The sequence below is a fragment of the Lynx rufus genome, unplaced genomic scaffold (assembly GCF_022079265.1).
Source record: "Lynx rufus isolate CCGP_SWC_20201006 ecotype Redwood Valley unplaced genomic scaffold, mLynRuf1.p SCAF_30, whole genome shotgun sequence".
Lineage (NCBI taxonomy): Eukaryota > Metazoa > Chordata > Mammalia > Carnivora > Felidae > Lynx > Lynx rufus.
In genome coordinates, this window is record NW_025814846.1 from 8,402,997 (window position 1) to 8,691,354 (window position 288,358).

The window sequence follows — 288,358 nt, forward strand, 5'->3', positions numbered from 1 at the left end:
CTTCTGCACTTTGTTTCTATCTAGGTCTTGTTATAAAAGTTAGTCAATAGCAGATAAAACCAGGCAGATGCCACTAGATAATTCTGGCTAGGTTGGTATTGAACTACTGATTGACATTTCAGATACATCTATTTTGACCTATGGTACGTCCACTCAAATATTATATCATCCAGGGATGCATGAAGGGTAGCCCTAGATTCTTTTGCCTTTCATGTTCAGTTTGGAGGTTTTCTTTTTGTGAGGTATATTTGGGATACACATGGGATACAAGTGTGGAGTACACTTTCACATTGACACACTTGGAACACACACATTCAGTTTATCATGAGGTACACTCACATTTGGACTTAACTCTGTACGGGCAGGGTATACACACAAAGGCACATATGATGCATGCTTATGCAAATTTGTTTGTGTGGACACACGTGCATGCATATAAGGTATGACTGCACACCCAAATACACATAGGGCACACTGAAATGCATGTTCAGATATACTCCTACCCCCAGAAAATACACTCCTATCCCTAAAATACATACTTTTAAGAACTTGCCTGCATGAATCACCCTCCCCCGATGAGATACATTTTAACACACCTATGGGGCACACTCACATGCCCCATACACCCCTATAGGGCACACTCTGATCCAGAACACATGCTACCCTTAGAACCAACTAGTTGTCCCAGCTTTCCAAGTGGGCACATCCCAGTGCTGGCCCTACCTGGTGGGCCTTTATCAGTTTGCTCTGGCCCTCCCTTCCTTTATCCCTGAAATCAGACTTCAGAGGGCAGTGAGCTCAAGGATAAAATGGATACTCAAAATGGCATGTGTTATAGCAGTCTCTTCAATGCAAACAAAATTTGCAACTGAGCCCTCAGATGTTGTGTTAATAGGCAGATGGAGAAGAATGGAGAAGATAAATTGGCACTAATCAGCGCAGAAAGCTTGAACCTGCTTCTCCATCCACCGATCACTTCCAAACAATTATGGAATGATATGATTGTGAAAGAATGTCCTAGACAACCTAAAGTAACTGAATACTACAGTTCATTTTTCTTGGGAACGAAGTAACAACTTGGACCCCAACAAGTATATCTAAATTGTAGGTGGGAGGATGTGAGGAGAAGTAGCAGGATGTGTAAGACCCAGCCTCTTCTGGGTCAGTGGTGGGTAGAGAGAACAGCCATTTTCTTCTCCTTTTTAAAAAACTTTTATTTGCATTTTATTCAGAATTTACTCCTGGGCTATAACTTTTTGTTTCTTCAGTTTCTTCTGGGATATCTTTTTCTTCTGTGCAACCTCCTCTTCTGGTTTAGGAACAATCTGCTCTTTTTCAGTAAGGATAATCTTGATGTGGCAGGGAGAGCTCATTTATGGGTTAGTCCAACTGTGAGCCCTGTAAGTTCTATGCTGCATCTTGGGGACTTTGTTCACCTGGGTGTGTTCAATGACCAGAGAATCTGCATCTAAACCCTTAAGTTCAGCGTTACTCTCTGCAGTTTTCAGCATGTGAAGTAAAGATTCAGCACTCTTTTTGGGCCACTGGCCCTGTGTCCCATTGCACTATTTGGCCTGGACAAACTTACCTACTTCACCATTATAGCAATGGAATGGCACACATTGCTTCTGCAAAGTGGCATCGTTCACATACTTAGTGGCATTTCACATATGCATACTCTTGATGGCCTGGGCAGTTTCATGTGTGTTCTTGAAGTAACCATGAAGATTTGAACCTCTTGCTTTGCATGATTTTGTAGGATTTTCTGGGTCAAGTGAATAGGAACCATTTTTAGAGATCACCTCAGGCCACTTCAGTAGCCACATTCTTAATGACCACAACCCTGCCCCTAGGCACAACAGCTTGAGCCATCTGGCCCCACTAATGAGGACCTGCTATTTTTAGAATTTCTCAACCTGGAAATCAGGTCGGGATGTCCTAGGGAGGCCTTTCTGGCCTTTAGTAACCCAAGGCTGGAGCTGGAAGGAGAGAACCCTAGACTCAGTGTTGATTGAAGGTATTAACCAGAGAGACAGGTAGCTAGAATGTGCCAGGTCTGCCCTGCAGCAGCAACCTTACCCTGAGTGGGATACTCTTGACTATGACAGGCCTATGCTTGTTTCTCAACTTTGCATTTGAGATCAAGAAACATGAATTCCAGGCACTGTTTTGAAACTTAGGGTGTACCTCAGTCGGGGTTCCCTCCTCTGTCTGGGTCTTCTTTGGTCTGTAGGCAAAATAGCCAGTATATCCCTCAGATGCTGGCAAGAACTCAGACTAAAAGTTGAGAAAATGCTTTGCAGACATACTAATTCTTCACCCATGAATCTGTACTTCCATCCCTAAGCTACTTTCAATGCCCATCAACAACCAGGCCTGACTCCTATCACAGTAGCCATAGAAAGAAAAGGGGGTCAGGGAGAGGAAACCTCATGGTGTCAGGTTGATCAAAGTCATACTGGGGTCACCCTCAACCTTACAGATTTTTTTCAGTGCTAGGTCAATCCTTTCTCAGAAAACAGGTTTGCAACATTATACAGTTTTGCCTCCTCAGAACCCTAGGCAGCAAGGAAAAGTGGAGGACATCAGGAGCAAGGACTTCTTCCTAATCTAGGAAAAGCAAAGTCAGACCTATACCTGCCATCTGCCAGAGGAAGCAACCTGGAATGCTGACCCCAAGAGAGTGCCTTATTCCATTTTGTGCTCAGGACCATTTCACCTGCTTTGTTGAAGGGGATGGGTCAGGAACTAGACTACATAGGCTCAAGTTCAGATTTCTTCTTGCCATTATACATTGTGGCCAAAGGTCTTCCAAGCCTCAGTTTTTTGATCTGTAAAATGGGCTTAACTATAAACCTCAGGATTGTTGGGCACAAGAATTCATCATGGCAAAGGATGTGAAATGTGTCTCATAAAATGTTGAACATGTTTTGCTGCTGTTTGGATTCTTAAGAGTTCATCCAGGTCATTATTACAGGTAGTTTAGAGGTAATTCAGGAGCTTGTTTTCATTTTAGTTCTCACTCCTTTCCCCTATCCTTCCTTTAAGGCCAGTATTGTCTCCATTTTACAGATGTGGATACTGAAGCACAGTGGAGGCAGATACCAGCCTGAGGATATATAATTAGGCAGTGGTGGATCCATGCCTTCAGACTCTGTTTAGTGTTCTTTCTATATGTAGTTCCAAGCTACCAGCCAGAAATCCGGTGCTAAAGAAAGCTGCCCATGGCAGCTTAAGTTAACATAATTTAAAAACTTGATTTGTTTCTGACACAGAACAAGGAAGGGGGGCTATCTGGGGCCTGGCCTTCACCAGAAGTATCCTGCTTGCCCATGAGAGGCACATTCACTGATCTTTCATCCCTTCTACAGCAGTTTAAGTCCTACTGGTATCCTGCATGTTGGAAGCAGTGCAGCGTTGGAGAAGATGCTAAATTGTTGTGATAGGGAATTGTGCTGCCCATTTAAGCTACTTCAGAGAAGGGTCCCTGAAGGCACTTGATCAACCCCCACCTCATCATAGCTTCCTGGGTACAGAAGCTTTGTGTGGCTGACCTGCATAAGGGTTTAGGTAGAAATGTATCTAAGAATATAATGTTTGAGGGCCTTAGTCTGTGAAGTATTTTGCCAACTCTTGAAGGATAAGATAGTGGTTATTCAAGAACCAAAGCTGGAAGAGTCCCTTGAGACCATCTTTGCTGATTCTCACCTGGCCTTGATGTGGGCATTAAATTTCAGCTGGGCTGACTTTTTCTCACTTAATGTGTTCTTCCTTGTATATCATAGACTCTTAAGCTGGACCAGATTTTCTAGGAGGCCTTCTACCTTGTATATTTTTGCCTTTCTGAACCTAAGAGAGATACATTGAAACTGAGTGGTAACAGGAAGGCAATGAAATAATCTGTGGAAGTCATGCCTTGGGTGCTAGGCATCAGGGAAGATGGCCTTTTGTGTCTTTCTTCAGCTGTCCTGCTGTGAATATGTTACTTTCCTATGGCCCCTGATTGGCTGTGGGAGCCTAAATGAAAGTGTTTTTCATTTGTGCTGCTAAAATCTGTAGGATGACTATGGTACTTCCCTGTCTGGGGGATTAGACAGTTTCTGGAGTGGGGAAACTGGAGGAAAAAAGGAGAGAGACACCTTCTGTTCTTCAAGTTTGAGAGCCCAAAGAGTGTATAGGGAAGAGTTAGCTGCTGAAGCCCTGCCAAGAAGCAGCCACACAGTTTCCCCAGATCCCTTGACCCTAGACACCTTATTTTAAAATTATTTTATTTTTTAATAGGAAATACATCCACATGGTCAAAATCTGAACGATATAAGAGGATGCACAGTGAAAAATCTCCCTCCTGCTGCTCCCTTCCAGCCATGTGGCTGCCTCTGCAGAGGTCACCAGTGGGTCCTTCCAGAGAAATGTTCTATGGATATATAAATATGTATGGATATATTCATTTTTTTAAGTTTATTTATTTTTGACAGAGACAGAGTGTGAGCATGAGCTGGGGAGGGGCAGAGAGAAAGAGAGAGAGACACAGAATCCGAAGCAGGCTCCAGGCTACAAGCTGTCAGTACAGAACCTGACGTGGGGCTCAAACTCACGAACTGTGAGATCATGACCTGGGCTGAAGTTGGACGCTTAACCGACTGAGCCACCCAGGTGCCCCTCATTTTTCTTTTTTTAATGGTTATATACCCACTGTTCTATGCCTTGCTATACTTTGGATGTTCTTTGAACCTGTGGGGCATGAGGATGTGCTATGGAGAGCAGAGGTTAAGATCACTGGTTCTAGAGTGAAACTATTTGGGTTTTGGTTCTAGCTGTGTGACCTTCAACAATCACTTCAACTCTTTGAACCTTGGTTTCTTCATTTTTAAAATGGGGATCAAATAAGTTAGTATATGTAAAAACTTAGATTTGCCTTTGACATATAGTATGTACTCAGTAAATGTTAGCCATTTTTTTTATTATTAGAGGAAAAACATTGGACTGTGAGTCAGACGATCTGAGTTCTCTTCTGGCCTCTGCTCCTGGGATAACTGAGTGACTTCCTTTGTCCAAGCCTATTTTCTCATTTTTAAAATGTAAGGTCTTATTCCTACTTGGCTTATCTTCCAGAGTTTCTGGGAGATCATGAATGTGAAAGCAACTTAGCTTCATTCAGTGAGCTCATGAATGTGAAAGCAACTTAGAAACTGTGATGTGCTAAGAACATGGAAGTGGTGCTACTTACTCTTTTTGTAGAACTACCTTGAATGGCTTGAACCCAGTGGCCTGAACTGGGTGGAGAAGGCAGTGCCCTTTCTTCTGGCAGTGGAACCTAAATGCCATCCTTGGACTGGAATTCTATTTTGGGTGTATGTAGCCCATGGCAAAAATTCAAAATAGTCAAGTTTTGTCTTTTGACATTTTTTATCAGACTACATACCTCTTCTGACTTCCTTGTTTCCATGTTTTCTTTGCCTCCCCTCTGTCCCCTTTAACTCCCCTCTGTCTCTTGTCAAAACCTGCTTTTAGAAGCAAGGCAGCAGCATCTTTCAAAAGTGACCCCAAATGTCCATTTGAGATAATCAAGTTCAACTAGCTCAGAGAGGAGCTAGATCTGCCCAAGTTCATACCACAAATCAGTAACTAAGCCAGGCCTGGAGTCTCTTCTTCCCGTCCCATTGTTGTTTTGTTTTTGTTTTTGTTTTTGCACTTTGCATTTTAGTGTGAATTTGAATTTGAGATTCTTTAGCAAAGACGTTTGGTGATGAGAGATATTCTGGTAATGTCTGCATTTAGCCTTCATAGTGAGGTGTTCTTAATTTCCAGGGTCAGACTTGTCTGGGGTCCTGAGGGATAGGAGAGGCAGTGCTGGTTGTAGTACTGAAGGGATGATATCTGTAGAGCAGAGGGAGGAAAGAGTACCAGAAAATATCTAAAACAGTTATCTCCAAAGTGAAGCTGAGGGAGAAAACACTGGAAGTTCTTTATATATTAAATTGCTAATCTCATTATCAATTAATTTCCATTTTTGTGTAAATGTTTATAAAACACATACTGCATTAGTACTACATTAGTATTTAGATACTGGGGTAGATATTAATTTTTTAACCAATTGATGTTTTTTAACCAAAAACAACTAACAACCATCTTTCTAAAATACTGTAGGCTTGGTTTCTAATTTTGGCTCTGCTGCTGACTAGCTTTAGATGTTAGGTAACCTCTTCACTGGAACCTCAGTTTTCTTATCTGTAAATTGTTAGGCTGAACTAGGTGTGCCGGTTCTTAAGAATCTCCAATCCAGATCTTCTCTGAGCATAAGAATCCACTGCCAGGCTCTTGAACCTGAGACAGAGTCAAGAAGATTATGTTCAAGTTCTAGCATCACACTGGGTGCTTTGTCCCTCAGTCAGTTGCCCTGGGCCTTCCCTTCTCCACCCCCACCTCCTTCACCTAGCCCAGACAGGCAGAAGCTGTCTTATGTAAGCCTGGCTGACCTACTTGAAGTTCTGTTGTTACAAGCACAACCACTTTTCCATTGGGACAAAGACCCAATGCCATCCCTCCTAGGCCCTGAGGGTGGGTCTGAATGTGCTGATCTTGTGCCCTCTCAGACAGCCTAAGTTTAGATGGTGCATTCCTCTGAAGGTAAGTCAACTCCATCTCAGCCAGTTTGTGTCCCCCAAGGCCTGATCCAGTGACTACTCACAGAACACCGCCGCCATCTGCTCATCCACTATTTACCATGTCTACTGAGAGCACAGGATTGTGCTAGACTTTGTTAGGAGAAACATGGCCAACCCCTCAATAGGAACTACTGCTGATAGGGATCAGAGCTACTGCTTAATTCCTTGACCAATGTCTTTTCTCTCACTGTGAGCCAACAGGCATAGGGAAATCAATAAGCCACTAGAAACCATCTTCTACTTTCTGATGGTCTCTTTAAGTGCAGATTTCCTCTTTGTGTTGTAAGGACTCCCCTACATTCTCTTTGGAAAGGCTCAAAGCATTTGCAAGGCTTTGTCCTGGGTGGGCATGCTTAGCAGACTTAAAAGTGTTTAAATTGATTGAAATATATTTATTTTTTTCTTTCTGTTCTCCAGATATAGGAGCAAGTCAAAGTGCTCCTAACTAAATGTTGTTCCTGTTCTCACCACCTTAGAGCAGATGGCCACATTTAAAGATGACATTAGAACCATTAGTTCCAACCTATCTCCTTCTCTGCTCCTCCCCCCACCTACAGCCCTCCTTCCCCTACAATATTTTAACACGACATCTGTCAAATGGATAAAAAATGACTTTCCCTTCTCTCTGCCTTGCCCACCCACCCTCTGGCTGTGGTGCTGATGAGTATAGAACTATGCATGTGGGAGGCATGGAGGACAGATTCTTCATTCTCCCCCTCCCCTTTTGTAAACTTAGAGGAGCCCCACCTCCACTCCTTCTCAGGAAACTCCAAGACTGGCCTTTAGGTCACAATTCAGGAAAAATTAAGGATCCCAGGGCTGGTCCCAGTAGAACCACATGAAGAAATTCAAGAACCCAGGTGCAGAGCCCTAGATAGGTCTAGGTGACCTCAGGGATTGGGGGCTCTTTAAGCCCCCTGTCTCTTCCCTAGGCTTGCCTTCACCATCTCTTAAGGTTTGAAGGCAATGAAGAGACTCAAATGGATGGCTGGAACTTAGTACCCATAGCAAGTCCAAGAAGATGGTCACAGTGCCCAGGGTAGGAATTTTGTAGATGGAGCCCAAGGTGACTCAAGAAACAGATAAGGGTCAGGGTAACCTCCAGTTTGGAATGGTATGCTTCTGACTCAACTCATAACGACAGCATTTCTGAGTCATTTTTTGTTTTACTAATAATTTTTCTTTTAGAATATTAGAGTCTAACTTGGATAGATTGAGCACAGCTCTTAGAAATTGCTTCTAGACTATAGCATAGAGAGATTTTCCATTAGGGCCACTGTGGGCCTCAGGGCTGAAGGTCAGGGCATGGGTGGGAGAAGACATGCAACAGAGCAGGTGAAAATAGCCTCTCAAGGCTGGGAAAACCGTCCTGGACAAACTACTGTAATCCCTCAGCCTGCCTGGAATCTAATACAAGAAGGGGAAGTCAGGGACAAAGTTTCAGAGACTCTGGTTTCTTCCAAATGATCCAGTGCAGTAAGAGGAAATTCTTGTATTTCAAACTCTGGCTCTAGTAAGTTTAAGATACTTGGTCTCAATATGATATTCAAGTTCACTCTGGCTGTTTTTTAAAAAATTCTAGGATGAGGGGTGCCTGGGTGGCTATGATGGTTGAATGTCTGATTCTTGATTTTGGCTCAGGTCATGATCCCAAGGTCATGGGATTGAGCCCTGTGTCAGGCTCTGCACTGAGTGTGGAGCCTGCTTAAGATTCTGTCTTGCTCTGCCTCTGCCCCTCTCCCCTGCTCACATGCTCACCCTCTTTCTAAAATAAAATAAAGTAACATCAAAAAAATAAAGTAAAAAATAAATAAACACTCTGGGGTGATTCTGAGCAGGAGGTCTATGAGAACTGGCCTAATGGGTTGGAGGCCAAAAGATCCCAGAACAACTTGACATTAACTCCTATTCCCAATGTTTTGGACATTCAAGCTGATGTTTATCAGATTGGGAGGTGCTCTGGGTGAGAGACTTCTCTAGCCAACAGGAACATGATTGTTGGTGGTCCAGAAACATGTCTTCTCTGTGATCTGTGCAATCCTTGACCTATTTGGCTGCATTTTCTCTAAAGGACTTATTTCTTCTACAAGACCAAACTCTTAGCATCATGAACTTTCAGGCAGTATCTGGGTCTCACTTCATTTGCTCCTGGACCCATTAGGTTGAGCTAGTGGCTGAAGTTTCATATCAGAAGAGTCCATTGCTAAGGTTCAGACCAAGCAAGTAAATCCCCTTGCTTCATATATGTTTGATTGTTCACTGTTATAGCTAAGGTCACCTTGTAACTTCTTTGGAAGAAGTACAGAAAGGTGTTGTCCTTTGTTATTAGTCTATAATGAATGAAAAAAATCTCCTTCATAACTTCGGAAGCTTATCTGGGTTTTCCAAACTTTTAGGGCCTGGCAGATATGAGTTGGCTTGTGACCAAAGTACATATTGGCCTCTAGATCAGGTGATCTATCCTGCTCATGCTGAGCCTTAACCTCATCTGGGCTGATCTTTCAAAAACAAGTCAGTCCAGCTGAGTTTTGTGTTTGTCAGGTGTGGCTGAAACCAACCATAGACCTTTCATTTTATTAAAGTGAAAAATGGATGGCACAATGGGACATTGAAGGAAGCAAGTTCCCAATGACTCAGAAATTACATGAACAAACTAGGGAAAAAGTGGTCATGTCATGAAAAGATGATATTTACATACTCCCTTTCAGTACATTTAGAGCCATCATCACTTGAATTCATTAACTATTCTGCTCAGAAATGACATTATTTAGTTATGGGTGATAGCAACACCCAGATTAGAGCTGAAATAATGCAGATATGAACTATTAAGTCACAGGAGAAAGAAAAATCAATTATTGGATTTTTTTAAATACTTTTTTAAAACACTCATTTTTGAGACAGAGAAAGAGCATGTGTGGGGGAAGGTGAGAGAGAGAAGGAGACACAGAATCTAAAGCAGATTCTAGGCTCTGAGCTGTCAGCACAAAGCCTGATGTGGGGCTTGAACCCATGAACCATGAGATCATGACCTGAGCTGGATTTGGACGCTTAACCAACTGAGCCACACAAGGGCCTCCAATTCTTGGGATTTAAAAAAATATTCATAATAGTGTTTTTCTTATCTGGCATATTTTCATCCCCTGATGACCATCAAGCACCTCTGTACATCTTCAGCAAAAACCTGCATCCCACCCCAGAAGCCATCCAGCCATTAATCCTATCAAAAACAGAATAGCCTATAGGCCACTTGGTACATATTATGTAAACAGTTTGCTTAGCTACATAGTATGTTCTGCAACCTCACGGAGATGCTAAATATGTTGTTGTGGTCTTCGTCAGAACTTGTCTGATTTGAGTGCTCAGGTTGTAGAAGCTAAAAACAGTATTGTTCATTATGTATTAGGCAGATTATTTATTTATTTATTTATTTATTTTGACAACAAAACAATAATTTATAATCATGTCTCAACAGAAATGATGAACACTGTCCAAACTCCAAAACTGACCAAACATCTTCCTATCTTGGCTATTCTAAGTGACCACTACTTCTTTACCAATTTTAACTTTAGGCAAAATCCGGTCTTTCCTGATTTTATTTTATATTTTATTTTATATTTTATTTTATTTTATTTTATTTTATTTTATTTTATTTTATTTTATTTTATTTTATTATTTTATTTTATTTTATTTTCTGTTTGTTTTCTAATATATGAAATTTATTGTCAAATTGGTTTCCATACAACACCCAGTGCTCATCCCAAAAGCTGCCCTCCTCAATACCCACACCCACCCTCCCCTCCATCCCACCCCCCATCAGCCCTCAGTTTGTTCTCAGTTTTTAAGAGTCTTTTATGCTTTGGCTTTCTCCAACTCTAACCTCTTTTTTTTTCTTCCCCTGCCCCATGGGTTCCTGTTAAGTTTCTCAGGATCCACATAAGAGTGAAAACATATGGTATCTGTCTTTCTCTGTATGGCTTATTTCACTTAGCATCACACTCTCCAGTTCCATCCACGTTGCTACAAAGGGCCATATTTCATTCTTTCTCATTGCCATGTAGTACTCCATTGTGTATAAAAAACACAATTTCTTTATCCATTCATCAGGTGATGGACATTTAGGCTCTTTCCATAATTTGGCTACTGTTGAGAGTGCTGCTATAAACATTGGGGTACAAGTGCCCCTATGCATCAGTACTCCCGTATCCCTTGGGTAAATTCCTAGCAGTACTACTGCTGGGTCATAGGGTAGGTCTATTTTTAATTTTCTGAGGAACCGCCACACTGTTTTCCAGAGCAGATGCCCCACTTTGCATTCTCACCAACAGTGCAAGAGGGTTCCTGTTTCTCCACAACCTCTCCAGCATCTATAGTCTCCTGATTTGGTCATTTTGGCCACTCTGACTGGCGTGAGGTGATATCTGAGTGTGGTTTTGATTTGTATTTCCCTGATGAGGAGCGACGTGGAGCATCTTTTCATATGCTTGTTGGCCATCTGGATGTCTTCTTTAGAGAAGTGTCTATTCATGTTTTCTGCCCATTTCTTCACTGGATTATTTGTTTTTCAGGTGTGCAGTTTGGGGACACTAGCCCTTTGTCCGATATGTCATTTGCAAATATATTTTCCCATTCCGTTGGTTGCCTTTTAATTTTGTTGATTGTTTCCTTTGCTGTGCAGAAGCTTTTTATCTTCATGAGGTCCCAATAGTTCATTTTTGCTTTTTTTTTCAATATATGAAATTTATTGTCAAATTGGTTTCCATACAACACCCAGTGCTCATCCCAAAAGGTGCCCTCCTCAATACCCATCACCCACCCTCCCCTCCCTCCCACCCCCCGTCAACCCTCAGTTTGTTCTCAGTTTTTAACAGTCTCTTATGCTTTGGCTTTCTCCAACTCTAACCTCTTTTTTTTTTCCTTCCCCTCCTCCATCGGTTTCTGTTAAGTTTCTCAGGATCCACATAAGAGTGAAAACATATGGTATCTGTCTTTCTCTGTATGGCTTATTTCACTTAGCACCACACTCTCCAGTTCCATCCATGTTGCTACAAAGGGCCATATTTCATTCTTTCTCATTGCCATGTAGTACTCCACTGTGTATATGAACCACAATTTCTTTATCCATTCATCAGTTGATGGACATTTAGGCTCTTTCCATCATTTGGCTATTGTTGAGAGTGCTGCTATAAACATTGGGGTACAAGTGCCCCTATGCATCAGTACTACTGTATCCCTTGGGTAAATTCCTAGCAATGCTATTGCTGGGTCATAGGGTAGGTCTATTTTTAATTTTCTGAGGAACCTCCACACTGCTTTCCAGAGTGGCTGCACCAATTTGCATTCCCACCAACAGTGCAAGAGGATTCCCGTTTCTCCACGTCCTCTCCAGCATCTATAGTCTCTGATTTGTTCATTTTGGCCACTCTGACTGACGTGAGGTAATATCTGAGTGTGGTTTTGATTTGTATTTCCCTGATGAGGAGCGACGTTGAGCATCTTTTCATGTGCCTGTTGGCCATCCGGATGTCTTCTTTAGAGAAGTGTCTATTAATGTTTTGTGCCCATTTCTTCACTGGGTTATTTGTTTTTCGGGTGTGGAGTTTGGTGAGCTCTTTATAGATTTTGGATACTAGCCCTTTGTCCGATATGTCATTTGCAAATATGTTTTCCCATTCCGTTGGTTTCCTTTTAGTTTTGTTGGTTGTTTCCTTTGCTGTGCAGAAGCTTTTTATCTTCATAAGGTCCCAGTAATTCATTTTTGCTTTTAATTCCCTTGCCTTTGGGGATGTGTCAAGTAAGAAATTGCTATGGCTGAGGTCAGAAAGGTCTTTTCCTGTTTTCCCCTCTAGGATTTTGATGATTTCCTGTCTCACATTCAGGTCCTTTATCCATTTTGAGTTTATTTTTGTGAATGGTGTGAGAAAGTGGTCTTGTTTCAACCTTCTGCCTGTTGCTGTCCAGTTCTCCCAGCACCATTTGTTAAAGAGGCTGTCTTTTTTCCATTGGATATTCTTTCTTGGTTTGTCAAAGATTAGTTGGCCATACTTTTGTGGGTCTAGTTCTGGGGTTTCTATTCTATTCCATTGGTCAATGTGCCTGTTTTTGTGCCAATACCATGCTGTCTTGATGAGTACAGCTTTGTAGTAGGGGCTAAAGTCTGGGATTGTGATGCCTCCTGCTTTGGTCTTCTTCTTCAAAATTACTTTGGCTATTCGGGGCCTTTTGTGGTTCCATATGAATTTTAGGATTGCTTGTTCTAATTTCGAGAAGAATGCTGGTGCAATTTTGATTGGGATTGCATTGAATGTGTAGATAGCTTTGGGTAGTATTGACATTTTAACAATATTTATTCTTCCAATCCATGAGCATGGAATATTTTTCCATTTCTTTATATCTTCTTCAATTTCCTTCATAAGCTTTCTATACTTTTCAACATACAGATCTTTTACATCTTTGGTTAGATTTATTACTAGGTATTTTATGCTTCTTGGTGCAATTGTGAGTGGGATCAGTTTCTTTATTTGTGTTTCTGTTGCTTCATTATTAGTGTATAAGAATGCAACTGATTTCTGTACATTGATTTTCTATCCTGCAACTTTGCTGAATTCATGTATAGTTCTAGCAGACTTTTCGTGGCGTCTATCGGATTTTCCATGTATAATATGTCATCTGCAAAAAGTGAAAGCTTAACTTCATCTTTGCCAATTTTGATGCCTTTGATTTCCTTTTGTTGTCTGATTGCTGATGCTAGCACTTCCAACACTATGTTAAACACCAGTGGTGAGAGTGGATATCCCTGTCGTGTTCCTGATCTCAGGGAAAAAGCTCTCAGTTTTTCCCCATTGAGGATAATGTTAGCTGTGGGCTTTTCATAAATGGCTTTTATGATGTTTAAGTATGTTCCTTCAATCCTGACTTCCTTGAGGGTTTTTACAAAGAAAGGATGCTGAATTTTGTCAAAGGCCTTTTCTGCATCGATTGACAGGATCATATCGTTCTTATCTTTTCTTTTATTAATGTGATGTATCACATTGATTGATTTGCGAATGTTGAACCAGCCCTGCAGTCCAGGAATGAATCCCACTTGATCATGGTGAATAATTCTTTTTATATGCTGTTGAATTTGATTTGCTAGTATCTTATTGAGAATTTTTGCATCCCTATTCCTCAGGGATATTGGCCTGTAGTTCTCTTTTTTTACTGGGTCTCTGTCTGGTTTAGGAATCAAAGTAACACTGGCTTCATAGAATGGGTCTGGAAGTTTTCCTTCCCTTTCTATTTCTTGGAATTCTTGAGAAGGATAGGTATTATATCTGCTTTAAACGTCTGGTAGAACTCCCCTGGGAAGCCATCTGGTCCTGGACTCTTACTTGTTGGGAGATTTTTGATAACTGATTCAATTTCTTCGCTGGTTATGGGTCTGTTCAAGCTTTCTATTTCCTCCTGTTTGAGTTTTGGAAGTGTGTGGGTGTTTAGGAATTTGTCCATTTGTTCCAGGTTGTCCAGTTTGTTGGCATATAGTTTTTCATAGTATTCCCTGATAATTGCTTGTATTTCTGAGGGAATGGTTGTAATAATTCCATTTTCATTCACGATTTTATCTATTTGGGTCACCTCCCTTTTCTTTTTGAGAAGCCTGGCTAGAGGTGTAGCAATTTTCTTTATTTTTTCAGAAAAACAACTCTTGGTTTCATTGATCTGTTGTACACTTTTTTAGATTCTGTATTGTTTATTTCTGCTCTGATCTTTATTATTTCTCTTCTTCTGCTGGGATTAGGCTGTCTTTGCTGTTCTGCTTCTATTTCCTTTAGGTGTGCTGTTAGATTTTGTATTTGGGATTTTTCTTGTTTCTTGAGATAAGCTTGGATTTACTGTATTTTCCTCTCAGGACTGCCTTCACTGCGTCCCAAAGCGTTTGGATTGTTGTATTTTCATTTTCGTTTGTTTCCATATATTTTTTGATTTCTTCTCTAATTGCCTGGTTGACCCACTCATTCGTTAGTAGGGTGTTCTTTAACCTCCACGCTTTTGGAGGTTTTCCAGACTTTTTCCTGTGGTTGATTTCAAGCTTCATAGCATTGTGGTCTGAAAGTATGCATGGTATAATTTCAATTCTTGTAAACTTATGAAGGGCTGTTTTGTGACCCAGTATGTGATCTATCTTGGAGAATGTTCCATGTGCACTCGAGAAGAAAGTATATTCTATTGCTTTGGGATGGAGAGTTCTAAATATATCTGTCAAGTCCTTCTGATCCAATGTATCATTCAGGGCCCTTGTTTCTTTATTGACTGTGTGTCTAGATGATGTATCCATTTCTTTACGTGGGGTGTTAAAGTCTCCTGCAATTACCACATTCTTATGAATAAGGTTGCTTGTGTTTGTGAGTAATTGTTTTATATATTTGGGGGCTCCCGTATTTGGCGCATAGACATGTATAATTGTTAGCTCTTCCTGATGGATAGACCCTGTAATTATTATATAATGCCCTTCTTCATCTCTTGTTACAGCCTTTAATTTAAAGTCTAGTTTGTCTGATATAAGTATGGCTACTCCAGCTTTCTTTTGACTTGCAGTAGCATGATAAATAGTTCTTCATCCCCTCACTTTCAATCTGAAGGTGTCCTCAGGTCTAAAATGAGTCTCTTGTAGACAGCAAATAGATGGGTCTTGTTTTTTTTTTTAACCATTCTGATACCCTATGTCTTTTGGTTTGTGCATTTAGTCCATTTTCATTCAGTGTTCTTATAGAAAGATATGAGTTTAGAGTCATTGTTATGTCTGTATGTTTCATGCTTGTAGCAATGTCTCTGGTACTTTGTCTCACAGGATCCCCCTTAGGATCTCTTCTAGGACTGGTTTAGTGGTGATGAATTCCTTCAGTTTTTGTTTGTTTTGGAAGACCTTTATCTCTCCTTCTATTCTAAATGACAGATTTGCTGGATAAAGGATTCTCTGCTGCATATTTTTTCTGTTCATCACATTGAAGATTTCCTGCCATTCCTTTCTGGTCTGCCAAGTTTCAGTAGATAGATATGTCATGAGTCTTATCTGTCTCCCTGTATATGTTAGAGCACGTTTATCTCTAGCTGCTTTCAGAATTTTCTCTTTATCCTTGTATTTTGCCAGTTTCACTATGCTATGTTGTGCAGAAGATCGATTCAAGTTATGTCTGAAGGGAATTCTCTGTGCCTCTTGGATTTCAATGCCTTTTTCCTTCCCCAGATCAGGGAAGGTCTCAGCTGTTATTTCTTCAAGTACACCTTCAGCACCTTTCCCTGTTTCTTCCTCCTCTGGAATACCAATTATGCATAGATTATTTCTCTTTAGTGCATCACTTAGTTCTAATTTTCCCCTCATACTCCTGGATTTTTTTATCTGTCTTTTTCTCAGCTTCCTCTTTTTCCATAATTTTATCTTCCAATTCACCTATTCTCTCCTCTGCCTCTTCAATCCGAGCTGTGGTTGTCTCCATTTTATTTTGCAGCTCATTGATCACATTTTTAGCTCCTCCTGGCTGTTCCTTAGTCCCTTGATCTCTGTAGCAATAGAGTCTCTGCTGCCCTGTATACTGTTTTCCAGCCCAGTGATTAATTTTATGACTATTATTCTAAATTCACTTTCTGTTATATTGTTTAAATCCTTTTTGATCAATTCATTAGCTGTCGTTATTTCCTGGAGATTCTTTTGAGGGGAATTCTTCTGTTTCGTCATTTTGGATAGTCCCTGGAGTGGTGGGGGAACTGCGGGGCACTTCCCCTGTGCTGTCTTGAATAACTTGCATTGGTGGGCGGGACTGCACTCAGACCTGATGTCTGCCCCCAGCCCACCTCTGGGGCCACAGGCAGACTGGTATGTACCTTCTCTTCCTGTCTCCTAGGGGCGGGATTCATTGTGGATCAGCAAGGCCAGTCTGGGCTACTTGCACACTGCCAGGCTTGTGGTGCTGGGGATCTGGCATATTAGCTGGGGTGGATCGGCAAGGTGCACAGGGGCAGGCTCAGCTTGCTTTTCCTTCGGTGATCCGCTTCGGGAGGGGCCCTGCGGCACCAGGAATGAGTCAGACCCACTGGAGGGATGGATCTGCAGAAGCATAGCCTTGGGTGTTCACACAGTTCAAGCATGTTCCCTGACAGGAACTGGTTCCCTTGGGATTTTGGCTGGGGGATGGGCGAGGAAGATGGTGCTGGTGAGCGCCTTTGTTCCCCACCAAGCTGAGCTCTGTTGTCTGAGGCTCAACAACTCTCCCTCCCGTTGTCCTCCAGCCCTCCTGCTCTCCCCGCAGAGCTGTTAGCTTATATCCTTCTAGATGTTAATTCCCACTTGCTGTCAGAACACACTCCTTCTGGCCCCTCCGCTTTTGCAAGCCAGACTCGGGGGCTCTGCTTTGCTGGCGGGCTGCCCCTCCACCCCGGCTCCCTCCTGCCAGTCCGTGTAGAGCGCACCGCCTCTCCGCCCTTCCTACCCTCTTCTGTGGGCCTCTCGTCTACACTTGGCTCTGGAGAATCTGTTCTGCTAGTCTTCTGGTGGTTTTCTGGGTTATTTAGGCAGGTGTAGGTGGAATCTAAGTGATCAGCAGGACGCGGTGAGCCCAGCGTCTTCCCACGCTGCCATCTTCCTCCAACCTAAGCAGATTTTTTAGATCTACTGTTCACACGTGTGTACTCTGGTGGTTTGGAGACTAGCACAACTTGAATAAATCCATATTGCCTTATTTCCTTCTCATCCTACTTAGAAAGTAGTGAAAGGGGCAAGAGGAGAAAGGATATAAATTGGAGTCATCGGGTGAGGAATTGAGGAACAGGCAGGCCAACATCACACAGCTAGGAAGAGGCAGCCTAGCTCCAGTGTTCGTATACTTAACCGTGGCTAAGGCTTTTGATGGATCAGAAGCATGGAGTTAGGACTGCATCTGCCTGCAAGGGGATAAATTTGGCTAGAGTGGAAGGTCCCTCCCAGGATCAAGATAAGGGTTGGATCTATAGGTGAGGGCTTGATTAAGGAGAGCTTTGAAAGATTGACTGTAGGGAGTTATTAAGTCTTTGTGAGCATGGATAGTGGCACCATCAAACAAGTTTTAAGAAATGCATTATTAATGAGTAGGTTAAGCAGAGAGAGAGACCTGTGGGCAGCAGGAAGGCCAATTGAGAGGCAACTTGAGGTGATAAGGGCCATACCTAGGATGGGCCATTGGAAATGAAGATAAAGGGTCATATCTGAGAGACAGACACGTTGAAAAAAACAACAGCACGCCAAGAAGAGGAATTAGAAATGGGAAAAATTAGGAAGGGTGGGAATGGGGGCATATGATAAATTTCACATATGGTTTATTGGCAGTGTAGCAGGCCATCCAGTGAAATCTAGAGTAGGAAGTTGGAAATATGGGACTGGAGGTGCGAGAGCTGATGTCATGAGAAAGATGATTTCTCTGACTTTTGAATGTGGTAGTCAAGGGTCCAAAGTGGAAAGCTCATTCCTCAGTTTTCCCAGCCAGTTCGACTAGCTTGGGTCAACAGCAATGCCTGAATGAGTTATATTCAGCTCCAGTTTCTCATTCTCCTGAGTAGTAAAAGCATCCTATCAAGCACAAAGGATAGTGAGAAGGAATACATTGTAATAATGAAATTTCTGTCCTTTGAGATGCTGAAATGTTAGCCTCAATAGAAAGCCAGAGCTGGAAGTGACTTAAGAGATTGTCTGTCTGGTTCAAGTCTGTAACTTTACTGATAAAGAGACTGAGACAGGTAAAGTAATTAGGTTCATTCAAGAAGTTACTGGCAGAGCTTCATTCAATGGCCAGTCTTTGCTTTATGCAATGATGCCTCCTAGCTGTTTTGAAACAGCCTGGGTCATGCCTTTCCAGAAGTGGGGAAGACTGGTGTCCTTAAACACTTTGGGCAAGATAGACAGAATCTGTTTACAAGGCTGTATTAAAGAAAGACTATTTAGGAGAGAGAGTAAAATCCCAGCCTATTTTATATGTACTTAAAAAGAATGAAGGAGAGGATTTTGCTCTTGTCAATGCCTAGTTGTTGAAGGAGGGGACCTTCTGAAAGGTTGGGGGCAGACACCAACTGAGAAAAACTTATAGAGACAAAGATGCCTCATGTCCCTTCTTATTGTCCCGTGAAGCTTCTCAGAAGGCAGGCCCGGGTCAGCTACCTTCATGGCAATTGACACATTTGCTATTCTGCACAGCACATTTTTATTTTTTAACATTTCCCCCTTCTGCTTCTTGCTATTAAAACTCTAATATTTCTGACAGTCACCCTGGATAATTATATAACTATTTAGGGGTGGTGCTGTTCAGCTAGAGGGAAAGAGCAAGAAAATGAAGACAAGTGTTATGGCTCTGGATAACTAGGATCCCAGGGATTTTTTTATGTTGGCAAGACCTGGCATTGGGCATACTCCTTACATGGCCCAAAATATCCTTTCTCAGACATACCAACCACTGAAGGAGATCTTGTGGACAGGCAGGGAGCCCAATGTACAGGATGACATGGAGATCCCTGAGGAGAATGAAACAACTGGAGAGGCAAGGGTGAAGCCTATACTATGATGGTCCTTCAGGGTGGTGGTTCACCAAGTGTGTCTGTGAACCAGCAGCATTGGCATCACATGGGAACTTTTTTGAAATGCAAATTCTCAAGTCTTACTTAAGACCAACTGAATCAGAGAGTCAGACTTGGGGGCCTAGTAGTCTGTGTTTTAATAAACCCTCCAGAGGGTTGAGAATGACTACTCCAGGTCATTCACAGGGTGGGCTGGTATTCCTGGAAGGAGAAACCAGCTGGGAGCCTTCTATCTGCCTTCTTGTGGGGGAATGGCAAAAGCAAAGTTGTAGAGTAAGGCCAGCTAATAATTCAAATCTGCTCTACCAATTAATAACTGGGTGACTGTGGGCTACTTGCTTAGTGTCACAGATTATCTTCAGTAAAAATGGGGATGTTAATGTTTACCTTGGTGAGTTATAAAGATTAAGATCACAAAGTCCCTTGCCCAATGCCTCACATGTGTTTTCAACAAATATAGATTTTTCTTACTCCCTATTTTTTAAATATTTTTCAATGTTTATTTATTTTTTGGACAGAGAAAAAGCATGAGCAGGGGAGGGGCAGAGAGAGAAGGAGACAGAATCTGAAACAAGCTCCAGGCTCTGAGCTGTCAGCACAGAGCCTGATGCGGGGCTCGAACTCATGAACTGTGAGATCATGACCTGAGCCGAAGTTGGACACTTAACCAACTGAGCCACCCAGGCACCCCATTCTTACTCCCTATTTTACTTTCTTCCTCATTTTTTTCCCTGCCTTATTTCCTTCCCTCTGAAAGGGCCCACTGGCCACTCCAAGTTAACTGTAGACACATGCTTCAATTTTGACCAGAGACCAGGCTTAGAAGTCAAACTCTTAGAGATCAATTCCTGTAGGGTGTTGTGGTCATATTTCTAGGTTAAAGGTCAGAAAAAATGGGTATGATAACAAATGTATCTACTTATAGTATCAATGGAAAAGAATATTTGATAATTAGGATTATCCTGGGAAATCTAGACAAAAATAAATAGGATCTCATTCCTTTTTTAAGAATGATATTATGACTCTTCCTCCTCCCCATCTTCTCATTCATGCCCAAAAGTGTCTTTGGTGTTGGGGTACAGAGCACTGTGTGTCCCACTCACTGGCAAGTCTGAGCAAGAGCCAACCTATATTTGTTTCTCTACCTGAAATATTCTGGGGATTAGGAATTATTTTGTTAGAAGTCACATCAGCACTGTCCTAAGGCCAAGAGCTATTTGGGTACCTTGTTGGAGTAACCCAGTAAGTACCATCTCCTGACTTTATGTTGGACTTGCAAGATAAACGGGTGGGGACAATTAGGAAATTAAGGTTTTTGGAGGGGGACGGGGTATAAACCAGTTTAAGATGTAAAAAATTTAACAGCTGATATAGCTACTCCCAAATGGTCATTTCTTGGCTTTCTTCATTTTATAGCTCTGTACCATTTGATAATTTTATCAGCTCCTGCTACTTAAAACTCTTGGCCTTGGCTTTTGCAAGATTACACTCCTTGGTATCCTCATTAGGTACTGAAAGCTTCATTTGTTTCTCTGGCTCTTCTTCTCTTCCTCACCTCCCATTGTTGCTGTTTCCTGAGGTTTCTGATCTTCTTTCTTAGCACTTTCTTCCAGGGAAAACTTCATTGGTTTCCACAATTTCTGAGCCATTGACTCCAAAACCTATATAACTATCTTTCCTGATACCTCTTGAACTTGAAATCTACCTGCATATCTTGCTGGCCCCCCATATTCAACACATTGGAGAGAAAATTTGTCATCTCTTTTTCCCCCTCCCAAACCAGCATTTCCTCATGTAACTCTCATGACACTTTGACTTGAAACATCACCCCACCCCAAATCTACTTTGATTTCTTCCTTTTCCTCAAACTAGATTTAAGAGCCTTCAAACAGGACTCCATCCTACCTTTCTAGCTGTCCTTCCCCAACTCCCCCAACCCCCTCTTCCCAGCCCTCTCCAAATTCCACTACCTGTTTGCCATCAAATTCCCCATAGTTTTCACCTCTGAGACTTTATGTAGTCTCATTCCTAATTCCTCTGCCTCAAATGCCTTTCCTGATCCCTCTTCAATATGTTACAATCCTACCCATTCTTTAAGGCCTATTTTCAGTGTCCCACAAAATTACTTTAGAGCCTAACAGCCACATATGTTCCTCCCTTCTTCTGAAGTCTTGTACTAGGCCAACATGTACCAAGTACTATAGTAGGCACTGTACATACAGTACTCAGTTTGCCCTCTCTACTACCCTGCCTGTGAGGCAGATATTATTATCCCCATTTTATATATAAAGAAATTGATTACAAAAGTTGTATATCTTGAAACTGTTCTCCTTGGCTTTTGTGATATTGTGCTCCTTGGTATCCTAATTACATGCTGAAAGTTCCATTTTGGTTTGTTTCTCTGACTCTTCTATTCCTCCCATTCTTAAAAACTATGGGGAATTTGATGGCAAACAGGTAGTAGAATTTGGAAAGGGTTGTTAAGAGGGGGTGGGAGAGTTGGAGAAGGACAGCTAGAAAGGTAGGATGGAGTACTGTTTGAAGGATCTTAAATCTAGTTTGAAGAAAAGGAAGAAGTCAAAGTTGATTTGGGGGTGGGGGTGGGGGTGGTGTTTCAAGTTTAGAAAGTCACTGACACTTTCTGAAGTAGGAAAGCCCAGATTTGAAGCTAGGTTTGCTTGCCCTTAACCATTTTGCATACTGCTTGAAGGGCATTCAGTGTTGGTGCCTGAAGGGCCTTTGATCTTCATGTAAGGACTAGGCCTGAATCACAATAAGAAGATAATGGTGGAGGCTCACTGAATGAGTGTTGTATGGAAAATGGGTGAGCAAAGTGCATATTTATAAAAAAAAATGTAGCAATTTAAGTCAATCCTGTACACAAAAGGAGGATTTGAAACCAATTTCCAGCCCAAATTTAGTTCACTTTTAAAACAACTCAGAGGATAGGGGAGTAGCGTCCCCTTATACCTGCTTATATTTGTGACTGGAAACCACAGGAGCCCCATACAGCTACCAACCCCTTCTGGATTAGTCTTCCTCTCATGTCTGCACACATATCCATCAACTCTTGGTTCAGTATGTTGTAATTCATGAAGCAGGTGGGAATATAGAATTATACATTTTTAACAGTATAACCAACCCATCCAATGGCACGATAGCTTATAAGAGCAGACACTGGAGCCAAATTGTAGCTGCATTTGAATTATGTCTTCAATACTTATCAGCTGTATAAATTTAGGAAAGTCATTTAACCTCTCTGAACTTCAGTTTCCTCACCTGTAAGATAGGAATAATAATAGTATTTCCTCATAGGGATGCTGTGAAGCTTCAATGAGTTAATGTGTGTAAAGTACTTAGAATAGTGCCTAACATATAGCAAGTACTCTATATTATCTAATATTATCATCATCATCGTCATCATCACTATCATTATCATCACACCTTTAGCAAGTAGTAGAGCAAGGTCTTAAATCCAGGTGTTCTTTTCTGCCTTCTCTATCTATGGTGTTACTTTGGGAAACAAATGGTCTAGGAGGCTGGCCATCTGCTGACTGTATGCAAATTACTCCTGTTGTATTATACCTGATCTATAAAATTAGGGCTCAACATTGATGATCTTTGAAATGGTTTCCAGTTCTGACTGCCTTTGATTCCAAGTAGGCCCTGACAACAGACTTACAGTTTGTTTATGGACCCTGGATCCTATATTGACCTTGTCCAGAGTATAGCTGGGATCTCTGATCTGAGGGCCTAGGCAGGTCAGCTGGACTAATTGGGGACAAGAGTGAGCCAACTGCTTCTGGGAAGAGCCAAGCATAAGGTTGGAAAGATGACTGTAGAAAGAATACAGGCAGTGGAATTAGCCAGACCTGGGCCTAGGGTACCTAAGACAGCATCATAGATAGTGTCCTGAGCAAAGGATTGGTAATTGATGCCAAGATACTCTTGACCTTTGGTAAAAAGCCAAGGATATAGCCTTAAGCTACAAGTCTTCATGCTGTGATTTGGGGCTGTATGTGCTTATTGAGCCCTAGCAACACCCAGTTGGAAACCATCTTTGGCAGGAGAGGGGAAATTTCTTTATGAAGATTTATTCTATTGAGGCAAGTGACCAGCAATTCTTCTCCACTGAGGTCAGAACAAGAAGAAATTGACTTTCAGTGCAATTGGAAGAAAACAGGTTCAACATAAAAATAAATCTTCTCATAGGAAGGGGAACTAGTCACTTAAAGGTAGCTGTCCATATCTCCTTCTTTTGGATTCTTTAAGAATATGAGTTATATGGTTTGAGATATTATGGATGGAATTTTATGAGTTCAGTATAGCTAATGAGTAGACATTGGTAGTACGGTATTATGGGCATTAGAGCATATGCAGTCAGAAGGCCAGGCTCCATTATTATCAACTTGTATGATTGACCAAAGCACAGGTTATGTATCAAAGCCTCAGTTTCCTTATCTTTAAAATATGGGTAATAGTGACACCTTGCTCATTCAGTGAGGATCAAATGATACAGTAGATGTGAAAATACATTGTAAACTGTAAAGCATGAAACACTTGAAAGGTAGTGTTATAAAAAGTCCTACTGGAAATCTCTCTTGCATCCATGATCAGGAGCCCCCCATGCTGTACCTGACCAACAGAATGCCTTACCTAAGTCAAAAGATCAGTTATTGGATATGTTTTCATGTGTATGCAATGTGTTATGTGCTAATTTCATGACCATGGGGTTATTCTCTAGTTGGCATATTGAAAGACAGACCTATGTGAGAGGATGCATATTCTATATTCTGTCTCTGTTGTTTTTGAACCGTTTTGTCTTTGGGCTTGTGGAGCCACAATTGCCTTAGAGAATCAGCCCTTCCTCAAAACAGATTGATGGAAAAGTTAACATATAGAGAACATGTTCAGAAATTTAGTGCTAGAGAGAGAATTCTTGAATCCCTTGCCTTGACAGGCCATATGTTCTCTATTCTAGAATCTGTTTCTCCAAATGCCAGGAAGATTGATGGCCCATATAGGCTGTAAACAGCTGGGTAAAAAGGGTAACAAACAACATAGGGGTCTGGATGGCAGCCAGAGAGAGGCAGACTCTTTTCTCACCCCCATCCTCATCACTGTGCTTAGATGAGTGTTGTGAATGTGTGTGTGTGGGGGGGGGGGAATGTGGAACTGGGATAGATGTTTTCCTGTTACTGTGTGGATCACAGTCCTACTGGTCATATACTTTAATGACCAGGGTTAAGGTCTTTGCACAGCCCCTGTCTTGCTGTGTGATCCTAAGTTCACTCCTTAGCTTCCTTGTGACTCAGTTTTGCCATCTGTCAAATGCAGGATTCAACCTAGACCCCCTACGTATCTCATAGGGTGGTGGTACAAATCACTGAGTGAATTTATGCCAAGGTTATGTTTTATGGAAGCAAGGCATCACAGAAAGCCATATTCTTTCACACCCATGACCTCTCTGGATGGCATCATGTGTGGGTGAGAACAGGAGGCTGCAGGACTGGAGTCCATTGTGTGTGAGGAATGTCATGATTTGTAACACCTTGGGAGTGGGTTATAGTGGTGTTAAATAATGTACCACCAACTCTCAATTGGTCAGTTCCAAGAAGGAGGAGGAAACAGGGAGGAACACAGAGAATCTAGAACAAATATGTTTGAGCTTAATTTTAGCCTTTGATTTTAACCTCTTCACCCATTCCAGACCCAGGGCTGCCTTTAAGCACTAAGAGAAGATGCATTGGAACTTTCTTTCTTTTCTGGGGAAGGATCTAATGAGTAGGGATAAAAGCATAAGGCTTATGTAGTTCATATTCACATTCTGGGTCATTCCATCCACTGGTTAATGGAAAGTTGACAAGTATTGTTTGTCTTGTGGTCCAGTGGAGCTTGTGCTTCCCAGTGCCATCTCCCTCTCCCCAACCCTTCACCACTAGTATGTCAGTTTTTCCATAACTAGTAGAGTTCTGTGGGTGGGGTAAAGGGCAAGTAAGGTAGCCAGCTGTGTGGACTGAACACATTCTCATTTTGTCTCCTAAGCTGATCACTGGAGATTCCATCGTTAGTGCTGAGGCAGTATGGGATCACGTCACCATGGCCAACCGGGAGTTGGCATTTAAAGCTGGCGACGTCATCAAAGTCTTGGATGCTTCCAACAAGGATTGGTGGTGGGGCCAGATCGACGATGAGGAGGGATGGTTTCCTGCCAGCTTTGTGAGGGTGAGTGTCAGTCAGCCTTCACTCCCCTCTCCTGTCTCCTTGGCTACCTGCCCCTGGCTCCCCCTTCACCAGCCTCTTTTCTCCTGTTCATTTCTCTCCTGGTGGCTCCTCTCACAATTTTTCCTTTTTTTTTTTTTTAACCAAGGACTTGAGCCTCCTTTAATCTTTTCCCTTCTAATTTTGAGTCTTTTCTTTTTATCCCTTATTTATTTTAACAATTCCCATATTCTGCCTCCTGCCTCCTGTCTCCTAAGTATGGTGGCTTTGTACAAATCACTTCCCTTTTGGCCTTGATGGTTTTTGAAGACTCTTAACTTTATATTGCTGTGAACTTTGCCTTTCTTATATCTCTTCTTTTCTGATTTCATTATTTTCCTTGTCTCCCCTTTTCTTTCGTTTTATAGATCTCTCCCTTCCTTCCTCCTCCCCTCCTCACTCCTCTCTGCCTCCTTTGTCTTCTTTCTCTTATTTAGGAAAGCATGAACACGCCTGTGTGTTGTCTTCAGCTATTAATGTAAGAGTGTGGGCTCTCTACCCTCTCAGGGGCTAGAGTTTACTGATTGCATATCTTACTTTGAGTGAGGTGACTGGGATTTAAGATGTGTTCAGGGTGGGAAGCAGTCACCTTGATGGGGCTTTTAAGGTCTTGGCCCTTTTGACATTGTGCCATGAAGAACCTGGCCCTTAATAGAAGGGGCTCTTGAGAAAGGTTTCCTTAGCAGTTTCTGCTTCCTCTGGGTTATCAATTAGCAGAATGCTATGGGGGAAGAGCACTGGCCTGATGTCTCAGCTTTTGGCCTTCCTTAGAGTTATGAGCTAGAATATGTTTTTGTTTTTTTGTTGGTAATTGTGGGCTCTGATTCCCCCAACCCCCATCCACAAAATGGTGTTGACAGTTCTTTCATGCCAGTAGAGATCACAGTGAAATGACTTTGTGGCAGTACAAATACGAAAGCTACGTTAGGATGTCTTATGATCATCCCTACCACAGCCTATCACGTTTTGTTAGTTTCTTCTGTAAGATACCTGATGCCAAACAAAATATCAGAGTGGCTTGGGCTCCTGGAAGACGAAGGGCATCAGGATTATCATCACATTGTGACATGAGGGAAGGAGCAGGGCATTTGGAGTCAGATAACCCACAATGCAATTTCAGCTTTACCACCTCCCAACTCCATGGCTTTTGGAAAGACTTCAGTTCCCTGAACCTTGATTTCCTCATCTGAAAAATAAGGATAACAGAATTTTATGAGGATTAAATGAGATCACATAAAGGTCTAAAGTGTTTAGCACAGTGCTTGGCACATGGTGGGTAACTGGCAAATGGTAACTTGATTTATCACCAGTATTATCCTCCTCATTATCACCCCACCACGTTATTAGCTCCAAAAGGTCTATGTATCAAGGCTGGCCTTAGTGGTTAAAAAAGGCCTCCTTTCTTGGAGGACTTTAAACCTAGGAAACACTGTTATCTGGTTGGAATTATTTAGGTGAGGTCAGTACTCAGAAGCAGAGAGGTAGACAAAATGATCTTTCATCCTCTTCTGTCCTGAAAATCTCCTAATGAAATATCCAATCCTTTTTCCTCTATGTATATGGCATCTTCCGTCAGTCTTCAAGTGTCATCTCTGTTCCAGCTTAGCCTTGCTGCTTGATGAATTGGTCCCAGGGGTAATCAGAAAGAAAACATCAGTAACCATGGGTCTTTAGGATTAGTGTGTGGTCCTGTAAAGAAACAGCTTGTGTGTCTTGTGCTGACAGACCCTTCTTTAAAGGAAGGATTAAACTGTACCCCAGTGTTACCCCAATTCAAATGTATTTGACGTTCTGTGAAATGTCATTTTTATAATAAACAGTAAATAAAGGGATGGGGCAGAGTGATTCAGGGAGGCAAATGGCAGAGCCAAGCTTTAGCATATCAGTGAACTGGCATTTATGCTTCTGCTTCCAAGACCAGGAGAAGCACACATTCCCAGCAGCTGAAGCTTACCTTTGAGAAGACCACTGACTGGCTCAGGCGTGCATGACAGAGTCTAGCCTAGGGTTTTCTGCCCTGGCTTCATGATGAAATAAATCACATGGGTGAAAAAAAAAACCCATCAAAATGTTTTTTTTTTTTTTTTAACATCAAAACTCAGGCTCTAGGCTAGTTAAATCAGAATCTTTGATGTTGGGAACCACTGCTCTATACCAGAATAGTGTTGTATGTAACTGATGAATCACTAAATTCTACTTCTGAAACTAATATTATATTGTATGTTAACTAAAATTTAGTAAATAAAAAAAGAAATATAATGTTAGCCATAAATGTGAGCCACATGAATCACAAATTGAAGCCACAAATATAATTAAATTTTTCTAGTAGCCACAGTAAAAAACGTAAAAAAAAAATACAAAAATACAGGTGAAATTAATTTTCATATATTTTCTTAACCCAATGTATCCAAAATATTATCATATAATATATATTATCACTATGAAAATTGTTAATAATATATTTTTCTACTGAAATTTGGTGTGTATTCTATGATGGCAGTATATCTTCGTTTACATTAGTCACATTTCAGGTGTTCATTAGCCACATGTGGCTAGTTGCTACTGTATTAACACAAGTCTAGACTGAGGACTGTGATAACAGACTAGGGCCATTAATGACAGGGTACAAGTCATAATTTAGAGATCCAGTATTCTATCTACTATACTAATATTTATTCTTTGAGAAATTAAGATCGCATTACATATTGCCTCAGATTGTATCCAGAATGAGCATTTGATCATTGTGAACCTTTTTGTTTTAATAATAGTTGAATTTTTCACACCTCTACATGGGAGTACATGGAACCCTAGGGGCCAGCTGTTGTGGTGTTATAAGTAAAAAGAAAGGGGGTCAGGCTGTTTCATGAATGATATGAATGATATGAATATTTTTGTGGTGTTACCAGTAAAAGGAAAGGGGGTCAGGCTGTTGCATGAATGTTATGAATATTATCTCTTTCAATTCTCCTTTATGAGAATTTATGTTTAGGTTTACATTTCTGGTGGGATTTTGTGATACTCAAGGGATTGAATGATGGAGGTTGTATAGACTCTTATCTAGTAGATATTTTCTAGTAGTAGATATTTTAAAATAAAATTGCTGTCTCCATTATTCTACATTGATTTTGGTTGAGGTTAGAATGGTATTATGGAAATGGTACTAGCTATATTAAGAAATGATAGACCTGAGTCCTAGTCATGGATCTCTCAATCATTTGGTATATGATCATGGGCTTTTATTTTTTCCTTTATTTCTGAAGCACCTTCTAGAATTTATTCAAGCTCTGACATGTATAGGTAGGACATAGAAGGAAATCACATTGAACTATTGAATCTTTATTAGTGCTGATGTAGTTGGTAGGTACATGGGTAACTTTCTGGGATACTGCACCTTCATGTTATAGGACAGTGACCTGCTTTATCCAGACTCACCTTGACCTGAGATTCAGTAACTCCTTGAAAACATCATCCCTAGGTTGTTTGGCACATACATGAAAGTATATTAGGAGGGAAAACACTTTCCACTGAACTCCATACCAACTGGACACCTTTGTGGATCACTGAACCAACTTGGTCACTGATGTAGTGGGGCATCCCCATTCCCTACCTGGAAGTCCCATTGTTGTATGAGCACCCCAGTACTAGGATAGATAATCAAGGGTTCTTAGGGTAGTTCTGTCCAAGCTAGTCTTACTTTTTATTAAGTTAAAATCCAGTGTGGAGTCTAAGGAATGCAAATTCTTTTAGTTTCCAAGTTTTTAGTTAAATTCCAGCTAATTAACATACAATGCAGTATTAGCTTCAGGTGTAGAATTTAGTGATTAATCACTTCTGGTGCTCATCACAAGTGCCTTCCTTAATACCATCACCTATTTAACTCATCCCCCCAACCTGCCACGCCTCCTGCCACCACCTCCCCTCCAGTAACCACCAATTTGTTCTCAATAGTTTAGAGTCTATTTCTTGGTTTGTCTCTCTCTCCCCCAGACCCATGTTCATTTGTTTTATTTCTTAAATTCCACATATGAGTGAAATCATATGGTATTTGTCTTTCTCTGACTGATTTATTTCACATAGCATTATTTCTCTAGCTCCATCCACATCATTGTAAATGGCAGGATTTCATTCCTTTTTATGGCTGAATAGTATTCCAGTGTGTGTGTGTGTGTGTGTGTGTGTGTGTGTGTGTGTGTGCGCGTGTGTGTATGTGTGTGTGTACCACATCTTCTTTATCCACTCATCAGTCGATGGGCATTTGAGCTGTTTCCATAGTTTGGCTATTGTTGATAATGCTGTTGTAAACATCAGGGTGCATGTACCCCTTCAAATCAATATTTTGATATCCTTTGGGTAAATTCCTAGGAGTGCAATTGCTGGATCATGGGGTAGTTCTATGTTTAACTTTTTGAGAAACCTACATACTGTTTTCCAGAGTGGCTGCACCAGTTTGCATTCCCATCAACAGTATAACAGGGTTCCCCTTTCTCCAGATTCTCACCAACACCCATGGTTTCCTGTGTTGTCAATTTTAGCCATTCTGACAGGTGTGAGATGATATTCACTATAGTTTTGATTTCCATTTCCCTGATAATGAGTGATGTTGAGCATCTTTTCTTGTGTCTGTAGGCCATCTATTTGTCTTCTTTGGAAAATGTCTATTCATGTCTTCTGCTCATTTTTAACTGAATTATTTGTGTTTTTTTGGGTGTCGAGTTTTATAAGTTCTTTATATATTTTGGATACTAATGCTTTATCAGATATGTCATTTGCAAGTATCTTCAACCATTCTGTAGACTACCCTTTAGTTTTGTTGATTGTTTCCTTCGCTGTGCAGAAATTTTCTATTGTGAGGAAGTTTGTTTTTGCTTTTGTAAGCAACCCAGATTCTTGCATCATTTGTGCTGTTAGATGTGCAGCTTGAGCAGCTTTCTGTACATCTTTGAAACTCAGTTTTCCTCCTTGTAAAATGGGGATAATTGAGTATTATGAAAATATTCTGTAACCTGTGGTATCTTGGTTACCTGTAATTAGGAAGTTTGATGCCATTTTGGCTGCTTTATAAATTGCTAGGTATATGTGTCTTCTACCCAGTCAAATATTCGAATTTCCTGTTTTTCAGAATTTTATTCTGTATGTGTGTTTGTGTGTGTGTGTCTGTGTGTGTTATCAGATTTTCTCCCTTCTGAACTTGGGATATAGCTTTACAAAAACAATGCAGGAGTTGATGTACTTTGCCAGCAATTAGGTTAAGTGAATTACAGCTTTCTGAACATCAGTCCCCATATGTAGCTATTGACATCTTCAGCTGCTTTCCTGGGATGATTTCCCCCCGGGAGCTGACAGCAGACTGCTGAGATATGATTGTACCTAGAAGTAGCAAATCCCACCCCTCTAGTGGGCCTCCTTTTACATGCGGAGCCCTAACTCCAAATCATTCTGGCTCTCATTTTGTTTGTCTCCATGTAAAAAGGGGCTTTGTTTCTGACTCTGGGTCATGGCCTGGGGAGGACCTACTGCCCACTTGAGGGCAAGATGTGTACAGGACACATCTTATTTGTGGTAGTAGGTGAAGCCTGTGTGACAAAGCATAGGTTTGGTCAGAAAGTAAAGAGCCTGTTCAGATATCATCAGCATGTATTTTCCTTGTTTCTTCAAATTCTAGATTTCTCTGGTTTCTGGCCTAGCTTGAGGCAAGGGATTGAAAGGATGAGCTAATCAGGTCATTACTGTTATTCCTTGCAATTGTACAGATTAGATGTCACAGTAACTGTCTCCTATTTATAGGGAAGCTCACTGTTTCAGAGTGTTTCTTGGCTTTTAATTACGTAGAATCTCTTTTTGGCTGCATTTTGGGAAAGATTTTCACATGTATGAAACCCTAGACTCATAGTAGATTTAGAATTGGAAACACTCATCTTTGCCAGCAGCAGCCAACTTAGATTTTTATGGGGTCCATATCAGTAACTTACATGAGTAAAGCAATCTGAGACTAGGGTAAGTGGGGGTATGTGTCCAGTTGAAAATCTATATGAAATTTAAAGTGAAAAAAAGTGATTTTGATGGTTCTTATTGGTGGGGTAGGGTGTAGGAAGGAGGAAAATCCAGTGGGCTGAGATTTTCTGTTTTTTTTTAAAGAAAAGCCAGAAATTGGATTTTATGTAAAAACCTCCATACTTTAAGTGTTGATCAGTAATTCACTTTTTTTAAAAAGAAATACTGTGAGGGACAAACAGAACACATCTGTGGGCTAAATTGGTTCTCCAAGTCTCAGCTTGTGACCACTGATCAGCCCGACCTCCTAATTGTATAAATTCTGAGGAGACATAAATCCAGAAAATGCAAATGACTTGCTCAACTTATGTAGTGAATTAGTGACAAAACCAGCACTTGAATGTAGACCTCCTGAATCTTAAGACAGTTAAAGTCTTTGTCTAGTAAGTATAATGTCTGGGCTCCTTCAGGTATGATTTCTGTTCATTTCTTTTCCTGTGAATGGGCCATAATTTCCTGTTTCTTTGTATGCCTTGTAATTTTTTCATTGAAACTGGAAATTTTGAACATTTTAGTGTCATAACTCTAGAGATCAGATTATTCACCTTCCTCAGGATTTGCTGTAGTTGATTGTTGAGGGCTGTGGTCTGTTTGTTTTGCGACTTTTCCAAAGTTTGTGTGTGTGTGTGTATGTGTGTGTGTGTGTGTGTGTGTGTGTGTGTGTGTGTGTGCACGCAAAGACTGTATTCCTTGTCATGTGTGGTGACTAAAATCTCTGTTATGTTATCTTATTGGTCTGCCAGTCACCTGACAGAGAATTATTTAAGTACTGAAGTCAAGAAAAACAAACAAACGAACGAACAAAAAACGTTATTCTCCTGCTCTTTGCAGCTTGGCTCTGAGCTGGGGCACTTCTTCAACACTACTCCGTGCTGCTCACAGTTTTGCCTTAGTTTTCTTTTACTACTCTCCTATTCTCATGTAACCCACTCCTCCAAAAGTGTAAGCCTATAATTCTTTCAGGCTTTTTCTGAGCATGAATCTATTCCAAGTCATGTATGTTGTACCCTTACTTCCTCAGTGTGTACAGTGGCCTTCTGAGTCCTTATTCTCCCAAGGAATTTCTTTCTCAGTCTCTTCCTTCCTGTGCTGTTGGGTCTGTTTTCTACTTTCCCCTTCTTCCATGCCTTACTCTAAGTGATCATAGGCAATGTATATCTTTAAATCTTTTAACAGAAGCAGTCACTGCCTGGGAAGCCACTTTAGCCCAAGGGAGTAGGGGTACAAAACAAAGTTGTTTTTTTGTTTTGTTTTTTGACTGTTCTCTGTGCCTGTCCCTAAGTGCCAAACAGGTCAAAATACACAGCCACAGTATTTTATGAACAATATCATTAGCCTGGCACCAGCAAGTTGCATAAGGAAAAGGGAACCCTCTTGCATTGTTTGTGGGAATGCAAACTTGGGAATGCAAACTTGTGGGAATGCCTCTCAGCTGCTGGGGAAAAGGGGATAGTAGACAAATGAACAAAAATGCCTCAACATTCTCTAACACATTTTAGCTTCCTCTTTTTGCATTAAGAAATCCCTGATTGCAGTAAGCTTTGGATCAGATTCTAGAATTTTGAAAAAGTTGGTTCTATCAGTATTTGCAAGCTAATGATTGTTTCAGTGGAGGGACTGAGTTTTGTACATCCTAATCTATAATTTTTAGCGATGTTACTCCCCGCTTGAATCTTAATCCTGTGCTTGCTGGGCTGTAGAATATCAGGAAAGGATATGCTTGGGCTGCTAACAAGACTGTTAACACTTGAGGACCTACCTCCATTCAGTGGCAACACTGTTTTGCTTTCTTGTGATGACTTAATATATGCCAGCCATTGTTTATCCACTCAAGCTTCAAATGGATATAGGCCTTTAGCCTTAACCATCTACATAGAAGTTTCTTGTTTGTGGACCTAGAGGTGACTCATTACAGAATATGTGAGTTGAGGCTGACATTAGTAGGAAGGGCCTTTCTCTCTAGTTTACAGAGATTTATCTCCTCCATAGTATAATTTAAAATGTCATTATTAGCACTTACATGATCTATCTTAATGGGTTCTCACTGTGTACATGCTTTGGATGAGATCATTTACTACATCCTTTGGCTAATTGGAAGGGGATTTTTTAAAATATGGAGCCATCTTCAGCTCAGAGAAAACCCTAAATCTGACTGTTGCCTGACCCACGTGATTTCCTCCAAATTCAAGTAGGTCACACTGTTGGTCTCTTTTAGAATCTCCCAAATTTAAAGCAACATTGAATGTCATATAGTGTATCCCATAGCCTCTAGGCAGGAGTTACAACCAAATAGCCCTGAACTTCTGAGAACCTGGCCAGAGTTCTTTGTTAAAAAGTAGTTGAAGATAACATTTAGCAGATCAAACTCTCCTGCCTCTCCTTCCCTTCCACCACATGATCAGAGAAACACACGATCAGGGGAGGGGCAGAGAGAGAGGGAGAAAGAATCTCAAGCAGGCTCCATGCTCAGCATGGAGCCCAACATGGGGCTTGATCTCACGACTGTGAGATCCTGATATAAGCCAAAATCAAGAGTTGGGCACTTAACTGATTGAGCCATCCAGGCACCCTCCAAAAACAAATGACCTAATTAAAAAATGAGAAGACATGATTAGACATTTTTCCAAAGAAGACATCCAGATGGTCAACAAACATATGAACATTTTCACAGCATCACTGATCATCAGATAAATGGAAACCAAAATTACAATGAGATATCACTACACACCTCTCAGAGTGGGTAAAATCAACAACACAAGAAACAACAGGTATTGGTGAGGATGTGGAGAAAAGGGAACCCTCTTGCATTGTTTGTAGGCATGCAAACTCAGGTGCAGCCACTCTGGAAAGCAGTGTAGAGGTTCCTCTACAAGTTAAAAATATAACTACCCTATATTACAGCAATTGTACTACTAGGCATTTACCCAAAGAATAAAAAAAAATACTAATTCAAAGGGATACATGCTCCCCAATGTTTATAGCAGCATTATCTACAGTAGCCAAACTATGGAAATAGCCAAAGTGTCCATTGACTGATGAATGGATAAAGAACACACACATACACAATAGAATATTACTCAGCCATAGAAAAGAATGAGATCTTGCCATTTGCAAGGACATGGATAGAACTAGTGAATATTATGCTAAGTGAAATAAATCAGAGAAAGACAAATACAATAAGATTTCACTCATGTGGAATTTAAGAAACAAAACAAATGAGCAAGGGGAGGGAAAAAGAGACAAACCAAGAATCAGATTCTTAGCCATAGAAAACAACCTCATGGTTACCTGAGGGGAGGTGGGTGGGGGGATGGGTTAAATAGGTGATGGGCATTAAGGAGAGCACTTGTGATGAGCATAGAGTGTTGTATGTAAGTATGGAATCACTATATTGTGCACTTGAAACTAATATTACATTGTTTGTTAGCTAACTAGAATTTAAGTAAGAAGTTAATGAAAAGTCATCTAATTCAGCTTCGTTGTTGCTGTTTGAACGCCTCCAAAATGTTCCTACCTCCTAAGTGTTCATCCAGTCACTGCTTTTATGCCTCCATTAACAAGTGGCTCCCTATCTTTTCAGACCACTGATTGTAGGTGAAGACAACTCTGAGAGAGTTTGTCCTTATGTTGAACTGAAATCTGTCTTTCTGGAACTTCTACTCATGGAAATGGTGTAAGTGGCTAAGAGCACTATCTCTGTAGATAAAATCTGGATTAGAATAGTAGCCTTCCTATTTATTAGCAGTATAACGATGGGCAGATCACTTGTATTTTCTTTGCTTCAGTGACCTCATCTTTAATTTGATGAGATAATAGTACCTACCTCATTAATTTATTGTGAGGACTAAACAGAACTATGCCTTTTGCATAATTCTTTTAAATTACTGATAGTAGGTTCTGACATATAGAAAGCAATAATAATGATACTACTAGTAGCAAATTTTCAATGTTAATAGTGGAAGTAATGTCCTTATTTTACCCCACCCCCACACCCTCCTCAGAATGCACTGACCCTCTACTCTGTAGTTCTTCAGACATCTGAAGTCTGAGATGAAGTCTACTAAGCCTCACCTGTTAACACTCCAGGCCTCTGTATGTGGCTAGATGGAGGCCATTTGCCCAGTAAAAGCTTTTGTTCCTCCACTTAGTCACTTGTATGAAGACATGGGCTGCATGGAAGCTCAGAGATGTTGATACTGCCAGCCTCACAAAACTAATAGAAATGGCGTTATAAGTAATGAGTCTGCTGAATATGTAATTGAATGGTGTAGTTTCTTGGCTGCTCTGGCTTCTACCAACAGGCATAATTTTACTGGGGCTATACATAAGCAGTTAGCCCTCATTTATGACTGCATAAATTTTAGAACACTGTTATACATTGCAGTCAGAAATGAATTGGAAAAATATCTTTTGTAAGATGTATTGGGGGAACAGAGCCGTTGTAATAGGCCTGTAAATTCTGCCAATTTGTCCAGCTCTTTAGCTGTTTGATAAGCTTATTAAGGTAGTGAGGTTATTGACTCAGTGGGGCTTGAGACTGAGGGTCATATGTGGGGTGGACTCATGCCCTCATTCAGTTATATATTAGGCAAGTATAAGTTACTGTTAAGTAGCACATTTAATAATGGTGTTACAAATCAGACAAGGCCAGCAGTAGCCCTGAAGCTGCAATACAGTCAGATAAACTTGAACTGAGGCCAGATCTTAGAAGTTTACCTTTCCATATGGGTTGGAGTGGGCTGAGGGCACGGGATGAGTGAGGACCCTTCCAACTGCACATGTTTGGGGAAAGTCCAACACAGTAGGTAGAGTGCAGTGTCAGTAGAAAGCAGATAAGGTAGCTTCGCTGCCATGGCAAATGGTTGGTATTAGTGGGTCTAACATCGAATTGCTGCTGGCTGTGCTTCAATTAAGCAGGTGACCAGGAATCCAGAAACAGGCAGTGTGCAGTGAATCAGTAATGGTTTCCTCATATGTAGAATAAATCTGTTCATCCAATAGATGATCCTCAAGTTGTTACTGAAGAGGTACAAATGTACTTTATTTAAATTTCTAAAAAATGTTTATTTTTGAGAGAGACTGAACAAATGGGATGGGGCAAAGAGAGAGGGAGAAACAGAATCTGAAGCAGGCTCCAGGCTCCGAGCTGTCAGCACAGAGCCCAATGTGGGGCTCAAACCCACAAACCATGAGATCATGACCTGAGCTGAAGTCAGATGCTTAACCGACTGAGCCAGCCAGGTGCCCCTGTACAGACATAATTTAGACCTGGAGCCCATCCTACAGAAGTCTGATAGATATGAGAACTTACGCAGAAGGGAAATGTCTTACCTAAGCTCTGTGACCTTGGCCAAATCATTTCTCTTGGAAGGCCTCAGTTTTCTCCAGCTCATAATCTATATATTATTTTTCATTAAGGTAAAATACACATAACATAAAATTTACCATTTTGGGTCTTTTAAAGTATGGAACTCAGTGCATTTATGATGTTTTACAACTATCACCACCATCTAGTTTCAGAACTTTTTAATCACTCCTAAAAGAAACCCATACCCATTAGCAGTCATTCCTCATTCCTCCCTCATCGCAGTCCCTGGGCTCCATAATATTTTGTACACAGGTCTGCAGTTGGAAGGTAGACGATAGTTAGGGAAGGAATATTGTTTAGTAGCAGCTGAGGTCAGGGAGAGGCATATGACTGGAGTAGCCACAGGAGAATACCTTAGCCTGGATAGGGACTACAAGGAGTTAGAAATACAAGGCAGAACAATAAACAAGGAGCAGGCCAGATTTGGAACAGTGGTAGAGTTCTGCAGGATGAGATAGTGAGACCCTGCCAGTATAGTAATAAATGGCATGGCCTAGACAAGATAACAGTTCTGATTTCAAAGCCAGTGTTTTTCCAGGTCACTATGCCAAAATAGGTTTTCTGAATGTCTGTCAAATATTGTGATCTTTCTGGAAGATGAATAACTCAGGTCAGCTTGATTTCAGCATCCTCCCTTAGTGTGGCTTTCACCCTGAAATCAGAGAGGGCAGGGTTTTGTACTTCCATATATCTGGATAGTTTAACTAGAACCCTTATCTTTCTTTTATCCCAAACAGACTGCAAATCAAAGGAAATACAGGTAAAATGAACATTTAAAGGTCCTGGCAGTCAATTAATATGTATGTGTCTACACATGTTATTTGTTTGCTGCTACTCCCCCAAGAGCACAAGACCCTGCACATAATGTTTGTGAAATAAATCCTGGGTGATTTAATTTGGCACAAGTATTATTTTTGTGGCTATTTAACTAATATAAACCTAAATTCTATCAAGTTCTAACCAGGCAATAGGCCAATCAAAACCAATTAAAAGGAAAAGACTTAGGTGTAATATGGGGCATAGTCTGTTTCAGAGACATCTAATGGGTTTTTTTTTTTGGTCACAATTATACTATTAAATATAGATTTGAATAGATATTTGAATGCCTACATATTGAACATATATACTATGGAAAGTATTTGAAATATTTGAGGGTATTTACTTGATTTGAAATATTTTTTCAATGTTTAAAAACTTATTTATTTTTGACAGAAAGTTTGTATATATTTAAGGTATACAATTTAATATTTTGGTATATGTATACATTGTGAAATTATTATCACAAACTTCTTAACATATCCATCACTTCTTGTAGTTAACTATTACTATTTATGTAAGAACACCTGAGTTTAATTCTCAGAACATTTCAAGTGTATAATATATTATTATTACCTATAGTCAACATGCTATACGTTAGATATCCAGAATTTATTCATCTTATAACTAAAAGTAGTATCCTTTGATGAATATCTTCCCTTTTCCCTGATAGCCATCATTGTACTTTCTGTTACTATGAATTTGACTTTTTTTAGATTCCATATATAAGTAAGATGAAGTGATCTTTCTGTATCTGGCTTATTTCACTTAGTTTAATATCCTCCAGTTGCAACCATGTTGTTGCAAATACCTGTATATACTTTTTTTTATATATTGGGGTGCCTCGGTGGCTCAGTTGGTTATCTGACTTGGTTTTTGCTTCAAAAGTCATGGGATTGAGCCCCATGTTGGGCTCCACACTGAGCACAGAACCTGCTTGGGATTCTCTCTCTCTCCCTCTGCTCCTCTCTCCCACTCGCTCACTCTCTCCCTCTCAAATAAAAAAAAATAATTAAAAAAATTTTTTAAAGTTAATTTAAAATAAAAAATAAACAGTACTATTCCCTTGTGTATATATTCCATTTTGTGGAGTTTTCTTTTCCATTTATCTATTGACTGGCATTTATGTTGTTTCCCTATGTTGGCTACTGTGAATAAAGCTGTAATGAACATGGGAGTGCAGATTTCTCTTTGAACCAGTGATTTTATATCCTTTGGATATATGCCCAGAAGTGGAGTTGCTGGATCATATAATAGTTCTACTTTTAATTTTTTTGAGGTACCTCAAAACTGTTTTCCATGATGGCTGTACCAATTTACATTCCTACCTATAGTGCACAAGGGCTCACTTTTCTCCACATCCTCACCAACATTTGTTATCTTTTGACTTTTTGACTAGCTATGCTAACATGTATGAGGTGGTATCTCATTAATGTTTTAATTTTCATGATCTCAGGTCATGATCTTGTTCAAGCCCTGCATTGGGCTCTGGGCTGACAGCTCAGAGTCTGGAGCCTGCTTCGGATTCTGTGTGTGTCTCTCTCTCTGCCACTGCCCTGCTCACACTCTGTCTCTGTCTCTCAAAAAGTGAATAAACATTAAAAAATATTTTAAAAAATGTAGTTTAGGTCCAATATTTCCTTATTGATTTTCTCCTGTATGATCTATAAATTGTTGAGAGTGGGATACTGAAGTCCCCTACTATTATTGTGTTGTTATTTCTCCCTTCAGATCTGTTAATATTTGCTTTCTATATTTCGGTGCTCTAATTTTGGGTGCACATGTATTTACTATTGTTATTCCTCTTAATGTATTGATCCCTTTATGATTATATAATTACCTTCCTTGTCTCTTATTACAGTTTTGACTTCTAATCAACCTTTTTTTTCTGATATAGGTATAACTACCCCTACTCTGTTTTGGTTTATATATTCATGGAATATATTTTTCCATTACTTTCAGCCTAGATGTATCCTTTTTTCTTTTATTTTTTTTAACTCAAATATAATTAACATACAGTATTTTATTAGTTTTGGGTGTACAATATAATGATTCAAAAATTCTATATATTTTTAGTGCTCATCAAGGTAAGTGTATTCTTAATCCCTGTTATGTATTTTACCTATCCCCACACCCACTTCCCCTTTGGCAATCACCAGTTCATTCTCTGTATTCAAGTCTATTTTTGTTTGTCTCTTTTTTTGTTCATTTGTTTTGTTTCTTAAATTCCTGAATAGACATTTTTCCAAAGAAGACATACCAATGGCCAACAAACACATGAAAAGATGCTCAACATCTCTATTCATCATGGAAATGCAAATTAAAACCACAATGAGATATTACATTACACTTGTCAGAATGCATAAAATCAAAAATACAAGAAATAACAAGTGTTGGCAAGGATGTAGACAAAAAGGAACCTTGTACACTGTTGGTGGGAATGCAAATTGGTGCAGCCATTGTGGAAAACAGTATTCAGGTTCCTCAAAAAGTTAAAAATAGAATTACCATATGATCCAGTAATTACACTTTCACATATTTACCCAAAGAAAATGAAGACACTAATTCACAAAGATATATGAACTCCTATGTTTATTGCAGCATTATTTATAATAGCCAAGATATGAAAGCAACCCAAGTGTTCATTGATAGCTGAATGGATAAAGTAGATGTGGTATACACACACACACACACACACACACACACACACACACACACACAATGGATTATTACTCAACCATTAAAAATTCATGAAATTTATGGGCTACTGGGTGGTTCAGTCAATTGAGTGCCCAGTTTCAGCTCAAGTCATGATGTTGCAGTTTGTGAGTTCAAGCCCCGCTTTGGGCTCTGTGCTGACAGCTCAGAGCCTGGAGCCTTCTTTGGATTCTGTGTCTTTCTGTTCCTCCTCTACCTGTGCTCTCTCTCTCTCTCAGAATAAAAAAACATTTTTTAAAATCATGAAATCTTGCCATTTGTACCAACATGAATGGACTTAGAGGATATAATGCTAAGTGAAATAAGTCAATCAAAGTAAGACAAAAAACATGATTTCACTCATATGTAGAATTTAAGAATCCTTAAATATCCCTAAAGCTTAAGTCAACCCCATAGCCAGCATATAGTTGGGTCTTGTATTATATCCATTCAGTCACTCTGTGTCTTTTGATTAGAGATTTTAATCAATTTTCTTAAAGTAATTATTGGTAAGTAAGTACTTATTATTGCCATTTTGTTCATTGTTTTCTGGGTGTTTTATAGATTCTGTGTTTCTTCCTCTCTTGCTCTCTTCCTTTATGATTTGATTATTTTCTATACTGGTATACTTTGATTCCTCTTTATCTTTTATGTATCTACTATAGATTTTTGTTTTATGGTTGTCATAAGGCTAACACAAAACATCTTAAGAGTTTTAATAGTCTACTTTAAGCTAATAACAAGTTTGTCCTAATACAAAAGCTCAACACTTTTACACTCCACACACATTTTATGTTTTTGATATCATTGCTTATATCTTTTCTAGTTTTATTTAAATTCCACTTAATTAACATACAGTGTAATATTAGTTTCAGGTGTACAATATAGTGATTCAACACTTTCTTACATATTTTTATATTGTGTATCCATTAACAAAATATTGTAGCTATAGTTATTTATAATGTTTTTGTCATTTATTCTTTATATTAGAGTTAACTGATTTACATACAATTCTATTAGAGTATTCTTAGTTTGACTATATATTTACATTTACCAGTGAATTTTATGCTTTCATACAATTTTGTGTTACTAGTCAGCATCCTTTCTTTTCAGCTTGAAAAACTCCATTCCTTGTAATACAGTTCTAGTGGTGGTGAACTTCAGCTTTTATTTATCTTAAGAATGTCTTTATCTCTCTTTCAGTTGATTTTGATGGCTTTGCTGGGTGAAGTATTCGTGGTTGGCAGTACTTTTCCTTTTTTAAAAAAATAAATTTGTGATTTTTAAAATTTATTTTGAGAGAGAGAGAGGGAGGAAGGGAGAGGGAGAGAGAGGAAGGGAAGAGAGAGAATCCCAAGCAGGCTCAATGCAGAGCCCAATGTGGGGCTCAAACCCATGAACCAAAGTCAAGTGTCAGATGCTTGACCGACTGAGCCACTCAGATGTCCAGGCTGGCAGTCTTTTTCTTTCAGTAATTTGAATAAACATCCCACCTTCCTGGCGTGCAAGATTTTTGCTGAGAAATGCATTGATAGCTTTATGGGAGTTCTTTTGTATTTGAGAAGCTCCTTTTCTCTTCTGCTTTCAAGATTTTCTCTTTGTCATTAATTTTTGACATTTTTATTATAATGTTTCTGAGTAAAGTCTTCTTTGGATTGAACCTGATTAGGGACCTTTCAGCTTCAAGTACCTGGATGTCCATATCGTTCCCCAGATTTGGGAAGTTTTCCTCTATTGTTTCTTTAAATAAGCTTTCTGCCAGAGGCATCTAGTTCCTACCCCCTATACATTTTGAACACTTTTGTTGTCAAATTTTTAAATTTTTAATATTTCATTAATTTTTTAATGTTTATTTATTTTTTTTTTTAAATTTTTTTTCAACGTTTATTTATTTTTGGGACAGAGAGAGACAGAGCATGAACGGGCGAGGGGCAGAGAGAGAGGGAGACACAGAATCGGAAACAGGCTCCAGGCTCTGAGCCATCAGCCCAGAGCCCGACGCGGGGCTCGAACTCCCGGACCGCGAGATCGTGACCTGGCTGAAGTCGGACGCTTAACCGACTGCGCCACCCAGGCGCCCCTTAATGTTTATTTTTGAGAGAAAGAGAGAGTGAGACAGAGCGTGAGTGGGGGAGGGCCAGAGAGAGGGAGACACAGAATCTGAATCAGGCTCCAGGTTCTGAGCTGTCAGTACAGAGCCTGACGTGGAGCTTGAACCACGAACCGTGAGAACATGACCTGAGCCGAAGTCAGGCGCCTAACCTACCGAGCCACCCAGGCGCCCCTGTTGTCAAATTTTTAATGCATGCCAATCTGGTGGCTGTAAAATATCATCTCATTGTGGTATTACATTACACTTTTAATATTTCTGAACAAAATGAGCATATTTTCATAGGTTTATTATTCATTCATAATTCCTTATCTGTGAAATGTATCTAAAGTTTTTTTCCCATTTTTTCCTAATGTGTTGTTGGTGTTTCTTTAATTTTTAAGACCTTCTTTATACATTTTGGAGACTAATAATTTATGCAAACATTTCCTCCCAGCTTATGGCTTGTCTTTTACTTTATTTATGCTACCTTTTTAGAGAGAAGTTCTTAAAGTGATGAAACTTATTGATTTCCTTCTTGTTTTTCCTTTTTTTTTTTTGGTTTCTTACAGTTTCTGAGGCCATAAAGTCATTCTTCTAAGTTGTTTTTTGAAAGTTTTTATAGATCTGGTTTTTTTAATTTTTAAAATATTTATTTTTGAGAGAGGGAGAGAGAGAGAGAGAGAGAGAGGGAGCGAGCATGCGAGGAGCAGAGAGAATCTGAAGCAGGATCCAGGCTCTGAGCTGTCAGCACAGAGCCTGCCATGGGGCTCAAACTCACAAACCGTGAGATCATGACCTGAGCCGAAGTCAGAGACTTAACTGACTGAGCCACCCAGGTGCCCCTTTATAGCTCTGTTTTTAATTTTAAGTATTTAATCCCTTGGTAATTTGTTATATATGGTGTGATAAAGGGACCTGATTTTATTTTCTTCCATTTATTAAACACACTCTTATTTTCTCAGTAATTTGCAATGCTAGATCCTGCTGTATCCTGTTCTCATATACATTTGAATTTCTGGTACTTTACAGTTGGTTCCATTGGCTTATCTTCATTATTATAGTTTTACTATAACTATAATATAGTCTTGGCTATAACTATAATAATGTCTTGGCTATTCTTTTTTAAAAATTTATTTGTATACCTTTTATAATGAGCTTATTATGTGTTCCAAAATCCCCATTGAGATTTTGGTTTGAATAAATTTAGTCACTAAATCAAACTAACGAGAATTGATATTTTTATAATATTGAGGCTATCTAAAAGCATGTTTTCACTCTCCATTTATTTCAATTTTAATGCCTCTCAAAAAACTTATTTATTTTCTTCAAAGTGCCTATGAATATTTTCTTTGATTTACTTTTAGCAGTTACATATTGTTTTATAATTATAAATAATATCTTTGTAAAATCATATTTTTCCCTAGATGATATTTAGTAATTTACAAAAATTCTGTTTACTTTTGTATGTTGATTTGACATCTGCCAACTTTGGCAAAGGCATCTAGTTTTGCTGATTAGGCATATTTATGTCTATGAAGTGTTTCCCTGTATCCCACACCAATTCTGGCTTGAGCTCTCACCTTAGGATGGTTTGTCACAAGCAAAAGATATCAATATCTCCAATTCAAACTGTCTGCCTTAATAGGGGCTGTTTAGAGTCTTCCTGTCAATGAAATGGCATTTAGAATGTGAGAGATTTGTGAAAATTATGAAGGCAGTTACAAAAGTACCACCAAAATCCATTTCCTGGCTAGAGACAACAATTTTTTCCCAGATAACATGTTTCCTTGTGGTTCTAGGGCAGATGGTGTCAAATTGGAGGATAATAATAACGGCTAATACTTGACTCTGTGCCAGGGACTGTTCTAAGGGTTTCATATGTATTACCTTATTTAATCTTCATAATGTCCCCATAAAGTAGATTGATATTATTCTCTATATTTTATAGATGAGGAAACAGTATCAGAGATATTAAGTAACTTATTCTACATTACTCAGCAAGGCAGTTGTAGAGCCAGGATTTGAACCCATGTTCCCAAGTCTATACCCTTCAACACTGTCATAGATTGTCTCTCTTGATATTGTCCTGAGTCTTCAGACTTTGCTTCAATCCTGACTGCTTCCTGTTCACTGTGAAGCATCCATTGCCCTCTCTGGCCTTGAATGTCTCATCTAGGATATAGGACTAATAAAGGTATATGTGTCTGCCATACAGGGCAGTTTTGAAATGAGAAAATCCTGTTCTTGAACTAAGCTTTCAGAGAAGCCAGGAACAATAGAAGAATGATAGAAAATGATAGGGAAGGACTTCTTGTGCAGAGGGTGAAGGACAGCCATTAGAATGATACAGGAGTAGAGGTGGGAATAAGTAGGATGTGTTAGAATGACCAGCAAGAGAGGCCTGGCTCATGTTATGGTCTCTGTTAGGAAGGAATGGAGTTCAGTGAGCTAGGTCCATTATAACATGTTAATAGATAACCATGAATGCTGAGATGGGATATCCACATGGGTCTTGTTTTGTCTTTTATCTTTTCCTTTCCTTTCTTTTTTTTTTTTTGTCTGTTGTATAAACAAAATTTTCATTGCTCAGGTTGAAGCTTATTGCCCATTGTGTGTATGCTTGAAAAGGAGAACAATTTGTTAGCAGCCTTATTATAATGATCTTTCATGTGACAGTTATTAAATCTCTTCCCCTTGAGGGACAAAGAATGGTTTCTGTGCTTGATTATACCTGCCATGCTGTTTGGCTTTGTGCCAGATAGAAACATAAAATGCTTCCTGGAATGCATGCTCAGGGACCTCTAAGCATACCTGATTCTCCTGGAAGCTGGGGTTGAGACTCCAGAACAGAGGCAGAATATGTGTGCAAGAAGTGGGAGCTGTGCCTACAACACACTAGGTTTATTTCAGTTTCCCACATCCACCTTTGCAGCCACTGTCATTGTTTAACTGTTGTGGCAGAGAAGGGTGTTTCAGTTACCTTTGTTATAGGAGAGTTCATTTCCTACAACCCCACTCTTTTGTCTGTGTTTTGCCCTTTTGCTGAGTTTTTTGGCTGGGGCTTTCATAAAACAGAAGTACATTAGAGGGCCCTGCTCATGTTTAGAGTTATCTGAAAAAGGAAAAGCCTGCCTTAGGAGATAGTGATCTCATCATTAGTTGTGTTCAAGCAGGAGGGCTGGGCAATTGTTGGCAATGGACATTGTCACTGGAGTTAATGTGTTGATAAAGGGGCTGAGGGTAGTATGGACTGGATGACCTACCATTTCCTTTATAACTCTTATTCCACAACTCTGAGATTCTATTATTTAATGTGACTGGTAGTAACACTTCACTTTCTTGGAGGATGGCTCATGTTTTATTCCTCTCTGGCTGGCTAGATTTGATCTTTGAAAATATTGAGCTGACATTTATACAATATTGCTTACCCATTCTCTTCTCAGAAACATCACACTGCTAGAGCTGGGGAGAGGCTGGCTTTCTGTGACACTGCTTAAGCCCCTGTTGATCTCTTCACAGGTACTAAGGCATAATGCCAGGACCTGAGAGAGCTAGATATTATGGCACCTCTCCTTTAAGAACTACCAAACCATTTGCAGGGAGAGGCTACTAAAGAGGTTGAAAAGTATGTACCAAAGGATGAGTTAGCATGAGTTTAACATGTGGAACAATGAATTCACTGGAGTATGTGCATAGGCACATAAATGCATGGGGAAAGGTCAGAAAGGATTATACAAAACAATTTATAACCATGGTTTCCTTAAGAAAGGTGGAAATAACTGGGATGATGAGTGGTCAAAGGGGAACTTTCACCTTATCTAGACTATTTTGACTTTTTCTTTTTTAAATTGAAATCCAAGTTAGTTAACATATAGTGTATTAATGATTTCAGGAATAGAAATTTGTGACTCATTATTTGCATATAACACCCAGTGCTCATCCCAACAAGTGTCCTTCTTAATGCCCCTTGCCCATTTATCCCAACCCCTCACCCAACACCCCTTCAGCAACCCTGTGTTCTCTGTATTTAGTGTCTCTTATAGCTTGTCTCCCTCTCTGTTTTTAATCTATTTTGCTTCCCTTCCCTTATGTTCATCTGTTTTGTATCTTAAATTCCACATATGAGTAAAGTCATCTATTTGTCTTTCTCTGATTGGCTTACTTCGCTTGGCATAGTACAATCTAGTTCCATCCATGTGGTTTCAAATGGCAACATTTCATTCAGTTTGATCACTGAGTAATATACCATTGTGTGTATGTGTGTGTGTGTGTATCTGTCACACATATTCTTTATTCATTCATCAATTGATGGATATTTGGGCTCTTTCCAATAATTTGGCTGTTGGTGATAGTGCTGTTATAAACTTTGGGGTGAATGTGCCCCTTCAAAACAGCACTACTGTATCCTTTGGATAAATACCTAGTAGTGCAATTGTTGGGTCATAGGGTAGTCCTACTTTTAATTTTTTAAGGAACCTACATACTGTTTTCCAGAGTGGCTGTACCAGTTTGCATTCCCACCAATAGTGAAAATGTGTTCCCCTTTCTCTGCATCCTCGCCAACACCTGTTGTCTCCTGAGATGTTAATTTTAGCCATTCTGACTGGTGTAAGGTGGTATCTCATGGTGGTTTTGATTTGTATTTCCCTGATGATGAGGGATGTTGAGCATTTTTTCATGCGTCAGTTGGCCATATGGGTGTCTTCTTTGGAGAAGTGTCTATTCATGTCTTTTGCCCATTTCTTCACAGGAGTGTTTGTTTTTTGTATGTTTACTTTGATAAATTCTTTATAGATTTTGGATACTAACCCTTTATCTGATATGTCATTTGCAAATATCTTATTCTTACATTCCATTGGTTGCCTTTTAGTTTTGTTGATTGTTTCCTTCACTGTGCAGAAGCTTTTTATCTTGATGAGTTCCCAATGATTTCATTTTTGCTTTTGCTTCCCTTGCCTCCAGAGACATGCCAAGTAAAAATTTGCTGCGACCAAAATTAAAGAGGTTGTTGCCTGTTTTGTCCTCTAGGATTTTGATGTCTTCCTGTCTTACATTTATGTCTTTCATCCATTTTGAGTTTGTTTTTCTGTATGGTGTAAGCAAGTGGCCCAGGTTCATTCTTCTGCATGTTACTGTTCAGTTTTCCCAACACCATTTGCTGAAGAGACTTTCATTTTTATATTGGATATTCTTTCCTGCTTTGTCAAAGATTAGCTGGACATATGTTTGTGGGTCCATTTCTGGGTTCTCTATTCTGTTCCATTGACCTATGTGTCTGTTTTTGTGCCAGTACCATACTGTCTTGATGATTACAGCTTTGTAATACATCTTGAAGTCCAGGATTGTGATGCCTCCTGCTTTGGTTTTCTTTTTCAAGATTGCTTGAATTGCCCTATTCGGCGTATTTTCTGGTTCCATACAAATTTTAGGATTGTTTGTTCTAGCTCTGTGAAGAATGCTGGTGTTTTTTGATAGGGATTGCATTGAATATGTAGATTGATTTGGGTAGTATTGACATTTTAACAATATTTTTTCTTCCAATCCATGAGCATGGACCATTTTCCCATTTTTTTGTGTCTTCTTTAATTTCTTTCATAAGATTTCTATAGTTTTCAGTGTATAAATTCTTTACCTCTTTGGTTTGGTTTATTCCTACATATTTTATGGTTTTGGGTGCAAGTGTAAACAGGATCAATTCCTTGATTTCTCTTTCTGCTGCTTCATTATTGGTGTATAGAAATGCAACCGATTTCTGTTCATTGATTTTATATGCTGCAACTTGGCTGAATCCATGTATCAGTTCTAGCAGTTTTTTGGTGGAGTCTTTTGTATTTTCCACATAGAGTATCATGTTGTCTGTGAAGAGTGAATGTTTGACTTCTCCCTTGCTGATTTGGATACCTTTAATTTCTTTGTGTTGTCTGATTGCTGAGGCTACGATTTCCAACACTATTTTGAATAACAGTAGTAGAGAGTGGACATCCTTGTTGTGTTCCTGATTTTAGGGAGAAAGCTCTCAGTTTTTCCCCATTGAGAATGATATTACCAGCACTCTTTCATATATGGCCTTTATGCTCTTGAGGTATGATCCTTCTATCCCTACTTTCTTGAGTGTTTTTGTCAAGAAAAGATGCTGTATTTCATCAAATACTTTCTCTGCATCTATTGAGAGGATTATATGGTTCTTATCCTCTCTTTTATTGTGATGTATCTCATTGATTAATTTGAGGATATGGAACCAGTCCTGCATCCCAGGCATAAATCCCACTTGATCGTGGTGAATAATTCTTTTAATGTATTTTTGGATCAGGTTGGCTAGTATCTTGTTGAGATTGTTTGCATCCATGTTCATCAGGAAAATTTGTCTGTAGTTCTCCTTTTTAGTGGGGTCTTTGCATTTCTATTTATTGGAACAGCTTCAAAAGAATAGGTGTTAACTCTTCTTTAAATGTTTGGTAGAATTCCCTTGGAAATCCATCTGGCCCTGGAACCTTGTTTGCCTGGAGATTTTTTATTATTGATTCAACTTCCTTACTGGTTATAGGTCTGTTCAAATTTTCCATTTTTTCCTGTTTCCATTTTGGTAGTTTATATGTTTCTAGGCATTTGTCCATTTCTTCCATATTGTCCAATATGTTGGCATATAATTGCTCATAATACTCTCTTACTATTGCTTGTATTTCTGTGGTATTGGTTGTGATCTCTTCTCTTTCATTTGTGATTTTATTGATTTGTTGTCCTTTTTTCTTTTTGATCAATGTGGCTAGGGGTTTATAAATTTTGTTAATTCTTTCAAAGATCCAACTCCTGGTTTCATTGATCTGTTTTACTGTCTTTTTTTTCCTTTTGATATCATTGATTTCTGCCTAATCTTTATTATTTACCTTCTTCTGCTAGTTTTGAATGTTATTTACTGTTCTTTTTCGAGCTCTTTTAGATGTAAGGTTAGGTTGTGTATTTGAGACCTTTCTTCCTTCTTTAGGAAGGCCTGCATTGCTATATACTTCCCTCTTATGATGGCTTTTGCTGAATCCGAGAAGTTTTTGGCTCTCATGTTTTCATTTTCATTGGCTTCCGTGTACTTTTTAATTTCCTCTTTAATATATTGGTTAATCATTTATTCTTTAGTAGGATCTTCTTTACTCTTTAAGTGTTTATGGTTTTGCCAATTTTTTCTTATTGTTGATTTTGAGTTTCATAGCATTGTGTTCTGAAAATGTGCAAGGTATGATCTCGATTTTTTTGTACTTAGGGCTGATTTGTAACCCAGTATGTGATATGTTCTGGAGAATGTTTCATGTATACTTGAGAAGAATGTGTATTCTGCTTTTTTAGGATGAAACATTCTGAATATATCTGTTAAGTCCATCCGGTCCAGTGTGTCATTCAAAGCCATTGTTTCCTTGTTGAGTTCCTGCTTCGGAGATCTGTCCATTGCTGTAAGTGGGGTGTTAAAGTCCCCTACTATTATGTATTATTATCAATAAGTTTGTTTATGTTTCTGATTAATAAATTTATATATTTGGGTACCTTCTTGTTTGGGGCATAAATATTTACAATTGTTAGATCTTCTTGCTGGATAGACTCGTTAATTATGATACAATGCCCTTCTTCATCTCTTGTTACAGTCTTTATTTTAAAATCTGGTTTGCCTGATATAAGTATGGCTACTACAGCTTTTTTTTATTACCATAAGCTTGATAGATGGTTCTCTATCCCCTTACTTTCAATCTGCAGGTATCTTTAGGTCTAAAATGAGTCACTTATAAGAAGCATATAGATGAGTATTGCTTTCTTATCCATTCTGATACCCGATGTATTTTGATTGGAGCATTTAGTCCATTGACATTTAGAGTGAGTACTGAAAACTGTGAATTTTATGCCATTGTGTTGCCTGTAGACTTTTATTTTCAGGTGATGTTCCCTAGTCCTTTCTAGTCTTTGTTGCCTTTGGTCTTTGTTTTGTCTTTCCTCCACTCAAAGATTCCCCCTTAAAGTTTCTTGCAAGGCTGGTTTAGTGGTCATGAACTCCTTTAGTTTCTGTTTGTATGGGAAACTCTTATCTTCCTTCTATTTTGAATGATAGCCTTACTGGACAAAGAAGGCTATCTTGACTGCATATTTTTCTGATTCAGCACATTGAATATATCCTGCCACTCCTTTCTGGCCTGCCAAGTCTCTATGGATAGGTCTGCTGCAAACCTGATCTGTCTTCTATTATAGGTTAAGGACTTTTTTTCCTTTGCCACTTTCATAATTCTTTCCTTGTCTGTGTGTTTTGTGAATTTGACTATGATATGCCTTGGTGATTGTCGATTTTTGTTTACTCTAATGGGAGTTTTGTGTGCTTCTTGGATTTTGATGGCTCTGTCCTTCCCCAGATTAGGAAAATTTTCAGCTATAATTTGCTCTCATTAACCTTCTTCCCCCTTTTCTCTCTCTTCATCTTCTGAGACTCCTATTATTCAGATGTTATTCCTTGTTAATAAGTTAATAAGAGTTCTCTGAGTCTTGTATTGTGATCTTTGCCTTTGTTTCCCTCCTTTTTTTCTGCTTCATTTTTCTCCATTATTTTTTCTTGTATATCACTGATTCACTGTTGTGCTTTGTACATCCTTGCTGCTGTGGCATCCAATTGAGATTGTATCTCGGTTATAGCATTTTTAATTTCATCCTGACAAGATTTTTCTTCTCTTATCTCCACAGAAAGGGATTATATGCTTTTTCAACCCCAGCTAGTATTCTTATTATTGTAGTTCTAGATTGTATTTCAGATATCTTTCTTATATCTGTTTTAAGCCCCTGGCTGTCATTTCTTCCTGTTCTTTCTTTTGAGGTAAATTCCTTTGTTTTGTCATTTGGGCAAAAGAAAAAATTAATAAATAAAAAATAAAAATTAAAAAAATAAAAAACAAAACAATCAAATAAAGGAAGCTAGATCCTGGGTGTGTTTTGGTCTGCTTGTTGAAAGACACTTGATAGAATAGAGGAAAAAGGGAAAGAAAAGTAGGAAAATAAAAATAAAGGTAAGAAAAATTTTAAAAATTAAAATTTTATATAATAGAATAACATGAAATAAAGTGAAATAGAATAAAAAATAAAAATAATATAGTGAAAAAATATTTATTTTTTTAATTAAAAAAAGAAAGTAAAATTTTCTCTTCTCTTTCTGTATCCAAGAAAAAGAAAGAAAAAAAAATTAAACAAGGACAGAAGAGAAGCAAAAGAAAAAAAGTGAACTAATTAATAAACCAGCAAACAGAATGAAACCCAAATAAGGTTACATCCCGTTTCCCCTAGAACTCAAATCATGAAGCTCTTTATACACTAAACAGGATGAGGGACTTGTGCTGGTATTCTAGGGGATGTGCTTGGAGGCACAGTTGGGTGGGGATTGGAGTAAGGTCTCCGTTCTCCGCTAGCTGGTGCCGCTTAGCCTTACTGGGGTGGCACATGTGTGTGTGCTGGGAGAGGTGGAAATGTCTTCACCCAGCTCTGTAGTCTTAGGAACAGGAACTTTGAGCTCTCACCGTCCTGTGATCAAGCGCTCCTCCTTTGTCTCAAGCCTCTGTCAACTCCCTGCCTCTATCCTGTCCATGTCCAAACTGTCTGCCTGCCAGGTGGCACCTCCCTCTAGAGTTTTATCTCAGATGAATTGTGTTTCAAAACCCCACACTTCAGAGGCCCCTGTGTCTTGGACCCATGCTCTGGGGGAGGGTCTTACTGAGCAATGGCTGGGTGCTGGCTTGCCCCGGAAAATGTTAGTGTGATTGCACAGTGATAGACGTTCAGAGATCATGGAAAATCACAACAGACAGCTGGCACCAGGTTTTGCCACACTCTGGTGTCTTTGTCCCAATACCAGCAAACATGGTGTCTTTGTCCTAATACCAGCAAACATGGCTGCTCTCTGGGGTTCCCTGGAACCTTGGCCTGTTCAGAGGCATATGGCTTCTACCAAATGCACTCCAAGCAGGGGAACCACTTCTCCCTCTCTGGCACATGGACCCCTCAGACCCCACTGCCTGCTCCTGGGGATTCACCCTACTTACTCACCAGAGCACTGAGCTCCAGAATTTCAGACTCTGTGCTCCACTGTTTATAGAATCCTAATGGTATTGAAACCCTCTCCTTTCTTCCCATCAGTGATTTTGGGGAACAGATTTCTTGTTCAATCCCCTGTGTTTTCACCTTTGTCTTTCTCTCCAGCTACTTTCGAGGAGTGTTTTCCCTCACTCTCCCAATGCACTGCACTCTCCCCCTTTCTCTGTCCTCTCCCCACAAAAACAGCTCCCTACCCTCCATGGCTTTTCTCTCCCCCAGTTTACCTCTCTGCACCATGTACCTGTCAAGTTCTGTGGCTCAAGTTATGCAGATTGTTGTGTTAATCCTCAGATCAACTCCCTAGGCATGTAAAATCTTTCGGTGCTAATCTAGCTGCATTTCAGGGATGAGACAGGCTGAGGGGCTCCATGCTGCTCCGCCATCTTCCCCAAACCCGCCTAACTTTTTATTTTTTATAGTTGCCATGTGACAAAAATTTACCATTTTAAAGGGTACAATTTAGTGTATTTTACTACAGTTGACTTAACACAGATTTAAACAGTGTGGGTCCACTTATACATGGATTTTTTGATAAATATAATATAGTCCTATAAATGTATTTTCTTTATGATTTTCTTAACATTTTTTCTCTCGCTCACTTAATTATAGAGTGTGGTATATAATACATATACAATATATATATTAATCTGTTATTGGTAAGGATTCTGGTCAATAGTAGGCTATTAATAGTTAAGTTTTGGAGTCAAAAGTTATACACAGATTTTTGACTGTGTGGGAAGTTGGCGCCCCTAACATCTGCATTGTTCAAGGGTCACCTGGGCATTAATTGTGCAACAATCACTACTATCTATTCTAGAACATTTTCATCACTCCTCAAAGGTAGCCCTGCAACCATTAGCAGTCATTCTCCATTCTCCCACTTCCCCTAGTCCTGGAAACCACTAATCTGTTTTGTGTCTTTTGGGAGTTTCACATAAATGGTGTATAATATGTGGTTATTTGTGTGTCTGGCTTCCTTTACTTAGCATGGTGTCCTTGAGGTTCATTCATATTGTATTTTATTCCTTTGTATTGCTAAATAGTATTCTATTTTGTGTTTGTGTATGTGTGTGTTCACATACATACCACATTTATCTATTTATCAGTTGAACTTCTGCATTGTTTTCACATTTTGGCTATTATGAGTAATGCTGCTATGAATATATGTATACCAGTTTTTGTGTGAACTTATATTTTCAGTATTCTTGAGTATATACATAGGAGAGGAACTACTATGTTAAATTATGTGGAAACTATAATTTAACTTTTGGAGAAATTGCCAAATTGTTTTCCACAGTAGTTTTACCAATTTACACTCCTATCAACAGTGTATGAAGGTTCTAATTTCTCCATATCCTCATCACACATGTTATTATCCATTTTTTTATTATAGCCATTCTATTGGGTGTGAAGTGATATCTCATTGTGATTTTGATTTGTATTTCCCTGACAGCTAATGGTGTTGAGTGTCTTTACATGTATTTATTGGCCATTTATATATATCTTCTTTGGAAAAATGTTCAGATGCATTGCCCATTTTGAAGCGGTATTTGCCATTTTATTCTTCAGTTCTATATATTCTGGATACTAGGTCCTTATCAGATATAGTATATTCAAATATTTTCTTCCATTCTATACATTGTTTCACTTTCTTGATGCTATCATTTGCAAAGCAAAAGTTTTTAATTTGGATGAAGTCTATTTTTTTTCATTTATGTAAAAAACTACTGCATAATCCACAGTCACAAAAATTTGCTTCTGTGTTGTTTGACATGTTTTATAATTTTAGCATTTACATTTAGGCCTTTAATCCATTTTGAGTTAGTTTTCACATATTGTGTGAGGTATGGGTCCAGGTTTATTCTTTTGCATGTGGATATCCAGTTGCCCAGCACCATTTGTTGAAAGGACTATACCCTCCCCTTTTGAATTGTCTTGATACCTTTGAAAAAAATATCAGTTTAGCATAAATGTTGGGTATAGTTCTTTTTTAAGTTTATTTATTTGAGAGAGAGTGTGTGCACAAGTTTGGGAGGGGAAGAGAGAGAGAGTGAAGGCGAGAGAGAAGCCCAAGTAGGCTTTGTGTTTTCAGTGCAGAGCCTAACGTGGGGTCCAATCTCATGAGCCGTGAGATCATGACCTGAGCTGAAACCAAGAATCAGATGCTTAGCCAACTGAGCCACCCAAGCGCCCCTAGATATATTTCTGTACTCTCACCTATTTCATTGATCTTTATATCTATTCTTGTGACAGTACCACTCTCTCTTGGTTACTAAAGGCTTATAGTAAGTTTTGGAATCAGGAAGTGTGAGTCTTTCAACATTGTTCTTCTTTTTCAAAATTGTTTTGGTTATTCTGTGTTTTTAAATTTCCATATGAAATTTAGAATAAGCTTGTCAATTTCTGCCAAGAAGCAAGCTGAGAGTTATGATAGGGATTGTGTTTAATCTGAATCAACTTGCAGAATATTACCGTCTTAACGATATTAAATCTTCCAATCCATGAACACGAGATAGCTTTTTATTTAGTTAGGTCTTCTTGACTTACTTTCAACAATGTTTTGCAGTGTTCAGTGCACAAATCTTGCACTTCTTTTGTGAAATGTATTCCCGAGGATTTTGTTCTTTCTGATGCCTCTTAAATTGTATTGTTTTTTTAATTTCATTTTCAAAAATACATTTGGCCTTTGCATATTGATCTTGTATCATGCAAAATTGCTGAATTAATTTATTAGTGTATATGTGTATATATATAAAATCATGTCATATATGAATAGTTTTGATTTTTCTTTCTAATCTGAATGCTTTTTGTCTCCAGTTGTTCAAGCCTTCAGTACAAATGTTGCATAGAGGTGATGTTTGTTCGTGACTGTAGGATGAAAATGTTCAGTCTTTCACCATTAAGTATATTAACTATGGGTGGTCCATAAATTTCTATCAGCTGATTGAGAAAGTTTCTTCTCTGAAAGGGTGTTGGACTTTCCCAAATGTTTTTTCTCTATTGACATGATTGTGTATTTTTCTTTTTTTTTAAATTTTTTTTTTAACGTTTATTTATTTTTGGGACAGAGAGAGACAGAGCATGAACGGGGGAGGGGCAGAGAGAGAGGGAGACACAGAATCAGAAACAGGCTCCAGGCTCCGAGCCATCAGCCCAGAGCCTGACGCGGGGCTCGAACTCACGGACCGCAAGATCGTGACCTGGCTGAAGTCGGACGCTTAACCGACTGCGCCACCCAGGCGCCCCTTGTATTTTTCAAACCTTTATTCCATTAATATGGTGTATTACATTGACTGAGTTTCATATGTTGAACGAACCTTGCATTCCTGGGATTAATCCCATCTAATAAAGTGGATTAAATACACACACACACACACACACACACACACACACACGTTACTGGATTTGGTCTGCAAGTATTTTCTTGAGAGTTTCTGCATTTCTATTTTTGAAAGTTAATGAAACATTAATGTTAATTATTTTTAAATGTTTTGTAGACTTCACCAGTGATGCCATCTCATACTGATTTTTTTCCCATGTAAGAAGTTTTTAATTAGTAAACCAATCTCTTTGCTTCTCATAGGCCTATTCAGATTTTCTATTTTTTATCATTCTAGGAATTTATTTCGTCAGGCTATCTAATTTGTTGGCATACAGTTGTTCATAGTGTTCCCTTTAATCATTTTTTTTAAAAAATGTCTGTTATATTGGCAGTAATATTTCCTCTTTTATTCCTGATTTTAATAATTTGAGTCTTCTCTTTTTTCTCTATTTTAACTTTTTACAAAGCTAGTGTATTCTTGTATCAATTATGTAATTAAAAAATAAAACAATGGAAGATACATATAAAATAGAAAGGCATATCAAAATGGGGATCTGGGTAAGTTGGTAACTCCCTGGCAGTCATTTCTCCTCTATGGACCTAGGTTTCTTCATCAGAAAGTTATTATATTGGTTCATTGTTGCTGAAGTGGTTGAAAGTCTCTGTACTTTCAGATTATTTACATGATCAAATGTGGGATTAAAGAACATAGTTGGGAGTATTTGTGGGCAGAAAGTAGACCAATTTTGGAGAATCCCGGTATTCCTGAAGGACATAGTAGAGAAGCTAAGTATCGAAATGCACATTGAAGCTGAGTTATGGTAATATTTGAATTCCAGGGTGAGAGATTTGAACTTGGTAACAGGAAACTACTGAGGATTTTGGAGTGTGAGAGTAGATAATCAAAGTGATATTCAAAGAAATTGGTCTGGTAATGGTATATGGGAGGGATTAGAGCTGGAAGATAACCCAGAGAAGTCATCTAGGGAATGGGGGTCATGACAGTGGGAATGGAAAAAAAAAGAGATGAGAACCAGAGATATTCTCTGATTTGGAAAGCACTCCCTGGAATGGCTAAGGGGGCAGGGGAGGGAGGAGTTAGCTGTCTTGTTCACTCTGTGTCTCTCATAATTAGTGGTGAGGCACAGAATAGGTCCAAAATATATTTATTTGTTAAATTGAATTGCATTAACCCAGCTTTGCTTAGAGTTCAATGAAGGCTGAAGAAAATAGTCTTCAAGTACTTTGAGAGGACTTCCAGGAAAGCCTTCCAAGTTGCTAGCCTCTAGACACTCTTTATTCACACCCCACTCCTGCAAATATAATGTACTCCTTCCCTCTGGAACTGTTCCAGAGAGTCATCTAATTCCAGCCATCCAAAATCCAGTATTTTGAATGGGCTTGTCTTAAACTCCTGAGAAGAAAAGAAATGTTTTTCTTTTTAATCTCTTAAAGGCCTGCCTATGGTAACCTTTTTGTTTTGCTGTGTTTTAATTTAAATTTTACTTAGTTAACATACAGTGCAATATTGGTTTCAGAGTAGAATTGTTACTCATCACTTACATACAACATCCAGTGCTCATCACACGTGCCCTCCTTAATACCCATCACACATCTAGCCCATCTCCCACCCACCTCCCTCCATCAATCCTCAGTTTGTTCTCTATCATGAACAGTTTCTTGTGGTTTGTTTCCTTCTCTCCTCTTTCCCCCAGGCCCCTTCCCATATGTACATCTGTTTTGTTTCTTAAATTCCACATATGAGTGAAATCATATGGTGTTTATCTTTCCCTGACTGACTTATTTCACTTGGCATAATACATTCTAGCTCCATCCATGTCGTTGCAAATGGCAAGATTTCATTTTTTTGGATGGCTAAGTAATATTCTAATATATATATATATATATATATATATATATATATATACCACGCCTTCTTTATCCATTCATCAGTTGATGGATATTTGGGCTCTCTCCATAGTTTGGCTATTGTTGATAATGCTGCTATAAACATTGTGGTGCATGTACCCCTTCAAATCTGTATTTTTGTATCCTTTAGGTAAATATCTAATAGTGCAATTGCTGGGTCTTAAGGTAGTTCTATTTTTAGCTTTTTGAGGAACCTCCATACTGTTCTCCAGAGTGGTTACACCAGTTTGCTTTTCCACCAACAATGTAAGAAAGTTCCCCTTTCTATGCATCCTCACCAACACCTGTTGTTTCTTTTGTTGTTAATTTTAGCCATTCTGACAGGTGTGAGGTTGTATCTCATTCTGGGAAAAGGAAAACAAAACTGAAGGTATAATATTTCTATATTTCAAGCTATATTACAAAGCTGTAGTCATCAAGACAATGTGGTACTGGCACAAAAACAGACATAGACCAATGGAACAGAATAGAAAACCCAGAAATGGACCCACAATTAATATGGTCAACTAATCTTTGACAAAGCAGGAAAGAATATCCTATGGTACCATTTTTTATAGCAAAACTTAGCTTGCTTTGTGGGAAGCTGGGAAAAGCTAGTGAATTATTATAGGATGAAGCTTTTATTGTTTCAAAGAGATGACATCATGTATATGATGTGCTTACTTCAATGCCTTAGAATCACCTTTTTGAACAGATCTGTTCCTTGACCAATCATCCCTCATCATTTCCTATTGATTGTATGAAAGGGAAGCTATCAGCATATTGAGGACACAAAGTTGACCTTTGGAAGCTGGAAAGGTATTTCCAATAGAACATTTGTAGAGGGTGATAAGTTCTGAATAGAGATACATTTTTGCACATGTGGCTGTGTATGCAAAGTGCATTAAAAGAAGTCAGCCCTATTTTGGCCTGTGGAAAATAGGTAGATTATATGCTTGTGACATCTCTAGGCTTTCTGGGTGGTAACCATGCTCCTCATCCTCTGTGAGGCAAAAAGAGAGGGGAGAATACACAGAGTTGAAAAGTAACTACTGTTCCTGTAGCTCCATCCCAAAGCCTCTGTCCTCCTACGGCCACTCACTAATAGGGCCTTTCTGGTGGCAGAAATAATAATGCATCTAAATTTCTTGATCTCAGCTTCTTGAGGCAGGAAAGTGGAAAAAGCTGGGGGGTTATGGAGGGCAAAGATAGATTGTTGATTAAAGCTGTTGAGACAACTGACAAGCTCTTTGGTTAATTCCCCTGGCAGATTTTACCACCATTCCTAGGGTCCCACACTTCCTTTTTTCCTTGATACCCTGACTTTCCTCCTTCCTAGGAATGGGGTAAAATGAGTCATCTTCCTGATTTAAGTTGTCATCTCAGATCCAGAAATATCTCACTCAGCCTCCCGAAAGGAGGTTTTTCTGCATCCCTTTGCCTTCATGTGTTGGAATGGGTAGTTTCAATGTCTACCAACTGTACCTATTTATGATGATTCTGATAATTCTCATCTCACCTTGGCCCAATACCTTCCTTACTCTTTTCCTGTTTTCCTTAGAATCAGAGGTGCAAAGATGCTAGCACAGTGGTTAAGAGCACAGGCTCTGAATGTCAGATCACCTGGTTCCTGTCCCAGCTCTTCTGCTTTCCTAACTGTGTGACTTGGGACAAATTACTTAACTTTTTTGTGCCTCTGTCTCCTCTTCTGTGAAATAGAGGTAATAATGGTACATGCCTAGCAGGACTGAGTAATACAATTCATTGAAAACTGTTAGTATAGTAGTTGCTGTATAGTTAGTGCTCAATCAATGGCTATTGCTATTATGTGTGTGGGGACATTCAGTCATTCCCACTCTAAGAACTTTATATACTCAAGGCATGTCAGATTTTAATTATTATTTGTGCATCTTTTGATGTAAATCAACACTGAAGGTCCTGTTTTCAAAATGCCCACTCCAGTATCCAAATTTGGTCTCCATGATCATAGGTGTTGTGTTTGATCCAGATGTGGCACAGGCCCAACCATGTCTGGCTTAGTCTTTTTATCCAGCTGTGCTGCCTAGATATGCTCAAGCATGAATTAGTTATATTTTCCACAACTCCTTTCTCTTCTGAAACCTTAGATAAGAAGCCTCTCAGAGATTACTTTTCCTTCTTCAAAGTTCTATCCTTCTGCATCCTCCATTTTACAGATAGGTCATCAGAGGCCTAGAGAGGATTAAACTTATGGATAGGGCCTGCAAGTCACCCTAAAGCCAAGCTTGACATTCAGTTTACAGGGGCCTTTTGTCAAATGGTCTCTGAATACTTGAAGAATTTAGTTTATCATTTTTCTACTTGATTGGAAACTTTTCAAAGAAGGAAACTATTATTCTTCTTCTGCCTGCTTCCACAGCTCTGGGTGAACCAGGAGGATGGGGTAGAGGAAGGGCCCAGTGATGTGCAGAATGGGCACCTGGACCCCAACTCAGACTGCCTTTGTCTGGGCCGGCCACTACAGAACCGGGACCAGATGCGAGCCAATGTCATCAATGAGATCATGAGCACCGAACGTCATTACATCAAGCACCTCAAGGACATTTGTGAGGTAGGCCCAGCTATGATAGTTTATGTGGGGGCACCCAGGGTGTAATAGAGGGCATTTTCATGAAGAACCAACAACTCTACTGAGCTTTACCTGTGACAGTCCCAAGATGTTGGAAAGAGCAGCTGGACTGGCCTCTTATATTCTGTTCAATGGGTAAAACAGGTCCCTTGGAGTTTCTCAGTCCGTATCTCAGTTTCTCTCTTTCTCTGTCTACCTGTCTAACATTCATCTTTTATCTTCATATTCCTTATTTCTCTGTCTCTCCCTGCCTCCCTCACTTGATCTTCCCTTCCCTGAATCTCTATCCCTATCCTGTTGGCTTCTAATTTGGTTGTTGCCACCCCATGGAAAGGCCTGACTGCATTAATTAAAGCAAAACACATCTCCCTCCAACTCAGTGGTTTACAAACTTGAATGTGCACTAGAGTCCCTGGAGAAACCTGTTAGACATGCAGATTCCAGTCCCCTCCATCTCTTCAAAGTTGTGAATTCTCACTCTGGATAAACCAAAGGCATCTCTATATTTAAAGCATCCCTGGTGAAACTGGTGCTATTGGTCCTCCTCCTTCACTTGAAGAACACTGGTTTTGAGTTATGTCAGAAGAGTTTATGGGGAGGAATCTACAGGAGATAAAGGCTGAGTGGACAATTCTCAGCTCTTTCAATATGCCCCTTTTCCCCCAGGAGCTATGGCTCCACATTCCTTAACTCTATCCCTTCCATCTTTGTGATCTGAGTAAGGATTAGAGCCCTTTTCCTAACACTCCCTTGATGTCATGAGACAAGATGGAATTTTGAAAGGGCATTTTACTAAACACTTTGGGAATACCAATGGGAAATGGAGGAAAGAATGTTTTAAAAAAAGGTTTCTCTCTCTCTCTCTCTCTCACACACACACACACACACACACACACACACACACACACACAATAGCATTCTGCTTGACCCAGGGAAAACTCTATTTTGAATATGTTTATCCCCTTCCTTCTAGGTAAAGAGTCAGGTCCTACTTTCTGTCCCCAAAACCCTGTTGAGTGAGCCCAGGGCCCACTTGGAATCAATAGTACAGCTTTTTTTTTTTTAAATAAGTTTATTTAATTTTGAGAGAGAGAGAGAGAGAGAGAGAGAGAGAGAGGAGTGGGGGAGGGGCAGAGAGATAGGAGATACAGAATCCGAAGCAGACTTCAGGTTCTGAGCTGTCAACACAAAGCCTGATGCAGGGTTCGAACACACAAACGGTGAGATCATGACCTGAGCCAAAGTTGGCTGCTTAACCAACTGAGCCACCCAGGTACCCCTCAATAGTACAGCTTTAACATTTTTTAATGTTCTTATTTCTTTAGAATACTGTTGCCCAGCAGAACTTCCTATAGTGATGAAATATATCTGCATTCTCCAATGCAGTAGCCACTATCCAGCCATCTGTGGCTATTGGGTAGTTGAGATGTGGCTAGTATGATTGAGAAATGGGATTTTAAATTTTATTAAATTTTAATTTAAATAGACACATGTGACTAAATGACACCTACATTGGACAGTGCAGATCTAGAAAGATCAAGGCCAAGGAATATGGGCCTTAATTTCCTTTACCTCAACTCATTTTTTTATCCCTTCTAGGAATGTTAAAGTTTATCCCCACTCTCCCACTCCATGAGTCAGTATAGTGGAACAAACAAGGACTCTGGGGACATGGAATGCTGGCTTTCACATCCTGATTTAACCACTTAGACACCCTATAACCATGAAGTTGCCCCTTAACTTCTCTGACTTTTGATTTTTCTGATTTGTCCAGTGGGCTTCATTATGCCAACCTCTTAAGTTTATTGATAAAACTAAGTAAACATAATGTAATTATTTGTAAAAAGGTAGTTTTACTTTCTTTTCCTTCCCTTTTCATCTATTCTCCCATCCATCCGTGTCTCTCTTTTGTAGTTTTCTCTCCCCCTACCTCCATAAAAATAGCTGAAAAAATACCCTCTGAAATGTGCTCTGTGTCGTTGGGCATGAAACCACTGTCATTCATTCAGCAAACACATTGTAGAGTTCTGCTCCATGCCAGCCTTAGACATGGCTCCTACTTTCAAAGTTTTCTTCCCTAGACTAGTATCTGTATTACCTGGGAGCTTGTTAGAAATGCAGTATTTTTAGCTCCACTCGAGGCCTACCAAGTATGATTCTGCACTTTAACAAGACTCCCATTTGACTTACATTATATATTAAAGTTTGAGGAGCACTGCTATAAAATGATAGCTGTCTTATACTGTCAAAGAGTCTATAATATAAGTACAATGTGTTCTTTACCTGGTAGCTGAGTGATGCTATCAAGATCTAAGTTGGGTCATATCTCTCTTCCTCTCAAAACCATCTGATTGCTGACCATTTCTCCCTGAGTAAAAGCCAATTTCTTATTATTATTTACAAAGTCCTATGTGATAAACCTATTGTTACCTCTGTGACTTGATCTCCTTTATCTTTCCCACCTTCTGTCACTGCTCCGGGCACACTGGCCTCTTGCTGTTCCTAAAAAACTATCTTGCATGCCCCCCTTGCCAGATTTTGCACTGGCTTTTCCTTCTGCCTGGAGCACTCCTTCCCCAGATATCTTCATGGCTTCCTTCCTCACCTCCTTCAAGTCTTTACTCAAATATCACCTTCTCCTTGAGATCATCCCTGACCTTTCTATTTAAAATTATAACCTTGCACTATCTCTCCCTCTTTCCTGCTTTATTTTCCTCTATTGTACTTATTGCTATCTGACATATTATATATTTGCTTATATGATTTCTTTATTGTTCTCCCCTGCTAGAATGTAGATTCCATGAGGGGCAAGTGTTTTTACCTGTTGATTTACTATATATTGCCAATACCTAGCACGGTGTCTGGCACATGGTACATGCTCAATAAATATTGTTGAAAGTAGGAATTAAATACAAGTGCTCACGTGCATGTATTACTTTGGCAAAATACATTCACATCTTATGCCACTTGATTTTCAGACAGGGCAGAGGTTGTTACTGTTATTCCTATTTTCTAGATCAAAAGACTTGAGTCTCTAAGAGACAAAATTACTTTCTCTGAGTTCTCAGGCTCTGGCTCATTGAGAGTCATTTAGTTTTAGAAGGATCTTCTGTTCTCAACTCCAAAACATCTTGGCCTCTTCTTACAGGGCACAAGCTCAGGACAGCAATAGAAGTATTCATCTATCTAGAGGAGGGAGTGCTATGTTCCTGCTTTGAGGACTTGCCCAATCCAGCCAAACCAATTAAAGCTTTATCATTGATAAATATGGAACCAGCATATTACCAACAAAAGCTTTACTTGGTTTGGCTGGATTGGGCCTCTAACTTTGGCTCAGGTCATGATCTCATAATTTGTGGGTTCAAGCCCCACATTGGACTCTGTGCTGACAGCTCAGAGTCTGTATCTCCCTCTCTCTGCCCCTCCCCCACTCCTGTTCTGTGATCTGCTGGTTCCATATTTATCAATTATTCTTGGTGCTGAAGTTAAGGGTTTAAGTGTGAAGTATTTCTTTGTCCCACACTGCAACCACAGTGTTAGAAGGTTTAGCTAGAGCAAAAGAAGGATGGAGAAATCTGTGTCTAGGTGAACCCGAAGACAGTATTTTAGCCCAGGATTGTGTCACCACTAAACCAAAAGCTGTAAGTAACAATATGGTTTATCATAGAGAATACCAGACTCAGAATCGGGATACCCAGGTTCAGGACCCACCTTGGTCTCTGACTGGCTGGGGAATCTCAGGTGAATGTTTTCCATCATGGGCCTTGTTCCTCAACTCTAAAATGAGAAGATTGGAAGAGTTGTTCTTTAAGTGCTTAATTTCTGGGTTTCTGTACAATCTTACTTAAGAAAGCTAAAGAAAGCTGTTGTAGTGATCCAGGTTACTTTTATATTGTCTGCTGCTTCTCCTTGGTACCTGTGAAAACACGTCTTACTCAGGCATTACTGTGTTATCATAATGACTGTGTTCACATGGCGTAATCTACTCTTTCTGTAAATTAAGGGAAATCTCTAAATAATTCCCACTCTTGAGCTTTTGAAGAGGAAATGGGAGACACTACATTCAGTATAAAAAAGGCCACTATCTATTAGAAAATACACACATATATTTGTATATATTTACTGTATATAATGTATAGTAATGTATGTGGCACAGATGATTAAACATATATCATATATTATAATCTTATATAAAATATATATAATACATATAATAATATGTATATTATGTATATTATTATGTATATTTGCTCCTGGGAACAGAAGATGCTTTACAAACATTTAAGTTACAATACCCTTATTTTACAAATAAGAAGGTAGGAAATAAAGTATTTTTTTAAATCAAAGTCATTCAGTGAGGCCAGTGAGATAAAAGATCTTTTTTAATGAGTTCTTTGTAGAAGATGACATTTTTCTTTCTAAATCCAGAAAGTGGGATAAAATAGCTTGGTTCAGTTCTAGGTCACTTTGAACAATGATTGATGGTATTGCCTCCCGTAACCTTAGAATTCACAGTATAATAAGGGAAACTGAGACAACAGGGTAAAGAAAGCTAAAGATGACTTATAAAATTGCCTTGTGTGCCTCTTTAAAGGAAGATAATCTCAGTTAACTCATATCTGTGAAATAAATTCTGCTCTCAAATGCCTCCAGAGAAACTGGACTAGCTTTCCTCAGTCATTTGCATTAGTGTCTCATATCCTTCACCATTAAGAAATTCTTTCTTAGGTGTAGTTGTGTTTATCATGTTATTTCTATTTGATATGCTTAAGCCTGGGATTTCCAAACTTTTTGCCCATTTCACTTTTCCTTTCTGTGAATTGCCTATCCTCATGCTTTCCAGTTGTCTTTACATTTCCATGTACACATAGCAAATGATAACACATTGTAAAATGGTAATATTTGTATAGCATACTAAGGTATAAGGATGAGGCAGCTCAGCAGCTTGAAGTGACCATCTCAGGGGTTTCTAGCTCCCCTACACCTTACCTGTTCACCTTGAATCACCTGGATACTCTAGGCCCTGTTCCTATCCTTATCCATTCTCCTATAGTTTCTTATGTATTAATTAATTCATTTATTTTTGCTGATTTAGAGTAGTTCCTTGTATATTCCAGATATTAATCCCTTGTCAATTTTCCACATTGCAATACCTTCTTCCTGTGATCCTCTTCTTTTTAAATTGTTTTCTTTAATTTGAAGAAAGGATACCTTGGACAAAAAAGGGGAAAAAACAAACACCAATGTAAACATTCTGCTTCTAGTTTAGGTTTATCATCACTAGCATGAAAAGAGCTAGTCATTTTGTAGTTATTCAACATATATTTATTGAGCAGCAACTATATTCCAGGTACTGTAAAACTCTGGGATACTGCTATGGACAGGAAGACAACCATGATCATAATCCCCTAATTTTCTTAAAATTATTTTTAAAGGGTGCCTGGGTGGCTCAGTCGGTTAAGCAGCCGACTTCGGCTCAGGTCATGATCTCGTGGTCCGTGAGTTTGAGCCCTGCGTCGGGCTCTGTGCTGACAGCTCAGAGTCTGGAGCCTGTTTTGGATTCTGTGTCTCCCTCTCTCTGACCCTCCCCTATTCATGCTCTGTCTCTCTTTGTCTCAAAAATAAATAAACGTTAAAAAAAATTTTAAAAAAATATTTTTAAGATGTTTATCAACTCCCCTGTCAGGCCTAAGGTTTCCACACAAAACAATATATGAAATTTATATTAAGTCAGAGCTGAAAGGGGCCCTGGAAATTTTTCTGATATATGTATTTTAGAGATGGAGACACTGAGGGCCAGACTTATGCAAGTCTTTCCCTAGGGAATTTCCCAAAACGTAGGTGATTCATAGGCTCTTCAGTCTATTTTATTTCCCTGCAGTCTTTGGGATCTTCCCTGGAGATAATGGCTATGATTTGTATCCCATATCAAGCTAATTTTAGCTCAATGCGCTAGATCTAGACTTCTAGATCAACCCTGTGGGCTTAAGAACAGAGTGAAATAAGTAGGCAACTTCTCTTTGACTGTTACCATGGCAATGCCAGGGCTAATTTATGCCAATAGTGATTGATTTAAAAATCTCCCATAGTATTCTTAACTACTGTGTGGTCTGCCTTCTCAGAGGCTCTCACATATGGCTTCTGTTGAATCAGTTCACACTACTGCCATATCACCCTTTTCTCTCCTACCATTCAATGGGGAAGCATCTGTCAGCATGTTGAAGCATGCTTGACAGTAAGAGCCACAGACCTCTTTGCTTCTTCTGCCTTGTGTTGTTTTTCAGGCTCCTGTATACCCTGCCTACTCCCCTTTAACTCTGTATTATTTTCTCCATTTTCTTCTGAAAACAGGACTCACAACTGAACTCTGCTCTCCTGCCATGGTGTAACACCTTCCTGTTACTTCTCTCATTCTATCCTCTCAATTTGTTTATTTTTTTCCTCCAACATAAACTGACATTAGGTTTTTTACAGTCACATTCCACTGCCAACTCACCTTAATCTATGTGCCCTCAAAAAATGAGTGAATGAGAAGAAATAAGTATTGATTGACCCCTAAGCCAAGCATTTTTTTCACCATTTCTGTGGAAAACTAATATAGTCACCAGGTCAGCCAAAGGAAGAGGATGAAAAATAAAAGCAAGACCCCAGGGACTAGTGATCTCTCCTGGTGTTTCTCCCCTCAGAAGCCTAGGTAGTTGTGTTGGGTAGTGGCTAAATGTGACATTTTGGGGTTCTCTTACTACCCCCATATTCTTATGTCCTATTTCTTATTTCCTTGATAAGGGCAGTTTCTATTTGGAATCCCATCGGAAAGCCATGTGTCTTAAATAGGACTGATGATTTTTAGAAAACATTGGTTTCTCCCTCTTTCCTTGATAATACTGTTCTCAAGGTAGGCTTCTTGAGATTGTATTCTTTACATTTTCTCACAAAGACTTTTTTCTCCAGTTTTATGCAAAAGACAAGACCATTAGAGGAAGATTGAAAATAGGAAAAATACAATCAGAATTCACCAAATAGAACTGTTTGAACTTTTGTATAATTGCTTGAAAAATCTGTATGTATATATGTGTGTATATATATATATATATATATATAATATGTGTAATATATATATACACAAATATATATATGTATGTATACATATGTATATACTTATATGTCTAAATACATGTATGTATTTACAGAGCTATAATTATGGGGACATATCATTTGTTTCTACTTTTTAATGTTATTTCATAAACACTATTTCATGTTTCTAGACAGGTTTTTTTGTTTTTATTTAAATTATGGTTAGTTAACATACAGTGTAATATGAGTTTCAGGTACATAATATGTTGATTCAACACTTCCATACACCACCTGGTGTTCATCACAACGAGTGCATTCCTTAATCTGCGTCACCCATTTAGCCCATCCCCCCACCCACCACCCTTCTAGTAATCATCAGTTTGTTCTCTATAATTAAAAGTCTGTTTCTTGGTTTGCCTTTCTTTTTTCCCCTTGGCTCATGTTTTGTTTCTTAGATTCCACATATGAGTGAAATCATATCTTTAACTGTCTTTCTCTGACTGACTTATTTCATATAACATAATACTCTCTAGCTCCATCCACATCATTACAAATGGCAAGATTTCATTCCTTTTTTTTAAGCTTATGTATTATTTTTGAGAAATAGAGCAAGTGGGAGAGAGGCAGAGAGAGAGGGAGAGAGCAGACCCCAATGCAGGGCTCGAGCCCACAAACCATGAGATCATGACCTGAGCAGAAGTTGGACGCTTAACTGACTGAGCCACCCAGATGTTGCAAGATTTCATTCTTTTTGGTGGCTGAGTAATATTCTAGTGTGTGTGTGTGTGTGTGTGTGTGTGTGTGCGCGCACAGTGTATCTGTATGTATTCATCAGTCAATGGACACTTGGGCTGCTTACATAGTTTGGCTATTCTAGATAATGCTGCAATAAACATTGGGGTGCATATATGACTTCAAATTAGTATCTTTGTATTTTTGGGGTAAATACCTATTAGTTCATTTGCTGAATTGTAGGGTAGCTCTATTTTTAACTTTTTGAGGAAGCTCCATACTATTCTCTAGAGTGGCATGCTCCAGTTTGCATTCCCACCAAAGTGCAAGATGGTTCCTCTTTCTCTACATTCTTGCCAACACCTGTTGTTTCTTGTGTTGTTGATTTTACCCATTCTTTAAGGTATGTGGTGATATCTCGTTATAGTTTTTTTTTAATTTTTTTATTGTTTATTTTTTGAGAGAGAGAGAGAGAGACAGAGACAGAGTGTGAGCAGGGGAGGGACAGAGAGAGAGGGAGACCCAGAATCCAAAGCAGGCTCCAGGCTCTGTGCTGTCAGCACAGAGCCCAATGCAGGGCTCAAACCCATAACTGCAAGATCATGACCTAAGCTGAATTTGAATGCCTAAGTGACTGAGCCACCCAGGTGCCCCTCATTGTAGTTTTGATTTGTATTTCCTGATACTAATGTTGAGCATATTTTCATATGTCTGTTGTCCATCTGTATTTCTTCTTGGAAAAATGTCTATTCATGTCGTCTGCCCATTTCTCTTTTTTTAAGAGAGAGAAAAAAGTGCATATGCAAGGTATGGGGGAGAGTGGGAGAGAGGCAGAGGAAGAGAGAGAGAGAGAGAGAGAGAGAGAGAGAAACTTAAGAAGGCCCCACGCTGAGCATGGAGCCCAACGCAGGTCTTGATCCCACTACCCTGGGATCATGACTTGAGCCAAAATTGGCAGTCAGATGCTCAACCGAGCGAGCCACCCAGGCACCCCATCTTCTGCCCATTTCTTAACTGGATTATTTGGTTTTGGGGGTGTTGATTACTATAAGTTCTTTATATATTTTGGATACAAATCCTTCATCAGATATGTCATTTGCAATTATCTTCTCCCATTCTGTAGGTTTCCTTTTAGTTTTGTTGATTGTTTCCTTTGCTATGCAGAAGATTTTTATTTTGAGGAAGTCCCAATAGCTGAAATTTGCTTTTCTTTTCCTTGCCTCAGGAGACATATCTGAGAGAAGTTGCTACTGCTGATGTCAAAGAGGTTACTGCCTGTATTCTCTTCTAGGATTTTGATGGTTTCAATTCCCACATTTATATTTTTAGTCCATTTTTTATTTATTTTTGTGTGTGGTGTATGTAAGGGTCTAGTTTCATTCTTTTGCATAATACTGTCCAGTTTTCCCAACATCACTTGTTGAAGAGACTATCTTTCCCATTGGATATTCCTTCTTGGTTTGTTGAAGATTAATTGACCATATAGATGTGGGTTCATTTCTGGGTTTTCTATTCTGTTCCATTTGTCCATGTGTCTTTTCTTTTACCATACTGTCTTGATGACTACAGGTTTTTAATACAGCTTGAAGTCCAGAATTATGATGACTACAGCTTTTTTTTTTTTTCAAAATTGCTTTGGCTATTTGTGGTCTTTTGTAGTTCCATACAAATTTTAGAATTGTTTGTTCTAGCTCTGTGAAAAATGCTTTTGGTATGTTGATAGGGATTGCATTAAATGTGTAAATTGCTTTGGGTAGTAGAGACATTTTAACAGTATTTGTTCTTCTAATCTGTGAGCATGGAATGTCTTTCCATATCTTTGTGTCATCTTCAGTTTCTTTCACTGGTGTTTTATAGTTTTCAGAGGACAGGTCTTTCACCTCTTTTGTTAGGTTTAATCCTAGGTATGTTATTGTTTTTAGTGCAATTGTAATTGGCATTGATTCCTTCATTTCTCTTTCTGCTGTTTCACTATTGGTATGTAGAAATGCAACAGATTTCTCTATGTTCATTTTGTATCTTGCAACTTTACTGAATTTGTTTATGAGTTCTAACATTTTTTTGGTGGAATTTTAGGGTTTTCTATATAGAGTATGATGTCTTCTGCAAATAGTGAAAGTTTGATTTCTTCCTTGCCAATTTGGATGCATTTAATTTCCTTTTGTTGTCTGATTGGTGTGGCTAGGGCTTCTAGTACTGTGTTAAATAACAGTGGTGAGAGTGGACATCAATGTCTTACACCTGACCATGGAGGAAAAGCTCTTAGCTTTTCCGCATGTAGGATGATATTAGCTGTGGGTTTTTCATATATGGCCTCTATTATGTTGTGGTATGTTCCCTCTACTCCTACTTTGTTGAGGGATTTTAAGCATGAATTGATGTTATACTTTGTTAAATGCTTTTTCTGAATCTATTGAATGATCATATGTTTCTTATCCTTAATTTTATTAATTAATATGTTTCTTATCCTTAATTTTATTAATTAATAATTTATTTATTTATTAATTATCATGTTGATTGATTTGTGAATATTGAACCACGCTTGCAACCCAGAAATAAATCCCAATTGAATGTGGTGAATGAATTTTTTAAAGTTTTGTTGGATTTAGTTTATTATTTTGTTGAGAAATTTTGCATCCAGGTTCATCAGGGATATTGGCCTGTGTTCTCTTTTTACTGGAGTCTTTATCTGGTTTTGTAATCAGAGTGATGTTGACCTCATAGAATGAATTTGGAATTTTCTTTCCTTTTCTATTTTTTGGAATAGTTGAGAAGAATAGATATTAAATCTTCTTAAAATGTGTGGTAGAATTCCACTGGGAAGTCATCTGGTCCTCAGCTTTTGTTTCTTGGGATTTTTTTTATTACTGATTCAAATTATTTCCTGGTTATTAGTCTGTTCAAGTTTTTGTTTCTTCCTGTTTAAGTTTTGGTAGTCTATATGTTTCTGAACATCAATTTCTCAAATTCAAATTCAAATTCAAATTCAAATCAAGTTCATCAATTTCTCCCAGGTTGTCCAATTTGTTGGCGTATGGTTTTACATACTATTCTCTTATAATTGTTTATATTTCTGTGGTTTTTGTTGTTATTTCTACTCTCTCATTTGTGATTTCATTTATTTGGGTTTTTCCTCTTTTGTTTCCAGTAAGTCTGACTAGAGGTTTATCAATTTTATTAATTTTTTCAAAGAGCCACCTCCTGGTTTCATTGATCTGTTTTTTTTTATGTTATATCGTTATTTTCTGATATAAATTTTATTATTTCCTTTACTGAGTTTAGGCTTTGTTTACTGTCCTTTTTCTAGCTCCGTTAGGTGTAAGGTTAGGTTGTTCATTTCAGATTTTTATTTCTTCTTAAGGTAGATATGTATTGCTATAGACTTCCCTCTTAAGATCACTTTTGCTGCATCCCAAAGATTTTGGACCATTGTGTTTTCATTTTCATTTGTTTCCATGCATTTTTAAAATTTCTTTTTTGATTTCCTAGTTGACCCATTCATTATTTATTAACATGTTGTTTAACCTCTATGTATTTGTGGTCTTTCAAAATGTTTTCTTGTGTTTGACTTCTAGTTTCATTGCATTGTGGTCAGAAAGATGACTTAGATCTACGATTTGTTGAGGTTTGTTTTGTTGGTTAATATGCGATCTATTCCAGAGAATGTTCTGTGTGCACCGGAAAAGAATGTGTAGTCTGCTCTTTGAGGATGCAATGTTCTGATTATATTTGTTAAGTCCATCTGTTTCACTGTGTCATTCATCCATTGTTTCCGAGTTCATTGCTATTTAGATAATCTGTCCAGTGATGTAAGTAGGGTGTTAAAGTCCCCTACTATTATTGTGTTATTATCAATTAGTTTCTGTATGTTTGTTATTAATTGTTTTATATATTTGGATTCTTCCATATTGAGTGCATAAATATTTACAATTATTATATCTTCTCATTGGATTATCCCATTTATTATTATATGGTGCCCTTCTTCATCTCTTGTTACAGTGTCTGTTTTAATTCTAGTTTGTACAATATAATGATTGCTACTGTGACTTTCTTTTTATATCCATTTCTGTGATAAATGTTTCTCCATCCCCTCACTTTCAATCTACAGGTGTCTTTAGGTCTAAAACAAGTCTCTTGTAGGTAGCATATAGATGGGTCTTATGTTTTTTTATCCATTCTGGCACCCTATGTCTTTTTTTAATTCAAATTTTCATTAACACACAGTACAATATTGGTTTCATAACTATAATTTAGTGATACTTTACTTACATACAATATCCAGTGCTCATCACAACAAGTACTAACCTTAATACCCATCACCTATCTAGCCCATCTCCTGCCCACCTCCTTCCATCAACATTCAGTTTGTTCTCTATCACTAAGAGTCTCTTGTGGTTTGTTTCCCTTTCTTCTCTTTTTCCTCTCCCTTCCCATATGTTCATCTGTTTAGTTTCTTAAATTCCACATAGAGTGAAATCCTATGGTGTTTTTTGGACTGACTTACTTCACTTAGTAGCATAATACATTCCAGCACCATCCACATTGTTGCCAATGGCAAGATTTTATTATTTTTGATGGCTGAAATATATATATATATATATACATGTAAAGTCAGCCATGGTGTGTGTGTGTGTGTGTGTGTGTGTGTATATATATATATATATATATATATATATATATATATATAGTATATATACCATATACCACATATATATACATACACATTATATGTATATATTATATATATATATATTAGTCATCCATGGTGTATATATATATATATATAGTATATATACCATATACCACCATTTATATATACCATATATATATATATATATACACACACACACACATATATACATATATATATGTATACATACACACACACACACATATATATATATATATATATATATATATATATATATATAAAATCATACATCTTCTCTATGCATTCATTGGTCAATAGGTATTTGGGCTCTCTCAATTGTTTGGCTATTGTACTGTTGATAGTTCTATGTCTTTTTTGTTTGTTTATTTATTTATTTTAGACAGAAAACAAGCAGGGGTGGGCCAGAGAGAGGGAGAAAGAGAATCCCAAGCAGGCAGCATGCTGTCAATGCAGAGCCCAATGTGGAGCTTGGTCTCACGGATCATGAGATCATGACCTGAGCCAATATCTAGAGTTGATGCTTGACTGACTGAGCCACCCAGGCACCTCAGAAAATGCTATGTGTTTTGATTGGAGTATTTACTCCACTTACAAAATAATTTTGGTATATATGTATTAATTGTCATTTTATTACTTGTTTTGTCATTGTTTCCGGATATTCTTTCTCACCCTTTCTTGTCTTTGTCACTTTTCGTCTGTCCTTTGCACTCAAAGAGTCCCCTTAATATTTCTTGCAGGGATGATTTACTGGTCAGGAACTCCTTTAGTTTTTGTTTGTTCGGGAAGGTCTTTATCTCTCTTTCTATTCTGAATGCTAGCCTTGCTGGAAAGAGTATTCTTGGGTGCAGACTTCCTCATTCAGCATGTACTGTATCATGCCACCTCCATCTAGCTTGCCAAAGTTCTTTTGACAGATATCCACCTAGCCTTATTGGTCTTCCCTTGTAAGTTCTTTTGTCTTGCTGCTTTTAAGAATTTTTCCTTATCAGTATATTTTGCAAATTTAATTACAATATGTCATGGTGTTGACCTGCTTTTGTTGATTTGATGGGAGTTCTCAGTGCCTCCTCTATCTGAATGTCTGTTTCCTTCCCTAGGTTAGGTACATTTTTAGCTATTATTTGCTCAAATAAATTTTCTTCCCCCATTTCTCTGTCTTCTGGAACTCCTATAATACAGATGTTATACTGTTTGATGGTGTCACTGAGTTCCCTGTGTATTCTCCTGTAGCATAATTCTTTCTTTCTTTTGTTCAGCTTCATTATTTTCCATTATTTTGTCTTCTGTATCACTAATTAATTCCTCTGCATTTCCAGCCTGCTGTTCATCACATCAAATCTGTGTCTAATCTCAGTTATTGGATTTTTCATTTCTGACAGATTGCTTTTTAAATCTTTTATCTCTGCAGTAAGTGTCTCCCTAAAGTCTTCCATTCTTTTCTTAAGCCCAGTGAGTATCCTTATGATAGTTGCTTTAAATTCTCCATCAGTCATGTTACTTGTATCTGTTTCACTTAGATCTCTGTCGATGGACTTCTTCTACTCTCTCATTTGGGATAAATTTCACTGTCATGGTATTTTATCTAAGTCTCTGTCTAATTCTCTGGGTTAGAGGAGCTAGATATGTTTACTGCTCCTGAAAATAATGATTTCAAGACATGTAGGGGCTTGGTGCTTCAGTGAATGTCTCTTGTGTGTGCTTCATGCCCTCTGCTGTTGTCTTCTTTAAATATTTTTATTTATTTTTGAGAGAGAGACAGAGCACAAGGGGGGAGGGGCAGAGAGAGATACGGAGACACAGAATCAGAAGCAGGCTTCAGGCTCTGAGCTGTCAGCACAGAGCCCAACGTGAGGCTTGATCTCATGAACTGTGAGATCATGACCTGGGCTGAAGTCGGGTGTGTAACTGACTGAGCCACCCAGGTGCCCCTGTTGTCTTTTGACTATTCTATCTCTCAGGCCAGTCATCTGCAGAGGCTCTCCTTGCCTGCTTTGGACAGTGTTTAGTCCTTGGCTTGAATGTGGCTAGTTTTAACTAGGTGTTCTCTGGTCTGCTTGTGAAACGATACCTGATACTACTTGCATGAGTACTGAGGCACTACAGAACTTTCTGGTTGGGAGACATGGTCTGATCAGGGATTTGTTCTGGTCTTCTGGGGGAGGGGCCTGCTGCACTGGGACTGAGGCAAGTTTGACTGAAAAAGAACATCCCTCCAGAGCACGGGAGTATGGAACTTAGTGTAAGCAACTTAGGCAGCCAGTATCTGCACTGGGCTGCTTCTGGAAAGTGGCTGTTTCAGTCAGAGTGGCCAAAATGAACAAATCAGGAGACTATAGATGCTGGAGAGGATGTGGAGAAACGGGAACCCTCTTGCACTGTTGGTGGGAATGCAAACTGGTGCAGCCGCTCTGGAAAGCAGTATGGAGGTTCCTCAGAAAGTTAAAAATAGACCTACCCTATGACCCAGCAATAGCACTGCTAGGAATTTATCCAAGGGATACAGGAGTACTGATGCATAGGGGCACTTGTACCCCAATGTTCATAGCAGCACTCTCAACAATAGCCAAATTATGGAAAGAGCCTAAATGTCCATCAACTAATGAATGGATAAAGAAATTGTGGTATATATACACAATGGAATACTATGTGGCAATGAGAAAAAATGAAATATGGCCTTTTGTAGCAACGTGGATGGAACTGGAGAGTGTAATGCTAAGTGAAATAAGCCATACAGAGAAAGACAGATACCATATGGTTTCACTCTTATGTGGATCCTGAGAAACTTAACAGGAACCCATGGGGGAGGGGAAGGAAAAAAAAAAAAGAGGTTAGAGTGGGAGAGAGCCAAAGCATAAGAGAATGTTAAAAACTGAGAACAAACTGAGGGTTGATGGGGGGTGGGAGGGAGGGGAGGGTGGGTGATGGGTATTGAGGAGGGCACCTTTTGGGATGAGCACTGGGTGTTGTATGGAAACCAATTTGTCAATAAATTTCATATATATAAAAAAAAATAAAAAAAATAAAAACCAGCAAGTATTCTCAAAAAAAAAAAAATAAATCTTTCAGCATCCAGTAAATAAAAAAAAAAAAAAAAGAAAGTGGCTGTTTGTTTATGCTGAGGGTCAGAGGAGGGAAATGTGTCCTTTATTCCCAGAGAGGCAACTCCATGGAAGCTGCCTCTCAGATAGGAACACAGAGAAGAGCCAATAATCTTCCTGTGTGCCCCAGGTATTTTTCAGATAGTTTCCATGCTGTCTGCCTCTGGGTTTTTGCCTGCTTTCTCTCCAGGAGTAGGACAGTGCCCTCCTGGCTCTATCCCAGCCATGTTTGCTGGCCTTTAAAACTCCAGGGTTTAAATGTCTTATGCCCATTTCTTAACTGGATTATTTGTTTTTTAAGTGTTGAGCTTGATAACTTTTTATAGATTGTGGATATTAACTCTTTATCAGATATTTCATTTGCAAATATCTTCTCCCATTCCAAAGAATGCCTTATAGTTTTGTTGATTATTTCCTTTGCTGTGCACAAGCTTTTTATATTGAATAGACATTTTTTTTCAAAGAAGACATCCAGATGACACATGAAAAGATGCTCAACATCAGTCTTCATCAGGGAAATACAAATCAAAACCATGATGAGATACCACCTCACAAATGTCAGAATGGCTAAAATTAACAACACAGAAAACAACAGATAGTGGCAAGGATGTGGAGAAAGGGGAACCCTCTTCTACTGTTATTGAGAATCCAAACTAGTGCAGCCACTCTGGAAAATAGTATGTAGGTTGCTCAAGAAGTTAAAAATAGCACTACGCTATGACCTAGCAATTGCACTGCTAGGTATTTACCTAACGGATACAAAAATACTTATTTGAAGGGGCACATGCACCCTGATGTTTATAGTAGCATTACCAACAATAGTCAAAGTATGAAAAGAGCCCAAGTATCCATCGACTGACAAATGGATAAAGATTAAGTGGTATGTATATGCAATCGAATATTACTCAGCCATCAAATAGAATGAGATCTTGCCTTTTGCAACAATGTGAATGGAATGTATTATGATAAGCAAAATAAGTCAGTCAGAGAAAGACAAATGCCATATGATTATACTCATATGTGGAATTAAAGAAACAAAATAGATGAATGCAGGGGAAGGGAAAAAGAGAGAGAGAGGGAAACAAACCATAAGAGACACATAAGAATGGAGAACAAACTCAGGGTTGTTGGTGGGATATGTGTGGGTGGATGGCTAAATGGGTGATGGGCATTAAGGAGGGCATTAGTTATGATGAGGACTGGGTGTTACATGTAAGTGATAAATCACTAAATTCTACTCCTGTAACTAATATTACACTGTATGTTAATTAACTAGAATGTAAATAAAAATTTGAAAAAGAAACAAACAGACCCAAAAACTACAACACAAAATAAAACTCCAGGCTTTGGTCTGGGCAGGGTTTTGTGCTCGTCTTCTGCAAGAGGGGCCTGCTTCACTGAGACTGAGGCAAGATTGACCAAGAAGGGTGGTCCCACCGGAGCACAGGGGTGTGAGACTCAGTGTAATCAAGTTAGGCAGCCAGTGTCAGTTCCTTGTTGCCTCTGGCAGGTGGCACTGCATTTATTCTGAGTTGCAGAGGAGTGAAATGGTGCCAGCCAGCTCCTTTCTTCCTGGAAAAGGTGTCTCAGTGAATTCTGCCTCTCAGAGAAGCTCCAAGAAGAGGGGATAATCTCCCCACTGTGTGCCCCAGGTGTTCTTCAAATCACTGTTTCCATGCCTTCTGCCCTGAGTTGTTTGTTTGCCTCCCTTCTCTCCAGGAGCAGGGCAGTGCTCTCCAGGCTCTATCCTAGCCAAGCCTGCTGACCTTTAAAACTCCAGGCCTTTAGTCCCAGTGGTTGCAAGAACTCACAAAACTCAGCCCCTCTCATTCTCCAAGCCAATGTCTTTGAGGAAACATTCTCCTTGTGCATTCTCCTGTGTGCTCTACTCTCTCTCACCTTTCTCTGCAACCATGGCTCCCTCCCCTCCACAGCACCTGCAGTCTGGTTTTCCCCTAAACCATGTCTCCATACTTTCTACTTTCTTTGATGTGGCCTCTTCTTTCCCTTTAGTTGTGGAGTTTGTTTTGTCAGTCTTCAGATTGATTTCTGGGCGTATTTAGGATGATTTGATAATTATCTAGTTGTGTTCATGGGATGAGAGGAGCCTATGGTCCTCCTACTCTGCCACCATCTTCCCTCTCCTTTTTAGCCAGGCTTCTAATCATATTTAATAGCTATATGATATTCCATCAAGCTAAATGCATCAAAACATATTTATATCTGACATTCACTTTTTAAAAATTTATTTAAATTCAAGTTAGTTAACATACAGTGTAATATTGGTTTCAGGAGTAGAACCCAGTGATTCAGCACTTACATATAACATCCAGTCTCATCCCAACAAGTGCCCTACTTAATGCCCATAATCCATTTAGTCCATCCCCCCACTTTCCTCCCCTCCAGCAACCCTCAGTTTGTTCTCTTATTGACTCTCTGTAAGAGTCTCTTATGCTTTGCCTCCTTCTCTGTTTTTATCTTTTTTCCCTTCCCTTTCCTTATGTTCATCTGTTGTGTTTCTTAAATTCCACATATATGTGAAATAATATGATATTTGTCTTTCTCTGACTTATTTCACTTAACATAATACACTCTAGTTCCATCCATGTCATTGAAAATGGAAAAAAAATCATTCCTTTTGATTGCCAATATGCAATCAATTGCATTACTAGGTATTTATCCAAAGGATACAAAAATGCTGATTCGAAGGGGCACATACACCCCAATGTTTATAGCAGTGCTATTGACAATATCCAAATTATGGAAAGAACCCAAATGTCCATCAACTGATAAATACTACAGGAGTAGATAAAGAAGGTGTGGTATATATACACTTTTAAGAAAAAAAGTTGACAAAACACTCTAGGGTTTCACCATCCTATGGGCAGTTACATTTCTCTTCCTATATAACTAATAGTCCCTTGCTACAACATATATGATAGAAAATTATGTCCTTGATAATGGCAATAAATTGCATATTTAGGGAATTAGGAAGCTGTACTGATGTATCTATCAGTTCTTTCTTTCTCAGAACCCACTTTTTTCCCTTTTCATTTCTGTTATATTCCATACTGACGCTGAGATCTAGCATCCCTGATGCACTTTGGGGATGTGATAGTTATTTGTTATCTTCCTGAGACCTTTCAAACAGGATCAATGAACAAAACTATTAAGTATTTTCTGAACTTTCTTCTCGGGGGTTGAATGAGCTGTCCAGCATGGCTTCTTATGTCTCCCAATGTGGTTACTCACCAATACCTACTACTTATCCAGAAATGACATGCTGAAGTGACATTGTTACCATTTTTTTTTCCAGCTGTGCTCAGAGGCCTACCTTAGGGAGAAAACTGGGAGGAAATCGCTGCCCCTTTGCCTAATGTTGGAATGGAACTGCTTTCCCTTCTCCACTATAGCTAAGACACTTCCAAAGGTGATAGGGTGAGAGAGAGGAGGTGAGATGGGGGAGAGAAAGGAAGGAGACAAAAACAAGCAAATGCTGGGAGTTACATATTAGGCAGGGAGTTTATTTCTCTATCTCTTAGTCAAGGAATGATTTCTAGAGAGGCAGAATTTTGGGAGCTATTTCAATAAAGGGATTAGCACTAAAAGGGTATTCTGGAAATAGAAGGCATCTTCTTCCTGGCCAGGAATTGGATATGAATGAATGCAGGACAACTTGAGCATGTCAATCAAAGAGAGCAACAGCCATTAGTTAAATAAATGTCAACACAGGCACAGACTATTAACCTACAAATTGTTGAATGACAGTATTTAATGGCTAAATTGGAAGGTGAGAAGTGATCACAGAAGTGAGATTTTGTTAGAGGTTGTAAAAGGCATTGAAGCCAGGGATGAGGATCTTCATGGAATATGCCTAGATGAATGGTTTTATTGGAAGCTGTGTTAAGGGGAGACAAAGTGGAGCTGTAGACAGTTGTTAGTGACTACAACATTCCTCATTAGGAGCTCAACACTTAAGATGTTACAAAAATCACGTTTAGCATTTAGATGAAAGCAAATCACCATAATTTAGTCTCACCAAGAACATTTAATGCTAATGATTTCTGATGAGGGTAGTGGCCATCAAAATTTTACATCAGTTGGTTCAGAATGGAAGATGGTGGCTGCTTGTTTTTCCTTTTTTTTTCCTTTCATTTTACCCTGACTTACAATGTGCCCTGAGGCTGGTTGTGTTACATTAGTGCTCTCTTATCAGAATCTTTTTCATTGATTCTACCCTATCATCAATGACTAGCTATATTAATTCATCTATTTATTCATGAATGTGTGTTGAATGCTAACTCTGTTAAAAACACCATGCCTGGGCATTTGTGGACTTGTTGGCCAAGTTCATCCCGATGATCTTTCCTGGTCAGCTATCTTAGATGGCTAAGAAATTCTCTTCAAGGAATGGTTTGGTTTTGTTAATTCTTATTCCCTGTTGGGAAGTTTCCTGACTTGGCCTGTGTTTCCAAATTGTCAATGTTATTAATGCATTTTGGATTGGTCCTATAAAAATAAGACTTTTGAGATATGAATGGATCTAGCTAAATCTATAACTACTAAAATAGTAAAAAATGTTTGTGCTTAATCAGGTTCTGAGAAAGGGCCTTATGACTTTTGGGGTTAGAATGGTGGGAAAAGCTCTATACTCTGGATTCTGCACTCTGAAGAACTTTCCTTGCGATCCAACTTCCCTAATTACTCACTGGTACAGTAGCTTCATTCTCTCAACCTCCATTTATTTCCTCATATGAAAAATGGAAATGATTATTCCTTGTCTATTTCATAGAACAGTAATGAATCTTCTCCGTGCATAATAAATGGTAAAGCCCTCGAGGAGTCAGGAACATCCTCATACTGGGCTTTTCCTTTGTGTGCAGGGCTACCTGAAGCAATGCCGGAAGAGAAGAGACATGTTCAGCGATGAGCAACTGAAGGTGATCTTTGGGAATATTGAAGACATCTACAGGTTTCAGATGGGCTTCGTGAGAGACCTGGAGAAACAGTACAACAATGATGACCCCCACCTGAGCGAGATAGGACCCTGCTTCCTGGAGCACGTAAGCATCTTCCCCCATGGGGATGGTTTTGAGAGAGGTTAGGAAGAAATGGAAGGAGTGTCTGAATTTTCTGGTCCTGCTCAGCTTCTTTGTCCTATGGTGATGGATAGATACTTTTAACCCTGATGTAACCCCATTGCCAGGGTATGAGGACTTAGGAAGGGCACTGTGATTTGGCCTAGGACTCTTTCTTTACCATGCATTTCTCTCCTTCAAGACAGCTACAAGTAGGATTTTCTTCATCTTATTTTTTATGTACCTGTTGGGTTCAGTTTCTGTGGGACCCACTATTTTGAAAGAAACTCTGAACATATTCACTGCATGGAAAATCCAGGAATCTGAGAAATATAGTCAGCATGAAAGTAGGCCCCTTCAAGGCATTTAGAGAGGTAAGGTACTCTAAAGTAGAGGAAGTGAGAAGTGTAGGAAAAGGGGCCATGTGACTTAGAGGAAGGAGAACTAGGAAATAGGAAAGCAAGGATTTGATTCCTGTGTCTGTAATGACAGTCTATGTAACTTTGGATAAGGCCCTTAACTTCTTTGGGCTTCCTCATCTGGAATATAAGAAGACTTCGTTGTATACTTCTATGGTTCTGTAACATCTTTTGGGTCTCATTTACAGGTGACTTAGTTGTTTTGACAATTCTCTTTTTTTTATAAAGTATTGGTTTCTAAAGAGGTAATAACATGATTAAAAATTCAAATGACACGTAAAAGTGTGCAGTTAGAAGTAAATCATTTTGTAAATGCTCCTGCTTTGCTTATGGCAATGTTCATTGGGGGATTATCCTTAAGACCACTCTTATGGTCAGTGATTTTCTAGAAGGAATCAGCATATACTCATACTCATGATTGTGATTTATATAGATAAAATATCCAAAGAAAAATACTCATATACTCATACTCATACTCATGATTGTGATTTATATGGATAAAAGATCCAAAGAAAAATCAACAAAAGGAAAAAGCACATGGGGCAAAGTCTGGAGGGATCTAGGTACAAGCTTCCAAGAGACCTCTCCCAGTGGAATCACAGAGGATACACTCAATTCCTCTTGCAATGAGTTGTCACAATACATATGAATGTTTTCTACCAGAGAAACTCATTAGGGACTCAGTACCCAAGATTTTTATAGGGGACTGGTCATGTAGGCATGTTCTGTTTAGAATGTACCAAAGTTCCAGGCTCCCAAAATAGAAGCAGGTGTTCAGTATAAACCACATTGTTTATACAAACAGTTTAAGCACAGTGAGCTACTCTTGCCAGGGAATGGTGAGAACCCTCTTGAGATCCAAGTTCCAAGATACCAGTCAAGAGCCAAGCATCCAAGCAGGCCTTTCTAAGAATAGTAATCTCAGGTCTGAAAAATTAACTTTTTCTGCACAGTATTTTAAATGGTCTAGCTATTTCAGGAAATACCTTGGCAGTATATATCAAAGTTAAACATGTGTATGATGTCGTGTTTCCATTCCTGAATATATATCCCAGGGAAATTCTTATAGAGGTTGGAGCATTTGCAAGGCTGTAGATTGAATGGCAGTATTGTATGTGGTGGAGTGCAAATGGAAGCAAATTAAATATTTACCATCAGGGGATTAATAAGAAATATATAGAGGATGCTTACTGTGGGTATTGTGTTGCAAGAAGCAACAGGCTAGATGTATGTACATTATAGCAACAAACAACAGACTTGATGTATGTATCTTATAGCAATGTGTATAGACATCATAAGCATAGTGTTGCTTGTGAAAGTGGAATATAGAATAGTGGTTTTCATTTGGAGCCTTCTCTGTGCATTATAGTGTGTTTAACAGGATTCCTGTTCTTTACCCACTGAATGCCAGTAGCACCCTACCACCACCGAGTTGTGACAACCAAAAATGTCTCCAGACGTTGTCAAATGTCCCGTGGGGAACAAAAAGTACCACTGATCTGTGGAAGTGATTACATGCTTTTACCCTTAAATCTATTAAAGTGGTTAATTTGGATTGACTAATTTTTGTATGTTAAATGAACATTGTATTGCTGGGATAAACTCTACATACACATGGTATATTATCATTCTTTTACATGTTAGTTTGCCTTTTTTTAAAAAAAATTGGATTTACCTTTTTATTATTCAGTTCTGCAGTGTCATTTTAAAAAAGTTTATTAATTTTGAGAGAGACAGAGACAGTGCGAGTGGGGGAAGGGCAGAGAGAGAGGGAGACCTAGAATCCTAAGCAGGCTCTGCACAGTTAGTGCAGAGCCCAACACAGGGCTCGAACTCATGAAATCATGAGATTGTGACCTGAGTCAAAACCAAGAGTCAGATGCTTAACCGACTGAGCCACCTAGGCACCCCTACAAGGTCTTTTTTTTTTTATCAGCTTTGTTTAGGTGTAATTTATATACACTAAGATTCACCAATTTTTAGCATATAATTTGGTGAATTTTAATAAATGTATATGGCTGTGTAACTACCATCATAATCAAGATATAAAACATTTCTGTAACTTCATCAAGTTCTCTTATTCTCCCTTTGTAGCCAATCTCTGCTCCCATACCTGGCCCTTGGTAAACACTGATCTGCTTTCTGTTACAATAATTTTACTATTTCTACAGTGTCATATAAATGGAATAATACAGTAATAATATTTGTGCTTAGCTTCTTTTACTTAACAAAATGACTTTGATATCATCCATGTTGTTGCATGTATCAGTAGTTGGTTCTTTTTTTATTATTTAGTAATATTCCATTGTATGAATACACCACCCATTCACCAGTGCATTCCAGGATATCTGGGTTGTTTAGTAGATTGTTTCCATCTGTGGGATCACTCTTTTTCATGATAGGTGTGTTTTTCTTTTTCTTTTCTTTTCTTTTCTTTTCTTTTTATTCTTTTTTAAAAAGCCATTCTAATAGGTGTGTAGTGGTATTTCATTGTGATTTTAATTTGTACTTTCCTAATGACTAATGATGTTAAACATTTTCACATGTGATTATTTGCCATCTGTATAAAATCTTTGGTGAAATATCTGTCCATGTCTTTTGCCCACTTCTAAATAGGTTGTTTGTTTTCTTATTGTTCAGTTTTGAGAGATTTTTAATTTATTATTTATAAGTTGTTAGATATGTGATTTGCAAAGATTGTCTACCATTTTGTGGTGTATCCTTTCATTTTTTTGAGTGTCTTTGAAAAGCATAAACTTCTAATTTTGCTGAAATTCAGTTTATCACTTTTTTCTTTAATGGTTCATGTGGTTTGTATCTTATTTTAGAACACATTGCTTAACCCAGGGTCACAAAGATTTTCTCCTGTTTTCTTAAAGAAGTTGTGTAGTTTTGTTTATTATATCTAGGTATATGATCTTTTTTGAGGTAATTTTTATATATGGTGCAAAATAATGGTTGAGGTTAATTTGTTTCCATATAGATATCTAGTTGTTTCAGCACCACTTGAAACAACTTAATTTCTCTATTGAATTACTTGGACACATTGGTCAAAAGTCAATCATATACATGTGGGTCTACTTTTAGGTACATTATTGTGTTCCAGTAATCTATGCGAGTATTCATATACAAATACCATGCTATTATTTATTGTTGTTGCTGTTTTTAATTAAGATATAATTAACATATAACATACTAGTTTCATATGTACAGCATAATTATTTGCTATTTGTATGTATTGCAAAATGATCACCAAAAAATGATCACAATAAATTTAGCTAATGTCTATCACCATACATAGGTTAAAAAAAAATTCTCACACTGTCTTGATTAAGGTAGCTTCATAGCAAGTCTTAAAAGCATATAGTGTTAGTACTCCATATTCATTCTTCTTCCAAACAACTTTGGCTATTTTAGGTGATTTGTATTTCTATATAAATGTATATCATCACAAGGAATAATTTTTTCTCTTCTCTTTATTGTAAGTATATGAGATGATGGATATTAACCTATTTGTAATTATTTCACAACATATATAAATCAAAACATCATGCTATTCCCCTTAAACTTATTCAAGTACATATTTAAATAAACTTATGAACTTAAAGTTATAAAATACATACATCCATATTTTCTCTGTAAAACAGGGGGAAAATCAGCTTGCTAAGTTCTACCAACCAACAAAAACCTTGTCAGCATTTTCATTAGGATTAAATTAAATCTGTAGATCAGTTTTGGGAAAATTTGTAGGCTTTCACTCCATGAACAAATATCAATCTATCTAAGTCTTCTATAATTTCTTCTAGCATTGTTTCTGTTTTTTATTGTATAAATCTTGACCTTATTTTTAGAAATCAACTTCTAGGTGGTTTGTTTTTTTTTTTTGCTGCTACTGTAAAGAGTATTTTTATTTCAATGTCCTGTAGTTTGTTGCTATGAGATATAAATACACTTGATTTTTGTATAGTGACATTGAATCCTGACACATTAGTGAATTTAATAATTGGTTATAGTATTTTTTGTAGATTTCTTAGGATTTATAAACATACAGTTGCATCCTGTCATTTCCTTTTTTTCTTCCAAGATTTTATTTAAATTCAAGTTAGTTAACATATAGTATAGTATTGGTTTCAGGAGTAGAATTTAGTGATCATCATTTATATATAACACCCACTGCTCATCATGAGTGCCCTCAAAATGCCTATCACCATTTATCCAGTCTCCCCACCCACCTCCGCTCCAGCAACCCTCAATTTGTACTTTATAGTTAAGGATCTCTTATGGTTTGCCTCCTTCTCTGCTTTTATCTTTTTTAAAATGTTTACTTATTTATTTTGAGAGAGAGAGCAAGTGAGAAGGGGAGGGACAAAGAGGGAAAGAGAATCCCAAGCAGGCCCTGTACTTCTAGCACAGAGCCCCATGCGGGGCTCAATCTCAAAAACCATGAGATCATGACCTGAGCCAAAATCAAGAGTCATATTCTTAACTGACTAAGCTACCCAGGTGCCCCTCTCTGCTTTTATCTTATTTTATTTTCCTTCCCCTCACTTACATGCATCTGTTTGCTTTCTTAAATTTCACATATAAGTGAAATCATATGATAGTTGTCTTTCACTGACTTATTTTGCTTAGCATAATACACTCTAGTGCACCTAGCATAATACACCTCATTGCAAATGACAAGATTTCATTATTTTTAAAAATTTTTCTTTAATGTTTATTTATTTTTGAGAGAGAGAGAGAGAGAGAGAGAGAGAGAGCACGAGCAGAGGAGGGGCAGAAAGAGAGGGAGATACAGAATCTGAAGCAGGCTCCAGTCTCTGAGCTGTCAGCACAGAGCCCAACATGGGGCTTGAACTCACAGCCATGAGTTCATGATCTGAGCCAAAGTTGGACACTTAACTGAACCACCCAGGCTCAAGATTTTCTTTTTGATAGCTGAATAATATCCCATTGTGTGTGTGTGTGTGTGTGTGTGTGTGTGTGCGCACACGTGTATACACACCATGTCTTCTTTATCCATTCATCATGTCCTTTCTGAACAAAGGTAGTTTATTTCTTCATTTTATTTTTTTTTTGTTTTTTTATTTTTGAGTATAGTTGACACACAATGCTATATTAGTTTTATTTCCTCATTTTCTTTTTTCTTTAATTTTTTTTATCATTTATTTATTATTGAGAGACAGAGCATGAGTATGGGAGGGGCAGAGTGAGGGGGAGAGACAGAATCTGAAGCAGGCTCCAAACTCTGAGCTGTCAGCAGAGACCAAAGCAGGGCTCAAACTCACAAAGCATGAAATCATGACCTAAGCCGAAGTCGGACACTTAACCAACTGAGCCACCTATGCACCCCATATTTCCTCATTTTCAATCTACTTGCCTTCTCTTTTATTATTGCACAGGTGAAATGGTAAAACAAGACATCTTTTGTTCTGTACTTGATCTTAGGCACAAGTATTCAGTAATTCAACATTGAGAATGATATTAGCTTTAGGTTTTCATGGTTGACCTTATGATATTGGGGATATTTCTTTCTATTCCTAATTTTCTGGTAGCTTTTATCATATATGTGTTTTTCTAAATGATTATTATATATCTACCTAAGTGAACATATGATTTTTCATTTATTCCTTTAATGTAGTGTATTGGGTTGGGATCAACCCCTCTTAATCATGGTATATCATACTTTCAATATACTGATTTGCTTGTTTTTGTTTTTTTTTTTAAACTACATTGCTTGCCCTGAACAGGTGAGAGACAAACAAATATTGGATAATGAAAACAGAGAACTCAGTGACTCCATGAAATGAACTGATATTTGTATTATAGAGCTCTCAGAAGAAGAGAGTGAAAGGGGGAAGAAAATATATTTGAAGAAATAATAGCTGAAAAATTCCTGAATCTAGGGAAGGAAAGAGAGATCCAGATTTAGGAGGCACTGAGATTCTTTCAACAAATTTAACCTAAGGAGATCCACACCAAGACACATAGTAATTAAAACGGTAAAAAGTAGTTATAAAGAAAGGATTTTAAATGCTGCAAAAGAAAAGAAGACAGCTACATGCAAAGGAAAACTCATAAGGCTGTCACAAGAGTTTTTCAGAAATCCTCCAGACCAGATGGACATGGTCAAAATATTGAAAATGCTGAAAGAAAACAATTATCAGTCAAGAATATTTTATCTAGCAAGGCTATCATTCAGAACTGAAGGAGGGATAAAGTTTCTCAGACAAACAAAAGTTAAAAGAACTCATGTTCATTAAACCAGCCCTACAAGAAATATTAAGGAGGATTTTGTGAGCGGAAACCACAAACCAAAACTAAGAGTATAAAAAACAGGAAGCACAAAAGAAAAAAAAAGTATATGTATCTGTAGAAATCAACTAAGAGAAGCACAAAATAAAAGGTAATAAAATATAATACAAAATATCTGAAATGGTAAGGGGAGAGTAGTAAATAATGAGTCCAAAATTAAGCAACCCTCTGCTTAATATAGATTTCTATATGCAGATGTTATATATAAGCTAAATGGCAACTACAAATCAAAAATTGGTAATAGATATGCAAATAATAGAGTAAGGAATCCAAGTATATCACTAAAGAAAACTAGAAAATTATGAAAGAGAGAAAGAGAAGAAAGGATGAGAGAGAAGCTACAAAAACAACCATAAAACAAGTAGCAAAATGGCAATAAATGCATATTTATGAATAATTACTTTGAATGTAAAAGGACTAAATGCTCCAATCTAAAGATGGGGTCACAGAAGTGATAAAAAAAAAAGATGCATCTATATGCTGCCTACAAGAGACTCATTTAGACCTGAAGATCTGCAGATTGAAAGTGAGGGTATGAAGAAACATTTATCAGGCAAATGGATTTAAAAAAAAAACCCAGAGTAGCAATACCTATATTGGACAACATAGATTTCAAAAAAATCTATAAAAGAAACAAAGAAAGATAATATATAATCCTAATGGGGACAACCTACCAAGAAGATATAAGAATTGCAAATACATATGCACCCAACATGGAGCACTCAAATACATAATGAACTTAATAATGAACATAAAGGAACTAATTGATACTAATGCAATAATAGTAGGGTACTTTAATATCCCACTTAAATATTCTGAAACTCTTCATTCAACCAGAAAATCAATAAGAAAAGAGTGGCTTTGAATGACACACAGGACCAGATTAATGTAACAGATATATTTAGAACATTCCATCCTAAAAGCAGCAGAATACACATATTTATCAAGTACACAGAGGACATTGTCCAAATAGATCACATACTAGGTTACAAATCAGGCCTTAAGAAATACAAAAAGATTGAGATTATATCATACATCTTTTCTGACCAAAAAGATATGAAACTTGAACTCAACTAAAAGAAAAAAATTGGAGAGACCACAAATACATGAAGGTTAAAGAACACCATACTAAAGAATGAATGGGTCAGTCAGGAAATTTAAGAAGAAATACAAAAATGCATGGAAACAAATGAAAATGAAAACACTATGGCCCAAAACCTTGGCATGCAGGAAAAATGGTCATCAGAGGGGAGTGTATAGCAATGCAGGCCTACTTCAAGAAGCAAGAAAAATTTCAAATACACAACCTAGCCTTATACCTAAAGCATCTAGAAAAATAACAAAGCCTAAAGCAAGCAGAAAGGAAATAATACAGATTAAGGCATAAAAAAATGACATACAAACAAACAAACAAAAAACCAGAACAGATCAATGAAACCAGGTGTTGGTTCTTTGAAAAAAATAATAAAATTGATAAACACATCACCAGACTTATCAAAAAGAGAAAGGAGCCAAATAGATAAAATTACAAATAAGAGAAGAGATCACAACCAACACCACAGAAATATAGACAATTATAATTTTATGAAAAATTATATACTAACAAATGGACAACCTGTAAGAAATAGATAAATTCCTAGAAATTTAAACTGCCAAAACTGAAACAAGAAGAAATAGAAAACTTGACCAGATAACCAGCAAAGAAATCAGTAATAAAAAATTTTCCAAAAAGCAAAAGTATAGGGCCAGATGGCTTCACAGGAGAATTCTACCCCACCATGTTGGATCCCCCTCCACTACCAAAGTTGTAAAGAAGAGTAAGTACCTATTCTGAAACTGTTCAAAAGAGTAGAAATGGAAGAAAAACTTAAAAACTCATTCTGCAAGGCCAGCATTACCTTGATTCCCAAAGCAAAACCCCACTAATAAAGAGAACTACAGGCCAATATCCCTGATGAACATGGATGCAAACATTTTCAACGAGATACTAACAAATTGAATCCAACAGTACATTTAAAGAATCATTCACCATAATCAACTGGGATTTATTCCTGGCTTGCAAGTGTGGTTCAATATTTGAAAACCAATCAATATGAATAAAAGATGAGATAAGAACCACATGACCCTCTCAATAGATGCAGATAAAACATTTGACAAAGTACAACATCCATCCTTGATAAAAACCCTCAACTAAGTAGGGATAGAGGGAAGATACCTCAACATCATAAAGGCCATATGCAAAAGACCCACAGCTAATATGGTCCTCATTGTGGAAAAACAGAACTTTTCCTCTACAATTGGGAACAAGACTGCAATGTCCACTTTGACCACTGTTATTTATAGTACTGGACATTCTAGTCTCAGTAATCAGATAACAAAAGCAAATGAAAGGCATCCAAATGGCAAGACAGAAACCAAATTTTCACTGTTTTCAGACAACATGATACTCTGTGTAGAAAATCCAAAGGACTCTACAAAAACTTTGTGAGAACTGATATATGAATTTAGCTAAGTCACAGGATACAAAATCAATGTACATAAATCTGTTGCATTTCTATACACAAATAACAAAGCAGCAGAAAGAGAAATCAAGGAATCAACCCCATTTACAATTTCACCAAAACCTTAAGATACCTAGGAATAAACCTAGCCAAAGAGGTCAGAGATATTTACTCCAAAAACTGTGAAACACTGATGGAAGAAAGTGGTGGTGAGACAAAGAAATGGAAAACCATTCCATGCTCATGAATGAACAAATATTGTAAAAATGTCTATAGTACACAAAGCAATCTACAATTTTTATGGAATCCCTATCAAAGTGCCAACAGCATTCTTCACAGAGCTAGAACAAACGATCCAAAATTTTGCATGGAACCACAAAAGACCTCGAACAGCAATGCAATTCTGAAAAAACAAAAGCAAAGCCATAGGCATCACAATTTTGAACTTCAAGGTACGTTACAAAGCTGTAGTCATCAAAACAGTATTGTACTGGCAAAAAAAAAAAAAAAACAGACACATAGATCAATGGAGAATAGAAAAGCCAGAAGTGGACCCACAGCTGTATGGTCAATTAATCCTCAACAAAGCAGGGAAAAATATCCAATGGAGAAAAGACAGTTTCTTCAGCAAATGGTGTTTGGACAACTGGACAGCAGTTTGTAAAAGAATGAAACTGGGCCACCTTCTTACACCATACACAAATATAAATTCAAAATGGATGAAAGACCTAAATGTGAGACAGGAAAACATCAAAATCCTAGAGGACAACACAAGCAGCAACCTCTTTCACTGTGGCTGCAGCAACTTCTTACTAGATATGTCTCTGGAGGAAAGACAAACAAAAGCAAAAAGAAAGTATTGAGAACTCATCAATATAAAAATCTGCACAGCAAAGGAAACAGTCAACAAAACTAAAGGCAACTGAAAGAATAGGAGAAGATACTTGCAAATGACATATCAGATGACATTTTGATACTAATATATATTTTAGTATCCAAAATCTATAAAGAACTTATCAAATTCAACACCCCAAAAACAAATAATCTAGTGATGAAATGGGCAAAATGTATGAACATACACTTTTCCAAAGAAGACATCCAGATGGCTAACAGACACATGATAAGATGCTCAGCATCACTCATCATCAGGGAAATACAAATCAAAACCACAGTGAGATACCACCTCACACCTGTCAGAATGGCTAAAATTAACAACTCAGGAAACAACTGATGTTGGAGAGGATGCAAAAACACTGGAAACATTTTGCACTGTTTGTGGGAATGCAAACTGGTGCAGCCACTTCTGGGAAACAGTGTGGGGGTTCAAAAAAAATTAAAAATAGAGCTACCCTATAATTCAGCAATTGCCTTACTAGGTATTTATCCAAAGGAAACAAAAATGATGATTCAAAGGGGTACATGCACCCCAATGTTTATAGCAAAACTACCAACAATAACCAAATTATGTAAAGAGTCCAAGTGCCCATCAACTGCTGAATGGGAAAGATGTGGTATACACACACACACACACACAGAGAGAGAGAGAGAGAGAGAGAGAGAGAGAGGAATATTACTCAGCAATCAAAAATAATGAAATCTTTCCATTTGCAATGACATGGATGGAACTAGAATGTATTATGCTAAGCAAAATAAGTCAGTTAGATAAAGACAAATATCGTATGATTTCACTCATATGAGGAATTTAAGAAACACAACAGGTGAGCATAGGGAAAGGAAAGGACAAATAAGATAAATACAGAGAGGGAGGCAAACAATGCATTAAGAGACTCCTAAATACAGAGAAAAACCTGAGGGTTCCTGGAGGGATGTTGCATGGGGGGTAGAGTTGGGGTAAATTGGTGATGGGCATTAAAGAGGGCACTCATTGGGATGAGCACTGGGTGTTATATACAAGTGATGAATCACTAAATTCCACCCCTGAAATATAAATATATAAATAAATATATATATATATATACACACACACAAATATATAAATAAATATAAATATATATACATATATACATATTTATACATATATATTTATATATATATAAGAAACCATGCATAAAAGAACAGGAGGAGTATAACAAATATTATTGGTTGCTTGCTTAAAAGCTTCATAAAAGCTAAAGTGAGTAGACAGAGGTACTTAGATATTGGCAATCAAATGTTGGGGACTAATAAATTGAGACTGTTAGAAATGTCAAAGAAAAAATCCTAGAGGAGAACATAGGCAATAAGTAACCTCTTTGACATGAGCCATAACTTCATACTAGATATGTCTCCTGAGGCAAGGGAAACAATAGCAAGGGAAACTGTTACATAATCAAGATTAACATCTGCACAGGAAAGGAAATAATCAACAAAACTAAAAGGCAAGCTAAACAAAACTAAAAGGAATGGGAGAAGATATTTGCATATGACATATCTGATAAAGGGTTAGTATCCAAAATGTAAAAGATTTATTAAACTCAACACCTGAAAAACAAATTATCCAGTTAAAAAATGAGCAGAAGACATGAATAGACATTTTTCCAAAGAAGTCATACATATGGTGAATAGACACATGAAAAAATGTTCAACATCACTTATTATCAGGGAAATCCAAATCAAAGGTACAATGAGATATCACCTCACACATATCAGAATGACTATAATAATCACAGGAAATAACAGATGTTGGCAAGGATGCAGAGAAAGAACCCTCTTACACTGTTGGTAGGAATGCAGATGGTGCAGTTTTCCAGGGAAACAGTATGGAGATTCCTCAAAATGTTAAAAATAAATTACCTCATTCAGAAATTGTACTACAAGGTATTTATGCAAAGGATAAAATATTACTAATTCAAAGGGATACATGCAACCCCAAATTTATAGCTGCATTAGCAACAATAGCCAAATAATAGAAACAGTTCAAATGTCCATCAACTGATGAATGGATAAATAAAAATGATACACACACATGCACACACACACACGCACACACAATGGAGTATTACACAGCCATATAGAAGAATGAAACCGACTAGACTGAAGGAAGATGGCAGTGTAGGAGGACGCTGGGCTCACCACATCCTGCTGACCACTTAGATTCCACCCACATCTGCCTAAATAACCCAGAAAACCGCCAAGAGACTAGCAGAATGGACTCTCTGGAGCCAATCGTAAACGCAAGGCCCACAGACTAGGGTCGGAAGGGCGGAGAGGCGGTGCGTGCTACACGGACTGGCGGAGGGAGCCAGGGTGGTGGAGGGGCAGCCAGCCCACCCCGCAAGGCAGAGCTCCCGAGTCTGGCTTGCAAAAGCTGAGGGGCCCGACTTGGTGATTTCTGACAGCCAGCAGGACTTAACATCTGGAATAAGTCAACAGCTCTGCTCTGAGAACGGGAGGGCTAGAGAACAACGGAAGGGAGAGTTGTTGACCCCCGGAGGACAGAGCTCAGCTTGGCAGGGAACAAAGGCACTCACCAGCGCCATCTCCCTCACCCATTTCCCAGCCAAATTCCCAAAGGGAACCAGATCCCGTCACGGAACTTTCTTGCACCACACAAACACCCAACACTGTGCTTCTGTGGATCCATGCCTCACAGGTTTGCCTCACACCCAGTGCCATAGGGCCCCTCCGGAAGCAGACTACTGAAGGCAAAGTGAGCTGAGTCTGCCCCTCCCGCCCCTGTGCACCTTGTGGATCCACCCCAGCTAATACGCCAGATCCCATTGAAGCAGCACCACAAGCCTGGCAGGTGCAGGTAGCCCAGACAGGGGCCACACCACTCCACAGTGAGTCCTGCCCCTGGGAGAGGAGGAGATAAGGTACACACCAGTCTGACTGTGGCTCCAGCAGTAGGCTGGGGGTAGACATCAGGTCTGACTGCAGCCCCACCCACCAACGCAAGATACTCCAGACAGCACAAGGGAGGAGCCCTACAGTTCCACGCCACTCCCGGGACTATCCAAAATGACGAAATGGAAGAATTCTCCTCAAAAGGAACTCCATGAAGTAGCGACAGCTAACGAAGTGATCAAAAACGATTTAAGCAATGTAACAGAAAAGGAACTTAAAATAATAGTCATAAAATTAATCGCTGGGCTTGAAAAAAGTATAGCGAACAGCAGAGAATCTATTACTACAGAGATCAAGGAACTCAGAAACAGTCAGGAGGACCTAAAAAATGCTACAAATGAGCTGCAAAATAAAATGGAGGCGACCACAGCTCGGATTGAAGAGGGAGAGGAGAGAATAGGTGAATTACAAGGTAAAATTATGGAAAAAGAGGAAGCTGAGAAAAAGACAGATAAAAAAATCCAGGAGTATGACGGGAGAATTAGAGAACTAAGTGATATAAGTAAACGCAATAATGTACTCATAATTGGGATTCCAGAGGAGGAAGAGAGAGGGAAAGGTGCTAAAGGTATATTGAAGAAATCATAGCTGAGAACTTCCCTATCTGGGGAAGGAAAAAGGCATTGAAATCCAAAAGACACAGAGAACTCCCTTCAGACGTAAGGTGAGTTAATCTTCTGCACAACATACCATAGTGAAACTGGCAAAAGACAAGGATAAAGAGAAAATTTGAAAGCAGCTAGGGATAAACATTCTCTACATATAAAGGGAGACCGATAAGGCTCGTGACGGATCTATCTACTGAAACTTGGCAGGCCAGAAAATCCGGCAGGAAATCTTCAATGTGATGAACAGAAAAACATATACAGCCAAGAATCCTTTATCCAGCAAGTCTGTCATTTAGAATAGAAGGGGAGATAAAGGTCTTCCCAGAGAAACAAAAACTGAAGGAATTCATCACTACTAAATTAGCCCTACAAGAGATCCTAAGGGGAATCCTGTGAGACAAAGTAACAGAGACATCACTACAAGCATAAAACATACAGACATCACAATGACTCTAAACCCATATCTTTCTACAATAACACTGAATGTAAATGGACTAAATGCTCCAATCAAAACATGTAGTGTATCAGAATGGATTAAAAAAAAAAAAACACAAGACCCGTCTATTTGCTGTCTACAAGAGACTCATTTTAGACCTGAGGACACCTTCAGATTGAAAGTGAGGGGATGGAGAACTATTTATCATGCTACTGGAAGTCAAAAGAAAGCTGGAGTGGCCATACTTGTATCAGAAAAACTAGACTTTAAAGGCTGTAACAAGAGATGAAGAAAGGCATTATATAATAATTACAGGGTCTATCCATCAGGAAGAGCTAACAATTATAAATGTCTATGCACCGAATACAGAAGCCCCCAAATGTATAAAACAATTACTCACAAACATAACCAACGTTATTAATAAGAATGTGGTAATTGCAGGGGACTTTAACACCCCACTTAAAGAAATGGATAGATCATCTAGACACACGGTCAATAAAGAAACAAGGGCCCTGAATGAGACATTGGATTAGAAGGACTTGACAGATATATTTAGAACTCTGCATCCCAAAGCAACAGAATATACTTTCTGCTCGAGTGCACATGGAACATTCTCCAAGATAGATCACATACTGGGTCACAAAACAGCCCTTCATAAGTATACAAGAATTGAGATTATACCATGCATACTTTCAGACCACAATGCTATGAAGCTTGAAATCAACTATAGGAAAAAGTCTGGAAAACCTCCAAAAGCATGGAGGTTAAAGAACACGCTACTAAAGAATGAATGGGTCAACCAAGCAATTAGAGAAGAAATTAAGAAATATATGGAAACAAACGAAAATGAAAAGACAACAATCCAAATGCTTTGGGATGCAGCGATGGCAGTCCTGAAAGGAAAATACACTGCAATCCAGGCCTATCTCAAGAAACAAGAAAAATCCCAAATACAAAATCTAACAGCACACCTAATGGAAATAGAAGCAGAAGAGCAAAGACATGCCAAACCCAGTAGAAGAAGAGAAATAATAAAGATCAGAGCAGAAATAAACAATATAGAATCCAAAAAAATGTAGAGCAGATCAATGAAACCAAGAGTTGGTTTTTTGAAAAAATAAAATTGATAAACCTCTAGCCAGGCTGCTCAAAAAGAAAAGGGAGATGACCCAAATAGATAAAATCATGAATGAAAATGGAATTATTACTACCATTCCCTCAGAAATACAAGCAATTATCAGGTAATACTATGAAAAACTCTATGCCAACAAACTGGACAACCTGGAAGAAATGGACAAATTCCTAAACACCCACACACTTCCAAAACTCAATCGGGAGGAAATAGAAAGCTTGAACAGACCCATAACCAGTGAAGAAACTGAATCGGTTATCAAAAATCTCCCAACAAATAAGAGTCCAGGACCAGATGGCTTCCCAGGGGAGTTCTACCAGACGTTTAAAGCAGAGATAATACCTATCCTTCTCAAGCTATTCCAAAAAATAGAAAGGGAAGGAAAACTTCCAGACTCATTCTATGAAGCCAGTATTACTTTGATTCCTAAACCAGACAGAGACCCAGTAAAAAAAGAGAACTACTGGCCAATATCCCTGATGAATAATGATGCAAATTTCTCAATAAGATATCTTCTCAATAAGAAATAAAATTCAACAGCATATAAAAAGAATTATTCACCATGATCAAGCGGGATTCATTCCTGGGCTGCAGGGCTGGATCAACATTTGCAAATCAATCAATGTGATACATCACATTAATAAAAGAAAAGATAAGAACCATATGATCCTGTCAATCGATGCAGAAAAAGCATTTGACAAAATTCAGCATCCTTTCTTAATAAAAACCCTCAAGAAAGTCAGGATTGAAGGAACATACTTAAACATCATAATAGCTACTTATGAAAAGCCCACAGCTAACATCATCCTCAATGGGGAAAAACTGAGAGCTTTCCCTGTGACATCAGGAAAATGACACGGATGTCCACTCTCACCGCTGTTGTTTAACATAGTGTTGGAAGTGCTAGCATGAGCAATCAGACAACAAAAGGAAATCAAAGGCATCAAAATTGGCAAAGATGAAGTCAAGCTTTCACTTTTTGCAGATGACATGATATTATACATGGAAAATCCGATAGACTCCACCAAAAGTCTGCTAGAACTGATACATGAATTCAGCAAAGTTGCAGGATACAAAATCAATGTACAGAAATCAGTTGCATTCTTATACACTAATAATGAAGCAACAGAAAGACAAAGAAACTGATCCCATTCACAATTGCACCAAGAAGCATAAAATACCTAGGAATAAATCTAACCAAAGATGTACAAGATCTCTATGCTGAAAAGTATAGAAAGCTTATGAAAGAAATTGAAGAAGATATAAAGAAATGGAAAACATTCCCTGCTCATGGATTGGAAGAATAAATATTGTCAAAATGTCAATACTACCCAAAGCTATCTACACATTCAATGCAATCCCAATCAAAATTGCACCAGCAATCTTCTCGAAGCTAGAACAAGCAATCCTAAAATTTGTGTGGATCCACAAAAGGCCCCACATGCCAAAGTAATTTTGAAGAAGACCAAAGCAGGAGGCATCACAATCCCAGACTTTAACCTCTACTACAAAGCTGTCATCATCAAGACAGCATGGTATTGGCACAAAAACAGACACATAGACCAATGGAATAGAATAGAAACCCCAGAACTAGACCCACAAATGTATGGCCAACTAATCTTTCACAAAGCAGGAAATAATATGCAGTGGAAAAGAAGACAGTCTCTTTAACAAATGGTGCTGGGACAACTGGACAGCAACATGCAGAAGGATAAAACTCGACCACTTTCTGACACCATTCACAAAATGAAACTCAAAATGGATAAAGAACCTGAATGTGAGACAGGAAACCATCAAAACCCTAGAGGGGAAAGCAGGAAAAAAACCTCTCTGACCACAGCCACAGCAATTTCTTAGTTGACACATCCCGAAAGGCAAGGGAATTAAAAGCAAAAATGAACTATCAGGACCTCATGAAGATAAAAAGCTTCTGCACAGCAAAGGAAACAATCAACAAAACTAAAGGCAACCAACGGAATGGGAAAAGATATTTGCAAATAATATATCGGACAAAGGGCTAGTATCCAAAATCTATAAAGAGCTCATCAAACTTCACACCTGAAAAGCAAATAATCCAGAGAAGAAATGGGCAGACAACATGAATAGACACTTCTCTAAAGAAGACATCCGGATGGCCAACAGGCACATGAAAAGATGCTCAATGTCGCTCCTCATCAGGGAAATACAAATCAAAACCACACTCTAATATCACCTCACGCCAGTCAGAGTGGTTAAAATGAACAAATCAGGAGAGTATAGATGCTGGAGAGGATGTGGAGAAACGGGAACCCTCTTGCACTGTTGGTGGGAATGCAAAGTGGTGCATCCACTCTGGAAAACAGTGTGGAGGTTCCTCAAAAAATTAAAAATAGACCTACCCTATGACCCAGCAATAGCACTTCTAGGAATTTAGCCAAGGGATACAGGAGTACTGATGCATAGGTGCACTTGTACCCCAGTGTTTATAGCAGCACTCTCAACAATAGCCAAATTATGGATAAAGCCTAATTATCCATCAACTGACAAATGGATAAAGAAATTGTGGTTTATATACACAATGGAATACTACATGCTAATGAGAAAGAATGAAATATGGCCCTTTGTAGCAACGTGGATGGAACTGGAGAGTGTTCTGCTAAGTGAAATAAGTCATACAGAGAAAGACAGGTATCATATATGTTCACTCTTACGTGGATCCTGAGAAACTTAACAGAAGTCCATGGGGGAAGGGAAGAAATAAAAAGAGGTTATAGGGGGAGAGAGCCAAAATATAAGGGACTCTTAAAAACTGAGAACAAACTGAGGGTAGATGGAGGGTGAAAGAGGGGAGGGTGGGTGATGGGTATTTAGGAGGGCACCTTTTGGGATGAGCACTGGGGGTTACATGGAAACCAATTTGACAATTAATTTCACTTAAAAAAAGAATGAAACCATGAGAGGAGTAAAGATGATGGAAACATAGGGGGACCCTAAGCTTTTCTGGTCCCTCAAAGACAGCAGTTATTGAGGTCAGATCACTTGGAACACCCAGCAAATCGATTTATGGACTGGTAGAAGAAAACCCATTGATAACAATACCACAGTAGTGGGGAACTTTCATACCCCACTTATAGCAATGGAAAATCAACAGAAACGATTTTCTTTTTTTAAAATTTGTTTTAATGTTTATTTATTTTTGACAGAGAGAGAGGCAGAGCATGAGCAGGGGAGGGGCAGAGAGAGAGGGAGACCCAGACTCCAAATGAGGCTCCAGGTTCTGAGCTGTCAACACAGAGCCCGACGTGGGGCTCGAACTCACAGACCGCGAGATCATGACCTGAGGCGAAGTCGGACGCTCAACCGACTGAGCCACCCAGGCGCCCCAACAGAAACGATTTTCTAAGCAGAATATCAGCAAGAAACAATGGCTTTCTTACACCGTAAACAAAAATAAATTCAAAATGCATGAAGGACCTAAACTTGAGACAGGAACTCATCAAAATCCTAAAGGAGAGCATAGGCGCCAAACTCTTTGACCTCAGCTATAGCAACTTATTACTAGACAGGTCGCTGAAGGTAAACAAAATGAAAGGAAACATGAATTATTGGAACTTCATCAAGATTATAAGCTTCTGCAAAGTGTAGGAAGCAATCAACAAAACTAAAGGGCAGCCTATGGAATGGGAAAATATATTTGCAAACAACATATATGTTAAACGGTTAGTATCCAAAACCTATAAAGAACTTATCAAACTCCACACCCAAAAACCAAGCAACCTAGTTAAGAAGTAGGCAGAAGACATGAATAAAAACTTTTCCAAAGAAGACATCCAGATGTCTAACAGACACATGAAAAGATGCTCAACATCACTCATCATTAGAGAAATACAAATCAAAACCACAATGAAATACCATCTTGCACCTTTCTGAATAGCTAAAATTAAGAACAGAAGAAACAAGGAGTGTTGAGAAGGATTCAGAGAAAAGGGAACTCTCTTTCACTGCTTGTGGGAATGCAAACTGTGCAGCCACTCTGGAGAACACTATGGAGGTTGCTCAAGAAACTAAAAATACAAATACCCTATCATCTAGGAATTTCGCTATTAGGTATTTACTCAAATGATACAAAAATACTGATTCAAAGGGGTACATGCACCCCAATGTTTATAGCAGCATTATCTATAGTAACCTAAGTCTGGAGAGAGCCCAAATGTCTATTGACTAATGAATGGATAAAGAAGGTGCAGTATATGTACACAATAAAATATTACTCAACCATCAAAAATAATGAAATCTTGCCATTTGTAATAATGTGGATGAAGGTAGAATGTATTATGCTAAGCACAGTAAGTCAATCAGAGAAAGACAACTATATGTTTTCACCCATATGTGCAATTTAAGAAACAAAACAGATGGACACATGGGAAGGGGGGGAAGAGAAGAAAGTGGAAGAAACCATAAGAGACTCAACAATAGAGAACAAACTGAGGGTTGATGGAGGGAGGTGAGTGGGAGATGGGCTAGATGGATGATGGATATTAAGAAGGACACTTGCTGTGATGAGCACTTGGTGTTCTATATAAGTGATGAATCACTGAATTCTACTTCTGAAACTAATATTGCACTATATATTAACTAAAATATAAATTAAAAGAAGAATAAAATCTTGCTATTTGCAATAAGGTGGATGGAGTTAGAAAGTATTATGCTATATGACAAGGTCTGTCAGAGAAAGACAAACACTAAATGATTTCAGTCATATGTGGAAGTTAAGAAACAAGTCAGATTAACATGAGAAAAGAGAGAGAGGCAGACCATACAATGGACTCTTAGCTATAGAGGAAAAATGAGAGTGCTGGAGGGGATGGGGGCAGGGTGGGAGGAAGGGAGGGCTAAACAGGTGATGGGTATTTAAGGAGGGTAATTGTGATGAGAACTAGGTGTTGTATGTAAATGATGAATTACTAAATCCTATATGTGAAACTAATATTACACTGTATGTTAACTAACTGGAATTTATATAAAAACTTGGAAGAAAAAAATCCTTTGGAATTTTTAAAAAAAAAGAGGGAGAAAAAAAAGGAAGAGAGTTTTATCCAAGACCAAGTGACTACAGCTGCACTGGATACACAATCTTCACAAGGAAGAGAGTGTTCCAGAGAAAAGTAATGTTTCATACAGGGTTATATATGTTTTTCTTACATCAAGAGTTACATATCATCATGATGGAGGATATTTCAGAAAATTATAAACTTTATCTTATGGTTTTAGTATGTGCAAGGTTGCAGGCTTTAGAACTATGGGAATGGAATTTAGGGAGATTTTACTCTTATATTTAGTTTTAAATGTTTCCTTTTGGTTACTTACTACAAAGCAGATGTATAAGGTGTGCTCTGGGCAGAAACAGAACCTATGCTTTGAAGTTTTGTGAAGTTCTTCTTACCTTGATACAAGTAGAGCTTCCATGGGAACACAGGAGCAGGGCTCACAAGCATTAAAAGTTGAAAATTTCCTTTATCGTTAGACAAGGAACAATAAACAAACCCCCAAAACAGCATTAGTAAGGAAATAATAAAGATGGGAGCAGAAATAAATGATATAGAAACTAAAAAATTAACTAAATAAGTAAGTGAAACCAGAAACTGGTTCTGAAAATATCAACAAAATTGATAAACCTTTAGCTAGACTCATCGAGAGAGACAGAGAGAGAGAGAGAGGAATCAAACATAATCATAAATAAAAGAGGAAAAATAACAAAAAAAAACACCACAGAAATACAAATGATTGTAAGAAAATGTTATGAAAAATGGCATGCCAGCAGATTAGACAATGTAGAAGAAATGGATAAGTTCCTAGGAACATCTATCATACCAAATCTGAAACAGGAAAAAATAGAACATTTGAACATCCTAATTACTGGGAAGGAGATTGCATCAAAAAACTCCCAAACAAAAAGTTCAGGCTTCACATGAGAATTCTACCAAATATTTAAAGAAGAGTTAATATATATTCTTCTTAAAGCATTCCAAGAAATAGAAGAATAAGGAAAACTTCTGAATTCATTCTATGAGGCCGGTATCACCCTTACACCAAAGCAAGATAAAGATGACAAAAGGGAGGGGGAGAGAGAGAGAGAGAGAGAGAGAGAGAGAAAGAGAGAACACAAACTACAGGCCAATATCCCTGATGAACATACATGCAAAAATACTCAACAAAATATTACCAAACCAAATCCAGAAAAATATTAAAAAATCATTTACCACAATCAAGTGGAATTTATTCCTAGGATGCAAGGATGGTTCTATATCCACCAATCAATCAGGGTGATGCATCACGTCAATAAGACAAAGGACAAAAACTATATGATCGTTTCAGTAGATGCAGAGAAAACATTTGACTAAGCACAACATCCATTTATGATAAAAGCCCTCAGAAAAGTACGTTTAGAGGGAACATACTTCAACATAATAAAAGCCAGATTTGAAAACCCACAGCTTACCACATAGTCACTGAAGAAAAACAAGGATGTCCATGCTCACCTTTTTAATTTAACATGTACTAGAAGTACTAGCCACAGCAGTTAGACAACACAAAGAAAGAAAATGCATCTGAATAGGTAAAGAAATAAAACGTTCACTATTTGCATAAGACACTATATATAAAAAAAACTTGAAAGGCTCCACCAAAAACCTTGTAGAACTTATAAATAAATTCATTGAAGTTGCACTATGCAAAATCAATGTGCACAAATCTGTTGCATTTCTGTACACTAATAATGAAGAGGCAGAGAAATTAAGAAAGCAATCCCATTTATAATTGCACCAAAAATAAAATACCAAGGAATAAACCTAATCAAAGAGGTGAAAGACCTATACTCTGAAAACTATAAACATTGATGATAGAAGTTGACGATGACACAAAGAAATGGAAAGACATTCTGTGCTCATGGATTGGAAGAATGAATATTATTAAAATGTCTGTACTACCCAAAGCAATATACACATTTAATGCAATCCCTATCAAAATACCAAGAGCATTTTTCACACAACTAGTACAAAAAAATCCTGAAATTTATATGGAACCACAAAAAAACCCTCAAATAGAGCAGTTTTGAAAAAGAAAAGTGAAGCTGGAGTTTTTACAATTCCAGACTTCAAGTTATATTACAAAGCTATAATAATAAAAACAGTATGGTACTAGAACAAAAATAGAAAAATAGATCAATGGAACAGAATAGAAAACCCAGAAGTAAACCCATAAGTATATGGCCAATTAACCTTGGACAAAATAGGAAAGAATATCCAATGGGAAAAACACAGTCTCTTCAACAAATGGTGTTGGAAAAATTGGTCAACTACATTCAAAAGAATAAGACTGGGGCACCTGGTTGGCTGAGTTGGTTAAGTGTCCAACTCTTGATTTGGTTTCAGGTAATCTCACAGTTGGGAGATCAAGCCCTGTGTCAGGCTCCATGCTGAGGGTGGAGCCTGCTTAAGGTTCTCTCTCTCACACATGCTCTCTCTCTCTCTCTCTCTCTCTCTCTCCTTTTCTCCCTCTTCCCCTTCCCCACTTTCACTCTCTCTCTCTCTCAATTAAAAATAAATAATATTAAAAAATGGATTAAAGACTTAAATGTGAGATATGAAACCATAAAAAAATCCTAGAAGAGAGCACAGGCAGTAATGTCTCTGACATCAGTCAGAGCAACATTTTTCTAGATATATATCTCCTGAGGCAAGGGAATCAAAAGCAAAAATAAACTATTGGGACTACATCAAAATAAAACTTTTGCACAGCAAAGGAAACATTCAACAAAATTAAAAGCCTATCTCCTAAAAGGGAGAAGATACTTGCAAATGACATATCTGATAGAGGGTTAGTATCCAAAATATATAAAGAACTGATACAACTCAACATCCAAACAAACAAACAATCCAATTAAAAAATCTGCAGAATACATGAACAGATATTTCTTCAAAGAAGACATCCAGATGGCCAACAGACACATGAGAAGATGCTCAACATCACTTATCAGGGAAATTCAAATCAAAACTACAATGAGTTACCACCTCACCCCTATCAGAATGACTAAAATAAAAAAAAAAACACAAGAAACAACAGGTGTTGGTGAGAATGTAGAGAAAAAGAAACCCTCTTGCACTGTTGGTGGGAATGCAGACTGGTGCAGCCACTGTGGAAAAGTATGGAGGGTCTTGAAAAAGTTAAAATTAACTACCCTATGATCCAGTATCACAGTACTGGATATTTACCCCAAAATTCCAAAAACACTAATTCAAAGGGATATATGCACCCCTACATTTACAACAGCATTATTTACAATAGCCCATATATGGAAGCAGCTCAAGTGTCCATCAACAGATGAATGGATAAGGAATATATGGGGTGTATATATATACCATAGGCACACACACACACACACACACACACACACACTAGAATATTATTCACCCATGAAAAATGAAAGGTTGCCATTTGCAGAGACATGGATCAAGCTAAAGGATATAAAATCTAGGAGAAAGAAAAATACAATATGATTTCACTCATATGTGAAATTTAAGAAAAAAACAACAAATGAGCAACAGGAAAAAAAGAGAAACAAACCAGGAATCAGACTCTTACCTGCAGAGAACAAATTGATGGTTACTAGAGGGGAGGTGGGTGGGTGGATAGGTTAAATAGACGATGGGGGTTAAGAAGTGTACTTGTTGTGATGAACACTGGGTGATGTATGGAATTGTTGAATCACTATACTGTACACCTGAAACTAATATAACGCTCTATGAGAACTATCTGAATTAAAATAGAAACTTGAAAAAATAAACAATCCAGTGCCATAATTTTATTGCCATAGTATTTTCACTTTTGTCATGGCCAGTGTCCCATCAATACCCTTCTTTTATAGAATTTCATACTATTCCTACTTATTTTCTCTATACGAATGTTTACAGTTTGTCTACTTCCCAAATAATTCCTTTATTTCTATTATTAAATTTTCAATCAATTTAGGAAAGATTGATATTGTTATTTTAATATTCTACATAAGGACAGGATCTGTTGATTTTTTTTCATTTCTCCAAAACTTCTTTGTAATTCTCAGTACCCTTTTCTTCCTCTCCATTTTTCCTGTGCTCATAGCAAGATGGATTCTGGATATACTCTGAGTACTGTAACAACCACCTGGACGCCTGCATGGAACTCTCCAAACTGATGAAGGACAGCCGCTACCAGCACTTCTTTGAGGCTTGTCGCCTCTTGCAGCAGATGATCGACATTGCTATTGATGGATTCCTTTTGACTCCAGTGCAGAAGATCTGCAAGTATCCCTTACAACTGGCTGAGCTCCTCAAGTATACCGCCCAGGACCATAGGTAAAGGATAGAGGGAAGCAGGAGTTAGGGAGATCCTTGTCTACATGTTGGTCTTTATTAAGAATATATGTCTTTTAGCCATTTCTGAGTTTCTGTTAGCTTATCTGCACAATGGAATGATTTTTTTTTTTTTGCTTTCCTCAAAGGGTTATTGTGTGTGTAAAGCAAGGGAACACTTATGAGAGTTTCTTATAAGGCTGTAAAACAGTATACACACACACACACACACACACACACACACACAAAACAGTATGCATCATCATTACTACACAACTTAGACCCTGTCTTCAGGGAGCTCAACTGGATCCTTAGTTCTGAGTTTAGCCAAGTGAATCAATCCAGATGGAATGATTGCTCAACTATTTATTCCACTTTGTTTGATAGATTCAATATCCTAATAACAGCCTACATAACTTGTTCTCACCTTAGATTTCTTCTGCGTAGCTATATCCCTGGTAATCTTTAGTCCTTTCCACCCTCCTCTGCATCATCCAAACTGTACCTTCCCCTTAGACCCAGAGCATGACTGGGGGAAAATAAACTTGAGTCTTCTCCTGAAGTATTTGTTTTTGTTTTGTCTTTTTTTGTTTTGTTTTTTGTTTACAATTTTTCAGTATTTGCAAGAAAACCAAACCCAAAATGACCAAAAAGCTTATCTCTCTCTCTCTGACTGGAAATGACCTACCAGCAAATGAACCTACCAGTAAGGTATATGCTGAGAGTCATCTCCAACAATGAGTGAACCACCCCCCACCCTCACATGCTTTACTTTATGAGCTAAAGCCCTCAGCCTTGTTATAACCTGCCTTTAATTAGTATTAAATTCCTGACCTTAGACTTATTAATTCAGCTCTCTTCCTGACTGAACCCTCCAAGAAGAAAAATGACCTTTGTCCAATTTCCCTTAGCTTTCTAATTCTCAGTAGACCCACTTTCTATTTTTCTACTTCCTACTTTCATTTGGCTCCATTGCCTGGTTTCCTTGGAGCTGACTCCAGACGTAGTTGCATAAAGCCACGGATATTGGCTAGTTGGTTTTGTTTATGTTAATCTCAAAGCCAATCCCTTGGTTCATTCTTAAGCTGATGTTGTTTGTTTAGCAAATCATGGGTCATGCGCATCAATAGCTCTGGAGCCTTGGACAAATTTCAAACTCGAATCTAAATGTGGTAGCACTAGACTCTCCCTTTGTGTGTGAATACCACCAGTGTAGCTCTGCCTGCCATGCTGTGTTGGCTATGAGGGAGGCAGGTTGTGAAGGACCTCACAAAAGAGGACTCTGTTCCCTCCTCCCTAAGTCTGTTTATTACCTGGGGATTGGTGGGCATCATCATTAGACATGAAATTTGGAAGGGCTAAATGTTATTTTAAAATGCTTACTACAGACCATTGCCAGAATGGAGTCCCACGTTTTCTAAGGATACAGTTTCTTGTGAGAGCTAATAGGACACTGAAGAACTCCCACTAAAATTAGTACATTTAAAAAATAAAAATGGAAAATATGTATGGCACCTGAAATGTAAAGGCCCTTAAAGGAAGGTCTTCTAGTCAGATTTTCTCATTTTATGGCTGGAAGGACTGAGGCCCAGAGAACAAATATGTGTGGCAAGGCAGGGACGCAAAGTGTGGACAGTGGTCTCAGAACTTAGCGTTGTAAAGAGCCCTCCAGATAATTTTCATGCCCAAGAAGGTTTATAAACCATTGAACTAGCCAGTCTGGAAGGTCTCTTGCAGTTCTACCAGCCCATGATGTCATGAGCCTAAATGACCTCCACAGTTATACTTCATGGTGCTAAGTGACCAGAAGCAATCACTATTGTACTTAAATCTCAGAGGAGCAACCGGGATATTCAAAGAGTGTTTCTCAAATGTTTTTATATTACAGCTCATTTCTCACCTACTCCTGAGTATCTATTTCATGGAATATAGCAGGAGGTTCTAAAAATCATACTTGTGGATTGATGATATTAATAGATAAATTATATGTTGCATAATTGTTTTTAAGAGCCCCAGAAAGACATTTTCAAAGCATAGCCAAAAGCTATGTAAGTTTATTAAGCCAAAGTAACCACAGGCCCTTATTTGGTTTAGTGGGGTCTAGTAAGATAGGATATCTGCAAGGGACTTGCTATCCCTGTGCTCCTTCACCTTGTGACAAGAACCCCTGTCTCAAGGCCGTCTTTCCCTCTGGGTCCCTGGCCCCCTCTTTTTCTATGTACTGGGTTCCAGAGTGCTGATAGAGTGGCTCAGGCATTGGCAGGGCACATGAATCAATGTCCTCCTTCAGAGTGATCTGTTGGGCCCAGCATTACTCCCCAGGCCAGGGGCCACCTCTTTTGGCAGATTATCAGGAAGCTGTATTGAGATGACAGCTCCTGCAATGCATGTCAGAGTAGCTTGGATTTGAAGTGAATTAGAGGCTGCTTCCAGCTTTAAGGCTTAGTCAGATAGGTATTCAGATAAGGAGGTCTGAAATTCAGGCAGTCAGAGTGGCCTCTAAGGGATAAGATTCGATGGATGGATAGTAATAAGTAGATAATAATACTGCCTTTGTTTTCAGAAGGGTGATGTGTCCCCATTCAGCCATCCAACCTTCCTTAAGCTGACAGGAAGGAAGACTGTATATAACAGGGAGGTTAGCTGACATATCTGGAACAAGACAATCTTGGTTCAGTAGATCTTATCAAGGAGCTGGGCCCAGACCTTTTCTGAAGGCCTGGGGGCTCTGAGAAGGGTTCAGGCAAGACCACAACTATTCACTTCTTTTCTCACCCACTCCTAAAGCTAGTGGAGCAGGTTAAAAATGGGGACATATCCCCCTCTAACCATTGTAAGAAAGACAGCCAGCTAAATATGGCAAAGGTTGACTGACAGTATGGCAGAGTGACAGTAATGAATCCATGGCTAGGTAGTACATGGAGTCAGAGGTAATAGGCATTCTCATACCACTGCTGTCCAATGGAACTTTCTACAATAATGTAAATGTTTTATACCTGTTCTGTCCAATGTAGTAGCCACTGGCCATGCATGGCTATTGAGTACTGAGAAATGTAGGTGGTTCAACTGAAGTACTAATATTTGATTATATTTAATTTTAAATAAATGTGGCTATAGGATACCATATTGGACATAAAGCTTTATGTTTTACCTCCCCAAAAGTGGCTTAAGTCATTTTCCTGATGCCTCAAACCAGAAGGAGGAATAGCATGGGAGACATTAAATGGGCCCAAAGTACAGGGGTACTTATTTATGTCAGCATCTTCTACACTGCAGCTGCCCTTTCTGTTATCACCCTATTCTGCTTCCAAATGGCAAGCTCAGGTAGTCTTTCCAGGGAGAAATTTTAATAGTCATACAGAGTCCAATAGATTGCCCATAGGCTGGAGCAAATAACTGTAAAAGGATGAAATATAACAGGAACAAATGTAAGGTTTTATAATTGGGTCTAAGAAAGTAAGAGGGAGATGTAGAGTTAAAGGACAGACCTAGAGAGATTCAGCTTATAGATAGCATATTAAAAATTTTTTTAATGTTTATTTATTCTTGAGAGAGAGGGGGATGTGGAGGGGCAGAGAGAGAGGGAGACACAGAATCTGAAGCAGGCTCCAGGCTCTGAGCTGTCAGTACAGAGCCAGACATGGGGCTTGAACTCATGAATTGCAAGATCATGACTTTGGTTGGTCAGTAAGATTGGATGCTTAACCAACTAATCCACCCAGGTGCCCCAAGACAGCATATTTTAAAAGACTTAGGAAGCATTAGTCAACCATAAGTTCAATATAAGTCAGCAGTAGGACCCAGAAGAAAAACTGATAATAGCTAACATTTATTAAGGCTCAGAATAAGGGTTTGTTGTTGTTGTTTTTGTTGTTGTTGTTGTTGTTTTAACAAAGTTGTCTTGAGGCAGAATAAACTGATTAGGAGGTGTAGTGACTATCTGGTCACTGGAGGTAATAAAATGAAGTAACATTTGAAGACTATGGTCTGGTAGGTGTTCAGAGGACACATGGAGGCCAGCTAAGAGGAGGTGCTGCATAATGTCTGCCTTAGCAGTTAGAATTACCTTCCCTGTGCCTATGATTGGTCAACCATCTTACACTTCAATGATTTAGGAAAGAAAAAGTTACTGGGTATCTTTTTTTCCCCTCCTTTCTTCTTTCAAATTGGTGCTGGGACAGTGAGCAGATTAATGACCACAAAATATGTTCAGCTTTTTTTTTTTTAAGTAAAGGTTAGTTAAGAGTGATTCATAACTCATCCTCTTGCCCTCTCAATCTATTAAAGCTCCACCAAATGACTGGGATATCATTTTCAATCTGCCTTTCACAGGAGCCATTTGATTGGAAATCAGATCAGACAAGCAGAGAAAACTGGGCAGGGTGGTATAACTTTCAACAAGTAGGCCATCCACAGTCCCAGGAAACTGGGCCTAAAGGTTTCACTTTGATTTGTATTAATAATACTGCTACTTTTACTATAAACCAAGAGTAAAACAATTTATACAGATGACTAAACCTTCAACAAACACTACTATAATTATCCCCATTTCACATATGAGGAAACTGAGTCATTGAGAGAGTTGTGAGAATTGACAAAGGCCATACAAGTAGTCAGTGACAAAACTAGCATTTGAGCCCAAAGAGTCTGGCTCTGGAGTCTATTCTTAACCACTATGCTACATCCTATCATTATATCATACTAGAAGAAAAGAGTGGATATTATTTCACAGTGACTTTTGGCAGAGTTCCCTAGAAATAAGTGATAGAAAGTATGGTAAAGTTCTGGACCATGCCATGAATAAGGCTGCTTTCTTGATTCTTGGCTGGTTATATAGACTGGACACAAAAATAATGCTCTAAAAAAAGATAGGGGTCTATTTCGCTTTCATATAAAAAAAGTCTACAGGTAGGCAGTCCATGACTGCTATGGTGCTCTATGGTCATCAGAAACTTGGGTTCCTCCCAACTTTCTGTTATCATATCCCTAGGAGAAGGAACCTTGTCTCTATGGTCCAAGATGGCTGCTAGAACATCAACCATCACATCTGCATTCCAAGCATCAGGATTGAGAAAGGGCCAAAGAAGGGTATGCTATCTTCCTTAAAGGAGGTTTCTGAAAATTTCTGCCCAAAATTTCTATTTACATATCACTGGACTAGTTACATAATCACCCCTTACTATAAGAAATATAGGAAATATAATCTTTTACTCCATGTGGCATGGGTTCCATCTGAAAATCAGGGCTCTGTTACTAAGAAGAGAGGAATGGACTTTAGGGTTGGTACCCAACAGTTGGTTCTCTAGCAAATTGTTTTACCAAACTTGTACTTTTGTGTCTTCACAGTGACTACAGGTATGTGGCAGCTGCTCTGGCTGTCATGAGAAACGTGACTCAGCAGATCAATGAGCGCAAGAGGCGTTTGGAGAATATCGACAAGATTGCCCAGTGGCAGGCATCTGTCCTAGACTGGGAGGTAGGATCCTTATCAACAGGGGCATTTTAGAGTCTGAATAGCTCATCTAGAACATCACATCATAGCCACAGATGGATGAAAAGAAATTAAATATGAAGAGCAGCAGAAAGGATTTAGATTAGAGCCAAGGAAAAACTTTCTACTACTGAGAAGTGTGTACTTCAATGGCTTTATAAGAAGGTTGGAGAAATCTTTGAGACAACACTTCATTAATAAATGAAAGGTTCATCTCTTTGGATGTTGCCAGGAAATAATTGGATTGACTCAATAGACTTTCAAGCCTCTTTCCAGCCCTGGAGTTTTATCACCACCAGATAAAAACTTGGATAAGTAGTATGTTCTAATTCACTCCCAGACACAGACTATAAGGTTGGTTCTCTGGTGCAGGTCAATCAACATACTTCTTTTTCTATTGGTGAGATTACCTCATCCTGACACATTTTACAAGGTCTACCCAAGCTTGCACACTTGAAGTCAAGGTTCTCACTCCTGCACTATTGACAGACCAAATTATCTTTTTTATCATCTGCTTATAAAAATAATTCCTGAAAGCCTTCCATTTCGTTAGAAACAGCCACTTCTCTGAACTCAGAAAGTCTTCAGTGGCTGAAGTCACTAAAGCCTTCATTTCTAGATATTCATTTGCAGAGGATATATACAACCTAACAAATAAATGGAGATTTTTTCTTCTGTAATGTCACTGCTCTGTTGAGGTTCTTGGGTTTCTGTTCAATAGAAACAGAGCTGTGAATTATAAGGACTCACAGGTATGTGTCTTGAGTATACCATTTAGTGTTTGTCTCTTTTGCCCACCAAGGGAACTGGGGTAATGACATTTTACATTTATCTCTCAGACCCAAGTTGTGAAATCTGACAGTCCACAGGCTAACATAACCAAGATGAGAGAGGCTGGAAATGCTACCAAGGAGGGGTCAGCAATATTAAGCTTCATAGTCACAGTGTACAAGTTGAGCCAGTTCCCTGTTCCACTTGCCTCAACTGAGGTATAATTTCCTGTGATTGAGAGGTAGTAGCTCCCTAAAATTTCAAGAGGTTTAGCATATTCTAAAGAGATTAAGTAAGCATCAGCCCTGCAAACAGCTATTTTACCACAGTCTAGAAAAAAAATCTTTCCTTTATTCTTCTACCTCTGATCCTTTTTTCAAAAGTGTATTTATTTATTTTGAGAGAGACAAAGACAGTGTGAGTGGGGAAGGGTCAGAGAGAGAGGGAGACAGAAAATCCCAAGCAGGATTCCCACTGCCCATGCAGAACCCGATGTGGGGCTTGAACCCATGAAACTGTGAGATCATGACCTGAGCTGAAACCAAATCGAATCTTTAACTGACTGAGCCACTCAGGTGCCCCACCTCTGATCCTTCTTAATGTAGATGGCTGGAAAACACCACAATTCTGAGCATTGGGCATATTTTTTTAGTCTTATTTGAAAGATAAATCTATTTGAAGAATCTTTATGTCCCCATAAAGAGTAGAAAATAGTAGTGATTGCTTGAGATGAAGATAAAGGAATGAACCTATATAAAGAAACAATTGCTCCTAAGAGGAAACCAGCACTGGCCCAAACTTACTAGGGAATCATGGATCCTCCTTCCCTTGTATCTGGCTTACTTTGGCTAGTTCCTGATCAGAGGCAGAGGGCTAGACCAAATGACCTCTAGCAAACACATCAACTCTAAGGCACACTGAAATTGTGGCTGGTTAGCAGCCCTCTTTCCCTCTACCCCTGCAGTGCTCTCTATGAGAGGAGGTTCTCAGAAGCAGTTGTCTCCATACTTACTGAAATATTTTCCTCTTCCCAATGTCTGGAATATATAATTCCTCCATATGCTCTGGGGCTCCAGTCTTGAAGCTGGAGCCATGGGGGACCAATAATAGGTTGAAATTCCTCCACCTATCTAGGAAGCCTCATTAATACCAAACTTGAAAGCACGGAGTATGATTTATTTTTTTTAAGATTTTTAAAAATCTACCTATCTATTTATTTTAGAGAGAGACAGAGTAGGGGAGGGGCACAGAGGGAGGCATAGAGAGAATTTTAAGCAGGTTCCACACTCAGCGAGGAGCCTAACACAAGGCTCAATCTCACAACCCTGACATCACGATCTGAGCCAAAATCAAGAGTCAGTCGTTAAACTGACTGAGCCACCCAGGCATCCCTGAACTATGATTTAAAGACTCCACATCTAGGAAGGAATTTCATGTGTATTTGTCTAGAAGTGGGGAGTGGGAAACAAAAAGGCAATTTTGAATAGGATTGATGGGATTATATTTACTCTCTGCCTCCTTTGTTAGCATGATTGATTGGTCCTATAAATCTCAACCAAGCCCATATGTACAACACTGACACCCTGTTGCTTGGTGAATCCCTTCTTCACCTAATTTGGTAAGAAGAAAAATTCCTCATCGTTCCCTTTTCAGATTCTTGGGTCACTGTGGAACTCACTAGCTCCAGAGGAGTTGTCTTATAGGAAGCTTTTTCTGTAGTGAATCCTGATGGGTACATTTCAGAGGGCAAGCCTAAGGTTTCTGTCATGTTCATCATATTTAGTCTTCAAGACTTTTAGAATGTCTGTCATCAGGGCTTTTAGAGGACTCCCCTCCCCATCAACAATTCTGGCCATGGCCATGCATATGTGCATGCATACACATGTACATACATACACACATGCCTTATAATGATGGTGAAAGTCTGAGACACCTATTCCTGACCAAGACCACACAGCAAGTCAGTGGCAAAGCTAAAAGTTGATTCTGGTCTCCAGATTCACTCTCTAGTATTCTTTTCACTGTTGCACTATATACTCTTTCAACCTTCTGCTTCCCACAGCCCAGTTGCTTTCTCTTGTGACACTGAAAGGACTTATTTATGTGGTAAAGGGTCCATATCTAAGCAAGGCAGTAAGACTGCCTCATGGGAAAATACAAAATCTTAGTATGACTAAAAGTGGATGAGTGCTGGAGGACCACCCTGAAAAGGCAATAGGACATGTCCACTCCATGGCTTGCTAGCTATTGACAAAAGTGACCCAACCTCACTGGTTCCCTGATATAGGTTCTTTGTATGTGCTATCTGTCTAAACAGTTACACAAGCAAAGAGAGGTCCTGCCAAATTGCTGAGGGCTGCTGTGGATAAGCCTTGCAAATCAAGAAAATTAAGCAGTATTTTGCTATCTCCACCATTCCCTTGCCTCCCCCAGATGTTTGAACAAACAGGGTGGCTGCCAAAAGCATCCATATAATAATACAGTTTAATTTGTCAAATTAAAAAGAAGAGTCATAAGGGAAATCTTCAAAGCTTAATGTACTTTGAAGAGGAATTGGGAGATAGCGTGGAGGGCTGGCAGCAAACAGGCAATTGGTACCTACTCACTAAATCAGAATATCTGGCTAGACAATAGGAGGCTTTTTATTATATACAGACCTGAACGTGACTCAGCTTATTCCATAAATATTCTGGGTCTTTTTGATCAACTCTAGTTATCATCCTTGCTCCCTGCCAGCCTATGAGGACTAGAGTTCATGAAGTACCCCCTGATTTTCCCTACCTCCCAGGGCTCCTAAAAAATAAGTGGATGAGTGAAAGGATTACACATATTCAATATCACTCATCATAAGGGAAATACAAATCAAAATAATGAGATACCACCTTGCACCTGTCAGAATGGCTAAAATTAACAACTCAGGAAACCACAGATGTTGGCAAGGATGAAGAGAACATTTTTGCACTGTTGGTGGGAATGCAAACTGGTGCAGCCATTCTGGAGAACAGTATGAAGAAGTCTCCTCAAAAATAAATAAATAAATAAATAAATAAACAAACAAACAAACAAACATGGGTCTTACTTACAACCTAGCAATTGCACTAGTAGGTATTTATCCAAAAGATATAAAAATGCTGATTTGAATGGGCACATGCACCCCAATGTTTATAGTAGCACTCTCAACAATAGCCATTAAAGGAGATGTAGTATATATGTATGTATGTCTATGTCCATACACACACGCATGCGTACACACACACACACACACACACAATGAAATATTACTTGGCGATCAAAAAAGAATTAAATATTGTCATTTACAACAACGTGGATGGAGCTAGAATGTATTATTCTGAGTGAAATAAGTCAGTCAGAGAAAGACAATGTGAAATCATATGATTTCACTCATATGTGGAATTTAAGAAACAAAAGAGATAAATATAAGGGAAGGGAAGGAAAAATAAGATAAAAAGAGCGAGGGATGCAAACCATTAGAGACTCTTATATACAGAGAACAAACTGAGGGTTGCTGGAGGGGTGTTGGGTAGGGGTATGGGGTAAATGGGTGGTGGACATTAAAGAGGACACTTGTGTTGAGCACTGAGTGTTATATGTAAGAGATGAATCACTAAATCGTACTCCTGAAACCATTATTACACTATATGTTAACTAACTTGAATTTAAATAAAAATTGAAAGAAATTTTTTAAAAACCTACATAAAAAAAGTAAGTATCACCCATACCTCTAAGTAATAATCAATGTCTTAGAGCAGCTTAGGGGAGATGCAGGGAGAAGAACCTGTTTCCAAGGACTACAGTTTCAGGGAAATTTACATTTCTAATTTCTCTGATACTGATGTTTGTTGAACTGTCACATTGCTGCCCTTCCCACTCATTAGATCTACTTGAAGGGAGAAGAAACATATCCCTGACAGCTTCCTTTTAATCTTTTTCCCCCTGGAGATTTTTACCAAAAGCCCAAATTTGCAGCTTATGTTTGGGAACTTAATTGTATATAATTATTATGACACCCCTACCCTCACAGACTGCTTGTGTAATACACAAAGGTCTGTTCCAGTTTACCATTAGACAATTGAATCCAAAAAGTCAGAGGAAACAGAAAAACCCAATGTGATGGAAGTAGCAAAAACATCTATTTAAAAGCAAAGGTGGCTTGATGAGACACACTTCTAGGACCAGGAGATTAAGTGTGGAGCTGGCTGGATTTGTTTTTTCTCTGCCCTCCTGTCAATAGGCAGCATTGAAAATAAACTGTATGAAAAGTATGGAACTTCCCTTGTCCGTTTTTCCCTGGATCTGCTTATGCCACAACCTCCCATCAGAACAATCAGCCTGTAACTATATGGGGTCTTGGCCACTGGGCTATTGAGATGAATGAGATGTGGCCTTGGTTTTCCAGTGGAGAAAACATGTTCCAGACAGAGGGAATAGTATGTGCAAAATCCTAGTAGAATGGAATAAAACAGAATTTCCATGGTGGAGGTGGGAGTGGGAGGGGATTGCATTTTGGGGGACAAGGCAAAGTAATTTATAGTGCAAGTGAGGTAGAGGAAGCAAAGGGTGAGATTTGAACTCTGAAAGGGCCGTGTTCCTTATGTGATCTGATTTGTGCTTTCAAGCAGCCATGTGAAGTGAACCAAGTGGGAACTGTTGTATTATCCATTGTTCATTTCTGTATGAGAAAACATACAGAGTGTTTAAGTTACTTCTCAAGGGCACAGAATGAGTTGATGGCAATACTGGGCTCAGAACCCAAGTTTTTTGAGAGTCTCACTTCAGAAATCGTCCAACATAGCTGGTTCTTCCACTAAGGATTGCCATTCTACTGTGGTTTGGTGGATTAGAACATGGGCTTTGGAGGGATTCTGGTCTGGATTCTGCAACTTTGGGGAAATTACTCCTAATTTTTCTGACTTTGTTTTTTTGGGGGTGATAACAGTGCATTCCTTATTGGGTTGCTGTATTAATAAGAATATGTGTGACACAGGATATAAATCACACAATAATGGTCAAGATAATAGCTAGCATTTCTGTAGAACTTACAGTGTGAAATGTACTTTCCTAAGCACTAATATATTAATTTACATAATCCTCACAACAGGCAAATGAGATTGATACTCTTATTACCCTAATTTTAATTTTTTAATATGAAATTTATTGTCAACTTGGTTTCCATACATCACCCAGTGCTCATCCCAATGGGTGCCCAACACTCAATACTCATCACACAACCTACCCTCCATCCTAGCCTCCATCAACCCTCAGTTTGTTCTCAGTTTTTAAGAACCTCATGTTTTGACTCCCTCCCTCTCTAATGTCTTTTTTCTTTTCCTTCCCCTCCCCATGGTCTTCTGTTAAGTTTCTCAGGATCCACATAAGAGTGAAACCATATGGTATCTGTCTTTCTATGTATGACATATTTCACTTAGCGGAACACTCGCCAGTTCCATCCACATTGCTACAAAAGGCCATATTACATTCTTTCTCATCACCACGTAGTATTCCATTGTGTATATAAACCACAACTTATTTATCCATTCATCAGTTGATGGACATTTAGGCTCTTTCCATAATTTGGCTATTGTTGAAAGTGCTGCTATAAACATTGGGGTAAAAGTACCCCTATGCATCAGCACTCCTATATCCCTTGGGTAAATTCCTAGCAGTGCTATTGCTGGGTCCTCATTTTTTGAGGAACCTACACACTGTCTTCCAGAGCGGCTGCACCAGTTTGCATTCCCACCAACAGTGCAAGAGGGTTCCCGTTTCTCCACATCCTCGCCAGCATCTATACTCCCCTGAATTGTTCATTGTAGCCACTCTGACTGGCGTGAGGTGGTATCTGAGTGTGGTTTTGATTTGTAATTCCCTCATGAGGAGCGACGTTGAGCATCTTTTCATGTGCCTGTTGGCCATCTGGATGTCTTCTTTTTTTAATTTTTTTATGTTTATTTCTGAGACAGAGAGAGACAAAGCATGAGTGGGGGAGGGGCAGAGAGACAGGGAGACACAGAATCAGAAGCAGGCTCCAGGCTCTGAGCTATCAGAACAGAGCCCAACGCGGGGCTCAAATTCACAAACCGTGAGATCATGACCTGAGCCGAAGACAGTCGCTCAACTGACTGAGTTACCCAGGCGCCCCTCTAGATGTCTTCTCTAGAGAAGTGTCTATTCATGTTTTCTGCCCATTTCTTCTCTCGATTATTTGCTTTTCAGGTGTGGAGTTTGGTGAGATCTTTATAGATTTTGGATAATAGCCCTTTCTGCAATATGTCATTTGCAAATATCTTTTCCCATTCCATTGGTTGCCTTTTAGTTTTGTTGATTGTTTCCTTTGAAACAATGCTTTGACGTGCAGAAGCATTTTATCTTCATGAGGTCCCAATAGTTCATTTTTGCTTTTAATTCCCTTGCCTTTGGGGATGTGTCAAGTAAGAAATTGCTATGGCTGAGGTCACAGAGGTGTTTTCCTACTTTCTCCTCTAGGGTGTTGATGGTTTCCTGTCTCACATTCAGGTCCTTTATCCATTTTGAGTTTGTTTTTGTGAATGGTGTCAGAAAGTGGTCGAGTTTCATCCTTCTACATGTTGCTGTCCAGTTGTCCCAGCACCATTTGTTAAAGAGACTGTCTTTTTTCCACTGGATATTCTTTCCTGCTTTGTCGATGATTAGTTGGATATAATTTTGTGGGTCTAGTTCTGGAGTCTATTCTATTCCATTGGTCTCTGTGTCTGTTTTTGTGCCAATACCATGCTGTCTTGATGATTACAGCTTTGTAGTGGAGGCTAAAGTCTGGGATTGTGATGCCTCCCGCTTTGGTCTTCTTCTTCAAAAGTACTTTGGCTATTCGTGGTCTTTTGTGGTTCCATACAAATTTTAGGATTGCTTGTTCTAGCTTTGAGAAGAATGCTGGTGCAATTTTGATTGGGATTGCATTGAATATGTAGATAACTTTGGGTAGTATTGACATTTTGACAATATTTATTCTTCCAATCCATGAGCACGTAATGTTTTTCCATTTCTATATATCTTCTTCAATTTCCTTTATAAGATTTCTAGAGTTTTCATCATACAGATTTTTTACATCTTTGGTTAGGTTGATTCCTAGGTATTTTATGATTCTTGGTGCAATTGTGAATAGGATCAGTTTATTTGTGTTTCTGTTGCTTCATTATTAGTGTATAAGAATGCAACTGATTTCTGTACATTGATTTTGTATCCTGCGACTTTGCTGAATTCATCTATCAGTTCTAGCAGACTTTTGGTGGAGTCTATCGGGTTTTCCATGTATAATCTCATGTCATGTGCAAAAAGTGAAAGCTTGACTTCATCGGTGCCAATTTTGATGCATTGATTTCCTTTTGTTGTCTTATTGCTGACGCTAGAACTTCTAACACCGTGTTAAGCAACAGCGGTGAGAGTGGACATCCCTGTCGTTTTCCTGATGTCAGGGGAAAGCTCTCAGTTTTTCCCCGTTGAGGATGATATTTGCCTTGGGCTTTTCATAAATGGCTTTTATGATGTTGAAGTGTGTTCCTTCAATCCCGACTTTCTTGAGGGTTTTTATTAAGGTAGGATGATGGATTTTGTCAAATGCTTTTTCTGCATTGATTGAGAGGATCATATGGTTCCTTTCTTTTCTTTTATTAATGTGATGTATCACATTGATTGATTTGAGAATGTTGAACCAGCCCTGCAGCCCAGGACTAATTCCCCCTTGATCATGGTGAATAATACTTTTTATATGCTGTTGAATTCGAATTGCTCTTCTCTTGTTGAGAATTTTTGCATCCATATTCATCAGAGATACTGGCCTGTAGTTCTCTTTTACTGGGTCTCTGGTTTAGGATTCAAAGTAATGCTGGCTTCATAGAATAAGTCTGGAAGTTTTCCTTCCCTTTCTATTTTTTGGAACAGCTTGAGAATGATAGGTATTATCTCTGCTTTAAATGTCTGGTAGAATTCCCCAGGGAAGCCATCTGGTCCTGGACTCTTATTTGTTGGGAGAATTTTGATAACTGATTCAATTTCTTTGCTGGTTATGGGTCTGTTCAAGTGTTCTATTTCTTCCTGTTTGAGTTTTGGAAGAGTGTGGGTGCTTAGGAATTTGTCCATTTCTTCCAGGTTGTCAAGTGTGCTGGCATATAATCTTTCATAGTATTCCCTGATAACAAGGGAATAACTGGTAATAAGTAATAATTGGAAATAAGTCCTTTTTCATTCATGATTTTATCTATTTGGGTCCTCTCCCTTTTCTTTTTGAGAAGCCTGGCTAGAGGTTTGTCAACTTTGTTTATTTTTTCAAAAAACCATCTCTTAGTTTCATTGATCTGCTCTACAGTTTGTTTTTTAGATTCTATATTTTTTTATTTCTGCTCTGATTTTTATTATCTCTCTTCTTCTGCTCGGTTTGGGGTGGCTTTGTTCTTCTGCTACTATTTCCTTTAGGTGTGCTGTTAGATTTTGTATTTGGGATTTTTCTTGTTTCTTGAGATAGGCCTCGATTGCAATGTATTTTCCTCTCAGGACTGCCATCGCTGCATCCCACAGCGTTTGGATTGTTGTCTTTTCATTTTCATTTGTTTCCATATATTTTTAATTTCTTACCTAATTGCCTGGTTGACCCATTCCTTCTTTAGTAGGGTGTTCTTTAACCTCCATGCTTTTGGAGGTTTTTCATACTTTTTCCTGTGGTTTATTTCAAATTTCATAGCATTGTTGTCTGAAAGTGTGCACGGTATGATCTCAATTCTTGTATACTTATGAAGGGCTGTTTTGTGACCCAGTATGTGATCTATCTTGGAGAATGTTCCATGTGCACTCTAGAAGAAAGTATATTCTGTTGCTTTGGGATGCAGAGTTCTGAATATATCTGTCAAGTACATCTGATGCAATGTATCATTCAGGGCCCTTGTTTCTTTATTGATCCTGTGTCTAGATGATCTATCCATTGTTGTAAGTGGAGTATTAAAGTCCCCTGCAATTACCACATTCTTATCAATAAGGTTGCTTATGTTTGAGATTGTTTTATATATTTTGGGGCTCCCATATTTGGCACATAGAGATATGTATAATTGTTAGCTCTTCCTGATGGATAGTCCCTGTAATTATTATATAATGCCCTTCTTCATCTCTTGTTACGGCCTTTAATTGAAAGTCTAGTTTCTCTGATATAAGTATGGCTACTCCAGCTTTCTTTCGACTTCCAGTAGCATGATAGATAGTTCTCCATCCCTCACTTTCAATCTGAAGGTGTCCTCAGCTCTAAAAAGAGTCTCTTGTGGAGAGAAAATAGATGGTTCTTTTTTTTTTTATCCATTCTGATACCCTATCTGTTTTAGTTGGAGCATTTAGTCCATTTACATTCAGTGTTATTATTGAAAGATATGGGTTTGGAGTCATTGTGATGTCTGTAGGTTTCATGCTTGTAGTGATGTCCCTGGTACTTTGCGGTCCTTGAAACATTTCACTCACAGAATCCCCCTTAGGATCTCTTGTAGGGCTGGTTTAATGGTGATGAATTCCTTCAGTTTTTGTTCCCAACTTCTTTGTTGGGAAGACCTTTATCTCTCATTCTATTCTGAATGACAGACTTGCTGGATAAAGGATTCTCGGCTGCATATTTTTTTTCTGTTCATCACATTGAAGATTTCCTGCCATTCCTTTCTGGCCTGCCAAGTTTCAGTAGATAAGTCTCCCACTAGTCTTATGGGTCTCCCTTTGTAGATTAGAGCGTGTTTATCCCTAGTTGCTTTCAGAATTTTCTCTGTATCCTTGTATTTTGCCAGTTTCACTATGATATGTCATGCAGAAGATCGATTCAAGTTATATCTGAAGGGAGTTCTCTGTGTCTCTTGGATTTCAATGCCTTTTTCCTTTCCCAGATCAGGGAAGTTCACAGCTATGATTTGTTCAAATACTCCTTCAGCCCCTTTCTCTCTCGCTTCTTCTTCTGGAATTCCTATGATTCGGATATTGTTGCGTTTGCATCACTTAGTTCTGTAATTCTCCCCTCAGACTCCTGGACTTTTTTATCTCTCTTTTTCTCAGCTTCTTCTTTTTCCATAATTTTATCTTCTACTTCACCTATTCTCTCCTCTGCCTCTTCAATCCATGCTATGGCCACCTATGAATTATTTTGCACTTCATTTATAGCATTTTTTAGCTACTCATGACTATTTCTTAGTCCCTTGATCTCTGTAGCAATAGATTCTCTGCTGTTCTCTATGCTTTTTGCAAGCCCAGTGATTAATTTTATGACTATTATTATAAATTCTTGTTCTGTTATATTGCTTAAATCATTTTTGATCAATTTGTTAGCTGTCGCTACTTCCTGGAGTTTCTTTTGAGGAGAATTCTTCCATTTTGTCATTTTGGGTAGTCCTTGGGGTGTCTCCAAAATGCGGGGCACTCCCCCTGTACTGTCCAGAGTAACTTGTGTAGGTGGGTGGGGCCACAGTCAGACTGGATGTCTTTCCCCAGCCCACTGCTGAGGCCACAGTCAGAATGGTGTGTACCTTATCTTCCTGTCTCCCAGGGGCAGGACTCACTGTGGAGTGGTGTGGCCCCTCTCTGGGCTACTTTCACACTGCCAGGCTTGTGGTGATGCTTTGATGGGATCTGGGGTATTAGCCGGGGTTGATCTGCAAGGTGCACAGTGGTGGGAAGGGCAGGCTTAGCTGGCTTTGCCTTAGGTGGTCCCCTTTCGGAGGGGCCCTGCAGCACTGGGAGGGAGGCAGATCCGTTGGAGGGATGGGTCCACAGAAGCACAGCTTTGAGTGTTTGCGCAGTGGGAGCAAGTTCCATGACAGGGATTGGGGTTTCAGCTGGGGGATGGAAGAGGGAGATGGCGCTTGCCAGTGCCTTTGTTCCCCACCGACGTGAGTTCTGTCTCCTGGGGCTCAACAACTCTCCCTCCCAGTGCACTCTCGCCCTCCCCGCTCTCCAAGAGCAGAGCCATTGACTTTTAACATTCCAGAGGTTAAGTCCTGCTGGCTGTCAGAACTCAAGGAGTCCAGGCCCTCTGCTTTTGCAAGCCAGACTCTGTGGCTCTGCCTTGCCGGGCGGGCTACCCCTCCACCGCCCCAGCTCCCTCCTGCCAGTCCGTGTAGCATGCACTGCCTCTCCACCCTTCCTACCCTCTTCTGTGGGCCTCTTGTCTATGCTTGGCTCCAGAGAGTCCTTTCTGCTAGTCTTCTGGTGGTTTTCTGGGTTATTTAGACAGATGTGGGTGGAATCTAAGTGATCAGCAGGACAAGGTGAGCCCAGCATCTTCCTACGTCGCCATCTTCCGTGTTCTTTCATTTTAATTTTATTAATGTTTATTCATTTTTGAGAGCTTGAGAGAGAGCGTGAGTGGGGAAGGGCAGAGGGAGAGGGAGACACGGAATCTGAAGCAGGCTCCAGGCTCTGAGCTGTCAGCACAGAGTGTGACACAGGGCTTGAACCCACAGACCATGAGATCATGACCTGAGCTGAAGTCAGATGTTTAACAGACTTGAGCCACCCAGGTGCCCCTGTTATTACCCTCATTTTAAGGATTAGGAAACTCAGTGTAGCACAGCCACATTGCGACCCTACCTTGGCACAATTTGACCCTTTATAGCATTGGAATTGGCTGGAATTGGCAGGACTTGGCTTCAGCCAGCACCAGTCTGGAGTTTCTGGTGCTCTTCTTTCCTCTTTCTTTGGAGACTGACCAAACCAGGAACAAGATGGACTTCTCTCTCCCTCTGGACTTACAGCCTTAGCAGAGTCAAGCTCCACTTGAAGCTCAATTAGTAATATTCTTTACATGTGTTTTATATCATTTTGATTGCATTTTTTGTAGAAATAAGGAAACCAACACACAGAGAGGATATGTGAGTTGCCTGGTATCAATCAGCTTGGTGAGCACAGGAGTATATTTCCCTTTCTCTCTCTCTCACTCTCTCTCTCTCTCCTGCCCTCGCTCCCTCCCTCTCTTCCTCTCTCCTTCCTTCCTCCCTTCCTTCCTTCCTTCCTTGTCTTTCTTTCCTTGTCTTTTCTTTCTTTCTTTCTTTCTTTCTTCTTTCCTTCTTGTTTTTTTTTCTTGGTGGCATTATGTGTGGCAAGTTTCTTTCTTTCTTTCTTTCTTTCTTTCTTTCTTTCTTTCTCTTTCTTATTTTTTTTTCCTTAGTGGAATTATGTGTGGCAAGTACTTAAAAAAAGAACTAGAATGCTCCTGTCTGTTATGGTAGGTGGACAAGATGATATTGAGTGGTATCCTGGTCCGATCATCCTCAGTTTAGCAAGTGTAATTTTAAAATTCATCCTTCCATTTGCAATGATGTGGATGAAGCTATAATGTATTATGCTAAGTGAAATAAGTAAGTCAGAGAAGACAAATAACATATGATTTCTCTCCTATGTGGAATTTAAGAAACAAAACAGATGAACACATGGTGGTGGGGGGGAACAAACCATGAGGGACTTTTAAAGACAGAGAACAAACTGAGGATTGTTGGAAGGATGTGGGTGAGAGGTGGGCTTTATGGGTGATGGGTATCAACGAGGGCACTTATGATAAGCACTGGGTGTTGTATGTGATGAATCACTGAATTCTACCCCTGAAGCCAATATTGCACTATATGTTAACTAACTAGAATTTAAATAAAAATTTGAAAAAGGAAAAAGAAGTCATCCTGAAAAAAAAAATGTTATCTTGGCCAACTTTGTTTGGCACTGACCCATTTTTATAGCTTTTTTCACTTTATACATATTCAAAGTGGACTGTGGCACATCTTCTGGCCTGCCTCAGGGTGGGACCTGGCAGACTGGTACCACTCTCAGCTCCTTATCCACCCAACAGGAAATTCCTGCACAAATCCCTCACCCTGTGGGCTTCCTGTCCCAGAAGTTCTGTTAGTATGTGGGCCTCTCAAGGGTGAATGTTTACTTAAGTTCCAAGATACCCATGAAATAGAGTTTGGAATCACAGTACTATCTCTTACCTTTCTTTTTGAGGTTATATTATGAGAAAACATTTCCACTGAGCTCCCCTTTTCCTTCTCATCCCTTAGACTGAAAAAGTGGTATGCTCAAGAACACCATTTCCAGCTACCCCTCTCTTTGGCCTACTGCCATGCCTAGCCTATTTGTTCTGACTGTTTATGGGGGGATGCATGGGGTCTACTGTAACCTTGACTTGAAACTTTTGGGTACAAAGCTTACATCTTAGAATTAGAGTATCAGGGCTAGGGCCTTGGATATCATCCTCATGTAGCTCATTTAATATCTGGAAAAACTGAAACCCAGAGAAAAGAAGGGACTGACTGGCTTAGATACATCATAATGTAGTGGAAAGAGTGAGCATACTTTCTGGAGCCACAGAATTGGGGTTGAGTTATGGGTCTCTAGCTAACAAGCTGGGTGACCTTAGCTGATCACCTGACATCTCTACCTTGGACTATAAAACGAGATTAAGAAATTCTCTCCCTCCCAGGGTTCTCTTGTGGCTTAGAAGGTTTAGAGTGAAGGTATGTAGCCCAATTTCTGATGCATATAGATGCTAATATTAATTCTCCTGAGTACTGGACCACTGGTCTTTTTCCTTATCTTCATACAAGTCCTAGAACACTCACCCCTATGCCCAGGGCTTTGCTGTGGTTTGCCTTGTATTCCATGAGTTCTGTGTACACCTGCATTAGTTTCCTCCACTGACTGTAAGCTCCTTGAGAATAGGGGACAAATCTGGATTGGCATCTGACATATATCTCCACATACCTCTGAGCTAGCAGAGGTGCTGTAAAAAAGGGGCCTTGGAAACTCTGTAGAATTGAATTAGCTAGGAGTTAAGTGTCTTGGTACTTTTTTGTCTTACTACGTAGCAAGGAGGAAAAGTCATTTCAGGCTGTGAATAACAGACCAAAGAATCATGTGATTGTAAAGTTTCCTATTTAATCGATATATTTTAGTGAACTGAGGGGAGAAGGAAAAAAAACAATTTTAAGACAGTGACTGTATTCTCTTTATCTCCATCTATCACTGTTTCCTTCTTGGCCTCCCCTATCCCCTTTTACTCATTGGGGAAGCAGAGAAACTTCTGTTATGTGCTTAGGCTTATTCTTCAAGTACAAGAAAGAGACTAAGAGACTAGATCTGGCATGAAGGACTGGTATAGAAAGATAAATTCATAGAGAAAAGGGAGGAGGAGGAAAAGAGAGAGATAATATGAACCTCATGGAACCAGAATGAACCTTGGTGCCTGTAGTGCTAGAAAGCAGCTGCCATAGAGGGACTATATAGCAGTCCTGGGTGGTAGGGCTCATTTGGCCTCAGGATAAACAAAAGTATGGGTCTTTCCAACTCTGGGACTTCCCAGGGGACCTTCTCTCTATCCCTCTCTCCCATCAGGCCTTTTCTCTACTCCTACTGCCCTAGTCTATGCCCAGCCTTAGGTGCTTCCAGGCAGGTGACAGGGCCATCCCTCCTTCCTGGCTGCCTCTCACTATCACATGTTCTTCCCAGGGTGAGGACATCCTAGACAGGAGCTCGGAGCTGATCTACACTGGGGAGATGGCCTGGATCTACCAGCCCTATGGCCGCAACCAGCAGCGGGTCTTCTTTCTGTTTGACCACCAGATGGTCCTCTGCAAGAAGGTAACCCCAACCCCTTCTTTCCTGAAGGAGATGGCCACCTCAGGAGCATAAGCCCCTCCCTCTCCATTATCCCCAGCTCCCAATGAAGTGGCCATTATAGTAGGTGGGGAAAGACATCAGTGGTTTCTAATTTTGTGACCGCTTCTTTAACTTTTGCTGTTTTCCCTCTTTGTCAATTTCCTTTTTAAAAATCTAGAATAAGACTTTGTTTTCTATCTTCTTGTCTTCCATGATGGCTGTCTCTGCTCCTCTGCATCTCATTGTCCTGTTAGTTTAGTTATGCATGTGTTTTGTTATTTTCTTCCTTAGATGATTATACTGGAAGTTAATTTGGTGCTTTGGGGATTTTTGTTTCCTTTTTTTTTTCCTTTCAATTTACTTTTTTTCTGAGGAGGGGAGGAGATCTCCTTTCCTCTCTCTTCAGGCATCCTCTAATGTTCCTACAGCCTGAAGTTGGCCTGAACAGCTTTTCCCCCTGTATTCTTTGTTTTTATTATACCATCCTGGACATACTCTGTTGTCCTCTGTGTCATAATTACTAGTTATTTATGTTGGTTTAATTGTATTCTGGAAGGATCAGGAATTACATAGAGTATGATAACGCTGGAGAAAGTTCAAGGAACTTCTGCAGTTGGGCCATTTCTTCTTTCACTGAAGGGCCGGACTTGGAGGATGAGCCATTTGTAACTCAGAAATGCAACAATAGCAAAAGAGACTGGGGATAGAGCACAAAGGAGATGGGGATTTGAAACCAGAACACATGGGTCCTAGACTCTACTGTCTCTAAACTTGGGCCAGTTTTTTAACTTTATCCCCTTATTTTCCTCAGTGCCAAATCAGGCTGATGATAGAATTCATCTCAGGAGGCTTTGAGGAGGATCACCTGAGGTAATGGGAAGTAATGAAGTATAGTGTTAAGAGCATGGGTTCTAGGGCCAGACAAAAGGGCACCAATTACCTTTTGTCCATGAGCCGTATGACCTTGGACAAATTCTCTGTGCCTAGTATTATCCCCTCATCTGCAAAATGGAAATAATAATGGTATCTATATAGAAGAGAGGCTGTGAGGTTAAATTAAACACTACATTTGCAGTGCCTGGCTCATAGTAAGTACTTAGTAAATGCTAGCTATTGATACTATTACTGTTTATTTGGTGTTAGTACGCATTCATTCAGCAAATCTTTGTTGGGAGGCAGTATATACAGTGATTAAACAGACACATATTACATTTTTTATTAAAAATTTTTAATGTTTATTTATTTTTGAGAGAGAGACAGAATGAGAGTGGGGGAGGTGTAGAGAGAGAGGGAAACTGAATGAGCCACCCAGGCTCCCCAAACAAGCACAGAGTTTAGAGCCAGGTAGTATGGACTCAAAGCCCAAGTCTACCATTTAGTAGCTTTTGTTTCTGGGTAAGTTAATGGTTCTATGTCTACATATCCTCATAAAATGGGGCTACAACAGTATGTACCTTGTAGGATTTTTGTGAAGATTATTTAAGTTAATAAATGCAAAGCATTTAGCTGCCAAGGGATGAATGCATAAAGAAAATGTGATACACACACACACACACACACACACACACACACACACTGTGTAATATTAGCTTAAAAAAGGAGATTTTGTCATTTGTGACAACATGGATCAACCTAGAGGATATTATACTAAAACAATAAGACAAAGAAAGGTAAATACTATATGCTCTTACTTACATGTGTAATCTAAAGCAGTTGAAGTCATAAAGGCAGAGAGTAGAATAGTGGTTGCTAGGGGCTGGTGGGGGTGGGGGAAATGGAGAGATATTGGTCAAAGAGTAAAATACTTTTTGTTATGCAAGATGAATAAGTTTTGGAGAGCTATTGTACAACATGGTATCCATAGCTAACAATACTGTATTGTATACTTGAAATTTGCTGAGAAAGCAGATCTTGTGTTCTCATCACACACACAGAAATAACCATATGAAAAAAAAGAAATAACCATATGAGATGATAGATAAGCTAATTAACTTGATAATCGTGATCATTTCACAATGTATACCTATATCAAAATATCACATTGTATACCTTAAGTATATATAATCTTTATTTGTCAAATATGCCTCAATAAAGCTGGGGAAAAATGCAAAGCATTTGAAATAGTGTCTGGCACATGATATATGCTAAGTGTTGACTGCTGCCGTTGTTGTTGCTGTTATTATTTTGTTATTAAGAATGTACTCTAGATATTGGAATATAATAATGAGAAATATAAGTCCTGTCCATGCCTTCCTCAAGATCTGGAGAGAAATCCCAAGGTGGTCCAGGCTAGTGGTGGGGAGTAAATAGGGTCCCTCTCTAAAAAGGGAAGACTTTACTGACAAGCAAGTGAGAGAGGCAGCAATCCTTAAGAGTTACAGGCCCCAGATTGCAGCATCTGTCACTTATACAAAATGTTTTACAGTGTCTTACTAAACCCCATGAATACCCAGTGAGACCAAATTCAAACTTCTCCCAGCTATTTGAATTATGTAATATCAGAAACTTGGATAGGCTCCTTGCTGGATCCATGGCTAGGCTTGGTGCTTGTCTGCAGACTGCCAGGGTCCTTCTGGAGAAGCACTGGCTCCCTTAATATCTTCCAACTTGGATGAGTGTAAGGGAAAAGGAGGAAGACTGGCATCCTATTAGCAACTATCCCATTTAGGCAGGGAACTTGTGATGACCAAATAACATCTGTACCAAGCACTTATTCACTGTGACCCTGTGAAAGCACTCAGACAATCATTAACAAGTGACTTTTGGGCAGCCTGGTCCCAATAGGACCTCAGGCAACCAGGGCTCAGGAGGGCTTTGTCCTCTTGCCATGTGCAGAAGCTGAGCAGAGACATTTCTGAGGCTTTGTCATCTGTCTTCCCCTGGACAACCCCTCAGTAAGGCAAAAACAAGGAAGAACTATTGGGCACAGCTTAAATGGACAGACTAAAAGCTGTGAAACAGAACTAATGCAACTCAGCAGTGTGGTGGCTGAATGTAAGTTGTGTAAGGGTCTTCATAATCACTGCTAGCATTCAGAGAAGGGAAACCACAGTGACGAGCTAGAGAAGGCAGTCAGGGAAGGCTTCTTTGAGGAGGAAGAATGTGTAAATTTGACCATGAAGGCTAGAACGATTGGAATAGGAGGCATTGTTGGAGGCAGGGAGGACACATTAGTATGAGCCTACGTATAGATCTGTGACAACCCCCACCCTGAAAGGATATATGGAATTTCCAAGGACAATGGTGTAGCTATATAAGTTTTAAAATATTCAGTTGCCTTTGCTTTATTTCTTTGTCACAATATTTAACTTATTTTGAAAATTTAAATGAACTAAAAGAAGCATTGAGATTTTTAGGTTTATCAAAAAGGAATTTTAAAGGCCTACAAAATATCAGTTGGGGAGCAAGAAAGCTCAGCACCATATTTATCAGACAAGGCTGGCCTCATGACCTGGAAGCTGCATGTTGAGATTTGAGATTTACAACAATTTTACAAGGTAAGGATGACTTGTCTAGTTTCATAGTTGAGAAAATTGGAAGTTCAGAGAGATAAAATGGCTTGCCCAAAACCACAGCTAGCAGGTTAAGCAGATAAAACTCAAACCCAGGGCTTTACACTCTAACTCACACTCTTTTTGTGCATGTTACATGCAGCTTTTTGGCCTTAGCTACCATTTCTGATGGGAATTTTTGAACAGTGGGTCATTCTTTTTTTTTTTTTTAATTTTTTTTTCAACGTTTATTTATTTTCGGGACAGAGAGAGACAGAGCATGAACGGGGGAGGGGCAGAGAGAGAGGGAGACACAGAATCAGAAACAGGCTCCAGGTTCTGAGCCATCAGCCCAGAGCCCGACGCGGGGCTCGAACTCCCGGACCGCGAGATCGTGACCTGGCTGAAGTCGGACGCTTAACCGACTGCGCCACCCAGGCACCCCACAGTGGGTCATTCTTAATGAATCCTATCACATTCCTACACCTCAGTTTATGACTAAGCTGATGCCTGAAAACTCATGTTCAACCCTCTAGGGAGCTAGAAAGAGCAGGCAAAGGGAGAACCTTAACCACACACATCTCTAGTCTTGCTTCCCTACCACAGAAACAGAATTCTCTCAAGTTTCTTGTTATCCTTAAATACCTAAAGAAACAATAGGAGTTTCAGTTGATGCTTTTAATTTAGCTCCAAGATCACATAAATTCTTTCCATTTTTTTTTTTGAAACCAGTAAAGGTTTTTAAAGCTGACAATGATTATGACACACCAACTGAGAGACAAAGAAAGCTGCAGGTGATGCTGGCAGGCTGGGTCCAGGGACCTGAAGGGTTACTGCAGGATCAGCCAAGAGGGTTCTTGGCTTCACAAATGATGGAAATCAAATGTGAGCCAGCAGGAGGGTGAAAGCAAAGTTTATATATATATATATAGAGAGAGAGAGAGAGAGAGAGAGAGAGCGCGCGCAGATACAGAGTGTCTGGGAGACTCAAAAGGAAAGGGGGGAGTCTCATCTTTGTTCAGGGTCTGGGGGCAGTTATTGAGGTTTATGTGTCCTCTAAGGCATTCAGGTACCAGTTAGAACAAAGATGAGGGCCCCGGTATTATTCCTCGGAGACAGGGGGCCTTGGCATTGAGATGTCTAGCTACAGTTGTCTGGAATACGCATATAATAGCTGTCCAGTCATTCTGTCCTTGTCATTTCTTAGATGTTACTTATTCTAGAGAAATCATTAACTCCTTGTCCCTTACAAGGAGGGCATATGCTGTTTGCATTATAAGGCATGTGTAAAGTGAGGTGGGGATACAGGTCCTAGTGAAAATAGAAGCAGGAAAGGGAGCTAAAAGCAGATTTTATTGAGTTCTTCAGTTCCCTTGTCTCACAGGTGAAATTGGGAATAGAAGGGAGGTTAAAGCTTCCTATATTCTAGTCAGGTAAGCACCCACCTATTAGCTGTGTGGTCCAGACCTGGCTTCTCAGGTCTATGTGTATCTGTATTAAGTATTGTAAGGCATGTTTCAGGCCTTTATGAGATCAAACTAGGTCACATCAAGCCATTCTCCTTAGCGTGTCCTGATTTTATAGTTAGATTAGACTGACAGGGCCCACTGTTTATCCATAAGTCTCACAAAGTGTTCTTGAGGATTGTGAAAGTCTGCACGTGGCAACCACCCCATCCTTTTGTTCAGGACTGAACTTGTCCACTTTGAGCATGGTAAAAGAAACCCAGACTCTAAAGCAAGCTTGGAGCAAAACTGGCCCACTCTGTATAGCTGACCTTTTTCTCTCTTGTGAACTTGATGCCATGGAACCCAACAGATCAGAACCCATCTATACTCACAGCTTATTTATATGCACAATCATTATGGGAGGAAAAAGAACAATGTGGAGGTTGTTTTTTGCAAAGCAATTCAACAACACCTATATTTCACAGCCTGGGTCTTCGAAGATTGACAGAGCTATGTTGGGAATTCTTAAGGGCAGCCTTCCCCAGACATACCAAAAAGCCCAGTTTACCCTACATTGTGAAGAGTTAGGATTGCAAAAGCAAATTCTTTGCAGGTAGCCTGCAGCTGAGAAGTGAGGCATGCAAGGCAATTCAGCAGAATGGGAGCAGTTTAACCAAACTGTATAATGTTAATAAAAGTTAATGAGCATTTCTGATTCTGTCAAATTGCCTAAAGGCCAAATATAGGCAGACAGGAGGGATAGTTTGTGAGAACAAGTTGGCCAGTGAAGACATCCATCAGGACAGGGCTCATGAGACCTCCTTGGCCAGACTCAGCCACACCACACATCCCAGCAGTAGATGTGTTCTCAGGGGAAGCTGAGGGCAGTGCTAAGAGGGTGAGGGCAGAAAGACACTTATACTTTACATGCCACAGGTCCACAAGTCATATCATCCATCTCTCTGGTTTTCTTTTTTTTTAATTTATGAAATATAACATTCAAAAAGATACAAAATAATATAATGGGCACCTATGTACTTACTATACAACTTAAGAAATAATTCATTACAAATACATTCTTTCCCCTCTCCCTCTCTGCTCCCTCCCTTTTCCTTCCTTCCGTTTTCCCATTCTCCTCTCTGTACTCTTTTGAATTTGGCCTGTGTCATTGTCATATTTTTTTTATATAATTTCTGTATCTCTAAACATTATGTGGCATTTCTTTGTAGCTGTTTAAACCTTATATAAGTGTAATATATGTAGATGAGATAAAACTGTATACAAAAGTAACCAGGGGAATGATTGAGCGTGGGATTTAAGGTTGCTGTGGCATCATAGCTTTTGGTGGCAGTTTCACCAAAACTTAATATATTAAGTATTAAAAGTAAATACTTAGAGAAATAAGAGTACCTTGTATGGACTAATGATGACTGTATTAATTAATACATGAGAGTATTAATCCAATTCTGTATACCAGAGAGTAAAACAACAATAATACTGTTTGTATCCATCCATAACTTTTATTTTTCTCATGCAATAAGATTTGTGAAATTTATTCATCAATGTATGAAGCTTTTTATTCAATCTTACCCCCATTTCTCCTGCCAGACTAGGCCTTCTCCAAAATTCCCCGGAGTACAAAGTGTTCAACCCTCTCCATGTAATCTTTCCTGGCCAGCACAGGCTGTGGCCACCTTGCTATTCTTAACCACTCATACCTACTCTGATATGCAGGTCTCACTTGCTGGCTTGAATTCCTAAGTATACCTCAGGCAACCATCCAGCTTATTTCATACTTCTAGAAGGCTTACAAATATTTTGGAAAAGAAAAGGCCTATGCTAGCAATGCTTGTGTGGCTTACTGCTTCCTACTTCCCATCAGAGTCTTACAAACACATACAAGGATTGATACTGGAGTCTGAGAGTTTTTGGATGTAGGACAAAGGCTTTCTGTAAGAGCATCTTCTAACCAACCTGTCAATGTCATAATGCTAAGCTAACTTGCCTAAATTTGACCAAAATAACCCCTATTAGTACTTCAAATCAGTGGAAGTCTTAGCGTCCTACTGTGCCCGTGTGCCATCTCTCCTGGTACCTACTGTCCACATACCTCCAGTATAAAGCCTTTTCTTCCTTCCCACCTAGGACCTGATCCGAAGAGACATCTTGTACTACAAAGGCCGCATTGACATGGATAAATATGAGGTAGTTGACATTGAAGATGGCAGAGATGATGACTTTAATGTCAGCATGAAAAATGCCTTCAAGCTTCACAACAAGGAGACTGAGGAGATACATCTATTCTTTGCCAAGAAGCTGGAGGAGAAGATACGCTGGCTTAGGGCTTTCAGAGAAGAGAGAAAAATGGTACAGGAAGATGAAAAAATTGGTAAGTGACCTGAGAGGAGAAAGAAGAATATGGCTATGAAGAACATAGAGGAATTGAATTAGTTTTCATTTTTCTAGAAACAGATGGAAGACTTCTGTTGCAAACTGACCTAATCCACTTTGGTGGTTTCCTATTATCAGGTCCTTTTTGGCAGATACCAGTAGTTTCTACTAGTCAGGGTTAAATGAGAGTTATAATTTGGCCTCCCTTACAGTCTCTTGACTAGATAAAGCTATTACACTGAAAGCAAACCTCAACCTCAATTCTCCCAAACATACAAACATTTATTAGCAAACAAACACAAAAACAGTCATACAACCTGTCCTATCATCTCAATGAAGTCCCAGTTCTGTTCTTAGATACATGGCAGCATCTTTTGTGTAAAGGTTAGTCAAGGAAGAGTTGGTGATATAACAACAGCATTCAACTAACTTTCTAGTAAGAATCTGGTGACAAAATCCTCTGATGGGGGACAAAGCATAGCACCTGTTTTCAATCTTGACCTGAGGCTTCCTTCTGCAGGGTACAGGATATGGGGCTCACTGGATTTTTATGCCCAGTTCTTATGAAGGCTAAAGAGCCTGTAAGACATTTGTGGCTAGTACACATCTTGAATAACATTAATTTTACCACTGAAAATTCATTTTTAGCATGTATTAGGCTAACTAGGCCTCCTGCATTAAGATGACTGAACTGCTGGTAATAATGGCCTCTGGAGCAAATAATTCTGAGTGTTTAATATGTTAACAAATCACCTCTTCAGTGTGTATACCAGATTAGGGCACGTCAGATGTTAAGTAAATGCCCTGAGAGCATAGATTAAAATTAATGTGCATGTATATATCACACTGTCTGTATGAAAGTGTTTTAAGTAAATGGTAGAAAATATAACTGAGTCTAAAACCATGATCACTTGCATGATTTAGAGTCCCACTAAACCATACATTTTTGGCTTTAAACAGATTGTTCCCCTTTTTGAAAGAGTATATAATTAGTAGAGAGAGTTTTAATGGTGCTTTCCAAATGTGGGATTTAGGTCCCCTTGACTATAGCTTTGTGGTTTACAAAGTACTATCTGGACTCTTGCTCATGGTCCTGCCATTTTGGCATAAAAATACCAAACAGCCAGAATTTTTAATTCCCTGAGAAGACACAGTTTCTGTTTTTGTCCATCCTTAATGAGAGTGGAATTTTATATTAAAACACTTGTATGTTCAAGCTGGTATAAAATGCCTCTAGAAAAATGGGCCTACCCATTGAATCCTAATGCAAATGGATTCTTCTGTCCTTCAGTGTCGGTGATTTAAATGGTTGAAAGATAAGGAAGGATGATCAGAAAGACACTGCTTAGTCTAATCCTAGTCTTTTCCTTATGTTTGGGGTAGAGTGCATATTAATAATTCACTTTGAATCCCACTGAAGTCAAATTGCTTTTAACATACAAGCACTGCAATGGGACATGATGTGGAGTTGTACAGGAATGCTACTTGACTGCTTCTCTCAATGGTAGGCAGCAGCAGCCTCTGATACCACTTAGGTTGTTAGAGCTATTAAAGGAATTGTCTTAGTATGCTTTATGTAGACCCTAGATGAACTGGAAGATCCCCACCATTCCCTCTGATTCCACCATGATATCTCCCACACAATGCCCTAATAACCTGTAACTTTAAGAATCTGCTTCTAATAGAAAAGCTTCCAGAAGTTAGTTTATTTTTTAATTTTTTTAGGTTCTTCTTTAAATTCCAGTTAGTTAACATACAGCATAATATTAATTTCAGGTGTAAAATTTAGTGATTCAGCACTTTCATACCATACCTCATACTCATCATAAGTGCACCCCTTAGTCCACATCACCTATTTAACCCATCTGCCCGATGACCTCCCCTCTGGTGACAATTGGTTTATTCTCTATAAAGAGTCTGTTTTTTGGTTTGCCACTCTCTTATTTTCCCCTATGATCATTTGTTTTGTTTATTAAATTCCACATGAGTGAAATCACATGGTATTTGTCTTTCTCTGACTTATTTTGCTTAGCATCAGACTCTATAGCTACACCCACCAATGGAATATTACTCAGCCATAAAAAAAGAATGAAATAAAAGAATGAAATCTTGCCATTTTCAGCAAAGTGGATGGAGCTACAGAAATTACTTTCTGACAGACCTATGGTTATCTTTTTGAAAACATTATTTTTTTCTAATTATAATAACACTTTTATTTAGGCAATTTTGGAGAAAAACAGAAAAATACAAGAAAAAATAAAAATAACACAAGAGCATTCTACCCAGAGACAGATAACTTTTATAAAAATTTTCATATATTTCCTTCCTATGTGTTTTAAGTATGTCTAAATAAAAAAAAATAGGACTAGGATTGCTGATTCTTTCTTTCTGTCTCCCCCAAACTACCTCTCCATGATGAATAGTTCTAATTTTATATCTTTATTTTGCACTTAAAATCATATCATTAGCATTTCCCTATGTCAGTTAATATTTTTAATCATTATTTTTATGGCTGCCACATAAATTTATCATAATTTTATTTTTACTTTCTAATTATAAAACAAATACATGGCCGTAATAACCATTTAACACATACTAAAATGTAATAAATTTTAGCATTATTTTCCCTTCTCTGTCACTCCTATGCTGTGTGAGATAATCAGTATAAATTTGGTATGCCTAGTTCCATACTTATGTTCATATAAACATATATACACGTAAGACTTTTCAAAAAATTTACTTACAAAAATTATACCAAACATATTATTCTGCAACTTGTTTTTTAAAGCCTAATTTATCATAAGGAACTCTTCAGGTGAAGAATATAGACTATAACTATAACTTCTTCTATCAGTGTTCAAACAGAGAAACACAACACATAGGAGAAGCATTATTATTTAAGAAATTTATTATAAAGAACTGACTGATATGATTGCAAAACTTGGCTAAGCAACTCCAAAATCTATGGAGCAGGAAGTCAGAATGCAAGATCATGGGCAGGCTCAAACTCAAAGGCATAGTTCAAAGCTGTCATCTGTAGGCAGGAAGATCATGACAAGGATGGGACTCTGCATACATAGACTGAAGCTGAGACAGAATTTCTCCCTTCTGGAGATACCTCAACCCTGTTTTTTTTAAGCAGTAAAAACACCATGAGTTCTATGCTGTTAACAAAATTTTAAGTGCATAATATAGTAATGTTAACCATAGGCTCAATGTTGTACAGCAGATTTCTAGAACTTATTCATATCTTATATAAATGAATCTGGAGTTTTGATAGGATTCCTTTGAATTTGTAGATGGCCTTTGGCAGAATGGATATTTTAACAATATTAAGTCTTCCAGTACAAAATGAAAGGCCAATATCCCTGATGAACGTACATGAAAAAAATTCTTAATAAAACAGCAACAGACAGAATTCAGCAGCACAATAAAAGGATCATAAATCATGAACAAGTAGGATTTATCCCTGGGATGCAATGATAGTTTAACATATGTAAATCAATTAATGTGATACATCACTCTAATGAAAGATAGAAATCACATGATCACATCTATAGATGCAGAAAAATGATTTGATGTAATTTATCATTATTTCATGATAAAAAACTCACAGCATGGGGCGCGTGGGTGGCGCAGTCAGTTAAGCGTCGGACTTCAGCCAGGTCACGATCTCGCGGTCCGTGAGTTCGAGCCCCGCGTCGGGCTCTGGGCTGATGGCTCAGAGCCTGGAGCCTGTTTCCGATTCTGTGTCTCCCTCTCTCTCTGCCCCTCCCCCGTTCATGCTGTGTCTCTCTCTGTCCCAAAAATAAAATAAAAAACGAAAAAAAAAACTCACAGCAAACTATGTATAGAATGAATTTACCTGAACATAATAAAGGCTATATATGAAAGGCCCCACAGCTAGCATCATACTCAAGGGGGAAAAACTGAAAGCTTTTTTTCTTAGATCAGTTCTAAGACAAAGATGCCCATTTTCACCATTTCTATTCAACATAGTAGTGGAAGTCATAGCCAGAGAAAATTAGGCTAGAAGAAAATAAAAGGCATTCAAATGGGAAAGGAAAAAGTAAAATTATTACTGTTTGTAGATGACATTATCTTATAAGTAGAAAACCTTTAAAACACCACAGAAATACTTTTATGTCTAATAAATGAATTCAGTACAATTGCAGGATACAAAATCAACATACAAAAATCAGTTGTGTTTCTAAATACTAACAATGAACTATCTGAAAAAAAAATAAGCAAATACAGTAGTCCCAATTATAATCACATCAAAATGGATATAATAGGAATAAACTTAACCAAGAAGGTGAAAGATTTCTACACCAAAAATTATAAACCCTTGCTGAAAGAAATTAAAGAACACATAATAGACTTAATATTGTTAAAATATCTATTTTACCCAATGCCATCTACAGATTCAATGTGATCTTAACCAAACTCCAATATTATTTTTTTACAGAAATAGAAAACACAATCCTAAGATTCATGTGGAACCACAAAAGAACCATAATAGCTAAAAATATTTGAGAGAAAGAACAAAGCTGGAGGCATAATACTTCCTGATTCAAAATATATTAAAAGCTACATTATTTAAAACAGTATGGTACTGATATAAAGACAGACATATAGACCAGTGGAATAGGATAGAAAGACTAGAAAAAAACCCATACATATACAGTCAACATATCTTTGACAAGGGTACCAAGAATATACAATTGGGAAAAGATGGTTTCTTCAATAAATGGTGCTGGGAAAACTGGATATCCACATGCAAACCAAAGAAATTGAACTCCTACCTTACACCATACACGAAAACTAACTCAAAATGTATAAAAGACTTAATTGTATGACCCCAAACCTTAAAACTTCTAGAAGAAAACATAGGGAAAAAGCTTCTTGGCATTGATCTTAGCAATGATTGTTTGGATATGAAGCACAGGCAACAAAGCAAAATTGTGTCATAATAAAGTGCTTTTACACTGCAAAGGAAACAATGAAAAGGCAACCGAAAGCATCAAAAAATATTTGCATAATATATATATATGTGTATATATATAAATTATATAAGAGGTTAATTTCCAAAACATATAGGGATATCCTACAACTCAATAGGAAAATATCAAATAACTTAATTTTAAAAATAGGCAAAGAAGGAGTGCCTGGGTGGCTCAGTCGGTTAAGCATATAACTTCTGCTTAGATCATAATCTCACAGTTTGTGAATTCGAGCGAGCCCTGCGTCGGGTTCTGTGCTGACAGTTCAGAGCCTGGAGCCTGCTTTGGATTCTGTGTCTCCCTCTCTCTCTGCCCCTCCCCTCCTTGCACTCTGTCTCTCTGTCTCCCAAAAATAAATAAACATTAAAAATTTTTTAAATGGATAAAGGACTTGAATAGACATTTCTATTATTTCATTACTTTTTTGCCATTTGATTTTTTTCTTCCATTTGAAACTTTACACAAATTTTCGGTTTTAATATTTTATATTTTGACTCATTATTTCCTTGTCTTTGTTTTTGCTTTTGGTTGTGAAATATTTTTCTACTTTATGCCATAGTTTATTCACCCCTTCTTCATTTACCATCATCTTAACTCATATTCTCACATTTCTTTTGCCTCTCTATACTGTGAAAAACATTTTTGTAGCTGAATATTTGTTCAAGCTTCTCACCATTTATTTATCAAGACTTTTGATATATCTTGCCAAAATTACTATTTCAGAAAAGTTGTACTATTTTATACATTTGAAAAGGTCTGTGTTTCTTGTAACAAAGTCATGTATTTTTATATTATAGGCTTTGAAATTTCTGAAAACCAGAAGAGGCAAGCTGCAATGACTGTGAGAAAAGTCCCTAAACAAAAAGGTAAAGCTGCTTTTACCCCACCAGCTCTACTTTCTTTGTGAGAGTGTGAAGCCATAAACTATGTGATTGCAAATCCCCAGGCTTGTTTCCATGTGAAAGCTAATTTGGGATGGTGGGGGAGTGTCTGGGTTTCCAGGTGTTCCTGATAATGTAGCAAATGGTCTTAAAGGCATAAGGTTTAGGAATAAATAGTGTAAGGTAGTTATGTCCAAAGATAGTTCATTGGGGACAGGAAAAAATAAAATTTGTTTCCTTTTATTTTTATGTAAGTAAAAGAAAGAAACTAAACTTCACTCACAAATTAGAGACTGATGAACAATAGTAACTGTGTAAATTTTATTAATAAGTACAAATATATTTGGAATATATACACAATTTTCCTTAATTTGTTTGGGGGCATTTGCTAAATCAGGAGCCTTAAATCAGAATGGAGAACTTCAAACTGGACCAATACAGAAGATTCAGATATTAGTTTTCTTTCTCTGAACCATAAAGTACTTAAAAAAGGAAAATACCTTGAGAATCAATTTGAATATGGAATAAAGCTTTCTCCTTTTCATGAACTAGACAAACTTAAAATGCTTAGTTGAACAAAAGGAAGTAACTATCCTTTATTTTATTCATGACCCTATTCATTACCAGTTATTTTATACAAGTTCTTTAATCTCATCTTTATGGTACTTCTGAAAAGGTAGGCATTATTAGCCTCATTTTCCAGATTAGGAAACAAGATCTTTGGGATAAAGTGATTGTGAACTTAACTCATCTTGATTCCAAGTCCACTGTTCTTCCCTCTCCATCTCAGGGGTCTGCTGATTCTCTATGCTGGGAAAGAACAGCTCACATTTTGTCTCAGCTCAATTACTGACAGCTGCTTCTATTACTGACAGCCACTGTCATTTTCCCCAGGGGTAGGTGATCTTAATGAGACCTCACTTTCCCCAGGCCCTTCTGCTTTCTCAGTAGACTCTTTGGTTTAGAATGAATCACCCTACAAAATTACTAGATTCAAGTTGCCTGAAATTCCAGCAACCAAGTAGAGCTCCTTTAATTATTCCCAAATGAAGCTCCTTTTCACTGAGGAGGTTGAGTGCCTATGAATATCTGATTTCCAATTAAACAGTGCACCTAGTTGGGGTCCCTGTGACTAGACATGACTTCCTTTTAACTGCTTATTGTTTCTTGCCCTTGGGAGGCACTCACTGGCTTCTTCCCTCATCATGGAAATATGATTATCTTTAGGTAGGAAATTAAAGGCAATCACTCTTAACCACTTGGGAGTAAAAACATGAAAGTGTTAGAAAGCTATCTGAAGTTAGGTCAGTATAGATATGATCTGTATGAGTAGAGAAACATTGTGAGAGAATGTACCCCTTCCTTAGAGATATAAGCAGAAAAGAACCCCAGCCAGTTGGGGAGTCCTCAGGCTACAAAGAAGCTACTTTGTGTCCTGCCTGTTTCCTGGAGGCTCTTAACCCCTGAGATTTTCTCACTATGATTCCCTCCACTGTTCTCCACACTGACCTTCATGATGGGATAATACCCCTTTACCTCAGGGCAGGTTCCCTCAAGTCTATCTAATACTGGCTGCTCTTTTCACTACGAACTCTTAAAGCAAAGGAGCTCCCATAAAGCAACAAGCCAGAAAACAGTCCTGCTCACTCATACCAAGTCTTGGTGTCAGGTTCCTTTTCCACCCTATCTAGTCACAAGGCTATTCCTTTCAGGTTCTCTCTTATTCCCCAATATCTAAACACTGATTCAGCAATTCTAGTTTTCAAAGAAACTCATTTATTTTCAAACTTTCCAGAATTCCTACGAATCTCCATTATTTCTATTTCTAGTTTTCAAGACTCTCCTAGTCCAGGACTGTGATGATCGATATATTTTGAGACTCGAGGGAACTGCATATGTGGAAGCAATTGTCAAACTTAGGAATTTAATAGTTATATTATGTACATGATAAGAGTAAGAAGGGAATTCTTTAAGATACCCATAAAAGCCAGTTTCTTTAACCCTTCCAATGACCCTTTCCTGGAAGTGATGGGATCACTGTTATTAATAATTCTCTAATGCAGATATATTGAATAAGGTAAATTATTCTAGTGTCCCTTTCCACCCCCACCTATAATTCCATGGGACCTTGTCAACTCAGTCTACTGCTCTGTAGTGGGGGAAGACTGGCTGTAAGATAAGCAAAGAGGACAGAGCCTAGCTCCAAGGAAAGCCTTTTTTACTTTTATATATCGTCTTGGTTTTAAGAATTGATACATAACTTCTTGGAATTTGAATACTAATTCTTAGTCTATCAACCTATTTCAGTCTGTCATCATAGAACTCCCTAGGGCCATTAGCATAGCTCCCATCTCCGAGGCTGTAGGACCAGCTCAAAATAAAATGAATATCCTAAAATAACTAAAATAATCTTGAAAAAGAAGAGTAAATTTAATCAGTCTATCCTGATTTTAACACTAATTATATAGCTACAATAACCAAGACAGCGTGGTATTGGCAGAAGGATAGGCATATTATATCAATGAAACAGAATAGAGAAACCAGAAATAGACCTACATAAATATGCCCAAGTAATTTTTGAAAAAGATTCAAAAGAAGTTTAGTGGAGGAAGGACAATGTTTTCAACAAATGCTACTTTACTCATAGAATAAAAATTAAAAAAAAAAAACAACTCAACCTAAACTTACACACTATAAAAATGAACTCAAAATGGATAATGAACTTATATTTAAAGCTACAAAACTTTTTAAAAAGGAGAAATTCTTCAGTATATAGGGCTAGGCAAAGAAGTTCTTAGACTTGACACCCAGAAGCTGGAACCACAAAATGAAAAATTGGTATAATGTGCCTCATCAAAATAGAAATTTTTGCCCTCTAAAAGATCACATGAAGAGGATAAAAAGACAAGCTACAGAGTAGGAAAAACTACAAGCCATGTATCTGAAAAAACACTAATAACTAGAATATACAAAGAACTCTCAAAACTCAACAGTATAAAACTACACACTTCAATTAGAAAATAGGCAAAAGACAGATATTTTACTTAAGAGAATATATGGATGGCAGTTAAACACATGAAAAGATGTTCAACATTATTGATCATTGGAGAAATGCAAATGAAAACCACAATGAGATATCACTACATACCTATTGAAAAGGCTAAAATAAAAATAAATAGTGACAACACCAAATGCTGGGAAGGGTGTAGAGGAACTGAATCATTTATATCTTGCTGTAGAGATTGCTAAATGGCATAGCCACTCTGGAAAATAGTATGGTGGTTTCTTAAAACACAAAATGTACAATTACCATATAACCTAGCAGTTACATTCCTGGACAATTTTCGCAGAGAAATGAAAATTTACTTTCACATAAAAACCTCTAAACAAATGTTTATAGCAACTTTGTTCATAATAGCCCAAAATGGAAACAACCCAGATATCTTGCAGTAGGTGAGTAAGCAAACTATGGTATATCCATACCATGGAATATTACTTCTTAGTAAAAAGGAGCCAACTATTGGTACATGCAACAACTTGGGTGAATCTCCAAGGAATTATGCTGAGAAAAGCCAATCCTCAAACGTTATATATGGTATGACTCCATTTATGTAACATTCTTGAAATGATATCATTTAGTAATGGGAAGCAGATTAGTGGTTGCAAAGATTAAGGAGGGGGTGAGTACAGGAGAGAAGAGTGGTTATGGAAGAGTAATGATAGTGTTCTTGTGATGACAGAAATGTTCTATCTCTTGGCTGTGTCCCATAACAATGTTAAAATCCTGGTTGTAATATTGTACTAGAGTTTTATAAAATGTTATCATTGGAGAAACTGAATAAAGGGTACAAAGTGTATCTCTGTATCGTTTCTTACAGCTGCATGTAAATATGCAGTACTCTCAAAATAAAAAAAAAGTTTAATTGAGAAATTAAAATGAACACTTCCCAAACTTTCCCCCTAATATTTTCATATCATTTGTTGGCACTCAGTGCCTTCATATTTCTGACACTTACCACCTTTGAAAATTGCCTCTTAGAGGACATCACCAAAATAGCAGAATAGCTTTCAACTGTCTTCCCCCTGAAGAATATTGATTTTGACAGTCACCCACAGATGAGTGTGCTTTTGTGAAAGTTCAAAATCCAGCAGAAAAGTTCCAGATCACCCATAGAGAAAAATATCCATGATTAGATGCATAGAAAAATAGGGCCAGTCAATAAAGACTAGAGGAAGTGAATGCCTTTTCAAATGCCACAACAGCCACTCAATACTACAAGGGACATGAAAAATCAGGGAAACATGACATAACCAAAGGAATACAGTTTTATAGAAACTGACCCCCAAAGACATGGAGATATGCAATTTTTCCAATAAACATTTCAAAATAGTTGTTTCAAGGAAATTTAGTGAGCCACAAGAAAGCACAGAAAGTTCAAAAAAATCAGGAAAACAATACACAAGACAAGAAACTTAACAAAGAGTAGAAATCATAAAAAAATAACCAAACAAAAATTACAGAGCTGAAGAATACAATTAATGAAATGAAACAAATGCAATAGAGAGCATCAAAAACAGATTTGATCAAGCAGAAGAAAGTATTTGTGAAGTCAAAAACAGGTCATTTGAAATTATCGGAGAAAGCCTATGTGAATTATGGGATAAAATTAAGATAAGCAATCTATACAATATTGTAGAACCAGAAGAAGAAAAGAGAAAGAAAGGGGAAGAAAACTTATTTAAAGAAATAATGGCTGAGAAACTTTCAATCCTGGATAAGTATTTAAATATTCAGCTTCATGAGACTCATTGTTTGCTAAACAATGTCAACCCAAATTATATTCTTCAAGATACATTATAATAAAACTGTCTAAAGTCAAAAACAAAGAGAAAAGATTAAAAGCAGCAAGATAAAATCTTCATATACAAGGGAACACACATAAGGCTATTAGAAGATTTCTCAGCAGGAACCTAGCAGACCAGGAGAGAGTGGGATGCTATATTCAGAGTTCTGAAAGAAGAAAACTTTTAACCAAGAATACTATACCCAGGAAAGTTGTCCTTTAGAAATGTAGAATAAAGAAAGACTTTCCCAGAGACAGAGAGAGAGAGAGAGAGAGAGAGAGAGATTGAGAGAAAGAGAGTCCATCACCTCTAGATTTGTCTTATAAGAAATGCTGAAATGAGTTTTTTTTTCTTATTTTATTTTTTTTATATGAAATTTATTGACAAACTGGTTTCCATACAACACCCAGTGCTCATCCCAAAAGGTGCCCTCCTCAATACCCATCACCATCACCCACCCTCCCCTCCCTCCCACCCCCCATCAACCCTCAGTTTGTTCTCAGTTTTTAACAGTCTCTTATGCTTTGGCTCTCTCCCACTCTAACGTCCTTTTTTTTTTTTTCCTTCCCCTCCCCCATGGGTTCCTGTTAAGTTTCTCAGGATCCACATAAGAGTGAAACCATATGGTATCTGTCTTTCTCTGTATGGCTTATTTCACTTAGCATCACACTCTCCAGTTCCATCCACGTTGCTACAAAAGGCCATATTTCATTTTTTCTCATTGCCACGTAGTATTCCATTGTGTATATAAACCACAATTTCTTTATCCATTCATCAGTTGATGGACATTTAGGCTCTTTCAATAATTTGGCTATTGTTGACAGTGCTGCTATGAACATTGGGGTACAAGTGCCCCTATGCATCAGTACTCCTGTATCCCTTGGGTAAATTCCTAGCAGTGCTATTGCTGGGTCATAGGGTAGGTCTATTTTTAATTTTCTGAGGAACCTCCACACTGCTTTCCAGAGCGGCTGCACCAATTTGCATTCCCACCAACAGTGCAAGACGGTTCCCATTTCTCCACATCCTCTCCAGCATCTATAGTCTCCTGATTTGTTCATTTTGGCCACTCTGACTGGCGTGAGGTGATACCTGAGTGTGGTTTTGATTTGTATTTCCCTGATAAGGAGCGACGCTGAACATCTTTTCATGTGCCTGTTGGCCATCTGGATGTCTTCTTTAGAGAAGTGTCTATTCATGTTTTCTGCCCATTTCTTCACTGGGTTATTTGTTTTTCGGGTGTGGAGTTTGGTGAGCTCTTTATAGATTTTAGATACTAGCCCTTTGTCTGATATGTCATTTGCAAATATCTTTTCCCATTCCGTTGGTTGCCTTTTAGTTTTGTTGGTTGTTTCCTTTGCTGTGCAGAAGCTTTTTATCTTCATAAGGTCCCAGTAATTCACTTTTGCTTTTAATTCCCTTGTCTTTGGGGATGTGTCGAGTAAGAGATTGCTACGGCTGAGGTCAGAGAGGTCTTTTCCTGCTTTCTCCTCTAAGGTTTTGATGGTTTCCTGTCTCACATTTAGGTCCTTTATCCATTTTGAGTTTATTTTTGTAAATGGTGTGAGAAAGTGGTCTAGTTTCAACCTTCTGCATGTTGCTGTCCAGTTCTCCCAGCACCATTTGTTAAAGAGGCTGTCTTTTTTCCATTGGATGTTCTTTCCTGCTTTGTCAAAGATGAGTTGGCCATACGTTTGTGGGTCTAGTTCTGGGGTTTCTATTCTATTCCATTGGTCTGTGTGTCTGTTTTTGTGCCAATACCATGCTGTCTTGATGATGACAGCTTTGTAGTAGAGGCTAAAGTCTGGGATTGTGATGCCTCCTGCTTTGGTCTTCTTCTTCAAAATTCCTTTGGCTATTCGGGGCCTTTTGTGGTTCCATATGAATTTTAGGATTGCTTGTTCTAGTTTCGAGAAGAATGCTGGTGCAATTTTGATTGGGATTGCATTGAATGTGTAGATAGCTTTGGGTACTATTGACATTTTGACAATATTTATTCTTCCAATCCATGAGCAGGGAATGTCTTTCCATTTCTTTAAATCTTCTTCAATTACCTTCATAAGCTTTCTATAGTTTTCAGCATACAGATCCTTTACATCTTTGGTTAGATTTATTCCTAGGTATTTTATGCTTCTTGGTGCAATTGTGAATGGGATCAGTTTCTTTATTTGTCTTTCTGTTGCTTCATTGTTAGTGTATAAGAATGCAACTGATTTCTGTACATTGATTTTGTATCCTGCAACTTTGCTGAATTCATGTATCAGTTCTAGCAGACTTTTGGTGGAGTCTATCGGATTTTCCATGTATAATATCATGTCATCTGCAAAAAGCGAAAGCTTGACTTCGTCTTTGCCAATTTTGATGCCTTTAATTTCCTTTTGTTGTCTGATTGCTGAGGCTAGAACTTCCAGCACTATGTTAAACAACAACGGTGAGAGTGGGCATCCCTGTCGTGTTCCTGATCTCAGGGAAAAAGCTCTCGGTTTTTCCCCGTTGAGGATGATGTTAGCTGTGGGCTTTTCATAAATGGCTTTTATGATCTTTAAGTATGTTCCTTCTATCCCGACTTTCTCAAGGGTTTTTATTAAGAAAGGGTGCTGGATTTTGTCAAAGGCCTTTTCTGCATCGATTGACAGGATCATATGGTTCTTCTCTTTTTTTTTGTTAATGTGATGTATCACGTTGATTGATTTGCGAATGTTGAACCAGCCCTGCATCCCAGGAATGAATCCCACTTGATCATGGTGAATAATTCTTTTTATATGCTGTTGAATTCGATTTGCTAGTATCTTATTGAGAATTTTGGCATCCATATTCATCAGGGATATTGGCCTGTAGTTCTCTTTTTTTGCTGGGTCTCTGTCTGGTTTAGGAATCAAAGTAATACTGGCTTCATAGAATGAGTCTGGAAGTTTTCCTTCCCTTTCTATTTCTTGGAATAGCTTGAGAAGGATAGGTATTATCTCTGCTTTAAACGTCTGGTAGAACTCCCCTGGGAAGCCATCTGGTCCTGGACTCTTATTTGTTGGGAGATTTTTGATAACCGATTCAATTTCTTTGCTGGTTATGGGTCTGTTCAAGCTTTCTATTTCCTCCTGATTGAGTTTTGGAAGAGTGTGGGTGTTCAGAAATTTGTCCATTTCTTCCAGGTTGTCCAATTTGTTGGCATATAATTTTTCATAGTATTCCCTGATAATTGTTTGTATCTCTGAGGGATTGGTTGTAATAATTCCATTTGCATTCATGATTTTATATATTTGGGTCATCTCCCTTTTCTTTTTGAGAAGCCTGGCTAGAGGTTTGTCAATTTTGTTTATTTTTTCAAAAAACCAACTCTTGGTTTCGTTGATCTGCTCTACAGTTTTTTTAGATTCTATATTGTTTATTTCTGCTCTGATCTTTACTATTTCTCTTCTTCTGCTGGGTTTAGGCTGCCTTTGCTGTTCTGCTTCTATTTCCTTTAGGTGTGCTGTTAGATTTTGTATTTGGGATTTTTCTTGTTTCTTGAGATAGGCCTGGATTGCGATATATTTTCCTCTCAGGACTGCCTTCGCTGCATCCCAAAGCGTTTGGATTGTTGTATTTTCATTTTCGTTTGTTTCCATATATTTTTTGATTTCTTCTCTAATTGCCTGCTTGACCCACTCATTCGTTAGTATAGGGTGTTCTTTAACCTCCATGCTTTCGGAGGTTTTCCAGACTTTTTCTTGTGGTTGATTTCAAGCTTCATAGCATTGTGGTCTGAAAGTATGCATGGTATAATTTCAATTCTTGTAAACTTATGAAGGGCTGTTTTGTGACCCAGTATATGATCTATCTTGGAGAATGTTCCATGTGCACTCGAGAAGAAAGTATATCTGTTGCTTTGGGATGCAGAGTTCTAAATATATCTGTCAAGTCCATCTGATCCAGTGTCTCATTCAGGGCCCTTGTTTCTTTATTGACCGTGTGTCTAGATGATCTATCCATTTCTGTAAGTGGGGTGTTAAAGTCCCCAGCAATTACCACATTCTTATCAATAAGGTTGCTTCTGTTTATGAGTAATTGTTTTATATATTTGGGGGCTCCGGTATTCGGCGCATAGACATTTATAATTGTTAGCTCTTCCTGATGGATAGACCCTGTAACTATTATATAATGTCCTTCTTCATCTCTTGTTACAGCCTTTAATTTAAAGTCTAGTTTGTCTGATATAAGTATGGCTACTCCAGCTTTCTTCTGGCTTCCAGTAGCATGATAAATAGTTCTCCATCCCCTCACTCTGAATCTAAAGGTGTCCTCAGGTCTAAAATGAGTCTCTTGTAGACAGCAAATAGATGGGTCTTGTTTTTTTATCCATTCTGATACCCTATGTCTTTTGGTTGGCGCATTTAATCCATTTACATTCAGTGTTATTATAGAAAGATACGGGTTTAGAGTCATTGTGATGTCTGTATGTTTTATGCTTGTAGTGATGTCTCTGGTACTTTGTCTCACAGGGTCCCCCTTAGGATCTCTTGTAGGGCTGGTTTAGTGGTGACAAATTCCTTCAGTTTTTGTTTGTTTGGGAAGACCTTTATCTCTCCTTCTATTCTAAATGACAGACTTGCTGGATAAAGGATTCTTGGCTGCATATTTTTGCTGTCTAGCACCCTGAAAATCTCGTGCCAATTCTTTCTGGCCTGCCAAGTTTCAAAAGAGAGATCAGTCACGAGTCTTATAGGTCTCCCTTTATATGTGAGGGCACGTTTACCCCTTGCTGCTTTCAGAATTTTCTCTTTATCCTTGTATTTTGCCAGTTTCACTATGATATGTCGTGCAGAAGATCGATTCAAGTTACGTCTGAAGGGAGTTCTCTGTGCCTCTTGGATTTCAATGCCTTTTTCCTTCCCCAGTTCAGGGAAGTTCTCAGCTATTATTTCTTCAAGTACCCCTTCAGCACCTTTCCCTCTCTCTTCCTCCTCTGGGATACCAATTATGCGTATATTATTTCTTTTTAGTGTATCACTTAGTTCTCTAATTTTCCCCTCATACTCCTGGATTTTTTTATCTCTCTTTTTCTCAGCTTCCTCGTTTTCCATAACTTTATCTTCTAGTTCACCTATTCTCTCCTCTGCCTCTTCCATCCGAGCCGTGGTGGTTTGCATTTTGTTTTGCATTTCATTTAAAGCGTTTTTCAGCTCCTCGTGACTGTTCCTTAGTCCCTTGATCTCTGTAGCAAGAGATTCTCTGCTGTCCTGTATGCTGTTTTCCAGCCCAGCGATTAATTTTATGACTATTATTCTAAATTCACTTTCTGTTATATTATTTAAATCCTTTTTGATCAGCTGATTAGCTGTTGTTATTTCCTGGAGATTCTTCTGAGGGGAATTCTTCCGCTTGGTCATTTTGGATAGTCCCTGGTGTGGTGAGGACCTGCAGGGCACTTCCCCTGTGCTGTGGTGTATAACTGGAGTTGGTGGGCGGGGCCGCAGTCCGACCTGATGTCTGCCCCCAGCCCACCGCTGGGGCCACAGTCAGACTGGTGTGTGCCTTCTCTTCCCCTCTCCTAGGGGCGGGATTCACTGTGGGGTGGCGTGGCCCGTCTGGGTACTTGCACACTGCCAGGCTTGTGATGCTGGGGATCTGGCGTATCAGCTGGGGTGGGAAGGCAAGGTGCATGGCGGCAGGGGGGGCAGGCTTAGCTCGCTTCTCCTTAGGTGATCCACTTCAGGAGGGGCCCTGTGGCAGCCGGAGGGAGTCAGATCCGCTGCCGGAGGTTTGGCTCCACAGAAGCACAGAGTTGGGTGTTCGCACTGAGCGAGCAATTTCCCTGGCCGGAACCGGTTCCCTCTGGGATTTTGGCTGGGGGATGGGCGGGGGAGATGGCGCTGGCGAGCGCCTTTGTTCCCTGCCAAACTGAGCTCTGTTGTCCGGGGGCTCCGCAGCTCACCCTCCCTTTGTCCTCCAGCCTTCCCGCTTTCCGAGCAGAGCTGTTAACTTATGACCTCCCAGAAGCTAAGTCGCGCCTGCTGTCGGAACACAGTCCGTCAGGCCCCTCCGCTTTTGCAAGCCGGACTCGGGGGCTCTGCTTGGCTGGCGAGCCGCCCCTCTGCCCCGGCTCCCTCCCGCCAGTCCGTGGAGCGCGCACCGCCTCGCCTCCCTTCCTACCCTCTTCCGTGGGCCTCTGGTCTGCACTTGGGTCCGGTGACTCTGTTCTGCTAATCCTCTGGCGGTTTTCTGGGTTATTTAGGCAGGTGTAGGTGGAATCTAAGTGATCAGCAGGACGCGCGGTGAGCCCAGCGTCCTCCTACGCCGCCATCTTCCCAGAATCCCCTGAAATGAGTTTTTCAAACTGAAGGTAAAAGATGATAATCAGTAACATGAAAACATATGAAAATATAAACACACAGGTAAAGCAAGTGTATATCTAATTCAGAATACTCTAATATGGTGGTGTATTAATTATATCTATAAAGGATAAAGTATAAAAGGGTTAAAATAACTAAGGTACAATAATTTATTAATGGATAACAATAAAAAATGTAAATTGTGACATCAAAAACATAATATGTGGAGTTGGAGATTGTAAAAAGGTAGAGTTTGTTTTTTATGTGTCCAAAGTTAATTTGTTACCAGTATAAAATAGATTATTGTAACTATAAGATATCTATGTCAGCTTCATTGTAACCACAAAGAACATACCTACAGTAGATACACACACAAAAAGAGGTGAATCAAAGCATACAAGTTTGGAAAACCATCAATTCATAAAGGAAAATAGCAAGAGAAGAAGAAAAGAACAAAATAACTATAAAACAGAAATAATTAATAAGATGACAATAGTAAATCCCTACCATCTCAATAATTACTTTCATTGTGAATGGATTAGATTCCCTTATCAACATGCATAGAGTGGCTTAATGGATAAAAATATAAGACACAATTATGCACTGCCTACAGAAGACTAAGTTCATCTTTAAGGATACATATAGCCTCAAAGTTAAGGGATGGTAAACAGGTATTTTATGAATGTGGAAGCCAAACTAAAGCAAGGATAGCTACACTTATATAAATCAAAACTGTCACAAGAGACAAAGAAGGTCGCTATATAGTCATAAGGGGTAATTCATCAAGATATATATGCACCCAAAACATAAATATGTAAATTGTAAATATATATGTGCTCATTATGAAACAAATACTTACAGATCTGAAGGAAGAAACAGACAATATAATAATAGTAACAATTAATAGATCACCTAGACAAAAATTGATTAAGAAAATATTGGACTGGAAATATATTTAGACTAAGTTGACCTAAAAGACATATAAAGAACATGCCATCCAATAGCAGCAGAATTCACATTTTTCTCAAGCACAAATGGAACATGCTCTAGAGTGGTATGTGTTAGGTTACAAAACGAGTCTTAGAAAATTTAAGAAGACTGAAATCATATCAAGTGTCTTTTCCAACCACAGTGGTATGAATCTAAAAATCTGTAACAGGAGGAAAACTGGAAAGTTCACAAATATGTGGAATTTACACAACACACTTCTGAATAACCAATGAGTCAAAGAAGAAATCAAAAGGGAAATAAAAAAATATCTTGAATAAATGAAAATGAAAACCTAACATACCAAAAGTTACGGGATGTAGCAAAATCTGTTTTAGGAGGGAGGTTTATAGCCATAATGCTTACACAAAGAAAAAAATTCAAATAAACAACCTAACTTTACACTTCAAGAACAAGCAAAAGAAGAAAAATAAGCCCAATGTTAACAGAAAAAAAAGGAAATACCAAAGATCAGAGGAGAAATAGAGAGCAGAAAAACAATAGAAAAGTTCAATGAAATTAAGAGCTATTTTTTGAAAAGATAAACAAAATTGACAAACCTTTGGCTAGACTAAAGGAGGGAGAAAACTCAAATAAATAGAATCAGAAATTAAACAGATTACAAATAATACCACAGAAATAGAATCATAAGAGAATAATGTGAACAATATACACCAAAAACTTGGATGACCTAGAAGAAATGAATAATTTCTAAGGAGGGTGGGTGATGGGTATTGAGGAGGGCACCTTTTGGGATGAGCACTGGGTGTTGTATGGAAACCAATTTGACAATAAATTTCATATATTGAAAAAAAATACAATGTACTAAGATTGAATCATGAAGAAATAGAAATATGAATGTACCAAAAATGAATAAGAAGATTGAATTCGTAATAAAAAAAAAACCTCCCAACAAAGAAAAGCCCAAGAATAGATGGTTTTACTGGTGAATTGTACCAAGTATTTAAAGAATCAATGCCAATCTTTCTCAAACTCTTCCAAAAAGTTGAAGAGACGAGAATACTTGCAAACTCATTTTATGAGACCAGCAGTAACACCAATACTAAATCCAGATAAGAACACTTCATGAAAAGAAAACCACAGGACAATATTCCTGATGCAAAATTTCTTAACAAAATACTAGCTAACAAAATTCAACAGCACATTAAAAGGATCATATCATACAGCATCATCAAGTGAGATTCATTACTGAGATGCAAGGATGGTTTAACATATGCAAATAAAAATGTAATATACCACATTAATAGAAAGATAAAAAATCATACAATCATCTCAATAGATTCTAAAAAAGCATTTGACAAAATTCAACATCCTTTCATGACAAAAACTCTCAACAAATTATGTATAGAAGAAATGTACCTCAATATAATAAAGGCAATACATGGCAGATCCACAGCTAACATCATACTTAATGGTGAAAATTTGAAAGCTATTCTTCTAATATAAGAAACAACATGATAGCACCCAATCTCATCACCCCTATGCAATATAGTACTAGAAGTCTTAAGCAAAGAGCATTCAGGTAAGAAAAAGAAGGAAACAGTATCTGAATCAGAGAGGAAGTAAAATTGATTTACTATGACAAGATTTTATATATTTAAGAGCATCTATAAAACATCCACAACTAACACCATGCTTACTGATGAGAGACTGATGTCTCCCCCCAAAATCAGGAACAAGGCAAGGATGTCCAGTCTCATTACCTCTATTCAATATTGTTCTGGAGTTTCTAGCCAAGGCAATTAGGCAAGAGACAGAGACAAAAGGCATGCAGTTTGGAAATAGCAAAATCCCACAGATAATCCAATTTAAAAAGGGGCAAAATACCTGAATAGATATTTTTACCAAAGAAAATATTCAAATGGCCAACAAGTACATGAAAAAGTTCTCAACATCACTTATCATCAGGAAATTCAAATAAGTACAATGAGATATCACTTCACACCTGTTAGAATAGCTAATAAAAGATAAGCAATAACTGGTATTGACAAGGCTATGGAGAGAAGGGAACCCTTGTATACTGTAGGAACGTAAGTTGGTACAGCCAGTATGGAAAACAGCATGGAGGTTCTTCACAAAGTTAAAAATAGAACTACCATATAATCTAGTAATTCCAGTTTGGAGTACATATCTAAAGGAAGTGAAATCACTATCTCAAAGAAATACCTGCTCCCTATGTTTTTTGCAGCATTATTCAACAATAGCCAAGACATGGGAACAACTTAAATGTCCTTTGGCAGACAAATCAGTAAAATAAATGTGGATAAAGCACACACACACACACACACACACACACACAGAGTAAATCCTGCCTTTTGCCACATCATGGGTGAACCTGGAAGGTATTATGATAAGTGAAATAATTCATAGACAAATACTGTATTAGCTTACTTATATGTGGAATGCAATAAAATAAACCATAGAAACAAAGAACAGATTGGTCGTTGCCAGATGCAGGAGATGTGGGATGGGGGAAATGGGTAAATGTAGTTAAAGGGTACAAGCTTATAAAATAAGTTCTGTATAGCATGGTCACTAAGTTAATAATGCTGTATTGTAAATTTGAAAGTTTAAGAGAATAGATCTTAAAACTTCTCATCAAAAGAAAAAAATATGTAACTAGGCAAGGTGACAGATGTTAAGTAATCTTAATGTGGTTATTTTGCAGTATATACATACATCAAATCATTATATTGTACACCTTAATCTTATACAACATAATATGTCTATTATATCTCAATAATACTGATGGAAAAAAAGAAATACAAAATATGAGCAGACCAATAATGACTAAGTATATTGAATTAGTAATCAAAAACCTCCCAAAAAGAAAAGCCTAGAACCAGATGGTTTCACTGGGGAATTCTGTGGAACATGCACCAGTCCTTCTTAAACTTTTCCAAAATTTTGAAAGGAGTACTTCCAGACTCATTTTATGAGTGCAGGATTACACTAACACTAATGCCAGATAAAGACAATAGAAGACAATACAGGCCAATATTTCTGATAAATATATATGTAAAAATTTTCAACAAAATGCTAGCAAACCAAGTTCAACAGCACATTAAAGGATTGTACACCTCTTCTAGTGGGATTTATCTCTAGGAAGCAGGGATCATTCAACATATGCAAATCAATAAATGTGATTCACCACACTAACAGAGAGTAAGATAGAATCAAATATCATCTGTATAGATGCAGTAACAGCATCTGACAAAATTCAAAATACTTTCATGATAAAGATTCTCAATAAATTTGGTATATAAGGAACATACTTCAACATAATCAATGCCTTATATGACAAGCTTACCACAATTAATAAGCATGCTCAATGGTGAATGGTTGAAAGCTTGTCCTCTAATATCAGGAACAAGACAAGGATACCAACTCTCACCACTTCTATTCAACATACTGCTGGAAGTCCTATACAGAGCAATCAGGCAAGAAAAAGAAATAAATGAAAGGAAGAAGTAAATTTTTCTCTGTTTGCAGGTGACATGATTTTATATATAGAAATATCTAAAGTCTCCTAAGAAATTTAGAATACTAGAATAATAATGGAATTCAGTAATGTTTCAAGATAAAAAATACATGTATAAAAATCATTTTTGTTTTTGTTAAAATGAATATTCAAAAGAGAAATTAATGAAACAATCCCATTTTCAACACACAAAATGGGATAAAGTACTTAGGAATATATTTAACTTAAGAGGTTAAAAATCTGTACATTTATAAAATTGGACGTATATATAAAAGAAATTTGGAAATTTATAAAAGAAACTGAAGAAGACATAAATAAATGGAATGATATTCTGTGTTCATGGATTGTAATACTTAATATTTTGAAATTGCCCCTACTACCCAAGGCCATCTATAGATTTATTGTAATCCCTATCTCAAATTTCATGGTATTTTTCACAGAAGTAAATAGAGCAATTCTAAAATTCATATGGAATCACAGAAGATCCTGAATAACCAAAGCAATCCTGAGAAAGAAGAACAAAGCTGCTGGCATCATGCTTTCTGACTTTAAACTTTATCCCAAAGCTATAGTAATCAAAACAATCTGGTACTGGCATAAAATCTGACATATAGTCTAATGGAAAAGAAACAAGAGCCCAATTATAAACCCATAGTCAACTAATATTTATCAGGAGGCCAGGAATACTCAATGGAAAAAGGATAGCCTCTTCTATAAAAAGTATTGGGGAAATTGGATATTTACATGCAAGACAATGTATTAGACCCCTATCTTAAACTATTCACAAAAATGAACTCAAAATGGATTAAAGACTTAAGTATAAGACTCAACTCCATAAAAAAGTCCTAGAGGAAAATGTAGAGAAAATACTCTTTGACATGGTTTTGGCAACAAGGTTTTGAACATGACACCAAAAGCACAAACAACAAAATAAAAAATAGTGAGGCTACATTATACAAAAAACCTTCTGCACAACAGAAGAAACAATCAACAAAATGAAAGGGCAACCTACAGAATAAGAGAAAATATTTGCAAAGTACATATTTGATAAGGGATTACTATGTAAGATATATGAGCAACACATACAACTCAACTAAAAAAATAGTTCAATTAAAAATGGGCAAAGGATGTAAATAGACATATTCCCAAAGAAGATATTTAAATGCCCATGTAAATGTTCCACAGGTATAAGAAAGGATGTTCAACATAATTAGTTATCAGAAGAATGTGAATCAAAACCATGAGTTTTTGTATTTGTTAGAGTGGCTGTTATAAAAAAAAAACAAGATGTAACAAGTGCTGGTGAGGATGTGGAGAAAAAGGGAATGGGCACTGACGGTAGGAATGCAAATTGGTAAGCTACTGTAAAAACAGTATGGAGGGTCCTTAAAAATTGCAAATAGAGCTGTGTGTATGGGAAGAAAATGAAATCAGGATCTCAAAGAGATGTGTACACCCCCATGTTCATTGCAGCATTATTCACAATAGCCAAGACAGCAAGTAACCTGCATGTCCTTCAGCAGATGAATAGATAAAATAAATGTGGTATATACAATGGAATATTATTCAGCCATAGAAATAAGGAAATCCTGTCATTTATGGAAACATGGATGGACTTTGAGGGCATTATACTATGTGAAATAAGCAAAACAAAAATACAAATACTATATGATCTCACTTGTATTAGAATCTAAAAAAGGAAATTTATAGAAACAGAAAGTAGATTGGTGGTTTCCAGGGCTGGGATTGTAGGACATATCAACATGTTGGTCAAAGGGCACAAACTTTAGTTATAAGATGAAGAGGTTCTGGGGATATATGTACAGGATGGTGACTGCAGTTAACAATATCTTATTGTGTACTTGGGAGTTGCTGAGAGTTCTTAAATGCTCACACCACACAAAAAAGGTAATTTTGTTAGGTGATGGATATACTAACTTTATTGTGGTAATAATTTTGCAATATATATGTATATCAAATTATCATATTGCGCAACTTAAACTTACAGAATGTTATATTTCAATTATATATCAATAAATCTGGAAAACAAAAGTAAGAACCAAAACAAAGCTTTTAGAAAGAACTGATTCCTTCCCACTTAAGTGCCAAAGGCTGGTGATGGCTCAATATGACACTACTTCTAGTGTAATGGGATCAAGTCATCAAACAAAGGCAAACAAGCTGTAATGTTGAAATTACAGACATTGGCCAGCAGATGAGGAACTTTTTTCGGAGCAGCAGAAAGGTCTTCACTGAATTCTGAAATCATATGCTGTATGCCTCGGCCTATTATGTTCTGAATATAGGTTAGGATTAAACTTTCAGTTTAGCCTCCCACTCCCACCTGTATCGTCTATTCATGTGGATTTTGTTTTGATGGTTGCAAACACTTCTATGAAAGTTGCAATCGCTGAAGTGTTCCCTTTGAAAGGTTACAAATATATTCCAATCTTCCTTGTATTCCATGAATCATGTCTTCTTTGCTTTCTCCCATCTACCAATGCCACTTCCATATTAAATATGGTTTCAGCATTCTCAACCTGGTGTAGAATACTGGATCACTTGTACCTTGGCTTTTAGAAAACCATTTATCCACCAAAAACCTGCTTTGAAGTCAATAGTTCTTAACAGGTTCTTTTGACACTTTGGGAGGGTTGAGGAGGGAGGAAACGAAAGACCTTTGAAGTTAAATGGAAATTGTTGGGTGACTTGCAAGAACAGTCCTGTGTAACAGTCTCTTAAAAAGAGGTTGAGCGGGAAAGAGCCAAACCATAAGAGACCCTTAAAAACTGAGAATAAACTGAGGGTTGATGGGGGGTGGGAGGGAGGGAAGGGTGGGTGATGGGCATTGAGGAAGGCACCTGTTGGAATGAGCACTGGGTGTTGTATGAAAACCAACCTGACAATAAATTTCATATTAAAAAAAAAATAAATAAATAAATAAATAAATAGAGCTTGAACTGAGAAATCAAAGAATGTGAAATCTGTCCCTCACTTTATGACCTTGAGTGTGACATTTCACCCAGGTCTCAGTGTCGTCATCTGTAAAATGGATAGTGGCAACACCACAAACTTCTCAGTGATACCTCAGTAGATGGGAAAGCATGTGTTGTTGCAGTAGTCACACCATTCCAAAATCTGTTAAGGAATGTAATTCTTGCCTTGGATATTTTAATTTTTTTAACATTTTATTTGCTTTTGAGAGACAGAGAGACAGAGCATGAGTGGAAGTGCAAAGAGTGATGGAGACTGAATCTGAAGCAGGCTCCAGGCTCTGAGATGTCAGCACAGAGCCCAACATGGGGCTCAAACCCACAAACTGTGAGATCATGACCTGAGCCGATGTCAGATGCTCAACCGACTGAGCCACCCAGGCGCCCCGTATTCTTGCCTTGGAGATTTTCAATTCTAATTCATGCTCTCTAAAATTGACTACCTTGAATTTTCCTTCCAAAGTGGCCACTGGGTCATTTGAGAAACCCCTTGCTACTTAACTTATACCATTTCCCTTTGATCTCCCCTCTACTCTAGGTGTCAACTCTGCCCGCTCAGTTCCTCCTTCCTACCCACCACCGCAGGACCCGTTAAACCAGGGCCAGTACCTGGTCCCCGACGGCATCGCTCAGTCGCAGGTCTTTGAGTTCACCGAACCCAAGCGCAGCCAGTCACCATTCTGGCAAAACTTCAGCAGGTTAACCCCCTTCAAAAAATAATACCTACAGGGAGGCAGATAATTTTAAAATAAAGTAAATAAAATTATATTTATAGATGGACATTTTTTTGGAGAAGCACTGTTGAAATTTATATATATATATAAATATATATATGCTTATATATATTTATATATATAGAGACATATATATACACATAGACCCTTGAGTATACACATAAACACACACACACACACACACACACACACACACACAGAAGGACCAAAAAACATTTTCTGTTGTTTTGGGGAAGTGAAATCTGTAGTTGGTAGGAAGAGGTACCAATGACTTCCAAATATGTGATCCCTTCTTAAAAGCTTTCTGTTCTTACCTTGTCCCCCTCCCCTTTATTTTCAGAAAATAGTATTTCTATGTGTTCCTTTTCTTGTTGAGATAATCTCTTTGCTCCCCTGTGAGTGATTCATTGACTTGTCATTATTACCATAGATGTGTTTGTATTGCCTTTTTTCTTTCCTGATGATACTGATACTGATGACTTTTGAATTTAATTTGATGTGATAGAGTTTGGGAGTTTAAATTTCTTTTTTTTCCTTTTACTATTCAATGGATAAAGGGAAGATACACCTTTCTCTTCTCCCTCAGCTTATCATCTGTGAATGTTTCTGCAGCCTGGCAGTTGCCCCAGACAGCCTTTTCCCTGCATCATCTGTCCTCAGTCGTGCCAGTCTAGACATGCTCTGTTGTGCTCTGTGACATAACTGCCTGATATTTCTCTTGCTTTCACTGTGTTTTAGGTGTTGTAGAGGGATCAAAACCAAACAGAATCAAGGGAGAGTCAGAGAATAATAATGCTGGAGAGGACTTCTGTTCAGGGAACATTCTGCATTTGGGCTCTTCTCTAGCACTGGGATTTCCATGTTGTAGCACTGCTGGGTCATGACAGTTTTGTATCTGGGGTTTAGTTTGAGCCAATTATTCTCTTTTTCAAGCTGCTTTGGTTATGCTGTTCCTTGTAGGCCTCTCCCTCCCCTAAGCTAAAAGATTTGAATTTGAAGCAAAGAGGCTGAGACTCTGCTTCCTGGGGAGAAGGATTCAATTGCCTCCAGCACCAAGTGGGCTTAAAGTTGGGGTTCCCCACTGCAATCATTTCAGGGGACTGGTCATCCCTACTTACATTTTCAGATAGTTTAGGCAGCATTTATAGGAGTCTATGAAGGGGTCAAGACAGAGCCCATCTGACCAAGATCATCAGCTGCCTTCAAATTATTGACCTGGACAGGATACAAAACTGACCTTAAACTCTTGAAGGAAAGAACAGGGATGGGCATGGAAAGAGACAGCCTCAGCCCCAGATATGTACCTGCAGTTCCTACCACTCAGGTTTTGTAGACTTCCCCTATTGTTAACAGACTGCATGGACAATCTTCCATGATTCCTTCCTTCCCCTCTCCCTATAGTCCTTGTTTCTCCTGTTCTGGCACAGGAGAATTGCTGCTATTAGCATAGTTAAAGAACTCCTGTGACTCTAAGTAGGCCCTGTTTCCAATATTCTCTCATCCCAGGACATTGGAAGCAAGTAAGTGAAGAGCCCAGGGGACTCTTCCCTGTGGAGAAAAGATCTGAGGTAGAGACAGTACCCTCAGGCTTATTTTAGGCAGGCTTTATACTTGGGCAAATCTAACTTCTCCCACTAAGGGGCAGGCTCCCTATGGGTGCAGGAGTGCCTGTTCCTCCTCCCCACATAGCCCTTCAGGTGAACAGACCTTGAACAGCAAGGGAATGAAGTACAAAGAACTGAGAATGGGCCCTGCTATGGAGAACCACTTAAGGGAGGAATCTGGAAATTGTGAGTCTGTTCTGAAGTCTATGGGAGAAAACTTCATCATGAAAGGACCTCAGCTTACCAAGCAGCAGCTATGGCTGCATGAAGTCCTCAGCATAGCTGACTTGATTGCCGCTCTATGCCTCCTGACCCAGACCAGGCCCTGCCCAGCCTGGGAGTTTTTCCTCTGTGGGAATAAAATTACAAGCTGTTTATGCTTCCATTCCACCACACTCAAATCAGACTTGTGGGGTAAGCCAAGGGTAAACCTGAGCTGGGCAGAGGGCTGGGGCTCGGGACTGGCCATGACTGCTCAGCAAATGACTCAGCTACTTAAGCCCCCTTGGCAAGGGAACTGGTATCCAGCACCTAAGCTAAAATGACTTCCCTGGAAAACAGCATGTATTTCAATGGCTGTGTAGGCCTCCCTTGAGTATACATCCTTTTCCTACTTTCCATTTTTCTCCACTAGGCTTAACTGTGACATTTCTCCAGGGGCTAGGAGCAAACCAAGAGGAGATGCTTGGCCAAGTCCCTGGGCCTACAACATCTCTTAGCCAAGCCCCCTTACCCTCCTTCGATGCCCTTCTCCCCTGAGCCTGTCTCAGAGCTCCAGGATCAGGGGTATTACCCCTTGCCACCCACCTTTCATCTACCCAAACCATTGGCCTCACCAAATGCCAATAACTAGTGAAAACAATGAAACATCAGTTTACCATTGGTTGGAGTGTTCCCCCAGCCTATGGTAGCAAAGCAGACCAGTGATCAACAACCCCAAGTAGAGCCCTATTACCTGAGATCAGGGTCCAGGTCTATTCTGTGTCCCCACAGCAGTGCTATCCCCAAGAACTCTGTAAATCTCCTCTATGTGTGCATGGCCCCCGAGCTCCCCTTTCCTCAATTCAATGAGGCCTGGATTTGCTCTTCAAAAGGCTTTGCTAGTGTGTTTTATGGGCCCTGCTGTGGGATGGTCCTAACACAGAAATCCAACTCCTCTTTCTCTCTCCCTCTCTCCTCTTCTATGTGTATAACTCTAATGGATTTATCAAGGACAGCAACAAGAGAGTTCTAACAATTCTAGTGTGAAGCCAAATAGTGATCTTTTAGTGCTTTGGGGCTGGGGTGGGCTGGGGTGGATAGATGGGTAACAGTGATTTTGATTACCCCTGCTGCTCTGCATTTGCCAGTTTATTATTTTGTTTATTCTGACTGTTTGACCCTGTCAAACAAGTGTCAAAGTTGTGTGTTTAAAAAAAATGTTTAACAACAAAAATATGATGTTGTAATGACACAAAGCCTTATGAAAATATTTATGGAGTTCAATAAAAGAAGTAAAAAGACACTTCCAGGCACAGCTTTCTTGCCATTGTGTGTGTGTGTGTGTGTGTGTGTGTGTGTGTGTGTGTGACTAATTGCAAAATAAATGGAGTTTCCTGATTGGGGGCAGTTTATTCCAACCTAGTCTTGGCCTGCCAACCATGCTATTCCATTGTCAGGCATCTCATGGGCTGTTTATGAACTTCCATGTCCTTTCTAGAAGAGTGGACCATAAGAACCAAGTTTGATCCTGTAACCAGGGACACTTCAAGTATCTTTATAGCTGGGACTGTCCTTCATGTCACCTGTCCCTTTAATAAGACTTGAGGACCCATTCCTGACCCCATTCTTTTTTCTTGCAGCTACAAGTCCAGTACCTGCCCTGGGCACTCACATGAGCTTAAAAGCTGCTTTTTGGACCCACTCATAGGCCATATCATATTCTGGTTCTTTCTCCTCAGAAGTGGACACATTCCTTAACCATTACCCAAAGTGGGTGGAGTGACCTTACAGATATTTCATCATAGTGTTGCCTGCAAGTAGATGCTCCTTGCTGCCTACAAAGCCTCAATGTGGTGTCTTAACCTGCCCATCAGAGATGCAACAGTGGGTTTGTTCTGGCAGTGCCTCACCTGCCTGCTTCCAGAGTGACTAAATACCCTAATAAAGTGCTTATTTACTAAAAGGGACCAGGTAATTTTTCCAAGCTACAGAGTTAGGAGGAGGAGCAGGTGTGGTACCTCTAGGTCAGGGTGTGAGCCCTGTGTATCTAGGTCTAAGGGATGCCCTTAATCCCAGATTTGGAGAAAGTAATTATTAAAATGTATCCTTGAGTAAACTACTCTTTCTCCATTTCTTGGCTTTCTCTTAATTTAACCTCTTTCCCTTTCCCATGAGTTCTGACATCTGTTTTATCACACTCAGAAACCTCAGTTCTCAGCAGTCTCTTCTCTGTCTTGCTAATTCTCAGCTTCATCAGCTTTCAAAGTGAATCTCAATTACCTCCTGAAGAGCAAGAGGACTGTCTCTAGTCTCAGTACTCCCTACTTTCTGGGGGTTCTATAATGGAGAGTTTGGAGACAAATTCTTGGGGTCTTACAATCTGAGGTGCAGCTGATTCGCTCCTAAGGTACCTAAAATCAAACACATCTCATCACCAAAAGAATAGCTCTACTACTTACAAGTTTATTTGCTAAGAGCATTTATCCACTTGCTGCTCTCAGTTTTGTTACAACACCCTATATCCATTGATTAAAGTGCAACTTGACTAATTAACTTTCCAATTTGCCTTTTTTAATGTTTGAGAGGGAGAGAGAGCATGAGCATGTACATGTGAGTTGAGGAGGGACAGAGAGGGAGGGAGAGAATCCCAAGAAGGCTCCACACTATCAGTGCAGAACCTGATGCAGGGCTTGATGTCACAAACCATGAAATCATGACCTGAGCCAAAATCAAGAGTCATACACTTTGACTGAGGCACCCAGGCGCCCACAATTTGTCTTTCTATTTCTAAGTTTCTCCCCTTGACTAGGTATAGAAGGGACAGTAGATTTAAAGTATCATTTTTAGGAGGCTTTCAAAAGAGAAAGGCCTTAGCTCATCCCAAGATCATTGTATCAAGGATGATGGCTGCTTATTCTACTTTCCTCAGGATCTTCTGGGAGGCTCAGAGGTAGAAAGAGAGATCTGTGGTGTGCCCAGATAGGCAGAACTAGAATGGAGAGGGGAAACTCTTCCCAGCTTCCAGGAAAGTCCTCTTCCTAGAACAAGTCATCCCTGACCTATGTGTATATAGGGTCTGATGTAGGAGGCCAATGACTTCTTTAAATATGACAATTTATCCATTTTCAATGACCTTACCATATCTAGGGTCTCATGTAATCCTCCTGACACCCATTTGGCAATGGGGTTATTAGCCACATTTCACACAGGAGAAGCCAGAGGCTCATTTGAAGTGACCTTCAACCTTGACAGGTTACCAAACTTGTGAGTATTCATCACTTAAACCCCACCCCCATTCAAACTGATCTAAGTTCAGAGATGCTTGCTCTCACAGGGCTGCATGGGTTGGGGAATGGCTGGAAGCAAAAATATGAAATGAGCTGATATTAACATGTGAATGAGTATAATTCCTTGTACTCTCCCTGAGAGCCCCCTTAAGTTTTCTAATATGGGCCTCCAACATGTGATTGTAGTAGTAGGTCCTTTTGTCCCTTAGTACTGATAGCAAGTGAGTGAAGGACTGAGGCCTCTGATTACTTCAGTGTTTCAGCCACTGAGGCCACCACTGTGCTGCTTGGCCCACTTAGTTTTGGCCCCTTTGGGATTTCCTTAGTCATGCTGACCTGCTTACTACTGGCTTTCAGAAGCTCCTAAGATATGGGGCTGATGAAGTAGATCTTGTTTGCCCAGGTCTTTCCCTGCCAGGCCCAAGATAGCAAAGTGAGACTTCTTGGCATAAGTCTTAAGTCCACTACACGCAAGACAACAGTTCGGCCTGGCCATAGGTAGATTAAATCAGCTGGGTTTGCAACACAGTTGAAGAAAGACATTTGGCAGTAAGATTCATGTCCCCTGGAAGCATACTATTCTTGTTTAATCTCCTCAATTTCTGTCTTGGGCTGTGTCCTCCTTCTCGAGGAGTGTCACAAGAACACTTTTCTCATATAGTTGAGAAAGGGGTAGGGGGAAGATGGTACGTGGGCATACAGTAGACCTGTGTTTTTCAGAAACCTCTATTATTTCTAGTTAGCTCACCAATAGGTTATTTAAGCCAGATTCCTAGATGATGCTATATCCATCTCCACAACAGCCATGCTTCTTCACAGATCTGTCAACCAGATGAATGAGATTCAACCCACATATCCTGAGTATGTACTCTGGGCCAGACGTTGTAGGGATACCAAGATGACTAAAATAAAGTTTCTATCTATGGTCACTCAGAACATATAAGAATGGATCATAACAGGGATGGATGGGGGCCTGGAGGTACTCAGAGAATGGAGAGGTTAATTCTGATTGAGGAAATCTTTGTAAACAGTAAGGATAAGTTTGGTTGTGCTGAAGGAACAGATATTCCCCAAATCTCAATGGCTTAATATACAAGAGTTTATTTCTTCCCATGCGAATCTTTCTGTAGGTCCCAATAACTCTCCAAATCAGCTATCTGCCATGTGATAGTACATGGTCTGGGGTGCTTCTGCCTTGCTATACCTCCATCTTTTTTTTGATGGAAATGTTCTTTTTTTATTATGAAATTTATTGTCAAATTGGTTTCCATACAACACCCAGTGATCATCCCAACAGGTGTCCTCCTCAATACCCATCACCCACCCACCCCTCCCTCCCACCCCCCATAAACCCTCAGTTTGTTCTCAAAAGACTGCTATACCTCCATCTTAACACATACTTCCATAATCATCACTGCTGGAGAAAGAGCCTTAGAGTGTTTCCCACTTACACTTAAATTCTCTATCCCTGCTTTCAGTCACAGTCCAAAGGGCCAGAATTGATCACATGGTCTCATCCCACTTCAAGGGAACAGGAAACTGTAAATGTCCTACAGGTTCAGAAGGGAAGGAGAACTAGATATGGATGAACATTAGAAACCTCTACCAAAGAAAGAAGGGTTTGAACGGCCTCAGAAGACAGGGAAAATTCTACCATGTTGCGAAGGTTAGAGCAACTGAGAAGTTAGGCGGAACAGTACACATAAGATCATCCTTCCTTCTGACACCAATTACAAGTCCAGGGATTCCCAAGACCACTCTTAGGTTTGATAATTCACTAGAAAGACTCACAGAACTGTTATAGCTATGGTTTATGAAACCTATATAGTGCAGATTAAAATCAGTTAATCAAAGAAACCAGAGAAGAGTCCAAGAAAGAACCAAATGGAGAGCTTCAGTTGTCCTTTCCCTGTGGACTTGGAACAGTGTCACTTATTTAGCATCAATATATGACAATTTGTATTGAGTATTGCTAGGAAGAGAAATTCACTCAAGCTTCTAGAGATTTTATTGGGGCTCCATCACTGTCCCTGTAGTTGATCCCAGTCTCCAGTCTCCTCAGAAAGTGGGCTGATGTCAGGTAAACCAGAGAACCACCCTAAATCACATCTTTGGTGTGGCCAAAAATGCCACCCTAAATCACATTGTTAGACTGTCAGGTGACCAGAGGCTCCCAGGCAAACAAAACATTCTTATCAGAGACAACATTCCAAGTGCTTAAAGATTACCTCCCAGAAGCTGAAAGTAAAGGCAGGATCTCTCTTTGGGCAAGATTAAAGTCTTTACACACATGTGGAAAATTCATGGAGCAGAGTTTGGAAAAAGGAATAGATACAGAGTATTCTGAGTGAAGAGAATGACATGACTAAAATCCTGGAAGGTCAGATCATATTGAGTAAAAGCCTCTGTATTCATTTATTTATTAAGCCACAAAATATTTACCTGCATGCCAGGTAAACACTTCCAGTTTGTAGAATATAGAAATAAACAAATTAGATATTGCTCCTACTTGCATTGTGTTTATGAATGGTAAACTGCTTTCAGGTACAAATTTCTGTGTAAGTGTGAATTTTGGGGATGAGAGATGGGAGATTCAAAGCTCTCATAGCAAACCAACCACAAGTAGAGCTTCAGCTAGAACCCTCATAAATGTCCAGCCTCCTGGTCACCAGATTCCATACCCTCTGTCTCCTGTTCAGCCTTAGCTAAGGCAACCCGCACTCATTTTCAGTCCTAAATATGTATGTCTAGAATATAGCAGACCAGAATTACTGCAGGTATGGGGATTACTGTTTTCCTTGTCCTGGGAGTAGCCCTTAACGAATGACTGAAGGAAGGTATAATTGTCCCAATTCCTTTGCTCCTCAGGTGTGACAATTCAAAAGTGTATTTGACACTTTTCCCTGGAGCTTCTCTAGGGATCCAGCTTCAACTGCCTACTCTACAGTAGCTGGTTTAATAACACACCCCTTGTTGGCTGCCTTCACTTACCCATATAACTTACTCCCCTCATATTAGAAGATGTGCTTCTTGGGGAGATTCAGCTAAGACACATGAATTAGGACTCACTATGTACTGTATGAAGTATTATACATTCTCACTGAATCATTGGTACTTTTGTAAGTTTGGAATTGTATCTAGCTGTATAAAACAAGAACCTTCAAATAAACCATCTACCTTCCTGGATGAGACTCAATAAGAAACAACTATTTAGACAAAAGGAAAGAAAAAAATAGTGACATTTCAGGCAGCAGTGGAGAGTGACATAGCACGAGGACATCTTTCTTAGCACCCCCAGAAATCCCATTAGGAAAGTGTGGTATTGAAGCAAGGCAATGCACTAAAATTGTTTTCAAATTGCAAGGTCATGATATCAGTTGAGTATGACTAGCATTAAAAAATAAAATAATAGAATGGTATGGAATAGAATAGAAAATAATAGAGTATTGCAGGTAAAAAAAATATGTGGTGTTTTGAATTTGGAAGTTATGTATACTGGGTGCAGTATTAAAGGTTTTTTTTTTTTTTTAAAGTAGATTGTCACAAATAATGTTCCAGGAACACTGGTGTAGAACCAGATATCCTCAGTTTAAATCCTAGCTCTACTGTTTGTTGGCTATGTGACTTTGGGTAAGTTACTTAACTATTTCATGCCTCACTTTCCCTATTTGTAAAATAGGGATTATAATAGTATTTCTCTGTGGCTGAAAAATTGTTGATTGCCTTCTAATGTACATTTATCCTTATTTGCAACTTGAACCCCAATTTTGTTTGAAGTAACAACATGCTCAATTAAGTACCATTTTTCCAGCTTCTCCTGTAGCAAGAGGCAGCCATATAAGCAACATTTGATAAGGAAATGTAAGAGAAAATCTGTTGGTAGGGGGCTGGTTTCTGATTATTTTTTTGCTTTCCTGATAAAGGGGAGAAATATGGCTGGCACCAACACCTCTTTTCTTCTCCCTACTTTGAATGTGGATATGATGCCTGAAGCTAGGACAGCTACCTGTGAACACAAAATAAAAGGAAGTAGCTAAAGGCCTGTATCCTAAAGCTGGTAGCAGGGAAAGATGGGAAGAGACTAGGTCCCTGATGACATCAGTAAACTACAGAAATAAGCAGCAACCACCTATCTCTGGATTGTTACTGTGTGAAGGAAAGAAACTCCAATTTAATTAAGTCACAGATGATTTTTATGTTACTTGAGGTCAAAATAATTTCTGAGCCTCATAAGTATTTGTTATTATGATAAAATAAGTTAATACATATCAAGCATCTACTACAGTGGTAGTTCAAAAAAATAAAGGCTGTTATTACACTAATGAACTGTGACATTCAAGGAAAGGAAGAAGGGAAGTAGGTTTTCCAGGGTCACAGTTCCCTCTTCTGTAAATTGAAGGTGGTGACTCAAAGGCTGTTAGAGCCCTGTCCAGCTCCCTGTGCTCTGGAAAGAGAGCACAGTGATCCAGAGGAATCTTAGAGTTTTACTTTATCATTTTTGGGCTCAGCATTTACTCTGTGCTCATTGTGGTTGGAAACCCAACATGGCTGAGACAGGGGAATTTTCTGGACTCTTCTGCTGTTCTCCGTTTTGAGAAATAAAAAGACCTCTTTACATCTGGTACTCACCTGTACTTTATATCCACCCAGAGAACGATTGAGGTCATTCCCTTTACTTGGTAAGGTGTAGATGTCTGTAAAATGGAAACCACCTTTATTATTTTATAGGTAACAGTTGCTTCTCTTCCCTCTGAGGAAACCTCTAAAAGAAAGACCTTATGTTTATAACCCCTAGAAGTCCCTTGTTCACCTTGCATGCACCTATCCCTTTTCCTACCCACATAGGAGACATAGGCCTAACCTCCCTGTATCATACCAGTAGTAGAGAATCTGGGGTAAGTCACTTCTGCTCCCACTCTAGGCTTGGGTGCTCCATGTAGGACTAGGCCAGGGTGAAGCACACAAGATTATTCATGGGAAATACAGAAGAAAATATTAAAACTTCTCTATTATCTGACAAGAAGAAACTTATGCTGCCCCAGTATAGATTGTCAGCAGTACGTGATTATAATAAGTACACATATTGGGAAGATGTGCTCAGAAATGTTTTACTAATGGGGTACATGATCCAAAAGTTGAGAGGGTCCTGGACCATATTTCTTTAAGATTTATTGAGCACTATATATATATACTAACCTTATTCTAAGCACATTACATACATTAAATCAATTTAACCCTTACAACAGACCTATGAGAAAAATGCCATTTAAAAATTTTGCGTATGAGGTAACTGAGGCACATGTTGGTGAAGCAAATTGTTCAAGGTCCTATAAGTACTGAGTAACATAGATTGGACACAAGCCCAAGACATTTAGCTATAGAGTTTGCACTTTTAACCACTTTTAGTCAATGAAAACCAGAATCCAAACTTCCAATATAAAATGGATATGCTAATCTGAAGTCATCATTTTTTGGAGTAATAATTGTTTTACTTCTGGCCATATCCTCCTCCACGAACTCTGGAGCCAGACTGGGTTCAAATCCTAACTGCATCATTCACTTCCTAGCTGTGGGACAATAGGCAGATGATATCATTTCTAGAAGCCTCAGTTTCCCCATCTGTTAAATAGGAATAAGAATACTTAGTAATTACTCTACATAATTTTTGTAAGGAGAAAATCATAACATGGAAAACAGCACAATGTCTAAGGCATAGTAAAAACTCAAATTGTTAAAAGTTGGGCCTGAGTTCCTCAAAAAGCTTGATGTAGAGTTACATATAACTCAGCAGCAATTCCATTCTTAAGTATATACCCTAAAGAAATGAAAACATTTCTACACAAAAATTTGTACACGTGTGTTCAAAGCAGATTTATTTATAATTGACAAAGGTGGAAACAATCCAAACATCCATCAACTGATGAATGGATAAGCAAAACAGTATATCCCTGTAATGGAATATTATTCAACCATAAAAAGAAATGAAATACTGGTACCTGCTACAACGTGAATGAAACTTGAAAACACTGTGCTATATGAGAGAAGCCAAATTCAAAAAATTGTGTATGATTTCACTTTTATGAAATGTCCAGAAAAGAGACATAGAGACATAAAATATATTATCAATTGCCAGGGGCTGAGAAGTGGACAGAAAGTAACTGTTAATGGGTAAAGTATTTCTTCTTGGGGTGGGTGATGAAAACGATTTAGATTAAATGTGTTTATGGCTGCACAATTATGTGAATATGTGAATATAAAAAGCACTGACATATATACTTTTTAAAGGATGAATTTTGGGGGCGCCTGGGTGGCGCAGTCGGTTAAGCGTCCGACTTCAGCCAGGTCACGATCTCGCGGTCCGGGAGTTCGAGCCCCGCGTCAGGCTCTGGGCTGATGGCTCAGAGCCTGGAGCCTGTTTCCGATTCTGTGTCTCCCTCTCTCTCTGCCCCTCCCCCGTTCATGCTCTGTCTCTCTCTGTCCCAAAAATAAATAAACGTTGAAAAAAAAAATAAAGGATGAATTTTGTTATGTAAAGTATGTCAATAAAATTGTTACAAACAAAAAGAAGGGGAACTTAACACTTCCTTGCTTTATGCTATTGGAGAATTCCCCAACCTATCTCTGCAAATTTGCCTCAAGGAGAAATCCCTGTGCCAGTGCCCTCACCCCATGCCTATATGAAAAACTTATCTCAAATAAATGACTGATCCCTTTCACTTTGCCTTGCTCCCAGCCTTTTCCTTATCAACCCTCTCTTGTCTTTCCTGCCAGCAGGGGTCCATAGCCCCACCCCACAAAATTTGTCCCCTGGAGAGATGTGAAGGTGGAAGAGGGACTGACCATCAACACCCCCCCACCCCGTAATAGGCCTACCAACCACAGACCCAACTGTGGAGCCAGCAGCATACACAGGATGTGGCTACAGCCCCATATGATCATGGAACTGGAAGCAAACCATTAACCAGGAGGTTTTTACCTGTCCAAACCAGGTGGAAAGGATGCCTTCTCCTTCCAGTGAAGATACACCAAATACAAAGCTACATGGAATGTGAAGAATAAGGCAAATATGACACCACTAACGGACATGAATAAAGCTCCAATAACCAACCATAAATAAATCAGAAAAAAAGAGAGATATATAAATAAACTGCTTGAGGGCAAATGGTTGGCTCAGTCGTGTAAGCATTCCCCAGTTCATGATTTCCAGCCCTGCATTGGGATCTCTGCTGTCAGTGTAGAAACCCCTTTGGATTCTCTTTCTCCCTCTCTCTCTTCCCCTCCCCTGCTTGCACTCTCTCTCTCTCTCTCTCAAAAGTAAATAAGCATTAAATAATAAAAATAAATAAACTGCTTGACAATTAATTCAAAATAATTGTCTTAAAGTAGCTCAGCGAGCTATAAGAGAACATGGACAGACAACTAAATGAAATCAGGGAAACAATGTATAAAGAAAATGAGAAGATTAATAAAGAAAGTAAAACCATAAAAAAGAACCAAACAGAAATCCTGGAGCTGAAGAACACAACGACTGAACCGAAAAAATACAATAGAGAGTTTCAATAGTGGACACAATCATGCAAAAAAAAAAAAAAATTATTTGGAGTCACTCTAAGATAAGTAATTTGAAATACAAATTTGAATACAAATTTGACTTATGGGACACTAACAGTTAATTTATGTATGCATTATGAGGATCCCAGAAGGAACAGAGAAATAGAGTTCAAAAGTGGGGTGCTTGGGTGGCTCAGTTGGTTGGCATCTGACTTCAGCTCAGATCGGTCTCGCAGTTCATGGATCCAAGACCTGCATCAGGCTCTGTGCTGACAGCTCAGAGCCTGGAGCCTGCTTTGGATTCTGTGTCTCCCTCTCTCTCTGCCCTTCCCCCTGCTGCTCTGTCTCCCTGTCTCTCAATAAGTAAACATTAAAAAAATTAAAAAAAGAAAGAGCTCAAAAGTGTATTTAAACAAATAATCATAGAAATAGATCCATGACTTCCAAAGAACCCCAGACAGACCAAATATTGAGGTATAATATTAAGAAGCATTCACTGATTAACATTATAATAAAATTGTTAAAAATCAAAACTGAGGGGAAAAAACCCTGTAAAACAGCAAGAGATAAGTGACCTGTCACATAATAAAACTAATCAAGCTATAGGGGGAATTCTCAGCAAGAAACCTTGCAGGCTGGGGAGAGTGGAAGACATATTAAAAATGCTGAAAGAAAAAGATTTCTGACCAAAAATACTATTTCTGTCAAGGCTGCATTTCAGAAATGAAGAAGAAATACTTTTGCAGACAAATAAAAGCTAAGGGAGTTCATGACCACTAGTCGTGGCTTGCAAGAAATGGTAAAAGCAGTTCTCTAGGTTGAAATGAAATAGCAACATGAAACATACAAAAGGAGAAAGCTCACTAGCAAAGGTAAGCATTATCTAATACTGCTAAATAAATCATTTTCAACTCAAGTGTAAAAGTTAAAATTATTAAAAATAACTATAGCTACAGTAACTTGTTAATGAGTACATAATATAAAAAAAGCTGTATATTGTGACATCAATAACATAAAATGTGGAGAATTAAAGTGTAGAGTTTTTGTATGTTATTAAAGTTACATTGTTTTTAACTTAAATATACTCATACCGACAGTGCATTTCAGGTAAGCCTCACAGTAACCAAAAAACATAAACCTATAGTCGTAACACAAATAAAGAGAAAGGAATCATACCACTACCAAAAAAAAAAAAAGAATTAAAGAATTATAAAATAGAAAAAATTAAGATGACAGTAGTAAGTACTTCCTGTCAGTAACTATTTTTTTGAGTTTATTTATATATTTTGAGAGGGAGAGAGAGAGAGAAAGAGTGTGTGTGTGTGTGTGTGTGTGTGTGCAAGCAGGGGAGAACGAGAGAGAGAGGGAGAGAGAATCCATAGCAGGCTCCATGCCACCAGTAAAGAGCCCAATGCAGGGCTTGATCCCAAAAGCCATGAGATCATGAGGGGAAAAGCCAAGATGGTGGAACAGCAAGGAAGTTTTTTGTGTCTTGCGTCCATGAAACACAGCCAGACCAACACTAAACCATCCTGCACACCTAGAAAACTGATTAGAGGATTAACACAACAATCTGCACAACCTGAACCACAGAATTCAGCAGGTACACAGCACAGAGAGGTGAACTTGGGGAGAGAGAAGCCTCGGTGGGCAGGGAGGTGCTATTGCGGGCAGAGAGAGGATGGAGATGGGGGAAGGGGGAGAATATGGGAAAAGCACCCCTTCCCAAAAGCAGCTAGAGAGAAAGTGGAAAATTGGAAACAGCTGCAGGGACTAAACTAAAGACAGAGAAAGGAGAGGGTTTAAATTCCATTAAGACTGTAAACAAGGGAAGTACAGAGTCTGCAACTCCACAGCTCGATACCTGGTGGTGCCCTGGTGGGAAGCCAAATCCCCAGGAGCAGAGTGGGGTCTGGGAGGTTCTTAGGCCACATGGGGAAAAGTGGTTCCACTGCTGGAAAGACATTTGGTAGAGACTGTTGAAGCCACCTGGTCCCAGCAGACCCCAGAAAACAGCCACATTCACTGGTGCTGGAATAAGGTCATTAAGGGTGAAGCCTGGTGCCAGATGTGTGTTGTAATTTTCCATAATCCCTGAAAAGCTGCTGCTACACTATCTCGCGAACTTTTTCTGGGGTGGGCTGGCACCTGGATGCAGTCTCGGGGCACTGGCAGCAGGAGGGTAAAGCAATCGTCCCTGGGTACAGCCAACATTCAGCCATTGCTCAGTGAGAGCCTCCCGCAGAGGAGTGGAACTGGTCAAAGTTGCAGTCTTTCAAAGTAAGGGGCCAGGGAAAACAGCCACATCTGAGACAAAACTCAGGAGAGAGGTATTGCCTGGGGCTTGGTCACGGACAGTGAAAAAGTGGGGAGTGGACGAAAACTGACGACAGAGGACTGGTGCACAATTGCTGACTGGTGAGAACAGAGTTGCGATACTAAAGACTGGGTAGCTGGGTGACGCCATTTTCACCACTCCCACGCATGCACAGATGCACCTACAAGCACCACAACACTCCACCCTAGTAGGCAAGCAGTGCCATCTAGTGGAGAATGGAGCCTTTACACTGAGCCCTGCCCACCTGGGCCAACCTTACTGTTCAACACAAGTCTCACCACCTGCTTAGTTTATGGACTATAAAGCACTTCATACTCTGACTTCTAGGGGAAAACGAACTAATTTCATTACAATTTCAATCAGTTAGCAGGTCGATCTATTCAATTTTCTTTCTTTCCTTTTTTTTCTTTTTCACTTCTTTTCTTTTTCTTGAAAAAAGAAAGAGAAAAAAATCATTTTTATTTTCAATCTTTATTAAAAATATTTTTAAAATTTTACCATACTTTTATTTTTGTGTAATTTTTTTCAAACTCTATTTTACTTTTATCATTTTATTTTAGTCTACTTCAATGCATTCACTTTTTCATATTTTCAAACTATTTCCTTTTTTTCCTTTTTCTTTTTCTCTTTTAGTTTCTTTCCTTTTTCTTGAATGCAGAAAGAGAAAAACTTCATTTTAAATTTCAATTTCTATTAAAATATTTTTCTTTAATTTTTTACTATATTTTTTGCTTTTATGTGATTTTTTCTTCAAATTCTATTTTACCTCCATCATTTTATTTTAGTCTACTTCAGTGTATTCACTTTTTCAAATTTTCAATTTCCTTTTTTTCACTTTTTTCTTTTTCATTTCTTTTCTTTTTCTTGAATACAGAAAGAGAAAAAATTCATTTTTATTTTTAATTTTTATTGAAAATATTTTTCTTTAAATTTTTTTTACTATATTCTTTACTTTTGTGTAAATTTTTTCAAATTCAATTTTATGCCTATCATCTCATTTTAGTATACTTCAGTGTATTCATTTTTTCAAATTCTCAAACAATTTCCTTCTTCCTCCCCCCTTTTTTTCTCTAATCTGTCACACCATTTTCAACACCTAGACCAAAACACACCTAGGATCTAGCATCATGTACTCGATTTTTGTTTGTGTGTATTTTTACTTTTTAATTTTAATTTTTTAATTTTAATTTTTCTACCTCATTAATTCCTTATCTCCCTTCAAAATGACAAAACGAAGGAATTCATCCCAAAAGAAAGAGCATGAAGAAACAACAGCCAGGGATTAACCAATACAGATACAAGCAAGATGTGTGAACCAAAATTTAGAATCACAATAATAAGAATACTAGCTGGAGTCGAAAATAGATTAGAATCCATTTCTGCAGAGATAAAAGAAGTAAAAAATAGAATGAAATAAAAAATACTATAACTGAGCTGTAATCACAGATGGATGCCACGGTGGCAAGGATGGATGAGGCAGAACAGAGAATCAGCAGTATAGAGGACAAACTTATAGAGAAAAATGAAGCAGAAAAAAAGAGAGGAAGATTAAGGCAAAAGAGCACCATTTAAGAATTAGAGAAATCAGTGACTCATTAAAAAGGGACAACATCAGAATCATAAGGGATGAAGATGAAGAGAGAGAAATAAGGATAGAAGATGAAGAGAGAGAAGAAGGGGAAGAAGGGTTATGTGAGCAAATCATAGCAGAAAACTTTCCCAACCTGGGGAAAGACACAGACATCAAAATCCAGGAAGCATAGAGGACCCCCAATAGATTAAAAAAAAAACCTGACCATCAACAAGGCATATCATAGTCAAATTCACAAAATACTCAGGCAAGGAGAGAATCATGAAAGCAGCAAGGGAAAAAAGTCCTTAACCTATAAGGGAAGACATATCAGGTTTGCAGCAGACCTATCCACAGACACTTGGCAGGACAGAAAGGAGTGGCAGGATGTATTCAATGTGCTGAATCAGAAAAACATGCAGCCAAGAATTCTTTATCCAGCAAGGCTGTCATCCAAAATAGAAGGAGAGATAAAAAGTTTCCCAGACACACAAAAATTAAAGGAGTTTGTGACCACTAAACCAGCCCTGCAAGAAATTTTAAGGGGGACTATCTGAGGGGAGAACAGAAAAAAAAAAGACAAAAGGCAACAAAGACTAGAAAGGAACAGAAAACACCACCAGAAACTCCAACTCTAGAAGCATCATAAAGGCAATAAATTCATATCTTTCAGTACTCACCCTAAACGTCAACGGACTCAATGCTCCAATCAAAACACATAGGGTAACAGAATGGATAAGAAAACAAGATCCATCTATATGCTATTTACAAGAGACCCACTTTAGACCTAAAGATACCCTCATATTGAAAATAAGGGGATGGAGAACCATCTATCATGCTAATGGTTAACAAAAGAAAGCTGGAGTAGCCATACTTATATCAGACAATCTAGACTTTAAAATAAAGACTGTATCAAGAGATGCAGAAGGGCATTATATCATAATCAAGGGTCTATAGATCAAGAAGACCTAACAATTGTAAACATTTATGCGCCAAATGTGAGAGCAACCAAATGCATAAATCAATTAATCACAAACATAAAGAAATTCATCGATAGTAATACCATAATAGTAGGACATTTCAACACCCGACTCAAAGCGATGGAGACATCATCTAATCAAAACATCAACAAGGAAACAATGGCTTTGAATGACACACTGGACCAGATAGACTTAACAGATATATTCAGAACATTTCATCCTAAAGCAGCAGAACATACATTCTTCTCCAGTGCACATGGAACGTTCTACAGAATAGACCATATACTGGGACAGAAATCAGCCCTAAGTACAAAAAGATTAAGATCATACCATGCATATTTTCAGAGCACAATGGTATGAAACTCAAAACCAACCACAAGAAAAAAAATTGGAAAGGTAACAAATACTTGCAGACTGAAGAACATCCTACCAAAGAATGAATGGGCTAACCAGCAGTTAAAGAGGAATTTAAAAAGTATATGGAAGTCAAGTAAAATGATAACACCACAAGGCAAAACCTATGGGATGCAGCAAAGGCGGTCATAAGAGGAAAGTATATAGCAATCCAGGCCTTCCTAAAGAAGTAAGAAAGATCTCAGATACACAACGTAACCTTATGCCTTAAGGAGCTGGAAAAGGAAGAGCAAATAAAACCCAAAAGCAACAGAAGACAGGAAATAATAAAGATTAGAGCAGAAATTAATGCTATCAAAACAAACAAACAAAACCCAGTAGAATAGATCAATGAAACCAGAAGCTGGTTTTTTGAAAGAATTAACAAAATTGATAAACCACTAGCCAGTTTGGTCAAAAAGAAAAAGGAAAGGACCCAAATAAATAAAATCAAGAATGAAAGAGGAGAGATCACAACCAACACAGCAGAAATAAAAACAATGATAAGAGAATATTATGAGCAGTTATATGCCAATAAAATGGGCAATCTGGAAGAAATGGACAAATTCCTAGAAACATATAAACTACCAAAACTGAAACAGGAAGAAATAGAAAATTTGAACAGACCCATAACCAGTAAGGAAATCAAATTAGTAATCAAAAATCTGCCAAATAAAAAGAGTCCAGGGCCAGATGGCTTTCCAGGGGAATTCTACCAAACATTTAAGGAAGAGTCAACACCTATTCTCTTGAGAATGTTCCAAAAAATAGAAATGGAAGGAAAACTTCCAAACTCTTTTTATGAAGCCAGCATTACCTTGATTCCAAAACCAGACAGAGACCCCACTAAAAAGGAGAACTACAGACCAATTTCCCTGATGAACATGGATGCAAAAATCCTCAATAAGATATTAGCCAACTGGCTCCAACAATATACTAAAAGAATTATTCACCACCACCAAGTGGGATTTATACCTGGGATGCAGGGCTGGTTTGATATCCGCAAAACAATTAACATGATTCATCCCATCAATAAAAGAAAGGATAAGAGCCACATGATCCTCTCAATAGATGCAGAGAAAGCATTTGACAAAATTCAGCATCCTTTCTTGATAAAAACTGCAAGAAGGTCAGGATCAAAGGATCGTACCTCGAGATCATAAAAGCCATATATGAATGACCCAACACTAATATCATCCTCAATGGGGAAAAAAATGAGAGCTTTCCCCCAAAGGCCAGGAACAAGACAGGGATGTCCACTCTCACCACTGTTATTCAAGATAGTATTGGAAGTCTTAGTCTCTGCAATAGGACAACACAAAAAAATAAAAGGTATCCAAACTGGCCAGGAGGAGGTCAAACTTTCACTCTTTGCAGGTGACATGATACTCTATACGGAAAACCCAAAAATTCCACCAAAAAACTGCTAGAATTGATGCATTAATTCAGCAAAGTTACAGGATACAAAATCAACGCACAGAAATCTGTTGCATTCCTATACACCAACAATGAAAGGACTGAAAGAGAATTCAAGGAATCGATCCCATTTACAGTTGCACCAAAAACCATAAAATAGGCAGGAATAAATCCAACCAAAGAGGTAAAAAATCTATACACTGAAAACTATAGAAAGCTGATGAAAGAAATTGAAGAAGACACAAAGAAATGGAAAAAGATTCCATTTGGTTTGAAAACTGGAAAACTGGACAGCGACATGCAGAAAAATGAACCTGGACTACTTTCTTACACCATACACAAAAATAAACTCAAAATGGATGAAAGACCTCAATGTAAGACAGGAAGGCATCAAAATCCTCCAGGGAAAAGAAGGCAAAAACCTCTTTGACCTTGGCTGCACAACTTCTTAACTCAACACGTCTCTGGAGGCAAGGGATAAAAAGCAAAAATGAACTACTAGGACCTCCTCAAAATAAAAATCTGCACAGTGAAGGAAACAATCAGGAAAACTAAAAGGCAACCGAAGAATGGGAGAAGATATTTGCAAATGACACACCAGATAAAGGGTTATTATCCAAAATCAATAAAGAACTCATCACACTCAACATCCAAAAAACAAATAATCCAGTGAAGAAATGGGCAAAAGATATGAATAGACACTTCTCCAAAGAAGACATCCAGATGGCCAACCGACATGTGAAAAAAATGCTCAACATCACTCATCATCAAGGAAATACAAATCAAAACCACGATGAGATACCACCTTAAACCTGTCAGAATGGCTAACATTAACAACTCAGGCAACAATGGATGTTGGCAAGGATGCGGAGAAAGAGGATCTCTTGCATTGCTGGTGGGAATGCAAGCTGGTGCAGACACTGTGGAAAACACTATTGAGGTTCCTCAAAAAACTAAAGCTTTGTAGTAGAGGCTGAAGTCTGGGATTGTGATGCCTCCTGCTTTGGTCTTCTTCACAATCACTTTAGAAATTCAGGGTCTTTTGTGGTTCCATACAAATTTTAAGATTGCTTGTTTTATTTTTTATTTTTTTTGACAGCTTCTATAAGAATCTTTTTTTTCAATATATGAAATTTCTTTTCAAATTGGTTTACATACAACACCAGTGGTCATCCCAAAAGGTGCCCTCCTCAATACCCATCACCCACCCTCCCCTCCCTCCCACCCCCCATCAACCCTCAGTTTGTTCTCAGTTTTTTAACAGTCTCTTATGCTTTGGCTCTCTCCCACTCTAACCTCTTTTTTTTTTTTCCTTCCCCTCCCCCATGGGTTCCTGTTAAGTTTCTCAGGATCCACATAAGAGTGAAACCATATGGTATCTGTCTTTCTCTGTATGGCTTATTTCACTTAGCATCACACTCTCCAGTTCCATCCACGTTGCTACAAAAGGCCATATTTCATTTTTTCTCATTGCCACATAGTATTCCATTGTGTATATATACCACAATTTCTTTATCCATTCATCAGTTGATGGACATTTAGGCTCTTTCCATAATTTGGCTATTGTTGACAGTGCTGCTATGAACATTGGGGTACAAGTGCCCCTATGCATCAGCACTCCTGTATCCCTTGGATAAATTCCTAGCAGTGCTATTGCTGGGTCATAGGGTAGGTCTATTTTTAATTTTCTGAGGAACCTCCACACTGCTTTCCAGAGCGGCTGCACCAATTTGCATTCCCACCAACAGTGCAAGACGGTTCCCATTTCTCCACATCCTCTCCAGCATCTATAGTCTCCTGATTTGTTCATTTTGGCCACTCTGACTGGCGTGAGGTGATACCTGAGTGTGGTTTTGATTTGTATTTCCCTGATAAGGAGCGACGCTGAACATCTTTTCATGTGCCTGTTGGCCATCTGGATGTCTTCTTTAGAGAAGTGTCTATTCATGTTTTCTGCCCATTTCTTCACTGGGTTATTTGTTTTTCGGGTGTGGAGTTTGGTGAGCTCTTTATAGATTTTAGATACTAGCCCTTTGTCTGATATGTCATTTGCAAATATCTTTTCCCATTCCGTTGGTTGCCTTTTAGTTTTGTTGGTTGTTTCCTTTGCTGTGCAGAAGCTTTTGATCTTCATAAGGTCCCAGTAATTCACTTTTGCTTTTAATTCCCTTGCCTTTGGGGATGTGTCGAGTAAGAGATTGCTACGGCTGAGGTCAGAGAGGTCTTTTCCTGCTTTCTCCTCTAAGGTTCTGATGGTTTCCTGTCTCACATTTAGGTCCTTTATCCATTTTGAGTTTATTTTTGTAAATGGTGTGAGAAAGTGGTCTAGTTTCAACCTTCTGCATGTTGCTGTCCAGTTCTCCCAGCACCATTTGTTAAAGAGGCTGTCTTTTTTCCATTGGATGTTCTTTCCTGCTTTGTCAAAGATGAGTTGGCCATACGTTTGTGGGTCTAGTTCTGGGGTTTCTATTCTATTGCATTGGTCTGTGTGTCTGTTTTTGTGCCAATACCATGCTGTCTTGATGATGACAGCTTTGTAGTAGAGGCTAAAGTCTGGGATTGTGATGCCTCCTGCTTTGGTCTTCTTCTTCAAAATTCCTTTGGCTATTCAGGGCCTTTTGTGGTTCCATATGAATTTTAGGATTGCTTGTTCTAATTTCGAGAAGAATGCTGGTGCAATTTTGATTGGGATTGCATTGAATGTGTAGACAGCTTTGGGTAGTATTGACATTTTGACAATATTTATTTTTCCAATCCATGAGCAGGGAATGTCTTTCCATTTCTTTAAATCTTCTTCAATTACCTTCATAAGCTTTCTATAGTTTTCAGCATACAGATCCTTTACATCTTTGGTTAGATTTATTCCTAGGTATTTTATGCTTCTTGGTGCAATTGTGAATGGGATCAGTTTCTTTATTTGTCTTTCTGTTGCTTCATTGTTAGTGTATAAGAATGCAACTGATTTCTGTACATTGATTTTGTATCCTACAACTTTGCTGAATTCATGTATCAGTTCTAGCAGACTTTTGGTGGAGTCTATCGGATTTTCCATGTATAATATCATGTCATCTGCAAAAAGCGAAAGCTTGACTTCATCTTTGCCAATTTTGATGCCTTTGATTTCCTTTTGTTGTCTGATTGCTGAGGCTAGAACTTCTAGCACTATGTTAAACAACAGCGGTGAGAGTGGGTATCCCTGTCGTGTTCCTGATCTCAGGGAAAAAGCTCTCAGTTTTTCCCCGTTGAGGATGATGTTAGCTGTGGGCTTTTCATAAATGGCTTTTATGATGTTTAAGTATGTTCCTTCTATCCCGACGTTCTCAAGGGTTTTTATTAAGAAAGGGTGCTGGGTTTTGTCAAAGGCCTTTTCTGCATCGATTGACAGGATCATATGGTTCTTCTCTATTTTTTTGTTAATGTGATGTATCACGTTGATTGATTTGCGAATGTTGAACCAGCCCTGCATCCCAGGAATGAATCCCACTTGATCATGGTGAATAATTCTTTTCATATGCTGTTGAATTCGATTTGCTAGTATCTTATTGAGAATTTTGGCATCCCTATTCATCAGGGATATTGGCCTGTAGTTCTCTTTTTTTACTGGGTCTCTGTCTGGTTTAGGAATCAAAGTAATACTGGCTTCATAGAATGAGTCTGGAAGTTTTCCTTTCCTTTCTATTTCTTGGAATAGCTTGAGAAGGATAGGTATTATCTCTGCTTTAAACGTCTGGTAGAACTCCCCTGGGAAGCCATCTGGTCCTGGACTCTTATTTGTTGGGAGATTTTTGATAACCGATTCAATTTCTTCGCTGGTTATGGGTCTGTTCAAGCTTTCTATTTCCTCCTGATTGAGTTTTGGAAGAGTGTGGGTGTTCAGGAATTTGTCCATTTCTTCCAGGTTGTCCAATTTGTTGGCATATAATTTTTCATAGTATTCCCTGATAATTGTTTGTATCTCTGAGGGATAGGTTGTAATAATTCCATTTGCATTCATGATTTTATCTATTTGGGTCATCTCCCTTTTCTTTTTGAGAAGCCTGGCTAGAGGTTTGTCAATTTTGTTTATTTTTTCAAAAAACCAACTCTTGGTTTCGTTGATCTGCTCTACAGTTTTTTTAGATTCTATATTGTTTATTTCTGCTCTGATCTTTATTATTTCTCTTCTTCTGCTGGGTTTAGGCTGCCTTTGCTGTTCTGCTTCTATTTCCTTTAGGTGTGCTGTTAGATTTTGTATTTGGGATTTTTCTTGTTTCTTGAGATAGGCCTGGATTGCAATGTATTTTCCTCTCAGGACTGCCTTCGCTGCGTCCCAAAGTGTTTGGATTGTTGTCTTTTCATTTTCGTTTGTTTCCATATATTTTTTGATTTCTTCTCTAATTGCCTGGTTGACCCACTCATTCATTAGTAGGGTGTTCTTTAACCTCCATGCTTTTGGAGGTTTTCCAGACTTTTTCCTGTGGTTGATTTCAAGCTTCATAGCATTGTGGTCTGAAAGTATGCATGGTATAATTTCAATTCTTGTAAACTTATGAAGGGCTGTTTTGTGACCCAGTATATGATCTATCTTGGAGAATGTTCCATGTGCACTCGAGAAGAAAGTATATCTGTTGCTTTGGGATGCAGAGTTCTAAATATCTCTATCAAGTCCATCTGATCCAATGTATCATTCAGGGCCCTTGTTTCTTTATTGACCGTGTGTCTAGATGATCTATCCATTTCTGTAAGTGGGGTGTTAAAGTCCCCAGCAATTACCACATTCTTATCAATAAGGTTGCTTATGTTTATGAGTAATTGTTTTATATATTTGGGGGCTCCGGTATTCGGTGCATAGACATTTATAATTGTCAGCTCTTCCTGATGGATAGACCCTGTAACTATTATATAATGTCCTTCTTCATCTCTTGTTACAGCCTTTAATTTAAAGTCTAGTTTGTCTGATATAAGTATGGCTACTCCAGCTTTCTTCTGGCTTCCAGTAGCATGATAAATAGTTCTCCATCCCCTCACTCTCAATCTAAAGGTGTCCTCAGGTCTAAAATGAGTCTCTTGTAGACAGCAAATAGATGGGTCTTGTTTTTGTATCCATTCTCATACCCTATGTCTTTTGGTTGGCGCATTTAATCCATTTACATTCAGTGTTATTATAGAAAGATACGGGTTTAGAGTCATTGTGATGTCTGTATGTTTTATGCTTGTAGTGATGTCTCTGGTACTTTGTCTCACAGGGTCCCCCTTAGGGTCTCTTGTAGGGCTGGTTTAGTGGTGACAAATTCCTTCAGTTTTTGTTTGGGAAGACCTTTATCTCTCCTTCTATTCTAAATGACAGACTTGCTGGATAAAGGATTCTCGGCTGCATATTTTTTCTGTCTAGCACACTGAAAATCTCGTGCCAATTCTTTCTGGCCTGCCAAGTTTCTTTTTTTTTTTTTTTTTTTTTTTTTTTTTTTTTTTATGAAGTTTATTGACAAATTGGTTTCCATACAACACCCAGTGCTCATCCCAAAAAGGTGGCCTGCCAAGTTTCAAAAGAGAGATCAGTCACGAGTCTTATAGGTCTCCCTTTATATGTGAGGGCACGTTTACCCCTTGCTGCTTTCAGAATTTTCTCTTTGTCCTTGTATTTTGCCAGTTTCACTATGATATGTCGTGCAGAAGATTGATTCAAGTTACGTCTGAAGGGAGTTCTCTGTGCCTCTTGGATTTCAATGCCTTTTTCCTTCCCCAGTTCAGGGAAGTTCTCAGCTATAATTTCTTCAAGTACCCCTTCAGCACCTTTCCCTCTCTCTTCCTCCTCTGGGATACCAATTATGCGTATATTATTTCTTTTTAGTGTATCACTTAGTTCTCTAATTTTCCCCTCATACTCCTGGATTTTTTTATCTCTCTTTTTCTCAGCTTCCTCTTTTTCCATAACTTTATCTTCTAGTTCACCTATTCTCTCCTCTGCCTCTTCCATCCGAGCCGTGGTGGTTTGCATTTTGTTTTCCATTTCCTTTAAAGCGTTTTTCAGCTCCTCGTGACTGTTCCTTAGTCCCCTGATGTCTGTAGCAAGAGATTCTCTGCTGTCCTGTATGCTGTTTTCCAGCCCAGCGATTAATTTTATGACTATTATTCTAAATTCACTTTCTGTTATATTATTTAAATCCTTTTTGATCAGCTCATTAGCTGTTGTTATTTCCTGGAGATTCTTCTGAGGGGAATTCTTCCGCTTGGTCATTTTGGATAGTCCCTGGTGTGGTGAGGACCTGCAGGGCACTTCCCCTGTGCTGTGGTGTATAACTGGAGTTGGTGGGCGGGGCCGCAGTCAGTCCTGATGTCTGCCCCCAGCCCACCGCTGGGGCCACAGTCAGACTGGTGTGTGCCTTCTCTTCCCCTCTCCTAGGGGCGGGATTCACTGTGGGGTGGCGTGGCCCGTCTGGGCTACTTGCACACTGCCAGGCTTGTGATGCTGGGGATCTGGCGTATTAGCTGGGGTGGGAAGGCAAGGTGCACGGCGGCAGGGGGGGCAGGCTTAGCTCGCTTCTCCTTAGGTGATCCACTTCAGGAGGGGCCCTGTGGCAGCCGGAGGGAGTCAGATCCGCTGCAGGAGGTTTGGCTCCGCAGAAGCACAGAGTTGGGTGTTTGCGCGGAGCGAGCAATTTCCCTGGCCGGAACCGGTTCCCTTTGGGATTTTGGCTGGGGGATGGGCGGGGGAGATGGCGCTGGTGAGCGCCTTTGTTCCCTGCCAAACTGAGCTCTGTTGTCCGGGGGCTCCGCAGCTCACCCTCCCTTTGTCCTCCAGCCTTCCCGCTTTCCGAGCAGAGCTGTTAACTTATGACCTCCCAGACGCTAAGTCGCGCTTGCTGTCGGAACACAGTCCGTCAGGCCCCTCCGCTTTTGCAAGCCGGACTCGGGGGCTCTGCTTGGCTGACGAGCCGCCCCTCCGCCCCGGCTCCCTCCCGCCAGTCCGTGGAGCACACACCGCCTCGCCGCCCTTCCTACCCTCTTCCCTGGGCCTCTCGTCTGCACTTGGGTCTGGTGACTCCGTTCTGCTAATCCTCTGGCGGTTTTCTGGGTTATTTAGGCAGGTGTAGGTGGAATCTAAGTGATTAGCAGGACGCGCGGTGAGCCCAGCTTCCTCCTACGCCGCCATCTTCCAAAAGCCTCTGTTCTCAGTTTTTAAGAGTCTCTTAGGCTTTGGCTGTCTCCCACTCTAACCTCTTTTTTTTTTCCATCCCGTCCCCCATGGGTTTCTGTTAAGTTTCTCAGGATCCACATAAGAGTGAAAACATATGGTATCTGTCTTTCTCTGTATGGCTTATTTCACTTAGCATCACACTCTCCAGTTCCATCCACGTTGCTACAAAGGGCCATATTTCGTTCTTTCTCATTGCCATGTAGTACTCCATTGTATATATAAACCACAATTTCTTTATCCATTCATCCGTTGATGGACATTTAGGCTTTTTCCACAATTTGGCTATTGTTGAGAGTGCTGCTATAAACATTGGGGTACAAGTGCCCCTATGCATCAGTACTCCTGTATCCCTTGGGTAAATTCCTAGCAGTACTATTGCTGGGTCATAGGGTAGGTCTATTTTTAATTTTCTGAGGAACCTCCACACTGTTTTCCAGAATGGCTGCACCAGTTTGCATTCCCACCAACAGTGCAAGAAGGTTCCCATTTCTCCACATCCTCTCCAGCATCTATAGTCTCCTGATTTGTTCATTTTGGCCACTCTGACTGGCATGAGGTGATATCTGAGTGTGGTTTTGATTTGTATTTCCCTGATGAGGAGCGACGTTGAGCATCTTTTCATGTGCCTGTTGGCCATCCGGATGTCTTCTTTAGAGAAGTGTCTATTCATGTTTTCTGCCCATTTCTTCACTGGGTTGTTTTTGGGGTGTGGAGTTTGGTGAGCTCTTTATAGATTTTGGATACTAGCCCTTTGTCCGATATGTCATTTGCAAATATCTTTTCCCATTCCGTTGGTTGCCTTTTAGTTTTGTTGGTTGTTTCCTTTGCTGTGCAGAAGCTTTTTATCTTCATAAGGTCCCAGTAATTCATTTTTGCTTTTAATTCCCTTGCCTTTGGGGATGTGTCGAGTAAGAGATTGCTACGGCTGAGGTCAGAGAGGTCTTTTCCTGCTTTCTCCTCTAGGGTTTTGATGGTTTCCTGTCTCACATTCAGGTCCTTTATCCATTTTGAGTTTGTTTTTGTGAATGGTGTGAGAAAGTGGTCTCGTTTCAACCTTCTGCATGTTGCTGTCCAGTTCTCCCAGCACCATTTGTTAAAGAAACTGTCTTTTTTCCATTGGATGTTCTTTCCTGCTTTGTCAAAGATGAGTTGGCCATACATTTGTGGGTCTAGTTCTGGGGTTTCTATTCTATTCCATTGGTCTATGTGTCAGTTTTTTTGCCAATACCATGCTGTCTTGATGATGACAGCTTTGTAGTAGAGGCTAAAGTCTGGGATTGTGATGCCTCCTGCTTTGGTCTTCTTCTTCAAAATTACGTTGGTTATTCAGGGCCTTTTCTGGTTCCATATGAATTTTAGGATTGCTTGTTCTAGTTTCGAGAAGAATGCTGGTGCAATTTTGATTGGGATTGCTTTGAATATGTAGATAGCTTTGGGTAGTATTGACATTTTGACAATATTTATTCTTCAATCCATGAGCAGGGAATGTTTTTCCATTTCTTTATATCTTGTTCAATTTCCTTCATAAGCTTTCTATAGTTTTCAGCATACAGATCTTTTACATCTTTGGTTAGGTTGATTCCTAGGTATTTTATGCTTCTTGGTGCAATTGTGAATGGGATCAGTTTCTTTATTTGTCTTTCTGTTGCTTCATTGTTAGTGTATAAGAATGCAACTGATTTCTGTACATTGATTTTGTATCCTGCAACTTTGCTGAATTCATGTATCAGTTCTAGCAGACTTTTGGTGGAGTCTATCTGGTTTTCAGTGTATAATATCATGTCATCTGCAAAAAGCGAAAGCTTGACTTCATCTTTGCCAATTTTGATGCCTTTGATGTCCTTTTGTTGTCTGCTGACGTTAGAACTTCCAACAGTATGTGAAACAACAACAGTGAGAGTCGACATTTTTGTCATGTTCCTGATGTCAGGGGGAAAGCTCTCAGTTTTTCCCCGTTGAGGATGATGTTAGCTGTGGGCTTTTCATAAATGGGTTTTATGATCTTTAAGTATGTTCCTTCTATCCCGACTTTCTCAAGGGTTTTTATTAAGAAAGGGTGCTGGGTTTTGTCAAAGGCCTTTTCTGCATCGATTGACAGGATCATATGGTCCTTATCTTTTCTTTTATTAATGTGATGTATCACGTTGATTGATTTGCGAATGTTGAACCAGCCCTGCATCCCAGGAATGAATCCCACTTGATCATGGTGAATAATTCTTTTCATATGCTGTTGAATTCGATTTGCTAGTATCTTATTGAGAATTTTTGCATCCCTATTCATCAGGGATATTGGCCTGTAGTTCTCTTTTTTTACTGGGTCTCTGTCTGGTTTAGGAATCAAAGTAATACTGGCTTCATAGAATGAGTCTGGAAGTTTTCCTTTCCTTTCTATTTCTTGGAATAGCTTGAGAAGGATAGGTATTATCTCTGCTTTAAACGTCTGGTAGAACTCCCCTGGGAAGCCATCTGGTCCTGGACTCTTATTTGTTGGGAGATTTTTGATAACCGATTCAGTTTCTTCACTGGTTATGCGTCTGTTCAAGCTTTCTATTCCCTCCTGATTGAGTTTTGGAAGAGTGTGGGTGTTTAGGAATTTGTCCATTTCTTCCAGGTTGTCCAATTGGTTGGCATATAATTTTTCATAGTATTCCCTGATAATTGTTTGTATCTCTGAGAGATTGGTTGTAATAATTCCATTTTCATTCATGATTTTATCTATTTGGGTCATCTCCCTTTTCTTTTTGAGAGGCCTGGCTAGAGGTTTGTCAATTTTGTTTATTTTTTCAAAAATCCAACTCTTCATTTCGTTGATCTGCTCTACAGTTTTTTTAGATTGTATATTGTTTATTTCTGCTCTGATCTTTATTATTTCTCTTCTTCTGCTGGGTTTAGGCTGCCTTTGCTGTTCTGCTTCTATTTCCTTTAGGTGTGCTGTTAGATTTTGTATTTGGGATTTTTCTTGTTTCTTGAGATAGGCCTGGATTGCAATGTATTTTCCTCTCAGAACTGCCTTTGCTGCGTCCCAAAGCGTTTGGATTGTTGTATTTTCATTTTCATTTGTTTCCATATATTTTTAAATTTCTTCTCTAATTGCCTGGTTGACCCACTCATTCTTTAGTAGGGTGTTCTTTAACCTCCATGCTTTTGGAGGTTTTCCAGACTTTTTCCTGTGGTTGATTTCAAGCTTCATAGCATTGTGGTCTGAAAGTATGCATGGTATGATTTCAATTCTTGTAAAGTTATGAAGGGCTGTTTTGTGACCCAGTATATGATCTATCTTGGAGAATGTTCCATGTGCACTCGAGAAGAAAGTATATTCTGTTGCTTTGGGATGCAGAGTTCTAAATAGATCTGTCAAGTCCATCTGGTCCAATGTGTCATTCAGGGCCCTTGTTTCTTTATTGACCGTGTGTCTAGATGATCTATCCATTTCTGTAAGTGGAGTGTTAAAGTCCCCTGCAATGACCACATTCTTATCAACAAGGTTGCTTATGTTTATGAGTAATTGTTTTATATATTTGGGGGCTCTGGTATTCGGTGCATAGACATGTATAATTGTTAGCTCTTCCTGATGGATAGACCCTGTAATTATTATATAATGTCCTTCTTCATCTCTTGTTACAGCCTTTAATTTAAAGTCTAGTTTGTCTGATATAAGTATGGCTACTCCAGCTTTCTTTTGGCTTCCAGTAGCATGATAAATAGTTCTCCATTCCCTCACTCTCAATCTAAAGGTGTCCTCATGTCTAAAATGAGTCTCTTGTAGACAGCAAATATAGATGGGTCTTGTTTTTTTATCCATTCTGATACCCAAGTCTTTTGGTTGGCGCATTTAATCCATTTACATTCAGTGTTATTATAGAAAGATACGGGTTTAAAGTCACTGTGATGTCTGTATGTTTTATGCTAGTAGCGATGTCTCTGGTACTTTGTCTCACAGGATCCCCCTTAGGATCTCTTGTAGGGCTGGTTTAGTGGTGACAAATTCCTTCAGTTTTTGTTTGGGAAGACCTTTATCTCTCCTTCTATTCTAAATGACAGACTTGCTGGATAAAGGATTCTCGGCTGCATGTTTTTTCTGTTCAATACATTGAAGATATCGTGCCAATTCTTTCTGGCCTGCCAAGTTTCAAAAGAGAGATCAGTCACGAGTCTTATAGGTCTCCCTTTATATGTGAGGGCACGTTTACCCCTTGCTGCTTTCAGAATTTTCTCTTTATCCTTGTATTTTGCCAGTTTCACTATGCTATGTCGTGCAGAAGATCGATTCAAGTTACGTCTGAAGGGAGTTCTCTGTGCCTCTTGGATTTCAATGCCTTTTTCCTTCCCCAGTTCAGGGAAGTTCCCAGCTATTATTTCTTCAAGTACACCTTCAGCACCTTTCCTTCTCTCTTCCCCTCTGGGATACCAATTATGTGTATATTATTTCTTTTTAGTGTGTCACTTAGTTCTCTAATTTTCCCCTTATACTCATGGATTTTTTTATCTCTTTTTTTCTCAGCTTCCTCTTTTTCCATAACTTTATCTTCTAGTTCACCTATTCTCTCCTCTGCCTCTTCCATCCGAGCCGTCATTGTTTCCATTTTGTTTTGCCTTTCGTTTAAAGCGTTTTTCAGCTCCTCCTGACTGTTCCTTAGTCCCTTCATCTCTGTAGCAAGAGATTCTCTGCTGTCCTGTATACTGTTTTCAAGCCCAGCGATTAAGTTTATGACTATTATTCTGAATTCACTTTCTGTTATATTAACTTAAATCCTTTTTGATCAGTTCATTAGCTGTTGTTATTTCCTGGAGATTCTTCTGAGGGGAATTCTTTCGTTTGGTCATTTTGGATAGTCCCTGGAGTGGTGGGGACCTGCAGGGCACTTCCCCTGTGCTGTGGTGTATAACTGGAGCTGGTGGGCGGAGTCGCAGTCAGACCTGATGTCTGCCCCGGCCCATTCCTGGGGCCACAGTCAGACTGGTGTGTGCCGTCTCTTCCCCTCTCCTAAGGGTGGGATTCACTGTGGGGTGGCTGGCCCATCTGGGCTACTTGCACACTGCCAGGCTTGTGGAGCTGGGGATCTGGTGTATTAGCTGGGGTGGGTAGGCAAGGTTCACAGGGGCAGGAGGGGCTGGCTTAGCTCACTTCTCCTTATGTGATCCACTTCAGGAGGGGCCCTGTGGCAGCAGGAGGGAGTCAGACCCGCTGCTGGAGGGGTGGCTCCACAGAAGCACCTCATTGAGTGTTTGCACAGAGCAAGCAAGTTCCCTGGCAGGGACTGGTTCCCTTTGGGATTTTGACTGGGGGATGGGCGAGGGAGATGGCGCTGGCGGCGCCTTTGTTCCCCGCCAAACTGAGCTCTGTCCTCTGGGGGCTCAGCAACTCTCCCTTCCTTTGTCCTCCAGTCTTCCCGCTTTCTGAGCAGAGCTGTTAACTTATGACCTCCCAGATGCTAAGCAAGTCCCGCTTGCTGTCGGAACACAGTCCGTCTGGCCCCTCCGCTTTTGCGAGCCAGATTCAGGGTCTCTGCTTGGCCAGCGGGCCGCCCCTCTGCCCCAGCTCCCTCCCGCCAGTCCGTGGAGCGCACACTGCCTCTCCGCCCTTCCTACCCTCTTCTGTGGGCCTCTCGTCTGTGCTTGGCTCCGGAGACTCTGTTATGCTAATTTATGGTGGTTTTCTGGGTTAGTTAGGCAGGTGTAGGTGGAATCTAAGTGATCAGCAGGATGCACGGTGAGCCCAGCTTCCTCCTAAGCTGCCATCTTCCGGTTCCCCCCTTCTATATCAGGATTGCTTGTTTTAGACTCAAGAAGAATGTTGGTGCAATTTTGATTGGGATTGCATTGAATGTGTAGATAGCTTTGGGTAGTATTGACTTTTTAACAATATTTATTCTTCCAATCTATGAGTACGGGATGTTTTTCCATTTCTTTATATCTTCTTCAATTTCCTTCGTAAGCTTTCTATAGTTTTCAGCATACAGATCTTTTACATCTTTGGTTAGGTTGATTCCTAGGTATTTTATGCTTCTTGGTGCAATTGTGAATGGGATCAGTTTCTTTATTTGTCTTTCTGTTGCTTTATTATTAGTGTATAAGAATGCAACTGATTTCTGTACATTGATTTTGTATCCTGCAACTTTGCTAAATTCATGTATCAGTTCTAGCAGACTTTTGGTGGAGTCTATCTGGTTTTCAATGTATAAAATCATGTCATCTGCAAAAAGTGAAAGCTTGACTTCATCTTTGCCAATTTTGATGCCTTTGATGTCCTTTTGTTGTCTGCTGACGTTTTAACTTCCAACAGTATGTGAAACAACAACAGTGAGAGTGGACATTTTTGTCATGTTCCTGATGTCAGGGGGAAAGCTCTGTTTTTCCCCATTGAGGATGATATTAACTGTGGGATTTTCATAAGTGCCTTTTATGATGTTTAAGTATGTTCCTTCAATCCCGACTTTCTTGAGCGTTTGTGTTAAGAAAGGATACTGAATTTTGTCAAATGCTTTCTCTGCATCAATTGACAGGATCATATGGTTCTTTTCTTTTCTTTTCTTTTCTTTTCTTTTCTTTTCTTTTTGTGGTCAACAAGATATCATGGTATTGGCACAAAAAACAGACACATAGAACAATGGAATAGAATAGAGATGCACAAAAGTATGGCCAACTAATCTTTGACAAAGCAGGAACGAATATCCAATGGAAAAAAGACAGTCTCTTTCACAAATGGTACTGGGAAAACTGGACAGCAACATGCAAAAGAATGAAACTAGTCCACTTTCTGACACCAGTCACAAAAATAAACTCAAAATGGATAAAGGACCTGAATGTGAGACAAGAAACCATCAAAACCCGAGAGGAGAAAGCAGGAAAAACCTTTCTGACCTCAGCCACAGTAATTTCTTACTTGACACATCCCCAAAGGCAAAGGAAGTAAAAGCAAAAATGAACTATAGGGACCTCATGAAGACAATAAGTTTCTGCACTGCAATGGAAACAATCAACAAAGCTAACAGTCAACCAACAGAATGGGAAAAGATATTTGCAAATGACATATCAGACAAAGGGCTAGTATCCAAAATCTATAAAAAGCTTACCAAACTCCACACCCAAAAAACAAATAATCCAGTGAAGAAATGGGTAGAAAACATGAATAGACACTTCTCTAAAGAAGACATCCAGATGGCCAACAGGCACACAAAAAGATGCTCAACGTCGCTCCTCGTCAGGGAAATACAAATCAAAACCACACTCAGATACCACCTCACGCAGTCAGCGTGGCTGAAATGAATAAATCAGGAGACTATAGATGCTGGAGAGGATGTGGAGAAATGGGAACCTTCTTGCACTGTTGGTGGGAATGCAAACTGGTGCAGCCACTCTGGAAAACAGGGTGGAATTTCCTCAAAGAACTAAAAATAAATCTACCTTATGACCCAGCAATAGCACTGCTAGAAATTTACCCAAGGGATACAGGAGGGCTGATGCATAGGGGCACTTATACCCCAACGTTTATAGCAGCACTCTCAACAATAGCCAAATTATGGAAAGAACCTAAATGTCCATCAACTGATGAGTGGGTAAAGAAGTTGTGGTTTATATACAGAATGGAATACTGCGTGGTAATGAGAAAGAATGAAATATGGCCCTTTGTAGCAATGTGGATGGAACTGGAGAGTGTTCTGCTAAGTGAAATAAGTCATATAGAGAAAAACAGATACCATGTGTTTTCACTCTTATGTGGATCCTGAGAAACTTAACAGAAGACCATGGGGGAGGGGAAGGACAAAAAAAAGTTAGAGAGGGAGAGAGATAAAGCATAAGAGACTCTTAAAAACTGAGAACAAGCTGAAGGTTGATGGGGGGTGGGAGGGAGAGGAGGGTGGGTGATGGGTATTGAGGAGGGCACCTGTTGGGATGAGCACTGGGTGTTGCATGGAAACTAATTTGACAATAAATTTGATATTAAAAAATAAAATTAAGTTTAAAAAATGAAAATAATAAAAAATAAATAATTATAGAACTACCCTACGACCCAGCAATGCAGTACTAGCCATTTGTACAAGGTATAAAGGTGTGCTGCTTTGAAGGGCCACATGCACCCCAATGTTTATAGCAGTACTATCCACAATAGCCAAAGTATGGAAAGAGCCCAAATGTCCATCGATGATGAGTGGATAAAGAGCGTGGTATATATATATATATACACACACACACACACACACGCACAAAGGAGTATTACTCGGCAATCAAAAAGAATGAAATCTTGCCATTTGCAACTGTGTGGATGGAGCTGGAGGGTATTATGCTAAGTGAAATTAGTTAGAGAAAGACAAAAATTATATGACTTCACTCATATGAGGACTTTAAGGGACAAAACAGATGAACATACGAGAAGGGAAACAAAAATAATATAAAAACAGGGAGCGGGACAAAACAGAAGAGACTCATAAACATGGAGAACAAACTGAGGGTTACTGAAGTGGTTGTGGGAGGGGGGATGGGCTAAATATATAAGGAGCACTAAGGAATCTACTCCTGAAATCATTGTTTCACTATATGCTAACTAACTTAGATGTAAATTTAAAAAATAAATAATAAAATAAAAATAAACAAACGAACAAACACCAAAAAAAAAAATGGTATCATCACCTGAGCTGATATCAAGAGTCTGATGCTTAACTGAGCCACCCAGGAGCCCTATCAATAAATAAAAATAGTTACTTTAAGTGTAAATGGATTATTATCTCATTAAAAAATATAGAGTAGATAAATGGATAAAATAAAAGTTACCTGTGTGCTGTCTATAATAGACTCATTTTAGCTATAAGGAAACACATAGGCTGAGTCAAGGGATAGCAAAGGTCATTAATTCAACAATAACAACAACAAAACAAAACAAAGCAAAGCAGCAGTGAGCTATACTTAATACAAAATAAGCTTTAAGTTTTTAATGTTTATTTATTTTTGAGACAAAGGGAGACAGAGCATGAGCATGGGAGAGGCAGAGAGTGGGGGAGACACGGAATCCAAAGTAGGCTCCAGGCTCTGAGCCATCAGCACAGAGCCCGATGCGGGGCTTGAACTTATGAACCATGAGATCATGACCTGAGCCAAAGTCGGATGCTCAACATACTGAGCCACCCAGGCGCCCCTGTTTTAATTTTTTTTTTAACAAAAATCTTTCACAAGAGACAAAGAAGGTGATTATATAATGATAAGCGAGTCATTTCATCAAAGAAGATAGTACAATTTTAAACATATATGCACTCACTAAAATTCAATATACCAGAAATACAAAGAATAACGAGAGAACCCTATGAAAAATTATAAACCAAAAAATGGACAACCTAGAAGAAATTAATACATTCCTAGTGATATACACCCTAAGAATACAGAATCATGAAGAAACAGAATAGTATAAACAGGCCAATAACTAGTAAAAGATTAAATCAGTAATCAAAATCTTCCAGAGAAAAATCCCACCAACATATGGTTTCAATGGTTAATTTTATGAAACATTTAAAGTATAATCAATGCTGTATTTTCTCAACCTATTTATTTATTTATTTATTTCGACAGAGACAGTGCAAGTGCATGTTAATAAGTGGGGAGGGGCAGAGGTAGAGTGAGAGAACCTTAAATAGGCTTTGTACCCAGCGAGGACCCCAACACAGGGCTTGATCTCACCACTGTAAGATGATAACCTGAGCTGAAATCCAGAGTTGGACGCTTAACAGACTGAGCCACCCAGAATGTCCCATCAAACTCTTCAAAAAAAAATTGAAGAAGTGAGATTTAACTCAATTTATGAAGCTAACATTACCCTGATAGCAAAGCCAGAAATGAAAACTAAACTAAACTAAAATTATAGTTCAATACCGATGATGAATTTAGATGGAGATATTTTCAATACTAGCAAAGTGAATTTCAAAAGCCTTTTTAAAATATTTACATCATGATCATATGAAATTCATCTATGAGATGCAAGATCATTTCAAGATAAAGAGATCAATAACGGACTCGCGTCTTGAAGATGGTGCTGTAATAGGAGGACCCTAGTCTTGTCCCTGAAACACAATTAGGTATCTATCAAATCATTCTGCACACCCAAGAAATTGACCTGAGGATTGGTAGAACAAACTTCACAACTAGAAGGAGAGAAGCCACACTGAGGAAGGTAGGAAGTGTGGAGACTTGGTTTGAGAGAGAAACAGAATTCAGGTGCTGCAAAGGAGATGAATCCCTGGTCTCTAAGAGAGGGGTGTGTGTGTGTATGTGTGTGTGAGAGAGAAAAATAGAGAGAGAGAGAGAGAGAGAGAGAGAGAGGAGTATGCAGGAACCCCACAAGGAGAACACTTCCCCAAAGCAATTGGCTGGAAAACGAGAGGGGCTGAATTTCATGAGTTTTTGCAGCCACTGGGGCTCAAAGACAGGAGTTTTAAAGGTCAGAGGGCTTGGCTGGGATAGAGATTTAAGGTTGCTGCCCTATTCCTGGAGAGAAGGTTGGCAAAAAACCTTGGGGCAGATGGTGTGATCTGAGGATTACCTAACATACATGGGGGGAAAGACTGTTCACTGTTCTTGGATTCCAACTGTGAGAGGTGGTGTTCACAGGAATGTCTCTCCAGAGACAATCCAGCCAGTGGGTGCAATTTCCTTCCCCCACTGCCCACATAGGCACAGAGACACCTGCTGAGGATGGCTAACTCGGATACTGCCAGTTTCGTTTCTTTGCTCCAAATACAACACCTCCACACTCTGGTGTGACTGCCATTCTTAGTCAAATCTGCATCAGTCCCAGCATGGTGAGACCTTCCCCTAGAAGACCAGTTCAGGTCCCTGGCACAGCACTTTCCTAAATTCTGGAGTTTTTAGGACTTTTTTTTTAAATGTTTATTTAATTTTGAGACAGAGAGAGACAGAGCATGAACGGGGGAGGGTCAGAGAGAGGGAGACACAGAATCCGAAACAGGCTCCAGGCTCTGAGCTGTCAGCACAGAGCCCGACGCGGGGCTCGAACTCACGGACCGCGAGATCATGACCTGAGCCGAAGTCGGCCGCCTAACCGACTGAGCCACCCAGGCGCCCCAATTCTGGAGTTTTTAAAGTCAGCAGTCTTAGCTGGGATACTGCACAAAGAGCACTGTGCTGTTCCAGGCAGGCAAGTAACTAGGAGACAGACAACATGAAAAAGTTATCTGAAAAACACCTGGGACATGCAAAGGGAAATTATTCACTTTTCTTGGGGTGCTTGTCTGAGAGCAGCTAGCATGGAGACTCCTCTCCAAGGACAAAGCAGCTGGCTGATGCCATTTCCCTCCCTTGCCCCTCAGTATAATTACAGAATCACCTGCAGTAAATGGCACAGTGCTGACACTGCCTGCCTAACCTGCTTACACCAAGTCCTGCTCCCTCAGTGCCCTGTTGGTACTACATTTCTTGAGAAAGTGTGCATAAGGACCAACAAGCCCCTTACCCCAAAAGAACAGCAAAAACACCCAGACACAAAAAGTGTCCCAACCAGACCATTCCAAAAGGCTTCAGTTCTAGTGGACATAGCATCACGTCTCATTTAACAAGCAGAATAGAGCACACCTGGTTAAAACTGGCCACACTATGGCCAAGGGTCAAACACTGCCCACTGAAGGCTAGGAGAGCCACTGCAGAAAATGGGCTTGAAGGATAGAACAGCCAAAACACAGCAAGAGAATGCATGCAGCACACACCAGAGACACTACCTGAAGCACCAGTCCCTGGACACTATATGACCTCTTCTTCATAAAGCCATTATTCTCAAGAACAGGAAACATTAACAGGGTTTTCTAACACAAAGAATAAGACCGAAACTTAGACAAATGCCAAGACAGAAGAAGAAAAGAAAGAAGAAAAGATCACGACCAGATATTTAATTGAAACAGATAAAAGTAATATGCCTGATGGAGAATTTAAAGCAACTATCTTAAAGATATTTGCTGGCTTCTGTAAAGCACTTAGAAATGAAAAATGCAATAATTGAGATTTTAAATTGACTGTATATAATGACCACAATAATGGAAGAAGTAGGGGGAGGAATAACTGATATAGAAGATAGGATAATGGAAAATAATAAAGCTGAACAAAAAAGAGAAAAAAGAATTATGAGTCACGACAATAGGCTTGGGGAACACAGTGCCTCCATCAAATGTAATAACATTCCTATAATAGGAGTTACAGAAGAATAGAGAGAAAAGGGGGTTTATTTAAGTAAATAATAGCTGAAAACTTCCCTAATCTGGGGAAGGAAACAGATATCCAAATCCAGGAGGCACAGAGAACTCCCATAAAAATCAACAAAGCAGGCCAATACCAAGACATATTGTAATTACAATTTTAATATATAGTGATTACAAAAAAAATGCTAAAAGCAGGAAGACAAAAAAAAGCCCTTAACTTACAAGTTAAGACCCATAAACCTAGCTGGAGATATCTCAACAGAAACTTGGCAAGCCAAAGTTAGTGGCATGATATATTCATTTTGCTGAATGGGAAAAATTTGCATTGAATAGAGTAGAAGGAAAGATAAAGAGTTTTCCTATATATAAACAAAAACTAGAGGAGTTCATGACCACTAAACCAGCACTGCAAAACAAAAATGAAAGGGGACTTTTTAAGTGGGAGGGAATGACCAAAAGAGACAAAGACTACAAAGGGACAGAGAAAAATCTCCAGAAACCACAACAAAATAAGTAATAAAATTGCAATAAATACATATCTACCAATAACTATTTTGAATGTAAGTGGAATGTAAATTGGAGCATTTTGTTCCAACCAAAAGATAGTATGACAGAGTTGATAAAGAAAATAATAAGAATCCTCTACAAGCTGCCTACAAGGGACTCATTTTAAATGTATTTAATGTTTATTTATTTTTGAGACAGAGAGAAAAACAGAGCAGCAGCAGGGGAGGGGCAGAGAGAGAGGGAGACACAGAATCTGATGCAGGCTCTAGGCTCTGAGCTGTCAGCAAAGAGCCTGACACAGGGCTCGAACCCACGAACCGTGAGATCATGACCTGAGCTGAAGTCAGCTGCTTAACCCACTGAGGCACCCAGGTGCCCCAAGAGACTCACTTTAGACCTAAAGACACCTGCAGGTTGAAGATGAAGAGATGGAGAAACATTTATAATGCAAATTCAAGTCAAAAGAAAGCCAGAGTAGCAAAACTTGTATCAAACAGGATTGTAAATCAAAGACTGTAACAAGAGATGAAGAAAGGCACTATATCATAATAAAAGGGTCTATCCAACAAGAAGATCTAACAATTGTAAATATTTATGCCCCCAAAATAGATGCATGGAAATATATAAAATAATTAATAACAAAAAATGGAACTAATTGATAATAATACAATAATAGTACGGAATTTTACCACCTCAATTACATCAATGCATAGTTGATCTAAGCAGAAAATCAACAGGGAAACAATGGCTTTGAATGACACACACACTGAACCATATGGACTTCACTGATATATTTAGAACATTCCTAAAGCAGCAGAATATACATTTTTTTCAAGTGTACATGGGACATTCTCCAGAATAGATTATATACTAGGTCACAAAACAGATTTCAACAAGTACAAAGAGATTGAGATCATAACATGAATATTGTCTGAACACACTATGAAACTAGAAGTCAACCACAAGAAAAAATTTGGAAAGACCACAAATACATGGAGGTTAAACAATATGCTACTAAAGAATGAATGGGACAACCAGGAAAGGAAGGATGAAATTTTGAAAAATACACGGAAACAGGGGAGCCTGCATGGCTCAGTTGGTTGAGTGTCTGAATTCAGCTCATGTCATGATCCCACAGTTCGTGGGTTTGAGCCCCACATCAGGCTCTGCACTGTCAGCATGGGTGCTTGGAACCTGCTTCAGATTCTGTGTCTCCCTCTCTCCCTGCCCCTCCCCTGCTCATGCTCTCTCTCTCTCTCTCTCAAAAATAAATCAACATTAAAAAATACATGGAAAGAAATAAAAATGAAATTTGATGCTTCAAAACCTTTGGGATGCAGAAGGGAAATAAGAAATAAGAAAAATTAGAGCAAAAATAAGTGATATAGAAACAAACAAACAAAAAAAAAAAAAACATGCCAGTGAAACCAGGAATAGGTGTGAAAAAAAATAATAAAATTGATAAACCCCTAACCAGACTTGACAAAAATAAAAGACCCAGGTAAATAAAATCACAAATTAGAAAAGACAAGTAAAAACTAACACCACAGAAATAAAACAATTATAAAAGAACATTATGAAGAATTATATTCCAACAAATTGGGCAACCTGGAAGATATGGATAAATTCTTAGACACATAAACTACCAAAACTGAAACAGGAAGGAATAGAAAACTTGAACAGACCAGCAAAGAAATTGAATCATTACTCAAAAATCTTCCAACCAAAGATGTTACTTGAGAAGGATGAGTTAAGATGACAAAGTAGTAGGGGGACCCTGGGCTTATCTTGCCCTTCAAACACAACTAGATCAACATCAAATCATTTTAAACACCCGGGAAAACAATTTGAAGATGAAGAGAACAATCTGCATAGTTTGATGGAGAGAACATGGCAGGTTTACAGTGGGGAGAGGGAAATGGAGGAAGAGAAAAGTATCAGTGCTGCAAGAGGCGGGAGCCCTTTTCACAGAGAGGAGAAAGAGAAAGGAGGAGAGAGAGCAGCATGTTGGTTTTGTGCAAGAAAAGCACTCCAGCAAAACTATCGACTGCGGAATTGTTGGTGAGGAACTGACAATTGCAAATTTTTGCAAACACTGGAGCTGAAATTCTGAGTTTTTGGAACTCTGTGCCATTCACTGAAGTAGATCCAGGTGGGCAACAGTGGACAGCATGGTGTGAAGGTGAAAAGGAAGGGAGGCCCAGGAGTGGACAGTGGACACAATGGTGTGGGGATCCCCTAGGTCACATTGGAAGAGAATGTTCCCCTTCCTGGAGTGCATTTTGAAGAGGATATATTGCATCTCCAAAGACAAAAGACCCTGATGGTATGTTTGAATGGCATTCAATAGCAGGGGGACAGAGACATGCACAGAGGGCAATAAAGTGGTTACAGCTTTTCGCTGTGCTCCACCATAAGCTCCAGGCCCCTTCTCAGCCATGCGACTGCTTTTCTGGGAAAGAACAGCACCAGGTGCAGCATGAAAAGGCTCTCCTCTGGAGGAGGGGATAAGTCCATGCCTCTGGAGAAAGGGAGTGGGTCGATGCCTTTGAGTTTTGAACCCAGTTGCTCGCCAGAAATAGAACACAGGAGAGCTGTGGCACCAGGCAGGTCAACAGCCCAGGCACAGAAGGTTTGAAGGCAGGGATCTGAGGGAATCCTGGAACCTAGGAGGGGAGATTATTCACTTGTCTGTGAGGGCTACTTGAACAGTGCTACCTGGGATGAGAGAGCAGAGTGACTCCATCTTCCTCCATGCACCAGCAGTGTCCAACTTCAGCAAGCAATGAGGTGCCTCCAGTCAGGGCTCAGGACTTCAGCCACATACAACAAACCCTACCCTCCTGTGCCCTACAAGGACATCTTTACAAGGGCTGATTGTGAGCCAGTGCAGCAGGCCTCTCCCCCAGAGGACCAACACAAGCCCCCCCCCCACCCCGCCATGTGCACCAAGTCTACTGATCATAAAGTGCCCTAAAACATCAGATTCGGTTCTGCTAGAAAGAGTACAAGGTTTTTTTTTAAATTAAGGCTTATAGTTTATTCATTTAGTTATGTTTTTGTTTCCTTTTCTCATGTTTTGGATTAGGCTTCTTTCTCTTTGTTTTTTTGTTCTTCTTTCTTGCTTTCTTTTTCTTTGGATTTAGGCTACAGTTTTTGTTTGGTTGGTTTTTTATTGTCCTTTTCTCTTATTTCTCTTATTTTGGATCAGGGATATTTTTTTCTTTTTTGAAATCAGGCTTATTTTAACAAACAAATCAGCACACCTAATTAAAAGTCCAAACACTCCCCTCTGCAAGCAAGGAGGAACTCCACAGAGGACTGACCTGGAGGAAAGATCAGGGAAATTACAACAGCAGAGTGCACACAGTACACAGGAGAAACACTTCCTGAAGTACCAGGCCCTGGACAGTGTATAACAAATTGTTAGCATAACATTACCCTCAGAAGCAGGAAACACAACAAGCTTTCATAACACACCAAAGACAGAAGCCTAGACAAAATGACAAGACATAGGAATTCTGCCACAAAGAAAGATCAAGAAACCAGAGCCAGGGATTTCATTAAAAAAAATACAATTAATATATCTGAACAAGAATTTGAAACAACAGTGATAAAAAAGTCATAGAAGACACCAGATAAACCATTTCTACAGAGATTAAATACCTGAAAATTAATCAAGCCGATATAAACAAATGTTGTAGCTGAGATGCAAAACCAGCTGATTATAATCACAACAAGGATGGAAGAAGCAGAGAATGGAATGGGTGATACAGAAAATAAAATTATGGAAAATAATGAAGCTGAAAAGGAGACAGAAGGAAAACTACCAGATCATAAACATAGACTTAGGGAACTCAGTGACTGCATAAAGTGCAATAATATCTTTTTCATAGGAGTCCCAGAAGATGAACATCTGGAAAAAGGGACAGATTTATTTGAACAAAAGTTCCATAATCTGGGAAAGGAAACAGTCATTCAAATCCAAAAGGCACAGAGAACTCAAAATCAACCTAAACAGGTTCAAAACTAAGACATACAGGGAAACTTGCAAAATACAAAGATAAAGATAGAATTTTGAAAGCATCTAAGGACAAAAGGTCCTAAACCTACATGTGTAGACAGATAGCGTTAGCAGCAGACCTGTCAACAGATTTTGGTAGGCCAGAAGGGAGTGGCATGATACATTGCATGTGCTAAATCAGAAACATGTGCAGCCTAGAATACTTTACCCAGCAATGCTGTCATTCAGAATAGGAGAGGTAAAGAGTTTCCAAGATACCAAAAAACTAAAGGAGTTTGTGAACACTAAACCATGTCTACAAGAATTATTAAAGGGGATCAGGCTTCTTTGAGTGGGAAAAAGACACCAAAAGTAACAAAGACTAGAAAGCAACAGAGAAAACTTATAGGAACAGCGACTTTACAGGTAATACAATGCACTAAATTCATATCTATCAATACTTACTCTTAATGTAAATGGACTAAATGCTCCAATAAAAAATAGGGTACAGGAATGCATGAATAACAAGGCCCATCAATATGCTACTTTAAAAAGGCACATTTTAGACAAAAAAGACACCTCCAGATTTAAAGTGAGTTGTTGAAGAACAGTTTATCATGCTAATGGACGTCAAAAGAAAGCTGGAGTAGACATACTAAGACAAACAAGATTTTTAACAAAAGACTATAATGAGTGATGGAGGAAACTATATCATAATAAAATGATCTAATAAACAAGAAGATCTAATAATAGATCTTTATCTTGAGAGTACCCAAATACATAAATCAATTAATAACAAACTTCAAGAAACACACTGATAACAATACAATAATAGTTGGAGACTTTAACACTCCATTTCCAGCAATGCACAGATAATCTAAGCAGAAGATAAATAAGGAAACAATGGCTTTAAATGACACACTGGATCAGATGGATGTAACAGATATATTCACAGCATTTCACCTTAAAGCAACAAGATACCCATTGTTTTCGATTGCACATAGAACATTCTCCACAATAGAGTACATGCTGGGTCACAAATCAGGCCTCAGCCAATACAAAATTATTGAAATAATGTTATGCATATTTTCTGACCACAACACTATGAAACTTGAAGTCAACCACAAGAAACATTTGGAAAGACATTAACTACATGGAAATTAAAGAATGTCCTACTAAAGAATGAATGGCTTAACTAGGAAATTAAAGAATAAAAAAATACATGGATGCCAATGAAAATTAAAACATGACATTCTGAACTCTTGGGGGATGTAGCAAAGGTGGTCATAAGAGAGAAGAATATAGCAATACAGGGCTAACTCAAGAAGGAAGAAAAGTCTCAAATATAAAGCCTGACCTCACACCTAAAGGAGCTGAGAAAAGAACACCAAATGAAACCCAAAGCCAGCAGAAAAAGGGGAAAAAAAGATTAGAGCAGAAAAAAGATATAGAAATAAAAAAAAAAAAACAGTAGAATACATCAACAAAATCAGGAGGCGGTTCTTTGAAAGAATTAACAAAATTGATAAAACCCTATCCAGACTTCTTAAAAAGAAAAGATAAAGGAAGCAAATAAATAAAATCACAAATGAAGGAGGAGAGATCACAAACAACACTGCAGAAATATGAACAATTATAAGAGAATATTATGAAAAATTATATGCAGATAAACTGAGCAATCTGGAACAAATAGATAAATTCTTAGAAACACATAAACTGCCAAAACTGAAACAGAGATAAATAGAAAATTGGTCCAGACCCATAATCAGGAAATAAATTGAATCAGTAATCAAAAATCTCCCAACAAATAACATTCTAGGAACGGATGGCTTGCTAGGGGATTTCTACCAAATATTTGAAGAAGAATTAAAACCTATTCTTCTGAAAATCTTCCAAAAAGTGGAAATGGAAGGGAAACATCCAAACTCCTTAGATGAGGCCAGAATTACATTGATTCCAAAACCAGGAAAAGGCTGAATTAAAAAGGAGAATTACAGACCAATATCCTTGATGAACATCAGTGCAAAAATTCTCAACAAGATACTAGCAAATTGAATGCAACAGTACATTAAAGAATTATTCATCATCATTATTTATAAATCAAGTTGATTTATTCTTGGGCTGAAGGGGTTGTTCAATATCAATAAACCAATCAATGTTATACACCACATTAATAAAAGAAAGGATAAGAACCATATCATTCTATCAATGGATGTAGAAAAAGCATTTGACAAAATATAGCATTCTTTCTTGATAAAAGGACTGAAGAAAGTAGGGATAGAATAACATAAGCTCAAATCTTAAAGGCAATATAAAAAAGACTCCACCAGAAAAGTGCTAGAGGTGATACATGAAATCAGCAAAGTCACAAGATATAAAATCAATGTACAGAAATTGGTTGCATTTCTATACATTAATAATGAAGCAGCAGAAAGACAAATAAAGGAATCATTCCCATTTACAATTGTACCAAAACCATAAGATACTTGGGAGTAAACCTAACCATAGAGATCAAATATCTGTACTCTGAAAACTATCAAACACTGATGGTAGAGAAATAGAAAAACATTCCATGTTCATAGATTGTAATAACAAATATTGTAACAATGTCTATATTACCCAAAGCAATCTACACATTTTATGCATTTATCCCTATCAAAATATGAACAGCATTTTTCATGGATCTAGAACAAGCAATCCTAAAATTCGTATGAAACTACAAAAAAATCCCAAATATTCAAAGCAATCTTTAAAATGGAAAGCAAAGCTGGAGACATCACAATTCCAGACTTCAAGTTATATTACAAAACTCTAATGATCAATACAGTATAGTAGTGGCACAAAAACAAACAGATCAATGGAACAGAATAGAAAGCGCAGAAATGATTGACTAATATGACTTCATTCACATGAGGAGTTTAAGAGACAAAACAGATGAACATAAGGGAAGGGAAACAAAAATAATATAAAAACAGGGAGGGGGACAGAACAGAAGAGACTCATAAATATGGAAAACGAATAGAGGGTTACTGGAGGGGGTATGGGAGGGGGGATGGGCTAAATGGGTAAGGGACAATAATGAATCTACTCCTGAAATCATCGTTGCACTATATGCTAACTAATTTGGATGTAAACTTAAAAAAATAAAAATAAAAGAAAACCCAGAAATGAACCCATAACTATATGGTCAATAAACCTTTGACAAAGCAGGAAAGAATATTCAATTGAAAAAGCCTCTTCAAGAAATGGTGTTGGGAAAACTGGGCAGCAAACTGCAAAAGAAGGAAACTGGGTGACTTTCTTACACCACACACAAAAAATAAATTCAAAATGGATGAAAGACCTAAATTTAAGTCAGGAAATCATTAAAATCCTACAGGTGAACAGGGGTAATAACCTCTTTGACATTGGTCATAGCAACTTATTACTAGACACAGCTCCAGAGGCAAGTGAAACAGAAGCAAAAATGAACTATAGCAACTTCATCAAAATGCAAACTTCTGCACAGGGAAGGAATCATTCAACAAAACTGAAAGTCAACATATGGAATGGGAGAAGATATTTTTAAATGGTATAACTGATAAAAGACTAGTATCCAAAATATACAGAAAACTTATAAAACTCAACACTCAACGAACAAATAATACATTTAAAAAATGGGCAGAAGATATGAATAAACATTTTTCCAAAGAAGACATCCAGATGGTCAAGAGACACATGAGCAGATGCTCATCACTCATCATCAGGGAAATACTAATCAAAAGTGCAATGAGATATCACCTCACAACAGTCAGAATGGCTAAAATTAACAACACAGGAAACAACAGGTTTTGGCAAGATGAAGGGAAAGGAAAACACTCTTGCACCTTTGGTGGGAATGCAAGCTGTTGTGGCAACTCTGGAAAACAATATGGAGGCTTCTCAAAATGTTAAAAATAACAATTACAGTCCTAGGTATTTACCCAGAAGATACAAAAATATTGATTTGTACCTTTTATCAACACATCACGCCAGATGGACCTAACAGATATATACAACATATTCCATGCAAAAAAGTGGAATACACATTCTTTTCAAGTATATATGAAACATTCTCAAGGATAGATCTCATGTTAGGCCACAAAACAACTCTTAACAAATTTTAAGAAGTTTGCAATCACATCAAGCATCTTTTTGAAACAAAGAGTATGAAAGTAAAAATTAATTACAAGAAAAAAATATGTGAAGAACACAAACACATGGAGGCTAAACAACATGCTACTAAAATGTGTCAAAGAAGAAATCAAAGAAGAAATAAAAAATAAACGTAGAACAATGATCAAAAAATATTTGGAACACAGAAAAAGCACTTCTAAATGGGAAGTTTATAGCAATACAAGCTTACTTCAAGATACAAGAAAAATACCAAATAAATAACCTGATGTTACACCTACACAAGCCAGAAAACAAGAACAAAAAAACCTAAGACTAGCAGAAGAAAGAAGATAATACAAAATAGTGTAAAAATAAAGAGACTAAAAGCACAATGAAAAATATCAAAAGAACAAGAGTTGGTCATTCAAGAACATTTAAAAAATTGAAAACCTATCCCAGACACTAAAAAAAGATAAATCAAATAACACGAGAAATGAAGGAAAATAAATTCAAACTGACACTGCAGAAAATAAATGCATGGCAAAAGAATATTATGAAAAATTATATACCAAACAAATTGGACAAATGAGAGTGAATGTAAAACTTCCCAATAAACATATAATCTCCCAAAATAGAATCAGGAGGAAATAAACAATTTGAGCATACCAGTTAGTAGTAAGGACATTGAATCAATAATGAAAAATATTCCAACAAACAAAAGTCCAGGACGAGATGGCTTTACAGGCGAGTTATATAAGACATGTAAAGAGTAAATACTTGTTCTTCTCAACTATTTCAAAAGCTAGAAAAGGAAGGAAAACTTCCAGATTCATTCTATAAGCAAGCATCGCCCTGATGTCAAAACCAGATAAAGACACCATTAAAACAGAGAACTACTGGTAAATATCCCTGATGAACATACATGCAAAAATACTCAACAAAATACTAGCAAAGCAAATTCAACAATATATTCATAATACCATACACCACGTTCAGGTGGAATTTATACATGGGTGGAAAGAGGGGCTCAATATTCACAAATCAATGTGACACATCACATAAGAGAAAGGATAAGAACCATATGCTCATTCCAATAAATGCAGAAAAAATTTTTGACAAAATACTGCATCCATTCATATGAAAAACCTTCAACAGAAGAGGTTAAGAGGAAACACAGAACAGCATGATAAAGTCCACACATGTAAAGCCTACCATTTACAACATTCATGGTGAAAAGCTTAGAACTTTCCCCTTAAGGTCAGGAAGAAGACAAAGATGTCTGCTGCCACCATTTTTGTTCAAAATAATATGGAAAGTCCTAGCTATTGCAATCAGACAACAAAAAAAGCAAAAGCCTTCCAAATCGGCAAGTAAAAAGGCAAACTTTCACTATTTAAAGATGACCTGATACTCTATGTAGAAACCTGAAAGACTGCACCAAAAAGACTGCACTAGAATTGATAAATGAATTCAGTAAAGTCTCATAATACAAAATCAACATACAAAAATCTGTTGTGTTTCTCTACACCAATAATGAAGCAGCAGAAAGAGAAATTAAACAAAAGTTTTCAAATAAAATTACAACCAAAATAAGATAACTAAGAGTAAACCTAACCAAAGAGGTGAAAGACCTGTAATCTGTAAAGTATAAAACACTGAATAAAGAAATTGAATATGACACAAAGAAATGGAAACGCATTCCATGCTCATGGATCGGAAGAAAGATTATGCTTAAAATGCCAATTATTATCCAAGGATATCTACACATTTAATACAATCACTATCAAAATACCTACAACATTTTTTCACAGAATTAGAACAAACAATACTAAAATTTCTATGGAACCACAAAATGACATAAATAGCTAAAAGTAAAGTTGAAAAAAAAAAGCAATGCTAGAAACATCACAATTCTGGACTCCAAGTTAAATTAAAAAGCTGTACTAACCAAGAAAGTATGTTGCTGGCATGCACACACACAAACACACACACACACACACACACACACACACACACACACACACACACAAATGAAACAGAATAGAAAACCCAGAAATGAAAACACAACCATATGTTCAATTAATCATCAACAGACCAGGAAAGAATATCAAATGGGAAAAAAAAGAATAGTCTCTTCAAAAAATGGTGCTGGGAAAACTGGACAGCAGCATTCAAAACACTGAAACTGGGCCACGTTCTTACACCATACACACAAATGAACTCAAAATGGATGAAATACCTGAATGTAAAACCTGAAAATATCGACTTTCTAGGAGAACACAGGCTAATATCTTTGACATTGGCCATAACAACTTCCTCTAGATATGTCTCCTGAGGCAAGGGAAACAAAAGTAAATTTCACCTATTGGGACAACCCCAAGATTAAAAGCTTCTATACAGTGAAAGAATCAACAAAACTAAAAGGCAACCTACTAAATGGGAGAAGGTATTTTCATTTTTTTTAATGAAATGTATTGTCAAATTGGTTTCATACAACACCCAGTGCTCACCCCAACAGGTGTCCTCCTCAGTGCTATTCACCCACTTTCCCCTCCATCCCACACCACATCAACCCTCAGTTAATTCTCAGTTTTTAAGAGTCTCTTATGATTTGGCTCCCTCCCTCTCTTTTTTTTCCTTCCCTTCCCCGATGGTCTTCTGTTAAGTTTCTCAGGATCCTCATAAGAGTGAAACATATGGTATCTGTCTTTCTCTGTATGACTTATTTCACTTAGCAGAACACTCCAGTTCCATCCACATTGCTACAAAATGCCAGATTTCATTCTTTCTCATTGCCACGTAGTATTCCATTGTGTATATAAACCACAATTTCTTTATCCATTCACCAGTTGATGGACATTTAGGCTCTTTCCATAATTTGACTATTGTTGCAAGTGCTGCTATAAATATTGGGGTACAAGTGCCCCTATGGATCGGCACTACTGTATCCCTTGGGTAAATTCCTAGCAGTGCTATTTCTGGGTCATAGGGTAGATCTATTTTTAATTTTTTGAGGAACCTCCACAATATTTGCCAGAGCGGCTGCAACAGTTTGCATTCCCACCAACAGGGAAAGAGGGTTCCCATTTCTCCACATCCTCTCCAGCATCTATAGTCTCCTGATTTGTTCATTTTAGCCACTCTAACTGGTGTGAGGTGATATTTGAGTGTGGTTTTGATTTGTAATTCCCTGATGAGGAGCGACGTTGAGCATCTTTTCATGTGCCTGTTGGCCATCTGGATGTCTTCTTTAGAGAAGTGTCTATTCATGTTTTCTGCCCATTTCTTCACTGGATTATTTCTTTTTTGGGTGTGGAGTTTGGTGAGTTCTTTATAGATTTTGAATACTAGCCCTTTGTCCGATATGTCATTTGCAAATATCTTTTCCCATTCTTTCGTTTGGCTTTTAGTTGTGTTGATTGTTTCATTTGCAGAGCAGAAGCTTTTTATCTTCATGAGGCCCCAATAGTTCATTTTTGCTTTTAATTCCCTTGCCTTTGGGGATGTGTCAAGTAAGAAACTGCTGCAGCTGAGGGCAGAGAGGTTTTTTCCTACTTTCTCCTCTAGGATTTTGATGGTTTCCTGTCTCACATTCAGGTCCTTTATCCATTTTGAGTTTGTTTTTGTGAATGGTGTCAGAAAGTGGTCTAGTTCCATTCTTCTGCATGTTGCTGTCCAGCTCTCCCAGCACCATTTGTGAAAGAGACTGTCTTTTTTCCATTGGATATTCTTTCCTGCTTTGTTGGCCATACATTTGTGGGTCTAATTCTGGGGTTTCTATTCTATTCCATTGGTCTCTGTGTCTGTTTTTATGCCAATACCATGCTTTCTTGATGACTACAGCTTTGTAGTAGAGGCTAAAGTCTGGGATTGTGATGCCTCCTGCTTTGGTCTTCTTCTTCAATATTACTTTGGCTATTTAGGGTCTTTTGTCGTTCCGTACAAATTTTAGGAATGTTTGTTCTAGCTTCGAGAAGAATGCTGGTGCAAATTTGATTGGGGTTGCATTGAATGTGTAGATTCCTTTGGGTAGTATTGACATTTTAACGATATTTATTCTTCCAATCCATGGGCATGGAATATGCTTCCATTTCTATATATCTTCTTGAATTTCCTTCATAAGCTTTGTATAGTTTTCAGCATACAGATCTTTTACATCTTTGGTTAGGTTTATTCCTTGGTATTTTATGATTCTTGGTGCAATTGTGAATGGAATCAGTTTCTTCATTTGTCTTTCTGTTGCTTCATTATCAGTATATAAGGATGCAACTGATTTCTTTACATTAATTTGTATCCTGCGACTTTGCTGAATTCATGTGTCAGTTCTAGCAGACTTTTGGTGTAGTCTATCAGGTTTTCCATGTATAATATGTCATCTGCAAACAGTGAAAGCTTGATTTCATCTTTGCCAATTTTGATGCCTTTGATTTCTTTCTGTTGTCTGATTGCTGATGCTAGAACTTCCAACATTGTGTTACACAAGAGCGGTGAGAATGGACATCCCTGTCGTGTTCCTGATGTCAGGGGGAGACTTCTCTGTTTTTCCCCATTGAGGATGGTATTAGCTGTGTGCTTTTCATAAATGGCTTTTATGATGTTTAAGTATGTTCCTTTGGTCCCGACTTTCTTGAGGGTTTTTATTAAGAAAGGATTATAAATTTTGTCAAATGCCTTTTCTGCATCGATTGACAGGATTATATGGTTCTCATTTTTCTTTTATTAATGTGATGTATCACATAGATTGATTTGTGAATGTTGAAGCAGCCCTGCAGCCCAGGAATGAATCCCACTTGATCAAGGTGAATAATTCTTTTCGTATGCTGTTGAATTCGATTTACTAATATCCTATTGAGAATTTTTGAATCCATATTCATCAGGGGTAATTGCCTGTAGTTCTCTTTTTTGCTGGGTCTCTGTCTGGTTTAGGAATCAAAGTAATGCTGGCTTCATAGAATGAGTCTGGAAGTTTTCTTTCCCTTTCTATTTTTTGGAACAGCTTGAGAAGGATAGGTATTATCTCTGCTTTAAATGTCTGATAGAATTCCCCAGGTAGCCATCTGGTCCTGGACTCTTATTTATTGGGAGATTTTTGATAACTGATTCAATTTCTTCACTGGTTTTGGGTCTGTTCAACTTTTTATTTTTTCCTGTTTGAGTTTTGGAAGTGTGTGGGTGTTTAGGAATTTGTCCACTTCTTCCAGGTTTTCCAGTTTATTGGCATATAATTTTTCATAGTATTCCTTGATAATTGCTTGTATTTCTGAGGGATTGGTTGTAGTAACTCCAATTTCATTCATGATTTTATCTATTTGGTCCTCTCCCTTTTCTTTTTGAGAAGCCTGGTTAGAGATGTATCAAATTTGTTTACTTTTTTCAAAAAACCAACTCTTGGTTTCCCTGATCTGCTCTATAGATTTTTTAGATTTTACATTGTTTATTTCTGCTCTGATCTTTGTTGTTTATCTTCTTTTGGGTTTGGGGTGTCTTTGCTGTTCTGCTTATATTTCCTTTAGGGGTGCTGTTAGATTTTGTATTTGGGATTTTTCTTGTTTCTTGAGATAGGTCTGGATTGAAATGTATTTTCCTCTCAGGCATACCTTTGCTGCATCCCAAAGTGTTTGGATTGTTGTATTTTCATCTTCATTTGTTTCCATATATTTCTTAATTTCTTCTCTAATTGCCTGGTTGACCCACTCATTCTTTAGTAGGGTGTTCTTTAACCTCCATGCTTTTGGAGGTTTTCCAGACTTTTTCCTGTGGTTGATTTCAAGTTTCATAGCAGTGTGGTCTGAAAGTGTGCATGGTATGATCTCCATTCTTTTATACTTATGAAGGGCTGTTTTTTGACCCAATATGTGATCTATCTTGGAGAATGTTCCATGTGCACTCGAGAAGAAAGTATATTCTGTTGCTTAGTGATGCAGAGTTCTAAATATATCTGTCAAGTCCATATCATCCAATGTATCATTCAAGCCCCTTGTTTCTTTATTCAGCCTGTGTCAGTTTGTTGCAAGTGGGGTATTAAAGTCCCCTGCAATTACCACAGTCTTATCAATAAAGTTGCTTATGTTTGTGAGTAATTGTTTCATATATTTGGAGGCTTCCGTATTCGGCACATAGACATTTATAATTGTTAGCTCTTCCTGATGGATAGTTCTTGTAATTATTATATAATGCCCTTCTTCAACTCTTGTTACAGCCTTTAATTTAAGTCTAGTTTGTCTGATATAAGTATGGCTACTCCGGCTTTCTTTTGATTTCCAGTAACATGATAGATAGTTCTCCATCACCTCACTTTCATTGTGAAGGTGTCCTCAGGTCTAAAATGAGTCTCTTATAGACAGCAAATAGATGACTCTTGGTTTTTTTTTTTTATCTGTTCTGATACTCTATGTCTTTTGGTTGGCACATTTAGTGCATTTACATCCAGTGTTATTATTCAAAGATATGGGTTTAGAGTCATTGTGATGTCTGTAGTTTTCATGCTTGTAGTGATGCCTCTGGTACTTTGTGGCCCTTGCAACATTTCACTCACAGAATCCCCCTTAGGATCTCTTGTAGGGCTAGTTTAGTGGTGATGAATTCCTTCAGTTTTTGTTTGTATGAGAAGACCTTTATCTTTCCTTCTATTCTGAATGACAGACTTGCTGGATAAAGGATTCTCGGCTGCATATTTTTCCTGTTCACCACATTGAAGATTTCCTGCCATTCCTTTCTGGCCTGCCAGGTTTCAGTAGATAGGTCTGCCAGTAGTTTTATGGGTCTCTCTTTGTATGTTAGAGCATGTTTATCCTTAGCTGCTTTCAGAATTTTCTCTTCATCCTTGTATTTTGCCAGTTTCACTATGATATGTCATGCAGAAGATCAATTCAAGTTATGTCTGAAGGGAGTTCTCTGTACCTCTTGGATTTCAATGCCTTTTTCCTTCCCCAGATCAGGGACGTTCTCACTTGATTTGTTCAAGTATGATTTGTTCAAGTACACCTTCAGCCCCTTTCTCTCTTGCTTCTTCTTCTGGAATTCCTATGATATGGATACTGTTCTGTTTGATTGAATGACTTAGTTCTGTAATTACCCTGTCACACTCCTGGATTTTTTTATTTCTCTCAGCTTCTACTTTTTCCATAATTTTATCTTCTAATTCACCTATTCTCTCCTCTTTCTCTTCAATCGGTGCTGTGGCCGCCTCCATTTTATTTTGCACCTCATTTATAAAACTTGTTTTATATTTATTTATTTTTCAGAGATGGAGAGACAGAGTACAAGTGGGGGAAAGGCAGAGAGAGGAGACACAGAATCCGAAGCAGGCTCCAGGCTCTGAGCTGACAGCACAGAGCCGGACGTGGGGCTCAGACTCACAAACCATGAGATGAAGACCTGAGCCGAAGTCGGACACTCAACTGACTGAGCCACCCACCTGCCCCTGCACCTAATTTATAGCATTTTTTTAGCTCCTCATGACTACTTCTTAGTCCCTTCATCCAATAAGTTAGTCCCTTAGTCCGAATAGATTGTCTTCTGTCCTCTATGTTTTTTTCAAGCCCAGGAATTAATTTTATGACTATTATTCTAAATTCTTGTTCTATTATACTGCTTAAATTGTTTTGGATCAATTCGTTAGCTGTCGCTACTTCCTGGAGTGTCTTTTGAGGAGAATTTTTCCATGTTGTCATCTTGCGTAGTCCCTGGGCTGGCGCCAACCTGCAGGGCACTTCCCCTGTGGTGTCTGGGGTTACTTGTGTTAGTGGGTGGGGCTGTAGTCAGACCTGATGTCTGCCCCCAGCCCACTCCTGGGGCCACAGTCAGACTGGTGTGTATCTAATTTTCCCCTCTCCCAGGGGCAGGACTCACTATGGAGTGGTGTGGCCCTTGTCTGGGCTACTTGCACACTGCCAGGCTTGTGTTGCTACTTTGATGGGATCTGCAAGGTGCACGGGGGCAGGAGGGGCAGGGTTAGTTTGCACTGCCCTAGGTTGCTCCCTGTGGAATGGACCCTGCAGTACCAGGAGGAAGGCAGGCCTGACAGAAGGATGGATCCACATAAGCACAGCATTGGACATTTGCACAGTGCAAGGAAGTTCTGTGAAGGGAAGTGGTTCCCTTTGGAATTTTGGCTGGGAGTTGGGAGGGGGAAATGGTGCTTGCCAGTGCCTTTGTTCCCCCACTGAGCTGAGCTCTGTCTTCTGGAGCTCAACAACTCTCCCTCCCGGTGTTCTCTTGCCCTCCCTGCTCTCTGAGAGCAGAACTGTTGACTTTTAACATTCCAGATATTAAGTCCTTCTGGCTGTCATAACTCATGGAGTCTGACCACTCTGCTTTTTCAAGCCAGATTTCAGGGGCTCTGCCTTGCTGGGCAGGCTGCCCCTCCACTGCCCCGGCTCCCTCCCACCTGTACATGTAGCAGACACCGCCTCTCCACCCTTCCTACCCTCTTCTGTGGGCCTCTTGTCTGTGCTCAGCTCTGGAGATTTTGTTCTGATAGTCTTCTGGTGGTTTTCTGGGTTATTTACACAGGTGTGGGTGGAATCTAAGTGATCAGCAGGACAAGGTGAGCCCAGTGTCCTCCTATTCTGCCATCTTCCCAGGTCTTCAGGAGAAGGTATTTTCAAATGACTTATCTGATAAAGGGTTAGTTTCCAAAATATATTTTAAAAATATAGTATTAAACAGCTATTTAAAAAATGGGCAGAAGACATGAATAGACATTGTTTTCAAAGAAGAGATCCAGGTGGCTCACAGACACATGAAAAGATGCTCAACATCACTCATCATGAGGGAAATCCAAATCAAATCCAAATGAGATACCATCTCACACTTGTCATAGTGTTTAAAATTAACATTACAGAGTCAACAGATGGTGGAGTGTATGGAGAAAGTGGAACCCTCCTGCACTGTTGGTGGGAATGCAAAATGGTGCATCAAGTCTGGAAAACAGTATGGAGGTTCCTCAAAAAGTTAAAAACAGGGACACCTGGGTGGCTCATTTGGTGGAGCTTCTGACTTGATTTCAGCTCAAATCATGATCCCAAGGTCATTGGATCAAGCCCTGCATTGACTCTCTGCTGAACATGTTTCTTGCTTAAGATTCTCTCTCTCGCTCTAGCCTTCTCCCATGCTCAAATTTCTCTCTCTCTCTCTCTCTCAAATAAAAAAAAAGAAAAAGAAAAAAAGTTAAAAATAGAACTACCTTGTGAGCCAGCAATTGATCTACTAGGTATAAACCCAAAGGACACAAATATACAGATTCAAACGGATACATGCACCCCTATGTTTATAGCAACATTATCTCCAATACTCAAATAATTAAAACAGCCCAAATGTCCACTGATTGATGAATTGGTAAGGAAAATGTGGTATATATACCCAATGGAATATTACTCAGCCATCAAAAATAATGAAATCTTGTGATTTTTCAAGGACATGGATGATACTAGAGGGTATTATAAATGGAATAAATCACTCAGAGAAAGACAAATACCATGTTATTTCACTTATACATAGAATTTTAGAAACTAAACAAGCCAGTAAAACAAAAGTGACCCCAGAGTTGTCACTAATCCAGACTTTCAGGTATACTACAAAACTGGTGATCAAGGCAATATGTTACTGACACAAAAACAGACACATAGATCAATGGAATAGAATAGAAAACCCAGAAATTGACACACAACTGTATGATCAACTAATCTTAAACAAAGCAGGAAAAAAATATCCAGTGAAATATCCTTGGTGGCAAGGGAGGAGTTAAGATAGTGCATTGTGGTGATCCTGAGCTTGTCTCATCCTGGAAATGCAACTAGATCAGCACCAAAACATTTTGAACACCTAGAAAATTGATCTGAAGATTATTGCAACAATCTGCATAACTTGAGCCTCAGTCCTCAGCAGGTACTCAGCGCTGAGAAGTGAACTAGGAGAGAGAAAAGCAATGGAGGGTAGGGAGCCATTTTCACAGAGAGAGGAAAGAGAGAGAAAGAGTAAGAGGAGAGTGCTGTTCATTGGGATCATGCAAGAAAAGCACTCCCCCTGAAAGTACCTGAAAAGAAAAAGAGAGAAAGAATGAAAACACTTGCAGGGGACTGTGGGAGATAAGCTTAGGAATACCCCAGGTTTACAGCAATGGGTTAAGAAGGCATAAATACAGAGCCATAGGATGCTAACACCCGAGTTTGGGTAAACAAGACAGGGAAACCAGGAATAGGGAGGTGAAAAGGCACCCCAGAATAGAGAGGAGGTGCAGAACCCCCAGAATAGAGAGGGAGCGTCAAAGGCCCAAAATAAGGGCGCAAAAGTGCCCAATACATAGGTATATGAAATAAATAAGATTAGATATTCAGGTTGGAAGCACCCCCGAAGTTAGTACTATAACAGAAAGCTACTTTTACAGGATGAAAGGACCAAGTTAGGTAAACAGGTAAATTGGGCTATAGACCACTGCACTGCAGGTGAAGCAGCGAGCAGAGATGATTAACAAAAGAAATGTGCCTTGTTAACTCTGAGGTTATTTCCCTTACCTGTCTCATCCCCTAGGCTAGCTAAGATAAACAGAGGTGCTGCCTCATGATTCCACCCAACTGCCCAGGATCAGGATTTTGTTTTGTATTAACCCAAATTCTTAACCACAAATATCAAGATGCCCTTTCCCTCACATCCACAAGTTAATGTTCACAGATTTATTGCCTCTTTGTGCACATCCATGGCCATGTTTGTAAGCCTTCTGATCCTAATAAAAATGGGGCAAAGACACTTATTCAGGGCTCTTGTCTTTTCCTGGACATTAGCCATCTCTGACTTTTCATCCTATGTCCTGCTCTCTTGCTAGACAAGAGAGAACTTTAGACCTAGAATCTACGACAGAGGACTGAACAAGAAATCTGTTCCCTAAAACCATTAATGGGGAGAAAAAAGGATTCTATAAACAGTGGAGGAAAAATATGAAGTTTCAGAGCTCAGTGCTTGGAAGTGCTCTGGTGAGGAAGTAGGCTGAATCCCCAGAGGCAGGCAGTGTAGTCTGAGGGGTCTGTGTACCATAGAGAGAAGTGGTTCCCCTACTTGGAGTGAATTCAGTAGAGACCATATGTACTCCCCACAGGAAAAGGTCCCAGCAGACCCCAGAGAGTAGTCACATTTGCTGACATTAGTACAAAGAAGCCAGAGTGTGGCAAAACCTGGTGCTGGCTGTGTGTTGTTTTGCCATAATCTCTGAAGTTCTGTTGCTGCACAAGCGCAAAAAATGCTTTCTAAGGCAAGCCAGCACCTGGCCATTGCTCAGTGAGTCCCTCCCCCAGAGAGTCAGTGAGGGTCCAAGCCATGGGGTCTCTGAAGTTTGGGGTTTTGAAACACAACTCCAGGGGCGCCTGGGTGGCGCAGTCGGTTAAGCGTCCGACTTCAGCCAGGTCACGATCTCGCGGTCCGTGAGTTCGAGCCCCGCGTCGGGCTCTGGGCTGATGGCTCAGAGCCTGGAGCCTGTTTCCGGTTCTGTGTCTCCCTCTCTCTCTGCCCCTCCCCCATTCATGCTCTGTCTCTCTCGGTCCCAAAAATAAATAAACGTTGAAAAAAAAATTTTTAAAAAGAAACAGAACTCCATCTGAGATGAGGCTCTGGATGGAGGTGACACGTGACAGGTAGACAGCCTGGACACAGACAGTGTAGATGCAGGGAGTAGATGGAGACCTGAGACAAAGGAGGGGTGCTTGATTGCAGGTCAGAGAGAGTGTGAAGATCATGCTCCAGAGACTAGGGAGCTGGGTGAAGCCATTTCTACCTCTTCTGCACACACACATGTGCACACACACACTGATTGACCCCAGTAAGGTAAGTGTGTAACCTAGTGGAGAACGGAGCCATACACCATGACCTGCCCAATGGCGCCTTCCAAGTACATCCCCCAGAAGACCAGCACAAGTCAATCCACCTGGTTAGTGTACAGACTAGAGAGTGCCTCATAGTTTCAGTTCAAGGGTAAACTGGATGTAACTTCATTCAGGTTTCATTCTGTTTGATGGTTCATTTATTTGTTCATTTCCTAAGCTTCTGTTTTTGTTTAAATTGTTTTATTTTTTCCTTTATTTTCCTCCTCTTTCTTGGATACAGAAAGAGAAAAAAATATTTTTACGGGCCTTAAGTTTTTATTCTTTTTCATTTTCTTTATTTTATTATATAAATTTGTTTTAATTTTTAAATGTTTTCTTAACTTTATTCTTTCCTTTCCTTTTTTCTCTATTCTATCAAGCTTTTTTCAACAAGCAGACTGAAAGACACCTAACATCTAGTTTCCTTTATTTGATTATCTCTTTACTTTTTAATTTTCAATTTAAATTTTTATTTTATTAATTTTGTTTCTTTCCCCAAAATGACAAAACAAAGGAATTAACCCCAAGGGAAAGAACAGGAATAAATGACAGCCAGGGCTTTAATCAACACAGATATAAGCAAGATGTCTGAACTAAAATTTGGAACCATGATAATAAGAATACTAGCTTGGGTTGAAAAAAGCATAGAAGACACCAGAGAACCCCTTTCTTTTTTTTTTCTTTCCTTGTATTTCTTAAAGTCAAAGATAGAAGAACTCAAAAAAAGGCAGTTGTGAGTTTGAGGAAAAGACCTGTTTACATTGAACAAGAAGAAGGTTTCATTCAGATACTCTAAAAATAAACTCAGGATGGTTACTTTATCCATTCTTGAGGAGCCATTTTAAGTCCAGAGCCAAGGACAGGAGCAGAAGGCTCTTACTCTGGTTTTATTGTGTTCAGTGTGTTTTGGATGAGCTAAAGCAGGGAAATATAGGCTCATCTTTCCCAGCTGGAGGTCATCGGTGAGATGAGTCAAAATCCAGAAATTCATTTTATACACACACACACACACCACTTTGTGCACATATTCACAAGATATTCACATTTGTAATTCCATTTAGAACTGTACTATATTGCCAATCTTGCCAACACTGTGATATAGACATTCCAATGCTCTAAAAAGGTGTATGAGAACATCACATCTTTTTCCACTCCTTTATCTAACAAGAATGATGCTGGTGATTCTCTGAATGTAAGAGAGGCAAAAGATACACCCTACCATCTGCTGCACTTGTTAATGAATGTGTTGCCATCACAGAACATAACAATGGGAAAGAACCTTGGAGAATGACTATTTCTTCCATGAAAACTGGAAAATTAAAGGTAAATGGGAGTGGATGATTTTCCCAAGGTCTCCCCAGGAAATTAGTGAGAACCCCTTTCTGTGGAGATAAAAGAAATAATATCTAGTCAAGTTAAAATTAAAAATGTTGTAACTGAGAAGCACTCTCAAATGGCTGCCACGACAGCAAGGATAGATGAAGTAGACAGCGAGTCAATGATGTAGAAGATAAACATATGGAGAATATCAAAGCAGAAAAAAGAGGGTAACAAAGTAAAAAGATCACCATATCAAGACTTAGAGAACTCAGTGACTAGTTAAAAAGGAATAACATCTGAATCATAGGAGTCCCAGAAGATGAAGAGAGAGATAAAGGGGCAGAAGGTATATGTGAGCAAATGAGAGTAAAAAGCTTTCCAAATCAGGGGAAAGACACAGACATCAATATCCAAGAAGCACAGGGAACTCCCATTAGATTCAACAAAACCAACCATCAACAGGATATATCATAGTCAAATTCACATAATCCACAGACAAGGAAATAATTATAAAAACAGCAAAGGAATTTAGTCCTAAACCAATGAGGAAAGACAGATCAGGTTTGCAGCAGACCTATCCACAGAAACTTGGTAGCCCATAAAGGAGTGGAAGAATATATTCAATGTTTAGAATCATACAAATATGCAGCCAAGAATTTTTTATCCAGCAAGGCTGTCATTCAAAATAGAAGGGGAGATGATAAAGAGTTTCCCAGACATACATACATACATACATACATACAGGAGTTCGTGACACTAAACTAGCCCTGCAAGAAAGTTTAAAGGGAGTCTTTGAATGGAGAAAAGACAAAGCAAAACAGACCAAAAGCAACATACTACAAATGCCCAGAGAACATCATCATAAACACCAACTCTATGGACAACACAACAGCACAAAATTCATATCTTTCAGTACTCACTCTAAATATAAATGTAGTAAATCCTCTAACCAAAAGACATAGGGTATCAGAATGGATAAGAAAATAAGACCCATCTATATGCTGCATACAATAGATTAACTTTAGATCTAAAAACACCTGCAGATTGAAAGCAAAGGGATAGAGAAGCATCTATCATGTTAATGATCATAAAAAGAAAAACTGGAGTAGCCATACTCAAATCAGAAAAGCTACCTTTTAAAATAAAGACAGTAACAGGATGGGGGGCCAAGATGGCGGAACAGCATGGAAACTTTTTTGTGTCTCTCGTCCTTGAAATACAGCCATATCAGCACTAAACCATCTTGTACACCTAGAAAACTGATCTGAGGATTAACATAGCAATCTGCACAACCTGAACCACAGAACTTGGCAGGTACACAGCATGGAAAGGTCAAATGAGGGAGAGAGAAGCCATGGAGGGCAGGGAGCTGTTTTTGCTTGCAGAGGGAAGAGGGAGATGGGGGGGTAGTACAGGAAAAGCACCCCCCGAAATCAGCTGGAGAGAAAAAGAGAAAGTGTAAACAACCACAAAGGTCTAAACAAAAAAGGGAGAAATAAGAAAGGAGAGGGTTTAAATTCCATTAAGACTCTATAAACAGGGGAGCACAGAGTCTGAAACTCCATAGCTGGATACCTGGAGGTGCTCATGTGGGAAGGGTGAATCCCCAGGAGCAGAGGGTGAGGTCCATGAGTCACAAGGGGAGTATCTGTTACCCTGCTAGGAGGACATATGATAGAGGCTGTGTGGCTTTCCCACAGCCAAAGGTCCCAGCTGACCCTGGACAAATGGCCACATTTGCTGGTGTCAGAACAAGGACATTAAGGGTGAATCCTTGAGGTAGATGTGTGTTGTGAATTACCATAATCTCTGAAACACTGCTGCTACACGATCATGCGAACTTTTTCTGGAGCAGGCTGGTACCCAACCAGTCTCTGGGCATTGGCAGCAGCACGGTCTCTCGAACATTCCAGCAACATAGAAATCCAAGCGATATCAAAATCCAAGACACACAGGGAACTCCCATTAGATTCAATAAAAAACAACCATCAATAAGGCATATCGTAGTCAATTCACAAAATACTCAGGCAAGGAAAGAATAATGAAAGCAGCAAGGGAAAATAAAGTCCTTAACCTACAAAGGAAGACAGATCAGGTTCGCAGCAGACCTATCCACCGAAACTTGGCAGGCCAGAAAGGAGTGGCAGGATATATTCAATGTATTGAATAGGAAAAAAAAATTGTAGCCAAGAATTCTTTTTTAAAATTTTTTTTTCAACGTTTATTTATTTTGGGGACAGAGAGAGACAGAGCATGAACGGGGGAGGGGCAGAGAGAGAGGGAGACACAGGATCGGAAACAGGCTCCAGGCTCTGAGCCATCAGCCCAGAGCCTGACGCGGGGCTCGAACTCACGGACCGCGAGATCGTGACCTGGCTGAAGTCGGACGCTTAACCGACTGCGCCACCCAGGCGCCCCAAAACACCGGGTTGTAGCCAAGAATTCTTTATCCACTAAGGCTGTCATTCAAAATAGAAGGAGAGATTAAAAGTTTCCAAGACAAACAAAAATTAAAGGAGTTCATGACCCCCAAACCAGCCGTGAAATTAATTTTAAGGGGGACCCTCTGAGGGGAGAAAAGACAAAAAGAAAAAAAAACACCAAAAAGACCAAAAGCAACAAAGACTAGAAAGGATCAGAGAACACCCCCAGAAACTCCAACTCTACAGCAAACATAATGGCAATAAAATCATATCTTTCATTACTCACTCTAAATGTCAAAGGTCTAAACGCTCCCATAAAAAGACATAGGATAACAGAATGGATAAAATACCAGACCTATTTATATGCTATTTACAAGAGACCCATTTTAGACCTAAAGACACCGTTAGCTTGAAAATAAGGGGATAGAGAACTATCTATCATGCTGAAAGGTCGTCAAAAGAAAGCCAGAGTAGCAATACTTACATCAGACAATCTAGATTTTTAAATACAGACTGTAACAAGAGATAAAGAAGAGCATTATATCATAATTAAGGGGCTTATCTATCAAGAAGACCTAACAATTGTAAACATTGTCATTCCAAACGTATATTTGGATGGGACCCAAATATATACATCAATTAATCACAAACATAAGCAAACTCATGGATAATAATATGATAATAGTAGGGAACTTCAACACCCCACTTACAACAATGGACAGAACATCTAAACAGAAAATTAACAAGGAAAGAGTGGCTTTGAATGACAAACCAGACTGGATGGACTTAACAGATATATTCAGAACATTTCATTCTAAAGAAGCAGAATACACATTCTTCTCGAGTACACATGGAACATTCTCCAGAATAGATAACATACTGGAACACAAATAAGCCCTCAGCAGGTAAAAAAAAATCAAGACCATACCATGCATATTTTCAGATAACAACACTATGAAACTTGAAATCAACCATAAGAAGAAATTTTGAAAGAAAACAAATTCTTGGAGACTAAAGTACATCCTACTAAAGAATGAATGGACTAACTAAGAAGTTAAAGAGGAAAGTAAAAAGTACATGGAAGCCAATGAAAATTATACACCACAGCTCAAAACCTCTGAGACACAGAAAAGGCTGTCTTAAGAGGGAAGTATATAGCAATCCAGACCTTCTTAAAGAAGGAAGAAAGGTCTCAGATACACAACCTAGCCTTACCCCTCAAAGATCTGGAAGAAGAACAGCAAAGAAAATCCAAAAGCAGAAGAAGACAGTAAATAATGAAGATTAGAGCAGAAAATAATGCTATTGAAACAAACAAACAAACAAAAAACAGAACAGATCAATAAAACCAGGAGCTGGTTCTGTGAAAGAATTAACAAAACTGATAACCCCCCTAGCCAGTTTGATCAAAAAGAAAAAGGAAAGGACCCAAATAAATAAAATCAAGAATGAAAGAGGAAAGATCACAACCAACACTGCAGAAATAAAAACAATAACAAGAGAATATTATGAGCAATTATATGCCAATGAAATGGGCAATTTGGAAGAAATGGACAAATTCCTAGAAACATATAAACTACCAAAACTGAAACAGGAAGAAGTAGAAAATTTTAACAAACACATACCCAGTAAAGAAATCAAATTTGTAACAAAAAAATCTCCCCCCGAAAAAGAGTCCAGAGCCAAATTGCTTTCTAGTGGAATTCTACCAAACATTTAAAGAAGAGTTAACACTTATTCTTTTGAAGCTCTTCCAAAAAATAGAAATGGAAGGCAAACTCCCAAACTCATTCTATGAAGCCAGCAGTATCTTGATTCTAAAACCAGACAAAGACCCTAATTAAAAGGAGAACTACAGACCAATTTCCCTGATGAACACACATGCAAAAATACTCAACAAGATACGAGCCAACCAGATCCAACAATACATTAAAAGAATTATTTACCATTATTAAGTGGGATTTATACCCGGGATGCAGGTCTGGTTCAATATATGCAAACCAATCAATATGATACATCACATCAATAAAAGAAAGGTCAAGAACCACATGATTCTCTCAATAGATGCAGAGAAAGCATTTGACAAAATACAGCATATTTTCCTGATAAAAACCCTCAAGAAAGTAGGGATAGAAGGATTGTACCTTGAGATTGTAAAAGCCATATATGAAAGACCCACTGCTAATATCATCCTCAGTGGGGAAACCTGAGAGCTTTCCCCCTAAGGTCAGGAATAAGACAGGGATGTCCACTCTCGCCACAGTTATTAAACATAGAAATAGAAGTCTTAGCCTCAGCAATAAAACAACACAAAGGAATAAAAGGCATCCAAATCGACCAGGAGGGAAAAAAAAAAACTTTCACTCTTCACAGATGACATAATACTCTATAGGGAAAACGCAAAAGATTACACCAAAAACTTCTAGAATTGATCCATGAATTTGGAAAATTCACAGGATATAAAATCAATGCACAGAAATCATTTGCATTCCTATACACGAATAATAAAGCAACAGAATGAGAAACCAAAGAATTGATCCCATTTACAGTTGCACCAAAATTCATAAAATACCTAGGAATAAACCTAACCAAAGAGGTAAAAAAAATCTATATATTGAAAACTATAGAAACTTATGAAAGAAATTGAAGGAGACACACACAAAAAATAAAAATATTCCATTCTCCTGGATTGGAAGAACAAACATTATGAAAATGTTGATACTACCCAAGGAAATCTACATATTCAATGCAATCCCTATCAAAATAACACCAGAATTCTCCACAAAGCTAGAAAAAATAATCTTAAAATTTGTATGGAACCAGAAGAGCCCCGAATAGCCAAAGCGATCTTGAAAAAGGAAACCAAAGCAGGAGGCATCACAATCCCAGACTTCAAGCTATACTACAAAGCTATAATCATCAAGACAGTATGGTACTGGCACAAAAACAGACACTCAGATCGGTGGAACAGAATAGAGACCCCTGAAATGGACCCACAAACATAGGGCCAACTAACCTTTGACGAAGCAGGAAAGAATATCCAATGGAATAAAGACAGTCTCTTCAGCAAATGGTGCTGGGAAAACTGGACAGCGACATGCAGAAAAATGAACCTGGATCACTTTCTTACACCATACACAAAAATAAACTCAAAATGTGTGAAAAACCTAAGTGTAAGAAAGGAAGCCATCAAAATCCTAGAGAAGAAAGCAGGCAAAAATTTTCACCTTGGCCGCACAACTTCTTAACTCAACACTCCTCTGGAGGGAAGGGAAACAAAAGCAAAAATGAACTATTGGGACCTCATCAAAATAAAAAGCTTCTGCACAACAAAGGAAACAATCAGCACACCTAAAAGGCAACTGACAGAATGGGAGAAGATACTTGCAAATGTCATATCAGATAAAGAGTTAGTATCCAAAATTTATAAATAACTTATTAAACTCAACACCCAAAAAACAAATAATCCAATGAAGAAATGGGCAAAAGACATGAATAAACACTTCTCCAAAAAAGACATTCAGATCCCAACAGACACATGAAAAAATGTTCAACATCACTCATCATCAGGGAAATACAGATACTTTACACACTGTATGTTAGCCAATTTGACAATGAATTAAAATAAATAAATAAATAAATAAAACACTATTTAGTTTCCTCAGTTAAAAATAGAACTACCCTATGATCATACAATTACACTACTAGCTATTTACCCAAAAACTATAAAGATAATATTTCAAACAGATGCATGCACCACAATGCTTATAGCAGTATTATTCACAATAGGCAAATCATGGAAACTGCAAATGTCCATCAACTGATGAATGCATAAGGAAGATGTGCCATATATATATATATATATATATATATATAGTATGTATATTATTATATATGTTATTATATCATAATATATAATATTACTCAGCCATAAACAAGAATGAAATTTTGCCATTTTCAAAGACATGGATGGAGCAATAGAGTATATTATGTTAAATGAAATAAGTCACTCAGAGGAAGACAAATAACATATTTTACTCACATGTGGAATTTAAGAAACAAAACAAACAAGCAAAAAGTATAAAAGAAGAGACACAAACCAAGAAATGGACTCTTAACTATGGAGAACAAACTTATGCTTACTATAGGGGAGGTAGGTGGAGGGATGAGTTATATAAGTGATGGAGATTAAGGAGTGCACTTGTGATATTACCAAGTGTTTTATGGAAGTTGAAACTATATGGTACATCTGAATGTAATATTACACTGTATATTAACTAACTGGAATTTAAATAAAAACTAAGAAAAATTCTATAATTCCCAATATAATCTGCATATTTAATGAATTCTGTCTCAAATTACCAACAACATTTTACACAGAACTAGGTCAAACAATCCTAGAATTTGTATGGCACTACTAAGGACCTATTCGTATGTCCACAAAAGACAAAGATTGCTTTGGATAGTCAAATGAACCTTGAAAAAGCAAAGCAAAGCTGGAGTCATAATTTCTGGCTTCAAGTTATATTACAAGTTTTGTAGTAATCAAAACAGTATGGTACATTTTTCACATAGATCAATGGAACAGAATAGAAAAACCAGAAATAAACCCATAATTCCATGGTCAGTTATTCTTCAACAAAGTAAGAATGAATATCCAAGTGAGAAAGACAGTGTCTTCAACAAATGGCGTTGGGAAAACTTGAGAGCAATGTGCAAAGGAATAAAACTGGACCACTTTCTTATGCCCTATACAAAAATAAATTCAAAGTAGATTGAAGACCTAAACCTGAGACCTGAAGCCAAAAAATTCTAGAAGAGAACAGAAGAAGTATGATCTTTGACAACAGCCATAGTTACATTTTTCTATATATGTCTCCTGAGGCAAGGGAAACAAAAGCAAAAACAAACTATTGGGACTACATTAAAATAAAAGTCTTCTGCACAGCGATGGAAACAATCAACAGAAGTAAAAAGTAACTACAAAGAGATGATATTTGCAAATGACATGTCTGATAAATGTGAATATCTAAAATAATATAAAGAACTTATGAAAGTCAACACCCTCAAAACAAATTATCCAATTAAAAAATGGGCAGAAGGCATGAAAAGACATTCTTCCAAAGAAGACATCCAGATGGTCAACAAACAAATGAAAATATGCTCATCATCACTGATAATTAGGGAAATGCAAATCAAAAGTACAATGAGATATCATCTCATACCTGTCAGAAGAAGTGAAGTCAACAACCCCAAAGCAACAGGTGTTGGTGAGGATGTGGAGAAAACGGACCCGCTCGCACTGCTGGTGAGAACACAAACTGATGGTGCCACCATGGAAAACAGTAAGGAGTTAAAAATAGAACTACCTCATGATCCACCAATCACACTACTGGGTATTTACCCTAGGAGTACAAGAACACTAATTAAAATGGCACATGAACCCCTAAGTTAACAGCAAAAATATTTACAATAGCCAAGATTAGAAGCAGCTCAAGTGTCTATTGATTTATGAATGGATACAGAAAATGTTATATGTATGTATGTATGTATGTATGTAATAAAATATTATTCTGCCATTTAATTAGGTCTTCAAAAATATGCACAAAAATATGAATATACTTAAGACAACAGTATACACTTAAAAATGGTTAAGATGGTAAAATTAATGTTATATATATTTACAATTAAACATAATTTTAAAAGAAATGTCCTTTCAAAAAAAAAGGAAAAGAAAAAAAACAGGAAAAAAAATCTTAGAAGTGATATCAGCAAAATGTAGCCTAGGAATCTCCAAATACTCATTGTCCCACAGAAACACTAAAGAAACTACCAGAAACTGTCTGAATCAACTTTGTAGCTGCTCAGGTTAAAAAGTAAAATATTTACAACAATTCTTAATCAAGAAAGAAAAAAAAATCACTTGATCCCTCAAGTAAGAACAAACTAGCTAAGTGATGAAGAATGCCCCAGCAGGGACCCATAAGTGTAGAGCAAGAGAGGTGGTATAAATGTGGTTTTGGAGTGGTGGGGGTCCAGAGATGATGGCCAAGAATTCTTCAGATGTCTTTGGTGCAAAATTGTAATTTTATTAAAGCATGGGACAGGACCCGTGGGCAGAAAGAGCTGCACTGGGGTTGTAAAGAGTGACTGGTTATATACTATGGAGTTGGGGGAGGCAAAGGCAAAATGGAGGCCATCAGAAGGACTTTCATGTGCTAAAGAGGACTCAGAAGATACTGGAGGCCTAAGTATTGTCTAGTTAATGTTATTGTTCCTCTACTAAGGCAGTTAACAATAAGACAGTAGGGAGTTTATTGGAGGAATGTTTCACTCTGCCAATCTCAAATATTTGTCAATGGGCTGCAGGTTATAAAGAAATTTAATGTTATTTACATTTTCTTCTTGCCTATGTTCTCCACAGCACTATGGAGGGGAAGGTTCCAGGAAACTGAATCTATAGGTTTCTGGAAGCTAGGCTATTGATAAGATTATCTTTTTCTTTACTAAGTCATTTGGAAACAGATGTAGACTCTTTTCCTGCACGACCATGATATCTATCTGTTAACATTTTCCCCCTTTCCTTTGTTCTTGGGCAGCTGGGAGTGCCTGAGGAATTTCACAAATATTCCATTTTGGTGGAGAGGGGTGGTATATTATCAGCTTGTTCTTTGCTCTCAGCTTGCCTTATGCTCCCTTATCAGTATTTCTATTTAGCTTTGATGTGTTTTTTTTGTTTGTTTTCAGCTTTCAGCATTTAAGGAAATCTATGTCAAAACCTTAGCTCAACACAAGCTAAAGGAACATAATTCAATAATCACAAATGATGAATAGTCTTTGCCAAATAATTTGGAAAAGTCTCCAAAAATGGACTACTTCAGTGTCCAACTATTGGGAAAATAAGTAAAGTTCTGTACCATAAGATGGCTAATGGAACTAAAATAAGGTCTAGTTTCTAGCTTAGAGACCCCTCTTCCAGGTTCATGTTCCTGCCCTGCTTGCCATGTGTGCCAAATTACTACTAATACAGAATGTGGAAGTGAAAGACTATAAATTGCCTCCCATGCTTGTTCTCAGGTCTCAGATATTTAGAGAAATGGTCTCCTCTGAGCCTGCTGGTGTTAAATAAATCTCCAATCCACCAAGATCTCCAAGTGCCACTTCATTTTTTGACCAGCGTTCCAGCTGAATTCTATAACATATTTGGTTACCTGACTGGGAAACCCAACCGCGCTGGCCCATTGTTGCCACCGGTTTGGGAAAACGGTGAGGCGGTGACGGTGACGGAATGAGGAATCACAAGGGAGAAGGCACTCCCTGCCTGAATTTCGGCAGTCTCCTGCTCAGTTGCCTCAGACCTGCCCCGCTCTGCCATTCCCACTGGACTTGAGGAGACTTGGCAGGTGAGGACCTGGACCTGACATCAGAACCAGTAAGGTCGGGGCCCCAATCTTGTCAGGCCCACTTGCAAGAGTGGAAGGGGGACCTGATCACTCCCAGAGACTTCAGAGGTCTCACAGGTAGGAATTCTGTGGGAGGGAATGTAATAACCTCTGGTGTATATGTGAGTGTGAATGTGCGACTCGGTCTGGCTCACTTGCTGAGTTCGATTCTGTGCCTCCACAGGCGGGCACCCTTAAGGTTCCCAAAAGCTCACGGAGCCTGAGTGGGTTCGTCTGCAATTCCGTGGTGAGTGACATACAGTCTATGGTGGCATTGGGATGAGGAAGGTCCAGCCACCAAAAGGAGGGAAGCCCAGAGCCCCCTTAGCAAAAGACCAATGTGCCTACTGCAAGAGTAAAGGATACTGGAAGAATGAGTGTCAGAATTGGAAAGGGCCCCCCAAACCCAGCCAATATCAGGAGGAACCTCAAGAAAGGAACCTTATTGGTCTGGCCGATATAGAATCAGACTGAAGGTGACACTGACTCTCTCTGTTCCTCTGCCTAATAGATGTGAGGGCTTCTACCCCATTCATTTCCTGGGTTAACAGCTATAATTAGAGCCAACTGTGTTTAGTCTACCTTGGGACAGGGACGTTAAGGAATACTCCCTTGCAGTTGCTGCTTCTGCCTTCCCCTCTCCCTCATGTTTCTGCACCAACTTGGATGTGATTCTATACCATCCTCAGTGCCTCAGGCACCATTGGATCCTCCTCCCACCCTCCAGGTCAAGGAGCAAAGTGCACCCCCTTGGACCACCCACTTCGGATACCTCCACTAGTGTCCCAGGTGAAAATTGACAATGGGGAAAATTGATTGACTTTTAAGTGGATGCAGTTGAAACATATTCGGTGTTTAAACTAATTTAAGTTTGTTGGACCTGTCTTTAAAGTTATCAGCAAAAGTAAAATAAGCTCATGTTATCTCTGTTGCAATTTAAGTCATTTAAGATGACTTAAAATGATGCTTAATTTTGTTTGTCTCAAAGTTTTCATGGATAATTGTTAAGATAGCTTTCACGGTCTTTGGTAACCTGAAACTTTCCAAATAAGATGGAGTGCTAAAGCTTTGATTACTGAACATAGGTTTGTGTTTTTAACTTCTTATTGCAGAGAAATTAAGACTATTTGGACCTATTGGAAAACATGCTTTGTACTTAATTGGTTCATGAATTTACCATCTAAAAAAATTCTTGCGTAAACACCTCTAAGTTGGTTACTAAGTCCTCAATTGGAGACTAAGATTTCCTAAGAGTTAAAATTCTGCTAAGTGTACTTAAGACCGATGGAAATAAGGAAAGCAACCCTATATGTAGGAAAGTAGGAAGTAAGAAAGATATAAGGAATGGAAATACATATTTGTTGAGGGTAGAAGAAGGTAATTTTGTCCTAAATTAGACTGGTTTTTTGGAGAGAAATGGCTTTGGGACAAAGTTTGAAGACAAAGGAAAGTTGTAAAAGGTTCATGAAGGGAAATCTTTGGAAAGGAATTTTATGTGTGCTCATCATGGACTAAAGTTGAGATGAATGGAATTTTAAAAGTTCACTGGTATAAGGTTGAAATTCTGTTTTTCTCTCTGCTGAAATGACAAAGTTTTCTTGGACTGTTGATCTACTCTTGATAAGACAATGCAAACAAAGGTTTGTCTTCTGGGAAAACCAAGGTTTTAGGTCTCATCTTTATCAGGTCTTTGATTCTTTAGTTAAAACTTCTCAATGTTAAAGGAGCTATGTTTTGGTAACAACTATATAATGCTATACATTCACCTTTAGGATCTTTTATCGCCATTTTGGTTGAATAAAGTTTTAGCATTTTTAATGATCTGTAATCCTATTTAGTATGTACTTATAACTTTCTAAGGTTTTAACAAACTTCCCAGGATTTGAATGGGAAGAGAAGTCTTTTTGACCAATTAGGCCCTATTATTTGGGATGCTAAGTTACTTGGAAGAGCACAGTCGTACCATGGTTAAACTTAGGATGCATTGCACAGGTAAATGTTGTAACTGCCAAAATAGACATGCAATTCTTAAAGTTTTAGTGTTTTGGTATAGGGTCATCATTTAATATTCTGATTACTTGAAGTGCTACGTGTCACAGAAATAACCGAATTTCTTTGTCAATTGCATCATAATGAACTCTCATCAGATCTTTAACAATGTCTATTTCTGAGATTTTGTCATTTATACTTGTTCTTATTCTCTCACAAAACGTGTTTCTTCTTCAAGGAGATTTACAAAAAGGACTTTGGGGTCAAATACAGGTATTCGACATCTTTAAGATTAATACTAAAATGGGTGAGAATTTCCAGAACTAAAAAGCTACATTTAAATTGAACAAGAATTAGGAACTTGGGATTAAATGAACTGAGGAAGATTATAGTTTTGTGATTCTTGTTGTAAATATTGCTGGTTCTCTAATATTTCCTATTTCAGACTAAGGAAACTTTCTCTTAAGATATCTATGATATACAGAAATGTCATAAAGTATTAATTTGCAAACTGAAGCATTTATCTTTTCTCTCTACATAACTCCCCTGAAATTCAAAAACGCTCAGTGAGTATTCTTTCTTTCATGGCAATTACAATTGTTTGCACAAGTTCAATAAGAATCTATTCATCTTGTAACAGGTCACCATGGGAAATACTGGTTATTTTACAAAGACTTTGACTGGAATGTCATATTTGAGAGTGACATTCATAGACTCTGATATGACCAGGGATCTTTAAGGAACTAAGGTTGGTCTTATGAAAGATAGAGCCATAAAGCCCCTTGGAAATGTTGGCCTGATACCTTGCTTACAGAATTCCCAGCAGCCTCACCAGGTGAGTAAAGAAGGTCACTTCCTTGCAGGTGCAGGAAACTCAGGATACCTTGGGGACCTCATGAAGAGGAATTCACCCTCATCTACAGGTATTGCAGGCCTGTCTAATGGCAAGTATTTGGCTTGGCTTCTGGTCTGGAGAGGCTACTAAAAGTTCAACCTGGAGATTCCTTATAAAAGGTTCCAGCAAAGCAAACTTCAAAAGTTCCTCATGATCAATCACTATTCTTGCTGAGCTTATGTAAATAATTAGGCCAGGTTTGCTAAGCCTGGACTTGTTCTACAAATGCATTGGTCTCAATTTGGCTATCTCTGGAAAGCGGAGTTTTTAGAGAGAAAAACTATGTTTCAAAAATTCACCATTAGGGATGTTAAATTCTAGTTCTGATTGTCTTTAAATGTTTGTTTGCCTAAACTAGACAACTGGAGGTAAACTTCAGAAAATTTGTCACAGTATTTCATGTGTAGACAATCTTCTGTGCTTGTTATTCTGTGGGGATAATAATACCCCATGGGCATGTAATTGTTTAAGCAACTGGAAAACAGGATGGATCTCTAAATATGCAAACCATATCTTCCCTAAACCTGATCTGACAGTTACCAGAAACCTGCCCCTTTCAAAGACTTGGAGGTGGACTTTACAGATATACAACCAAATAGAGGATTCAGTTTCAGGTATCACCTTATTAGTCCATCACTCCAGAGTTCAGAAGGCCAACTCAGAAGAACCCTCAACCTGGCAAAGTGATCCAGATCCAGTCAACCTGCTTAAACTGACCCTCCAAAAGACACTGGCCCCTGAGGTCTCCAGCCCTGCTCCAGCCACACCCTGGAAGCTGGCTGGTCTGTGCATGGCAGAAGCTTGAGGAATCAACATGTGGACTGAGCCCAGGGGTTCGGATGCAACTCTGACAGCCTTTGCCCCTTACTGGTGTCATAGCTCTGATCTTACTTCTTGCTGTTGGGCTAATAAAGAGTGATAGCACGAACAAGCTGGATATGGAATGGATGGCAGACTCCCTGGTAACCTTACAAAGCCAAATAATCTCCCTGGCAGCAGTGTCCCTCCAAAATAGGCAAGCCCTTGACCTCCTCACTTCAGAAAAAGGAGGGACTTGTGTCTTTCTGGGGGGAGGAAACATGCTTGTTCCCAGGGCTCAGAGAAATGGTGTCCTCTGAGCCCACTGGTGTTAAATAAATCTCAGATCCACCAAGATCTCTGAGTGCCACTTGGTTTTTCTGTCAGCGTTCCAGCCTGGTTCTGTAACACAACAGTCAAGATTCTTAACAAAGCTTGAGGAAGTGAGAAAATATGATTTCCAGTGTTACTGCATTTTAATAGTGAAATGTCCAATTTTAACACACACACTAAAAAAATACGAGGTATATAAAGAAACAGGAAAGTATGGTCCATTTAAAGGAACAAAATAAACTGATAGAAACCATACCCAGAGAACTCAGACATCAGACTTACTAGAAAAGAAAAACTGCCTGAAAGAGTGAAGTCAGCAAGATGACAAAATAGAAAGCTTGAAGGCCCTTGTTTGCCCATGGAAACACCAAATAACAACAAGCAGCCAAAATTTGCTTTGTGGGAAGCATAGAATCTACTTAAGGAACTGCAACAACCAAGCAAACATTTAACTAAGAAAAACACACTATAAAAAGTTTTCTGGCACTTTTGCTCCCTTCTACATTACCTCCTTCTTAGCACATTGTACCTGCAGTTGAGAGTGAGCTGCCCAATTTCCAGTTTCTTCCTCAGGACAGAAATAAATGAATAAAATGTAGTTGTAATGTTCTGTCTTGTCTGTTATTGTAGCCTGAGGAACTGTTTTCTGTTTTGCCTGACAAGGAGCACTGACAGTGATAGTGGCTTAGATTGCATGTTAGGTTAGAGGCTTCTGAAAACAGTAATATGCAGGGGATATGCAGTAGTACAGGTGTCCAGGATCAAGAGATAAAAGGCACAGGAATACAATAGAACAAACAAATCTCTAACAAGAAGCAGGGGTGAGATTCTTAGGGGAATTAAGGCATTTAAGTGCATCTTCATATGCTGAGGAATTTTATGAAACCACATAAAATTTTCTCAGTAAAGACACAATTTCAGAAAAGTCCTGAAAAAACCTTTAGCTTTCATGCTAGGGTGATGAAGGTCTTCTCCTGTATGGAACCTGTCTGCAAATCCTGGAAAAGGTGAATTTTTTCAAATACCCAATTTTCAACTAAATCTTGCAAGACATATAAAGATACATGGTAACCTATGTCATTCAAACATAAAATAAGTTTTAAAAAATGAACCCAAAAGAAACTCAGACTTAGACTTACTCAACAAAGGATTTTAATCAACTGCCTTATATATACTAAATAAGCCAAAGGATAACAAACAGGCAACTAAATAAAATCAGGAAAATTATATATGAACAAAATGAGAATATCAAAAGAGTTATAAAATATACAAATGAACCAAACAGAAATTTTGGAGTTGAAAAACATAGAAACTAAATTTAGTAATTCACTAGATGAATTTAACAGCAGACTAATAGAACAAAGAATCAGTGAATTTGAAAACAAGTCATTTAGTATGATAGACTTTAACAAAAAATGAAAAGAATAAAGAAAAATGAAAAGAGGCTAACGGACCTATGGTACACTGCCTGTCAAACCAATATGCACATTAATAATGTCCTTGAAGGAAAAGAGAAATAAAGGAATGGAAATGTTTTTCAAAAGAATGGCAAAAAATCTCTGAAATTTGAGGAGTCATGAATATACAAACATTAATTCTGAACATATTACAAGTAGTACAAGCCCAACGAGATGCACACTGAGGCATATAATAAAACTGAACAAATTCAAAGATAAGGAGAGAATCTTGAAAATAGTAGAAGAAAGAAGAAGTATGTATGCTATATACAAAGGAATTTCAATTAGAATATCCGTGAATTTTTCAGCAAAAATTAACAGGACTTCAGGCAGTGGGATAGTATGTTTAATGTGCTGAAAGAAAAAAAAATCTTCTTTTAGTGTTCTGCCACATGAAAATTCTATATCTGGCAAAACTGTCCATCAAAAATGAGGGAATAATCAAGATACCCCAGGTAAACAAAAGCTGATGATCTTCATTACTAGACAAGCCCTACATTATATGTTGCAAAGATTTCTTCAGCTTAAAATGAAAGGATAGTAGACAATAACTGGAAATTGTATAAAGACCTAAAAGTTCCATGCTAAATGTAAATAAGTGGGAAAATATAAAAGCCAGTGTTATTGTAATTTTTCATTGTAACTCCATTTTTAATTTCTACATGATTTAAAGGCCAAGTATATAAAAATAATTATCAACCTATGGTACTGAGTATCAACACATAAAAATGCAATTATTGACATCAATAACATAAAAGGTGGAATGCAATTCATTAGAAGTAAAGATTTCAGATGCAATTAAAGTTAGTTTGGTTCTGTTCAAATTACATTGTTATAATTTTAGGACACTTAATTTAACCTTCAAGGAAACTAAAAGAACCAACAAAATATATACAAAAGGAAAAGAGACTAGAATAAAAATGTCACTAAAAACAAATCAACTAAACACAACTAGTGACATGATAGGGGACCAAAAAAAATGATAAGACATGCAGAAAACAAATATAAATATGTCAGAAGTCCATCTTAACCAACAATTAATTTTTATTGAAGTATAATTAACATACAGTGTTTTATTAGTTTCAAGTAGACAATATAATGATTCAAAAATTGTATACATTACTTAGTACTCATCAAAGGAGGTGTATTCTTAATCCTCATTATGCATTTCATCTGTATCCCGACCCACCTCTGCTCTGGCAAATACTAGTTTGTTCTCTGTATTTAATAGAGTTTTTATTTTTTTAATTTTAATTCCAGTATAGTTAACATACAGTGTAATATGAGTTTCAGTGTAGAATATAGTGATTCAACAATTCTATTAATTACTCAGTGCTCATCATGATAAGTATTCTTTTAATCCCTTTCACCTATTTCACCCATCCCCCACCCAACTTCCTTCTGGTAACCATCAATTTGCTCTATCTAGTTCAAAACCTGTGCTTTGGTTTGTCTCTGTTTTTTCCTTTGTTTTGTTTTTAAATTCCACATATGAGGGGCGCCTGGGTGGCGCAGTCGGTTAAGCGTCCGACTTCAGCCAGGTCACGATCTCGCGGTCCGTGAGTTCGAGCCCCGCGTCAGGCTCTGGGCTGATGGCTCAGAGCCTGGAGCCTGTTTCCGATTCTGTGTCTCCCTCTCTCTCTGCCCCTCCCCCGTTCATGCTCTGTCTCTCTCTGTCCCAAAAATGAATAAACGTTGAAAAAAAAATAAATTCCACATATGAGTGAAATCATATGGTATTTGTCTTTTACAGAAAGACTTATTTCACTAAGCATTATACTCTCTAGCTCCATCCATGTTGTTGCAAATAACAAGATTTAATTCATTTTATTCCTATTTATTTTTTATAAGTTTTTTTATTTTAATTACAGTATAGTTAACCTATAGTGTTATATTCGTTTCAGATGTACAATATAGTGACTCAACAATGATACACATTAATCATTGCTCATCACGACAAGTGCACTCTTAAAATTTTTTAATTTTTTTAATTTTTAAAAAATTCGTGTGTGTGTGTGATATCTTCTTTATCCATTTATGGATATTTAGGCTCTTTCCATAATTTGGCTATTGTTGATAATGCTGTTATAAACATTGGGCTGCATGTGCACCTTCAAATTACTATTTTTGTATCCTGTAGGTAAAGAGCTATTAGGGCTATTGCCATGTCATAAGATAGTTCCATTTTTAACTTTTTGAAGATCCTACATAGTGTTTTCTAGAGTGGCTTCACCAATTTGCATTCCCACCAACAGTGCTAGAAAGTTTCTCTTTCTCCACATCCTCGCCAACATCTGTTGTTTCCTGTGTTGTAAATTTTACCCATTCTGACAGGTAGTGTCTCACTGTAGTTTTCACTTGTATTTACCTGTTAATGAGGGATGTTGAGCATCTTTCCATGTGTCTGTTAGCCATCCCTATGTCTTCTTTGGAAAAATGTCTATTCATGTCTTCTGCCCATTTCTTTTTTTTAATTTGAAAAAATTAAATGTTTATTTATTTTTGAGACATATAGACAGAGCACAAGTGGCAGAGGAGCAGAGAGAGAGGGAGACATAGGATCCAAAGCAGGCTCCAGGCTCTGAGCCAATAGCACAGAGCCCGACACAGGGCCTGAACTCATGAAGCACAAGATCATGACCTGAGCTGAAGTCAGAGGCTTAACCAACTGAGCCATCCAGGTGCTGCTTTTCTGCCCATTTCTTCACTGGATTATTTGCATTTTAGATGCTGTGTTTGATAAGTTCTTTATAGATTTTGGATACTAGCTCTTTATCAGATATGTCATTTGCAAATATCTTCTCTCATTCTGTCAGCTGCCCTTTAGTTTTGTTGATGGTTTGCTTAGTTGTGCAGATAGTTTGTCTTGATGAAGTTTCAATAGTTAATTTTGACTTCTGTTTCCATTTCATCCAGAGATGTTACTAGTTAGAAGTTGTTCCAGTCAATATCAAAGGGTTGCTGCCTGTGTTCTCCTCTAGGATTTTAACTGTTTCTAGTCTCACATTTAGGTCTTTCACCCATTTTGAGTTTATTTTTGTGTATGGTGTAAGAAAGTAATCCAGGTTCATTCTTCTGCATATTCCTGTCCAGTTTTCCCATTACAATTGGTTGAAAATACTGTCTTTTTTCCATTATATATTCCTGCTTTGTCAAAGATTAGTTGACCATATAGTTGTAGGTCCCATATTCTGAGAATATTCTATTCCATTGATTTGAGTGTCTGTTTTTGTGCCAGTATCATACTGTCTTGATAACTACATCTTTGAAATACAGCTTGAAGTCCAGGATTGTGATGCCTCCAGGCTTGCTTTTATTTTTCAAGATTATTTTGGCTAATTTTGGCTAATTTTGCAGTTCCATACAAATTTTAGGATTGTTTGTTCTAGCTTTGTGAAAAATGCTGGTGATTTTTTTTTTGATAGGGATTGCAATAAATGTGTAGATTATTTTGGGTAGTATAGACATTTTTACATATTTGTTGTTCCAAATCCATGAGCATGGAAATTTTTCCATTTGTTTGTGTCTTCTTTAAAATCTTCCATGAGAGTTGTATAGTTTTCAGACTACAGATATTTTACCTTTTTCATAGGTTTATTCCTAGATATCTAATGGTTTTTGGTGCAATTGAATATTCCTTGATTTCTCTTTCTGCTGCTTCATTATTGGTGTATAGGACTGCAACAGATTTCTGTACATTGATTTCATATACTTTGACTTCACTGAATTGGTATATCAGTTCTAGCAATGTTTTGATAGAGCCTTTACTGGTTTCTACATAGAGTATCATGTCATCTGGTAATAGTGAACGTTTGACTTCTTCCTTGCCAATTTGAATACCTTTTTTTTCTTTTAGTTGTCTGATTGTTGAGGCTAGTATGTCCAGTGCTATGTCAAATAACAATGGCAAGAGTGGACATCCCTGTCTTGTTCCTAACCATAAGAAATCTCTCAGATATTCCCAATTGAGGATATTAGCTTTGTGTTTTCATCTATGACCTTTATGTTGTTGAGATATATTCCCTCTATCCCTATTTTGTTGAGGGTTTTCTTTTTTTTTTTAATTTTTTTTCAACGTTTATTTATTTTTGGGACAGAGAGAGACAGAGCATGAACGGGGGAGGGGTAGAGAGAGAGGGAGACACAGAATCAGAAACAGGCTCCAGGCTCAGAGCCATCAGCCCAGAGCCTGACGCGGGGCTCGAACTCACAGACCGCGAGATCGTGACCTGGCTGAAGTCGGACGCTCAACCCACTGCGCCACCCAGGCGCCCCGAGGGTTTTCTTTTTAATCAAGAATGGATGGGGGGAGGAAGGGAAGATGGCGGTGTAGGAGGACGCTGGGCTCACCGCGCGTCCTGCCGATCACTTAGATTCCACCTACACCTGCCTAAATAACCCAGAAAACCACCAGAGGATTAGCAGAACGGAGTCACCAGACCCAAGCGCAGACGAGAGGCCCACGGAAGAGGGTAGGAAGGGCGGCGAGGCGGTGCGCGCTCCACGGACTGGCGGGAGGGAGCCGGGGCGGAGGGGCGGCTCGCCAGCCAAGCAGAGCCCCCAAGTCTGGCTTGCAAAAGCGGAGGGGCCTGACGGACTGTGTTCCGACAGCAAGCGCGACTTAGCGTCTGGGAGGTCATAAGTTAACAGCTCTGCTCGGAAGCGGGAAGGCTGGAGGACAAAGGGAGGGAGAGCTGCGGAGCCCCCGGACAACAGAGCTCAGTTTGGTGGGGAACAAAGGCGCTCGCCACCGCCATCTCCCCCGCCCATCCCCCAGCCAAAATCCCAAAGGGAACCGGTTCCGGCCAGGGAAATTGCTCGCTCCTGCGCAAACACCCAACTCTGTGCTTCTGTGGAGCCAAAACTCCGGCAGCGGATCTGACTCCCTCCGGCTGCCACAGGGCCCCTCCTGAAGTGGATCACCTAAGGAGAAGCGAGCTAAGCCTGCCCCCCCTGCCGCCATGCACCTTGCCTACCCACCCCAGCTAATATGCCAGATCCCCAGCATCACAAGCCTGGCAGTGTGCAAGTAGCCCAGACGGGCCACGCCACCCCACAGTGAATCCCGCCCCTAGGAGAGGGGAAGAGAAGGCACACACCAGTCTGACTGTGGCCCCAGCGGTGGGCTGGGGGCAGACATCAGGTCGGACTGCGGCCCCGCCCACCAACTCCAGTTATACACCACAGCACAGGGGAAGTGCCCTGCAGGTCCTCACCACACCAGGGACTATCCAAAATGACCAAGCGGAAGAATTCTCCTCAGAAGAATCTCCAGGAAATAACAACAGCTAATGAGCTGATCAAAAAGGATTTAAATAATATAACAGAAAGTGAATTTAGAATAATAGTCATAAAATTAATCGCTGGGCTTGAAAACAGTATAGAGGACAGCAGAGAATCTCTTGCTACAGAGATCAAGGGACTAAGGAACAGTCACAAGGAGCTGAAAAACGCTTTAAACGAAATGCAAAACAAAATGGAAACCACCACGGCTCAGATGGAAGAGGCAGAGGAGAGAATAGGTGAACTAGAAGATAAAGTTATGGAAAACGAGGAAGCTGAGAAAAAGAGAGATAAAAAAATCCAGGAGTATGAGGGGAAAATTAGAGAACTAAGTGATACACTAAAAAGAAATAATATACGCATAATTGGTATCCCAGAGGAGGAAGAGAGAGGGAAAGGTGCTGAAGGGGTACTTGAAGAAATCATAGCTGAGAACTTCCCTGAACTGGGGAAGGAAAAAGGCATTGAAATCCAAGAGGCACAGAGAACTCCCTTCAGACGTAACTTGAATCGATCTTCTGCACGACATATCATAGTGAAACTGGCAAAATACAAGGATAAAGAGAAAATTCTGAAAGCAGCAAGGGGTAAACGTGCCCTCACATATAAAGGGAGACCTATAAGACTCGTGACGGATCTCTCTTTTGAAACTTGGCAGGCCAGAAAGAATTGGCACGAGATTTTCAGTGTGCTAGACAGAAAAAATATGCAGCCGAGAATCCTTTATCCAGCAAGTCTGTCATTTAGAATAGAAGGAGAGATAAAGGTCTTCCCAAACAAACAAAAACTGAAGGAATTTGTCACCACTAAACCAGCCCTACAAGAGATCCTAAGGGGGACCCTGTGAGACAAAGTACCAGAGACATCACTACAAGCATAAAACATACAGACATCACAATGACTCTAAACCCGTATCTTTCTATAATAACATTGAATGTAAATGGATTAAATGCGCCAACCAAAAGACATAGGGTATCAGAATGGATAAAAAAACAAGACCCATCTATTTGCTGTCTACAAGAGACTCATTTTAGACCTGAGGACACCTTTAGATTCAGAGTGAGGGGATGGAGAACTATTTATCATGCTACTGGAAGCCAAAAGAAAGCTGGAGTAGCCATACTTATATCAGACAAACTAGACTTTAAATTAAAGGCTGTAACAAGAGATGAAGAAGGACATTATATAATAGTTACAGGGTCTCTCCATCAGGAAGAGCTAACAATTATAAATGTCTATGCGCCGAATACCGGAGCCCCCAAATACATAAAACAATTACTCATAAACATAAGCAACCTTATTGATAAGAATGTGGTAATTGCTGGGGACTTTAACACCCCACTTACAGAAATGGATAGATCATCTAGACACACGGTCAATAAAGAAACAAGGGCCCTGAATGAGACATTGCATCAGATGGACTTGACAGATATATATAGAACTCTGCATCCCAAAGCAACAGAATATACTTTCTTCTCGAGTGCACATGGAACATTCTCCAAGATAGATCACATACTGGGTCACAAAACAGCCCTTCATAAGTTTACAAGAATTGAAATTATACCATGCATACTTTCAGACCACAATGCTATGAAGCTTGAAATCAACCACAGGAAAAAGTCTGGAAAACCTCCAAAAGCATGGAGGTTAAAGAACACCCTACTAACGAATGAGTGGGTCAACCAGGCAATTAGAGAAGAAATTAAAAAATATATGGAAACAAACGAAAATGAAAATGCAACAACCCAAACGCTTTGGGACGCAGCAAAGGCAGTCCTGAGAGGAAAATACATTGCAATCCAGGCCTATCTCAAGAAACAAGAAAAATCCCAAATACAAAATCTAACAGCACACCTAAAGGAAATAGAAGAAGAACAGCAAAGGCAGCCTAAACCCAGCAGAAGAAGAGAAATAATAAAGATCAGAGCAGAAATAAACAATATAGAATCTAAAAAAACTGTAGAGCAGATCAACGAAAGCAAGAGTTGGTTTTTTGAAAAAATAAACAAAATTGACAAACCTCTAGCCAGGCTTCTCAAAAAGAAAAGGGAGATGACCCAAATAGATAAAATCATGAATGAAAATGGAATTATTACAACCAATCCCTCAGAGATACAAACAATTATCAGGGAATACTATGAAAAATTATATGCCAACAAATTGGACAACCTGGAAGAAATGGACAAATTCCTGAACACCCACACGCTTCCAAAACTCAATCAGGAGGAAATAGAAAGCTTGAACAGACCCATAACCAGCGAAGAAATTGAGTCGGTTATCAAAAGTCTCCCAACAAATAAGAGTCCAGGACCAGATGGCTTCCCAGGGGAGTTCTACCAGACGTTTAAAGCAGAGATAATACCTATCCTTCTCAAGCTATTCCAAGAAATAGAAAGGGAAGGAAAACTTCCAGACTCATTCTATGAAGCCAGTATTACTTTGATTCCTAAACCAGACAGAGACCCAGTAAAAAAAGAGAACTACAGGCCAATATCCCTGATGAATAGGGATGCAAAAATTCTCAATAAGATACTAGCAAATCGAATTCAACAGCATGTAAAAAGAATTATTCACCATGATCAAGTGGGATTCATTCCTGGGATGCAGGGCTGGTTCAACATTCGCAAATCAATCAACGTGATACATCACATTAACAAAAAAAAAAGAGAAGAACCATATGATCCTGTCAATCGATGCAGAAAAGGCCTTTGACAAAACCCAGCACCCTTTCTTAATAAAAACCCTTGAGAAAGTCGGGATAGAAGGAACATACTTAAAGATCATAAAACCCATTTATGAAAAGCCCACAGCTAACATCATCCTCAACGGGGAAAAACCGAGAGCTTTTTCCCTGAGATCAGGAACACGACAGGGATGCCCACTCTCACCGCTGTTGTTTCACATAGTGCTGGAAGTTCTAGCATCAGCAATCAGACAACAAAAGGAAATCAAAGGCATCAAAATTGGCAAAGATGAAGTCAAGCTTTCGCTTTTTGCAGATGACATGATATTATACATGGAAAATCCGATAGACTCCACCAAAAGTCTGCTAGAACTGATACATGAATTCAGCAAAGTGGCAGGATACAAAATCAATGTACAGAAATCAGTTGCATTCTTATACACTAACAATGAAGCAACAGAAAGACAAATAAAGAAACTGATCCCATTCACAATTGCACCAAGAAGCATAAAATACCTAGGAATCAATCTAACCAAAGATGTAAAGGATCTGTATGCTGAAAACTATAGAAAGCTTATGAAAGTAATTGAAGAAGATTTAAAGAAATGGAAAGACATTCCCTGCTCATGGATTGGAAAAATAAATATTGTCAAAATGTCAATACTACCCAAAGCTATCTACACATTCAATGCAATCCCAATCAAAATTGCACCAGCATTCTTCTCGAAACTAGAACAAGCAATCCTAAAATTCATATGGAACCACAAAAGGCCCCGAATAGCCAAAGGAATTTTGAAGAAGAAGACCAAAGCAGGAGGCATCACAATCCCAGACTTTAGCCTCTACTACAAAGCTGTCATCATCAAGACAGCATGGTATTGGCACAAAAACAGACACACAGACCAATGGAATAGAATAGAAACCCCAGAACTAGACCCACAAACGTATGGCCAACTCATCTTTGACAAAGCAGGAAAGAACATCCAATGGAAAAAAGACAGCCTCTTTAACAAATGGTGCTGGGAGAACTGGACAGCAACATGCAGAAGGTTGAAACTAGACCACTTTCTCACACCATTTACAAAAATAAACTCAAAATGGATAAAGGACCTAAATGTGAGACAGGAAACCATCAGAACCTTAGAGGAGAAAGCAGGAAAAGACCTCTCTGACCTCAGCCGTAGCAATCTCTTACTCGACACATCCCCAAAGGCAAGGGAATTAAAAGCAAAAGTGAATTACTGGGACCTTATGAAGATCAAAAGCTTCTGCACAGCAAAGGAAACAACCAACAAAACTAAAAGGCAACCAACGGAATGGGAAAAGATATTTGCAAATGACATATCGGACAAAGGGCTAGTATCTAAAATCTATAAAGAGCTCACCAAACTCCACACCCGAAAAACAAATAACCCAGTGAAGAAATGGGCAGAAAACATGAATAGACACTTCTCTAAAGAAGACATCCAGATGGCCAACAGGCACATGAAAAGATGTTCAGCGTCGCTCCTTATCAGGGAAATACAAATCAAAACCACACTCAGGTATCACCTCACGCCAGTCAGAGTGGCCAAAATGAACAAATCAGGAGACTATAGATGCTGGAGAGGATGTGGAGAAACGGGAACCCTCTTGCACTGTTGGTGGGAATGCAAATTGGTGCAGCCGCTCTGGAAAGCAGTGTGGAGGTTCCTCAGAAAATTAAAAATAGACCTACCCTATGACCCAGCAATAGCACTGCTAGGAATCTACCCAAGGGATACAGGAGTACTGATGCATAGGGGCACTTGTACCCCAATGTTCATAGCAGCACTGTCAACAATAGCCAAATTATGGAAAGAGCCTAAATGTCCATCAACTGATGAATGGATAAAGAAACTGTGGTTTATATACACAATGGAATACTACGTGGCAATGAGAAAAAATGAAATATGGCCTTTTGTAGCAACGTGGATGGAACTGGAGAGTGTGATGCTAAGTGAAATAAGCCATACAGAGAAAGACAGATACCATATGGTTTCACTCTTATGTGGATCCTGAGAAACTTAACAGGAACCCATGGGGGAGGGGAAGGAAGAAAAAAAAAAAAACAAAAAGGACGTTAGAGTGGGAGAGAGCCAAAGCATAAGAGACTGTTAAAAACTGAGAACAAACTGAGGGTTGATGGGGGGTGGGAGGGAGGGGCGGGTGGGTGATGGGTATTGAGGAGGGCACCTTTTGGAATGAGCACTGGGTGTTGTATGGAAACCAATTTGTCAATAAACTTCATATAAAAAAAATAATAAAAAAAAATAAAATAAAATAAAATAAAAATAGTCAAAATGATAAAAAAAAAACCTTTAATAAACCTGATTAGTTTTTCCAAGGTGAAAAGTAAAAGTCATATGCAAGTCTAAAGCATCTGAGAAGATATACATTGCTTAACAAAAAAAATTGTCAGATATTTTTGGGTTTAATATAAAAAGGATTCACATTAACCCCTGCATAGTGATGCAGCATAAATATTTTCTAGTCACCAGGCCACACTGATCACATTATTTCCTCATTCTTTGGACATTTAGGAATAGACTTGCCATTTTCAGAAAACTGCCAATAATACTTTATGCTACTTTGAACTATTAAGTAGTATCTTTGAATCGTGTGTTGGCTAAATTGTGTAGGCTTTTCTGTCTTTTTCATGGTTACTATAGAAATTGTGTAGTCCTGGTGTTATGAGAAGACCACAGGGCATCAGAGTACACAATAAAAGTTAACTTATTTCATGGTTTAAAAAAAAAAAAGAATGGATGCTGTACTTTGTCAAATACTTTTTCTGAATCTATTGAGGGGTTGATGTGATTCTTATTCTTTCTTTTATTAATGTGGTTTACCACATTGATTTATGAATATTGAACCACTCTTTCAGCCCAAGAATAAATCCTCCTTGATTGTGGTGAATGATTCATTTAATGCCCTGTTGGATTTAATTGGCTAGTTTGTTGAGAATTTTTGCATTCATGTTCATCAAGGATAATGGCACGTAATTCTCTTTTTTAGTGGATTCTCTCTCTGGTTTTGGAATCAAGGTAATGCTGGCCTTGTAGAATGGGTTTGGAAATTTTGCTTCCTTTTCTATTTTTTGAAATAGTTTGAGAAGAATAGGCATTAATTATTCTTTCAACGTTTGGTAGAATTCCCCAGGGAAACCATCTTCCCCTAGGCTCTTGTTTATTGGGAGATTTTGATTACTGATTCAATTTCTTTTCAATTTCATAGAAAATATGAACAGACTTATAGTTTTGGTAGTTTATCTGTTTCTAGAAATTTATCTGTTTCTTCCAGATAGCGCAATTTGTTGGCATATACTTTTTCACAGTATTCTCTTATAGTTGTTTGTATTTCTGTGGTTTTGGTTGTGATCTCTCCTCTCATTCATGATTTTATTTACTAAATGTGGGTACTTTCTCTTTTATTTTTGATAAGACTGGCTAGGGTTTTGATTTTATTGATTCTTTTAAACAACCAGCTCCCTTTTTCATGATCTGTTCTACTTTTTTTGTTTCTATTTTGTTTATGTCTTTAATATTTCCTTTTTTCTGCTGGATTTAGGCTTCATTTATAGCCCCTTAGGTGTAAGGCTAGGTTGTGAATTTGAAATTTTTCTTGTTTCTTGAGGTAGTCCTGTAAGACTATATACTTCCCTCTTATGAACACTTTTGCTGTATCCCAAAAGCTGTGGACTGTCATATTCTCATTTTCATTTATTTCCATGTATTTTAACTTCTTTAATTTCCACATTAACCTGTTCATTCTTTAGTAGGATGTTCTTAACATACATGTATTTGTGGACTTTCCAAATTTTTTACTGTGGTTGACTTCAAGTTTCATAATATTGTGGTTTAAAAATATGCACAGTATGATCCTAATCTTGTTGTATTTGTTGAGGCCTGATTTGTGACTCTGTATGTGATCTATTCTGGATAAGTTCCCATGTGTACTTGAAAAGAATGTGTATTCTGATGCTTTAGGGTGAAATGTTCTGATATATCTGTTAAGTCCATCTTATCTTGCTTGTCATTCAAAGCCAGTGTTTCCTTGTTGATTTTCTCTTAGATGATATGTCCATTGCTATAAGTCAGGTGTTAAAGTCCCCTAAAATTATTATACTATTTTCAACGACTTCCTCTTTGTTTGTTATTAATTGCTTTATATATTTGGGTGTTTCCATGTTAGGGATATAAATACTTAAATTGTTAAACCTTCTTGTTGGACAGACCCATTTATTATGATATAGTGCCTTTCTTCATCTCTCTTTAAAGGTTTTAGTTTACAATATAGTTTGTTTGATATAAGTAGGGCTACTCTGGCTTTCTTTTGGTGACCATTAGCATGATAAATGAGTCTCCATCCCATCACTTTTAATCTGAAGATTTTTTTTAGGTGAAACTGAGTTTCTTGTAGACAGCATATAGATGGGTTTGCTGGATAAAATATTCTTGGCTACATATTTTTCCTGTTCACCAGGTTGATTATATCATGCCACTCCCTTCTGGCCTTTCATGTTTCCATGGATGTGTCTGCTACTAACCTTATTTGTCTTCCTTTGGAATTTGGGATATTTTCTCCCTTGCTGCTCTTAGGACCTTTTCCTTATCTGTGTTTTGCAAATTTTACTATGATATGTCTTGGTGTTGGCCTGCTTTTTTGATTTTGATGTGAGATCTTTGTGGCTCCTAGATTTGGATGTCTGTTTCCTTCCCCAGATTAGGGCAGTTTTCAGCTATAATTTGCTCAAATAAACCTTTGCCCCTTTTCCCTCTCTTCCTCTTCTGGGACCCATATGATATATCTCTGAGTCCCCTAAGTCTACTATCTTCAAACAAGATTTGTCTTTCCCTCTTCTTTTCAGCTTCATTATTTTCCATAATTTGATATTCTATATCACTTATTCATTCCTCTGCTTCTTCCACACTTAATTGCCATTACATTCAGTTGCTTTCACATCTCAGTTATAGCATTTTTATTTTAGCCTGACTGGTTTTAGGTCATATATCTCTGCAGTAAAGGATTCCATGGTGTCTTCTTTGCTTTTCTCAAGGCCAGTGAATATCCTTATGATGATTGTTTTAAATTCTTGGCAAGGCATATTACTTATATCTGTTTCAATTTGATCCCTGGCCATGAACTTTTATTGCTCTCTTTTGGGGATGAATTCCTCCATCTTGGCATTTTGTCTAGGTTTCTGTCTCCTTCTGTGTTAAGAAAGCCTGTTATGTTCCTGCTCCTGAGAGTAATGGCTCTATGAAGAAGAGGTAATATACTTTTCAGAGCCTGGAGCTTCAGGAAGTGTCTCTGATGTATACTGTGAACACTCTGCTGCTCTGTTTTGGCTATCCTTTCCCTCCAGTCAGTCCTTCACAGTTTTTCCTGGCCTGAAGTGGTAAGTGTTTGGACCTTGGTCAGAGTGTCATGAGTTTTAACTGGGTGTAGTCTAGTCTTTTTGTTAAAAGAAACCAGATTCTATTTCCACTAGAACAGAAGTTTTGCAGCACTCTATGGTCAGTAGACTTGGTGCTTTGTGGGGGAGGGGGGGTTTGCTGGTCTTGTAAGGAAGGGGCCTGCTGCTCTCTCTCATTCACACTTGCCCTAGTAAAGGAGAACCAGCAGAATGAAGTGGGGAGGGCTTGGTGCAAGTGGCTCAGGCCTCCATTGTTGGTGTTGTGCTACAATCTGAGGTCCATCCTTGTTAATGGACTGTGGAGAAAAATGGTGCCAGCCCTCTTTTTCATACCTTGAGAGAGGAGTTCGCACCCTGCACTTACCAGTAACTCCTCAGATAAGAGCGAACAATCTCCCTTCAAGTGTCCCAGGCATCCCTCAGATCCCTGCCTCCACTTTGTCTATGTCCACACTGTCTGCCCACCAGACAGCGTACTGCACCTGTGTTTTATCACAGGCACACTGGATGGGTGTCAAAAATCCAAACTTCAGGGTCCCAGCATGGCATGGACTTGTGCTGGTCATCTGGGGTAAGGGTCTCATGTCACTGGGGCAGGTGCAAGTTTGTCCCAGAAGGGCAATCCCACCAATGCATGAGAGCTTGAAATTTAAAGTGCAGCAAAAAGCCTATTTTCAGGTTATCTGTCCTCAACAGGTGTGTATGACCCTATGCTAAGTGGTGGGGGAGTGTAATGGTGCCCACCAGCTCTTTTGTACCTGAAAGACAATGCCACCTCTCCCAGATGTACTCCCAGGAGGAACTGTCTACCAGTGTGTCTCAAGGGATCCTCAGATAGCATGGTATGCTTCTTTCTTTCTCCACAGGAGAACTGCAGAACCCACCAGGCTTAATACCACCTATGGCATGGATGTCTAAAACTCCAGTCTTTGATGTCCACTGGTTGTAAAACCTCATGATAAGCACCCCTCTCCTTTTCTCAATGACTTTAGGGAAGTGTTTTCCTTATGCGATGACTTGTGGGCAGTACAGCTCGTGCTCTCTCTCTCTCTCTCCCTCTCCCTCTCCCTCTCCCTCTCCCTCCCTCTCTTCCCCCCTCTCCATGATCAGGGCTCATTCCCTTCCACAGCACCCATGATCCCTTTCTCTCCCAAGTTACATATACACACTTCCACCTTCCACAATGTGGCCTCTTCTCTCCCTCTAGAACTCGTATTGATTTATTGGGTGTTCAGAATTATTTGATATTTATCTAGGTGTGTTTGATGGATGAGGTAAGTATAGGGTCTTCCTACTATGCCATATTTAAGGTTAGTTTTAATATTTCAGATTTTCCTTGATTCTTGAGATAGACCCATATTGCTATACACTTCCCTTTTAGGACTGTTTTTGCTGCATCCCAAAGTTTTTGCAATACCATGTTTTCATTTTCATTTGTTTCCATGAATATTTTTATTTCTTCTTTGATTTCCTGATGTTCTTTAACCTCCATATATTTGTGCTCTTTCCAATTTTTTATTATACTTGATTTCAGGATTCATAGCATCATGGTCACAAAATATGTATGGTACAATCTCAGTCTTTTCATACTTGTTGAGGCCTGATATTTTACGTAGTATGTGATCTATCCTGGAAAACGTCACATGCGCACTGGAAAAGAATGTCTATTCTGCTGTTTCAAGGTGGAATTTGAATACTTTTTCTTTTTTAAAAAAGATTTATTTTTTGTTTATATATTTTGAGAGTGTGAGTGGGGGAGGGGCAGAGAGAAAGAGAGAGAGGAAGAGAGAAAATTCCAAGTAGACTCCATGCTTAGAATGGAGCCTAATGCAGGGCTCAATATTAAGACTGTGATATCATGACCTGAGCTGAAATCAATAGTTGGACCCTCAGCTGACAGACACCCAGGCACCCCTAGGATGGAGTTTTGTGAATATATCTGTTAAGACCATCTGGTCCCATGTGTCACTGAATGCTACTGTTTCCCTGTTGATTTTTTTGCTTATATGATCTGTCCATTGATGTAAGTCACATACTATTATTATATTATTATTAATTGGTTCCTTTATATTTGTTATTGTTATATATATTTGGGTGCTCACATGTCGGGTGCATAAAGATTTACAATTGTTAGATCTTCTTGTTCAATTTCCCATTTGTTATGATATAGTGCCATTTTTTATCTCTTGTTTGGTTTAAAATCTATTTTTTCTGATGTAAGTATTGCTACCCTACTTTCTTTTGACATCCATTTGTATGATAAATGTTTCTCCATCTCCTCACTTTAAATCTGCAGGTGTTATTAGGTTAAAATAAGCTTCTTGTATTCCCACCAACAATGTAAAAGAGATACTCTTTCTCCGCATCTTTGCCAACATCTGTTGTTGCTTGTGTTGTTAATGTTAGCCATTCTGACAGGTGTAAGGTGGTATCTCATTGTGGTTTTGATTTGTATTTCCCTGATGATGAGTGATGTTGAGCATTTTTTCATGTGTCAGTTGGCCATCTGGATGTCTTCTTTGGAGAAGTGTCTATTCATGTCTTTTGCCCACTGGATTATTTGTTTTTTGGGGGTGTCGAGTTTGATAAGTTCTTTGTAGATTTTGGATACTAACCCTTTATTTGATATATCATTTGCAAATATCTTCTCCCATTCTGTCGGTTGCCTTTTAGTTTTGCTGATTGTTTCCTTCACTGTGCAGAAGCTTTTTATTTTGATGAGGTCCCAGTAGTTCATTTTTGCTTTTGTTTCCCTTGCCTCTGGAGACATGTTGAGTAAGAAATTGCTGTGGGCAAGCTGGTGCAGCCACTCTGGAAAACAGTATGGAGGTTTCTCAAAAAACTAAAAATAGAACTACCCTACTACCCAGCAATTGCACTACTAGGCATTTATCCAAGGGATACAGGTGTGCTGTTTCGGAGGGACACATGCACCCCCATGTTTATAGCAGCAATATCAACAATAGCCAAAGTATGAAAAGAGCCCGAATGTCCATTGATGGATGAATGGATAATTTGAGGTATATATATATATATATATATATATATATATATATACACACACACACACACACACACACAAACACAATGGAGTATTACTCAGCAATCAAAAAGAATGAAATCTTGCCATTTGCAACTACGTGGATGGAACTGGAGGGTATTATGCTAAGTGAAATCAGCAGAGAAAGACAAAAATCATATGACTTCACTCATATGAGGACTTTAAGAGACAAAACAGATGAACATAAGGGAAGGGAAACAAAAATAATATAAAAACAGGGAGGGGACAAAACAAAAGAGACTCATAAATATGGAGAATAAACTCGGGGTTTCTGGAGGGGTTGTGGGAGGGGGGATGGGCTAAATGGGTAAGGGACATTAAGGAATCTACTCCTGAAATCATTGCTTCACTATATACTAATTTGGATGTAAATTTTAAAAAATAAAAAATAAAGTTAAAAAAATGAGCTTCTTGTAGACAGCATATACATGTGTCTCTCTTTTTTTATCCATTCTGACATCTTATGTCTTTTGATTACAGCATTTAGTGCATTTACACTCAGAGTAATTATTGATAGATCAATTTAGTGCCATTGTATTACCTGTTAAATCATTGTTTGTTTGATTTTCCGTGTTCCTTTCTTGTCTTGGTAACTTTTGGTCTTTCCTTTCTGCTCAAAGAGTCTCCTTTAATATTTATTAAAGGGATGGTTTAGTAGTCACCAATTCCTTTAGTTTTTGTTTGTCTAGGAACTCTCTTCTGAATGATAGCCTTGCTGGGTAGAATATTCTTGGGTGCAGATTTTTCCCATTCAGGATATTGAATATATCATGCCAGTTTCTTCTGGATTGCCAAGTTTCTGTTGAGAGATCTGCAACTATGCCTACAGTTCTTCCCTTGTAAATTATAGACTTGCTTTCCTCTTTTTAGGATATTTTTGTTTATTGCTGGATTTTACAAATTTAATTACGATATGTCCTGTTGTTGGCCTTCTTTTTGTTGATTTTCATGGGAATTCCCTCTACCTCCTGGATTTGGATATCTGTTTCTTTTCCCAGTTTAGAGAAGCTTTCTGCTGTTATTTCCTCACATAAAATTTCTTCACCCTTTTCTCCTTCTTTTCCTGGGAGTCCTATAAAATGAATGTTATTATATTTAATGGATTCATGGAGTTCTCTGGCTATTCTCATGTTTCATAATTCTCTTTTTTTTTCTTTTGTTCAGCTTCATTATTTCCATTATATTATATTCTATATGACTTATTCATTCTTCTGACTATTTCATCCTTGTGTTCATTGCTTCCAGTCCTTTCTGAATCTCAGTTATTGCATTTTTTCATTTCTGTCTGATTTTTTTAGCCCTTTTCTTTGTGGAAAGCACCTCCCTGAAGTATTCCATTCTTTTCTCAAGACCTGTGAGCATTATTATGATTGTTGATTTAAATTCTCCATCAGTCATATTACTTATGTCCATTACTTAAATCTCTGGCCGTGACCTTATTTTGTTATTTCATTCAGGTTGAATTCCTCCATGGTATTATTTTATCCAAGTCTCTGTCTTCTTCTCTGTGTTATAAAAGTGTGTTTCCTGCTCCTGAGAGTAAAACCTTTATGAATAAGAGGTCATATAATGTCCAGGGCCTGGTGTTTCAGGGAATTTCTCTGGTTTGTGCTGTGTGCACTCTGCTGTTGTGTTTTGGCTCTTCTATCCTTCATTCCAGTCATCTGCAGAGGCTTTCCTTGCCTACAGTGGGCAATATTTTGACCTTGTCCAGAGTGTGGTGAGTTTTAACCAGGTGTTCTCTGCTCTTTTTGTTAAATGAGACCTGGAGTTCTACTTCCACTAGAACTGAAGACTTGTAGAACTCTGGTCGCGAGACATGATGTGGGTGGGGTTTCTGCTGGTCTTCAGGATAAGGGACCATCATGCTGGGACTGAGGCACACTTGACTGAGAAGGGCAGTGCTGGCAGAGGGCAGTGGGGTGGGACTTGTTGTAAATAGGTTAGGCAGCCAGTGTGGACATTTTGCTATTTACTGAAGGTATTTCTGAGTTTATGCAGAGAGGTAGTGGAGGGAATTGGTGCCAGTCAGCTACCTTTTCCCTGGAGAGGGGTGTCCATGCTTGGTACTCTCAGGTAAGCACTTCTAGAAGAGTGTATAATCTGCCCCCACTGTGCATTCCAGACATTTTTCGATCCCTGTTTACATGCTGTATCCCTCTAGTTTGTTTGCCTGTCTTCTCTCCAGGAGTAGTACAGTGACATCCAGGCTCTATCCCAGATAAGCCTGCTGACTTTTAAAACTCCAGGCTCTAGGTGTGGGTAAATACCTGCACTGGTCTTTTGGGGCAGGGTCTTGCCACACTTAGACTTTCATAGGTCAGACTGAGGAGGTAGTCCTGCCAGAGTGCAGCATCAAGAGACTTGGAGCAAATAGGTTAGGCTCAAGTGTTGAGGCTGAGGTGCCCTTGGCAATCGACTCTGAACCTATGCTGAGAGGCAAGAGAAAGAAATCGCACCCGCTGGCTCTTTTGTACCTGGAGAAGTGTTTCTGTGAACCCACCTCTCACTAACATGCTAAGAAGAGCAAACAGTCTTCCACCTGTGTGTGGGAAATCAAATAGCTATGTACTGGGTTAGGAGGTTATAGAGAACACATTGAAAAGCAGAACACTGCTTTCTGGCCTTGCTGAAAATAGCAGGCCATGCTTTACTCATCTAGTTAATGTATACCTAGGGGGCACTCACTTCATTTATCTAGTTAATGTATATCATGGGGATAAGTCCTGCCTATGCTCATAAATTCCTTAGACCATGTTATCACATGGGATATTTTACCCTGTCTTAATTTGTTTTTCTACACTTTTTCTATATGTTCTTACTGCCACATAGCCCACTGACATATTGCTCATTGTTTCCCTAAATGTATGCTTAATAAATATGAGAGCTTGAGAGCAGATCAGACTGGCTTCCCTTAACCACTCTCTCACCTCTCTTGACTTGCATGGAATACTGAGTAATCCTTTCTGCGATCCTCAGCTTTGCTGAACAAAGCTAAAAGCTGTCCCCACACCTGTGGGTCCTGGGACCTGTGGGTCCCAGGATTTCTTTAGATTGTGCCAGCTGTCCCCTGGTTGTTTGCCCACCTTTTCTCCACCAGTAGGACAGTGCTTTCAGGCCTCTATCCCAGCCAAGCCCGCTGACCTTTAAAAATCCAGTCTTCAAGCCCTGATGATTGCAAAAACTAATGAAAATCAACCCATCTTAGCCTATGGCTTTCGGGAAGTGTTCTTGTGCATTCCCTGTGTGCTCCTCTCTCTTGCCTTTCTCACTGACCAAGAATCCCTCTCCTCAACAGCACCTTCTATCCATTTCTTCTCCAAATAATGTCTCCACACTTTCTAAGTTCCTCAATGTGGCTTCCTCTATCCCTCTAGTTGTAGAATTTGTTCTCTCTGTCCTCAGTTCAATTTCTTGGGTATTCAGAATTATTTGATAGTTATCTAGTTGTGTTCAAGGGAGGAGATGAGCCGAGGGTCCTAGTACTATGCCACCACCTTAGCTCTCTCTCTCATTATTAACTTTTATGAAATCCAAAATATTTTTTCTTGTTTCTTTCTTTTTTTTATTTTTCGCTCTTCTTTTCTTTTGATGCCTTATCTAAGTGTTCCTTGCCTAATCAAAATTCAATAAAATTTACACATTTGTTTTCTTTCAAGAGTTTTATAATTTTAGTCAGTTTGAATGATTGTGGAGTGGGAGAATCCTGAGCTCACCCATCCAATGTTTTCAACAAGACATTACCCACATCCAAGTCAATCAACTGGAGAGTTTCAAAGAATGGAAAAAGAAGCTCCAGAACTAAATAGAAGTATCTGCATCTGAAATTTTAAAAACTCTGAAAGGTGGAGGGAGACTTCCAGAAGGAAAGAGGGACCTGCACTGGTGGCTAGTGCCTAGAAATTGTCCCTCCTACCAGGGAGCTCACATTGTAAAGACTAATTACAATAATGTTTGTCTTTAAAAACCAGACACTTTGAAATCTGTGTGTGTTTTTTTTAAACCAGTGGCACATGGAACCTGAGCTTTCTCAACTTTCCACAGAACCTTGGCTGTCTCAGAACTGGGCAAGGTAAGATGCCAAGTAGTAGCTGGGTTACCACCCTTAAGGAGACAACAGACTTTGTGGAAAGGAAACATTAAAATGGCAGTTTACACAACACCAGGGGCAAATGGAAAAGAGATGGGTTCATACTAATTTTGGAGTGTGTAGAGGGACTTCTCCCAAAATGAGGGAGATGGCAGGTGCCATTTTCTTCTCCCTCCCCCCAGCATAAATGTGGAAATAACTGTGGTGTTCAGGGCCACACAGACACTTGCTACCTAACTTGTCAGCAGTGTGCCATGCACATGAGTACTCTTGAGGTCTCATCCACTCCAAGTCTGCTGGCCTCGGTCCTGGGCATAGGGATAATTTTGTTAAAACCACGAACATGTCTTATCCAGTCATGTGTGCATAGCTGTTACTGCTCACAACTCATATCCACTGTACCACAAAACATATCCACTTTACCACACCCAGCCTCAAACCACCAGCTGCCATTGTGCTCCAAACATAGCCCAGGCCCCATGGCATGACTTCACAGCCGCAGGTATATAGCTGTTTCTGTGCACCCACCCAGCCACCAAGTGATTGTGCACTATGCCAAGCCATTGCACTGGGAACAACCACATCATCATAACCAGCCTTGTGTCCCAGCTGCCCCAGTATGCACCACATACTGGGTGCTGTGAGTAGCCACCACAGCATCTCAGGGGACTTGGCATAGGACTAGTGGCTCACCACAAATTTTCCTAACATCCCTGCCCTTTCTCAAGTTCCCTAAAAAGCGTACCCCCTCAGATATGGCCTGCATGTGTCTTACTAATGCCACAGAGAGCAAGTACAACCCACAACAGGCAGAGTATCAGTGCAAACAACTGCACTGAAAAGAAAAATGACTCAGACACAACAGTAGGGCATAAGCAACATATGTAGGATAATCTCCTGAAGTGCCAAGTTCTAGTGAAAAGGGGACAGCCATGCAGGACACTCCAGTACCTCTTTTTCTTAAAGTTACTACTTTAAATAGCAGAATACACAGCTGACTTTCTTGATACACAGACATAGACACAAAGAGACAGACAAAATGAGGAGACAGAGAAATTTATTTCAAATGAATGACAAGGAAAAAGCTACAGCCAGAGATCTAGAAGAAATAGATGGGGACATCTGGGTGGCTCAGTCAGTTGAGTATTTGACTCTTGATTTCAGTTCAGGTCATCATACCAGGGTCATGGGATCGAGCCCTGCATTGGGCTTTGTAGTGAGCATCAAGACTGCTTAAAATTCTCTCTTTCTCTCTCTCTCTCTCTCTCTCTCTCTCTTTCTCCCCCTCTTCCCCTCCATCCTACTCATGCTCTCCCTTTCTTTCTCTGTCTTTCTAAAATAAAAAATAATAATAAAAATAAAAAAATATATGTAAGTAACATACTTGATACAGAATTTAAAGCAATGATAATAAGAATGCTCACTGGACTTGAGAAAAGAGTGGAAAACATGAGTGAGATCCTTAACACGAAGATAAGGAATAACAGCAGAGATAAAAGGCACAATAAATTAAGAAACATACTTGATAAAATGAGCGGCAAAAAGGAAGAAGGACAGGAGCAAATTAGTGACCTCAAAGACAGAGTAATGGAAAGTAATCAATGATAACAAAAGAAAGATAAAAGAAGTATGCAAAACAAGAATATATTTAAGTAATTCAGTGACTCCATCAAACATAATAACATTCATATGATAGGAGTCCCAGAAGAAGAGACAGAGAAAAAGGCAGATATTTATTTGAAGAAATAATAGACAAAAACTCTATTCTGGGGAAAGAAACAGATATCCAGATGCAGAGAACATAGGCAGTCCCCCAATAAAAGCAACAAAAGTAGACTGACACCAAGATATATTGTAATTAAATTTGCAAAATATAGCAATAAAGAAAAAAATGAAATCAGTAAGACAAAAGAATACCTTAAGCTACAAGGGACAATACATAAGGGTATCGTGAGATTGGTCAGCAGAAATTTGGCAATCAAGAAGGGAGTGTCATGATATATTCAAAGTGCTGAATGGGAAAAATCTTCAGCCAAGAATAATCTATCCAGCAAGGCTACCTTTCAGAATAGAAGGTGAGATAGAGATTCCCATACAATCAAAAACTAAATAAGTTCATGACCAGACCACTAAACCAGTCTTCAAGAAATATTAAAAGCTTCTCAATGAGTGGAAAAGAGAGAATAGAATTGAGAATACAGAGGTAAGTAACACAAAAGCAGTAAAAATGATTATTTCTGTAAAAAATGAGTCAAGGAAGTCACAAAAATTATCTAAAATATAATAACATGTACCAAAATGTGGGGAGAGAGGAGAAAGGAATGGATTCAAACTTAAATGATAACCAAATTAATAAAGATTGCTATATTCACATGAGATTATATTCAAACCTAATGGTATCCCTATTTTTAAAAAAACACTAGTAGATATGCAAAGAATAAAGAGAAGGAAATCCAAGTATCTCTCTAAAGATAACCAAGAATACATGAAAGAGAGAAAGATAAGAGAAGATCAAAGAGCATCTTCAGAACCAATCACAAAACAAGTAATAAAATGACAACAAATACACATTTATCAATAATTACTTTGACTATACATGGACTGAATGCTCCAATCAAAAGACATAGCATGACAGAATGGGTTGAAAGAAAAAAACATGACCCATCTATATGCTGTCTACAAGAGACCCATTTTACACCTAAAGACAGCTGCAGATTGAAAGTGACAGAATGGAGAACATTTACCATGCAAATGGATGTCTAAAGAAAGCCTAAGTAGCAATACTTCACTTGATCTTAGCCAAAAGGCCAAGAAGCAATTAAGTAGCAATATGTATAACAGGCAAAATAGACTTTAACCAAGACTGTAATGGAGACAAAGAAGGAAACTTTATAATGATAAAGGATACAATCCAAAAAGAAGATATAACAATTGTAAATATTTATGCATCCAACATGAAAGCACCCAAATACACAAAACAGTTAATAACAAACATATAGGAAAAATTGATAACACAATAATAGTTTGGGACTTTAACACTCCACTTCATTAATGGAAAGATCATATAAACAGAAAATCAACAAGGAAACAATGGCTTTGAATGAAACACCGGACTAGAAGAACTTAACAGATATATTCAGAACATTCCATTCCATCCTAAAATTGCAGAATTCACATTCTTTTCAAGTGCACATGGAACATTCTCCAAAATAGATCACATATTAAGTCACAAAACAAACTTCAACAAGTTCAAGAAGATCAAAATCATACCATGCATATTTTCTGAACACAGAACTATGAAACTAGAAGTCAACCAGAAGGGGAAAAAAAAAACATGGAAAGACAACTAATGCATGGAGATTAAACAACATGCTACTGAAGAATAAATTGGCCAACGAGGAAACAAAATAAGGAATATAAAAGTACTTGTAAACAAATGAAAATGAAAACAATGGTTCAAAACTTCTGGGATGTGGCAAAGGTAATTCTAATAGGGAAATTTGTAGCAATACAGGACTACCTCAAAAAGCAAGAAAAATCTCAGACAAACAACCTAGACTTACCCCTGAAGGAGCTAGGAAAAGAACAACAATCAAAGCCTAAAGCCAGCAGAGGAAGGAAATAATACAAATTAGAGCAGCAGTAAGTGATACAGAAACTAAAAACAGAAACAACAACAACAAGAAAACAAAACAAACAAAAAACCAATAGAACAGTTTCATGAAACCTAGAACTAGTTTTTTGAAAATATCAATAAATGCAATAATCCTCTAGTTAGACTCACCAAAAAATAGAGACAGAGACAGAGAGACACAGAGAAGAGACTCAAATAAATAAAATCACAAATGAGAAAGGGGAAATAACAACACACCAGAAATACAATCATAAGAGAATATTATGAAAAACTATATGCCAAATAATTGGACAAACTAGAAGAAATGGATAAATGTCTAGAAACATATAAACTACCAAAACTAAAAAAGGAAGAAATAAAAAAATTGAACAAACCAATAAGCAGCAAAAATTGATTCACTAATCAACAAACTCCCAACAAACAAAAGTCTAGGATCATATGTCTTCATAGGCTAACTCTACCAAACATTTAAAGAATTAATTCCTATTCTTCTCAAACTACTCTAAAAAATCATAACAAAAGGAAAACTTCCAAATTCATTCTATGAGGCCAGCAATATCCTGATACCGAAGCCAGAAAGAGACATCACTAAAAAAGAGTACTGCAGGCCAATATTCCTGAGAACATAGATGCAAAAATCCTCAAAAAGTTCTAGCAAAACTAATTCAACAATACATTTAAAAAAATCATTTACTATGATCAAGTGGGACTTATTCCTGGGTTTCAAGAGTGGATCAATATTCACAAATCAATCAATGTGATACATCACATCAATAGGAGAAAGGATAAGAACCATATAATCATTTCAATAGATGCAGAAAAAGCAATTTCCAAAGTACAACATCAATTCATGATAAAAACATTCAGCAAAGTAGGTTTAGAGGGAACATACCTCAACATAATAAAGGCCTTTTATCAAGAACAACATCTTTAATGGGGAAAAACGGAGAGCTTTTCCCCTAAGGTCAAGAACAAAACAAGGATGCCTGTCCACTCTCATCACTTTTACTCAACATAGCACTGGAAGTCATAGCCACAACAGACAATAGAAAGAAAAAAAGGATATCCAAATCAGTATAGAATTAGAAAATTTTCACTCTTTGCAGATGACATGATACTCTATATAGAAAACCCCAAAAGACTCCACCAAAATGCTACTAGAACTGATAAATGAATTCAGTAAAGTCACAGGATACAAAATCAATGTATAGAGATCTGTTGTATTTCTATACAACAATAATGAAGCAGCAGAAAGAAAAATTAAGAAAACAATACGATTTGCAATTGCACTAACAAAAATAAAATCCCTAGGAGTAAACCTAACTAAAAAGGTTAAAGACCTTTTTCAGACTACAGTCTGAAAAGTATAGAATGAAATAAATTAAAGATGATATAAAGAAATGGAAAGACATTCCATGCTCATGGATTGGAAGACCAAATATTGTTAAAATATCTGTATTATCCAAAACAATCTACACATTTAATACAATTCTTATCAAAATACCAACAACATTTTTCATTGAACCAAAACAAACAATCTCAAATTTGTATGCATCCACAGAAGTCCCCAAATAGCTAAAGCAACCTTGAAAGAGAAAAGCAAAGGTTGAAACATCACCATTCTGGACTTCAAGTTATATTACAAGTTACATCACTTCAAGTTATATTGAAGACAGTATGGTAGTGGTACAAAAATAGACACATAGATCAATAGAGCAGAATAGAAAACCCAGAAATGAACCCTAACTATATGGCTAATTAATCTTCAACAAAGCAGAAAAGAATATTCAATGGGAAAAGGACAGTCTCTTTATGAAATGGTATTGGGAAAACTGCATGGCAACATCCAAAAGAATGAAACTGGGCCACTTTCTTACAACTATACACACATATAAATTCAAAATGGCTTAATGACCTGAATTTGAGACAGGAAACCATAAAAATCCTAGAAAAGAACACTATCAGTATCTTCTTTGACATCAGCCATAGCAACTTCTTCCTAGATATGTCTCCTGAGGCAAAGGAAACAAAAGCAAAAATAAAATATTGGGATTTCATCAAAACAACAGCCTTCTTCACAGTGAGGGAAACAATCAATAAAACTAAAAAGCATCCTACAGAATGGGGATACACATCTGCAAATGAAATATTTGATAAAATGTTAGTATCCAACATTTAGTTGGATTTAGTTTGAGTTATCAAACTCAACACCCCAAAACCAAATAATCCAATTAAGAAATGGACAGATGACAGGAACAGACATTTCTCCAGATGGCCTACAGACATTTGAAAAGATACTGCATATCACTTATCATCAGGAAAATGCAATTTAAAAGTACAGTAAGACATCACCTCACACCTGTCAGAATGACAAAAATAAACAACACAGGTAGCGACAGGTGTTGGCAAGGATATGGAAAAAAAGAACACTAATGCACTGTTGGTGGGTATGCATAATGGTGCAGCCACTATGGAAAAAAGTTTGGAGGTTCGTCAAAAAGTGAAAAATAGAACTACCTATTGATCTGACCATTGCACTTTTGGCATTTAGCCACAGAGTAAAAGAACACTAATTCAAAGGGATATATATGCACCCCAGTGTTTAAAGCAGCATCATTTATAATAGTCAAATACGGAAGAAGCACAAGTGTCCATTCATAAGTGAATGGATAAAGAATTGTATAAGTTCCATTGATACAATGGAATGATATTCAACCATAAAAGAATGAGTGAAATGTTGCCTTTTGCAGTGACATTGATGGAGGTAGAGAGTAAATGCTAAGCAAAATAAATCAGAGGACAAATACCATATGATTTCATTCATATGTGGAATTTAAGAAACAAAACAAACTAGCAAAGGGAAAAGAGAGAGATGGAGAGAAATCCAAGAAACAGACTCTTAATTATAAGAACAAATTAATGGTTACCAGAAGGGATTGTGGTGAAGGAACAGGTTAAATTGGTGATGGGGAGTAAGGAATGCACTTGTCATGAGTAGCACATTTGATATTTGGATGTGTTGAATCACTATATTGTACACCTGAAACTAATACAGCACTGTATGTTAACTAACTGGAAGTAAAATAAAAACTTAAAAAAAATAGTTTAATAATTGTAGCCCTGACATTTAGGTCTAGCATCCATTTTAATTAAATTATATATTTAATTATATACATAATTAATTTATAATTAATTAAATTATATATATTATATATATATACTGTAGCTTTTAAAAATTCAGATTATAATTGAAATAAATCATTGTATTAGTTTCAAGTGTACAACAAAATTATTTGATATATGTGCATTTTGTGAAATCATCACAACCATAATCTAGTTAACATCTATCACCACACATAGTTACAATTTTTTTTCTTGTGGTGAGAAGTTTTAAGATCTACTCTCTTAACAACTTTCAAATATACCAAAAGGTATTATTAAATGTTGTATATTACATCTCCAGGACTTACTGATTTTATAAGTGGAAGGACACATCTCGACCACCTTCACAAATTTCGACCACCTCCCCTCCACCACTGTCAACCATTAATATTTTCTTTATATCTGTTTTTTTATTCCATTTATAAGTGAGATGATATGCTATATGTCTTTTCTCTGTATGACTTATTTCACTTAGCACAATGGCCTCAAGGTAAATCTTTGTTGTCAAAAATGGGATTTCCTTTTTTATGGTTGAATTATATTTATATATATTACATAATGTTTTTACTTATTCATTGATAAACATTTGTTTCTATAATTGGGTATTTCAAATAATGCTGCAGTGAATATGGGTGTGCAGATACATTTTGGAGAGAGTATTTTCATTTCCTTTAGATAAATACATAAGAGAAGAATTGCTGGATATATGGTAGTTTTATTTTTAATTATTTGAGGAAGCTCTATACTGGTTCCCATAGTGGCTGCCCCAATTTACCTTTACAACCATAGTCCACAAGACATCTCTGTTCTCTACATCCTTGCCAGCACTTGTTTTCTTTCCTTTTTTTTCCTTTCCTTTCCTTTCCTTTCCTTTCCTTTCCTTTCCTTTCCTTTCCTTTTTTTTCTTTTCTTTTTCCTTTCCTTTCCTGTCCTTTCCTCCTCTCCCCTCCTACAAAGGGGAGTCTTCTATTTTTTTAAAATAATTTTTAAATGTTTATTTTTTTGAGAGAGAGAAAGGGACAGAGCACGAACGCGGGAGGGGCAGAGAGACAGGGAGACACAGAATCTGAAGCAGGCTCCAGGCTCTGAGCTGTCAGCACAGAGCCTGACATGGGGCTCCAACCCACAGACCATGAGATCGTGACCTGAGCCGAAGTCAGTCGCTAAACTAACTGAGGCACCCAGGCGCCCCTCTTTGGTTTTTTGTTTGTTTGTTTGTTTTTATAGCAGTCATTCTAAAAGATGTGAGGTGACACATCATTGTGCATTTGTGTTTCCCCAATGATCAGTGATGTTTCACATCTTTTTAAATCTCTGTTGGCCATCTGTATGTCCTTTTGGAGAGGTGTCTATTCAAGTCCTGTGTCCATTTTTTAATTTGGTAGTTTGTTTTGAGTTTTTTGACATTGTGTAAATTCTTTATGTATTTTAGATATTAACCCTTTATCAGATGTGTAATTTGAAAATATCTTCTTCCATTAAGTAGATTGACTTTTCATTTTGTTGACAGTTTCCTTCGCTGTGCAAAAGCTTTTTAGTTTTATGTAATTCAGTATGTTTATTTTAGTTTTTGTTGCCCTTGCCTGAGGAGACTGATCCAAGAAATATTGATGAAACCGATGTCAAAGAGCTTACTGCTTACATTTTCTTCCAGTTGTTTTGTGATTTTAGTACTTACATTCAAGTCTGTAATCCAGTTTGAATTTGTTTTTGTGTGTAGTGTAAGATAGTGTTCTAGTTTTATTTTTGGTTTTATGTATATAGCTATCCAATTTTCCCCACACCATATATTAAAAAGACTGTCCTTTTTCTATTCTATGTTCTTGTCTGGTTTATCGTGAGTTAATTGACCATGTATGCCTGGGTTTACTTTTTTTTTTTTTAGTTTTTTAAAATTAACATTTATTCATTTTTTGAGCAGAGCGAGTAGGGGAGGGAGGGGTAGAGAGAGAGGGAGACATAATCTGAAGCAGTCTTCAGGCTCTCAGTTGTCAACACAGAGACTGACATGAGGCTTGGACTCACAAACTGTGAAATCATGACCTGAGCCGAAGTTGGACATTTAATTGACTGAGCCACCCAGGCGCCCCACCTGGGTTTATTTCTGTGCTGTCTATTCTATTCCATTGATATAAGTGTCTCCCTTCATTTCAGTAACACATTGTTTTTATTCACATAGTTTTGTACTTTGGATTGTAATCGAGGATATTAGTTCCTCAAGCTTTCTACTTTCTCAAGATCACACTGGCTATTTGGGGTGTTTTGTTGTTCCATACAAATTTTAGAATTTTTTTTTGTTTTAGCTTTGTGAAAACTTCTGTTGGTGTTGTGATAGAGATTATATTGGATTTGTAGATTGCTTTGGATAGTATAGACATTTGATCAATATAAATCCTTTCAGGCCATGTGCATGGAATATTTTTTCCATTTAATTGTGTCAGTTTTCTTTATCAGTTTCTTACAGTTTAAAGAGTACAATTCTTTCACCTCATGGGTAAAAATTCTAGTTATTTTATTTTTGATAGAATTATAAGTCGGATTATTTTCTAATTTTTTCTTTCTGATGGCTAATTATTACTGTATAGAACCACAACCAATTAATGTATATTTATTTTTATCATGCAACCTTATTGAATTCATTTAGTAGTTCTAATAATTTTTTATGAAATCGTTAAAGTTTTCCATATATAGTGTCATGTCATCTGCAAATAGTGATAATGTTCCTTTTTCCTTTCCAATTTGAATGACTATTATTTCTCTTAGTTGCTTAATTGTTGTGGCTAGAACTTCCAATATTATGTTAAATAAAAGTGACAGAAGTGGACATCTTGTCTTGTTCCTGATCTTGAAGGAAAATCTTTCACATTTTCACCATTGATTATGATGTTAGCTGTGGGTTTGTCATTATGTCATTTATTATATTGAGGCAAGCTGCTTCTATACTCACTTTTTGAGAGCTCTTATCATAAATGAATATTGAATGTTTTCACATTTTTTGCATGTATTGAGGTGATCATATGCTTTTTATCTTTTGTTGTTGTTGTTAATGTGTTGTAACAAGTTGATTGATTTGCGATTGTGGAGCCAATCTTTCATCCCTGTAATAAAGCCCTCTTGATTGTGGTGTATGATGCTTTAAGTGATTTGTTGAATATTGTCTGCTAATAATTTGTTGAGGGTATTTGCATATATGTACATCAAGGATATTGGCCTATAGTTTCCTTTTTTTGTAATTTATTTGTGTGCTTTTGATATCAGGATAATGCTGGCCTTGTAAAATGAGCTTAGGGGTATGATTTTTTTTTAATTTTTTTTGATGTTTATTTATTTTTGAGAGAGAGAAACAGACAGAGTGCAAGCGGGGGAGGGGCAGAAAGAGAGGGATACACAGAAACAGAAGCAGGCTCCAGGTTGTGAGCTGTTAGCAAGCACAAAGACTGATATGGAGCTAGAACCCATGAACCGTGAGATCATGACCTGAAGCCAATGTTGGACGCTTAACCAACTGAACGACCTAGGTGCCCTGGGAGTATGATTTTTTTCTTATTTGTTTGAATAATTTGAGAAATATATATGCTAGTTCTTTAAATGCTTAGTTGAATTCACTTATGGAGTCATTCTTGTCCTGGAATTTTAGGTTTTGTCGTTTTTTGGTTTTTTTTTTTTTGGAGTTTGGAATTACTGATTCAGTTTCATTACTTGTAATAGATCTCTTCAGATTTTCTACTTTCATTGAGATTTAGTCTTGGAAGGTTGTGTGTTTCTAAGAATGTATCCACTTGTTCCAGGTTTTCAAATCTGTTGGGTTATAATTGTTCATCACAATCTCTTATGATTTGTTCTATTTCTGTCATGTTAGTTGTAGCTTCTGTTTAATTTCTAGTGTTATTTATTTGGGCCCTTTCTTATTTTCTTCATCAGTCTGGCTAGAGATTTTGATTATGCTTATATTTTAAAAGAACCACATTTCCAGGGTGCCTGGGTGGCTCAGTTGGTTGAGTGTCTGACTTCGGCTCAGGTCATGATCTCACAGTTCGTGAGTTCGAGCCCTGCGTTGGGCTTTGTGCTGACAGCTCAGAGCCTGGAGCCTGCTTCAGATTCTGTGTCTCCCTCTCTCTCTCTGCCCCTTCCCCGCTCATGCTCTGTCTCTGTCTCTCAAAAATGAATAAAGTTAAGAAAAAATTTTAAAGAACCACATTTCCTTTTCATTGATCATTTAAAACAATTACTAAGGAAAATTGTATTTATTGTTTCTGACAACTGCATATTAAGTTTTAGTTTGTTTCTAGGATTACAAATGTAAAATAATATTTTCTCCTCAATTAAAATCATATACTATGAAAAGTGATTATACAATTTTTAAAATATAGAATGTCTTAAAAATCCTTGCAAAACAAGATATTAGTTTTTCCTTTATAAATCTCTACATAAAATGAAAAAACTCAAAGAAATCAATTTACTTTTGTTCTGCATTTAAATGCAATCCTTTGTTGTTTTTAAAAGATTTTCATGCATTCATTCAAACATATTTTGAACCCCACCTGCTCCTTTAAGTCAGAATCCAGGAATCTTACAGGACCTCAACTAGCATTTACTTTTTTGTTTGTTGGTTGGTTAGTTGGTTTTTATTTTCTATTATTTTTTAAAATTTAAATCCAAGTTAGTTAACATAAAGTGTAATAATGATTGAAGGAACAGATTTTAGTGATTCATCAATTACATGTAACACCCAGTGCTCATCCCAACAAGCGTCCTCCTTAATGACCTTCACCGCTTTAGCCCTTCCCCCATCCAATACCCCTCCAACAACCCTCAGTTTGTTTTCTGTACTTGAGTCTTTTATGGTTTTTTTCACTATCTGTTTTTATTACTGTAAAGAAAATCAAAAATTATGTTTTGGGACCCCATTAAGATAAAAATCTTCTGCATAATGAAAGAAAAATCAGCAAAACTAAAAGGAAACCGAAGGAATAGGAGATAATATTTGTCAATGATATATCAGATAAAGGGTTAGTATCCAAAATTTATAAAGAATTTATCAAACTCAAAACCCAAAAAACAAATAATCCAGGGAAGAAATGGGTAAAAGACACAAATAAACAGTTTTCCAAGGAAGACATCAAGATGGCTAACAGATACATGAAAAAATGCTCAACATCACTCATCATAAGGCAAATGCTTATCAAAACCAGAATGAGATAGCATCTCACACCAGTCAGAATGGCTAAAATTGACAACTCAGGCAACAATAGATGTTGGTGAGGATGTGGAGAAAGGAGTAACCTTTGCACCACTGGTGGGAATGAAAATGGTGTATCCACTGTGGGAAACAGTATGGAGGTTCCTCAAAAAATTAAAAATAGAACTACCCTATGAGCCAGCAATTGCACTACTTGGTATTTATCCAAATGAAAAAAGAGTGCTGATTTGAAGGGGCATATGCACCCCAGTGTGCCACTACTATGGAAAAAGCCCCCAAAAGCCCAAATGTCCATTGCCTGATGAATGGATAAAGAAATGTGGTATATATGTACAATGGAATATTACTCAGCAATCAAAAAGAATGAAATTTTGCTACAATGTGGTTGGAACTAGAATGTATTATGGTAAGCAAAATAAGTTAGTCAGGGAAAGACATATATCATATGATTTTACTCATGTGGAATTTAAGATACGAAACAGATGAACTAAAGTTTTTTTAATGTTTACTTATTTTTGATAGGGGGGAGGGGCAGAGAGAGGGAGACACAGAATCTGAAGCAGGCTCTGAGCCATCATCACAGAGGCAGACATGGGTCTCGAACTGATGGACCACAGATGACCTGATCTGAAGTCAGACACTTAACTGACTGAGACACTTGGGCACCTGTCACTGATCTTTTTCTTTTCTTTTCTATTTTTATTTTAGTCTCTATTTACTTTATTTCACCTCTGATGTTTATCATTTTATTTTACTAGCTTTCAGATTTTTTTTCTATTTCTTTTAGGTGAGAAGTTAGATTGCTTATTTGGGATTTTTCTTGTTTCTTGAGATAGGCCTTTATCACTTAGAACTAAGTATCCCACTTAGAACTACCACTGATTTTGATAGGGTGCCTGGGTGGCTCAGTTGGATAAGTGTCCGACTTTGGCTCAGGTCATGATCTCATGGTTTGTGGGTTTGAGCCCCGCATTAGGCTCTGTGCTGACAGCTCAGAGCCTTGATCCTGCCTCTGATTCTGTGTATCCCTCTCTCTCTATCTTTCTCTGCCTCTCTCCTGCTTGTACTCTGTCTCTCTCTATCTCTCAAAAATAAATAAACATTAAAAAATTTTAAAAAAAGAACTCCCAATGATTTTGAAAAGATGTGTTTCCATTTGAATTTGTCTCAAGGTATTATTTATTTACACTTTGATTTCTTCATTGATTTATTGGTTGTTTAGTGGCATCTTGTTTACTCTTAACTTGTTTGTGTTTTTTTTTCCAGTTTTCTTCTTGCAATTACTTTCTAGTTTCATACTGTTGTGCACCGAAAATTTTCTTTATATGATTTATCTCTTTTTTTATTTATTGAGAGTTATTTTGTGATTTAACATATGATATATCCTGGAACATATTCCACGTACAATTGAAGAGAAATTATATTCTGCAGGTTTTTTGGGGGGGGGAAATCTTCTGAGACCAGATGTTGTTTATAGCTATTGTTTCCTTTTTGATTTTCTGTCTAAATGATTTTTTCCTTTATATAAGTGGGGTATTAAAGTCTCCTATTTTATTGTTGTCTTTTTCTCTCTTTATGTCTGTTAATATTTGCTTCATATATTCAGGTGCTCTAGGTTGAGTGCAAAAATATTTATAAATGTTAAATTCTCTTCTTGAAGTAACCCCTGTATTATTATGTCATGTCCTTATTTTATTTATTTTTTTACTTTTGTTACTCTCTTTGTTTTAAAGTCTATTTCGTATGAAATGAGTATGGCTACCTTAGCTTTCCTTGGTTTTCGTTTGCATGGAATATTCTTTTCCACCTCTTGGCCTTCATTCTCTGTGTATTTTGATCTGAAGTGAGTCTTTTACAGGCAGCACATAGCAGGTGTTTTTTTTTAATCAATTGAGCCACCTATGTCTTCTGATTAGAGCATTTCATCCATTTACATATAAAGTAATGATAAATATGGACTTGTTGCCATTTTGTTAATTATTTTCTGTTCATTTTTGTAGTTCTCTTTGTTTCTTTCTTTTCTTGGTGACTTCCCTTGTGGTTTGATGTTTTTCTGTAATGTTATGTTTGAGTTTTTTTTCTCTTTATATTTTGTATATCTATTGTAGGTTTTTTTTTCTTTTGTAGTTGCCATGAGGTTTGTATATATATTTAACTGACCTACATATAAATATCAGTCTATTTTAAGATGATCATCACTTATATTCAAACGCATTCTAAAGTCACTACATTTTTCTTTATCCCCCAATGTTTTATATTTGAAATTTATTTTACACCTTTTCATTTTTTATATGCCTTAACTACTTATTGTAATACTAGTTGATTATACTATTTCTGATGTTTAAGTTTTATCCTAGCTTATTAAGTGGTTGATCAATACCTTTACTATATATTTGCCTTTACCTGTGAGATTTTTTTATCATATATTTTCTTATTTCTAGTTGAAGCATTTTCTTTTCCCCTTAATGAAAACCCTTTGACATTTCTTGTTAGTTTGGTTTAGTGGGGCTGAACTCCTTAAGTGTTTCTTTCTCTGTGAAAATATTTAACTATCTGACAGTTCTGAATGATAATATTGCCAGGTAAGGTAATCTTGGTTATGTTTTTCCCTTTCAGTACTTTATAGATATGCTGCTTCTCCCTTCTGGCCTGCAATGCTTCTTGTGAAATATAAGCTGTTAATTTTCTGGAGTTTCCCCTGTATGTGATCGATTGCATTTCTCTTACTGCCTTCAAGACTTATCCTTTATCTTTAAATTTTACCTTTTTAATTACAATATAACTAGATGTGTATCTCTTTTTTATGTTCTTTTTTTAAATTTTAAAATTTAGCTAACCAACATAACGTGCAATAGTGGTTTTGGAAGTGGAGTTCAGTTATTCATCACTTACATACAATACCAAGGCTCATCACAATAGATGCCCTCTTTAATACCTATCATCCATCTAGGCCACCTCCCAGCCATTTCCTTCCATCAATCCTCAGTTTATTCTCTATTAGCAAGGCATTCTAGTAGTTTGTTTCCCTCTCTACCCCTATCCACTTACCATATGCTCATCTGTCTTGTTTCTTAATTTCCACCTATGAGTGAAATCATGCGGTATTAATCATTCTCCGATAGACATATTTCACTTAGCATAATACATTCTACCTCTATCCACATCATTACAAATGGCAAGAATTTATCCTCCTTGATGGCTTAGTAACATTCTAGTGTGTGTGTGTGTGTGTGTGTGTGTGTGTGTGTGTGTACCACAACTTCTTTATCCATTCATCAGTTGATGGATATTTAGGCTGTCTCCATAGTTCAGCTATTCTTGATAATGCTGCTACAAACATTGGGGTGCATGTACCCCCCTTCAAATTTGTATCCTTTAGGCAAATGCCTAATAGTGCAATGGCTGGATCATAGGGTAATGCTATTATTAGTTTTTGAGGAACATCCATATTGTTCTACAGAGGGGCTTAAACAGTTTGCATTGCCACCAACAGTGCAATAAGGTTCCCCTTTCTCCACGTCTTCGCCAACACTTTGATTCTTGTGTTATTAATTTTAGCCATTCTGACACGGATGAGGTTGTATATCATTGTACTTTTGATTTGTATTTCCCTGATGATGAATGATGTTGAGCATCTTTTCATGTGTCTGTTAGCCATCTGAATGTTTTCTTTGGAAAAGTGTCTATTCATGTCTTCTACCTATTGCTTCACTGGAGTTTTGTTTTGTTTTGTTTTGTTTTGTTTTGTTTTGTTTTCGGGTGTTGAGTTTGGTAAGTTCTTTATAGATTTTGGATACTAACCCTTTATCCGATATGTTATTTTTAGGTATCTTCTCCCATTCCATCAGTTGCCTTTTACTTTTGCTGATTGTTTCCTTCGCTGTGCAGAAGCTTTTTATCTTGAAGAGGTCCAAATAGTTCATTTTTGCTTTTATTTCCCTTGCCTCCAGAGACATGTCAAGTAAGGAGTTGCTGCAGCCAAAGTCAAAGGGGTTGCTGCCTGTTTTCTCCTATAGGGTTTTGATAGTTTCCAGGCTCACATTTAGGTCTTTGATCCATTTTGAATTTACTTTTGTAGATGGTGTAAGAAAGTGGTCCAGTTTCATGCTTCTGCATGTCACTGTCCAGTTTTCCCAGCACCATTAGCTAAAGAGACTTCCATTGGATACTCTTTCCTGCTTGTTGAAAATTAGTTTGCCATATCTTTGTGGGTCAATTTCTGGGTACTCTATTGAATTCCATTGATCTAGGTGTCTGTTTTTGTGCCAATACCATACCATCTTGATGATTACAGCTTTGCAATATAACTTATAGTTCAGAATTGGGATGCTTCCAGCTTTAGTCTTCTTTTTCAACATCACTTTGGCTATTCAAAGCCTTTTTAGGTTCTGTAAAAATTTTAGGATTGTTTGTTCTAGCTCTGTGAAGAACTCTGTGTTGTTTTGATAGGGATTGCATTGACTATATAGGTTGCTTTGGGTAGTATTGACATTTTAACAATATTTGTCCTTCCAATCCATGAGCATGCAATTTATTTCCATTTCTTTGTGTCTTCAATTTCTTTCATAAGCTTTCTATAGTTTTCAGCATACAGATCTTTTATCTCTTTGGTGAGGTTTATTCCTAGGTGTCTTATAGTTTTGGATGCACATGTAAATGGTATCGATTCCTTGATATCCATTTCTGATGCTTCACTATTGGTATGTAGAAATGCAACCAATTTCTGTATGTTGATTTTATATCTAATGACTTTGCTCAATTCACATATCAGACCTAGCAATCTTTTGGTGGAGTCTATCAGGATTTCCATGGAGAGTATCATGTCATCTGTGAAGAGTGAGATTTTGACTTCTTCCTTGCAAACTTGGATGCTTTTTATTTCTTTCTGTTGTCTGATTGCTGAGGCTAGGACTTCCAGTACCATGTTGAATGATAATGGTGAGAGTGGACATCCCTGTCATGTTTCTGATCTTAGGGGGAAGCTCTCAGTTTTTCCCCATTTAGGATAATATTAGCTATAAGCCTTTCACATATGGCTCTTATGATGCTGAGGTATGTTCCTTCTATCCCAATTTTTTGGGGGGCTTTTTATTAAGAAAGGATGTTGTATTTCATCACATGCTTTTTCTGAATTTATTGCAAGGATCATATGGTTCTTATCCTTTCTTTTTTTTGGTGTGGTGTATCACATTGATTGATTTGCTAATATTGAATCAGCCCTGCAACCCAGGAATAAATTCCACCTGATCATGGTGAATAATTATTTTAATGTACTTAGAAATTGATTTGTATCTTGTTGAGTATTTTTGCATCTAGTTTCATCAGGGATATTGGTCTGTAATTCTCCCTTTTAATGTGGTCTTTGGTTTTGGCATCAACATAATGCTTGCTTCATAGAATGAGTTTAGAAACTTTCCTTACTTTTTTTTGCAAGAGTTTGAAGAGAATAGGTATTAACTCTTCTTTAAATGTCTGGTAGAATTCCCCTGGGATTCTGGCCTAGGACTCTTATTTTCTTGGAGATTTTTGACAATTGATTCAATTTTTTTGCTGGTTATGGATCTTTTCAAGTTTTCTTTCTTTCTGTTTGAGTTTTGGTAGTGTGTGTCTAGGAATTTGTTTATTTGATCCAGATGGTCCAGTTTGTTGGCATATAATTTTTATAGTATTCTCTTATAATACTATTTCTGTTGTGTTGGTTGTGATGTCTCATCTTTCATTCATGATTTTATCTATTTGAGGCCTCTCTCTCTTCTTTTTGAGAAGTTTGGCTGGGGTTTTATGAACTTTGTTTATTCTTTCCAAAAATAAGCTCTTAGTTTCATTGATCTTTTCTACTGTTTTTTTATTCATTATTATTAATTTCTGCTCTAATCTTTATGATTTCCCTTCTTCTGCTGGCTTTGGGCTTTATTTTCTGCTCCTTCTTTTCTGCTCCTTCTTTAGGTATAAAGTTAGGTTGTGTATTTGGGACCTTTCTTGCCTCTTGATATAGGCCTGGATTGCAATGTATTTTCCTCTTAGAACACCATTGCTGCATCCAAATGGGTTTGGACTATCGTGTTTTTATTTTAATTTGCTTCCATGTATTTTTGAAATTCTTCTATAATTTCCCAGTTAACCCATTCATTCTTTAGTAGGGTATTCTTTAACCTCCATGTATTTGAGGGCTTTCCAAATTTTTTCTTGTGGTTGATTTCACGTTTTAAGCATTGTGATCTAAACATACGCATTTTAGTATCTAAAAATTTTTGTACCTGTCGAGGCATGATTTGTGACCCAATATTTGATCTATTCTGAAGAATGTTCCTTGTACACTCTAGAAGAATGTGTATTCTGCTGCTTTTCAGTGAAATGTTCTGAATATATCTGTTAAGTTCATCTGATCTAATGTGTCATTCAAAGCTGTTGTCTCCTTGTTGATTTTCTGCTTAAATGATCTGTCCTTTGTTGTAAGTAGAGTATTAAAATCTCCTACAAATATGTTATTATTATCAATAAATTTGCTTGTTTGTTATTAATTGATATATACATTTGGGTGCTTTCAAGTTGGGACCATAAATATTTCTAATTGTTAGCTCTTCTTGATGGATATACCCCTTAAGTATAATACAATGCCCTTCTTCATGTCTTGTTACAGTATTTGCTTTAAAATCTAGTTTGTTTCATATGAGTACTTGGCTTTCTTTTGACCTCTATTAGCCTACTAGATGGTTCCTAATCCTCACTTTCAATCTTCAGGTGTCCTCAGGTCTAAAATGAGAATCTTGTAGGAATCATATAGATGGGTTTTGCTTTTTTATCCATTCTGACACCCTATGTCTTTGATTGAGACATTTAGTCCATTTACATTCAGAGTGACATACATATTGAAAGTTATGAATTTAGTGCCATTGTGTTATTTGTAGATTTTGTTTTTTTGATGATGTTCCCTGATCCTTTGTAGTCCTTGCTGCTTTCCATGCACAGCATCTCCCTTAGAATTTCTTGCAGGGATGGTTGAGTGGTCACAAAAAACTTTAGTTTCTGTTTGTCTGGGAAACTCTTTATCTTTCCTTCTATTCTGAATGACAGCCTTCTGGATAAAGGATTCTTGGCTGCATATTTTTCCTATCAAGCACATTGAATATTTCTTGTGATTCCCTTCCGGCCTGTCAAGTTTCAGTGGACAGGTCTGCTGCTAACTTTATGTGTATAGCCTTGTAGGTTAAGGACCTTTTTTCCCTATCTGCTTTCAGAATTATCTCTTATTTTCGTATTTTGAAAGTTTAACTATAATATGTCATGGTGTTGACTTGTTTTTGTTGATTTTGAAGGGAATTCTCTGTACCTCTTGGATTTAGATGTCTGTTTCCTTCCACAGATTAGGGACATTGTTAGCTACAATTTTTTTTTTTTTTCAAATAAACATTCTGCTCCTTTTACCCACTCTTCTTCTTCTGGGACTCCTATGATACAGATATTATTTAATTACATGGAATCACTTAGTTTTCTAATTCTCCCCTCATGATCTAGTAATTTCATTTTTTAAGGCTCATTATTTTCCATAATTTTATCTTCTATTTCACTTTTTCTATTCTGTGCTTCTTCAATTCTTGCTGTCACTGTATCTGGATTGTTTTGAATCTTAGAGCATTTTTAAATTCATCCTGACTAGTTATTAGGTCTTTGATCTCTTCATCAAGGGTTTCTCTTGTGTCTTCTATGCTTTTTTCAAGCCCAGCTATTAGTCTTATGACTGTTATTCTAAATTATTGTTCTTTTTTGAGCAATTATCTGTCTGTGATTTCTTTTGACTTTTATTTGTGAAGAATTCCTCTGTCTTGTCATTTGGGCTACATTTCTTTCCTTTGTGTGTTTTCAAACTTGTTATATTTCCTTCATTTGAGAGTACCAGTATATTTAAAAGAGTTCATAAACTGTCCAGGGCCTGGGGCTCCAGCAAGTATTTCTGGTCTATGTTGTGTGAACTCTGCTGTTGCGTTTTGGCTGCTCTTTCCCACTGATCAGTTCTCTGCAGACCCCCTCCTTGGTTGCAGTGGTGGAGTCTTTGGACCTTTTACTAGGTGATTTTAGATGTGTTTGCTGAAGTAACCCTGGAAAAAAAGGTGGGAAGCCTGATCCCATAAAAAGAGAAAAAGGAAAGGGGAGAAAAGAAATCCAGACAGTGAATTGGAAAACTATAAGGCTGATTCCAAAGAATGAGAAATTGAAAGAAAGATGATAAAGGCAGAAGAAAAAAAAAGCATGAAAAAGAATAGAATAAAAATGTCTGATCTATCTATCTATCTATCTATCTATCATCTATCTATCTATCATCTATGATAATAAATGACAAAAAACAAATCAGAAACTATGAGCCTGATTCCAAAAGTAAAAAAGAAGATGGTGAAAAAAAAGTTGTCTGTTGGTACCTGGGGATGGAGGTTGTGCTCATCTGGAGGAGAGGCCAGCTGCATTGACTCAGTCAGTCCTACTCCACTAAATAAGCAGTTGCCAGACACAAAGGGTCTGTGTCCTGCCTCCACTGGGGGTCGCTGTGCTGCTCTGTGAATTACCACTGTGTTGGTGTTGGGGGGGAAAATGTGTCACCCCAATCTCTCTTCCCTGGACCAGGGATCTCAACCCATGCTCTTCAGGTAGCCCACACAAAACAGCAATGGCAGTCAGCTTACCCTGGACCACAATTCTCCTGAGCCTTCCCTTTGGCTCTAGGATGGGATTCAAAGCCTAAAGTCTAAAAAGACCAGGCAGGGTGTGGCTTTGCTCCCCTGTTCAAGTAGAGCCTCTCCACCCTGCTGATGAAAAGATTTTGACTGGCACCTGTATGGTTTTTTGTCCTCAGGGAGGCAATAAGCCTTCTTCACAAAGTACTCCAGGAAGGGGACTGTTCTTTTCCAGTGCCTCCCAGAAATCTCTCCAGCACGCTATGACCTCCTAGGTCAGCTCCTTCCTTCCCAGGAGTGTGCACCAAAGCTCTTTCCCAGAGAAAGTCTCACACTTCAAAAGGCTCAGAGTTTCGGCTCCAAATGCTGTTTGCAAAAGTCCATGGTCCAGAGAGGTTTCCCTTTTGTGTTAACTCGATGCTGCACTTTCACAACCCCTCTCTCTTTTTCTCCCTTTTGTCTCTCCACACAAAGTGTTCCCTCTCCTCCATAGCTCCATCATTTTATCTGCCCCTCCACATGTACATGCACTTGGATCATGCCTTTGTCTCCCTCCAGCTGCGGAGATCTTCTGCTCGCTCTGCAGATCTACTTCCTGAGTGTTTCCAGTGACCTGACCTAAATAGAGTCATGTTTGAGGGAAGAGGAAAATCCAGGTCCCCTATTACTCTGCCATCTTAACTCCCTTCCTGCAGGTGTCTTTAGGTATAATATGAATCTCTTGTAGGCAGCATATAAATGGATCTTGTTTTTCTTGTCCATTCTGTCATCTTATGTCTTTTGATTGGAGCCTTTAATCCATTTACTTTCAGAATGATTATTGAAAGATACGAATTTAGTTACATTGTGTGACCTGTAGAGTTGGTGTTACTGGTGACATCCTCTAATCCTTTCTAGTCTTTGTTGTTTTGGTCTTTTTTTTTTTCCCCCTGCACTCAAAAAGTCTCCCTTAAAATATCTTGTGGGGCTCATTTAGTGGTCACAAACTCCTTTAGTTTTTGTTTAGGAAACTCTTTATCTCTCCTTCCATTCTGAAATATAGCCTTGATGAATTAAGCACTGTTGGCTGTATATTTTTCTGATTCAGTGGGATGAGTATTTTCTATCACTCCTTTCTGGCCTGCCATATTTCTTTGGACAGACTTACTGCAAACCTGAGATGTCTTCCCTTGTAGGTTCAAGACATTTTCCCCCCTTGTTTTCAGGATTCTTTCCTTGTCTGTGTATTTTGTGAATTTGATTATGATATGCCTTGGTGATAATCAGTTTTTGTTGAATTTACTGGGAGTTCTCTGTGCTTCCTGGATTTTAATGTCTATGTCGTTCCCCACATTAGAGAAGTTTTTAGGTATAATTTGTTAAAATAAACTCTCCACCACTTTTTCTCTCTCTTCATCTTCTGGGACTTGTATGATAGAAAATTTATTCGATTTTAATAAGTCCTTGATTTCCCTAATTCTGCCTTTGTCACCATGACCTTTATCCCCCTCTTCTTTTCAGTTTCATTATTTTCCATAATTTTAACTTCTATATTACTTATTCGTTTTTCTGTTTCATCCATCCACATTTTTATGGCCTTCATTTAGGATTGCATCTCAGCAATAGCATTTTGTTGTTGTTGTTGTTGTTGTTATGCCCTGTCTATATTTTAGTTCTTTTATCTTCTACAGTAAGGTTTATCTAATGTCTTCTATGCTTTTTCCAAACCCAGCTAATATCTTTATAATCATTGTTTTAAATTCTATTTCAGACATCTTATTTATATCAGTATTGATTAAATCTCTGGCTGTCATTTCTTGCTCTTCTTTGAATTCCTCCATCTTGTCATTTTGCAGGGAAATAAAAAAAAGCAAATTAAAACAAAATAAATTTTTTTTAAAAATTGAAGTAAGTAGGGGCGCCTGGGTGGCTCAGTCGGTTAAGCATCCGACTTCAGCTCAGGTCATGATCTCGCGGTCCATGAGTTCAAGCCCCACATCAGGCTCTGGGCTGATGGCTCAGAGCCTGGAGCCTGCTTCCGATTCTGTGTCTCCCTCTCTATCTGCCCCTCCCCTGTTCATGCTCTGTCTCTGTCTCAAAAATAAATAAACATTAAAAAAATTAGAAAAAAAAATTGAAGAAAATAAAATAAATAAAATAAAATGGATAAAGTTATTTAGATCCTAGGTGTGTTTTGGTCTACTTGCTATGAGAACCTTCTTCAGGTCATTTCTCTCGATTGTAGTCATGCGGATTTGTTCTCTAAGACTTATGTCCAATTTCTTGGGTGTTAAGAGTGATTTGATATTAATATAGCTGTGTTTGAAGGAGGAGGCTAGCTTATGGTTCTCCTACTCCTCTGTTATCTTAACTTCAATTCTTGGTGTGTATCTCTTTTGGTTCATCTTCTTGGGGACTTCTTTGGTGCCTACTGGACCTGGATGTCTGTTTCCTTTCCCAAGTTAGCAAAGTGTTTAACCATTATTTCTTCAAGTAACTTTTCTGCTCTTCTCTTTCTCCTCTTCTCCTTCAGGTGCCCCCCTTATGCAAATTTTATTATGTTTGATATTATCCCAAAGGTCTCTAAACTATTTTAATTAAAAAAAATTGGGGGGGTACCTGGGTGGCTCAGTTGGTTAAGCAGCTGACTTCAGCTCGGGTCATGATCTCACAGTTTGTGGGTTCAAGCCCTGCATCAGGCTCTGTGCTGATAGCTCAGAGCCTGGAGCCTGCTTTGGTTTCTGTGTCTCCCTCTCTCTGCCTCTTCCCTGCTCACGCTTTGTCTGCCTCTCTCTCTCTCTTTCAAAAATAAACGTTAAAAATTTATTTAAAATCATTTTAAATGTGCTACTGATGGGTGATTTTCACTATTCTGGGTTCCAGATTGCTGATCTATTCTTCTGTGTCATTTAATCTGCTTTTGATTCTAATGTATTTTTCATTTTAGTTATTGTATTTATCAACTCTCATTGGCTCTTTCTTATATTTTCTAACTCTTTGTTGAAGTTCTCACTGTATTCCTCCATTTTTCTCTCAATTTAGATCAGCATCATTATTACCATTATTTTGATCTTTGTGTCAACTAAATTACTTCTCTGTGTTTCAGTAGGGCTTTTTCCCTGGATTTTATATTTTCTTTCATTTGGAACATATCTCTTTGTCCCCTCATTTTGTATGACTTCCTGTGTTTGTTTATATAATTTAGGCAAAACATCTACCTCTCTTAGTCTTGAAGGAGTGGCCTTGTGTAGGAGCCTTCCATGTAGAGATTATGTGTACTTGGCAGCTTGGATGGGACTGAGGCAAGCACAATCCAGGAAATACCTTTGCGTGCACCCCAGTTTTATTGGTACAATGGCTAGATCTGGGGTGGGTGCAGGTTTGGGATTTCTGTGAAGCACTTCCCCAGGGCTTTCTTTGTGTAATGGCTAGAGCTGAAATAAGTACATTCTAGTGGTTCCTAGGGTTCCTCTCACAGGGGCAACCTTGGCAGGTTGGTTGGAGCTGCTGTATGCATAGTCATAGGGTCCTGGTGCATGCTGCACTCAGGCCATCTTGGTGGGATGTTTGGAGCTGTAATAGGCCCCTGCAAAGGATTCCTGAGCCCTGCAAACTGGGGTTGTCTTGGGAAGATGCCTGAAACTGGATCAGAAATATGAGAAGTAGTTCTAGGACATACTGCACTGGGGTTGCTCTGGTGGGGTGGCTGTATTTTGTGAGCACACAGGATGGGGCAATAGTTATTTTTAATGCTATTTTAGTTAACTTGTATGCTATAATTGTTTATAAAGCTGCAGTGTTCTAATTTTTACTATCTATTTATTACCTTAATTTGACTTTTGTGTACCTTGTTTTTGTACTCTGTCATTTGTTTCTGCTTTAAGAACTCCTTTCCGCATTTCTTGCAAGGCAGTTATAGTGGTGTCAATCCCCTCAGCTTCTGTTTTTCTGGGAAAGCCATTATTTTTATTTCATACCTGAAGGATATCTTTGCTGAATGGAGTATTTTTCATTGGAAATTTTTATATCTTTCAGTATGTTTAATATGTCATTCCACTTTATCCTGGTCTGTAGATTTTTTTTTTTTTTTTTGCCAATAAATCTGCTGATAGCCTAATATGAGTTCTTTTGTGGATCTCTCTTTTCCCCCTGGCTGCCTTTAAAATTGTTTCTTCATCACTGACTTTTGACAGTTCCATTATAATGTGTCTTAGAAAAGGCCCTTTGACACTGAGATAATGAGATGTTTTATTAGCTTCACGGATTTGCATGTCTAGTTTTGTTCTGTTTTGTTTTGTTTTCCCCAGGTTTGGGAAGTTCTCAGCTATTATTTCTTTGTGTAAACTCTCTGTACCCTTCTTCTTCTCTTCTTTTTCTGGTATACTCATTATTTTTACATTGGCCTTTCTAATGGAGTCTGATAACTCTTGTAGGGTTTCTTTTCTTTTTGAAAAATCTTAGTTTTCTCTCCTCTTCCACCTGTATATTTTCTTTTTAATTTGTTTAATGTTTATTTATTTTTGAGAGAAAGAGAGAGAGAGAGGGAGGAAGGGAGAGAGAAAGAGGAAAACACAGAATATGAAGCAGGCTCCAGGCCCTGAGCTGTCAACACAGAGCCCGATGCGGGGCTCAAACTCACAAACCCTGAGATCATGACCTGAGCCAAAGTCAGATGCTTAACCGACTGAGCCACCCAGGCGCTCCAAAGAATATCTTTTTTTTTTTTAATTTTTTTAATGTTTATTTATTTTTGAGAGAGAGGGAGAGAGAGACAGAGACAGAGACAGTGTGTGAGTTGGGGAAGAGGCAGAGAGAGGGAAACACAGAATCCAAAGCAGGCTCCAGGCTCTGAGCTGCCAGGCACAGAGCCTGACGCAGGGCTCAGGGCTCAAAGTCACAAGCCATGAGATCATGACCTGAGTCGAAGTCAGACGCTTAACCAACGGAGCCACCCAGGCGCCCCTCACTTGTATATTTTCTAAATTCCTATTCTCTGGATCATTTAATCACTCTTCCATCCCATCTTCTCTATTTCCAATGCTTTCTAACGGATTTTTCATCTCCTTTATTGAGTTCTCCAGCTCAAGAATTTCGGTTTGGTTCTTTTTAATAATTTCAACCTCTTTGGTAAAATAATCCTCTGTTCATTAATTTTATTCCTGAGTTCATTGTGTTGCCTTTCTGAGTTTTCTTGTAGTTCTGTGAATTTCTTAATAACAGCTATTTTGAATTCTTTATCAGTTATGTTGCAATGTTCCATGTCATCTTTGCTGGAAAATTCTCATATTCTTTTTATGATAATGTAGTACTTTGATTTTTCATAGTATTAAATGAAATTTTCCTCTGCTGCTGCATTTGAAGTAGTGAACACTTTTCTGATTTAGTTAAGATTTTGTTTTCTTAGATTCTAATAGTTCAACAGGTTGACGATTAGAAAGCTTTTTGTTATTTTCCAGAAGGTGGTGGTATAGCACAAGTTTTAGGTTTCTTTAACCACAGCTAATTTGCCACCAAAGTTAAGAGAATGCTCATAGAAATACTGACATTTAAAAAAAGCAAAATCAAAACAAAACAAACAAACAAAAAACTGTTGGCAGAGTGGAGAAGGCTGAGTGCTTAGCACTTGAAACTTTGTGCAGGGGCGCCTGGGTGACGCAGTCGGTTAAGCGTCCGACTTCAGCCAGGTCACGATCTCGCGGTTCGTGAGTTCGAGCCCCGCGTCGGGCTCTGGGCTGATGGCTCAGAGCCTGGAGCATGTTTCTGATTCTGTGTCTCCCTCTCTCTCTGCCCCTCCCCCGTTCATGCTCTGTCTCTCTCTGTCCCAAAAAATAAGTAAACGTTGAAGCTTTGTGTGTGTCCATGGCCCACTACAGATATCCTCAAGTAAGGGAGTCACAGATGTCTGGGCTGGAACACTTTGTTGTAATCCAGGGTCAGATAGCAGGCAAGTGTTCTTTTATTCATCTAGGTCTGCCTTCTTTCTTTTCCTTTCTCATTCACCAGCCACTGTGGTCTTTACTCAAAGAGAGCAATGGATCCCTCCAGCTGCAACTTGTGCCTCTGGGTAAACCCTCACTCTCCTCCTCTACCCTCCTCCTCCTCTGCTAGTGAGGTCATCACTGTCCCACTACTACCTCTGCCACTGTCTACCCTGCTACTTCCCTGCCTCCCCAGCCTCCTATGAGGTCCATTTTACCCACTTTTGAACACAGATTGAAGGATCCCTTGAGTATCCTAATGTACTGTGCAGAGGCATCTCTGCTCAGTTATTAATGTCTGAATAATTGCAAATCAAAGGCAACAAAAAAAGACTTATACTGTCATGATTCTGACATCACTGACCTCTTGTTTCTTAATATAGGAGTTTATTACTATAAACTTTCTTCTTAGAACTGTATCTGTTGCATCTCATAAGTTTTAGCATGCTGTATTTCTATTTTTATTTGTGTCAATATATGTTTAGATTTATCTCTCAATTTCTTCTTTGATCTATTGGTTGTTCATCAGCAATTTAATTACTTTCCATATATTTGTGTATTTTCTAGTTTTCTTGTTACTTGTTTATAATTTCATTCATACCATTGTCATCAGAAAACAAATGCTTGATATCATTTTAATCTTAAATTTATTAAAACTTGTTTTGTGCCTAACATAATATCTACCCTGAAAAATGTTACAAGTGCACTTGAGAAGAATGTTTATTCTGCTGTTTTAGAATAGAATGTCTGTTAGGGGTGGCTGATTTATAATGTAATTTAACTTCTCTTCCCTTATTGACTTATCATCATAGAGCTATCTTTATGTCTCCTCAATTCAGTCAAAGTGTGCGTGTGTCATATTTTTGGGAATGTGTTGTTTGGTATCTACATGAATATAATTGTTATATATATATTTATACATATATATATCTTTATACATATATTTATATACACACACATAGATATAGATAGATAGATAGATAGACATATAGATATATATTCATTCTTTGTCTCTTGTTACATTTTTTTACTTGAATTCTATTTAATCTGATATTGGCATAGCCACCCCAGCAAACTTGTGCTTATTATTTTTATGGAATATATTTTTACATCCTTTTAATTTCAATATATCTGTGTCTTTGGATCTGTATGGTATATGCTTGGAAGATTGGTTTGTACAAGTACATCCTAAATGTCCTGTTAATCAGTATCTTGAGAATGTAGAGATTCTATCCTTTCTCTGTCTTCCTATCAAATAGAATGTGTAGAAGAATGTGCTGTTCATCATTCAAGGTTGGGGGCTACCGGAGTGGCCATCTCTGTTGTAACAGAATCATCTCTGTTGTAACAAAGAATGTTTGGATGATAGGCCTTTATCTCCTTGGATCTCTGGCCATGCAAACAGAGGAAGGGTTACAGATATGTGCTAGGCTAGTTGCTACACCCTAAAGTTTGTGGCACGTAGATCCCAGCAGCATGTGCTTTGTCCAGTTGCCCATTCCTGGACTTCCTATAGGTAAGTCCCCCCAATAAAACTGTGTCTCAATTGATGTCTCTGGGTCATTTATTCCAGCCTGTCCAGACCATCACCCACGATTAGAATCTGCTAGGGTGTGACTACATAGGATCTGATGTGAGTTTTTTGTAGAGAGAACACAGTTGTATCACTTTAATTTAAATCCATTCTCCATACCTCTGGGTTTATTTTTTTTTAATTAGAGAGTTAATACAATTGTATTTGAAATAGTTACTGATAAGGAAGAACTTACTTCAACCAAACTGATAAACTTTTAGTCCCTTAGGTCCACCATTATTACCTCCTTTTGTCTTTTTTTTTTTTTGTAGTGAACCATTTTCATTTATTTCTCATTCTCTTTCTCATATATATATATATATATATATATATATATATATATATATATTTTAAATACTTATTTATATTGTGAGCAAAGGAAGGGCAAAGAGAGGGAGAGAGAGAGAGAGAATCCCATGCAGGTTCCACACCATCAGCATGGAGTCTGATGCAGGACTTGAACCATGAACCGCATGATCACATCCTGAGCCAAAATCAAGAGTCAGCCACTCAACCCACTGAGCCACACATGCACCCTCCTTATCATTTGTATGTATTTTCATTGTGGTCACAATAGAGATTATATTTTTTTTATTTTTATTTTTTTATATATATGAAATTTATTGACAAATTGGTTTCCATACAACACCCAGTGCTCATCCCAAAAGGTGCCCTCCTCAATACCCATCACCCACCCTCCCCTCCCTCCCACCCCCCATCAACCCTCAGTTTGTTCTCAGTTTTTAACAGTCTCTTATGCTTTGGCTCTCTCCCACTCTAACCTCTTTTTTTTTTTTTCCTTCCCCTCCCCCATGGGTTCCTGTTAAGTTTCTCAGGATCCACATAACAGTGAAACCATATGGTATCTGTCTTTCTCTGTATGGCTTATTTCACTTAGCATCACACTCTCCAGTTCCATCCATGTTGCTACAAAAGGCCATATTTCATTTTTTCTCATTGCCACATAGTATTCCATTGTGTATATAAACCACAATTTCTTTATCCATTCATCAGTTGATGGACATTTAGGCTCTTTCCATAATTTGGCTATTGTTGACAGTGCTGCTATGAACATTGGGGTACAAGTGCCCCTATGCATCAGTACTCCTGTATCCCTTGGATAAATTCCTAGCAGTGCTATTGCTGGGTCATAGGGTAGGTCTATTTTTAATTTTCTGAGGAACCTCCACACTGCTTTCCAGAGCGGCTGCACCAATTTGCATTCCCACCAACAGTGCAAGAGGGTTCCCGTTTCTCCACATCCTCTCCAGCATCTATAGTCTCCTGATTTGTTCATTTTGGCCACTCTGACTGGCGTGAGGTGATACCTGAGTGTGGTTTTGATTTGTATTTCCCTGATAAGGAGCGACGCTGAACATCTTTTCATGTGCCTGTTGGCCATCTGGATGTCTTCTTTAGAGAAGTGTCTATTCATGTTTTCTGCCCATTTCTTCACTGGGTTATTTGTTTTTCGGGTGTGGAGTTTGGTGAGCTCTTTATAGATTTTAGATACTAGCCCTTTGTCCGATATGTCATTTGCAAATATCTTTTCCCATTCCGTTGGTTGCCTTTTAGTTTTGTTGGTTGTTTCCTTTGCTGTGCAGAAGCTTTTGATCTTCATAAGGTCCCAGTAATTCACTTTTGCTTTTAATTCCCTTGCCTTTGGGGATGTGTCGAGTAAGAGATTGCTACGGCTGAGGTCAGAGAGGTCTTTTCCTGCTTTCTCCTCTAAGGTTCTGATGGTTTCCTGTCTCACATTTAGGTCCTTTATCCATTTTGAGTTTATTTTTGTAAATGGTGTGAGAAAGTGGTCTAGTTTCAACCTTCTGCATGTTGCTGTCCAGTTCTCCCAGCACCATTTGTTAAAGAGGCTGTCTTTTTTCCATTGGATGTTCTTTCCTGCTTTGTCAAAGATGAGTTGGCCATACGTTTGTGGGTCTAGTTCTGGGGTTTCTATTCTATTCCATTGGTCTGTGTGTCTGTTTTTGTGCCAATACCATGCTGTCTTGATGATGACAGCTTTGTAGTAGAGGCTAAAGTCTGGGATTGTGATGCCTCCTGCTTTGGTCTTCTTCTTCAAAATTCCTTTGGCTATTCGGGGCCTTTTGTGGTTCCATATGAATTTTAGGATTGCTTGTTCTACCTTCGAGAAGAATGCTGGTGCAATTTTGATTGGGATTGCATTGAATGTGTAGATAGCTTTGGGTAGTATTGACATTTTGACAATATTTATTTTTCCAATCCATGAGCAGGGAATGTCTTTCCATTTCTTTAAATCTTCTTCAATTACCTTCGTAAGCTTTCTATAGTTTTCAGCATACAGATCCTTTACATCTTTGGTTAGATTTATTCCTAGGTATTTTATGCTTCTTGGTGCAATTGTGAATGGGATCATTTTCTTTATTTGTCTTTCTGTTGCTTCATTGTTAGTGTATAAGAATGCAACTGATTTCTGTACATTGATTTTGTATCCTGCCACTTTGCTGAATTCATGTATCAGTTCTAGCAGACTTTTGGTGGAGTCTATCGGATTTTCCATGTATAATATCATGTCATCTGCAAAAAGCGAAAGCTTGACTTCATCTTTGCCAATTTTGATGCCTTTGATTCCTTTTGTTGTCTGATTGCTGATGCTAGAACTTCCAGCACTATGTTAAACAACAGCGGTGAGAGTGGGCATCCCTGTCGTGTTCCTGATCTCAGGGAAAAAGCTCTCAGTTTTTCCCCGTTGAGGATGATGTTAGCTGTGGGCTTTTCATAAACGGCTTTTATGATCTTTAAGTATGTTCCTTCTATCCCGACTTTCTCAAGGGTTTTTATTAAGAAAGGGTGCTGGATTTTGTCAAAGGCCTTTTCTGCATCGATTGACAGGATCATATGGTTCTTCTCTTTTTTTTTGTTAATGTGATGTATCATGTTGATTGATTTGCGAATGTTGAACCAGCCCTGCATCCCAGGAATGAATCCCACTTGATCATGGTGAATAATTCTTTTTATATGCTGTTGAATTCGATTTGCTAGTATCTTATTGAGAATTTTGGCATCCCTATTCATCAGGGATATTGGCCTGCAGTTCTCTTTTTTTACTGGGTCTCTGTCTGGTTTAGGAATCAAAGTAATACTGGCTTCATAGAATGAGTCTGGAAGTTTTCCTTCCCTTTCTATTTCCTGGAATAGCTTGAGAAGGATAGGTATTATCTCTGCTTTAAACGTCTGGTAGAACTCCCCTGGGAAGCCATCTGGTCCTGGACTCTTATTTGTTGGGAGATTTTTGATAACCGATTCAATTTCTTTGCTGGTTATGGGTCTGTTCAAGCTTTCTATTTCCTCCTGATTGAGTTTTGGAAGAGTGTGGGTGTTCAGGAATTTGTCCATTTCTTCCAGGTTGTCCAATTTGTTGGCATATAATTTTTCATAGTATTCCCTGATAATTGTTTATATCTCTGAGGGATTGGTTGTAATAATTCCATTTTCATTCATGATTTTATCTATTTGGGTCATCTCCCTTTTCTTTTTTTTTTTTTTTTTTGGAAGATTTTTTATTCCTGAGTGAAACTTTTTTTTTTCATAAAACGATTATTTTATTTTTTTTATATATATGAAATTTATTGACAAATTGATTTCCATACAACACCCAGTGCTCATCCCAAAAGGTGCCCTCCTCAATACCCATCACCCACCCTCCCCTCCCTCCCACCCCCCATCAACCCTCAGTTTGTTCTCAGTTTTTAACAGTCTCTTATGCTTTGGCTCTCTCCCACTCTAACCTCTTTTTTTTTTTTTTCCTTCCCCTCCCCCATGGGTTCCTGTTAAGTTTCTCAGGATCCACATAACAGTGAAACCATATGGTATCTGTCTTTCTCTGTATGGCTTATTTCACTTAGCATCACACTCTCCAGTTCCATCCACGTTGCTACAAAAGGCCATATTTCATTTTTTCTCATTGCCACATAGTATTCCATTGTGTATATAAACCACAATTTCTTTATCCATTCATCAGTTGATGGACATTTAGGCTCTTTCCATAACTTGGCTATTGTTGACAGTGCTGCTATGAACATCCCCAAAGGCAAGGGAATTAAAAGCAAAAGTGAATTACTGGGACCTTATGAAGATAAAAAGCTTCTGCACAGCAAAGGAAACAATCAACAAAACTAAAAGGCAACCAACGGAATGGGAAAAGATATTTGCAAATGACATATCGGACAAAGGGCTAGTATCTAAAATCTATAAAGAGCTCACCAAACTCCAACCCGAAAAACAAATAACCCAGTGAAGAAATGGGCAGAAAACATGAATAGACACTTCTCTAAAGAAGACATCCAGATGGCCAACAGGCACATGAAAAGATGTTCAGCGTCGCTCCTTATCAGGGAAATACAAATCAAAACCACACTCAGGTATCACCTCACGCCAGTCAGAGTGGCCAAAATGAACAAATCAGGAGACTATAGATGCTGGAGAGGATGTGGAGAAACGGGAACCCTCCTGCACTGTTGGTGGGAATGCAAAT

At 38.5% G+C, this 288,358-nt stretch overlaps 1 protein-coding gene and 1 pseudogene across 2 annotated transcripts; one reads left to right on the forward strand and one right to left on the reverse strand.

Annotated features, from left to right (window-relative positions):
* Nucleotides 1-1,235: 1,235 nt before the first annotated feature.
* On the reverse strand, nucleotides 1,236-1,691 carry LOC124521602 (60S ribosomal protein L17-like; annotated as a pseudogene).
* Nucleotides 1,692-25,283: 23,592 nt separating this feature from the next.
* On the forward strand, nucleotides 25,284-159,224 carry ARHGEF9 (Cdc42 guanine nucleotide exchange factor 9). Of its 2 annotated transcripts, XM_047092575.1 has the most exons (9): nucleotides 25,284-25,460; nucleotides 60,253-60,444; nucleotides 80,922-81,101; nucleotides 105,509-105,741; nucleotides 111,085-111,214; nucleotides 126,506-126,637; nucleotides 133,740-133,983; nucleotides 139,786-139,854; nucleotides 159,043-159,224. In XM_047092575.1, the coding sequence occupies exons 1-9, from the start codon at nucleotides 25,335-25,337 to the stop codon at nucleotides 159,222-159,224; spliced, it is 1,488 nt and encodes a 495-aa protein (XP_046948531.1). In that variant the 5' UTR covers nucleotides 25,284-25,334. The 2 variants fall into 2 exon arrangements, with proteins under 2 accessions (XP_046948531.1, XP_046948533.1); XM_047092577.1 differs by lacking the exon at nucleotides 126,506-126,637 and having other exon boundaries at nucleotides 25,287-25,460.
* Nucleotides 159,225-288,358: the final 129,134 nt, after the last annotated feature.

Coding starts and splice junctions, on each gene's coding strand:
- ARHGEF9 (XM_047092575.1), top strand. CDS start 25,335: ATGGCCAACCGGGAGTTGGCATTTAAAGCTGGCGACGTCATCAAAGTC. Junction 25,461..60,252: donor TTCCTGCCAGCTTTGTGAGG/GTGAGTGTCAGT, acceptor CTGCTTCCACAG/CTCTGGGTGAACCAGGAGGA. Junction 139,855..159,042: donor AAAAGTCCCTAAACAAAAAG/GTAAAGCTGCTT, acceptor CCTCTACTCTAG/GTGTCAACTCTGCCCGCTCA.